This window comes from Erythrolamprus reginae, chromosome 2, assembly GCF_031021105.1.
Source record: "Erythrolamprus reginae isolate rEryReg1 chromosome 2, rEryReg1.hap1, whole genome shotgun sequence".
NCBI classification, from domain to species: Eukaryota; Metazoa; Chordata; class Lepidosauria; order Squamata; family Dipsadidae; genus Erythrolamprus; species Erythrolamprus reginae.
The window spans coordinates 93,511,381-93,799,738 of record NC_091951.1 but is presented as its reverse complement, the minus strand read 5'-3'; the positions used below and the strand labels follow the sequence as shown (position 1 = coordinate 93,799,738).

The following is a 288,358-nucleotide window of genomic DNA, read 5'->3' as shown; positions in this document are numbered from 1 at the left end:
TTTCTTTTATGTACACTGAGAGCATATGCACCAAAGACAAATTCCTTGTGTGTCCAAACACACTTGGTCAATAAAAAGTTCTATTCTATTCTAATAATAATTAATAATAATAATTTATTAGACTTGTATGCCGCCCCTATCCGAAGACTCGGAGCGGCTATTCTATTTTGTACCATCACAATTCCGTGACCATCCACAAGATTACGATTCCTTTGCAGCCAAAAGTGGAACTTTTGAGCCAGGGTGGCACAGCAGGTAGAGTGCTGTACTGCAGGCCACTGAAGCTGACTGTCGATCTGAAGGTCAGCGGTTCAAATCTCATCACCGGCTCAAGGTTGACTCAACCTTCCATCCTTCCGAGGTGGGTAAATTGAGGACTCGTATTGTGGGGGCAATAGGCTGGCTCTGTTAAAAAGTGCTATTGCTAACATGTTGTAAGCCGCCCTGAGTCTAAGGAGAAGGGCGGCATAAAAATCGAATAGATAGATAGATAGATAGATAGATAGATAGATAGATAGATAGATAGATAGATAACTCATTATTGCTTTCTCCTCTGTGCAATTTCTCTAAACCTGTAACCCAATCAGTCAGGGTAAGGGAATGGCCCAATGCATGCCTCAATGCCTGCAACCTGACAGATAGAGGGGTGTGTGTGTGTGTAAATGCAGTATTGCAGCCTAATTCTGCTCACAGCCAAGAATTCAATCCTGAACAGTTCAAGGTTGGCTCAGCCTTCCCTCCTTCCGAGTTGGATTGTTGGGGGGCAATATGCTCACTCTGGCAACCTGATTGTTGGGAGGCAATATGCTCACTCTGTAAACCATTTGGAGAATGGTGTAAAGCATCATGCAGCATATATAAAATTAAGTGCTATTGCTACCTCACAATGTGATTCCTATGGCTCTAGACACCGCCCTATCTGAGTCCGTCCCCTCCTTCACTACACATTAATGAGAGGAATTGGGTCTTTTTCTTCCTGCTGGTAGGTACTTCAATGGGAGAGGCAGTGAAGCCAATGGGATCCACCGGCTGCATTTCTCTGATTGCTCTGCAACAACAATGACTACCCCATTCCCCAGCATCATTATAGGGAAAAAAGATTCACAGTGAAGGCTGCATCATCCACATCAACATAGTAGCCTATTGGTATCTGAAAGATTAGAGGACAGCCCGGGGGGGGGGGGGTTAAAGCCCACCTATCTGACTGTGCCAGGTGACATTCCTGGTTGGTTCTAATAGAGGTATTAAAAAAAACCCAGTGAACCAAATGGTGATCAGTTTCTCTGCTAATGGCATCTGACGTCTATGATATCAGAAAATGAACAAAGGTTGCTGGCTGAAGGTGACCATATCAGTCAGAGGACAGATGCTGAATCTCATGGCTGGATCTGATGAAGTTATTTCCTTTTCTGTAGCAGCAGCTGTCACACTTTAAAAAAAAATCTACCTAAATAGTTTAACCTGGGCAACAGTTTAGTCTCAGGAGATACAAACTGGGAATTTGAGCTGTGTTTTCTTTCCTGATCAGGTTGGTTAGCAGGGGCTGGGACAGAGTGACAGTCTTCCTGGTTCTCCTTCTCTCGATTTTTGTGCTGCTTGCACAAATTCTCCATCTTCTCTATTTGCTTGCCTGAAAGCGAGAGACCAAAGCCAGTCATTTTCTAGGAAGGATAAAACACTGCACCAAGCAGACACTTCATTCAACCTCTGAGAGCACTCGGCATCTTGTCACCATTCTGGTGAGGGCTCTTTCCCCTTCAGACCTTGACAGCACAGTGAAAATGTCATTGATCTACTGATTTATCCTTGGGTGCAGAGGGAGTACTGCATTTGTTTCAACAACAGAGAGAAAAACACGCTCACACGGCTCTTTTTACCCCCATCCACTCACTAAAAGTGGGATGCCACGCATGACTTTGAGACGTTTAGGTGCTCTGTCTAAAAAAACACGCATCGTCTCTGCAGCAGCAATGCAGGGTGTGATTAGCATTTGCACAATTGCCCTCCTTTCTTAGGCAGATATATGGTGGTTGCATGGCAGGCAGAAGGATATGGGTGAAGCTTTCTCAAGGACAGAGTTGCAGTGATTAAAGGTGAGGGGAAGCCTTTAGCAGCTGTTGTAAAGCTCAAATGTTTGATCTGGTAGAAGATTGAACTCTGCAATTATTTAAGGACCTAAGGTTCATGCTCCTAAAATTCATATAATGACACAGTGTTCCCTTTTTTAAAAAAAAAAAAACCAGGAGTTTGTTAAAATATATTACACATATAATAAGAAATACAATCAAATAAATACAGTATATAGTAAATGTAAAACAGGAGGGAGAGAAAAGAAAGAGACAAAGAAAAAAGGAGATAGAAAAAAGAAAACAAAAGAACCAAACAGAACAGAAAACATAAAAAAATATAAACAAGTGGCTTACATTTTTCTTTTTGGTAGTTATAGTGTGTATATATACACACAATTCGAATTAATCTTTCTAAGATTACATCATAATTCCCTTCATTCTATAACCTAGTCTAATAATCAAAATCATAAATCAGAAAATCATTTTCTATGGAAAAATATTCACAAGGGGTTTCCAGTCATTAATAAATGTCAATAATGACCTTTCTCTAATCAAAGTCTTTCCAAACATTCTCAATCTTCATTTGGACATTAGTTTTCCTGCTGACAAAGATGATGAGTCGATGCCAGAAGTTACTAAGTCAAAAAGACACAATTAGACAAAAAATCATTGAAAGTCTGGGGGAAAAAACAAAGAAACAAATTGGCTACGCCAAGGCTTGTGGTCACAAAGCTCCATTCTAAATCTGCTTGGAAAGTTCAGCTAAGTTCAAAAGGCTTTTATTTATTTTTTTAAGTGGGCATTTTCTTTGTTTCATGGATGTTATCACCAGAGGAGACTGAATAAAAAGATTTGGCCTTTTGTCATGGGACATATGGTACTGTAACAATTATTGGGCTAAAAAATTAGGTTGCGTGTATGCAAGGTAGAAGACATCAGTTTCCCCTTTTTCCATGTCTTAGCTGAGCACAGCTGAATTTTCCATCACATTAAATTTCTCACAAAATTTTACCATCCTCAATAGGCTGGGAGAGCACTGGTACCCTAAATAGCAATAGCATTTAGATTTATATACTGCTTCACAGAGGAGGTATTTGCGCATGCGTCGTTCCAGATAGACGCACCGAAAGAAAGCTCCCTCATGTGAAGGAGGAAAAGTGAAAGTTAACCCTCGACAACCCTCTCTAGCTTGGTGAAAAGTGGATCGAGAGGAAGCGAATTGAACGGAGCTGTTGAAAACTTTATAAAAAGGAGCTAAAAGAAGAAGCAAGTAACAGTTTTAAACGTGCGTAGGGAGAAAAGTGAGAACAAAGGAAAAGATGGCGTCTACTTCGGAGCTGGAAGGAAAGATGGATTCGTTGCTAACGGCATTTGCCAGCATGGGACAGCTGCTCCAAGATATGAAAAAGGAAATATCGGCTGTTGGTGCTGGGGTGGCAGACTTGAAAGAACAGTCTAAAACACAAGATCAAAGAATTGGGAAACTGGAGGAGGGAAAGTCTCGCCAGGAACTCCGCATTATTAACTTGGAGGACAGACAACGGAGGCCCAATCTTCGCCTGAGGGGATTTCCTAAAGACTTCGCGGAGAGTAAACATCTTATTCAAGCAATTCACCAGTGGTTCAGTGAAAACAATGTTAAATATGACCTAGAAGAATTTGAAAGAGCGCACTGGGCTTTTGGATCTCGGAACCGAGGTGATCAAAAAGATATTATTGTAAGGTTTACCTCGGAAAGGAGAGCGGCAGAAATATTCAGAGAGTTGAAGCAGATTCCAAACTTACGTTACAAGGCTATTCCAATACGCGTTTTAAAAGATTTGTCTGCTGAAACCCTCAAGATGAGAAATCAGATGAGAGAAGTGACCTCCCAACTTTACGAAAATGGAATCAGGTTTTCATGGCGTTATCCAGCTACAGTATTTGTTTTTAAAGACTCCAAAGTTTTCCAGGCGAGATCTTTGGAGGAGGGAAGAAATTTGCTTCATCAGCTGGGGGTAAATCCAGAGGGAACGTCCCAGGCACCGATATCGAAAAGCCAGCCAGAAGCAGGAGAGGATGAGTTGTTTATGCTCCAACCGATCCGTGCAGCAGAACAAAGCAAGGAAGAAAAGATCACAGCTCTTCAGAAGGAACTGGATTTTCTCCAGGAGAAAGAGAAAGAGAAGGAGAAAAGAGACGAGCCAAAAGTTACGCGCCAGAAGAAGAAATAATGAACTGAACTGAGCTGACTTGCTAATATGGTACTATGGTTTTCAACTAATTAATCTCTTTTTTGTGTATTTTTTTGGTTTTTTTCGCTAACTAATAAGGGGAGAAGAGGGAAGGAGGGGGGAATCTTTTGATATGCTATTAAATGGGGAGAGATGGGGGAGCTTTCCGGTGGAACGCAAATCCAGGGGTGCCTCTCGATAACGAAAGGTTTTTTCATTGCCTCCCCCTGGGGGGGGGGGTCAGGGAAGAGGCACTAGGGTGGGGATTCATGGTAATTAAAAAGCATTTTTCCGGTAGGCTCTGTTTTGCAGGAGGGGGAAATGTATTTAAAATTATGTAAATGGGTGATATAGGGTTATTGTCGTTGAATGTAAATGGTCTCTCATCACAGAAAAAACGTTATAGAATCATGAAGCTGGCTAGGGATAGTAAAGCTGATGTTTTATTCTTATCAGAAACTTATAAAGGAAGGGAAAAAACAGATAAATTAGTTACAAATAGCAAGTGGCAACAAGTTTATGAGTCGAGAGGGACGACCAAATCAAGAGGAGTCGCCATCTTGTTTAACTGAAGAGTGTACTTTCAATTAATTAATATTAAAAGGGACAAAGACGGTAGAATGTTATTTATTAAGGGGAAAATAAAAAATAAGTTAGTAACCTTAGCGGTAATTTATGCCCCTAATGTAAATGCAAAACAATTTATAATGAATGTAAAACGGAAACTAGATAATTTTGCGGAAGGTACAGTGATTTTAGCAGGTGATTTTAACTTGGAATTAACAGCAGGGAGGGGGGTAAGAAAAAGTTACATTTAGATAAAATCAATATGACGGATTTACATGAAAACACAGTAAACAGGGACACCTTTTATTCTGCAAGACATAATAAATTTAGTTGTATTGACTATATGTTAATTAATAAGACAGCTGAGGCAAAGCTCAAGAAAGTGGAAGTGAAAAGTATTTGGTTATCAGACCACGCGCCTTTATGATTGAGTTAGAGGCTGGTAGGAAACAAAGGATTTGGAGATATAACCCCCTGGTTTCAGCTAATGAGGAAAATAGATTTAAATTACAAAAGGAACTGAATGGATTCTTTTGTATTAATGCAACAGGTGAGATTAAGCAAACAATAGTTTGGGATACACATAAGGCTGTTATGAGGGGTAATTGTATCAGTACTGAAGCTTTTATTAGGAAATCCTGGGAAGCTGAAAGGAAAAATTTATTAAGAGAAATAGATTTAATCCAAGAAACCTTAAAAATTACAAGAAATAGAGATTGGAATTCACTATTATTACTTAAGAAAAAGAAATTACAATTACTTGATGAAGAAAGATGGAATAAAATGAAGATGATTATAAAACATAGAATTAGGGGATGGGGGAACAAATCAATGAAGCAAATGGTACATTATTTGAAAAAAAGAAAAGAGAAATCCCATATCTCTGCTTTAAAGGACAAGGAAGGTGTAAGTAAACGTAGTAATGCAGAAATGGAAAAAATAATGAGTGATTTTTATGGGAACTTATACAAAAAAGAACACACTACTTCGCAAACCATAGAGGTCAAAGAGAAATTAATGGAAGAAGATAGACAAATGCTAAATGCAAAAGTTACAAATGATGAGATATCTAGAGTTATTAAAGGGTTGAAACCTGCTAAAGCCCCAGGTCCAGACGGTTTTACTGCTGAATATTATAAGATGTATATGAATGAATTATTACCGCATATGGAAAAATTGTTTAATAATGTAATTAAGACTTTTGAAACTCCACAGACGTGGAAAATGTCAGAAATTATAACTATCCCAAAACCAGATCGTGATTTAACCGATCCAAGTTCTTATCGCCCTATCAGCTTATTAAATCAGGATTATAAAATATTTATGAAAATATTGGCAAACAGAGTGGAGAATATTTTACCAAAAGTAATTGGAGAAGACCAATATGGATTTGTTAAAGGAAGGAAGATTTATGAACCAATGTTAATGAACCAATGGTCAATGTTATACACCATGCTACCAATACCAAAAGAAAACTAAGTATTCTAAAATTAGATGTCTACAAAGCCTTTGACAAAGTTAATCATGATTACCTATTTCAACTATGTAAAGATTTAAATATGGGAGATTCATTCTGTAGAATTATAGAAACAATATATAAGGATAATATAGCTCAAATCAGAGTAAATGGTAACACAAAAGAAACGATTAAAATTCAGAATGGAACTAAGCAGGGTTGCCCACTATCCCCAATGTTATTTGCATTAGCAATTGAGACTTTAGCAAACAAAATTAGAAACGATAAGGAATGGAGAGGTTACCAAATAGGGAAATTTGAACTGAAATTAAATTTGTTTGCAGATGACGCTATAGTGATGTCTGAAACCCCAATTGAAATGATGAAAAGAATAATGATATTGCTCCAGGAATTTAAAGATCAATCCGGACTTATGGTTAATATAGAGAAATCAGAGATAATATGTTTAAATACAGGCCCTAAAGAGCAAATTGAGATACAAAAAATATCAGGATTGAAGTTAGGTTGTAAAAAAATGAAATACCTGGGAATTTGGTTGTTCAAGAATCCAATAAAAATAGGGTATAATAATTTAATATGGAAAAAAATCCAGAAGCAGATAAAAAACTGGAAGGGTAAAAAGTTAGGAAGAATTGCCAAGATTAGGGCCCTTAAAACGATGATAATACCAAAAATGATGTATCTGTTTCAGGTTCTACCGGGTATCTTCCCTGAGGCAAAACTAAGAGAATGGGACAGCAAATTAAATTTTTGGATTGAAGGAAATAGCTTAGAATAAGAAAACATTGGCAGTTTGCACAAGAGAAAGAGGGGGGGTTGGGGCAGCCCGTGCTTAGTACTATAGAGAGAAGCATTTCAAATAGAAAGGTTAATGGAATTACAGTTATGGGGGGAAAAGAAATGGGTAGAGTTAGAAAAGGAAATCAATAATATAAATAATAAAGAGTTATTATTTAAAAATTGGAGTAGAACAGAAATTAGCAATTTAAGTGACCCTCTCAAAGCATGTTTATAAATATGGTCTAAATGGCAGAGGAAAAGTGGAATTAGGATCTCCAGGCTATCATCGTTATATGTATTGAATATAGGGGATGACGTTAACTTAAGTAGAATTATCAAAGTATTAAATAGTAAAGGGATAATGAGAATTGAACAATTATATGAGAAAGATGGAAGAGTCAGTAGAACTCGATTGGAATGGTGGATTGGTAAACAGAAATGGTTGCAGATTAATGCAATAAGCACATATTTAAATAAAAGTGAGAATAAAGAAGCTCTCTTACGAGAAGAAAATTGCTTAGAAAAAATAATAAGAGAAAAGATAAATGAGAGTAAAGCGCAAGCCGGTAATATATACAGAATGCTATTGCAGATGGAAGAGGAAGTAACAAAAAGTTTGACAAGATGCTGGCAAAATGATTTACAAATAGATGAAAGGGAAATCAAAGAAATAATAGAAAATATATATAAGATTAAAAATACGAGAGTTAGAGAGATGAGAAGGAAAATTTTACATAAATGGTACTATACACCAGTACAAATTGCACACTTCCAGGGGAAAGAGAAGGGTAATTGTTGGCATGGGTGCCAAGAAAAGGGAATTTTTATGCATATGCTCTGGGAGTGCACAGAAATTCAGAAATTTTGGAATGAAGTACAGAATGAAATTAATAAAATGTTAAACATTAACTGGACAATTACAAAAGAAATGGCAATTTTAATTAAATATAGGGAACTAGGAGAATTCAAGGAAATTAAAGCCGCAGCATTGGAAAGTGCTCAAGAGGTGATGGTATTAGGTTGGAAAGACTCTACAAAATGGACACTACAAAATTGGTACTGGTACATGGTGGACCACATACATTTTGAAATCATGGAAATAAGATTAAATAATTTTGACGAGAACAAACTGGAGAAGCTGATGGTGTGATGGAATAAGGTAAAAGATTATATGTTGAGTAGAATCTGTGATGTAAATATGAAAAATAAACTGCAATCACTCTTTTAGTAATATTCGATGCAAGATAGAGCCAAGGAATAATAGATAAACAAATTAAATTCTTTGAATCCTCCTGTATGGGTGGTGGGGGTGATGGGGGGGGGGTGTTGTTGTTAGGTGATGGGCACATGCACCGTGCACCGTTGTATGTTTGTTTTATGTAACTACTTTATAAAATCAATAAAAATTTTATTTAAAAAAAAATACTGCTTCACAGAGCTTTGCAGCCTTCTCTAAGCATATTGCCCCCAACAATCTGGGTCCTCATTTTACCAGCCTTGGAAGGATGGAAGGCTGAGTCAACCTTGAGCTTACCAGATCTGCAGCCAGTGATCAGCAGAAGTAGCTTGTAGCACTGCACTCTAACCACTGCACCACCGAAGCTCTGGTGGGGCAAATCCATTTAATTTCTCTGAGGTAAACATTTGGTTCTCTTGTTATGCAGATCTCTTCCTCATACCATTCTTTTGTTCAAAGGTGAAAATAAAGATGAGTCATCTTTGGAAATCATCTAAAACTGTTTAGATCTTCTTAGCCTAGTTACTATAGCCATCTTTTACTGGGTTTAGTGAGAGCTGTGAGTCTCACCGGGGTGATCTTGACCTGCTCCCTTCTCGTAACTGTGCAAGATCACCTAACACATCCTATAAGACAGCTTTAGCTATTGGATATATTAAAAACATAAACAACAAACATTCAAACGAGTGGTTATGAGCCATTCAAATGGCCTGGCATAAGATTATTTAAAGGCTCCTGTGCCTCTAATAATGGTGCAGTTATAACTTCAACAGAAGTTCATAAAGATGTATAATAAAGATGATGAGAACAGCTCAGCTGTGTTTATGAAGAGAATACAACACTGGAATCTCCTATTTGCTTGGGACTTATTTTTGTTTTGCAAAACCATTCCTCTTGTTTCCCCAATCCACCCCAAGTAATCCAGCAAAAATGACTGCAAAAGCTTGGAAACAAATGTTAAGGCAACATTTTGTACTTTTATACAAGTCTCCTTTTTCTTTTCTTTTTTTTAAAAAAATTGTACTGATACAATGCAATCCTAGCACTTACCTTACAGGGTGGTTGGCCATGACCCATGACCTATGTTGCTGTAGGCATTTTTACATGATGTGAGCAGGTGAAGCCTGAGCGGAGAAAGTCTTTGGCTATTACCCCAGATGCCACATGGAGTAACTGTGATGTATTAATTAATGTAATTTTTTTCAACTTGGCCTCTGCAGCTGTGTGAACTATTCTCCCAGAGTTGGTTGGAACGCTTGGAAAGAGTTGGCTGGTATAATGGAGGGCAACAGCTTAGGGAAAGCTAAGTTAAAGGGTCAGTTTCTCGGTCTTCTGCTTGGCAAAGTAATTTAAACGGTGCCACGTTGAAGACAAATCAGGAGCCCTTCCGAAACAAACAGGAGCCTTCTGAAACAAAGGATTCACCAATTGTGTGGAAAATTAATATTCCTTGTGGGTGGAAAGAGAAAATATTCTCTGCCTGTCATTTCAGATTTATTGTTTTGTCGGTTCCTTTTTCCCATATCCCATATTTGATTCTAATCCTGGTTTGGGTGGCACTAATATTTAGATAATAACCAGCGAGCCATTTCCATGCTTCTCACTGGAAAGCCAGGAGAAAGGAGAACTTCAGCCTTCTTTGAAGGAACTCTTTTAACAGTCTTGAGCTGGAGGCCTGTTGCCACTCGCTTGGAGATTGTGGTGGCCAAGGACTCAGAAATTATAGTGTTATGTTTGTAAAAGGAATAAACAGTAAAATCACTGATTGGTTAAAACGTGGCTTGAGTTAGAAATGCCACCAAAAATAAACGGTTGTCAGAAAAGGTTCCCACCTAAAAGAAATGTATAAATAGGGCAACGGATTAGCCCTTGTTAGGAGTTGATTGTTGTAGAGTGCTGTTCCTCTGATTGTGCTTAATGAAATAAACCTCTTGAACTGAAGCAGACTCCGAGCACTGATTTAACATATAGGAAGGTAACTTCAACCAACTTATAACCAAGCAGATTGGAGAAATGCAAAATGTGCCTATGTGTTAGTAGATAGGTGCCTGTCAACAGAGGGCAAAGATCACAAAGGAACCAAGCTTTTTAAAAATATAGAGGCAGGCATAAAGGCCAAAGCTACGGAAAAGCAGACCAGATAATTAAATTTTATGGTGTGTTTCAAGGGAAAAACCAAATATAACATGCAGACACTTTCACCCCATACTCACATATTTTGGAACACAGTTCTTCGTCAATGTTATGTGAGTCCTTGGTGAGATGCACAGGGAGTCCAGAGGGGATGGAGGCACAGTTGTCAGCTATCCTAGAACTGTCAATCCTCAGCAGCAGAAAGAACATCTCCATCAGCCTTCAGCCCTTTGCCTGAATAAACGGAGAGCTCAGAATGGGGCCACACACAGGGCTTCTACTCTCTAACTCCATGCTTCAGGTGGTATCGTTGAAGTGCAGCTAGAGTTGTATAAGCTGCAAGAGAAGTGCAGCTCTCCACAGGATCAGTAAGCCTGCTTGATTGAAGTCCAGCATCACCAAGGGCTGTGCCTGCCCTGCTTTAAATTTGCCTGAATGCATGGGAGCAGTAAAGAGCAGTAAAGAAGCAGTTTTGAAACTCTAGCTGTCCTCCTTTCTATCATAGTGGAGCTGGGGGTCATTTGATAGAATGTGTGGTGAACTGTAAGGTTGTGACTGGAGCAAAAAGTGTGCTCTTCACATTAACTTCAGAGTTAGCCCAATAGCCTAGTGGGCTTGATTCTGAGTAAACATGACAGGGTTTCTCTGTCAGTGTTACTTTGGACACCCTTAAAGAAGCAAGGCCAGAGTCGCCGTCTTCATCTTCTTCTTTTGCAAATAACTTTTTTGAGTTTCAAAATAATAACAAAATAACACAAAATGGGGGAAAGGGGGAGAGAATAGAATAGAATGGAATGGAATGGAATAGAATGGAATAGAATTCTTTATTGGCCAAGTGTGATTGCACACACAAGGAATTTGTCTTTGGTGCATATGCTCTCAGTGTACATAAAAGAAAAAGATACATTTGTCAAGAATCATGTGTACAACACTTGACACATAGGGGTCAAATAAGCAATGAAAAAACAATCAATATTAATAAAAATCTTAGGATACAAGCAACAAGTTACAGTCATACAGTCCTATGTGGGAGGAAAAGGGTGATAGGAATGATGAGAAAAAATTAGTAGAAATAGAAGTGCGGATTTAGTAGAAAGTCTGACAGTGTTGAGGGAATTGTCTGTTTAGTAGAGTGATGGCGTTCGGGGAAAAACTGTTCTTGTGTCTAGTTGTCTTGGTGTGCAGTGCTTTGTAGTGACGTCTTAAGGGTAGGAGTTGAAAGATGACCAAAAAATACATAAAAGAAATATTAAAAAGAGTAACGTTTGACTTGTGTAAACAAATACAAATACACAATAAAGCATCTTCTTATGCTAAATTTAAATAAATGCATTTTTAAAATACAATACAATAAAAATAACTTATGTTAATTTTAATCAATATAGTAATTGTTAAATGAAAGCAAAACATGGATATTAATATTTCTCTAGTCAAATGTGATCTTATTATCCAATCCCAATATTAAATTTTCATTTATATTTTTCAAAACAAAAGCTCCAAGAAAATAATTTTCCAATGATTAGATAGATAGATAGATAGATAGATAGATAGATAGATAGAAAGATAGATAGATAAGAGATAGATAAGAGATACAGAGAGATAGAGAGATATAGAGATAGACATAAAGACATAGATGTAGATATAAAGATATAAATAATAATAATTTAGAGATTACAATACAAATATTCCCTCATTTTAAATTTAAGCCAATGCATTTTAAAAAACCTAACTTTTTAACACTTCACAATATTTATGTAATCAATGCAACTCTAATCATCAATCCCAAAATCAAATTTTCACTTTTATCTTTCTCCAGCAAAAAATCCAACAGTGGCTTCTAGGAAGAAAGAAACGTTTGCAAGCCCAGAGTCAGTAAGAGTCAGTAAGAAAGAATATAGCCATAGCAATAGCATTTAGACTTATATACTGCTTCATAGCACTTTTATAGCCCTCTCTAAGTAGTTTACAGAATCATTATATTGCCCCCAACAATCTGGGCCCTCATTTTACCCACCTCAGAAAGATGGAAGGCTGAGTCAACCTTGAGCCAGTGGTAAGATTTGAACTGCTGAACTACAGCTAGCAGTTAGCTGAAGTAGCCTGCAGTGCTGGACTGTAGCCACTGCGCCCTAGAAAGGGGAGTGTTCAAAAAAGCTGGATTGAAAAACTGGCTCTTAGTTTCATCCGTAAAGGTGAAAACCTTGTGGCTGGAGGAAGGAATTCAATCAATTGCAAGTGTCACAAGAAAAAGCCCTCTCCCACCTATCCACTCACTGGAATACTGAATGTTGGATGAAGTTTTTTCCTAGAGTCATGTTTATTAAAAGGCTGAGGAAAATAATGGGATGGCCTATGTCATTCATCCAAAAATAACCTGCATTTCTCATTCTAGGCGTGCACCATACTTACTGTGCTTTGTGACACAAGCTAATTGCAGAAGTAGGAGAGGAAGCAATAATTGAAATGTAAGGTCCAGTGCTATGAGCACTCTATTTCCATTTCTTACAAATGGGTTTTGATCATTGATTTACACCAAAGTTCTCTATTGACGCTCTCTGGGTCTTTGGACATAGGCTGCAATAGCAATGCAGTGGTGTGCTCAGAGGGCACTGAAGCATTTCAGTGCACATAGGACCCCAGGAGATTCTTCTGCGAGATGTTTTCAACAGGGAGGATGCAAAAGGACAAGGTGGAACAAGTTTAATGTCATTGCTGCTGTCGCTGTTTAGGAAGAGAAGCTCACAGGGTAGAGTGACTGATGTTTATTGGCTTTGCTGAACATCCTTCTACTGACCTTTTCACTTTAACTTTATTTATTGATTGATTGATTTTATCTATTGCACAATGAGAGTTATATTGGGTATACAAATAGTAAATATATAATGAAGGTTATAGAGGATATACTCACAGTAAAATATTTCCAAGAAAGAATAGAAGAGAAGAAATATGAATAAAATATATCAGTGAAAGAATAGAATAAATATAGGAAAGAAGAATGGTATAGGAGATATAGGAGAGCAATAGGACAGGGGACGGAAGGCACTCTAGTGCACTTATGCACACCCTTTACTGACCTCATAGGAATCTGCAGAGGTCAACTGTGGATAGTCTAAGGGTAAAGTGTTGGGGGTTTGGGGATGACACTACAGAGTCCGGCAATGAGTTCCACACTTCGACAACTCGGTTATTGAAGACGTATTCTAAACTTGCACGTTTAGATGCTGTATTTTAGTGCTATTATATTACTATTACTATATTTCCTAAAAAAAACAGACCTGAAATGAAAGCATCATGTGTTAAATACTGAGAATGTTGGCAAAGCACCAAAGGAATGAATATTGTGGAGGATTTGCAACTCTTTTGTTTTCAGTTATGCTGTTAATGGGAAGAAGATATAAGTTAATTTAACTCAGGACAGCTAATGAATATATTGTGCAGAACAATAGACGTGTGCGTCTATGTGCACGCATATGTTTAAAAATTGCTTTGAAATAAAGGAACTCTGCATTGCTTATAATATGCTGCTGCCTTCAATCGTTTCATTTTCTCACTGTATTATGACATTAGAGATCTTGAAGCATTGCTGAATTTTCGCTGGAGTTGAAAGCAAATCCCCAGGAGAGACTTGTATCTCTTGTTATTATGTACACTAGCTGGTACAACATGATTTAACTTAGCTCTAACACTGGAAAAGCTTTATGGGGTCAAACTGACAGGCCTTTTACTCCAGTCGCCTGTAACAGTTATATATGCATCAGGCTATTTCCTTTGTGCTTTTCTTGTAGACACTCTCTTACAAACTCTGCTGTTTAAAGGGGGGGGGGATAAGTTCACAGTTGAGTACACTGATGAAAAGGAAAATCCTCCAAAATCTTCCAACATATGGCAAGCATATGTGGGTCATTTCCTCTGATAATGGCCAGCATTAATTGTGTCTTTCAGCTACCTCTGACCAGCTTAATTCACTCCATTTCGGTCGGGTGGGGAGTCTTCCCCATCACACGGAACAATTTCAGAAAAGTAGCCATTTCACATCTATAGTTGTGAGACAGCGGCCTAGAGGCAAATTGTTCTGCTCTGTATTTGCATGCCTTTTAAGACCTAATTTTGCTACCATTCTTATTGATTCTACTGCTCTTCTCTTTACGTAATGTGGTCCAGCCACATTTTCACAGTAAAACTTTCTCCATCGGTTTTTTTCCATTGTATTCCATTCCATTATAAGCAATGTAGGGTAGTTTACTCCCATGTTTTGTCTGTACTACTGTTGTCAATATCAGCTATCAAGATTTGATAGACTCTAATAACTTTTTTTAATTAATTTTTTTTATTGATTTTATAAAATATGAACACACACACAACATACAACAAGTGCTCTGTGATTTGTGCCCACCACCAGACAAACATTCACACCACACCACCAAATTGGGGGTGTTTCTTATATATACCATTATAATTCAAGAGCAAAATATCTGTTTATAAAGTGATTTCAATTTATTCCTTGTAGCTTGGTCTCGGATTCTACTCACCATATATCATCTTACCTTGTCACATCGTCCCATCAGTTGTCGCAAGTCAATTTCATTAACCGAATTCATCCTTTTATCCATAATCTCAAATTGAATATGGTCCGTCATGTAGCGGTACCAATTTTGCATTGTCCATTTTGTCGCATCCTTCCAACCCAAGACTATTACCACCTGAGCGCGTTCTATCGCTGCTTGTTTTATTTCTCTAAATTCTCCTGTCGCATTGCTTTTAACTAATACTGCCATTTCCTTAGTACTTATCCATCGTATATTTAACATCCTATTAATATCCTCTTGCAGACTGTAATAACTAACTTCCTTTTGTCTGACCAACAATTTCTGTACAACATGGAAAATGTGTTTGCACATTATGTTCAACCATTTTTCATACATCCATGTCTTATCAAATAAATCACAACTCTGGATTCTCATAGCTCAATAAGACATAATAGATGCTGTGGTCTGGTTGGGTGAACCTGGTTGAAGAATTTAACAAGAATGATTGCTCTTCCAGAAAGATAACACCTAGAATCATAGGAATGGGAGGTATCTTCGAAGTCATAGTCCAACCTGTTCTGGTTTCTGGTAGAAGTTTAGTAATTACAAATAACTCTTATTAAATGCATCATTTCATGAATAAAGCAACTCCGTTTATTTCTCTGCTCTCCTGTACTTCAACACATTCCATACAGCACTCGGTCCATTATCTCTCTCTTAGCCGCATTTCTCACATTCCTTTTCCTGCCTCACTTAGACAAGATTTATTTTCCTAACCACATAACTTTGAAAAAACAGCAGCACTGACTAAATACAATACAAAATACTTTGGCTTACTTTAGCGTGGCAAACACATCCATATTCTTTTCGGCAACGTTGAAACTCCACCCTTCTTCTCCACTAGCCCCCTGACATGCCAAATGCATCACTACAATATTTAACCCATTCCTCTCCTTAATATCTTCTTCCAGACCTCTGCTCTCTATGTTTCTGGACCCTTCTGAATTTAGGGTTAACCCAGCGAGCGTCTGATTCTCCCTCACTAGATCCTGAACTCATAGCCCCATCCTGTGGCTGGCCTCCCACATGTTCTACTACCTGTAACTCCGGGGCCCCCACTACTTCATAAACACTATCTGAATCCAAGTCCTCAATATCTTCATCATCCTCCAACTGATCAGGCGTATGTACAACACAACCCAAGACAGGGGCTCTCACAATCCTCCTCCCCACACTCTCACTTGGACACACATGGTTGTCCAAATGTTTTCTTGAAAACATCCAGCAATGGAGCACCCACAACTTCAAAGGGCAAGCTGCTCCAATACTTAACAGTTCCTACTGTCAGGAAATTCCCCCTTATGTTATATTTCATGAGCTTCCACTCATAGCTTCTTGTCCTGCCTTCTGGTGCAACAGAGAGAAAAAAAGTCATTCTTCATTGTGGCAGTCCTTCAAGTATTGGAAGACTACTATCAATCTTATCTTCATTAAGGTAAACTTAACTAGTTCCTTTAGCCATTATTCATAGGATTTAGCTTCCAGGCACCATATTTCTTCCTCTTGCCTGCAATCTTTCTAGGGTCTCAACATTTTGGGGGGGTATTGTGGTTGCCAGAATTCAACACAGTATTTCAAATGTGGCCTCATCAATGTGATTCAGATATACACCATAATTTTCGATGATGATGATGATGATGATGATGATGATGATAATAATAATAATAATAATAATAATAATGGCTCACAACAACAATAAACAATGCAGTACAAATCCAATAATTAAAACTATAGCTAAAAACCCACTATCATTTTAAAACAGTCAATACTACCCGATCATAACCACACATAAATCTTACTAGTCAAAAAGGGGATGCATCAATTACCCCATGCCTGGCAACATACAGTAGACAGGTCTTCAGAGTCTTGCGGAAGGTGAGGAGGGTGGGGGTAGTTCGAATCTTCAGAGGGAGTTGATTCCAGAGGGCCGGGGATGCCACAGAGAAGGCTCTTCCCCTGGGTCCCACCAGATGACATTGTTTAGTTGACGGGACCCAGAGAAGGCCAACTCTGTGAGACCTAATCAGCCACTGGGATTCGTGCAGCAGAAGGCAGTCCCGTAAGTATTCTGGTCCAATGCCATTTAGGGCTTTATAGGTCATTACCAACACTTTGAATTGTGTCCGGAAACTAATTGGCAACCAGTGCAGGCCACAAAGTGTTGACGAAACATGGGCTTATCTGGGGAGGCTGCTCCAAGCCTGGAAGAAAAGGCAGCCAGGCAGGGCGGGGCGGTTGTGTGGGTTCTTGTTGTTCTCAGCGGGTGCCACAGTAGCCATGAACAGCATGGAAAACCTGCTGCTGGGCAAGGAGGAGCATCCTTTTTGCAGGGCAAAAGCTTTCAAATGGCATGCTAAAGCCTCACTCCATACCATTCGTTATGAGTGCCCGGCAGAGGTGGCACTTATGGGCCCCAAAACATCAGCTTGACTAAGCTGGCTTGGCCCCATGCCAAAATACTAAAATTCCATTGGGGCCCAGATTGGAGAGTTGGGGGTATGCAAAATGTTTACTTCTTCCTGGGGGTTGTAACAGAAAATAATTGAGAAGGGCTGGGCTAAGGTATCAGACTGGCAACAGGGAGACCCAGGTAACTGATCACCTTCAACCACAGAAGCTGATTTGATGACTTTGGACCAGTCAACTCTTTCAGCCAGTTGTTGATCTAGATTAGATCAACTCAATATATTGAGTTGGCTTACTGGAGGATATAAATCTAAAAATAATGTGTGTGTGTGTGTGTGTGTGTGTCACATGTTTTTGTTGAATTTGAAAATTAAGGGAAACTAGGATAGATGTATTTCAGCCTTGTTCTGGCCTCATCAGATAGCCATACCCTCTCACTGGAATTTCAACTTGTAGCCTTTGCCTTGTAAGGCAGAGAATTAACCCATATATATTCTTTATTCCTTCAATTTATGTGGCCAACAATTTAGATTCTGGACAACTAATTTAAAAGCCAAGCTAAGAACAGGAACTTCTTATGTATTTTTAAATTAAATGCTTTATATTTACATTATATTTTACAGCCTTCTTTGGGTGAAAAGGTTTTATAAAGGATTTACAATAAGTGCCAGAAGTTGCTTAACTTCTACAAAGAGAGAGTTCCACAGCCCAGGCCTGACACCAAGAGGGCCCTGTTTCCATAAGCAACTCTTGCCTCATTCAGAATGTAGTCTTGCTCCTATACAGAAAAAGTGAAGGGTCAGTTTAAAGAGTGGGTCTGTTTATTTATGTATGTAGTTAATGTTTATGTAACACTAGTTGATGTTATTTTCATTGGGCAATTTGAAGCAAAGCAAGATTGATTGTTTGACTGATTGGCTGATTGAAGTTAAGCTGGTGTAGTGGAAGAGCTTTTAAATGTATCCAATGATATTAGGTAAATGTACTGCATTCCCACGCTCAATAAATCAGAATGAAAATCCTACATCATTCTTTTCCTCCGTGCATGGCAAATGAATGACATAGAAAGTCATTCTTTTTTAAATATTCAGAATTTAGAACTGTTCCCAAGCAAGCGTGAACATTTGTGTACACCATTTCATCTTTAACAGTTGTCAGATTCCAAGGACTAATCAGTTCAAGATATTGGTAGCAAATCAATTAACTCAGATAATAGATCCCATGAAAGGACTTTCACTAAATTAATAAGTAACTCCAAGCCTTTAAAAAAAAGTGTCAGATAAGGACAGTTTAGTCTTCAGGGACAGCAGCCTCTATAAATCAGTATCCAAAGACAATCTGCAGAAAAATTTAACTTAATACTAGTTCCCTTCCATATAAAACATTCTAGAAACATAGAAACATAGAAGACTGACAGAAAAAAAAGACCTCATGGTCCATCTAGTCTGCCCTTATACTATTTCCTGTATTTTATCTTAGGATGGATATATGTTTATCCCAGGCATGTTTAAATTCAGTTACTGTGGATTTAACAACCACATCTGCTGGAATTTTGTTCCAAGCATCTACTATTCTTCTTTTAGTAAAATAATATTTTCTCACGTTGCTTCTGATCTTTCCCCCAATTACCCTCAGATTGTGCTCCCTTGTTCTTGTGTTCATTTTCCTATTAAATTCTGATGTTCTTATGGTTTTGAAAATTGCAAAGAAGTTATGAGACAGCTAATTTTAACTTAGAAGGATCCATATATTTGCCCTTGGACAGCTCTGAACTTCATGCAACTTCCAGTTGGATCGTTCAACAGCACAACTGGCAAAATAGAACTAAAATGCTTTTAATGGCATTTGTGTTGAGTAAATTTAATTCATGTTTGGGATGGGTATTTCTGTGGTTCTCATCCTTGACAACTTTTAGGATGCATTGATTTTAACTCCTATAATTGAACTCCCAAGCATGCTGGCTGGGAGATTCAGGGAGTTGAAGTCCACACATCTTAAGCTTGCTGATATTGAGACACACTGGACCAGTACTTTGTGCTTCTATGTCTGTGCCCTTAATAACTGCACAGGGCCTGATGTTAAGTGCAATTTATGTATTCTTTAAAATGTCAAATGATTCAGTTGGTGCAAAATGCTATACCTAGCCTTCTGACCAATGGCAAGATACAGGAATTATATAGTTCCCATATGACAAAGTTTGCACTCCCTTCAGTTGCAGGTGAAATGCAATGTGTCTCGGTGGTGCAATGGTTAGAGTGCAGCACTGCAAGCTACTTATGCTGATCACCGCCTGACAGCAGTTTGGCAGATCGAATCTCAGTAGGGGCAAGTTTGACTCAGCCTTCCAATGTCGGAAAAATGAGGACCCAGATTGTGGGGAGCAATATGCTTATTCTCTAAACCTCTTAGAGAGGGGTGTAAAACACTGTGAAGTGGTATATAAGTCTAAATGATAATGATAATGCTGTTCCTAAATCTTCGGAGGGGGTGGCATATAAATCGACTGACTGACTGACTGATTGATTGACTGACTGAATTATTATTATTATTATTAATTAATTAATTAAATTTGTACGCCGCCCCTCTCCGAAGAGTCGGGGCAGCTCACAACAATAGTAAACGAACATAATAGTAAAACAAATCTAATATTAATATATATATTAATATATATTTGTTTTCGTAGATTTTCACGGGTATATGTATGTAGATTTTTCTGAGTTCGGGTTTTGCCCCGTGTAATATTTTGAGTGTCTATGCGACATTTAGGTGAAATCACATTCACCATCATCAGGCTGAAGTTGTAAGCTTCGTGCTACTGTAGATATAGTAGATATATCTACTATATCTACAGCAGCACGAAGCTTACTGAAGATTTCACTGAAACGTCGCATACACACTTAAAATATTACATGGGGCAAAACCCGAACTCAGTACAATCTACATTTATATATATATATATATATATATATATATATATATATATATATATATATATGTAGATTGTTCTGAGTTCGGGTTTTGCCCTGTGTAATGTTTTGCATGTCTATGCGACGTTTCGGCGAAATCACATTCACCATCATCAGGCTGAAGTTCTGCACAAACATAACATCAAAACTTCATTTTGCACTAACCAAAAAATATCTAATATCCTAAGGAGCCCCAAAGATAAAATCCAATTGGAATACCAAGGAATCTATGAAATCCCTTGCAAAACATGTGCAGCCACATACATTGGACAAACTAACCGAAGAGTGAGCCAACGCATAGCAGAACATGTGAATGCAGTCAAAAAAGAAGAAAAGACCTCCTCCCTTGTCCAGCACATTAAAAAAACAGGGCACGAAATTGACTTTGAAAAAACTAAATTACTCCACAAAACAGAGAATTTATATAGAAGAATTTCTCTAGAAGCTATAGAAATTGAGAGGAGACCCATTTGCATAAATAAAAGAGATGACACCTCCCGCCTGCCAGAGATTTGGAAACCAGCCTTAAACAAAAAAAAACACTTCATAATAATCAGCATGTCAATCCTTCTAATAATTATGATTTTAGAATTTCATATTTGGAAATCAGCCTTAAACAAAACACTTCATAAAAATCTCCATGTCATTCCTTCTAATAACTATGATTACACCAACCAATCAGATCACTGAAACATAATCACCCAATCTATTTGCTACATTCAAAACAAATCTCCACCCCCACACTATATACTAGGAAGAAATGACAGTTGCTAACATTCCATTTTTACAACAACACAAAGATTGGAACTTCAGCCTGATGATGGTGAATGTGATTTCGCCGAAACGTCGCATAGACATGCAAAACATTACACAGGGCAAAACCCGAACTCAGAACAATCTACATACATATACCCGTGAAAATTTACGAAAACAAATATATATATATATATATATATATATATATATATATATATATATATATACTGTATATATATATATATATATATATATGTATGTATGTATGTATGTATGTATATGTGTGTGTGTGTGTGTGTGTGTGTGTGTGTGTGTGTTTTATGTCGGATCACCCTGGTATATTGAAGGAACGTCACAGCTACTTTTCGCCTCTAGGCCCAACCCAGGATCATTTCAAGGCAGTTAATTTATTCATAGACGACAACTATATTCTGTATGTATCAAAAGTTGTTAGCTGAAATTTTAAAATTAAGGGAGACTAGGATGGTCCCATTTCGGCCTTGTTCTGGCCTCATCAGCTAGCCACACCCTTCCTTACTGGGATTCGATCTGGCAGCCTCTGCCTTGTAAGGCAGAGAGTTAGCAGTTGAGCAACCAGACCTTGATCCTTCCAGCTCTGTACCAGGGAGGGGCTATATGTTTTTTTATGTATATAAAACCCCAATAGTTAAAAAACCATACAACACATACATACCAATCATAAAATATAGGACCGTGGGGAAGGTGTCTCAGTTCCCCCATGCCTGGGCATATAGGTGGGTCTTGAGTAATTTGCAAAAGACAAGGAGGGTGGGGCCATTCTGATCTCCAAATGAATGAATGAATGAATGAATGAATGAATGAATGAATGAATGAATGAATGAATGAATGAATGAATGAATTAAGGATGTGACTATCTAAACAAAAGGTTCCTCTAAGTAACCTGGTCTATCATTTAAATCAGTAAGAAAGAAAATTTGACAATACCTCTACCAGCTGAGAGGCTAGTTTAGGATGGTGGAGTGCATCTTTTGGAGAAGATGCATTCACCATCTTTCCTTGGAGAGATTTGGTGGTATGTCCATACTCAGAAAACCATCTTATGAGTTAACCGTATTGTATCAGTGCTATCTGGCAGGGAAAGACCATATTGACAGAAAAAGATTGTCTTGACCCTTTCCGGTCAGATTAAGAACATAAGAACATAAGAAGAGCCATGCTGAATCAGGCCAAAGCCCATCAAGTCCAGCATTCTGTGTCACACAGTGGCCCACCAATTGTCCATGGGAATCTTGAGCAGAAAGAGAAGGCAAGACCCTTTCCCCTGACCCCCAACAAATGGTAATCAAGGGAACCTTGCCTGATTCAACCAACATAGAGGCAGCAGATGGACATCCGTTTCAATAACCACCGATACACTTGGCATCCATTAATCTGTGCAATCCTACCTTGAAGCTATCAAGGCTGACAGCTGTCACAACCTCTTCTGGAAGTGAATTCCATAAATCAACAATACTGATTATGACACTGATGGCTCATGATGACACCAGGATAGGAACAGTGGTCCCTTCTGGGTTTGCATGATCTCTCAGCAGATATCATCAATCATGGTACTTCTATCAATCATGATTTACTTGTATTTCAGAAGTAGGGATTACTGTTTTGCAGTGATTCTTCTTGGCAGGAGGATAATGAGCCTCAGAGGCTTCTGTTCTGGGGTGCTACAAAACTCAAGTCTCTCCAATGCCTATTTAAGATCTACATGATGATGCCTGGGGAGGCCAACCATTAATGGGACCAGATTACCTACCGGACCGCCTCCTGCTGCATGAATCCCAGTACCAGTTAGGTCCCACAGAGTCAGCCTTCTACAGGTCCCGTCAACTAGACAATTTCACTTGGTGGGACCAGGAGAAGAGTCTTCTCTGTGGGGGGCCCGGCTCTCTGGAACCAGCTCCCCCAGGAGATTTGTACTTCTCCCACCCTCCTCGCCTTTCATAAGTCTAAAGACTCAGCTATGCCACCAAGCTTGGGGTCATTAGATTCTGCCCCCTGGCCGATGAATGTATTGTGGGTTTGTTGGTCGAATGGCTATGTATGTATTTTAATTGGTTCTTTAGTTTTTAGATGTAATTCTTAATTTTAATTTATTGAATCTTGATGTATATTGTCTTTTTCATATGTTGTAAGCTACCTCAAGTCTTCAGAGACGGGCAGCATATAAACCTAAGAAAACTAATCCAGGATCAGGTGTCATCAGTATGTTGAAGTCAGTCAACTTGCAGTTGGGTGTTTGCTTAATTTTTATCTTATTTTGTAACAGGATGTTGCCATGTCAGTGTTATACTACTGACTTTGAATTGCTTTTAACTTTGTTAGTAGAACATGTAAGTCACTCAGAGCTGATAGCGGTATTTAAGCACAATAAAATCAATCAAACAAACAATCAGCCTAATATCTTTTTCCTGCTTGGCTCCCACTGATGCCTTGTTTAGCAGCTGTGACTTCAATCAAATGTTTCCTGAATCTGTTGATCAATCTTAACAGCCCCCACCCCGCCAGCCGCCTTTGAGATGACAGTTTTCCTTTGGGATTGGAATATCTCTAATAACCAAGCCAATCATTTCCTAAGACTTTCATGCCTCAGCACACGTTGGATTTTTTTCAAGCCAAACAAAGTTATCCATGATTTGAATGATCTGAGCCCCTCAATTTGCTGCAGTATTCTTTGCCTTTTTGAGCTGGGCAGTTCACAAAGGCAATACCTGTAAACCTGTAAACCAACAAAGAGCCGAGGTGGCACAGTGGGTAGAGTGCTGTACTGCAGGCCACTAAAGCTGACTGCTAGATCTGCAGGTCAGCGGTTCAAATCTCATCACCGGCTCAAGGTTGACTCGGCCTTCCATCCTTCCGAGGTGGGTAAAATGAGGACACAGATTGTGGGGGCAATATGCTGGCTCTGTTAAAAAGTGCTATTGCTAACACGTTGTAAGCCGCCCTGAGTCTAAAAAGAAGGGCAGCATTAAAAAATCGAATAAATAAATAAATTAACTGCTAGCTTCATTTATATTGGTGGGACAGTTTTATCTATCTATTAACAGCCTGCCCATTGCAGCCCTCGTCCTTCCCAAAACTCACCAAAAGATTGCCCATCATTCTTTGCATTTCATTGGCAATCGTTATAGAAGCATAGAAGATTGATGGCAGAAAAAGACCTCATGGTCCATCTAGTCTGCCCTTATACTATTTCCTGTATTTTATCTTAAGATGGATATATGTTTATCTCAGGCATGTTTAAATTCAGTTACTGTGGATTTACCAACCACGTCTGCTGGAAGTTTGTTCCAAGGATCTACTACTCTTTCAGTGAAATAATATTTCACTGAATCCAAGGATCTACTACTCTTTCAGTGAAATAATATTTTCTCATGTTGCTTTTGATCATTTCCCCAACTAACTTCAGATTGTGTCCTTGTGTTCACTTTCCTATTAAAAACACTTCCCTCCTGAACCTTATTTAACCCTTTAACATATCTAAATGTTTTGATCATGTCCCCCCTTTTCCTTCTGTCCTCCAGACTATACAGATTGAGTTCATTAAGTCTTTCCTGATACGTTTTATGCTTAAGACCTTCCACCATTCTTGTAGCCTGTCTTTGGACCCGTTCAATTTTGTCAATATCTTTTTGTAGGTGAGGTCTCCAGAACTGAACACAGTATTCCAAATGTGGTCTCACCAGCGCTCTATATAAGGGGATCACAATCTCCCTCTTCCTGCTTGTTATACCTCTAGCTATGCAGACAAGCATCCTACTTGCTTTTCCTACTAATTTGCTTTTCCTATTAATTTTAAATTGTAACTAGATGGGTGGGCATTGGATTTGGTATTATGTACTGTACTGTTTTTTATTATTGTTGTGAGCCGCCCCGAGTTTGCGGAGAGGGGCGGCATATAAATCCAATAAACCTAAACCTAACCTAACCTACTGCCCGACCACACTGCTCACCCATTTTGAGACTGTCAGAAATCCCTACCCCTAAATCCTTCTCTTCTGAAGTTTTTGCTAATATTATGGCCATATTCCCACCCCTCTCTCCATTTCCCATTTTTATCATCAGTGTCAGGTCTGAAAATCCCACTCCTCATCTCTCCATCTCACCTGCCAGTTTTCAACTGCTTCCAATCGACCATTAGCGTTTCTGCTGCCATCCAGCTCCTGTGCAAAAGCTTCCTTTGGGAAAAATCACTTGGCCCAAGGGAGGGGGGAAGGAGAATTCTGTTTTGCCCCTCTTCTTTTCTTCTTTCTTTTTTATCTTCAAAAAAAAAACAAACCTAAAACCAAAATGGTAAGTAGCACATCAAAATCTATTTGGTATTTGTTCTTCCTTGATAATCAGTCAGCCGATTCCTATCGCTGTGCTGAGGCTTATCGGCTGCCTCCAGCTTCAGTCTTCCAGCAGCAGCCAGTTCTTCATGGCCTCACAGAGAGGCTGTTAGAGCAGGCAGGGGGTTCTTTCCTTCCTCCTCTGGCCATCCCTGGGTTGGGTGCTCACCTCAATATTCCTGGGTAAGGGAATAAGATAAGGACGAAGAAATAGGCCTGAGGGAAGGGTCCCAAATTCTCTTGAAAAGCTTTGCCCAATTGCCTTTTATACCTGGCTGGGATGTAATCTATCGTACTTGTCATTCACTTTGTGCCTATGCAACTAGAATTTCTGTTTTAAAACCATTCTGTCTCCAAATAGCTGAACAGAACGGAACTGCATAATAAGAAAAAGGAAAAGTCTTCTCTTGGTCAAGCTCAACTTCTGTGACTACTTGGATGCAGCCATATACGTAATTTTCTTAGCAATAATATGAAGGTGATTTGGGGCAAGTATCAACCTCCACGCTGCTTCCTTGCTTCTAATGCCATAGAAACAGGGGGTAGGTTGAAAGGTTAGGTATTTGGGTGGGGGCTGGGAAGCATGCTGGAGATGTCTCTTGTTATTTTATCTTTGTTTTAACTACCTCCGGAACCGCCTGCTACCGCACGAATCCCAGCGACCAATAAGGTCCCACAGAGTTGGCCTTCTCTGGGTCCCATCGACTAAACAATGTCATTTGGCAGGCCCCAGGGGAAGAGCCTTCTCTGTGGTGGCCCCGGCCCTCTGGAACCAACTCCCCCCGGAGATTAAAATTGCCCCCAGCCTCCCTGTCTTTCATAAACTACTCAAGACTCATTTATACCGCCAGGCATGGGGGAGTTGAGATATTCCTTCCCCCTAGGCCATTACAAGTTATGCATGGTATGTCTGTGTGTATGTTTGGTTTTATAATAAGGGTTTTTAGTTATTTTATTATTGGATTGTCACATGCTGTTTTTATCATTGTTGTTAGCCGCCCCGTATCTACGGAGAGAGGTGGCATACAAATCCAATAAATTATTATTATTATTATTATTATTATTATTATTATTATTATTATTATTATTATTAGCACATAGACACATATACCACTTTACAGTGCTTTACAGCCCTCTCTAAGCAGTTTACAGAGTCAGCCTTATTGCCCCCAACAATCTGGGTCCTCATTTTGGAAGGATGGAAGGCTGAGTCAACCTTGAGCCTACTGAGATTCGATCTGCCAAACAGCTGGCAGCTACTGATCAGCAGAAGTAACTAATGAAATGATTTTTATATTTTTAACTGTACACCATCCAGAGTCACTTTGTGAGTGAGATGGGTGGTATCTAAATTATGCGCACACACATATACACACACAAATAAATAAGCTATCTGTCATTCTTTGATAGTTCAAGGAAGAAGATCAAGTGCATCAGAGGTGGGTTTCTCCCGATTCAAACCACTTCACTCAAATCAGTAGCAACCCGCTGGTGATGTCACAATGATGTCACGGAACCAGTTTGGTCAGTGCCAGTCTGTGGATGCCGCCATCTTTTTTTGATTTTTTTTTATTTTGGGGGGGAAAATTGGAATTCTTTTCTGGTTTTTTTTTCTTCTGAGCATGCGCAGAAGCTGAGTCTCTGGCACTGTGTATGCATCGCCATCTTGTTTTATTTTTTTTATCTTTTCAGCATGGTGCAGCCACGCAGCGTGGGAGGAAGCGAACTGACAGTGAGGTAAGTTAGAACCCACCACTGGTGCATATATTTTTTATTTTTTATTTATTTTGTACAATACACAATGAGGGTTTTAGTGGGTATACACATAGTAAAATACATAATGAAGGTTATAGAGGATATACTCATAGTAAAATATATCTAAGAAAAATTGAAGAGAAGATATAGGAATAAAACATATCAATGAAAGAATAGAAGAAGAGATATAGGAATAGAAGAAAGGTATAGGAGATATAGGAGAGCAATAGGACACGGGACGGAAGGCACTCTAGGTACTTATCTGTTTGTTTACCATGGTAGCACATAGATGGTGCCATCCACTGTTCCCTGCAAAATTAAGACCTGTTCAAACAACCTTTATTCTTCGGAAAATAAGCCAATTTAACATCAGATCTCACAATGATTTGTTGCTGGAACATCTCACAAATAAACCAGCTTATAAACTGAAGAGGCATGATTTAAGAAACTAGAAGAGGGCAGGGTGATCTGGAAAGCTCAAAGATCAATAGCCATACAGCACAGCTAACTGAGTCACAGGAATTTTATTCCTATGAGAAATCAGCTGTATGCCAGGTCTAAAGATATTGTGGCAGGGACTCATCAGGTTGGCAACTTTTTTATGGTTTCTGCAGAGTTACCGCTGTGGAGTATCAAAAAAACCCCTTCAGAACAAGCATCAAGAGAGTGGTGAATATGCATCCCTTGATCAATGTCATCTCGGATCAATGGCAACTGATAGCTTTCAAATAAATGTGAAATTGTCACTATGAGGCACTCCTTCCTTTCCACTCCCCTGCCCCGGGTCTCCAGTGCATAACTGTTCTGATTATTAATTTTCTGTGTTGTCATTATAGCTTCAACAGAAGAGAAATGCTTACCAATATTTAGAAGCATGTAGAAGCTATATATAAAATGGTGTCATTGGTTCAGCCTATAAAAGTTGATGATCTGTTTCCGCTTTCCAGTTTACAGTTCTTGCTCAACTGATTGTGCTGCATATACGGTATGTACAGTGAAGGGCTACCAACATTTTTACTACCACACTGGGCGTAGCTTATGCAGGATGGCTTGCATTTTCTTTCAACTTTCAGTGCAAATTGGGTGCACCATTTTCGCCACCCCACCGCACTCCCGCCCCTGCCCCCCCCCATCCAGGCAGCAGCCCACTCCTGATATGTATGTACACAACACACATACACACACAATACGACTACCAAATGTAATTTGAATTGAGCCCTTTGGCAAATGACCTGGAGGAAAATGTCTTCACTGATTAATTGTGGAGACTTTATACCATGTCAATCACAATCCAATTCAATCGAAAAATATTGACATAGGACAGTGTGATCTTTGCCTGGAGATGATATGCATCAGGCTTGGTTGTTTTCAGGACAGGTTGGTAAATCCACAGGTTGGTAAATCCAGAGTAACTGAATTTAAACATGCCTGGGATAAACATATACCCATTGTAAGATAAAATACAGGAAATAGTATAAGGGCAGACTAGATGGACCATGAGGTCTTTTTCTGCCGTCAGTCTTCTATGTTTCTAAGTTTCTATTACAATGTAAGCCATTGTACAGTACATCAAGAGCCAAATTTTGAATTTTTGTGCAGCCATACTTTATTTTTAGGTGTCATTTTAATATTCTGAACATCTTAAACTCAAAAACATTGTTCAACAATAGCGAAACTACTTTATATCTTTTATAATCTAGCATTATTTTTTTTAATGTTGGAAATAAATAGCTGCAGGTTATTTGCCTTTTACTAGATGGGGTTGGCAAGAAGAGAAGCCTGGGAATATAGGAAGATGTCCTTTTTGTACAGTTCACACCATCTGAAAAACCTGGGTGTGCAATTGTTATGTCCTGAAGGAGCTGGGAAGTTTTCACTCCAGTCCGACAAGGAAAGAAGGGAGTAAAATTTTAATTGGTTCCCTCCCAGATTGGCTCCCTATTTAAACCCTCTGCCTTTTGTATACTGCTGCTGGAAGTTACTTCCTGTAACCTATCACTTCACTTCACCAGTCTCCAGTTTCTTCAGTATCAGAACTCAACATTGGTGATGAGGGTGGGATACCGAAGAGTTTTAAATACAAAGACAAAGGAATCCAGCCCGACTGGAAGGAAGTAGGGAACATCAGGCACCAAATTCCAAAGCAGAACAAAGAGAAAGACTGCAATAGAAGCTACAATGTCTTCATTCATACATCCACCAATGCCTTTCAACCAAGCCAGAGAAACCTGGGAAAATTACATGGCCAGGTTCGACTGTTTCCTGGAAGCCAATAACTTCCAGGGCTTCCCAGACAATCGAAAAAGAGCAATGTTCTTAAGCCACTGCGGTCCGACGGTTTTTGAGGTTGCAGTAGCCTAAATCGATAAATGCCTAACAACACAACACATAACTCCTAGTGCAACTACAGGCAAAAACCCTGCCGAGTTTCTGATGGGCTAGAAGTTCCTCTCTGTCCACAACAGGTTGCACCTATGTTTTTGGAATAAAATGGAAAATCCCATAACAGAGGGAATCAGAACATTCCAAATAAACACCCCTGTATATGCAAGAAATTTGCCACGGGGTCCCTATGGCTATCTGGGAAAGTCTTGGAAATAACAGGCCCAAAATCTTACATAATAAGCCTGGGGGGGTGGACAAAAATGGCAGCAACATACAGATCAATTATGTGACCGCTGTCCATTAAACACTGACTTGGGGGTAGACCCAGTCCCTAAACCATGTTCTCTCTACAGCTATGACTAAATCCCAGGAACTGTCAATCTGAAGGTGTCACCCAGCGACAGCAATGAATCCAGTCCAGCAGATTCCAACATCTTGTTGAAGCCATTCCATAAGGTTCCAGAGAGGGAGCCAGAGAGACAAAACATGTCCTCTCCAGCTCCAGCCAATGCCCCGACTAAACTATGCATGTCAACTAGAGCTGTAACCAGTGAAGGGTTACCAAAAATTTTCCTACCACACTGTGGCCGTGGCTTATGCAGGACACCCTGCATTTTCTTTCAACATCTTTCAGTGCAAATTGGGTGCTCTGGGGTGGAGTTCCATTTTCACTAACCCACTGCATTCCTCCCCGTCTGGGCAATAGCCCACCCCTGGTTGTAACATGCCTTAAGTATCTCAACAATTATGTATTGTGCAAAATTATGTGCTGAACAAAGGGGAGAGGGATGTTATGTCCTGAAAAAGCTGGGAAATTTTCACTCCAGTTTGATAGGGAAGGAAAGTAGGAAAATCCTGATTGGTTCCCTGCCGGATTGGCTTCCTATTTAAATCCCCTGCCTTTTGTATAGTGCTGCTGGAAGTTACTCCCTGTAACCTAATAAAGAGTTGAAGTCACTTCACCAGTCTCCACTCCAGTCTCTTCAGTATCAGAACTCAACCGTCACATGTTTTAAAAATACTGGAGCTTTGATCATTTGGTCACAACTTCTGCCTTGACCATTTTTTAACCAGCTGAAGATGGCCTCACCCTTCTCTCTTTATGCCTACTTCCTTCTGTTGCTATGGCCACTAACAGGAAGGTTTGTGCAAATCTGGATCCCTGTGTTGATGGAACTATTGACCCATCCACCACTGTACAACCTTGTCCATGCTGAAATTTTTCTGCTCCTTCTCTTCGGCTTCTTTAAAAAGCCCAATGATGTGAAATGTAATAATTTTGTTTTTCTTTAACTCTAACACCGTACATGAAATTGTGAAAAGGGTTCTGAGTGGATGAATATAACAAGAGGCCAAAGAGCTGTTAGTTCAACTTCCTGCTTCCTCTAATAGCCAGCCTGTTCCTAGGAAGTCCAAAAGCAGGACATAACAGCCACAGCCTTGTGCTGTCATTTGCTCCCTAGTTATTAGTGGGAAAAGAGAGAGGAAGAGAGACTGCCTCCAAGCTAAAGGCTGTCGCCATATCTAGTGGCAATGAGTTAAACCAATTAATTGCACACCATGTGAAGTAGTAATAGAATGGATTAGAACCATGGCTGGTTGCATATCACTCTAAGGAACCTGATTGAAGAGAAGGTTTATGGCTACGGGACATTTTATACATTTAACTCAGAGGTGTGACAGTGTTGAGTGGGTTTTTTTTAATTAGATCTGAGTTAAATTCTTCTGCAAGCCTGAATGAGATGCAGAGAGCCATGTATGCCAGTAGTAAATTGCTCTCTGTGGTATCTCCAGCATTCTACTTATTATACTTCTCTGTTTAAATGCTTCCTGAAGTGATCAGAATGGACTGAAGATTCTTGTTTATTTTTAAACGGGCAGATTTAAAACTTGGAAATGGTGGTGGGTAAATGCTCTTGATTCCTTTTCTAGAAAATGTAACAACATCCAGGCTTTCTATATGGGGAGCGAGGGCATGTCTGAGTTGTGAGTACAGGAAATCCATTAAGAAATAGTTGTCAATGCTGCTCAAAGGTGAGAGCTGCACGGAGTTGCCCTTGTTTGCTCTGCTGGATAAATTAGCATTTCTTTAGAAACTGGTTGTATAGATTAATATGCTCTGTTGTCAGCCTGACAATGTGTAAAATGCCACATAAGTTTCAGTGGCAGCTTTTTTCAGGGAGATAACACATAAGGGGAGGGGGGATTGAGAATGACAAGAACCATGCAATCAATTGTTCAACACCAACAAATGGCTAGATACAATTTTTCATGGGGGGATGAAATTATGAGATAGGTTTTAGAATAACAGATGGCTGGGTTGGGAAAAGAGCACCAAAGGGCAACATGCAGCCACAGCAAGCCTTTTCCCACTTATTAGGAGGGCTTGCCTGGAATGGTTCTTGAAGATGGACTATCTGCAGCCATTTTGATATGCAATGGGCCATTAAGTTGGGAAAATAAATGCATAGGCTGTTGAAAGAGAGATGAGTCCTTCCATCTCATAATTGCATTCTTGGGGGGGGGAGTCTCCTCTGCTGAAGTCCTATTGTCCCAAAGCTGTTACATCTAATGGTCAAGATACTGTAGGTGCCAACAAAGGTGCTCTGAGAAATGGGCAATCAGGGGCCTTTCAGCTAAGTAATCATCTAGCGCAAGTGCGATTCCTTTCAACAGAGCTTAACTACTAGTTCCTTAGTGCACTCCACCAGTGTAAGTAAATGTCCATGATTGCAGCCAGAAAGAACATTTATAGAAATGGGTCTTGATCAAGGCCAAAGAATAAAGGCAAATGGAATGATTTATTGCCTCTATTTAACATCAAGATTTTCAGAGGGAAATATAAATTGATTGAGATGAGCCGGTAAGAAATTATTCATTTGGCTAATCATTTATCTTGTGCTTTATAGGAATTCTTACAGTGTTAAAAGTATAGCTTTTTCTTTTTGTTTCATCTAAGGTTGCTTCTTATAGTACTGTCAAAATCCATGAATTGCACACTAATGTTAAAACTGAAAAAAGCAGAGGAGAGAGGAGAATGCTAAATGAGAAACTAAATGATTGGCAGATGGAAGAGGGACTGTTTGCCAGATGTTTTGCCATGTCTGTGGTATAGACTAGTGGTATATGGATAGAGATTTACCATTGTTTTTGATGAGAGATACACCATTGCTGTGGCTGTTATGGTGACTGCATAGTTGGTCCAAATGGAGGAAGACGTACTGAGATAGATAGTACAGCTGGGATTGGTGAAAATAATTGGTTCTGTAATTGCTGCTTGAAAGGATAGGAAGCCCAATAAGGTCCTGTCCAGTATCATGGCTGTTACAATCATTGCTGTCATTGCTGCAACAATATATATATTAAGGTATAACAAGCAGGAAGAGGGAGATTGTGATCCCCTTATATAGAGCGCTGGTGAGACCACATTTGGAATACTGTGTTCAGTTCTGTAGACCTCACCTACAAAAAGATATTGACAAAATTGAACGGGTCCAAAGACGGGCTACAAGAATGGTGGAAGGTCTTAAGCATAAAACGTATCAGGAAAGACTTAATGAACTCAATCTGTATAGTCTGGAGGACAGAAGAAAAAGGAGGGACATGATCGAAACATTTAAATATGTCAAAGGATTAAATAAGGTCCAGGAGGGAAGTGTTTTTAATAGGAAAGTGAACACAAGAACAAGGGGACACAATCTGAAGTTAGTTGGGGGAAAGATCAAAAGCAACGTGAGGAAATATTATTTCACTGAAAGAGTAGTAGATCCTTGGAACAAACTTCCAGCAGACGTGGTTGGTAAATCCACAGTAACTGAATTTAAACATGCCTGGGATAAACATATATCCATCCTAAGATAAAACACAGGAAATAGTATAAGGGCAGACTAGATGGACCATGAGGTCTTTTTCTGCCGTCAGTCTTCTATGTTTCTATGTTTCTATTCTACAGGAATGGTCAGCATACGATTTTTGGCCTTTCAGGGAGAAGAAGGGCAAAGAAAAAGGAAGGAGGAAGGAGGAGGGGAAGAAGTTGTTACACAGTTTGCATCTCTAATCTGTCCAATTGGAAGCTGACTTATATTGCCTGGAGCCCATTTCTGCAGAGTGAAGAAATAGGAACGATCAAAATCTGCTTTCTATGTAACTTCCATCTTACCAATGAAATGCTCTACTGAACTCATGCTTATATAACTGACATGAATCCTGCATGTTTTAGACATGCAAACTTCCTTCTCCAAATTCACAGCTATTTTTCATTGTTTCTGGAAAATGGATCTTACAAAATCATGCAATTTTTCTTCTAATAGCAGGTCTGCCTAGGTACACAATCCCGAATAATCACATCTACAACAGCAGCCTGTTTTCTGTTACCTGGCTTGCTGGAGATGATCTATGGAGTATTCAGAATAGTGTAAGGATTTTTTTTGTTTTTCTTAAGCCGGGATAGGCAAAGTTGGCTCTTCTATTATTTGTGGACTTCAACTCCCAGAATTCCTGAGCCAATCATGCTAGCGCAGGAATTCTGGAAGCTGAAGTCCACATGTCTACATGAATTCTAGGAGTTGGAGTCCACATGTCATGGAAGAGCCAACTTTGCCTGCCCCAGCTTAGGAAAAACAAAAAAATCCTCACACTATTCTGAATATTAGTCTTAACCTCTGTCGCTCTGCTGACAACAGCAAAACAACTTATTCTGAAAGACAGCTGAGGTAATATGACTCTGAAGTTAAACATGGGAAAGACAAATCTCTCTATCAGGCTCCTTGGACATTAATCTTTCATCCTTGGGTCACTTTTGAAGGTGAAAGAAGAACCACTCTTCATGACTTCTTTTGGTGCATTCCAGCTTCACTTCAGTCTTCTCTAGGTAGTGAGAACTTTCTGGTCTAAAATGAAATTCTCCAGGGGATAATCCATGAGTCTTAACAGCCTGCGAACTAATTTAAGGTTGCCATCCAAGGACCTAATAACCGCCACAGTTCCCATCTTTGAGTTGTACAAACTGGAGTGGGTTTGTGATGTCAGCATTGAGGGATTTAGGGCAGTTCTCCATCACATGCGCTATCAAACCCAAATCGCCACTTGGTCACATGCTGCCTTTCCAAATATAGCATGTTTTAAAAAGCTTTGTGTTTTCACGAGATCTGTGAAGTAGAGGGAGATTTTTCTGTCAGGTTTTCTGTTGAGGTTCATTATCCCATTAAGGGTAATTTACTGGCATCAGAGGAACTTTTGTAATGATCGGTCTCTCAAAGGCCCTTGTAAATATGGATCGAGCATGTAAATGTTTAAAATATTTCCACATTAGGGAGAGAATCACACTTGCTTAGTTGGTATTTAACGGCTAGATGGAATTTCCCCCTGCAAGCTATCTTAATTCATCTCTCAAGATTCAAGCACACATGATAAATGAGCAAGAGGAACGAGCAATGCATGGGCCATTGAATCAGTATAAACAGCTTAGAGCTCTTAGCAGAGTCTCAGTCAGCTAAGGGGAACAACTGGGTTAAATCACAAACTACAATGACAAACAAGCCTGCAGGTTTTCTTGAATTTCCAGAATTAGTTCAACAAGATGACCAGCTATAAAGCACGCATAACTGGCAAATTATTTTGACCTAAATATTTTGCATACCCTTTACAGAGGATATAGATTTAGCTCTTTAAGTTAGTCAAAAGGAATCATGGTTTTACTTGCTTCTCTATTGGAGACCACTTAAATTGTTCTTTCAGAAGTATTTATGTCTTCCACATATATCCAAATTGGTGGTAGCCACAAACAGAAAAATAAAAGCTTTTCTGTAAGTATATATACAAATAATACCATATAAATAATGCATTTTGATGATACTATAGAAGGGAAGTGGAAAGACACTGAAAGATAATCATATTTCAAATGGCAAAAAATGTTTCGGAAGGTAGAATGAGCCTAGAAGAAAATGTTTGAGGAATATGTCTTTGATTTGTTTGTTGACAAACAAAGTTATCTTGTATGGGCTTAGATGGGCTTGTGCTAAATATTCTGCCACTGAGATTTTTTTTTAACCTTTCATCATTTTCTGTCAACTAAATTGGCAGAATATTTAGCACAAGCCCATCTAAGCCCATACAAGATAACTTTGTTTGTCAACAAACAAATCAAAGACATATTAGTTCTTAATACTTAAATGAATATAAATTATCAGTAAAGTATGCATAGATCTCTTGGGAAATGGAAACAAATGGAGAATTCAGAGGGTTAAATTAAGGCCAGCTAACTCTGGAAAAGGCTCTAACACAGTATCCACAGTATGCATCTAAACTCCCAAGCTAATCTTTTAATTTTAAAAAGTAGTGCGGTAATGTGATGTAGAACATAGGAATATCCTGTACAGGTTTTAGGTGATGAAAGGCTGCATTTGGTTGTGCCACTAATATATAATATAATAAAGGGCATCATATAGGTGAAACACTTCCATTTCTAGTGGTGATCTCATAGCCTCATAACATTTTTATATTCTTATATTGCACAGTGTTTAAAGTCATTGGTTGAGATGAACTTTGACAGAAATTAAATAAATAGACCTAGTTATTTAAAAAAAACCCTAACAAACATGATTGATTATTTATTTATTTATTTATTTATTTATTTATTTATTTATTTTGTCAAGTACGTATTAGACAATATATATATTATTATTATTTGAATACATGAAATGAACACAAATAAAAGGGAACATTAGAACAGGTACTCTGGTGCGCTTATTCAGGCCCCTTACAGACATCCTAGGAATGAGGTGAGGTCAACTAAGGTTAAAAGGTTAAAATTTGGGGGGGTTGGGGGATGAAACCACAGACTTAAGTAGTGCATTCCAGACATTGACCACTCTGTTACCGAAATCATATTTTCTGCAGTCAAGATTGGAGCAGATTACTGTAAGTTTGTGTGATTGCATATTGTTGTGGTTGAAGCTGAGGTATTCGTTAACTCTTCTCGTGAAATATCTCTGGACATGCTCAATTTTATTAGTGTCCAATATGCAGTGTGGGTTCAGACAGATGAACTTTATTCAAGAGTTGGTCTAACAAATGTTTTGTATGCTCTGATTAGTAGTGTAATATTACCGGATAATATATTTTCTTAAGCAAGAGTACATCTTCAGGATTACTTGATATATCTTAGCCTTTTCCATAACAGCTTCTGCCCTGTGGTAAACATTACGATATGGTAGCATCCCCCCTCCCATCTCTACCTTCCCAACCTTCCAGAAAACTATAAAGTTAGCTCCTCTCCCCTCATCACTTCAATAGTCAAATTGGAACCAATGATTATGTAGATGAACAGAGATAGATGATGGTTTGGACACTTGATTTTTTTCTGAATTTTGGTGTTATTGTTTTTATTGCTTCTGTTAGTTACACGGAGTTGTGTGACACAAGATGAGTGGCCGTATAAATTAGCAAAAAGGTTAAATAAGTCAAATCATCAGATTTATTTTAAAAAATAATTTTATTGAATTAATTTAAAACAAAACAACATATAGTATACAAAATATACATATGTACAAGACCAACATACAAAAAATTATGCACTAACATAAACAACGTAACATAACCTAAAAACATGAAACATGGGGGGGGCAGAAAAAGAGGGTGGGAAATGTACATGTATGTTACAGCCTTATGTATTACTATCATGAATTATAGAGATAGATAGGCATATTAATAAATAAAATAAATAATAAATAATAATATTATGTTCTTTACTTTTGGCTCATTTATTCTTATTGTCTTTCCATCACCCATAATTTTCTACATATTATTATTTATTATTTTGATTCTTTTTGTGTTCCAACCATTTATACCAGTTCTCCCAAATTCTGTAAAATTCTGTGTCCTCTTTATCCTGTAATTGCATTGTCATTTTACACATCTCTGCACATTCCAGTATTTTGGTAATTATCATAGTATTTGTAGGGATTATGTCTGTTTTCCAGAATTGTGCATACAAGATTTGAGCAGCTGTTATAGTACGTAATATGAGATATTGGAGGTTTTTATTTACTTTTGTTCTAAATATTCCTAGTAGAAAAGTTTCTGGTTTGAGTTCTGTAGTCTGTTTGGTTATTTCCTCAATCCACTTTTGTATTGTTTTCCAATACTTCCTTATTTCTGATCACGTCCACCACAAGTGATAGTATGTACCAATTTCTTGTTTGCATTTCCAACATATAGGTGATATATTGGGAAACATTTTTGCCAATCTTGCCGGAGGTGCCACCTGTAAAACATTTTATAGGTATTCTCTCTATATGATGAGGCCATTGTCATTTTATAATTTTGATTCCATAATTTGTCTCAGAGATCCAATTCAATAGTGTGGCCAAAATTTTGTGCCCAGATTATCATTACCTCTTTCACCATTTAGTCTTCCATTTTTATGTTAAGTAAGCAATTGTAAGATTTAGTTTTCTCCTCCATGCCTAATAATATTTTGTCCAATTCTTGGTATTCTTTTTGGAAGTGTAACTATAAAACTGGATCATACTATCACATGTGGTGGACTTGCCCTGGCATAAAGTATAAAATTTTGGTGTAAAATCCAGACATAGTTAGAGGAAATCACAGAACAGGTATTAAATTTGAAACCGGAAATATTTCTGCTGGGAATACTGGACCTGAAAATTGAGAAAAAATATTATTACATTATATTACATTATATTGCACATACTGTACTTACCACCGCTAGAATAAGCATTGCACAATATTGGAAACAAATTGACATACTCAGTTAAAATATAACAATTAAGAAAATTATTGATTGTGATAAGCTAGATTGTTAGGATTCTGTCCAAACAGTTGGGTTGGCAATATATAAACAAGCCAACTATGTATGTTTGTATGTTTTAAGATAATAGAGCTTTAAGTGTATTGCTGAGTTCTGATTGATTGTGGTGTTGCAAGTTGCCATAAGAGGGCGATCAATCATAATCTCTCTCTCTCTGCTGATTCATTCATTGACTGATTCAATTCAATTATTAGATTTGTATGCCACCCTTCTCCGAAGACTCGGGGCGGCTCACAAAATAAATATAAAACAAGCATATAGAACAAATCTAATATATTAAAAAAGTACAACTAAAAATCCTATGTAATACACAATCATACAGTACAATCACACCATGCAACATATTTATTAGTCAGAGGGGCAAGGACTAATTGCCCGAAGCCTGGTGACATAGGTGGGTCTTAAGGCTCTTGCAGAAGGCGAGGAGGGTGGGGCAGTACAATATAGTGAGTTCTGTGTTATTCTATGATGGTTTGATGTTTTTGTAAACTGTGGTGTATGTCTGATATGTAAGACAAAGATAGGCTTGTAAGAAGATTATTGTATTGAGAGATATTGACTGATTTGAATGTGTGTGACGTGGACTGTTTAACTTGACTGTGCTATTTCTAAAAGTAAACATTAATTGCACTTTAATGTATATGTTTTGTATGACTGGATAATTATTCATATCTCCTGGATATCTACTGCAATCCCATGTTTTCTCGGCGCATGCCCTTGATAACTGAAGGGTTGCTCTGCACACTCCTTAACATAGATAAAATGACTATGAAATTAAATGAAAGAGAGGATTCAGAATATTATTTATTTATTTATTTATTTATTTATTTATTTATTATTTATTTATTTAGATTTGTATGCCGCCCCTCTCCACAGACTCGGGGCGGCTCACAACAAAGTGAAACAATTTACAACAAATCTAAATTACAGTTTAAAAATATTTTAAAAACCCAATTTTCTAAACAAACATACAGACAGACATACCATTCATAAATTGTATATGCCCGGGGGAGATGTCTCAATTCCCCCATGCCTGACGACAAAGGTGGGTCTTAAGGAGCTTACGAAAGGCAAGGAGAGTAGGGGCAGTTCTAATCTCCGGGGGGAGTTGGTTCCAGAGGGTCAGGGCCGCCACAGAGAAGGTTCTTCCCCTGGGGCCCGCCAACCAATATTGTTTAGTTTAGGGACCCGGAGAAGGCCCACTCTGTGGGACCTAATCGGTCGCTGGGATTCGTGCGGCAGCAGGTGGTCTCAGAGATATTCTGGTCCAGTGCCATGAAGGGCTTGGAGTAAATTATATGATTGCCTTGAAAACAGAAACCAAAATAATTAAATTAGTAAATAATAAAATTAATATTGAAAATATTATGATGTTTAACCATGTTAAAATATTAAAACTATGTTAATGAATAGTAATTAATCATGCAAATGAAAAAGATTATATAAGCACAAAATTACTGTCAATATAAATTGCTGTATTATAACCCTAGAGGCTGTGTAGTATATTTTGTATTGTGTTGTTTTTGCCTTTTTTGTATATGTCTTTTAATGTTGCTTTTTAAATGTAAATACTTAATAAAAATATTTTAAAACAGATATTCATTTTGATTTATTTTTCACAACCAGCTCAGCCACTATTATTCTTACATGACTTGGAAATAACCAGTTTTATCCAGTTAAAGAACCAGTCTGGCTCTGATGGGAATAAATTATTTTACAGTAGAAGAGATTATGTTCTCTGAAACTGCATGTTGTATCTCATTTAGATTTACTTTTATATTTCTGGCTTACTAGAGCAGCTTACACTACCATCAGATTTCCTAATATGATTGCATAGTCCAGTTTTCATTTCTGTTGCATATCAAGCTATATCACAAAGGCTGCAATATTGTTATTTTAACTGCTAGATTCTTTATTTCAAAAAAATAAGAAACAGTGACACTTAATTCTTCTATATCTGTACCTGCTACAATCACTAATATGTATGATTAGAGATTCACCATTTCTCTTTCTATAGAACCCTATTATACATTTCCCCAACTAACGCATGTAACCCTTTTGTAAACTTTCTTGCAGTCTGAAAAAGCATTGCCTCAGTACGAATCAGGTTTTCTGGGGATTTCATCTGTAGCTTTTGTGCACTGTAATTAGCTCCTCTATGCCGAATCCACAGGGTGCTGTCCATGGTCCTGCTCTTTTTGCCAGGCTTTCTGTACTGTAACTGCAAAACTTCACAGGGCTTCTCCTACAAGTCTTTTCCAGAACAGAGAAAATGCTGAAATGCATCCGAGAGCACATGAGCTGCACAAGCCCCCATGATCTGACTCAGAGCTTCTAGAGCAGCATCAGAGTTTGACAATGGAGTTTGTATTGTGGCTTTCTCATTGTCAGTTGAAATTGATCTTAAGTTATCTGCTTCCTTAACCCTAACATGGGTTTCAACCAAAGGATCTTTCTCTTTAGGCTTCAATATTTTGGCACTCATTTCTAAATTCCAAATGCTATGTAAATTGTGGAACCTGCCAGATCCTGGCTATAGCCCAATGCAAGCTGGGAGACAGAGACAAAATTGATGCTCACTTTATTTACCACAAACTGAGAACAAGTGCTGCCCCGCCATGTGCTTGTCTTAAAGCCACAACTACCAATGGAGAAAAAATTAGCATCGAGTGCCATCTTGTCAACCGATGTCACCTAGATCTAAGTTCTAAGCTCAGGTTTTCCTCCTTTGCAGTCAAGCTGCATTTGTTTGCATAATTTTGCTTCAGAAGTGGCCAATTTTAAATTTATATTCATTGAAATATATTTATAAATTTATATTCATTGAAATAAAGGAAAGATGAACTATTTCTCTGCTCTGAAAAGTGCTAAATATTAAAAAGGAAGCGCTTCACAATGAGAGTCAGATTTCCATCCACTGCAAAACAGTCTGAGGAATGGAAGGGGAACTATTTCTAAAACTGATACAGATGTTATTCTGTTCCTTGAAACTGTGTTATGCAAAGTTATCAATTGCACTAGAAAGCAGATGGCTCCTCCTTCATTTTGCACAAGACTATTGCACACAGTTTGACGCAGCCTGCAACCCATTTCTTCCTCCTTCTCCAGTATTAATTCTACTTGTTATTAGATGGGGTGGGTAGGGGAGTAGAGCAGTACATACACACTGCTGAAAATGCTATTCAGGGTTGAACGTGAAGTCAGGATTTGAACCTAGTTAAGCCACAAATAACAGTATCATTAAATTAATAGTCTTGGCAGAATTCATGGCCCCATCCTGAATAATCCTTGCCTCACAACAGCTTAAAGAGCAGCTTAAAGAGCTATCTAAATGCCTATCCTGATAATATGTTCTTCTAAAAACCTTTAATTGTCTCTCCCAAGCATGACATTTCTAGTGCTGAGGCAGTTAGTTTTAATTCAGCCAAATAGCTGGGGAATCAAATAGAGGTCTCTACTAAATCAAGACTGTGACTTCTTTGCTTTCTCTTTCTGCTCCCTAATCATCGCCTTTTTGTTATATCTAATAGTCTATCATTGACCTTGAATATAAATGGAGAACATACAGTTTTACCTGTAGGACTAAATGGTTAGAACTCAGCCTGGATTTATTCTTTATAACTTGTTCCACTTTAGTGTGATGACTTTTTATTCTCTTATTCTGTCCTGTCTCAGGTTTTTTTCCAGAGCCAGATTTCATCTTTCCTTTTCTGAATCATCGCCCTTTCCTCTTTGATCAGATAGATTCACTCACAGATTCAACGATAGGGAGTGTCCCAAAGTTGAGACCCTCCTGGTTTGTCCAAGCAAACCACCTGTGATGTCACAATGACATCACGGAACCAGTTCTGTTGGTGCTAGTCTATGGATGCTGCCATATTTTTGGGGTGAAAATGTTTTTTAATTTTGGGGGGGGCATTGAATTTTTGGGGTCTTTTTCCCCCTTCTGCACATGCATAGAAGATTATTTTCCAGCACTGCACATGTATTGCCATTTTGGTTTTGGCTTTGGGGGGGGAGTTTATTTTTGGCACTGTACATGCATGTGCGTGCAAATTGCCTGTGCATGCACCCACGAGGCATAACCATACAGCACGGTAGGAAGTGCAGTAAGTCAAAACCCACCCCTGAAGTGTCCATTTCACTTACTTTGATACAATTGAGATCTGCCCATGAAATCATCCAAGGTGTCATCCAAAAGTACCTCTGGAAAACGCTGCATCAAAACAGGAATTAAATAACCAGCTTCAAATACCAAGCTACACTGGATATTGAATGAAAGAAAAGTGTATCTTTGTAATGACTATCATAAAGGTACATGTACAGCTATACTGTACATGTATCTTTATGATAGTCATTAAAAAGGCATACTTTTCTTTCATTCAAATGTAGCCAAAAGGGTCACACAATAGACTACCAAAATCTAAATGTCTTCTCTAATGTGGATTTCTGGAAAAGTGAAAATATTGCATGCATTGGCCACTAAATGCCACAAGGAGTAGCGGAAGGATATAAAGAATACAAAGAATTATGGACAGAAGGCAAGCAACAGTAAAGATTCTAAGAAAACAAGATCTATGGTAGATTCCTGCTACATCACTCAAAAAAAAAAGTAATTCAAATATCAGCATAGAATCTATAGCTAAGCCATTGATTCTGTTTTCTCTGGTCTCTTTCTCTCTTCCTTTCTCTCTCTCTCTGTCTCTGTCTCTGTCTCTGTGTCTGTCTCTCTCTCTCTCTCTCTCCATCCTTCCCTGCCTCCCCCACCCCAATTCATGAGCTCATGATTTTTTTTCTTGCAGTCAATCAAGCCTGGAACTTTCAATTCCAAATCACAGTGTTGGCCATTTGTATGGCCAGATAATAACAACAACAACAACAACAACAACAACAACAACAGAGTTGGAAGGGACCTTGGAGGTCTTCTAGTCCAACCCCCTGCTTAGGCGGGAAACCCTACAATGCTTCACACAGATGGTTATCCAACATCTTCTTAAAAACTTCCAGTGTTGGAGCATTCAAAAGTTTTGACAATTATTGGGAAAAAAGCTGCTGGAACTCTTATGTATGAGTTATTCTTAATCTAATACCACATAACTTAAAATTGGTAACTTGCTTTGCTTGATTTTTCTTCTCTTTTCTTTTTTCCCTTTCATTCTCTTTGTGTCATATCTGGTTAATTGTAAGTGTGCAAATCAACTCTGTTTTGTTCCTTTTGGGGTGTTATATGGGAGAATGAAGTCATTTCATAATGATATGAATTATAAAAGTAATAAGTAATAAATTATATTAACAGCTACAAAAATAATATTAAGGTTCTATTTAATCTTTTAATTATTCAAATATCTTACCTGGAGTCTTTTACTGAGCATATCTCCTCAGAAGTAAATCTCACTGAAGTAAACCTTGTTTGGTCCCAGATCAGCCTTCCAGTTTAAAGTTCAAAACACATCTTTTCACATATGAAATTTTTCAAAGTATTTCACCTTGGGATCCATAGTTTCTGCTACATTAAACAAAACACACTTTTCATATTTCTGATTAGACTGAAAACATGACAAATGGAAGCAATCAGTGACCATCCTTCATTATTATTCCAAGCCCCCAATTAGAAGCCTGTATTTAAATTAACTCAAGTTGGGGAGAAGCTCTGTGAAATATAAATCCAGGTTGATTGAATTCATCAAATGCTAAGAAGAAAATGTGTGATCCATTAACATAGTACATCACCCCAAATTTGAGTATTATTCAAGCAGCAGCAGTTTCTTCCAATACTGTATAAGGTTAAATTTATTCAGCTATTTTTAGTTTAAGATAGGGAAGTTTGAATATATAGGTATAATGTTATTAAACAATTACTACAGCTCCTTCTTAAATAACAGCTCCAGAGGGGAAAAGCTATTCGGTATAGAAAGGAAACCTGATTATTGGATTATCTATCATACGTATCTCCAAAGGAAATCTTCTTCAAATGCTTCTGACAATTCAACCTGTTTGGAAGTCAAGGATGAATTTTTTGGGGTGGGGAGGAGGGAGTCTGCGGAGAGGAGTGGCATATAAATCTAATAAAACTATAAAACTTAACTACTACTACAGCTACTACTTCTCTTTGTACAGATATATAGCTCTTTGCAATCAATAGAATCTAAGCATGTGGGAATTTACTCAACAGAATGGATCAAAACTATTCAGGTTTCAGATTATAGTACAGTGGTACCTCGAGATACGAGTTTAATTCGTTCCGGACCTGGGCTCTTAAGTCGAGCAGCTCTTATCTCGAATGACTTTTCCCCATAGGAATTAATGTAAATAATTTTAATTGGTTCCAGCCCTCAAAAAACTCACAAAGTTAGTCTAAATTATGCAGAAAGACATGTTTTTAATGAAGAAATGTACATGTACATATAAATGAATAATGAAGTTTCTTTCACTTAACTTGTAAACTTTCTTAAACTTTTAAATTTACATATGTTCAACTTCTCTGCCACCCAATCCTGTAGGACAGAGGTCCCCAACCCTTTTTGCACCAGGGACCGGCTTTAAGCGATCAAGAGAGGAATGGGTGAATGAATGGATGGAGGGTGGGAAGGAAGGAAGGAAAGAGGGAAGGGACAGGAACAGAGGAAGGAAGCAAGGAAACTTATGAAAGGGGAGAGTAAGAGAGGAATGAGTGAAGGGAGGGAGGGAGGGAAGAAGGTGGGAAGGAGAAAGAAAAGAAGAAATAGAGGAAGGGAAGGTAAAAGAGAGAAAGAAAAAGAGCAAGAAAGAAAGAAAGAAAGAAAGAAAGAAAAAAGAAAGAAAGGGGGAAGGGACAGGAACAGAGGAAGGAAGCAAGGAAACTTATGAAAGGGGAGAGTAAGAGAGGAATGAGTGAAGGGAGGGAAGAAGGTGGGAAGGAGAAAGAAAAGAAGAAATAGAGGAAGGGAAGGTAAAAGAGAGAAAGAAAAAGAGCAAGAAAGAAAGCTGCAAGCACCCCCCCGAGCCCCCCAGGCCGGCTGCAACCTTTTAAAACATGCGCGCCGCTTCGCAGCTGTCTCCTGAAGCCGAACGCGGAAGTTAGCGTTTGGCTTCAGGAGACAGCTCCTTGGCGCTTGTATCTCGAATTTGGGCTTGTAAGTAGAACAAAAATATCTCTCCCCTCCCAGCTCTTATCTCGAGTTGCTCTTAAGTAGAGCAGCTCTTATGTCGGGGTTCCACTGTAGTCATTAAAACATTGGTTTCATTTTGCAGAACGTATACATTTTGCAACAATGCAACTTATTTACCTTTCAACTGATTGTTTAACTGAAGTCTGTCTTGCATAACTTTCCTACTGGATATGTCCCTATGCCTGTAGAACATTGATACAGCATATATATACTGTTCAAAAAAAATAAAGGGAACACTCAAATAACACATTCTAGATCTGAATGAATGAAATATTCTCATTGAACACTTTGTTCTGTACAAAGTTGAATGTGCACAACAGCATGTGAAGTTGGTTGTCAGTCAATGTTGCTTCCTAAGTGGACAGTTTGATTTCATAGAAGTTTGGAATTATATTGTGTTGTTTAAGTGTTCCCTTTATTTTTTTGAGCAGTGTAGTTTTTTTCTGCTCTGATTTTTCCTTGCATTAGCACCAACTCTGTCAGGAAAGTTGGGCTGACAAATAATAACTGTCCAAGCTTCCAAGTTAAAAATGCACCTGAATGGATCTCCCATTTCTATCCTAGTACCTTAAAAACTATAATGCATTAGCTATCAGATGAGCTACAGATTGAAATGATAGAATATAAAATATATAGCTGGACTGTGAATGCCATTGCTCATGGGCAAACACAGAAGCATCACCCAGGGAAAATGTAGCTCCTGTAAGGTCTGGCTTCTCCTCCTCGTTCAAGAAAGTAAAAACTCTTGAAATTTTAGCATTTCAAAAAGGAACCTTTTATTGAACAGGAGTGAATAGGAGTGACAAAAAAGAAAAACAGGCTCTGAGTTTTCCTCAGGCAATACAGTTAGGATAAAGGAATTAGAAACCCCTCCCTTTAGTCCGATGTAGATTCAGTCAGGTGTGGAGATGCTATTGTAATGGCTGTCCTGAGAACTTGATAAGCAAACTTTTTCAGGGGCATCTTCTGCAGGCTTTCAGAGTGATACAACGCATCACTGGATACAACTCACATATGGCCCTTCCTCATCTACATTCCCCAACAGGTAAGAACAGCTCAGAACAGCTAGGTGTCAGGATAAATGTTATAAAGCGAAAGATTACAGGTTGGGAGGGGGTGAGGAAAAATAGCAATAACTAAGCAATGCATCTCTGGTACCCCGCTTCCCAAGAAGAATAGTAGCATCACGTTAGGGATCTGACAGCTCCCTTCTATAAAACAAGTAGCTAAGAATTTCTGCATCAAGTAGAAGCAGAACACTTCTAGTTAATATTACCATATCCATCCCTAAATACAAATAGCAAAAAGAAATACTCAAGAATATAGGAAATCACCGTCCTACGTTCAGAATAATGTAGTGATTAATTATTTGTAATAGACATTTTTTAACCTGTCTGTCTTCTGTTTTTTATTCCTTCTCCTTAATGAACTAGAACTTGAACCTGTTGTTCTTTAAGTGTTTGTTGCCTTGCCTATTCACAAATACCACTTTGCTACTGATTTACCTGTTGCTCAAGCCTTAATGCAGTCTCCCTCAACTCGGTGCTTCCAGATGTACAGTGCGGCTTCTATCACCTTCAACCAACATGGGGAAGACCATCCTTCTCTGTGGCGGCCCCGACTCTCTGGAACCAGCTCCCCGCAGAGATTAGAACTGCCCCTACCCTCCTTGCCTTTCGTAAACTACTTAAAACCCACCTTTGTCGCCAGGCATGGGGGGACTGAGATATCTCCCCCAGGCCTATACAATTTATGTATGGTATGCTTGTATGTATGTCTGCTTAATAATGGGGGTTTTTAAATATCTTAAATTGTAAATTATTAGATTTGTCATGAACTGTTTTATTGTGTTGTGAGCCGCCCCAAATCTACGGAGAGGGGCGGCATACAAATCTAATAAATAAATAAATAAAATAAAATAAATCCTGATGTTCTTGCTAAAGTTTAGACTAATAGGCTTTTTCATTTTCTTCTGTCCACCACAAACCATCAGTCCTGCCGCAGTGGGCAGCTACAATTGTAACAGTGGATTATTCCTGGAATATAAAGAAGGCTGTGACTGTATCTGTGGGGTTTTCTGAAATGAGCTGTGTTTTAGAAATACCTAAAAATGTTGAAGACTATTAAGAGTTAACAGCTTTAGTTAGAAAATGAGCTGCAAGCAGTTAAGTCACTGAATTGCTGGCAGCGGGTGTGAAACACTGTTGCATTTCTATTAACTCCAAACAGCATCTTTAAATCCAGAAAATGGTGCCCAGATTTTAAGTCAATATTAATTTTACACTTGGCACCACAGGAGAGTGAGAGCAGCTGAGTTCCAAAGGGTCAGTCTCATAAAGAGACAATGGGGACAAAAATAAAAAAAAAACGCAAGACTGAGTTGTTTATCCAAGCATTGAAGATCTCGTAAGTGAATAGGGGTGAATAAAATAATGGGGAATTCATCTCTGCAATGAGAGGATTAATAGCCAGATGGAATCTTGAATGAAGTGTCAGATCTATACAGGAAGCAATAATTAAGGTGATATTAGCAGATTTGGCACAGAGTGGAACGATTTTCATTATAGGATGGAAGATGTTAGAAAAGGACGTTTAAAGCTGGAAGGATGCATAGAGAAATGGTTTGAATTTATCTGCTGTGATTTTCTTCCCTAAATCAAAATGGGGGGAAAAGATACCTTGGTTACGTTCTGGTTTCTGGTAGAAGTTTAGTAATTACAAATAACTCTCATTAAATGCATCATTTCATGAATAAAGCAATTCCATTTATTTCTCTGCTCTCTTGTTCTTCAACACATTCCAGACATCAATCGGTCCATTATCTCTCTTCTAGCCGCATTTCTCACATTCCTTTTCCTGCTTCAATTAGACAAGATTTATTTCCTAACTACATAGCTATAAAAAACAGCAGCACTGACTAAATACAATACAAAATACTTTGGCTTACTTTAGCCTGGTGAAAACCCCCCTCCACATATCTTTTCAGCAACGTTGAAACTCCACCCTTCTTCTCCACTAGCCCCCTGATGTGCCAAATACCTCACTACAATATTTAACCCATTCCTCTCCTTAATATCTTCTTCCAGACCTTTGCTCTCTACGTTTCTAAATCCTTCTGAATTTAGGGTTAACCCAGCATGCATCTGATTCTCCCTCGCTAGATCCTGAACTCATAGCCCCATCCTGTGGCTGGCCTCCCACCTGTTCTACTACCTGTAACCCCGGGCCCCCCACTACTTCATAAACACTATCTGAATCTGAGTCCTCAATATCTTCATCATCCTCCAACTGATCAAGAGTATGTACAACAGGTTATACCTCCCTCAAATGAGCCCTCTTGCAAGAAGTGAAGTCAAACAGTCTCTCTGGTAAATGCATCAAGTCACAATCAGGTAAGAAGATGGCATGCATGAAGTGATGTATTGATGTATTCTGGACCATTACATCAAGAATGAACCTCCCAACTTCAAACATAAGATTATGTGTCAAGACACAATGAAGCACGTTGCCATTTGCATCCCCTTTCCTCTCATTGATACTTACGTTTACAATACTTGCAAAAGCAGATCTCAGAAACAGTAGTGTACGCTGAAATAGGTTGCTCTTTTGAGTAGTCCAGTTCCTACAGAAAGCTCTGATTAAGTCAATCAGACTCTGTATACTACAATAGTTGCCATGAATATGCTCAGCACCTTCCAATATATAAGCCTGCCTGAGAGCAGTCAAGAAGAAGAAAATTTCTATGATAGAAGAAGCATTTGCAGTATGAAGAGGGAATGTTTAAAATCAAGCTGGTGGACATAACTCTGTGACAGAAGTCCCACCATTTTTAAAATGTATGGAGTTTTATTACTCATCAGCCGTTTTGCAACTCCCTTTTGTTCTCTTTAACAAAATATGGTGAGTTTAGACCAATTTGTCTACTTTTGGGGGGAGATGCCTTCCAGTCAGTGTTGACTGATTATAACAAATCCCTGCAATTTTCTTGCAAAATTTTAGAACTGGAATTTTAGTATTTCTAGGGCTGGAAGAGACTCTGTGTCTAAACTGGAACTAGAACTTACAGTCTCCCGATTTCTAGCCTGGTGCCCTAACAGCCACTCTCTTTTTAAATTTGGATCAACAAATATATACATTAGTGCAGAGATTTCTTGATTTTCTCTTTAACAGCATATCTACAATCTAGTGGAGAGAAGCTTGCATTTTGTTATTTGTATAGCAATCTCTCAAATCTTTATCAGCCTGGGAATCAACTAGAGGAGTTTGGACGGCCATTTGTCCGAAATGGTGAAGGGACTCCTGTAAGAGTGGGGGATTAGACTAGATGACCTACACAGTCCCTTCCAACTCTAACAATCTAATCTACTGTAATCTAAAAAAACTACTACATGGCCCAGTAATGTGCCTTGATACCAAGTATAGGACAACTTTGTGGAGATTTATGATAGGTCCTGGTAATACTTTATTGCAGATAATAAATGTTAGTCTGGTGATAAATAATTTCTATTGCTTTAAAAAATACTGCCTGGTAGATTTGATTATTTTATTTGTTCTTCTGTGAGAAACTTTGTCTTAAGGATGTATATTAAATATGCATGAATGTTTATGTGGTTAGCAATTGTGTGTAAAGCTATATTCCTCAGTGTTCAGTCATAATCAGAAACACTCTATGGCAATTACTGATTCCTCAAATTGAAAAACGTTTAATAAGGAATCTCAAAATTGCTTTTTCAAATGTTTTGAAACCATGTTTTTCCCTCCTGAGGAAGAAAACATTTTGCCTCTCAGCCAAGAAGCATTCTGAGGAAGCTTCTTGGATGAGAAGCAAAACATCTTCTCCCTCAAGGAAAAAATACAGTCTAGTGGAAATTTGAAAAAGCACTTTGAGATGACCATGACCTGGATGACTGAGGACCTCTATAGAAATTCTGATAAGGAGCTTCATAGCATACATCCAATGCTATTTCTTTCTCTGTGGCTGAAATTTTGACACCCCATCAAATTCTCATCCTATCCATGAAATGGCATATAATTGAATTGTTACTGAAAAAAATCAAGAAATCAATTCTTCTGAAATGTAGCTGCAGTTGAACTCCTATGCATTATGGCTTCTACCACCAGTACTTCCCTGACCAGGTTTTGTGAAATACATTCTATGCCACTTAGTTCACATTACCTAAGTGAGCATTCAACTAGTTGGTTTTACCTTTAATTAAAGATAACCCTGAGAAATTGCAGCTTCCAAACCTTTTTCTATCAAGTCTCAGGTCCCATTTATTAAAATCATCATCAGTGGCTTTTCCTTTCCCAGGTTTCAAAGCTCAATGAGTGGCAGTTGATGGGAGGATACTGTCAGATACCGTGTGAATTTCTTCAATTGATTTCTGCTGTTTTTGAGCTTCTCCCCAAACCTATTTTTCTTTTGTCTTTTTAAAACCCTGGTAAAGATTTTCCTCCTTCCTGAAGCTTGAATTTGGTTTTCATGTGTTCGGAATTGTAGCTTTTGTAACTGGAATTTAATTATAATTATTTTATTTGAACAATGTTTAATCCAATGCCTAAGACAGGGATATTCAAGGTATAAATCGTGATAGATATTGGTTGCTTGGTTTGGTGGAATCATCTAGTAAAAAGATACCCATTCAAAGCAAAACTCTGCCTGTCTCTCATTCTCTTTTCATATGATTGCCTCTGAAATAGCTATTTAAGGGTAATTTTATTTAATTGCAACTTTCTATGGCTCATCTATATTTAACTGCAGTTGTTGCAATAATAACTTTGCCAATTTATTTTAAGACAGTAACCTCAACTTGCTTTTCATGATAACATCAGCACCCATGATTGTCAATTTGGAGCAAACAAAGGCTTCATGACATAGCTAACATTTATCTATCCATGCCTTTACTAAAGTTGTATTTTCCTCCTTTTAGTCAATTGTGGATTGCAGGCCTTGGGGGGAGGGATATCCCTGCTCTCCCCCGCCCCATCTATCAGAACTCATTGCAAAAAAAAAACAACAGATTGCATGTATTTCCTTTGAAGCCAGTCAATCTAAGGAGTTTTCCATAATGCTGATGTCTATCAAACAGGAGATTACAGTCAAAACTTGTCAGGCAAGAACAGGATGCTAATGATAAAATTTTAAACTTCTAGCCATACCCTCTGAGGTTGTGAGCAAAGAACTTTGATTTGGTATCAGGAGAAGGCCTATTTCTTCTCTTTGGCAGAAATTCAACTACTGGAAAAATGACAAGCAGGTGTTTTGACAAACATCCATCCGTCAAAGATTTTACTCTTTGAAATATAAGGGGGAATTAGAAACATTACAGATTATAGATCCCCATGAATTGCAACTTCTGTAAAAGATATAATATGCAGGATCTATGATTAAGGACCTGTCCGGTTTCCCTACTGTGCCAGGAAACGTCAGGGAAGATGAAAAATATACTACCACAAGAAATATACCTTTCTACCCAGAAAAATATACTTGAAGACATGAACAGAATATGGATAGTACAGAACAAGTCACGGAGACAATGTATATACCTGCTGCATATCAGGCACCTGAATATTTATTGCTTTTGATTTCAAAAGGAGGGAGAAATTTAGAAATAATAGCTGTCCTAATACTGTCAATTACCTTACCCATGATATCAACAATTTATAGAATATGAGGTAGCTCAACAGTTCCCCCAGTATAAAAAACTTGGGTGATGTGTGTGTTACTAGAACTCTCTCCACCTTTAACTGTTATGATTTCATCAAGTCATCTTTCCTTTTACATTTGCTACTCATAGCTTAAAGCTGTTGTCAACCATATTGCAGTCTTTGGAGAGGGGTGGCATACAAATATTAATATTAATAATAATAATAATAATAATAATAACAACAACAAAATAGTAATAATCATCATCATCATCATCATCATCATCATCATCGTCATCTCCATCTGTCAATTGCAAAAGGCCACTAGGTGCTTGGGAAGTGCCCGACTGGTGATGAAATACGAAATCCAGCATAGTGATCTCGTGATCTCGTTTGCTGTGTTGTATTGACATAATAATAATAATAATAATAATAATCATCATCATCATCATCATCATCATCATCAATACTTTTTTCTCCCAACAGAAAAGAACTATGGTTTTTCCCACACAGGGTGTATTTCTTAAACACGTACACATACACAAGCACCCAAGAGCACTTTGTAATGATCTCCATTTTCAAGGCAAGATATTTGGCTCTAATCTTTAGTTTTGCTGGTCCACAGCTAACATTAGAAAAACATCTTTCAGCTGTGGTGAGGGGGACGTTTGCCCAGGTTTGCCTGGTGCACCAGTTGCGGCCCTATCTGGACCGGGAGTCACTGCTCACAGCCACTCATGCCCTCATCACCTCGAGGTTCGACTACTGTAATGCTCTCTACATGGGGTTACCTTTGAAGAGTGTTCGGAAGCTTCAGATCTTGCAAAATGCAGCTGCGAGAGCAATCATGGGCTTCCCTAGGTATGCCCATGTCACACCAACACTCCGCAGTCTGCATTGGCTGCCGATCAGTTTCCTGTCACAATTCAAAGTGTTGGTTATGACCTATAAAGCCCTTCATGGCATCAGGCCAGAACACCTCCGAGACCGCCTTCTGCCGCACAAATCCCAGCGACCGGTTAGGTCCCACAGAGTTGGCCTTCTCCGGGTCCCACTAAACAATGTTGTCTGGCAGGACCCAGGGGAAGAGCCTTCTCTGTGGTGGCCCCGACCCTCTGGAACCAGCTCTCCCCGGAGATTAGAACAGCTCCCACCCTCCTTGTCTTTTGTAAACTTCTTAAAACCCAGCACTGCTACCAGGCATGGGGGAACTCAGACATCTCCCCTGGGCCTATAGAGTTTATGTATGGTATGTTTGAGTGATTTTTAATGACTTTTTATTATTTTTAATTATTAGATTTGTTATATATTGTGTTACTATTTATTATTATTATTTATTAGATTTGTATGCTGCCCCTCTCCGAAGAGAGCCACCCTGAGTCTACGGAGAGGGGTGGCATACAAATCTAATAAATTGAATTGAATTAAATTGATTTGCCCATATAGCTACAGTGACATGATGCATTTGTGCTGAAGATTTGAGTGATCTGTGCTTTTAATATTCTGTGCAAAATTTTGCTAGCTAGGGCAGATGAGGGGGGGGGGATGCTTATTGGCATGTATTTGTTCCTTGAATATCACTAACCTTTCCTTCTAGTTTTAAAAGTTTAGTGAATCTTTACAAAATCAACTGCACCATTTAAATGCCCAGCCAGCCCAGAAACTATAGAACTAAATAGACCACTAAACAAATGGATTACAAATTTCTGCAATTTTCATGAGTGGAATTTTAAAACACTGCATTTACTCCATCCTTATATATTTGTCCCAATTTTGAAAAAAAAAAAAAAGCATATGAAGAGAAATTTCATGAATAATGATGGTGGAAGTGCCCCACCATGTGGCTAGTAGGAATACATAATCTAGTACTCAATTAATTCCCTAGTTGTTTATTCCCAGCTGGACAAATTATAAAACCTCAATCTATGAGTTGCTCTGCCATTTTGCATTATTGTGTTCTTCTGCACCAAAAGGGGAAAACTAAAAGAAAGAAAATTGTATGAATCTGTATGATATGTTGAAGCTTACTATTTATTATTTCCTGGGCAAGTAAATACATATGTAGTCAGCTTCATATAAGTTGTTGTTTTTCATTTGGCCTCTCTAAACCCCACACTGAATCTGAAATAAAACATTCATGATGTGAACAAAGTGAAGACTTTCAGGTTTAATGCAATGGGGCTGACAAAAGTATGGCATTAAGCATTGAGGAATTACAGCCCATCCCATTTTTGGAGGCTGTAATTCTTCAATGGTTGATTCCACATTTTTGTTAAACCCCTTGAATTAAAGCTGGAAGATTTCATTTTGGTTACATCTTGAATGTTTCATTTTAAATTCAATGTGGAGGAACAGAGAGGCCAAATGCCCCCAAATTTACTATTATCCCAACATATACGAACCTGACTAGTGGTGTAAACACTGTTTTAAAAATCATATTGCTTTCATTCAGTACATAAAAGGCAATGTAACATAACTGTAAAGGGGGTCAAAGCTGTAGAGTGGTTTTTGTTTTGTTGTCAGTTATTTTACAAAACAGAATATTTCTATAATGGAAAAGCTTACTCGCCACAATTTAAAGAGGCAAATGGCGTGAAAGATATCTCAGAGTTCATATTTGTTTGTTTGAATGTAGCTATATGCAGTGCAGATGGTAAGGGTAGAATTGCAGAAAATCCTTTTAAATGTAAATCACTTGCATTTTTAATTACCCAAAGAAAATTTATTACCGCTTTCCTGAAGATAATTTTAATTGTGTGCACTGTACAATAGCTTGTTGATAGAATTTATGTATAAATTTTGGAGTTACAGTTTAAGAGAAAAATAGTGTGGAATACAAAATAAATAATACAAAATTTAACCCTTTTGTGTTCTTTGGTGAACTTGCAACATGTTTAACTCAAGAAACTAACTTATTTTATAGCATAGAAGGTCAGGTTTAATCTTCCATCCCTAAACATTTTTCTTTCTCCCATTAAGCTACAGGCATTTATTTGAAACAAAAAAAATCAATACATTGCAAACAATATAAAATTCTGAAAATATTTAAATTTCATTATTTCCTATTATTTAGTTGAGCATTTGGTTATCGGCATGGATTTACTTTTTGCGTGGCATGAGAAAAATACATCTTCCTTCCCCTGTCCATAGCATTTCTAAAGAGGAATGCTCAAGAGCATCATATCACATTGCATTACTGTCTGGTTTGGAAGCATTACTGTTTTGGACAGGAAGGCAGGACAAAGAATGCCAGAAAGATTATTGGTAGTTCACTTCCTTCTATCCAGATATAGCATATAAAGTAATGCTTGGGCAGGGTGTACAGTATTGTCTGGAATGCTACACGTCCTTTTCATGACCTGTTTTCCTTGTTACCTTCTGGGAGGAGGTTTGTGGCATCCAAAGCAGAACATCTAGATACAGTCACATATAGTAACCATATAGTATCAACCGTGTGTGTGTGTCTGTGTAGCATATATATGTATATGAATGTTATGCAAATATATGGGTAGATATTCATTTGTGTAAAATGGTATAGGGCAATGTCATATCTGCTGGCACGCGAGCTGTTGTCCTAGCTAAGCTCCAATGTGCATGTGTGTGCCGGCCATCTGATTTTTGGCTTGCAGAGAAGCTCTGGGAGGGCATTTTTTGGCTTCCAGAGAGCCTCTGGGGGATGGGAGAAGGCATTTTTTACCCTCCCCCAGCTCCAGAGAAGCCTTTGGAGCCTGAGGAGGGCGAAACATGAGCCTACTGGGCCCTCCCAAAGTTGGGAAACAGGTCATTTCCTGCCTCCAGAGGACCTCTGGGGGGAGAAAAAAATGTTTTCACCCTCCCCGGGCATTGAATTATGGGTGTGGGCACTCGCACAGGTGTGATAGCATGCACGCAGGGTCTTCCGGCACCCGAGGGAAAAAAGGTTTGCCATCACTGGTATAGGGTTTCCTAAATAGGGAGCTGGACTAGAAGACCTCTAACTCTGTACTTTCTTTTGAGAGCTCTCTAGATGGGGCTACCTTTGAAAAGTGTTCGGAAACTTCAGATCGTGCAGAACGCAACTGCGAGAGTCATCGTGGGGCTTCCAAGTTTCGCCCATGTTTCTTCAACACTCCATGGCTTGCATTGGCTGCTGATCAGTTTCCGGTCACAATTCAAAGTGTTGGTCATGACCTTTAAAGCCCTACATGGCATTGTACCAGATTACCTCCGGAACCGCCTGCTACCACACGAATCCCAGTGACCGATAAGGTCCCACAGAGTTGGCCTTCTCCGGGTCCCGTCGACTAAACAATATTGTTTGGCGGGCCCCAGGGGAACAGCCTTCTCTGTGGCGGCCCGGCCCTCTGGAACCAACTCCCCCCGGAGATTAGAACTGCCCCCACCCTCCCTGTCTTTCGTAAACTACTCAAGACTCACTTATACCGCCAGGTATGGGGGAGTTGAGATATTCCTTCCCCCTAGGCCATTACAAGTTATGCATGGTATGTTTGTGTGTATGTTTGGTTTTATAATAAGGGTTTTTAGTTGTTTTATTATTGGATTGTTACATGTTTTATCATTGTTGTTAGCCGCCCCGAGTCTACGGGGGCATACAAATCCAATAAATTATTATTATTATTATTTATTATTTGTAAATGATGATTTATGACAGTGCTATGAGCAAATGCCCTCACTTGTAATTCAGTCAATAAACAAACAAACCATGGCTCTATAGGGTATGAGATCTTATCACCTTCCATTGATCTTTAACACCATTGTTTTTCCTCTAGTCCAAGGTGATTTAGCTTCTTGAAGTAGGAACCCTAAAGTCCCATCAAGTAAGCCTAAGGAGGCAAAGAAAAGATAAGATGATGCTGCCATATTTTCCAGTAGGAAAACCTGATGTACAAATGAATAAAGAATGTGAACCTTGGAGTAGAAAGTAGTCGTTACTCCCCTGTGGATTGCCACTCTCCATAAAATTGCATTTCCTCTTCCAACAGATACAATAAATTCATGAAAACTAATAGTGCTAATTTCTCATCCTTCGTCCAGTTAAGAGCAGATACCAATCTTGATGCAGTTGGTTAAAGAGTAAAATCAGTTCTGCTTCTAGCTTCTTACACAGTTTATTAAAATCTCTGAAACTTATTTTAAGATGAAACAAACCCTAAATCCTTATTATAGTTATCTTATCTCTGAAAAATTTGCAACGTTTGTTTTCAAGAATACTGATAAAAGAGGACAGCTCCGCCACAGGTGGATCAGAAGATATACTTCTTTATCACATTATTAACAAAGAGAGCCAAGATGAGAAGACATCTTAGTCTCCAGGGTTTTGAATGCCAGCAGACTTAATCCTAATGTATAGACATTCTGAACTAAATTGATCCACATGAACTTTTTCAAATATCCCAACCATGATTCAGTATTACTGTCTTGTAGATTCTACCTAAGTCTTGATTGTACAGAGTTTGTAAGGGGGAATACTTTTGATTAGAAAAGTTTAAGGACGCCTCTGGGTACTCATCTTTTACTTCAGGGCTTCCCATCAGGGCAAGGCTGGCCATCAGAGAGGATAGGAGAAGAATACTAGGCTACTCAGGTCTTTGGTTAAATCAGTAGGGATATTCTGAGATGTTTCCATTCATTTAATTGGTGGATAATATGTAGTTCCACAACTCTTCAAAAACTGCTACTTGTAATATTTTCTCCTTTTACCCTATTAATTGCATGAAAAATAATAATGTCAATTGTTTTTAATTAATTAATATTCTCTGCATATTTCATTACCGTTAAATTGAACTCAGGGTTTTGTTTTGCTTTTTTATGACCACAGATACTACTTTGTGCTCTTCAAGCATCTCTTGACAGGATGTGTAAAGGCCTGCGTTGACTTCAGACAATTTCTGCCTTTGGATATTAACCATTTAACATTTGATATATTATCCTAACTAAATAAACTGTATGAAATTCAAAAAGTATTTTACTATCTCTATCCTTCATCAAATGACTGAAATGAGCCATTGACTAATTGCATTAACCAGAGTGCCTTCGGAACCGCCTGTTACCGCACAAATCCCAGCGACCGATAAGGTCCCACAGAGTTGGCCTTCTCCGTGTCCCGTCGACTAAACAATGTCATTTGGCGGGCCCCAGGGGAAGAGCCTTCTCTGTGGCGGCCCCGGCCCTCTGGAACCAACTCCCCCCAGAGATTAGAACTGCCTCCACCCTCCTTGTCTTTCGTAAACTACTCAAGACTCACTTATACCGCCAGGCATGGGGGAGTTGAGACACCTTTCCCCCAGCATTTTTTATACTTTGTTTTATGTTTGGTATGAATGTGCTGTTTGGTTTTTTAAATAATGATAGGGTTTTATATGTTTTTTAATATTAGATTTGTTCCATTACTATTGTGTTTTTATTACTGTTGTGAGCTGCCCCGAGTCTTCGGAGAGGGGCGGCATACAAATCTAATTAATAATAATAATAATAATAATAATAATAATAATAATAATAATAAAGTCCATACACCCAACATGAGGAGATGCAGAATACAATCTTCTTTACCAGCTGACCTCTAAGAAAGTGCATGCATATAATATCAATATACAAAGACCAGCATTCTCAACTAGGGAGGCTTCTGGTGCTGCTATATTCATATCTACTGGATAGGTGTCTGTCTTGCCGGCGCTCTGCATGTGAAATTTCCTTGATTTGGTGCCACATGGATGTGTTAGCCTTCCATTCTCAAGCCAGCAGGAATTCTAGGAGTTCCAGCCTCAACACAGTGGAGGATGGCAGGTCAGGAACGCTATCCTGGGGAGACAATTGACCCTACGAAGTTTCTCTCCCTCTTACGTTAAATGTGTCAGTAATTAAAATTGTCTCTGCCTCCACGCCTTCCCTTTCAGTCAGCCTCTACAGATAAATGCATTTACATGTGTTAATCTCCTCTCTGCACCTGCCGTTCTGGGGAAACTCTGCTTGTGTTCCTTATCAGCACAGGTTCAGAGAGCAGTGACTTAAAAACAGTCCCCTCTGCAAAATGCAGTGCGAGGCCATAGATCATTTGCTCTGAGTGAAATCAGGAAGTTGTCATTGTTTCCAGGACAAGCTGTGGGGCATGGAAGTCCTGACACACAAGGCCACAGGGTGTTTTTAAGGTGGGTTTTTTATATATATTATTATTATTATTCTCATTCAGAAATAAAATAGAGACCACATTGAGCTTAGAAGAGCCTTAACCTTATGTTTCTCAGAAGATAAATAGTTTCCTGTTGGCATCGGTTTGAATGGCTTTCTCGCCACCACGGACGCTTGCTTACTTTCTCCTAATATTAAAGGTGTTTATAAGCAGCTGACATTTAAGCAGGACTTTTGCTCTTCCCTAAGGACTTGGTTCCAAGCAGAAAATATTTCTGCTTTTGGGAAGAGACATGTCAGGAAGCTCCCTAGATTTTAAGAGACATGAGCTTATGGTGGATTTTGCTTTTCTGTTCTGACCCTTGGACTAATTTTTCCAAAGGGTGCATTTATTTCTTTGCTTAGATTGTATTGCATATGCTATACTATCAGGGCTTAACTCTTTATCAACAGTCATCAAATTGAAGAAAATAAGATAATCAAAAAATATTCCTTATCATTATCCTTCCTCAAGTGCATTGTTCAGAGAGTCTTGAGGCAGAAATGAATTTATCTAGAAGTAAATTCCAAGTTTCCGGTTTTAAAAAAGTTGTAGATCATGGTCATGTGACCATGGGATGCTGCAAAGTGCCATAAATCCAGGATGGTTGCCAAGCACCCAAAATGAGATCATATGACATCCAAGGGGCCCTCCCATTGGAACTTCAAACCTGGGTCACTAAATGACTTGTTGTAAGTTGAGGCTTACCTACAAAATCTGCAAGACTTTGAAGACCTATCTATGTTGCCAGGCATGGGGTAATTGATGTATCCCCTTTTGGCTAGTAAGATTTATGTGTGGTTATGATTGGGTAGTATTGACTGTTTTTTAAATGATAGTGGGTTTTTAGCTATAGTTTTAATTTTTGGATTTGTACTGCATTGTTTATTGTTGTTGTGAGCCACCCCGAGACTTCGGAGAGGGATGGCATACAAATCTAATAAAATAATAATAATAATAATAATAATAATAATAATAATAATAACAACAACAATAAAAATAATTTGTTAAGCTCACTCTACTCCAAAAAGATTCTGAGCAGCTTATAAATTGAGCCGGCTCAAGGTTGACTCAGCCTTCCATCCTTCCAAAGTGGGTAAAATGAGGACCCGGATTGTGGGGGCAATAGCCTAGCTCTGTTTTAAAAAGTGCTATTGCTAACATGTTGTAAGCCACCCTGAGTCTAAGGAGAAGGGCGGCATAAAAATCGAATAAATAAATAAATAAATAAATAAATAAATAAATAAATAAATAAATAAATAAATAAATAAATAAATAAATCCATATATTATACATACATTAAATTTAAAAGCACAACAAAAACACCATGGTTGCCCAGACTAAACAGCAATCCTCAACATTTAGAGAAATGACATGGGTTCCACCAATACCTTAACACCAGGTCCAGGAACAATGTCAGATGTTAAGATACTTCTGGAATCCTTGGAGAGTGGGAGCCATGTGTAAGGCAGGGGCTATGACAAAGGAGTCAAGATTGCTCAGTCCCACAAGATAACAACATTTGAGAAACCTGGAGTACATGCCTAAACACACCTGATGATCAGAAAGAACTGGAGACAGCCAGTTCCTCAAATAAACAGCCCTTAAGCCAGGAAGAGCTTTTTTAAGTAATGGCCAACATCTTGATTTGCTATTGCATTTTGAACCAGCTCTAACTTCTGGGTAATCTTCAACTATAGTATATTGCAATAATCTAATCATAAAATGATTAGTATTTGAGTGGTCCTCTGAAGGGTCTCCTTTTCAAATAGCAGACATTTTTTAAAACTTCTGACTGATGAAACAGACTCATAAAAAGTACCCGATTCTCTAAATACAGTAAGTAAATGGTCAATAATACATTAAAGAAAACCTTCAGAGTTATTCTTTTTTTTAAAAAAGTTTGAATAAAAAATAATATAACATTCATGGCCTCCTAGTTTCCAGCCTAATGAGCCACAGTGATGCAGTGGTTAGGGTGCAGTACTGCAGGTTACTTCTGCTGACTGCCAGCTGACTGCAATTGGCAGTTCAAATCTCACCAGGCTCAAGGTTTACTCAGCCTCCATCCTTCCAAGGTTGGTAAAATGAGGACCCATATTGTTGTGGGAAGTATGCTGAGTCTGGAAATTGCTTAGAGAGGGCTGCAAAGCACTGTAAAGTGGTATATAAGAGCTATTGCTATTGCTAATGCTGAATCCAATATTGTCTGAGTTGAGGCAATGAGCTGTATGACATATGTTGCAGGTCCCAGATTATCAAATGAATGAATAATTTAAAGACTGTTTTTGGGAGGGGAGGCTAATGGACTAATCAAGGAAGATGCTATCTTGGCTGTTTGTGTACACTTGATCCTCTCAGTCAACAATATTCAATAAGTCCAATAGATCCTGTAGGCCTCCTATGTGAGTTCCTCTAAGGGAGAATAATGTAGAAGAAAACAAGCAGAGAGATACTGTATGCAGGCTGAATGAATAGGTGTTTCTTTCCAGGGGTATCCTACCTTATTTTATTGCTAAAATAGAACTTGCCTGTCGAAGACTACCAATTAAGTTCTCACAATTCTGATGAGCCCAGGTTAAAGGAACCAATGAAACTTGCTTTCTAATTTTTTTAGGAAGCATAACCCTGAGACAAGACCTATAATATCGCTTGTGTTTTCAGTTGTTCATTGTGAAAGCCAAACAATTAGTCAAACTTCTGCCTGGCAGAACTCACTTTGAATTAAATCCTGAGCAAAGCTGACTTTGGACAATTTCATTCATGCTTGCCACCTAAAGGTTTTGTGGGTGAAGACCTAGAATCACTATACCTTTCCTTAGACTTAGCTGATGTTTCTGTTTCGTTTCTTCAAATGAGGAGGACACTTTTGAGAACCAAGCTGTCAGGCCTCCTGACAAAATAACAGTAATAGGGAATGGGAGGAGTGAGAGAGAGAGAGACGTTGGAACTACAGCACATTCTTTGTGCAGAGCTATAGATCCACTGTACAAGGGAAGCTAGCATTCCTTTCCCCGGATTGGTACATGTGATGCACTTGGGGGATGGGAATGAACTTTAACCTAAATCACGGAAGTGAAATTCAGTGCTGATATTATCACGGCAGAATCCAGACATGGCTCTGATAATAAATGGAACTTTCTGTGTTTACACAGCAGTGCAATTGAATTTATTTTCCCAGATGCTAGCTGGTTCGCTGACACAAGGATCACCCTTTCCCTGGTTGGAAGCAAGACAATTGTGTGAAACAACACTTTCCATTGAGCTTATTCTCCCTGTACACACGCATCCACCCACACACATACACGCTCCCTTCAAAAAAACCCAACCTTTATCTTTATTTGATTTGGCTATTTCTGGATCAGTGGATGGTTTCTGTGTTTGTTCCACCCTTTCTGTAGCTTTACCACTAGACCTCAATTGAGTTAAAAAGTGAACTTTTACAAATTTCATTTTGCTGCCACAAGCCAAGATAAGTCAAGATAAGGCATTCAATCTGTTTCCATATCACTAGCTGAGAGCAATATTTCGGTAGGCATAACAAAGAATCGAGCTCCTGAAATGAACACATGTAACTTTCAAGCACTTTCCGCCTCTCCTCAGGGCAGGAAGAGAGTGAGTCATAGAATTGCTCCTTCCCTCTCTTTAGAGGGCTGAGGGTGCAGAGGTAGAGTAAGCAGAACTACCCGGGTTCTTGACAGGTAAATTTGCTCTTCCCTTATCACTTATTGAGGCAGTGTTGAAAATGTGCACAGGGGAGATTGTACTTTGAACAATGGGCAATCCCCCTTTGCCTTAAAATTGCCAGGATTCTTAATATATTCTTAGTGCAGTGAGAGGTGGAGGGAAAGAATGTTACTAATGAGCAGCGTTCTTTGTGAGTTTTGGTTTCTAAATGTTACAAAGGAGGAAAGGAAGCATGCTTCTCTTGGATGCTTGACAACTATCTTGGAGTGCAACTACCTGCAAAGGACTTTGATTTTAAAAAAGCCCATTGACTTGGTTTCCTCTGGTTAAGTGCATCTCCCCCACCCACTCCAACCACCCTGAGTACATGCCCACCCACTTCCTATTTTTTAGTGCAAGATCTCACACAGGATTTTCAAGCTGATCCAATGCCGAGACTTCCTAATGCGGGTTAGGGATGGTGGAAATCATGGTGTGTTGCAGATTGAGTCTAAGGTTGATGGGTCGAACAGAACAGCCAAAGAAAGGAGGAAAATAGCTACTTTTTAATTATTATTATTTTTATTATTATTTATTAGATTTGTATGCCTCCCTCTCTCTTTTTTTTTTTTAACAAAAAAGAGTTATTCTGGTGGGATGCTGAAAATTACCAAATTGACATTCAAGAATATTAAGTAGTCCTTTAACCATGTAGTCAGAAAGTTTTTCTTTTAGCCTTTCAGCTCTGCAATAAAACACATTCAAAGCAGCTGTGACAAAGAAAGGGCAAAATTTAGATCCTTCGCCTTCCTTTCTATAGGAACCCGAGAAGAAACGGCTCTTTCAAGTCTGTGAGTTGTCACCATGAGCCACCTTGGGAAGCCAACAGCTCCAGCCACCACAATCCTGACTGAGCAGCCTAAAAGAAAAAGGGGGCGGCCAAGGAAGCAGCCACAGGTAAAAAATTGTGCTTTAGTAAGCTTAGAAAATTCTGTTAAATATGTACTTTGCCTTTGGGTTAAGTTAAGATTTATTAACAGTATAGCCTCTGACCATAATGAAAATGATATCAGCTGATATCAGGTTGTAATTGTTGAACAGCAATTCCAGCCAGCTTGGCTTTCTTCAAAGCTAGATATCTTTTTCTATTTATTAGTGTACGTGTGTCATAATAATGTATAGGGCAATTTATGTGATCAAGCTGAACCGATGCTCAGAGCTGGAATCTACAAAAGAGCATCTCCAACACATAATTGTCCAGCCACTACATGAATTCATCCAACTAAGAGAAGCTTATTATCTTTGCTGCTAAATGATTCCAATATCAAACTGTGCTTCCTGTTAAGAAGTTTATTCTAACCTCCAGTCAGAAGCTGCCTTCCTTTCTCTAATTTAAGGCCATTGTTCTGCCCTCTTAGCAATAGAGAATGAGTTTGGGCTAAACTGTAGTTACTTTAGAGGATGTAAAGTGATGTGCTCCATTCTTGAATTACAATTTCTATTGGTCGGAGTCGCTGAGAGCTGGCTGGTATATAAATGTAATAAATTATTATTATTTATTTATTTATTTATTACTTAGATTTGTATGCTGCCCCTCTCCGAAGACTCGGGGCAGCTCACAAAAGCAATAAAAAACAGTATAATAATGAAACAAATCTAATAATAAAATTACATTAAAAACCCCAACAATTAAAAACCATACAACACATACATACCAAACATAAAATATAAGAAAGCCTGAGGCAGATGTCCTAGTTCCCCCATGCTTGGCAATATAAGTGGGTCTTGAGTAACTTGTGAAAGACAAGGAGGGTGGGGGTCGTTCTAATCTCCGGGGGGAATTGATTCCTGAGGGCCGGGGCCGCCACAGAGAAGGCTCTTCCCCTGGGGCCCTCCAAACGACATTGCATTTGTTCTTAAGGCCTGGTTTTGCACAGCCAGAATTAGCCCTTCTTCTCTTTCTTCAATTTTCCTGCTCTTAGCCATTATTTCTATTATTCATGTTAGTAATATTAGTGATGGTGGTAGTAATAGTGGCATAATTAGGAAAAGAATGAGATTCCATTCACATGCAATGTATAAGGAGGAAGATGAGCACAGTGGTACTTGTATGGTATATTACTTAGTCTATTAATTCTGTAAATACATCTACAAATATTAAGATTATCATGCATAACATTCTTCAGAATGATTTGATTATTTATTCAAACATAACATAAATACATTCTGTACTGATATTCTCTTTTAATATGTTTGGTTTCCATTGTTGTCTATATTGTTTTGATCAAATGTACTTTTGGTGATACCTACTACATTTATGTTCACAGGACATTTGTGTCTGTGGTTAATTTAAGTACAAATTACTGAATATTGCCTCAGAATATTGAACAATAAACTAAATGGAAGGTTGTTCCAATATGTTAGGTTAAAATGAGTTTATTGGAAGATACATTGTGTGAACACAGACTTTTTAAACGCAAACCTCTTAAACCAATAAAAACCTGCAGTACTTCTATTTTTCTTCTACTAAAGATTATTGTTACGTTTTTGCAAAAGTTAAATCTCTCTGTACCTTGATGTTATGTGTTCAGGATGTCATTTTGGTTGAATTAAAGATTCACAACATGCTTTCTTTACAGGAGTATTTATTCCAGAAGGTCTAATTTGGGTATATTTCTAGAAAGACATAAAGATTCCAGCAAACCAGATGACTAACCAACAAAAAAAAAAAGTCCACTTACCAATAAACAACTCATTTGTTTTCCTGGACAATCTAGCTGCTCTATAACATTAGATGATATGCCTTACATCTGTTTAAAAAGTCACAACAGTTCTTGGCCTGCTACACAGTTGGTGTAGGCTGTTTTTTTGTTTTCTAGTAGGCTAAGCATGGCCAAAGCATGTATATTGTGAGGAAGAAAAAAATGATTGCTCTGCAGTAAAATTGCAGATGATTTTTTTTTCTGGGTTGCTCTCCAAACAACAACAGACCAGCAACACTGCAGATGTCTGGATAGAATATCTCAGCTGTATCCAATGGATGTCAATAACAAGTGTTCCTTTTACTGATGTGTATCCATTGGAAAAGTAATTAAGATGAGCCAACAAAAAGCCTCAATAATTTTTGCATGGCTTTCGATTCCACATTTAACTATTGATTATTTTCTTCTCTTCTGCTAATATTGGTGTTATAGAAGATCCCTGGTTAAATAAATAATCTTCTCGTCATATACTCTTTTGATTCCAATTGATTTGCAATTTGGCCTTACCTGAGAGCTGATATCCATGGTGGATGTCATTTTTTTTTTCATCATGAGAATTATTGAGATTACTGCTCAACAATAAGCTACGGCTGTCTAATAATTTATTGCAGAGTTTTTAAACTTGATGCCTTCAGGAAACCTGCTCAGTATCTGCTACCAGAAGATTCTGGGTGTATGTTCTGAAGGTTGTATTCGTTTCATCTGGTGTAACAATAAGTTTTATTGTGCATTCTCTGCAGTTACATAGAGAGAGAAATAAAACATAGAAATAGCTGTCCTTCCCATTCATAATAACTCTCCCCACTTTTCCATCCAAAAAGGATCCAGCTGGACCTCTGCCCCCAAAGAAACCACGTGGGCGGCCAAAGGGAAGCAAGAAGAGGAGTGCTAGTTGTGGACAGATGGTAAGAACAATCAGATTGGCCTGTTCTACTCCAAATCTTTTGTACTTTCTGATAGGTTTTTGGACCTGGAAACAAAGAACTGAAATCAGATATACAAGCACTTCTTATATCAATCATATACTGTAATTTAAATGTTTCCCTTTATTACATGCCAGATTTTCTGTGCCTTTGAATGAGTTTTTGATTCCTGGCAATTACCTGGACTAGTCTCTGTGGCAGGGGTAGATTCTAACTTATCTTGCCACCAGTTCGCTTCCTCCCACGCTGCATAGCCACAACTCCTGAAGCTGAAAACAAGATGGCAATGCATGTGCAGTGCTGGAAACTTGGCTTCTGTGTATGTGCAGAAGAAAAAAAATCAGCATTTTTTTAAAAAAAAATTAAAAAATATGGTGGCTGCCACAGACCGGCGCCAACAGAACCAAGTCTATAAAATCACTGTGACATCACCAGCGGTTTTCTACCAGTTCTATAGAACTGGTGCGAACCGGGAGTAACCCAGCTCTGCTCTGTGATTTCTTGACTAGGTTTTTCAGAAATGGTTTATGCTTTGCTTTCTGTTTAGCACTGACAAAAAGAGAGACTGGCCCATGGAATCAGCTGACTTTTCACCTAAGGAAGGACTAGATCTCATGATCGCCCACTTTCTTGCCCAATGTCTTAACTACTACACCAAACTGGCTCTCATATGACAGCACTACTGCTTTAAATATATCTCACCGAACATCTATCTATCATTCTCCACTTTGCTCATTTATTCTAATTATTCCTTCACCATTTCTGTCTAATGTCACATATTCTCCTTTGCCATTGAGAATATCATTTTTCAGTTGTGATTGTTTTGTACTCTGATTCCCACTATCAGTTTTGACATCTTCTACTTATTTTTTAATCTCCTATATCTCTTTCATCACATGGAGTTGCCACTGCTACAACTCCTTTATGTTAGGATTCCTTTCAAATATTGTGAGACTTTGAAAGAGTTACTCCACTAACACATCCATTAATAATTATTAATATTAATAATTGATTAAAATATGCCGTCTGACTTCCAACAAGTCTGGGTGGCTCACAACGATCAAAACAAAGAAATTTACTAAAACCAATTAAGAGGAAAATGAAAAATGGCAAGACCAGGAAACCAGATGGAATCTATCTCACCAAAGGCCTGGGTGAAGAAGCCAGGTCTTCACAGAGGTTTTCAACAAACAGGCAATTGGGGACCATCCAGATCCAGTAGTACCTAGAATACCACCATCAAACCAAATAAATTAGGAATCCCGATGGGCATTAAAATATGTTGAAGAATCCTTTCTGAAAATACTATTGCTTTCAGAGGACAATGAATCAGATAAAATGTTTACCTTTACTAGAATAGAATAGAGTGGAATAGAATAGAACAGAATAGAATAGAATAATTGAGTTGGAAGAGACATTGGAGGTCTTCTAGCCCAACCCCCTGCTTAGGCAGAAAACCCTACACTACTGGAGACAAATGGTTATCCAACATCTTCTTAAAATCATCCTGTGTTGGACCATTCACAACTTCTGATGGCAAGCTTTACCACTAATTAATTGTTCTGTCAGGAAATTTCTCCTTAGTTCTAAGTTACTTACAATGGTTTCCGCCCATTGCTTCTTGTTCTACCCTCAGGTGCTTTGGAGAATAGCCTGACTCCCTCTTCTTTGTGGCAGAGCCTAGATATTGGAACACTGCTATCACGTCTCCCCTGGTCCTTTTCATAAAATAGACATAACCCAATTCCTGCAACCGTTCTTCATATGTTTTAGCCTCCAGTTCCCTAATCATCTTTGTTGCTTTTCTCTGCACTCTTTCTGGAGTCTCAACATCCTTTTTACATTGTGGTGACCAAACCTGAATGCAGTGTTCCAAGTGCAGCGTTACCAAGGCCTTATAAAGTGGTATTAACGTGATCTCGATTCTGTCCCTCTGTTTATGCAGCCTAGAACTGTGTTGGCTTTTTTGGCAGCTGCTGCACACTGCTGGTTCACACTGAAATGATTGTTCACTAGGACTCCAAGATCCCTTTCACAATTATTACGATTGAGCAAGGTACCACATATACTGTACCTGCGCATTTTGTTTTTCTTGACTAAATTACTGTCAAGATCCTTCAGTTTGGTGTAATCTGCAAATTTGATGAGTTCACCATCTATCCTCTTGTCCAAGTCATTGATGAAGATATTGAAGAGTACTGGGCCTAAAACAGAGCCTTTGGGTACTCCACTGTATATTTTCCTCCATATAGATGCAGCCCACCACTGCTTACCATATTCTTCCTGTGTTCCCTATCTGTTTTTTGTGGTGTTGTTTTTGATAGGTTGTTTTCCTTTTGTGTAAAGACAGGTGCAAAAAATGAGTTCAGTACTGCTTATCAATTCATTTTGGGTAGTTATCTTCCATTTTTTCGTTTAGCCCTAATGGGTTGATTTTGGCCACTAGATGCAAGTTTTTCTTCGACTGCCTTTTCAAAATTCCTTTTCCTTTCCTGAATCATAAGATGATGATAATTAGAGTATAATATATTGATAGTGAGGAGTACATATTGCCTAAGGGACATGCTGTTTTTTGTTGTTTTTGTTGTTGTTGCTGCTGCTGTTGTTTTATATTACAGGGGCATCTCTCTCCTGCAAAAAAGCCCAGGGGAAGGCCACGAAAATGGGTGAGTGTACAGAATCAAAACTGCAGCATGCTGTCTTTTTCTTCTTAAGTAGTAGCTCATCTTCCAATATGTGTAATATTTTGCCAGGATTGAGGGCTTTTCTCTTGTCTCTCAGTAGTGGAATAAAGGTTGAACTTTAGAAAGTCAAGAGTGTCAAGTTAAAAAACAAAAAAATGGGTGCCAAACTCAATTTCATTGAGGGCTGCATCAGGGTTGTGTTTGACCTTGGAGGGGTGGGGGTAGGCATGGCCATTGTGGGCATGACGAGACTTGTATTGGGGGCACCAAGTGATAAGGCAGCATTTCTCTGAGTCCCTCCCTCTCTCTCATTACAATCCATTTCCTTCCTTCCTTCCTTCCTCCCCTTCCTTCCTTCCTTCCTTTCCTTCCTTCCTCCCCTTCCTCCCTCCCTCCCTCCCTCATTTCTCTTATTTTTCCTTCCCTCTTCATTCTCCTTTCTTCTTCCTTCCCCTTTTCTTATTTTTCCTCCCCATCTTTTTCTGTATCTTCCTTCTTTCCCTTTCTCCTTTCCAGTCCCTTTTTGCATGCTCAAATGCAAAGGGGGAAACATTTCTCCTTTCATTTTTAGTTTGTCTTGATAGCCCTCTGCCAGGGGGGGGGTGTCAAATGTGGGACCTCCGTACCCTATTTTTGGCCATGATGGCCTCCTGAAGCCCTCTACCAGCAAAAATAGAGCTCGGGGGAAGCACCCGTGCTCCCCTCCAGCTCCATTTTCACTGGCAGAGGCACTGTGGGCTGATCCTTTGCTGTTTTCAGGCCAGCCCTGCAGGCAGATCTAAGCATCCTGTGAGCCATATCCAGCCTTGAATTTGACACTCCAATAAAAACAAAATAGAATTGTGGCTTCAATTAAAACTAATTAATATGATTATTCTTTAGTTATTTGGGTTTTTTTTCTTCTCTCACAATCAAAATTATATTTTCTGTAACAACGTTTGGCAGTCCTTGGGGTTTGCACCAATGCTTGGAGGGCTAAGTTACATTCTAGGGCTTCAGAATCTAAAGAAATCATAAACTTGATTGTACTAGTCTCCCTCATTTTATTTCTGCAGTAAAGTTTGAAAGAAAATCTATCTGGGGAGCAAGCAAGTTGTAAGGCAAATGAACAAACACACTATTATTGTGGTTTTTCAGAACATTTCCAATATATTTGTGTTATTAATGTATTCACTAGATTTATAGCCTGATTTTCTACTAGGACAGGTTTTTTTTCAAATTTAGCACCTTCTGGGTACGTTTACTTCATTTTTCCCAACGTTCATAGCAATCATAATTCTGGGAGGTGCAGCCCTCAACTAGAAAAATGCTCTACTTTCTTAAGACAAGCCAGTTTCTTGATGATGCACAAATACCAGCTGTGAAAAAGTATGTTTTCATCTGTCTAGAGAAAGCATAGGTAACCTGTGACTTATGGGAAGATGATAATAATAATAATAATAATAATAATAATAATAATAATAATAATAATTTTTAGCTTCCAACTTTACTGCTCCATATTTTGCATCTCAGAACCTTCCAATTGTATATTAGATTTTTCAGTGATTCAATTGTTCCTTCCTCCATCTTCCCTTCTTTCCTTTCCTTTTCCTTTCTTCCTTCATTTTTTCCTTTCCTTTCCATTCCCTTCTTTGATTTTAATGACTTATAAATGCTAAAGATGATTATTGAACTTCTGGGGGAAAACCCAAAGGTGCTTTTTCAAAAGTAATCTGGACTTTATTTGATTTTCTTTGAAAATATTTCACTTCTCATCCAAGAAGCTTCTTCAGTTTGGACAGTCTTTTGAAAAACACCTTTGGGACAACCGTGACCTAAATGACTGAGCATAGACATTTTGGTGGGAAAACTAATTATTCCCAAATTAGCTCTTCCTCAAAAAAAACCCCAACCCCAGTCCTGCTCACCCAGAGAGATTTTGTGTCACTGCCCGGCCTACTATGGAAGTCGGGTTGTGATTTTTCAGCCTACAACCACAAAAACATTGGGCATCCATCTCAGCTATTATAACTGACAGCTAGGTGTCGGTCTTCAGTGTGACAGCAGCGTAAGTGAGCAAGCTGACAATGGGTTTGATTGTGGCAGAAACTGGAAATATCTACTGCAAATGCAAAAAAAGAATACGAGTATTTTCTTAAATCCTCTCCAATTTTTGTTTTGAAAAGCTCCACTTTTAACTTATAAAATCAAAAGCAGTGAAGGAATAACTCTAGATAAAGCAGGATACAGTCACATTGCAATTCACAGTAAGAAATAAGCCCCACTCAACACAGTGCAACTTATTCCCATGTAAACATGTCAAGAATTCTGTGTCAAGCAGGTCTTTTATCAATTAATATCAGTCTTTCATCTCTAATAGCTTTTAATCTTTTCCCTTTGTGAAAGTCAGTCTATATTTGCATACAGAGACAAGTGATGGTTCCAGAGTGAAGGTTGTGTTATCTTTTTATACTCGTGCCTTTTTATATTCCTTTCAAGGGAACTGTTTATAGATTGGTTGATTGCAATAGCTTGCAGAAAGAGATCGCTTATCAAAGCAGAAACACAATGTCAAAAGACTAAATGTTTCTCTATTTAAAATATTTCTTTCCAAAGTTTTTCTATCCCGGATTTTCAAAGTGGTCTCAGCAAAATGTTGTTTAAATGTTGTTTAACCTCCTCCTGATTCCCCGCCCTCCCCCCACAAGCTGCATAATAAAAACAGGAGTGCATGCATATATTTTTTTTACTAAGAATCTCAAGTACTATGTTCAAAACTGTTGCAGTGGCCAACTGTATGACACCTGCTGCTACAGGCTGGCCTGTGGTTAAACTGCCAAAAGCACAGAGGAGAACAAGAAGTCTCAGTCGTGACTCACACCACAAAAGCTCTGCTGAGTACATCTGGTGCAGGGCAGGAGAGCATGTGGGATCTGAAGCAGAAGGAATGGCCTGCCATAGTTAAGAGTCCAGCTTGCTTTCCAGTGACCCAGCATCAATTAAGCAATGGCCCAAGCTGCAGCGCATAAAGAGAGATGGGCTTGCAGATGTGTCTCCTCCATGCTCAAAGCACATCCGTTAATTCCAAAACGCCAAATGCAAGTTGCAGCTCTTAAGCTGTCAAAGGGGCATCAATAATCAGTGTCACCTTCAAAGTTGCTATGTGCGGCTCTCCTGCCATGTCCCCAATTAGCTATGTTGGCTCCAAGCCATGGAGGACAAAAGAGACATCTGAATGGATTATACACAAAAGCCTTTCAAGTGTCCTCCCACACCATTGCCATTAGATAAAAGAACGTGTTGGTTTTCAAAGAGCACATGGTAGTTCACGGGAGAGATGCAAGAAGGTAAGCTGAAGAGAGGAATCTTAGGGTTCTACCCACTGCGGCTATGTGAAAATCGGTAGGGTTTGTTTTCATATGATTGCTCAAGAAGACATTTTGGAGCCCCTAGAACCCAGAAGGCATCGAACATCAGAGAACCTGTTCTATAAAAAAGCCAACACAATCCTAAGCTGCATCAACAGGGGGATACACTCCAAGACCAGGGAAGTCTTAATACCACTCTACTAAGCCCTGCTCCGACCACACCTGGAGTATTGTATTCAGTTCTGGTCACCACACTTCAAAAGAGACATTGAAAGTCTGGAGAAGGTGCAAAAAAGAGCAACCAAGATGATTAAGGGACTGGAAACCAAGACTTACGAAGAGAGACTGAGGGAACAGGGCATGGATAGCCTAGAGAAAAGGAGGGCCAGAGCGGACATGATAGCAGTCTACAAGTATACAAGGGAGGAGGGGACCACTTTATTCTCCATGGCACTAGAGGGCCGGACGAGGAACAAAGGCCAAGGAGAGATTCAACATGGAGATAAGGAGGAACTTCCTGACGGTCAGAGTGATCAACCAATGGAACAACCTACCAGCGGACGTTGTGAACTCCAACACTCTGGACATTTTTAAGAGAAGATTGAACTGCCACTTGACTGGTGTGCTATAGGGTTCCTGCTTGGGCAGGGGGTTGAACTTGATGGCCTTCATGGTCCCTTTCAACTCTAACAATAAATAAATAAAATATAAAGCTATGGAAGTTATAGAGCTTATCACAGGTATAGCAGAGTTATATCTGTGCTAGAAAATTGTAGTTCACGAAAAGTTCTGGAACTCTAGACCAGTGTTTCCCAACCTTTTTGGAGCCGCGGCACATTTTTCATCTTTTCAAAATCCTGGGGAACATTGGGGAGGGGGGCGCTAAAAAAAGTTTGGATAAAAAAAATATCTCTTCCTCCCTTTCGCTCTATTTCTCTCTCCCTCCCTCTTTCTCTCTCTTCCTTCCTTTCTCTCTCCATCCCTCTTTCTTTCTCTCTTCCTTCCTTCTTCTCTTTCTGTCTCCTCCTTCCTCTCTCATCTCTCTTTCCTTCCTCTCCCTCCCTTTCTCTCTTTCCTTTCTCTTCCTTTCTGTCTATCCTTTCTATCTCTCACCCCTTCTCCCTCTTTCATTCCCTTTCTCTCCCTCCCTTTCTCTCTCATTCCTTTCTATCTCTCTTTCTTTTTCTCCCTCCTTCATATCTTCTTTCTCTCCCCCCTTCCTCCCTCTTTCCTTTCTCCCCCTCCCTTTCTCTTCCTTTTTCTCTATCCTTTCTACTTCTTACTCTTTCTTTTTCTCCCTCCTTCATTCAATTTTCTCTCCCTCCCTTTCTCTCTCTTTCCTTTCTCTCCCTCCCTTGTTCTCCCCTGGGGCTGCCTGTGCCTGCCCTGCACCACCCAACACGGACGGACAGCCCCCGGTCGTCGGTTCGTCGCTCCCCCCCCCCACACACGGAGGGAGATCAGGCTGGCGAGGGCGGTAGATCTGTGTCCCCAGCCACTGGAGGGAAATCGGGCTGGCAGGGGCGGCGAATCCACCTCCCCACTCGGGTGGAGGGAGACCGGGCTAGCGAGGGCGATGGATCCGCGTCCCCAGCCGCGCGGAGGGAAATCGGGCAGGCGGGCGGGTGGCCACGGCTCCCTGCGCGCCCCTGGAAAAGGGTGCGCGGGGGGCATTTTGGGGTGCGTTGGCATGCGCAGCCTACAGGGAACGGTGCCCGGGGCCGCTGCAGCCGGCAGCCTGTTTCCGCTGCCAGTGCCCTCCCGCCGGGCCCCAAAGGACACTTGCCGCCGACGCCATTGAAGGCGGGAAAAAGGCACGAAGAATGAAGCTCTCCTTCTTCCTGCCTTCCTTCTTTGGGGCGCAGCAGGAGAGCGCCAGAAACCGCGGCATCGGGCAGGAGCCGGGAGGTCGGAGGCACCGGCAGCTCCCCGCCCAGCTGGAGCTGTCGCGGCACACCTGGATGTGTCTCGCGGCACACTAGTGTGCCGCGGCACACCGGTTGGGAAACGCTGTTCTAGACAGCAAGGATTGTCCAACTCTTCCAGGGTGGGAATAAAGATTGCTAAATTATCATGCCAAAGTGCTTCTGTAAACTGCTGACCCTTGTACAGAAAGGTTATTTTTGGGGTGAGTATCGAAGACACAGATAGCATTTTTTTAAAACAACAAAATACCAATATGCAAGAGGATTCTTTTGCATTAATTTTTCATATAAAATGTTATAGCTTCTGTGTACAGGGTACACCAGTGATGGTGAACCTTTTTTGTCCTCGAGTGCCAAAAGAGTGTGCACAGGGGTATCACACATGCGCGAGTGCCCACTTCCATAATTCAATGCCTGGGGAGGGCGAAAACAGCTTCCCCCACCCCCTGGAGGCCCTCTGAAGACAGGAAACGGCCTGTTTCCCAACTTCTGGTGGGCCCAGTAGGCTCATGTTTTGCCCTCCCCAGGCTCCAAAGGCTTCCCTGGAGCCAGGGGAGGGTTAAAACCACCTCCCCCATCTCCCTGGAGGCTCTCTGGAACCAAAAACACCTTCCCATAGCCTCTGTGTGAGGCAAAAATCAGCTGGACAGAACACATGTGCATGTTGGAGTTGAGCTAGGGCAACAGTTTGTGTGCCAGCAGATATAGCTCCGCGTGCCACCTCTGGCACCCGTGCCATAGGTTCGCCATCACTGGGGTAGACAATCAGTGTGTCTTTGGTCAACAGTGTGATGTTGACTCAAATTCTCATATTCTTGCTCTAATGGGTCCAAACCATGGCCCATGGGCTGCATGCAGCACTGGAGAGCTAGTAATGCATCCACACAAGAGCATACACTTTTAACATTCTAATGTTTAAGTTTAAGTTTAATCAGATTTGTATGCCGCCCCTCTCCGCAGACTCGGACATAATGTGATTTATAGATAACCATATTATCTATTTTATATGTGGCCCAAGACAATTGCTCTTCACTCAATGTAGCCCAGGCAAGCAAAAATGTTGGACACCCATGCACTAATCCTGCTGGGTGAAACTGAGAAAATTTGCTATCAAAGATTGTTGGTGTCTTTCACCAACAATCAGAGCTTACTCCTAGCCCCAAAGGTGCTTTTTCAAGAGGCAAATGGACTTTCTTTGTTTTGTGGGGGTTTTGTTGTTGTTTGTTTCTAGCTTTCTTGAAACTCCTCACTATTAGCCCATGGAGGGGAAAATACACGTTTTCACTGAGCTCTAAAACCAGATCTGCACAAAGGTGAAATCCAATGAAACCATAGGATGTATACTGCTCAAAAAAACAAAGGGAGCACTTAAACAACAGAATATAACTCCAAGAAAATAAAACTTCTGTGAAATGAAACTGTCCACTTAGGAAGCAACACTGACAATCAATTTTTTGTCAGCACATTCAACTTTATACAGAACAAAGTATTCAATGAGAATATTTCAATCATTGAAATCTAGGAGTGTTATTTGAGTGTTTCCTTTATTTTTTTGAACAGTGTATATAAGAATCATAGGATCAGTTTCTTATTATATCATGAAAAGGTTTAGGGAATACTAAGTAATAATATGGCTAGCAACAAAAGGGCAAAAATGCATAAATAAGTTACCTTACCTTATTCCCCAAGTGAGAATAAAGTAAAGAAACATGAAACTGTGTCTGTATATATATGAAAAGTGAAAAAGGAAAGTATCACTTCTATAGGTTATCTGGTTTAAGCCAATCCAATGGTATCACATTGAAAGAGGATGTTCATGTTGCTTTATACTTACAAATATTTATCATTCCCTTACAGCTTTTTGTTGCTGAGGAAGAATATCACAAAACTGAAGTCCAAGGGGAAAGCAATCCAGATTTTAACACATGCCCTGCCACAGAAGGTGTGTAATTCATTCATTTAGTCAACCTTTTGTCTGTTTATTACAGATGCTTTGTGTTGCTTCACTCACCAGGATTCTAAGCAGTTCACAGTAGCAATCCATGAAATCATGATCACACAATAATATTTAACAGTCACAATACTCTAATTATAAAACCATAGTTATACATATGTATATACATATATGAAATTTAAAACCAATAACTAGGTACTTCCACCTACTCCCAGGGTACTCACCACCTACTTAAGGTTTCCCAAACCTGAAAAGTAATATGATAAGGAATGTCATGTTGTGATTAAAATGTTGGGTCTTTCTGGAGGGAGGAGTCCAGAATCTATGCTTTTAACTACTGTATATCCATTCTTTCTCAGACCAGCTTATATCACAGGATGTACAGAAAAACTATGAGCAGAATTTTTTGGAATGCTCATCTATCCCCATACATTTATTATATGAAAATAATTTAATAAATACTGCTTTAACTAATAGTACTGCAAATAGTAATAATTGCATCTGATGCAATCCCAAAACAGCTAGAGCCCTACCTGAACATGATTAGCATTAAGAAAGTCAATCAATTAGTCAATTGCAAAAGGTAGCAATACCTAAAACAGCTTACATCCTGTGATGATACCTTTAACACCATCAAACAACATCTACCTAACCCAAATCCTTGGGAAGGACTTGGCAGGTGGATAAAAAATGGCAAATCCAGTCTAAATATTTAGCTGATTGTGTAACCAAATCAATCCCTTAACTAGCCAACCCTTGTGAATTGATATTGTTGACCACAATGGGTGACCCAGATATACACCGTCTTAACTTCCCAAATAAAATATCTACTAAATGTCTAAAATTAAAAATATAAATGAAGACATTGCAGGAAGAAGAATCAGCTCCTGTTTTGAATGGATTTGATTCTGAAATTAGATTACAGAGCAGCTGGTGAAAGTACTCGTTATCTTCACCCTCTTTGTTATCTTAGTCATGTTATAGATGGAATATGCTGATGACTGTCTAGCAGCCAAACATGGCCTTGTGTGTATGTTTTTTTTTTCAATAGGTTGGTACAGATGCTGCTTGATAAATTTGGAGGCGTTTAACCTCCACTTCCTCTCTGACTCCTGTTGTCATTACTTCTAAAGAGTATGGTGACATCAGCACAGCCACAGACTTCGCTGTTGTGCCTCACATCCTGCCCAGATCTCTGCCAAATCACCTTATGTGTCACTCAAAACATTAGTAACAACATGTTGTGCTTTCCTCTTGTTTAGAAAATCTCCTTTCATGCTTATAGTTCATGCACATGTATGAGGACTCAGGTTGTCTGGGGCAATATGTTGACCCTAACCCTGTATATAAGTCTAAGTGCTATTGCTATAAATCAACTGCTACCTATTAAACTGAAACTGTGAAATAACTAACAACTCTTAGAAAATTTCTGTATGATGTGTTACCCATGAACCCCATTAGAAACATAGAAACATAGAAGATTGACGGCAGAAAAAGACCTCATGGTCCGTCTAGTCTGCCCTTATACTATTTCCTGTATTTTATCTTAGGATGGATATACTGCATGTTTATCCCAGGCATGCTTAAATTCAGTTACTGTGGATTTACCAACCACGTCAGCTGGAAGTTTGTTCCAAGCATCTACTACTCTTTTAGTAAAATAATATTTTCTCACGTTACTTCTGATCTTTTCCCCAACTAACCTCAGATTGTGTCCACTTTCCTATTAAAAACACTTCTTTCCTGAGCCTTATTTAACCCTTTAACATATTTAAATGTTTCGATCATGTCCCTCCTTTCCCTTCTGTCCTCCAGACTACAGATTGAGTTCATGAAGTCTTTACTGATACGTTTTATGCTTAAGACCTTCCACCATTTTTGTAGCCCGTCTTTGAACCCGTTCAATTTTATCAATTTCTTTTTGTAGGTAAGGTCTCCAGAACTGAACGCAGTATTCCAAATGTGGTCTCACCAGCACTCTATACAGCGGGATCACAATCTCTCTCTTCCTGCTTGTTATACCTCTAGCTATGCAGCCAAGCATTCCACTTGCTTTTCCTACCGCCTGACTGCACTGTTCACCCATTTTGAGACTGTCAGAAATCATTAATAAAGTAACATTAATAAAGTAAACATTAACATTACTAAAGTAAAATTAATTGAAAAATTAATAAATTGAAATAAATTGTAGGAAGGAAAAGAGAAAGGAGGCATTGATATACAGGCATGGCATTCTATAAAATGGGGAGCCAAGCCCCAAGGAGAATAAGAGTTTTTTGACCAAGATAGGTGTGATTTTTCTCCCACAATAAGTGTTTGAGGAAAATATTTCAACCAAGGGGACTTGTTATTTTTTAAAACAATCCATAATCCTGGATTTATATTGGGACATTTACAGTAGCTTTGGGAATATTCTCACCTAGAATCATCATTGGGTGAGAGGGGTACATATAGATTTAATAAGTAAATAAATTTCATAAGACTAGTTACTCTAACATTTTGACTTTCACAATGATGTTTTGGAAATCCCTGTACTTCTCTAAACATTTGTACAATTTCCTATGTTCAGAAAGAGAGCACCAACTTCCTGCCCCCATAGAGTAATCATAATGCTAGGATCCCATGACAGCAGATTGGGGAACTCTGGAATAGATATCAGAATCTCTTTCGTATACAAGTGTTCTTTATAGACAAACAGTAAAAGTAGAAAGTGAGCTCCAATTTATTCTTCATCTCATATTCTCTTTAGGGACATCTACAAAAGGCTGTCGCATGAAGAAGGGAGCCACAGAATTCAAGAGAACATTGAATGAACAACAATCTTCTTGTTGATGTGTCACTAGAGCAAAATGAATTAAACTCTTGTTCCAAGGAAAGCCCCCTTCTCCATTTCTCTTTTGTACCTTTACCAATAACTGCCCTCTTGCAAAGCTCAGTCATTCCCATTTGTAACCGCAGTCCTAACTCAAAAAATGAGGGTTTAGATTTAATTAGCATTTGGAGGGAAATCGACCCATGTTATGTGTTTTGAAAATCTTTATTGATTTGAGTCTTGTACCATTGAGAACATTAATTATTCTAGGATGCCAAGATCCTGATTTTAAGAAATGGGAAACATCTCATTCCTAAATAAACAAGGTTACTGAAAAAATCCTCACTTAGGGCAATACTTTTTTAAAAAAATAAGAGTGCTACATTTTTTCAGCCTTGAATTACATTTATGCCAAGTTCACTTGACAAACAGAACAGGTACAGCACAACACACTCAATTTGATTATTAATTAAAATGACCAGGCGTCCCACTTTCAGTGGGACAGTCACGCTTTTTTGCCATTTGTCCCACGTCCTGCGTTGCTCTTAAAAAGTCCCGCTTTTTAAAAAAAACAATGCCAGTCGGCAGCTTGAACTCCTTGGAGCTGAAAGGACCAGCTCTTCATCCTTTGATGCTAAGAAGAAGTGGGATAGGCTGCTGGCTCGTCCCCGGAGAGACAGAGATGGAGGGAAAGAGGGGGGGGGAGTGAGAGGAGGAGGGATTGTGAGAGAAAAGAGAAAGAGAAAAATTAGGAACTGATGGAGGGAAAGAACAAGGGAGAGGAAGAACAAACAAACGAGAGAGAGAAGGGGAGAGAAGGAAAAAGAGGGAGAGGGAAGAAAAAACCAGAAATGAAAGGGAGAGAGTGAGAGAGAAATGAGGGAAAGATTGAGAGAGAGAGGGAGAGAGAGAGAGAGAGAAGAGGGAAACAAATGAGAGAGAGAAGGGGAGAGAGGGAAAAAGAGAGGGAGAAGAAAGAGAAAAACAGAAATGAAAGTGAGAGAAATGAGAGCAACAAGGGAGGAGAGAGAAACAAATGAGAGCAAAAATGGGGAGAGAGGGGGGAAAGAGAGAGAGAAGTGGAGAGAAAGAAAGAAAAGGGAAAGAGAGAGGGAGGGAAAGAGAGGAAGGAAGGAAGGAAGGAAGGAAGGAAGGAAGGAAGGAAGGAAGGAAGGAAGGAAGGAAGGAAGGAAGGAAGACACCAGGAGCCACAAACCCAGCCCCTCTTGGCTGGAGAGGTTACTATTACACTGTACACCAAGACACAACTAGACACAAGAACAGTTCTTTCCCGAACGCCATCACTCTACTAAACAAATAATTCCCTCAACCCTATCAAACTTTTTACTAAGTCTGCACTTCTATTTCTACTATTTTTTTCTCATCATTCCTATCTATCACCCATTTCCTTCCACTTAGGACTGTATGACTGTAACTTGTTGCTTGTATCCTAGGATTTTTATTAATATTGATTGTTTCTTCGTTGCTTATTTGACCCTATGACATTGAGTGTTGTACCACATGATTCTTGACAAATGTATCTTTTTCTTTTATGTACACTGAGAGCATATGCACCAAAACAAATTCCTTGTGTGTCCAATCACACTTGGCCAATAAAGAATTCTATTCTATTCTATTCTATTCTATTCTATTCTATTCTACTATTTCTATTTAATACTACACAATTTGGTTTAGAATACTTTTTCCTTGTTTTCCTCCTCTAAAATCTAGGATCGTCTTATACACCGAAAAATACGGTACACCAAATATTTAATCAAGACGCCCCCCCTCCCCTATCCCCATCTCCCCCCCCCCACCCCTCAATGTTGTCCCTTTTTAGCAATGTTAAAATCTGGTCACCTTATATTAGATTAATGTATGTGTTCAGTATATTTAATTTATGGTTGAGCAAGTCATATAAAAATACTGGATTTGAACAATATGCTGAATACATTTGATTAATAAATATATCAACCATTCCCATTCATATTAATATTTAATATTAAATATTAAATAACCTTAGCATATAAATAATATTAATAACCTTAGCATGTTGTATATACTGAATAACTAGGTCTCTAACTGCCCTAATGAAGCCATTTTATGTTGCAACCAGGTTATCATAAACTGTTATCTTATTTTGACCTAGGATGTTGTACATACCCATTGTGTATATGTACCGTATTTTTCAGAGTATAAGATGCACATTTTTCCTCCCTAAAAGAAGCTGCAAATTTGAGTATGGCTGTTAAAGCTTTTTTGATGCTTTAACAGCCCTAACGAGGTGCTAACTAACAAAGGAAAGCTCTGATTATCCTGGATACTTTTTTCAAATGGATTCAGAAGAGAAGGAAAATGGAACGACTGGTTATTTAATAGAATCCTTACAAGACCTAAGGCTCTAATGGGAATGTTACTGCTATACAAATGCAGGTGTGTATGTGTGAAAGAAATGACTGTGTGCACACAAAGCATCTTTCCTGTTATGGTCTCTGGTCCAAGCGGCTGAGGATTTTCACCTTATTTTAAGAGGGACTCTTGGAAAGTCCACAGTAGTAGCAGCATGTAACTAACCTTGGATTGAGCTCAGAAACCAAAACAGAGTAAATCTCATTTATACTAAGTGACCAGCAGGAAACCCCAAGCTATAGATTAGCTTAGACAGGATGTTAAATCATCCTGGAAGAAGACAACACAAATCATTCTCTAATGCCGCCAACAAAACTGCATAGACATGCTCATGTAGTCTTTAGGAGTTGAGTTGAATCAAGTGAAATTTGGTTTCGAGTCTCGGAACCTAAATGACTCTGTACAGTACACCATTCACTTCTTGCAGAAGGATGACACTTTGAAACTGAAGCTGAAAACCCAGGGTCAACATAGTCCCAGGGGCAACCCAGGGGCATCATTTACAGATGGGTTGAAGCTGTGGCAGAAAAATCCCTAAATTCTTGTGGTTTAAAGGCTGTCAAAAAAGCAACTTCTGAAAGCAAATCAAGCTTCAAATGTGCAACTCTGGCTTCTATACATTGTACATAACTAGATCGCTGCCAAACTATGCTTGCATTCTGCCTCTTCTGTCTGGACAAACTGGGAAACCAAAAGAAGAACGATGACATTGATATAGCACTAATCCCAACCAATCCAATAATATATGTCACTTTAACAATTGTTTCTTTTAAGGACTGAGTAATAAAAATCTATTGCTGTGGTTACATCAATTTGCAAGGCTTAAGAGGATGGCGTTAGCCCAGAGCAACATCCTGTTGCTGGGGAAGGTGTGTGCTGCAATAAAGAGTTTTTGTATAGTTATGTAGTGCATCAGTTCTTGAAAAAAACCAGAACCTTCACTGTAAGATTGGATCTTCAAGTCTTCCAAGGCAGCTTCTTCTCCAGCTACTTTTCTTAAAACTTTAGTAAGACTGGAATGCCAGTGCTCCCTCAAATATTGTACTGATATTTCCAATCTTTGTAAAAATCTGTCAGCCTGACTGGATTTGCTGCTGCCTAGAAGTCAGTGACCTCTAAACTTGAATTCCATATTGAAGACAGCAGCTACAGACTATATATATGGGAAATGTTAAGTAGTATTTTAAGGAATACCTTATTCCACCAGACTTGAAATACTGGGATTAGACCATTTACAACTACATCGCTTCCAATCTGATCTAAATGTAGTTCATGAAATCATATAACAAAATGTCCTTCCTGTCAATGATTACTTCAGCTTCAACTGCAGCAATACGCGAGTACATAATAGATTCAAACTTAATGTAAACCACTCCAAACTCGACTGCAGTAAATACAACTTCAGCAAGAGGGATCAATGCCTGGAATGCACTAGCTGACTCTGTGGTTTCTTCCCCAAACCCCAAAAACTTTAACCTCAGACTGTCTACTGTCAACCTCTCCCCATTTCTAGAGGTCTGTAAGGGGTGTGCATAAGCACATCACTATGCCTATCTCCCTGTGCTACTGTCCTATTGTCTTCTTTTATCATTACTTTTTACGTATGTCATATTTATACAAACAACTACTATTGTATACATGTTTGACAAATAAATAAATAATAAAATAAATGAGTAATGACCAAATCATGATTCAATCGTTCTTATCCAATTTGCTAGGCAAAGGAATAGTGCTGGAGAACTTTAGATCATCCAATACCTATAATATTGTTGTTATTGTTGTTGTCATTGTGGGCACTGAGTACCAATAGCAAAACAGCAGGAGCATCATAAATTCAAGATCTTGCCAGGCCTCGTTCTTCCAGAGATGTGAAATTATAGCCTATATAAGCACTGAGATACTGATTGTACAGATATTTGTCTTTTCTTCTTTAAAGGTATTGTTTTAGTGGTCATTTTGTGGCAGAGGATATTGAAAAAAAAATGTATATGAAGCTCTGCTGTTTAGGATTAGGTATTAGAGCTTTTGATTTGAGGGATTAATATTCAACAGTTCCTGGTGGGGGGACGGGGGATTGGGAATAATGCAATTTGCAACAATGTGGTCTCTTACAAGAGAGGCCTGTGAGTCTATTACTAAGAAATTGCATTGGATGACCATTCACCCCAAGTTTTTGTATATTAAAAAGAAGATAAATTACCTTGATTCAGTTTCTGTTTCCCTCCTTTGCATGTCTTGGTATCTTATCCAGCCCCAAAATAGAACCTGCCTCTGTAACTAGTTTATAAATTGCACAAAACAAAAGAAAACCAAAAATATGGATTTGTTTCTTTAAACATCTGCACCTGGGGATGATTTACATGCACCATTTTATGCATCCTGCAGCTGAAGTTAAATAGATTGATGCTTTTATTTTTAAAACGGGAATGCTTTATCAGCATTCACATCCCAAGTTTTTCAGCTCAGCCAGAACTGAAGCCCTAACATCTGAAGAACCCTGGTCGGTCTTTTGAAGTTGAACACTTTGAAATACAGGTGGCAGAAAGCAGTTAAGATAAGTGGCTTCATATATTCAAAAGATAACTGACTACAATAATGCAATAGATGTTGAAACCTGTTTCATCTGAGGATTGAAGACAGTTTTTGATAATTGATCCTCAAATATTATTTTAAAAAAGATTATGCCTTGGGAAGTATTCTTTGATTTTATTGTTAATAAACCTGTATCTGCAATAGCACCTTTTGGTTCCCATTTCTCTTTAACTTTGTACTTTGCCCACAAATGGTGATAAACAAGTTAGGATGAAGACTATTTGCATATAACAGCCACATGTTGACGGATTTAACTATTAAAGGCATCATGTCATGGCATATTCCATCTTTCTTTGGCTTAAGCAATCAGACTCCCCAAATGTTTGATGGAACCCAAAGTTCAACAACTGTATACTGTAAGGCACTAGATGAGGAAGGCTTATAAAATGTAAACAAGGAGCAAAATGAAGAGAAGACTTTCTGAAACTGACAGGAAAGTTTGCAATTAGTTCTTAGCATTTAAAATTGTAAAATGCAATTCTGTCACCAAGATAAAGGCAGTTTGCAAGTGGGATTGTATGTCCTTTGCATATCCGTAGCAATCTTTATTTATTAAATTTATTTATTTATTTATTAAATTTGTATGCCACCCCTCTCCGTAGGCTCTTCCCCAATGCGATGTCCTCTTGAACTATTCCACCTGGCAGTGGCGGGGCTAATATTTTTGCACTAAAGTAGGCTTATCAATTTGTTCTTGTTTTTCTTTCCCAGGAAGCAATGGAACAAGCAAAAGATCCTAACGCATTTTTGCTTGTGGCCTACTGAGATCAGAATGTCTTTCTCACTTTTGGGGTGAAAATAATGCAATGTATCGACTTCCAGATGCTGTTGCACAACAATCACTATTTACCATGCTGTTTAGGATTGAGGGGATTAAAACTTCTAGAGAGGTACCTGTTGCCCCTCTGGTAGTACCACAAAGACATAGGGGAAAACAAAGGATGTGCCTTTTTGCTAACTTGTGACATTCTGCTGCGTGTTATGGTTTTAGATGTTATGAAAAGACTATTTATTTATTTATTTATTGGATTTGTATACCGCCCCTCTCCGGAGACTCGAGGCGGCTAACAGCAATAATAAGACAGCGTACAATAATAATCCAATAATAAAAACAATTAAAAATACATTAATATAAAAACCAAACATACATACAGACATACCATGCATAAAATTGTAAAGGCCTAGGGGGAAAGAGTATCTCAATTCCCCCATGCCTGGCGGCAGAGGTGGGTTTTAAGTAGCTTACGAAAGGCAAGGAGGGTGGGGGGGCAATTCTAATCTCTGGGAGGAGTTGGTTCCAGAGGGCCGGGGCCGCCACAGAGAAGGCTCTTCCCCTGGGTCCCGCAAAGCGGCATTGTTTAGTTGACGGGACCCGGAGAAGACCCACTCTGTGGGACCTAACTGGTCACTGGGATTCGTGCAGCAGAACGCGGTCCCTGAGATAATCTGGTCCGGTGCCATGAAGGGCTTTATAGGTCATAACCAACACTTTGAATTGTGACCGGAAACTGATCGGCAACCAATTATACCCCAGACAAAACAATTGTGCCCTCTTCCTGAGTGAATGTTTGTAGGATCAAGCAAAATGAAGGGGATGGTCCAATAAAATTAAAATTCTTGATTTCACATATATATTTTAATAACATCTCAAATACAAGAACATATTGTAACAGTTATCCAGGTACATGTTAGAAAAGGGCTATTGCATTAGAATACTGTGGTAGAACCCTGACAAAATCTCTGCATTTCTCTCTTAGTCATCAGTGATAAAAACACAATCAGAGAACTTCATCAAACGTCACCAATCAGCAGACTTCACCACAGAATGAAGTTTGCTGAGCAAAGGGAACAGCCCTTTCTTTACTCATATTCATTCATATGGACTTACTGAATCATACAGAAATAATCCGTGGACCAAAAGTGCAGAAGTGTACCAAATACTCAGTAAATTAATCATTCACCCTCGGTGATTTAAAGTGTCTGAGGGACTGAAGGATTTCCGTTAATGGCACTTCATTGAACATCTTGCTGCATTTACAAGAAACATATATTTCCAGTTTTGTTTTGTTTTTGCATCTTTTGCATTGCTAATGATAGCAATTGAAAGAGAGTTGAGACAATGCTGCCACTGAGAAACGGAAATCAGAAGGAAATAAACCTGATCTTATTTAGCAGTGGCAGCATTGCAGAGCACAGTGCAGCCTTTGGCAACCTGGACCACATCGATTATTTTGGAGCAGAAGCTCCCACAATTTCTAGGGAGTTGTATCTCTACCATATCTGACAGCTGTAAGTTTAGAGATGGCTGGCAGAGCGCTTGTAAAGAATTGGCATAGCTATTGGCTATAAAGAAAATGGCCAAAAGTTTCATGTGCAACATCAGCAATCAACTAATTGGAATGCAATCTAAAACGTCACAAAACTGCAGGATCTAGTGCAGATATGCATGGTGGACCAGCAACTGTACTGTGGTCACTGGAGCAAAATTATGGCTGTCCAAAGTAATGATTGCTCCAGACATTTAGACTCATCAACCCCAGCCAATGGCCAGGGACAAGGGAAACTGGATTCCACCAATGCCTAGAACAGTGATAGTGAACCTATGGAACGGGTGCCACAGGTGGCATGTGGACCCATATCTGCTGGCACGCGAGCCATTGCCCCAACTCAGCTCCAACGTGCATGTGTGTGCCGCCCAGCTGATTTTTGGCTCACACAGAAGTTCTGGAAGGGTGTTTTTGGCTTCCAGAGAACAAGGGAAGGGCATTTTTACCCTCCCTCAGCTCCAAGGAAGCCTTTGGAGTCTGGAGAGGGCAAAACACGAGCCTTTTGGGCCCACCAGAAGTTGGGAAACAGGCTGTTTTTGGCCTCCAGAGCGCTTATGGGAGGTGGGGGAAGGTGTTTTCACTCTTCCCAGGCATTGTGTAGGAATGCACAATAGTGCACAGTCTTTCGGCACCTGGGAGGAAAAAGGTTCGGCATCACTGGCCTAGAAGCTCACAATTTCTCCAGGTATTTTCTGCAGAATTGCACAAAGACTAGGCTCTGGCTTATTGATTTGAGTTGTGGAAACTGAATTCAGGTCAATGGAGGATTGTAGATTCATCTGCTTCCTTTGAATTTATTTATTTTTTTAAGAATGAACAGTAGTGGGACAGAAGAAATTGTTACTCATATCTGCGCAATTTCTCTTAAAGAACTCATTTTGATTAAAGAAGGTTTTATTCACAATTTCCTTCTTATATGTGATCACAATTTTTCAAGGGGTGGAGGCTTGGGGGAGGAGGAGGAGCAGGGGTGGGTCCCTACTTATCTCGCTGCCAGTTCGCTTTCTCCATGCACAATGCCAAAGAATCCAGGGGGGGTGGGGGGCAAAAACAAGATGGCGACCGCATGCACAATGACGGAAACTCAGCTTCTGAGCATGCTCAGAAGAATTTTTTTTAAAAAAAAGATGGCAGCACCAACAGACCGGCACCTACGGAACCAGGTCGATGATGTCATTGTGACATCACCAGCAGGTTACTACTGGTTCGGATAAACCGGTCCGAACCCACTCTGGTTAAAAGATATATTTTGTGGAGTTAATCACTGTATTAACACAGCCGGCCACATGTATGGTATAATAAACTTCTACAGAATAGCTCTGTAGTCACAGAGAAAATCACTTCTGTCAAAATGCATGCAGAGGGAAAAAAAATTAGGTGACAGGACAGTGATAGCATTGATTTATAGAGATACTCGCACCACATATATCATGCCATTAATGCATTGGTGTGACAGCCAAATGTTATGCATACATCGTACAGATCTACTCTTGTGCGATTTACAGTTCCCCACACAATTCAAGGAAGAACTGGATCGAGAAACATTTTAAAAATGTTCCTTTTGAAAAGAGACGGCCTGTTACCCTTACTGATTCTTCACCAGGTGGTTTCTTTTAGCAACTGCCACAACAAAGGGCTTTATATCAGGCATATAACCCCTGCCCTGGCTCTGAAAGACAAGACACTCTGAAGCATCTGTGATCACATTCTTTGCAAGGAGGAATGAGCTCTCCCCATCACTCTTCTTTCTCACTGAAACTACAATAGATAAACATGTATAGATGTTTAACATTAGTTTTCACAGCAGGAATGGTTAACAAGAGGGGAGATTGACTTGCTAGATCTGAAATTTTTATTTTATTATTATTTGGGGGGGGGAGGATGCAGGAAATACATAATTAGGCTGTAATTGTTTGCCCTTCCTTTTTTCCTCCTTCCAATTTTTCATCAGGAATTATTTTCTCTACAATGATTTATTGTGTGTCCCAGCTTTCTTTTCCCCCCTTTCTTTTTATTGATTTGTTGTAGCCCTTTATTGTAATGGCTTTTTTGTTCGCCTTCCTGGGCAAAGCGACAGAAAGACAGGATAGAAATCCAATGTAAACATAATTATAAGAGGCAGCTCCAGAAACAGACAGAGTCGCCATCATGCCGCAAAGCAAAAAATAACACAGAGGCTGGCTGCTCTTGCAGATTCCTGAGGGTCTATGCCATCACTGGGGTTTAAATAAATTTGTTCCCAACTGTTTTTGCTAATCCATTAAAAAAAATGCAAAACTTTTTTTAAAAACAAGGGCCTTTGCTTAGCACAGGCCTCTTGGCATCTGTGCAATTATCATTTGCTATCCTTTCTTCCTTGTACCCAACTCCCCCTGCCTCCCATTTCCAAACTGGAACAAAATAAAATCCAAATTCTGTGCCCAAATCTCATGTAAATGGTACGCTGCCCAGAGTCCCTTGTTGAGCTGGGCAGCTACTGAACTCAAATAAATAAATAAAATTAATAAATATTCATTTTTAGTGATGGAGGAAAATAAATTAGCTTAATAAATAAGTAACCCAGCACTCTACCCAGCTGCAAAAGGGATAAGCAAAATGGACTTAATTATAGGGACCCAGTTCATCTAATAAAAAATAAGGTAGGCAGGAAGATGCATTTTCCCCTTAAATTGTAAAATAAATGTGTTTATCTCCATTTAGAACTGCTCTTCTTGACAAGGTTAAAAAGTGTTGAGACTTTCCCATGGATTTCAAATGAATTATCAGCCCATTCAATATGGAGATGTGGAGATTGCTGATTATTTAATATATGCAAGAACATGCATATATAACACATTTTTTCCAAATACGATTTCATTTCTTTCTTTTCATTTCATTTCAGCCAATGCTGACTGGAGTGAATCATCTCAGGATTTACAAGTTAGTTTCTTTGTTCTTATTTCTAAGATTCTTCCCCTATAATAAAACTTAGTGCTAGAAGAGGTGAATCCTTATGCCCTGCGAGGTTTACCTGCCTCCGTAAGACACAGAGGTCACTATTAGCAGTGGCTTCATTCCAGGTTATCCCTCCTCAAAGAACCAGCTAGTAGAATATCTTACATTGCAGAAATCTAATGGAAAGATGACAGTTAACTCTTAAGATTATACGGAAGGGCAGCTTTTACTGCACTAGAGAACATGAGATGGGATGACACCAATATATGTTGACAACTTCATACATTCCAGGTTCCTAGGAGTTAAACCAACAGGATCATATTTTGGGTCTACTGCATAGTATGGCCTAGCTGAATCTTCAGTCTCAAACTCTAGATACCTTTGTCAATATCTCACAGAAGGAAGGAAGGCCTTAGGAACTGATGCTATTATTTCCAAAGCCTGTTGCTATATTCATTCCAATCATTGACCTATAAATGACCTCTCATCTTCTATCATACATCACTTGGTACCTGCAACATTGCCAATCAAACTGCAGCATGGTTCTTGGTCTCTTTCCCCCAGCGAGAATTGATAGTCTCACTGGTTCTTGGCAGTCTTGGTTCTTGGCCTCTTTCTCCCAGCGAGAATTGATAGTCACTACCCACAGTGGTTTGCTAACTGGTTGGTGTCATCTTCCTATATCTCGTGTCGAGGAAGCGTTCTTCACGCACTGATGGCATTTGCAACATCTGTGAACACAAGACGACTGGGTCTCTGAAGAACACCTTGATTTGCCTAGAAGAAGATTTTAAAAAGTAGGGAGGGAGAGAGAAACAGATTTGCAAGAAATGCATTAATATTTCATTTTCATATGATTCTCCCAAGGTTGCAAAGTATTACACATTAAAAAGCATGCCACTATTAGAGTGAAAGAAATAAAACATGGGAATAAAAATCCTGGTGGCAAAAGTATATGCAATTTTTTTTAAAAGGTGCATTTTAACATTATGTAAGTACAGATATTTTTCAAGTTATGACAACTTGGTCAATGACCGTTCAATTACAATAATGCTAAATGAGAAGGATTTATACAGGTCTGCTCTGTAGTACCTGCCCACAGCCTTCACCTATCCGCCCACCTGCAAGGGTCTCCAGCAAAGCTGACTGAGGAATTCTGGAAGTTGAAGTCCACAAGTCTTAAACTTGCCAAGGTTGGAGATCCCTGTTCCATAGCACCTTGCGGTTTCTTCCCACATAGTGGTCATGTGAGGTCCTTGCTTAATGATCGGTATAGTCCTAGGATTATGATGGCAACTGGGATTGCCAGGATTCTCATTGCCAAACAATGTGGTCATGTGGTGTCACATTTTACAACCACATCACTTAGATAGTCTCCCAATTGCCATTGTAACCAGAGGATCCCTTGTAGTAATAAAAACAACAGCTTGCAACTCATATTTCATACCTTTAGCAAGAAACAATCATTCTAACAAATGTTAAGAAGCTATTGATAACTATTAAATTTCATATATATCCTTCCTTTTCATTATCAGCAAAAATATGTTTTACATACACGCACACACACACACACACCAGTAACTGAGTGTTTTCTGTAAATAAAGCTCTAAATTCATGGTTTTGGAGCTTTAGAACAAAGGATAAGAAAGGGAAATAGAGAGAGTAACAATATTACATAGAGATTTCCAGAAGACCTATTTACATTACAGCATGACTCTCCAAAGAGGAGGTCTCAGAATCTGGTAACACTGATATACAATAATAAACTATTATCTATTTCGTAATGAGGTGCCGCTGTGCTCTCTTATCTCCATTCTTCTTTTAGGATATCAACAGGACTCAATCCCTTTCTGTCACAACAGCATTTCACATGAAATAACAAGGAGCAAGTGTTTTTGACTCCAAGATTACTCAAGGCAACCTTTTGTTCCAAAGTGTAGTCCTCCAATATTTGCTCTTTGGGACCACTGAGGAATCCATGGCACTCCAGGTGTTGCAGGCCTTTAACTCTTGCATCTCATAGCTTGGTCACACCAGAGAGATCTTCTGGAAGTTGGAATTCAGCAACATCTGGATGTTCATCATACATGTTTCTAATGGAAATTAACTGAGCTCCTATCTTTCTGTTACTCCATTTCCATTTCTGTCAGAATTAGATGGTAAACCTTCTAATGTTCTGGCCCTGAATAGTTTTAATATACCCAAATCTTCCCAGGATAGACACCCTTCAAAGTATAATTGTTGTGTGTAATGAGTAGGACATTTCTAGAATAGAGCTACTGAATGAAAGTTCTTTCCAACAAAAGAACTTTGCAACAAAGGTTTCAAAGTTTGTATGTATGATATTAATTCTTCAGAGTCTATTACTATATTTCATATTTTAATTTAGAAAAAGAACCTAATTCTAAAATTGGCAATATGAGAACAGCTATGGTTTCAAGTCCAGGAGACAGGATCTCACCATGATTTAGCCTACAAGTACCCTCCCAAACTAGTCTTCCATGTGTATAGGTTTTCAACTCTCATAATTTCAGCCTTCTGGGAATGATTCAGTGCTCATACCAGCAGGGATTTATGAAAGCTGAAATTCAATATATCTGATAACACAATATTGAAACATTTTTTTAGGACTGAGGGCCATGCTTTTTCACTTTTGTAAAGTGAATGGAAGGACAAGTCAGAAAAAACAATAAGTGGTACCTCTACTTATGAACTTAATTTGTTCCGTGATCAGGTTCTTAAGTAAAAATGTTTGTAAGAAAAAGCAATTTTTCCTATAGGAATCTATGTAAAAGCAAATAATGTGTGCCATTGGGGAAACCACAGGGAGGGTGGAAGCCCTGTTTCCTCCCAAGAGATTTATTTTATTTATTCGACTTCTATGCCGCCCAATCCCAAAGGACTCAGGGCGGCTCCGAAGGACTCAGATTCCTAGAGAGGCCCCACCGAGGGTTCTCCCTGCCTTTTCCGACCTTGTTTCCTTCCAAGAGATTCCTAGAGAGGCCCCACAGTGGCTTCTCCCTGCCTTTTCCGGTTGCAGTTTCGGAGGCTCCGGTTTGTAAGTGGAAAATGGTTCTTGAGAAGAGGCAAAAAAATCTTGAACACCCAGTTCTTATCTAGAAAAGTTCATAAGTAGAGGTATTTGTAGGTAGAGGTACCATTGTGCAATGTAACTCAATTTTTGTTCGAACAATTGCAAACAAATATATGGCTACTCTCCAATCACATGCTTATTAATTGCCTCTTTCGATCATATTCCAAATGACAATTTCATTGTAAATAAAATCTTAGTAAGACCACATCTGGAACGCAGCATTCAGTTTTGGTCACCAGATTTTTAAAGAGATGGAAAAAAGCAACTAGGATGATTACAATCCTGGAGACTAAAACATATGGATAACAGATGCACCATGTAGAATGTCTAATCTAGAGAAAAGAAAGACTGGGGTGACATGATAGCAGTATTTCCAATATTTGAGGGACTGTCCCAAAGAGGGGGTTACAAAGAGGGGGTCAAAGCACCAGAAGGCAAGACTAGAAATAATGGATGGAATTATTTCCCTAATCAAGGAGAGAAGTAACCTGGAATTAAGGAGAAACTTCTTCACATTGAAAACAATCAACTAGTGGAACAGCTTGCCTTCAGAAGTTGCAGGTGCTTCATCACTGGAGGTTTTCAAGAAAAAAAACTGGACAGTCCCTTGTCTCAAATTGTAGAGGGTCTCCTGCTTGAGCAGGGGGCTGGACTAGGAGACCTCCAAGGTTCCTCCAGATCTCTTCCAATTTATTTTGGCAGTCTTTGGAGCCACACACAAATCTCCAGATTTGAGAGTAGGAGAAGCTGCCTTAGAGGTTTCATTGATGGGGAGAAAATGTATTACCTTGCTTTGGGCAGCCTGAACAGAAGCAGCATCTCTACCATGCTCCAACAATTCTTGCTCTAGCTCATCTTGTTCTTCTGCAGGATCAAAATTGTACATGGGCATGAGCTGGTGCCGTAACTTTTCCAGTCTACTCAGGAAATAGAGCGAGACAGAGGGAGAGTGAGTTCCACTACATGAAGCATCAAACCAAGAGAACATTTAAACTTTCCAGGTTTTACTCAGTAACTATTAGGAACCAAATCTCCTGAGCAAAGTGTATAGCATATACATATCAATGCATTCATTTAAAATTGGGAAGAGAAAAATAGTCTCTGCTGTTTCAAATGTGAAGATTTTATTTATTTGTTTGTTTGTTTATTTGTTTATCAGATTTCTATGCCTCCCTTCTCCTGGGACTCAGGGCGGCTCACAGTAAACAATTACAAAACATGAAGAAATCTAATATTAAAATACTCTAAAAATCTCAATACTAAAACACACAGAAATCTAACTTAAATTATTTTCTAAAACCCCTATATATTTTAAAAACAATCATCCGCATTCATCCTATCATATTTCACTCATAGGCCGGGGTAAATGTTAAAATTCAGTGGCCCCAGGCCTGTCAGCAGAAATGCGTTTTCAAGGCCTTACGAAAGACAGGGAGAGTGGGGGCGGTACCAATCTCTGGGGGGATTTGATTCCAGAGGGCAGGGGCTGCCATAGAGAAGGCATTGCCTGGCTGATGGGACCTGGAGAAGGCCAACTCTGTGGGACCTAACCTGTCACTGGGATACATAAAGCAGAAGACGGTGCCGTAGGTAATCTGGTCACATGCCATGTAGGGCTTTATAGGTCATAACCAACACTTTAAATTGCTTTCGGAGACCAATCGGCAGCCAATCTACCTCGCAGAGTGCTTGAGAAACATGGGCATATCTCGGCATGACCCTGACTGGAGGGAGCTTTCTGCAAAAAAAAACACTAGCAAGAGAAAGAAACTGCTTAACTCATATGTATAGAACACTTACCGTTTCCTCTTCCGAATATACAAAACCTAGGGGGCAGGATTAGAAAAACATTATTGTCACCTATACTACTGAATAGCTAAAATCATTTCACATAATTTTACTGCCTTTCCCAATAGGCTTTCTCATAACAGTTACAAGTTAAAATGATAACAGTTTAAAACAACTGATGAGAATAGCTGTACTGAATCACTGGCACCTACAAATGAAGACTATAAACACAATCCAGCATATCCTTTCTTAAAATGGAGCCACCACAAGAAAGTCTCTGCCTCTTTTCACATATTTTATTGACAAGGGCGTGAGCAGGGGAATACAAATGAAAGCAAGTCTTTAAATGAGCTTTACATCTGTTTGCGGCTACATCTGTTTATCTAAATCAGGGGTCCCCCAACCCTCAGGACACAGCCTACCACTGGGCCATGAGCCATTCGGAATTGGGCCGCAGAAGCTGCAGGTAAACATGCACAAGTGTGCACACATCCCCACTTGCAGAAGCAGTGGACAAATGTGGGCACACGTGCTCCATTTGTGTGAGCGGTGTGCATGTCCACGCACTCACTTGCTACCCGCTTACATAGAACCGTCACATCTCCTCCCCCTGCCAGTGTACAAAACCAGAAAGCTTGGGGAACTGATCTAAATAATGCATTAGTTTAACAATCATTGCAAAGGGTTTACAATTATTTGTTTAAAGCAAGGACCAGATTTCTTCTATGGGAATTTTTGTGCATCCTTAAAATCAAGAGATGAAGCGCAATTGGCATAAAACGTGGTCATTACATTCCCAAACATGGTCCCAAGTCTTACCGCTGCTACCGCCAACCCGATAACAGTAATGATGCCAAAGGACAACAGCATGGTCTCCATGACTGGGCCATTGCTGACCACATCTGGAATTTTGGTGCTGATAAAGCTGCTGGGTTCAGGTGTCATTGCAGCCGTTTCTGATCCAGTCTCATCAACTGCGGTCCCACGATCTGTCTCAGGCCTGGTAGTGCCGCTGAAGTACGGAATGCTTACAGTGGGTGTCCTGTAATTCATCCTGAACCAGAGTGCTGTATTCCTTTTCCGTTTGTTAGTTTGTTTGAATGATGGCTTCAACCCCAGTGTTCTTCTTTTTCAATTACGAACTCATCATTTCTCCTCTTCTATCAAGATGGGGAACTTTTCCCCGCTTATTACCTTTAATGGCTCTTCTGAAATGAAGTTCCTGTTGACTAATGCCTAGGCAGAGAAAGAGAGAGAGAAAAGGGATAATTTGCATCCCAAATTATCTTGCACTGAACAGTAAACATTTCTGTATCTACACCACAGATGCAAACCTTGGGAGAATACTCCTTGCCTAAAGTCAAACATATTTACGCATGACCAAGATGAAAAGTCAGCTGGGGACTTCCAAGTTCATAGTCTCAACACTGACAATGTTGTTGTTCTGTTCAAAAGTCCTACTACATTAATCTTCTCCATCCTCTTTTGTTGGACCAAGGGATCTCTCCCCTTTCTAAATAAATTTTGTTTGAGGGTCCAATTTATTGTCAGGATTTACACTAAGATTACAAAATCATGATCCTGTGCTTAACCAATATAGAATACAGAATAACAGAGTTGGAAGGGACCTTGGGGGTCTTCTAATCAAATTCCCTGCTTAGGCAGGAAATCCTACACCACTTCAGATAACTGTTTGTCCAACATTGTCTTAAAAACTTCCAGTGTTGGAGCATCCACAAGTTCTGGAGGCAAGTTGTTCCAATGATTAATTGTTCTAACTGTTGGGAAATTTCTCCTTAGCTCTAGATTGGTTCTCTCCTTGATTAGTTTCCACCCATTGCTCTTGTCCTAACTTCAGACCCTTTGGAGAATAGATTGACTCCCTCTTCTTTCTGGCAACCACTAAATATTGGAACACTGTTACGACATTCCTATGTTCCTAATTTATTATTAATGACTTTATTTATTACTTTATTTATTTATTACTTTATTGATTTGACTTGATTTGATTTGGTTTGATTTGGTTTGATTTGATTTGATTTGAATGCCGCCCCTCTCCGCAGATTCTGGGCGGCTCACAACAATAATAAAACAATGTACAGAAAACAAATCTAATATTTAAAAATCTAAAAATCCATTATTTAAAAGAACATACAACACAAGCATACCATACATAAAACCATATAGGCCTGGGGGAGATGTCTCAGTGCCCCCATGCCTGACGGCAGAGTTGGGCTTTAAGGAGTATGCGAAAGACAAGTAAGGTAGGGGAAATCCTAATCTCTGGGGGGGGCTGGTTCCAGAGCGTCGGGGCCGCCACAGAGAAGGCTCTTCCCCTGGATCCCGCCAGACAACATTATTTAGAAGGCCAACTCATTTATATCTCATTCTTCCTCCAAGAGGAACATAGCAACTACACTCCTGAATTTTAATTTGGCCACCCAGTTAAACAGGGCCTGTAAAAAGAAAGAAAACTGCTTTAAGGTCTGTTGGGATTGTTGACGAGTGGGTATTTCAAGTTTCAAATGATCAAAGGGCTAAGAATCAGAGAAGAGTCAGTAAAGAAATAAAGAGATCTATTATTGATACATGTGTTTTCTTCTGTAACTAAGAACAGATTAATTTTTAGGAATACTATACAGACTGTGAAAATATCCTAGAGCTGTGATGGCAAATCTTTTTTTCCTCGGATGCCGAAAATGTGTGCACCCACACTATCGCGCATGCGTGATTGCCCACACCGATAATTCAATGCCTGCAGAGGGCGAAAACAGCTTCTCCAACCCCATGGAGGCCCTCTGGAGGCTGGAAACCGCCTGTTTCCCAACTTCTGGTGGGCCCAGTATGCTCGTGTTTCACCCTCCACAGACTCTAAAGGCTTCCCTGGAGCCAGAGGAGAGTAATAATACCCTCCCACATCACCCCAAAGGCTCTCTGGGTGCCAAAAATGCCCTCCCAGAACCTCTGTGCGAGCCAAAAATCAGCTGGCCGGCACACACATGCATGTTGGAGCTGAGCTAGGGCAAGGGCTCCCGTGCCATAGGTTTGCCATCACTGTCCTAGAGGGACAGGAGGCAGACTGGGAACTAGACAATAGATAGACAACACAAGAGGCAGATGAGCCCACAGAATGAATGGGGACCTGGTAAACCTCTCAGAAAGGATTCTCCCTAGTTTCTTGGATGGCAAAAGCAAGGTGGCTGGGGAGCGAGGGAAGATGTATTTGCAAATTTGCAAAATTCTGCTACTGTACCTTATAATAAGGCAGTGTTACTACTCATGGTTTTTGCTTCTTGTCTGGTCTAATGCTGACATATGGTGTGTATTTCTTTGGGTTAGACTTAAATTAAGCTCTGAAGACTTTTAATATTATGTCTTATCAGTGCATTTACAATTACACACACCAAGCTAGTCATTCGCCAAGGAAGATATTTAACTGTTAGTATTATCTATATTTATAAGGTTGCTGAAGGTTGCTATATTTATAAGGTTGCTGACCCGGTTACTGCAAAAGTACATCTGTGTAGGTTGGAGTATAATTAGAGTCAGAGACAGCAAAACAAAGGACATGTAACTGGATTTATTTATTTATTACATTATTCTACTGCCCTATTACAGATTCTGTTTCCCATTTGTTGGATTTTTAATAGAGTTTAATTTTATTTTCATATATTAATACTGTACTACCAAAATAGACAAGGATAATAGTCCAGAGAGTTCAAATTTAGACACCATCCACTGCATTTTTTTCCCCTTGGCAAATTTAAATGCTGTTTTACTGTGAGGGTGATTAATTGGGCATATCGAATCACCCTGGTGTATTGAAGGAACATCACAGCTCCTTATTTGCCTCTCGGCCCAACCCAGGGCCATTTCCAAGGCAGTTAATTTTATTGATAGCCGACAATTCTATCTGTATGTGTCACATTTTATTTTATTTTTTGCTGAATTTGAAAATTAAGGGAGACTAGGATAGATCTATTTCGGCCTTATTTTGGCCTCATCAGCTAGCCATACCCACTGGGACTTGAACCTGCAACCTTTGCCTTGTAAGGCAGAGAATTATCCTCTAGGCTACAGTATCCAATCCCTTCAGCTCTGCACCAGGGAATGGTTACATAATTTTGTGTCGAATCACCCTGGTATATTGAAGGAACATCACAGCTCCTTATTTGCCTCTCGGCCCAACCCAGGGCCATTTCCAAGGCAGTTAATTTTATTGATAGCCGACAATTCTATCTGTGTGTGTCACATGTAGCCTAGAGCAGCATTTCCCAACCGGTGTGCCAGGTGTGCCGCCAAGCTCCAGCTGGGCGGGGCACTGCCGGTACTTCCGTCCTGGGGCTCCCGCTCGCAGCTGTCCCTCGGCTCCTGCTCGATGCCGCGGTTTTCGGCGCTCTCCTGCTGGGCCCCAAAGAAGGAAGGCAGGAAGAAGGAGAGCTCCATTCTTCGCGCCTTTTTCCCGCCTTCCTTCTTTGGGGCCCAGCAGGAGAGCGCTGAAAACCGCAGCATCGAGCAGGAGCCGGTTGACAGCTGCGAGCGGGAGCCCCAGGACGGAAGTACCGGCAGCGCCCCGCCCAGCTGGAGCTTCTCTGGTGTCGACGGCAAGGGTCCTTTGTGGCCCGGCGGGAGGGCACTGGCGATGGGAGCGGGGGGGGTGGCCGCAGCGGCCGCAGGCAGTCACGGGGAGATGGCAGCGGCGAGAGGGAGCGCTCTCTCGCTCTCTCTCAGCTGACTGCAAGCGGGAGCCCTGACGGTGGCGGTTGGACGTGCTGCTGGCGCTGCGGGCCTGGCATATACGGTGTCCAGCAGCACGTCCAGCTGCTGCCATCAGGGCTCCCGCTTGCGGTCAGCTGAGAGAGAGAGAGAAAGAAAGAGAGACATATAAGAGAGGCAAAGAGAGAGAGAAAGAGAGACATAGCAAGAGAGGCAGAGAAAGAGAGACAGAGCAAGAAAGAGAGGCAGAGAAAGAGAGATAGAGAAAGAGAGAGAGAAAGAGAGACATAGCAAGAGAGGCAGAGAGAGAGAAAAAGAAAGAGAGACATAGCAAGAGAAAAAGAGAGACTTAGCAAGAGAGGCACAGAGAGAGAGAGAGAGAGAGAAAGAAAGAGAGACATAGCAAGAGAGACAGAGAGAGAGAAAGAGAGAAAAAGAAAGAGAGATAGCAAGAGAGGCAAAGAGACATATAGCAAGACAGTGAAAGAGAGAGAGAGAGCAAGAGAGAGAGAAAAAAGCAAGAAAGAGATAGCAAGAGAGACAGAGAGAGAAAGAGAGCAAGGGAGAGAGAAAGACATAGAGGAAGGGAAGGAGGGAGAGAGAAAGAGAGCAAAAAAGAGAGGAAGAAAGAAAGAAAGAGGGATGGAGAGAGAGAAAGAAGGGAAGGAAGGAAAAGAGAGAAAGAGGGCGAAAGGGAGGAAGAGCGAGGGGTTTTTTGTCCAAACTTTTCTTTAGCCCCCCCCCCCCCGCCCCGCCCCCCCTTTTCAGTGTTCCCCAGGATTTTGAAAATATGAATAATGTGCCGCGGCTCAAAAAAGGTTGGGAAACACTGGCCTAGAGGATAATTCTCTGCCTTACAAGGCAAAGGTTGGAGGTTCAGGTCCCAGTGGGTATGGCTAGCTGATGAGGCCAAAATAAGGCCGAAATAGATCTATCCTAGTCTCCCTTAATTTTCAAATTCAGCAAAAAAACATGTGACATTTTTATAGCTGCCCATCCCAGTCAATGACTCTGGGCATCTTATAATTATGTGCTAGCAAGTCATTTTCTGAGATAATTTGTCCCTGCTGATCTGTTCCCCTCAATGCCATAATTGAGTCTATTCATCTTGATTTTCTATCCTGTGTATTAATTTTTCCTGAGCACAATGAAATGTTCTGGAATTTCCATTTTCCAAAAGACCTTCTACAATTTGGCCTGATTAACACAACTGAGGGACTTTCCAGGAAGCACATGCTACCTTCTCTTTTGTATTTTTTGTGCATCTCGAATAAGTTTCTTGTTCTTCAGCCTTTTCCAAACCCAGCTTGAGAATCTAGAATCTCGATTTCCATATAAGATTCTAATGTTTACTGAACAATCTAAGCATTATTTTGCCAGCATGAGATGATGTTGTGCATGATATTGTAGTATTGGTGATATTTTATATTTATTTCTTCATTTTTATTTTCATTCACATGTTGTCACTGCAGCTGTCAACCATGGTGACATATTCACAGAACTTTCAACCATGATCACAGCATCTCTTCTCACAAAAGTCAGTGCTAGTTCAAACCCTTCAACCACTGTTCAGTACAGACAAGTACAGTAGTGGATTCCTACCAGTACGCATGAGGACGCAGATATGGATAGAGTTTCTTAGCCATCACTTATAAGCACTGCATTTGGTGTGCCTTTATTTTAACTGAAGATCCACAAAACTAACTCAACTTAGGCGCTTTCATCCTAAGAAAGCCATAAACTGTAAAACAAATTCAAAGTGTTGGTGATGACCTATAAAGCCCTACATGGCATCGGACCAGATTACTTACGGGACCACCTTCTGCCCCATGAATCCCAGTGACCGGTTAGGTCCCACAGAGTTGGCCTTTTTCGGGTCCCGTCGGCCAGACAATGTTGTCAGGCGGGGGCTAGGGGAAGAGCCTTCTCTGTGGTGACTCCAGCCCTCTGGAATCAGCTCCCTCCAGAGATTCGCACTGTCCCCACCCTCCTTGCCTTTCGCAAAAGCCTCCAAACTCATTTATGTCGCCAGGCATGGGGCAATTAGATCAAGCCCCTTTCCTCTGTTTACAAGATATAATGTGTGGTTGTGAATGAATTGGTTGATTGTTTTTATTATATATGGGATTTTAGTAGTAACTTTTAACTAATTATATTTGTTGTGTTGCTTTTGTTGTGTCCAGATGGCATCCACCCCAGAGTTCTTAAAGAACTCAGATCTGTCATTGCTACCCCCCTGACTGATTTGTTTAACCAATCCTTGTTAACAGGAGAAGTTCCTGAGGATTGGAGAATGGCCAGTGTTGTGCCTATCCACAAGAAGGGCATTAGAGAAGAAGCTGGTAACTACAGGCCAGTTAGCTTGACATCAGTGGTAGTTAAAATGATGGAGACTCTACTCAAAAAGAGGATAAATCAGCACCTAAAAAACAATAACTTATTGGACCCAAATCAGCATGGCTTTACTGAAGGCAAATCATGTCAGACTAATCTCATTGATTTCTTTGACTATGTCACAAAGGTGTTGGATGAAGGTGGTGCCGTGGATATTGCCTACCTGGAATTCAGCAAAGCCTTTGATACGGTTCCACATAAAGAGCTGATAGATAAATTAGTGAAGATTGGACTTAATTCCTGGATAGTTCAATGGATTTGCAGCTGGCTGAAGCATAGACATCAGAGAGTTATTGTTAACGGCGAGTATTCTGAGCAGAGTCAGGTTACAAGCGGTGTGCCACAAGGGTCTGTTCTGGGTCCTATTCTTTTTAATATGTTTGTGAGTGACATAGGGGAAGGTTTGGTAGGGAAGGTTTGCCTATTTGCCGATGACTCTAAAGTGTACAATAGGGTTGATATTCCTGGAGGTGTCTGTAATATGGTAAATGATTTAGCTTTACTAGATAAATGGTCAAAGCAATGGAAACTGCAGTTTAATGTTTCCAAATGTAAAATAATGCACTTGGGGAAAAGGAATCCTCAATCTGAGTATTGTATCGGCAGTTCTGTGTTAGCAAATACTTCAGAAGAAAAGGATTTAGGGGTAGTGATTTCTGACAGTCTCAAAATGGGTAAACAGTGCAGTCAGGCGGTAGGGAAAGCAAGTAGGATGCTTGGCTGCATAGCTAGAGGTATAACAAGCAGGAAGAGGGAGATTATGATCCCGCTATATAGAATGCTGGTGAGACCACATTTGGAATACTGTGTTCAGTTCTGGAGACCTCACCTACAAAAAGATATTGACAAAATTGAACGGGTCCAAAGACGGGCTACAAAAATGGTGGAAGGTCTTAAGCATAAAACGTATCAGGAAAGACTTAATGAACTCAATCTGTATAGTCTGGAGGACAGAAGGAAAAGGGGGGACATGATCGAAACATTTAAATATATTAAAGGGTTAAATAAGGTCCAGGAGGGAAGTGTTTTTAATAGGAAAGTGAACACAAGAACAAGGGGACACAATCTGAAGTTAGTTGGGGGAAAGATCAAAAGCAACATGAGAAAATATTATTTTACTGAAAGAGTTGGAACAAACTTCCAGCAGACGTGGTAGATAAATCCACAGTAACTGAATTTAAACATGCCTGGGATAAACACATATCCATCCTAAGATAAAATACAGAAAATAGTATAAGGGCAGACTAGATGGACCAGGAGGTCTTTTTCTGCCGTCAGACTTCTATGTTTCTATGTTTCTATGCTTTTGTACCCTGTGAGCCGCCCTGATAATAATAATAATAATAATAATAATAATTATTATTATTATTATTATTATTATTATTATTATTATTATTATTTGGCTTAACAAGTTTTTCCTCAACATGCAATCCCTCTGTGGCTCAAACAAACATGCCAAAAACTGACCGTGATCAAGTTTATATCTTACTTTCTCTTGCTAGTCAGATCAGTTTTGCTGCAGGCAGGCTGGCTGAGAGTAATTAAAAAGAACAGCCCAGTCTTGTTCCTAAAGTGTTGCTGAACATTCAGGACCCTCCAGCTGCCTAGTCAGGCCTCACTCAGCCTTTCCACCCAAGGAAAAGGAATTTTCCTTATTGTAATTGCCTGCAGAGGAAATCTGGTATCTCTTTTTCTTTCCCATGGCTGTGAGATTTGACAGGGCAAGGGGGGGGGGAGAAACTTGGAGTGGACAGCTGGGGGGAGGAGGGAGAGAACCCCAGAGCAGAATGCAGGAGATTTCCCTCCCTTTATTGCTCAATATGACAGGCACTCCTGCTCCCTAAGGCCTGTTGTGTTCCCATCCATCCATGTCCTCAATTCCTCCCTGGATATACCTTGCCTATCACCAGCTCAGCCCAGGGGCATCAGCACCTACTGAGATAATGCCTAGGTAAAGAGGAGCTAAGCCCTGCTCTTATCCCAGGGGTTGGCAGCCGGCAGGATGGGGTGGAATGCAGTTCCACTGGCGGAAATGAAGCTGTGTGCCCAGCTTTAGCTGACCATCCCCCCTTCCATCCTCCTCCTCCTCCTCGGAAAGCGACAGGGAGACCAGCACCAGCAGGAGTTGCAGGGGGTCCATTTCCTCCCCCCTCTTTTCTCAACAGCTGATCGGCACCTGTTCGCCTAGCTACCCAGGGGGTGACCCAGGAAGGAGAGCGCGGGAAACACAAAGCAAATTATCACCCTAGAGAGCGACACTGGTGAGGTTGTAAGTCGAGGACTTAACAGTTCACTTGAACGATGATGATCGTTCAAGCCACTCCCACCTGGTCACATGGCCAGCAAGCCACACCCACAAAATAAGCCACACCCACAGTGTGGCAGTAAAAATTTTGGCTGCCCATTACTGGGTACACCTCAGATGCCTGGGGACACACCCCAGAAAATTTATTTATTTATTTATTTATTGATTTATTTATTTTGTCAAGTACCTATTGGTGGTATATATACATTGGTAGATGTAATATATGTACTACATCTACCAATAGTATATATACTATTGGTAGTATATGTACATTGGTAGATATAACACTGTTGATACACATGAGATGGGTACTACGTAATAAGAGGGAAAGATTAGGACAGGGACGGTAGGCATGCTGGTGCACTTATGCACACCCCCTTACACAATTACCCAATTGCCACACACACAATGCCCTCAGGCCAAGATCGCTGCCACACAGGGAAGAGCGTAACCCTTCTACCCACAGCCCCGGGATTAATCCCTTGAACCTGCCTGCCATTCATTTCAAGCCAGGAGGATGGGTCGTGCGGATGCATGTCCCGGAGAGTGGAAGACTCTGACCCGGTCACTAAACCAGGCTTTTCAATGGCCGTCCGAAAGGGCCAGCAGTAATCGGATTGTTTTGCTGAAAGCTGGGCTGCCTGGGGGCGGCGAGGTGGGGGGGGAGTGTCTACGGCTTTGCTGCAATTCAGATTACCTGCATCGGAGAGGAATGAAGGGCTGCCCGGGTGCTGGCACGGCCTGACGTGCCATTGTGCTTTCCAAGATGCTACAAGCCAGCCTCACCCCGCTTCCTGCCGCTGCCCCCTCTTTAATCTCCCTTGCTTTTGATCTCTCCTTATTCCCCGGGATTGGCTAACACAGGGCGGCGCTTTGGTGAAGGATTGGGCCGGTCGGCCCGTCACTCAGGAAAGAGGAGGATTGGCTCGTTTTCAAAGCTCCCAAAACCGGGAATGCAAAGCGAGATTTCACGCGGTCCAGGCTACGTCGCGTTGCGCGTTCGGGCAGAGGGGAAAGCGCTACCTTGGAAGGTCACAGGGCCCGTATTAAGGGTGCTGGTGGGTCAATCACATTCCCTTCCCGCGGCTGCTTTGTTGGGACGAACCCAACCATCCCCGCACGGAAAGGCGACCATTTGTACTACCTTTGGGAAATCGGGCGTCGACCTTACGTTCAAGATGTAGCTAATAAATTCGCTCGTGTAACGGAGGTGGGAAATGCACTACCTCTATCCCCCACGCGCCAATTTTGCAACTGGCCATTACTTCATAAGAAATGACTACTTCGATGAAGTTTCCTTTCGGCACTTTTTAATGAAAGTCATCAGAAAAGGGTTTAGAGCAAGGTCATCCTAGTCCACGGATAAGGCTAAACAAGGTTTAAAACACGGTGTGTAGTCAAGCCATAGATTGAGTCTGCTATGCATATTGCCAAGCCATGGTTTGTTTATGTTTTGCTAAATAAGACGCTGGATGTCACACACATGCGCGCCCGCACACATGCACACACACATCTATTAACAATGGTTTATTTGAAGGGTGGGGTTCAATTCGCTCTGAATCCAGCCAAAGAAAATACAGAATAATTTAGAGCGGGAATAAATATATGACTATAAATATATATATTATTTGACAAACTTGTATAGGATAGTAGTTTCTATAAACGTAAGTAAAAAGTAACGATAATAGAGGACAGTAGGACAAGGATGGTAGGCACAAGGGTGCGCTTATGCACGTCCCTTACAGACATCTTAGAAACGGGAAGAGGTAAACTGTAGATTGTAGGTTAAAGATTTTGGGGTTTGAGGAAGAAACCATGTGTGTGTGTGTGTGTGTGTGTGTGTGTGTGTGGTGTGTGTATGTATACTGCTAAAAAAAAATAAAGGGAACACTCAAAGAACATATCCTAGATCTGAATGAATGAAATATTCTCATTGAATACTTTGTTCTGTACAAAGTTGAATGTGCACAACAGCGTGTGATTGTCAATCAGTGTTGCTTCCTAAGAGGACAGTTTGATTTCACAGAAGTTTGATTTCACAGAAGTTTGATTTACTTGGAGTTATATTGTGTTGCTTAAGCGTTCCCTTTATTTTTTTTTAGCAATGTGTATGTGCATATATGTATAAATAAATAAATAAATGAAAGACTTTATAGTATACTTTATAGTACACTTGGTAACTTTATTGCACACTTTAATCGGTATGCATTAAAAATGATATTCCGTGTCGTATATATGTGATAAGGCAACTTTGCGCCCTGCCACGAAAATCATCGTTGAAAGCCTACTAGATTTGAGCTCGATTGAAAGATGGCGTCAATTTTTTTGGGTAATCCTGAACTTCTTCAGCAGAATTACCTGTGGTTTCCACACGGCGTCTCCCTTGTCTCGCTCAACGCGCTCCGGAAAAAAGTGGGGGGGATGAGGGCATTTTGGAAGGCGGACCTTTGGCTCCCTCGGAACCTCGCGTCAATGGCGTTGTTGGCAACCGAGCAGAAGCGTTTGTCGCTCGCCCCGGAAGAGTTGTTCCCTCCCGAGCATCTGATCTCCACCATCCGACGAAGACTTGCAGTTTTCCCTTTTTGCAGGTAAAAACTGAAAGTCTCTGTCGTGCGCGCCCGACCTCGTATCCGGAAGAAAACGCATGTGGCGTTTCCTCCCTTTTCGTTCAGTGGAAAGTCATTTTTAAAAAAAATTGCAATAGGAAGGCGTCTGTGTGCTTGATTTCATATAGAGTTCGCTTTGGGCATATTAAGATATAGAATAGAATGGAATTTTATTGGCCAAGTGTGATTGGACACACAAGGGATTTGTCTTGGTGCATATGCTCTCGGCGTACATAAAAGAAAAAGATACATTAAGATACAGACATTAAAGCAGCCGATTGTCCTCTATCAACATTAGAGTGCAATCAGTCTTTACAAGCAGTGCACGTTAAACTTAATGCTTAGGTGGAAGTTGGCTATTGTTTCTGTAATTGCCATTCTCCATTGGGAACTCGAATGTAGAATTGCAATCATGAGATAAAAATAATTAAGAGACCTATGATTATCAGCTTCCCCCATGAGTTTTGGTTTGGGGGAAAATGTTTGCAAATAAAAGATACATAAGAAACTTAGCCTAGCTATACAGTATTAAGAATTGACCCAATGTGATATGGATATGCAGATGGGGTTAGCAAGAAAAGTAATAATATTTTCACATATTTGCAAATGCTGTGGAAGGCCAGTGAGTTTTCAAAATGTAGGATGGATTCTTAGAAAATATTTCAAAAAGTTTATGACTGAAGATTAAGTGGATTCAGATTAAGGTTGTATAATTGTAGCGACATCCTTTATAATGTCTGTGGAAATTCCCAGTCATCCAGGTTATGGTTGTCCCAAAGGTGCTTTTTCCAAGAGGCAATTGGATTTTCTGGGTTTTCTTTGAAGACATTTTACTTCTCATCTAAGAATTGGAGCTTCTGGGATGAGAAGCGAAAACATCTTCAAAGAAAAATCAGGAAGTCCGATTCCCTCTTCAAAAGGCACCCTTGTGACCCCAATGTAATAAACAACCTATTTAGCAGATTTTATAAGTTCCATGTAAAAGGTTCTGCAAAAAGGCAATCCTGGAACCAGCGAAATCTGGGGGCCGGGCAAGGAACAGAATGAATCTGCCCCTCAGAGTGGAAGCCACACTAGATGCTGTTCTAAGAACTCACTCCAGAGCAAAATACCATAGTCTTTCAAGACTGAAGGTTGCCAATGATAAGTTCCATGCAAATCAATGAGAGCAAAGCATAAGTAATTTTTATAATGGGATCACTGAACTGCCCTTTAAGAATAAGGAAAATATAAGGGAGGAACTTCCTTTTTCCGTCTAGTTCAACTCTGTTCAGCTAGGACACAAGTACACAACATGTTCACTTTTGTTAAAGTACAATGCAGTTTCTTGGATATTATGTGAATCTATCTGTTATGATTCAGAAATAATGCTTATTGAGTGGCACAAAAGCTCTGATTTTTGTTTATCTAGCCATCTATGATTAAACAAATAACAGTCTTATGTGATGATGGTGAAGATTCCTCACATGCTCAGTTCAGCAGTGTACTAGGTATATGCAGCATAAAATATTTGGAAGCTTTTATGCACAGAGGCCACACAGGGTAGCAAATCTTTTTATCTCATTGGATTCAAAAGAGATACACCGCCAACGTTCAAAAGCATTTCTAGAGCTGATCATGCTTGATTTTATTTCACCATAATTGATCTGATAGAATTAAAATATTATGTTAAAATGGGACGGTGCCTGTGTGTGTGTGAACCATTTAGATGTATTTATAATGTACAACTTATAACATAACAAAAATGTTTGCCTAAGAAGCAAAAATTGACAGTGACTCCATATATAACATCTAATATGTCTATTGTGAGAAGTTGTATCTATTTCAGACATGAAGGGGACTTTAATGTAAGAACATAAGAAGAGCCATGCTGAATCAGGCCAAAGCCCATCGGGTCCAGCATTCTGTGTCACACAGTGGGCCACCAATTGTCCATGGGGATCTTGAGCAGAAAGAGAAGGCAAACCCCCCCTTTCCCTCGACCCCCAACAAATGGTACCCAAGGGAATCCTACCTGCCTCAACCAACATAGAGGCAGCACTTGGATATCCGTTCAATTACCACCTATACACTTGGCATCCATGAATTTGTCTAATCCTGCCTTGAAGCTATCCAGTGCTGTATTTAGTGAAATCAATATTGCCACCTGAGTAATGCACAGAAGAAGAACATGGCTAGATTTACAGTCATAAAAATAAATTCTATGTTAACATAATATATGATATTGTAATGGTCTATTTTTTTTCTGTGCAAAGTAATCCTGTTTTGAATTTGAGAAGATTAATTTGTTTATCTCCCCATCTCTTAGTGTACTACTAGGACCAGATGGCATTTGAATCTGACACCTATGTTCTTCTCTGCAAAAACGATGAGTTCAGAATATTGTGCCATGGTGATGTATACTGTTACACCAAACTACTAATAGAGGCCCTGCAGTAGTCCTGCAAAGAAGAATCGGTGCTTATACCTAAAAACTGATATTTTTCCTGAAGCAATGACACCTTTTAGTGGTATTTTTTACAGGAAGATTTTGTGTCCGTTCTCTTACCATGGATATTTTAGAATGCAGCGAATTGAAGATTCTTTTCTAAATTCCCGGCACAGGCTTCTGAGAAATTACTCCTATTATAAAGCCAATTTGGTCTCAGCTGTCAATGTGGTCAAGCATTGGCAAGGCGTGTTTGAGGCAAACAATATCCCAGAAGCACAGACATCCTCTGAATATATTGTTTCTCATGTACTGGGGGCAAAAACAGTTAAGTACAGTAGGTGTAAAACTATAGATCAACCTTAAATGCAGTAACTGAAATATACTTTTAAATATTTTTCTGTATGGTTATTGTCCAAATATTTTCAGCCCAAAACTGGATGATCTAATATAATATGTGTACTGAGCATCAAAATGGATCTTTCAGAATCAAACTTACCTGTGATTTGTCACATAACAAATCTCTCTAAGACATAAATATTACTTCTTGCAGGCAAATTGAAGCTTGGGTGTGGTTCCAAAGAATTGTGTTGGTTCGTGGAATTGTTGGCTGTTTGCAATGGCATTGGTTTTTAATATATCTTTTTCTTCATTATTAAGTACAGCAGGTGTATGTGTCTTCATTTACTGTAGAATTATTATTATTATTTATTAGATTTGTATGCCGCCCCTCTCCGCAGACACGGGGCGGCTCACAGCAATGACAAAAACAATATACAGTAACAAATCTAATATTAAAGTTTAAAATAACAATTTTACATTAAAAAGCCTAAAAAACCCCAATGTATAAAAAAGCATACACACAAACATATCATACATACAGCTATATAGGCAAGGGGGGGGGATGTCTCAGTTCCCCCATGCCTGACGACAGAGGTGGGTTTTAAGAAGTTTACGAAAGGCAAGGAGGGTGGGGGCAGTCCTGATCCCTGGGGAGAGCTGGTTCCAGAGGGTCGGGGCCGCCCCAGAGAAGGCTCTTTCCCTGGGTCCCGCCAGACAACATTGTTTAGTCGACGGGATCCGGAGAAGGCCAACTCTGTGGGACCTAACCGGCCGCTGGGATTCATGCGGCAGAAGGCGGTCTCGCAGATATCCTGGTCCGGTGCCATGAGGGGCTTTATAGGTCATAACCAACACTTTGAATTGTGACCGGAAATTGATCAACAACCAATGCAGACTGCGGAGTGTTGGAATAACATGGGCATACCTAGGGAAGCCCATGATTGCTCTCGCAGCTGCATTCTGCACGATCTGAAGTTTCCGAACACTCTTCAAAGAGTGTTTAATGGCTAAGCTCCTACTCCTGCTTCATAACTAGAAATTAGGTTTAATCAGCAGTTAGAAGAACATGATCACTCGTGATCATACCCTTTGGGGGTAAGTAATGTGCAGAGTGCTGAGAAGGAAAAATAAATACTTAGATAATGAAATTATCAATGAAGGCATGCGGTAAGAAAAGAAAACAGCTGAAGCTAGTTTAAACCAACATCATTCACTCCAACCTTCATCATTGTCTCCATCATGTCCATGTATCATGTTCCACATTTTTCCCTACACTCTCAATTAACAGAGTTATATATTTTTACCTGCAGCTTTATCATTTTTGGCATTATTAAATTTTTATTACTACTTCTTTTTCTTCTACTTTAGACACTAACAATTTCCCCCCCCTTGAGTACTAACATTTTTGGGATTGTCACCAGCTATAAGTGTTTTGGTAAATATAGATGTTCATAAAAAGGATTTTTCAGTAATTAGAAAAAGTGTAATCAGCCTTAATCCTACCTGTGTCATAAGTAACTTAGTCTTAGTCTTAATTCTTCTTAATAAATAAATAATCTGGAGGACAGAAGGAAAAGGGGGGACATGATCGAAACATTTAAATATATTAAAGGGTTAAATAAGGTCCAGGAGGGAAGTGTTTTTAATAGGAAAGTGAACACAAGAACAAGGGGACACAATCTGAAGTTAGTTGGGGGAAAGATCAAAAGCAACATGAGAAAATATTATTTTACTGAAAGAGTAGTAGATCCTTGGAACAAACTTCCAGCAGTTGTGGTAGATAAATCCACAGTAACTGAATTTAAACATGCCTGGGATAAACATATATCCATCCTAAGATAAAATACAGAAAATAGTATAAGGGCAGACTAGATGGACCATGAGGTCTTTTTCTGCCGTCAGACTTCTATGTTTCTATGTAATCACCCTATAGGGGAAGATGGGCAACATAAACATTTAACAAATAAAAATAGATAACCTGCATACAGTTTTATATAGCTAATAAATTTCATTTCACTGATGCTCCTATCACAGAATGTGCTCAAGCAGAGGCTGATCAACACCTTTTAAAGATGCTTTTAAATTGGATTCTTGCACTGAGCAGGAATTTGAATATGATGGTTTAAATAATGCTTTCCAACTCTGTGATATTGTCATTTCCCACTCTCTGTATTTGTTAATATGGATATTTAGCATTAATTATATTGTTTTGCCTCAGAGCATGGTATACTAAACAATGATTGTAAGTTGCAGGAAGCTAGATACTGATTTATTGGGGGCGGGGATGTTGGAATTTATAAAATATGACCAAATATATTTCATTTGTAATGGAAAATATTTCATTGATGAAAGACAGAAATTAAGAGTGTTGAATTAGGAAATAGAGAAAAGCAAAATAATTAAAGTACTAACCTATTTTTCTTACTGTAGATGGTCAAATACCATCAGTGTTTATTCAATGAACGTTAGCCTTTATGAGCTATTCTGGTTAAAGGAAATGATAGAGCAATTTGTTAATGGAGCCATTTATGCAGACATTTAATTTCCTTTAATTGGATGCTGGAGAGGCATCTGTCAAATACACTTTTCATTTAGTTGGACTTGAGCATTGGCAAGCTAGTACAGTAGATGAGAAATTTATCCTCTGTCAGCCTTCACATTGCCAGCCTCTTTTTTTGCCAGTGGGTTACACTTGTATGCTACTTATCTACCATACAAATTATTATTAGCCTCTTACATTTAGAAGCAACATGGCCTACAATGGTGGAGTTGTTGCTATTCTCCTTTGTTGATGTTCACCTACATCTCCCCAAAGGAGAGAAATTGAGCTACCTGGGCTAAGATGATGTTTATGCAGTGGTGGTTGACTTCCTCCTTCAAGGCCATCTCCATAATTTATGTGGGGGAGACACATCAACATCTGTAAAAAGTCCAATGTTTCCGGATGACATCAAATTGTGGTGACATATTGGAATGGCATCCAACATACTGGATTAGATGGATTTAGTTTTTCCATAGGTTTTTTTTAATAATGGCCATATATCTATGGTAGGTAGGTGACTGTTTTACAAAGAACATATGGACTTCATCTAAAATAAAATATTTATTGTTCAGTTCCAGAGTCTGAATGCCAGCAGCGTAGCTGCTCCCCTTTCAGCAAAGCAACAAAAACAGATCCAACAGCTCTGTGCTAAACGACTACAAAGGTAGGCACTCTGGTCTTTCTTCTTTTCATCTTTTCTTTGTAAACCTGGAGCAAGTAGAAACTAAAGCGACCAAATTGCAACATCACCTAATTTGAAGCCTTCCCTGAACCTTGTGTCCTGAAATAATGGGAGAAAAGAGATACGAGACATGTATATAATTATTTTCAAGATAACCTAGAAAGGAGATACTACCCACTACACTTGAGTTAGAAATAAGCAATGAAAGAGTGTTCAATAATGCAGGTATTAACTATCCCCACTCCCTTTATGGCAAAATTGTAGATATGCATTTACTGTTTAATTAAATTGTGAGTAAATCTGTTCAAAATCTATGAAGCTGTACTAAGAAATGCACCAGCAAAGAGATGTTAGAGCTAGTAGAACTAATAATATTTACTAGCTTAAAGTATCATAGGTAAAGATAAAGGATTTCCCTTGTCCAATTGTGTCCAGCTGTAGGGGGTAGTGCTCATTTCTGTTTCTTAGACAAGGGAGCCAGCTATGGTAAGCCTGGCTAAACCCTGAGGTGCACTGTACCCTTTTACCTTCCCACCAATATGGTACCTATTTATCTACTCACATTTGCATTCTTTCAATTGGCTATATGGGCAGAAACAAGGGCAAGTAACAGGAGTCACTCTGTTGCCACGGTGCTTAGATCTTGAACCCAGGCTGTCAGTTTTCCAACTCACAAGCTCGATGTCTTTAACGGCTGAGCCATCACACCCCTACTAAATTATAATAAAGTCATTTAAATCAGAGGTTCCCAAACTCAATTACTTTAAAACTTGTGGACTTTAACTCCCAGAATTCCCTTGCCAGCGCTGGGGAAGTCAACAAGTCTTAAAGTGGCCAAATTTGGGGAGCCCTGATTTAAATAAAGAAGTTATTTTGAGCAAAGCAGGAGTCAGATAAGGTACTTCACCCATTCTAAACAAAAATATTTATTACATAGAAACATAAAAACATAGAAGACTGACGGCAGAAAAAGACCTCATGGTCCATCTAGTCTGCCCTTATACTATTTCCTGTATTTTATCTTACAATGGATATATGTTTATCCCAGGCATGTTTAAATTCAGTTACTGTGGATCTACCAACCACGTCTGCTGGAAGTTTGTTCCAAGGATCTACTACTCTTTCAGTGAAATAATATTTTCTCATGTTGCTTTTGATCTTTCCCCCAACTAATTACTATTACCGGTAGTTTCTTACAAATTGAAATGAGCACTATGAGTACATTTAGAAATTATTTATGATAAAATGCTCTCCGGTAGTACTGGTTGTTCCTGCCTTTCATTTCATTCACAGAGGAAAAGACTGCCAGCGCAGTTTGCTTTTTAGCAAATGGATGTGGAAATAAATGTGATGATAACATCTTGTACAACTTTGGCCAAAAGTATCACACAACTCACTTTCTATTCCAGGATGCCAGTACAGTATGTTCTTGGTGAATGGGATTTCCAAGATCTGACTCTCAAGATGAAGCCTCCAGTTTTCATTCCTCGACCAGAGACAGAGGCAAGTTATTGGAAAAAACTGCAGCTGTTTTCTACATTCGTATAAATGCCTACAAGGTTCTTCCTGACTTTGCCTTCTCATAAATAAGCATAGGAATTTTACATTTATATATTGGTCCCATTGTCTGATGACTTTAAAGAAACTTCAGAATAAGTTTAATTGCCATTTTCTTATCTCCCGTGATGCAGCTTTTCTCTTGAATGTCTCACTTTTTTCACAAACCCGAGGTCTAAAGTGTGGGTGTTTATCAAAAAGCAACAACTAAAAGTTTCCAGTTCCTGTGGTTTTCTCGGTTGGAAATTACAGTTTATCCTGCCTTGCTATGGAACATGATGATGAATTATTTTGTGATCCTTTATAGTTCCCATATTCTAACTAAAGATCTGAACTCTCAGTACATCCCTTAATAATCTGGATGCCAAATCTTCCTTTGCAAAAGGAGCTTAAAAGGAATAGCCCAACCCCAAACCGATAGTCATAATGTTACTTTCTGTGTCAGGCTGTCATTTTCACAGACCTGAAGTCTGCCCACCCATTTTTAGGCCAGCCTGCTTTGTAGTTAAGTACACTGTTGTGTTCTATCTTTGTGTTTGCCAACATATCAAATAGCATGTGGAGCTAATTTCAAAGCAAAACACAGCAATGGCCTTTTTGCACACTTTAATTTTTGCTGATCTTCTGTCCCCCGCTCTCTTTGCTCACATTCCTGAATGGACCTGAATGGAATGAGTGGGATTTGTCAGTTCGTTATCAGTTAGTTACACTGTGTTGGTTTTTGAATGACCCTCTTATCAATAAAATGTACATTTAATGTAATGGATAACAGAGATTGGCAGCCTGAAGAGCATAATGTTAGAACCAGATATTTTTTTCATTTATCTTCCTGGAATACTACAGCTACTTTAAACGCTTGAAATTCTCTAAATAGATTCTATTTTAATATTCGTTTTTTTTAAAAAAAAAATTGTTTCCATATTACTGACTCAATTTATTGTTTGGGTAAATTATCTGTGGAGTCCTTGGTCTTCTCTGAGCTTGTTTGTTTGCTTGCAGACATTTCATCACTTAGTGATTAAATAAAATCATTAGTCCTGGTGATTGTGGGTTTGCTCCCTGTTTATATATTTGTCCTGCCAATGTTGGCAGGAGTGGGGTTTTCTCCCTGAGAGTTCCTTGATCAGGTTATTGTTTTCTCTTTATCGTTTATCTGATGTTAATCCTATCCTATGTGGATGTAGGCTCTGGACAGAATTTTGAATTGACTTTAAATGTAGTTTTATCTCTATTTATCTCTTGAAAGCTGATTTGTTTGAATGCTACATTTCCAGAAATTCCCTAGCATTTTTAGATCTAGTTTGGTATAGGATTCTCATAGTTTCCAAGTTCAAATTATGGGTGACTCTGTATGTACATAGTGAAAGTAAGAAGTTTTAATTCTGACTTCTAATTCCTCGGCGTGTTCATGGATGCACTCTTTAGTCTTCTGCCCAGTTGTCGTACATCATGGCTGTTACAATCACACTGTGTGTTGCAATGCACTTTGGATTTTTTTCTCTTTTTGGGCTCTTGGGGCTTCTGTTTTAAGTTGTTTTGAAGGGCTTTAGTTAGTTTATTTACCATGGTGATGCTGTGAGGTTGCTGTTAGTTGTTTATAAAATGTATGGTACTGCTCTATTTTTCACAACTTGTGTTGCTTGTGGCGAGGTGGCGCAGCAGGTAGAGTGCAGTACTGCAGGCTACTAAAGCTGACTGTAGATCTGCAGGTCAGTGGTTCAAATCTTATCGCCGGCTCAAGGTTGACTCAGCCTTCCATCCTTCCAAGGACCCAGATTATGGGGGCAATATGCTGGCTCTGTTAAAATGTGCTATTGCTAACATGTTGTAAGCCGCCCTGAGTCTAAGGAGAAGGGCGGCATAAAAAAATCGAATGAATGAATGAATGAATGAAGTGGGTTGAGGGGTCAGGTACTTTTTTATAAAGTTGTATTTGCATTATCTCTATTTTGTTGGGAAATATTGTATAGCAGGAGTCCCTATCCTCCTGTCTGCAGACCACTATCAGGCCGCAAACTATTTGCAATCGGGCCACAGGCCTATGAGCAGCGGGCCAATGCACAGGCTCATGCAGTTCAACTCACAGAAACAGCGGGTTGGTGCACACATGCAAGTGTACACAGTTCAACTTGCAGGCAGGTTGGACCGCCACTCATACGAGTCGAGCTGCACCTCCATATGCGCATGCATGCACACCAGCCCACCACACACACGCATCCTGGTTTCCCTCCCCCCCCCCCCCCCAGTTGGGCTACCAAAAGGTTGTGGACCACAGTCTGTTTATTTTTTCTGGTGCTCTGTGTTTGCTGCAACACATTTGTCTGAATAGTGTTCTTGCACAGCTCCTCTTGTGGAAGTTTGGGTTTTTATTTTTCAAGAGACTTGCATTTCTAAGTTGCTATTGGGTTTTTTTTTCTGATGAGAATATTCAGGAAGAGCAGTTTGTTATATTTTCTTCTCCCCTTGTGAACTTTATTCCTTTGAAGATGGGGTTGATTGTTTCTTGTGTCTTCACCAGTTCTCCCTTTTTTATTACGACATCGATGTTTGGCCATTGTGTTTGAAGAGGACCTTGACATCTAACAGGTTGTGGGCTGTCCAGGATGTGTCTGCATGTGTCTGGTAAAGCTTATACAGGCACAAAAAGTTCTGCCACATGTTAGGCAAACATGTGTGGGCACCATTGTCGCAGCATTTGCAGCTCTGGCTTTGCGGAGTGCTCGCTTCTCTTCTGCTAAGATAGTTCTTCCGTCCACGGATATCTGGCAGCCTTGGTGGATCATCATGCGCCATGTTGGTCAATCTTGTTTCAGAGTTTCCCAGGAATTGGTGTCGATATCGAGGGACTTGAATGAGGCTTTCAACGTGTCTTTGTATCGCTTCCTTTGTCCCCCATGCAATCTCTTTCCTTTAGACAGCTCATCGTAGAGGAACTGTTTAGGGATATTATGGTCTGGCATCCTAGCAACATGGCCTGCCCAGCATGTCTGGGATTTCATCAGCAGGGTGGGAATTGATAGCAGGCCTGCTCTGGAGAGGACCTCAGTGTCTGGCACTTTATCCTGCCACCGGATCCTCACAATTCTATAGAGGCAGGTCATGTGGAAGTGTTTCAATTGCCTAGCACAGTGATGGCAAATCTTTTTTTCCTCGGGTGCCGAAGGAGCCTGTGTACTATCATGCATGTGTAAGTGCCCACACCCAAAATTCAATGCCTGGGGAGGGCGAAAACAGCCTCCCTCAAACCCACGGAGGCCCTCTAGAGGCCGGAAATGAATTGTTTCCCAACTTCTGGTGGGCCCAGAAGGCTCGTGTTTCACCCTCTCCAGGCTCCAAAGGCTTCCATGGAGCCGGGGAATGATAAAAACGCCCTCCCCCTGTTCTGCCGGGCTCTCTGGTAGGAGCCTCCCAAAAATTCAGGGGTACAAATTTCAGACACACACGTTTGAAAATTCAAAACAATGTTCTTTATCACAAAATTCAAAATAAACTAAGCACTCTTTTTGTATTGCAAAGAGCACTCGTCCCAAAACAACCAGGTAATCTGTACAATTTCCCTTAAGCAGTCATTAAGTACTTAGCTAGCAGCTGTGAAGAAACTTCACACCCCTTCTTCTTCCAACAAAGTGAGACAGACACACACACACACACGTTGCTCTGCTTTGGTTTCAAAGGCGTGAAAAATCAACAAACAAAGTCCGGAGAACAGCAATACACGATTCCTGAAGAACTGCAATCAGATGCTCTTCCACAACGGCCAAACCCACACGCTGCTATTTATAGCAGCAGCCCTAATTACTGGAGCCCCACCCAAACACAGGTGGCCTCTCTTATCCCTTGTAATATGTCCTTACTTGGTCTCTTCTACGCATAATTCTGTGCTTGCGTGGGTCCAAGACGTCTTCATCCGAATCAATGGAAGATAAGGGAGATTGACTGCCTGGGCTGTGTGCCAAGCCCCCCTCTTCCAAGTCACTCCCACCTTCTTCTTCATCCGAGGAAACTAAACTCTGAACTGACTCTGTCGGCAATAACACAAGCCTATGACATGTTGAAGTTTCCTCTGCATCCACCTCCACATTCCCTGGGGCAGGAGCTGGGCCAGAGCTAACCACAACACCCCCATTTCCCTGGAGGCTCTCTGGAGCCAAAAATGCCCTCCCAGAGCCTCTGTGTGAGCCAAAAATCAGCTGGCCAGCACACACATGAATGTTGGAGCTGAGCTAGGGCAATGGCTTGCGTACCTATGGTACCCGTGCCATAGGTTCGCCATCACTGGCCTAGCATGTCTCCTGTATATGGTCCAAGTCTCACTGGCATATATTACGATATATCTACATACCAGATCCATATTTTAAGTAGAGGTTTTCTAGAGACTGTATAACACCTTTTGCTGGGGGGCCTCTGATTGTTGGTAATATTTGTCCATCAAACTGAAAGTAAGTAGTGAGGCAGAGGTTTGATAAGGTGCATGATTCTGGGTATTTCTATCTTGGATTTAGTGTATTTAACTAGGTTTGGGTATGTTCGTCATCATCATCATCATCAAAGAGTAGAGAGAAATGGAGTGCCCAAGCAGCACCTAGAGCTACATGACTGTGTGTCTTCCAAGAATCACCAGCACAGTATTTATATAAATCTTGTTGCACAAGTGGAGTGGCTGACCAGACTTTTAATCACTCAAAGTTCATAGGCTTTACAAGGTCACTTTGCTTATTTCAAAACAACGGGTTTTTTGTTGTGGGTATTTTTCCAGGAATGTCATTTAAACAGTAGTTGATGAAAGAAACAAAATGCTTCTCTTTTCTGTTTATCAGAAGAACATAACAGCCTTTCTCTGCTCTCTAATCGACTGACTGTAACATTTTTTAACACTTGAGAATATTTATAAAACTTGAGGAAATTTACAATAAATCTTCCCATTTATTTATTTAATTTTGCAGTGAGCCTTCAAAATAAAAATGGTTGAAGTGTGCTGTTTATGTGCATGAAGAATTTTCCTCATTTCCTTAGCTAATGTGTATCCCAGTGCAGATTGAGAAGAAAATTTGAGGTTTTTCCTCGAAAAAGGAAAGAACAGTAATCCAATAGAGTTTCCTTTGGGCTTTCTAAAGCAGGGGTCCCCAACCACCGGGCCGCGGACCAGTACCGGGCCGCGGGGCATGTTGCACCGGTCCGTGGAGTCAGCAGCTGCCGGCCCTCATGCCGCCACCCCCTCCCTCCAGCGCTTCGCCTCCCGCTGGGCAAGAGGCCTCGGGAGGCAGGTTCTGCCGGCCACAGGACGATGGACGGGACAGAGGGGCGGGAAGGACCGAGAGGCTCAAGCCTCTTTTGGCTTCTGCCGCGGGGCGCTTTTGCGTTTTTGGCTGGGGGGGAGGCAGGAGGGCCAGCCTGACCCCCTGTCTCCAGCGTTTAGCCCCCGCTGGGCAAGAGGGCTTGGGAGGCAGGTTCTGCCGGCCACAGGGCGATGGCGGGAAAGAGGGGCGGGGAGGACCAGCACCCCCATGCTTAATCCCGCCCCCAACCACACCCCTTTCCGCCCCCACCAGGCCATAGAAAAATTGTCTTGCTGAAACTGGTCCCTGGTGGAAAAAACGTTGGGGACCACTGTTCTAAAGGAATAAACATGGTATTGTAATTCATTGCTGTGAGTATACTAGGGATTCATATCTTCACAAAGAAGACAGTGTCAATCTATTCTCCAAAGCACCAGAAAGCAAGACAAGAAGCAATGAGTGGATGCTTAATCAAGGAGAACTAAGAAGAAATTTCCTGATAGTGAGAACAATTAATCAGTGGGACTACTTGGCTCCAGAAGTTGTGAATGTTCCAACACTGAAAGTTTTTAAGAAGAGATTGGAACATAAGAACATAAGAGTCCTGCTGAATCAGGCCAGAGCCAATCGAGTCCAGCATTCTGTCTCACATGGTGGCCCACCAATTGTACATGGAAATCTTGAGCAGAAAGAGAAGGCAAAACTCTCCCTTTCCCTTGACCCCCAACAAATGGTACTCAAGGGAATCCTGCCTGCCTCAACCAGCATAGAGGCGGCACTTGGATATTCGTTCAATAACCACCTATACACTTGGCATCCATGAATCTGTCTAATCCTACCTTGAAGCTATCCAGGCTGACAGCTGTCACAACCTCTTCTAGAAGTGAATTCTATAAACCAACAACCCTCTGGGTGAAGAAATATTTCTCTTTATTTGTCCCCACTTTCTTACCTATGAGCTTTAGGGAGTGCCCCGCCACCCGTCCTAGTATTGTGTGATAGAGAAAATAATTTTTCTCTACCCACCTTTTCTATACCATGCATGATTTTATACACTTCGATCAAGTCACCCCTTAAACGCCGTCTTTCAAGGCTGAAGAGACCAAGGCATTGCAACCTGGTTTCACAAGGGAGGTGCTCCATTTCCTTGATCATACTTGTTGTCCTTTTTTGCACCTTTTGGGAAATGTATCGCAATGCTTTCCCCCTTCACAGAGTGGGGGTAGGGGTGGCCTGTGCGTGACACATCGGGCCTGCGGGCCGTCAGTTCGACGCCCCTGGTACAGGGTTGGAGATTGTACTAGAAGACCTGCAAGGTCCCTTCCATCCAGAGATGGGTTCTTCCCGGTTCAGACTGGCTTCCCCAAACCGGTAGCAACCCACTGGTGACATCACAATGATGTCACAGAACCCGGTCAGTCAGTGCTGGTCCATAGTGCCACCATCTCTTTTAAAACAAAAAATTTTTTTTTAAAAAAAACAAATTCTTCTGAGCATGCGCAGAAGCAAAGTTTCCGGCACTACGTACCCGTTGCCATCTCGGTTTTGGCCTATTTTTTTCCATATTTCTTTGGCATCGCATGAAGCGCATGCGTGCCTACAAGGTATGGAGGGAACAAACTAGCAGCAAGGTAAATTAGAACTCATCCCTGCTTCCAACTCTGTTCTCCAATTCTTATGCGATTAAAGGTTTCCAAATTGACTGCCCTTTTCCTTTGCTAAACTTGGAATGCCCTGCTAGTAACATATTTACAGTATTGAATTTCGGTTTATACATGTGTTCTGCCGGCGTGTTTCAACCACCCGTAATGACAGGGTAATTAGTCCAGGAAGACACACACCACACAATAAAAGGAAAACCCAAAAGTTTTTATAAACAGAAAAACAGAAACAGCTCCATTTTTAAATGTCAAAGGGATTTTCTGGTACACACAAGGCACAGGTTAAATGCAATCCAATTGCTCACCCAATAACTGGGAAATTAAGTCCAATTCTAAAGTCCAGAGGGTCCACACACCATCTTGAACAGCACAAAAACCACGATCTTGACAAAACAATGAATCAGATAAATTGCCATGAGGTTAAAACACCAGGTTGCACTTTTATCTGTAGCACTAATTACAGCAGCCCCACCCAACCACAGGTAGCCTCATTTTCTCTTGTAATAATCCTTCAGTTGTTGTCCCCTATGCATCACTCTACGCATGCGTGGATGTGTCATTAATTCTTATTCAGAATCCAAGGATGATACAGATGATTGATCTCCTCCTGGGCTGTCTGCCAAACTCCCCTCTTCCCTGTCACTCATGCTTCCTTGGTCAGAGGCTTCGTCGGCAGATTCCATCGGGAGCAAAACAGGTCTGCGGCATGTGGATGTCTCCCCCACATCCACCTGCACATTCCTTGGGGCAGGAGCTGGGCCAGAGCTAACCACAACAACATGAGAACAAAAGGAGACCCATTCCTTTGCTGCTAGAAAGTGAGCACCACTGTTTCCTTAATTTCCCCTGAACTCAGCTGGTATTTGTACAAGCCCATGTAGTGAAGGTATAGAGTGGTGCAGTGGCCTAGAGATGGAGCTCTCGCCTCACAATCAGGAAGCTGTGAGTTTGATCTTAAATAGCGGCAGATATTTCACTCTCTGGGCACAATGAGTAAATATCTGCTACAAACCCTCCATTGGCGACAGGAAAGGCATCCGGCCGGTAAACACTCAGCTCCCAACTCTACCCCACTGCATAGGATTACAGAGATCATTAAACGCACCCCAAAAAATTAGTGAAGGGGTCATTAAACACACACAAAAAAAGGAGTGAATAGCTCCTTTAAGGAATTCTCGACAGCTATAGCAAGGGTAACCACAGCAGATCCGAGAAGTATTTGCCTGCTTTAGTTTCAAATAGTGAATCATATTAGTATATTATATTTACATACTGCTCAAAAAAATAAAGGGAACACTCAAAGAATACATCCTAGATCTGAATGAATGAAATATTCTCATTGAATACTTTGTTCTGTACAAAGTTGAATGCGCTGACAACATGTGAAATTGATTGTCAATCAGTATTGCTTCCTAAGTGGACAGTTTGATTTCACAGAAGTTTGATTTATTTGGAGTTATTGTTGTGGTTAGCTCTGGCCCAGCTCCTGCCCCAAGGACTGTGGATGTGGGGGAGACATCCACATGCTGCAGGCCTGTTCCCCCCCCCCCCCCCGTGGAATATGCTGATGAAGGCTCCTCTGACCAAGAAGACATGAGTGACGGGGGGAGGAGAGTGTGGCAGACAGCTCAGAAGGAGATCAATTATCTAGCTCCTCCTTGGATTCAGAATAAGAGTTAATGATACAGCCACACAGCTGCAAGCTAAGTATCACAGAAGTAATAAGGGACTTGTACAAATTACCAGTTTGTTTGGAGACCAATGCTCTTTGCTATCCCAAAAGAGGGCTTGGTTTAAGTGAATTTTCATTATAAAGAACATTCTTTTCAATTTTCAGATGTGTGTGTGTCTGAAATTGTATCTGTGCATTTTTGGGAGGATTCTACCAGAGAGCTCGACAGGAGAGTTATAGTGTGCTGTTTAAGTGCTCCCTTTATTTTTTTGAGTAGTATATTTTATATTTATTTGATTTGTATGTCACCCATTTCCCTAGAGACTCTAGGCGATTCACAACAAAAAATAAAATATATAAATAGTATTAAAACTTCTAAAAAATAATTTAAAAACAATTTGAATCCCACAATGTTTTTAAAAAAACATGCATGCTATTTATGGCCGGAACTCGATGGTATCCCATCAGATCAACGGCCCCAGGCCTGCCGAAGAAATTAGATATTTACAGTTTTCCGGAAGGCCAGTAGTGTAGAGTCTGAATCTCAGGAGGCAGCTGGTTCCAGAGAGTCGGAGCAGCCACAGAGAAGGCCCTCCTCCGTGGACCCACCAGACAACACTGTTTAGCTGACGGGACCCAAATCTAATAAATAAATAAATAAAATAAGACCAGCCCTGTAGGACCTTATCAGTCGCTGGGAGCTATGTGGTAGGAGGCAGTCTCGAAGATAGTCTAAACTATGTTTCCTTTTTTTGTAGATGTAATGCCCTTAATTTATGTAACTTAATGTTTTTTATTACTTATAATCTTACTTTTCCTTAAAAATAATAAAATTACGTAGAAAAGGGGAAATTTTGCATTCTTTTTCCTGCAAGTGCTTATTTCTGTTTTTAAAAAATAGGCCTGGCCACCAGGGGGCAGATTGGTTTTTAAATTCAGAAAACAGCTGTATTTTATTGAGTTGACTTCTAGGAATTATTGCTCTGCTGTTTTAATAGGCTTCCTGGTGTATGTTTCTTCTTCCCTATTGATGTTTCTCTTTTTAGAGAAAAGGAAAGTAAGTTTGGTCAAAGTTCGTATTTATTTTACAACCTGCTTTTTCTTCTAGGAAACCTTTGTTCCTGTTCTTTGTTCTTTTGATTCAGGGAAATGCAGCAATATGCCTCAAAAACCTTTCTGAATCATTCTGGGTACTTTTGTCTTTTTATGAAAAGGATTATAGCTTTTTCACAACAAATGACTGAAATAAGTGGTTTGCTTGAATATGATAGGTGAATTTTGTGTAAATTACAATGGTAACTTTTTTGACAGGAGTTAGGCTCTGGCTGATACAAAGCAGGTTTGTTTGTTTGTTTGTTTGCTGGTATAATAATAATAATAATAATAATAATAATAATAATAATAATAATAATGTATTAGATCTGTATGCCGCCCCTCTCCGAGGACTCGGAGCGGCTCAAAACAGCAAAACACAATGTACAAATCTAATGTTAAAAACAATTTAAAACCCTTCTTATAAAAAACAATCACACAACCTAACGGACCATACCTTTAAAAAAATAGTAGCTAAGGGGTGTATCAGTTTTGTTTCTTTATTTGTTTATATTTCTATGCCTTCCAACTCAGGGACCGCCTTCTGCTGCACGAATCCCAGCAACCAGTTAGGTCCCACAAAGTGGATCTTCTCCGGGTCCCGTCAACTAAAGAATGTCACTTGGCGGGACCCAGGGGAAGAGCCTTCTCTGTGGTGGCCCTGGCCCTCTGGAACCAACTCCTCCCAAAGATTAGAATTGCCCCCACCCTCCTTGCCTTTCGTAAGCTACTTAAAACCCATCTCTGCCGTCAGGCATGGGGGAATTGAGACCCTCTTCCCCCTAGGCCTTTACAATTCTATGCATGGTATGTATGTATGTATGTATGTTTGGTTTTTTATATTAATGGGTTTTTAATTGTTTCTAACATCAGACTACTATTGTACACTGCTTTATTGTTGCTGTTAGCCGCTCCGAGTCTCCGGAGAGGGGCGGCATACAAATCCACTAAATAAATAAATAAATAAATAAACTCCCTAGGGATTCAGGGCGGCTCAAGGTTCAGGTTTCCCTGAAGCAGCTTGGAGCAAGTCAGGAGTTATTCAGATTTTGGGGGTTTCAGAAAGATACAAAGCAGCTAGTCTTAGATTTTTTTCTTAAATAGGGTTACAATTCCGGTCTAAATTCTGCATGAAAGAAACAGTACAGGCTGTTTCTTTCATGCAGAATGGAGAGGACAGGAAGGGGAAACATGCCTCGAATTAAAACCTGTGACCTTCTTCATGTAGGACATCCCAAGCAATGATCTGCGTGATATGTCTTACTTGGCTGTTTCCTGGAACATTGTAATTACCTTTCTCTCTGCATTTCTGGGCTTTGTCGATCCCTTATATTTTGATGGTGCGAATGGTTAAAATGCTTGAATTCCACATATCTGCTCTGTCTGTGTACTTGGGTTCCACAGTATAAAACGTCATGGAACTTTTTGGTTCCTTGGTTCATGGCCAAACCATTTTACTTGATAAGGAAAGGAGGGAAACAAACAGCCACATTTTCAAGTACATTGGCTCCTTCGGGCTGTGTCCTATCTGCATTGCAGTTTCTGTTAACTGCAATGCACTTCTGATGTTACAGGTTTTCTGAGAAACATTGGATAGGTATTGGACTATATTCATAAAAACATGCCATAGAATCGTAACAAAACTTCTAACAGAACTGGATACCCTTTTAAAAAATGGGGGGGGGGGTTTCCCCCAGGAAAAAAAAGTGATACTTTTCTCCAAAATTTCCAACTTTTAATTTTTTTAAAATTCTAAATTCTCCACATAAAGGGGGGAAAAAAACCTCTTTTGGTGTTCCTAAGAAGAAACACTAAACATCTTGGGCATTTTTCAATGGGAAAACTACCGTAATTTTCACTCCATAAGACACATTTTTTTCCCTTCCAAAAGTGGGTGGAAATATCTGTGTATCTTATGGAGCAAATATGAGTGAAAGGCAGCAGTGGCAAACGGCCACAGTGATCCCCGCCATTTTGAACAGCTGATAGGTGGTATTCCAGGAGGTCAATCCAACCACCAATCAGCTGCTCGGAGGCCAAGGCTCCAACGTTTCCCTGCAGAGGGGGCAGGCTGTTTCCTTTTGCTGCAAGGACACAGCCAGATGAATAATGGATGGACGCTGGGAGGCAGAGGCAGAATTATTTTTCCTTGTTTTCTTCCTCTAAACCTAGGTGCATCAGGATCATTTAGCAACTTAACTAAAATCAATGAAACCAAAAGCAGATCAAAATTTGCTTTATATTGTCCCTCAAAGCAATAGAAAAGTGGAGGTGATTATGTATTATTAATTATACAAGAAACTGGTCTTTTTTTACTTTTAGTACTTCAGTTTTCACAATAGTAATTGGGGAATAGTGGAAAACTTAAATACAATGACACACATACAGGATTCAGTTTCATTGCTCATTTAATTTTTAAAAAATAGTATTTCACTGCTTACAAACTGCCTAGAGTTGATTAGAAAAAAAAGTTCACAATGGTTTGCTCGATTATTCGAAAAGCAGCCCAGCCACACTTTTTGTCGATCTTTTATCTTGACTTTTATCTTGAAATATGAGTTGCATGGATGTATTAGCATTTATCTCCTTATTGGAACTCTAGAGACGGGGTGTGAAGCCTTTGCTTAATGAACCTAATTGATTGCATTGCTGTGGGGTATTTATTGTTTATATTATTTAATGTTTTTAGTGTTAATATTGATTTCTTTTATCATTGTATTTTTAGTATTAATATTGACTTCTTTTATTATTGTATTTTATTGTGTTTTATATTGTTGTAAGCCGCCCTAAATCCTACGGGATTGCGCAGCATAGGAGTCAAATAAGTTAACTTAACTTAACTTAAATTAACTTAACTTAAATTAAATTAAATTAAATTAAATTAAATTAAATTAAATATTAAATTAAATTATTAAATTAAATTAAATTATTAAATTAAATTACTAAATTATTAAATTATTAAATTAAATTAAATTAATTAAATTGGGATTTGAATATCCACCGCTAACCTAAACATTGTCTGGACACACCGCTTAGCAATGGCAGTTTCAGTAGTCCCAGTTGCAGCCGGTGTTCAACCAAGACCTCAAGCTTGTCCTGCCCTGCCAAGCTTACCTCGGCCTCAACTTTCCCCCAACACCTATCTGCACCCCTTTCTCTGCTCTTTTGGCAACCTGGGCTCCATTGTCCCTGCACTTCACCACCATCACTCTGGCCGCCTTGTGCTCCACTGCCTAACCCGCCACAACTGACCTTCGCAGAGTTTTTCCTCCTGCCAAGGCACATCCTGCCTGACTCCATTTACAGTCTTTCTGAGGCCTGGCATGGCCTCACAAAGAGCCAAGCCAGATGCACTTCGGCAGTGGGAGGAAGAAGATGACGTAGGTCGACAGACAACCCGGGGGGGGGGGGAGGGGGGAGTAGGGCGGCCACAAGTGCAGAGATAGGGATGTGATAGGCACTCCCTTAAATAAGCTTAATAGGGTGTAATTGCACTTTTAAGAATTGGTGCCAGCTGCTTTATTTTATTACCTTTTACAAAATCTGAAATATTTCCACAGCGGTGACTTACTGTGCCACACAATTGCATTTACTCCCTTTGAGTAACTAGGAGAGATGGGAAAGTTTTCCTTCGAGGTTTCTGTGGCCTCTGCTGCACTATGACCTACTTTGTATTGCTTGCTAGCTGGAAGAGGAGAAGGAGGAGGGGTTTGTGAATGCCAGGTATATGAGTGCACAGTTTGTTTTTCCAGTCGTTCAGCACCGAGTGCAAAACTAATAAGGAAAAGAAATCTGTCATTATAAATATTTATGCCAGTTCATTGTTTACAAACCACAGGTGGTTGTCAAATTAAAGAAAAGCCTTTTCGATTTTATGTTTTCATAAAATTTGTGAACGTTTGTGCTCTTTGTGGATTTTGCTCGTGCACAAAGGTTAGATTCAGGTTTTAAAAATATACAGAAACTTTGAGAAATTGTTTCTTTTACTAGAACTAAGCATTTTGTATTTGTTTGTATATTCAATTTATATAGCCACCCGTTTCAAACCATGATTGGTTTCTTAAATTGGGATTTTTAAACTACTTTTAATATTAGATTTGTTTATATTGTTTTTTACTGTTGTTAGCCACCCCGAATCTGCGGAGAGGGGTGGCATACAAATTAGATAGATAGATAGATAGATAGATAGATAGATAGATAGATAGATAGATAGATAGATAATAAATACAATTAAAATACAAAAAATAAGTTAACTATGAATAGAAGCCAAGATTATAATATGTCGGTGTCTCTATAACCAGGAAATAAGGCCCTTGACACATTCAGAATTCCAGAATCAGGCTCACAACCAGGTCTTCAAGGTCTTCTAAAAGGCCAACAGGATAAGGGCCATCCTAATATCTGGAGGGAGAATGTTCCAGAGGGCAGAGGATGCTAATCTAGTCCCGCCAGCTGACATTCAATGGTTAATGGGATCCAGAACATACCCATCCTGTTGGACCAGATTGGAAAGATAGAAACAGCTGGGAAAAGGCAGACCCTAGGGTTGTGGTGGTGAACCTATGACACGCATGCCAGAGATGGGACGCAAAGGCCTCTCTGTGGATACGCACATCATCGCCACCCCAGGTTGCTTTCTGGCCAACAGCAGACTTTATGTATAGATCACACTGCCTTCCCCCACCCCATTTGCAAAAAAACAGCCAAACCATTTGTTAACTTTTTGCCCAGTTCAGTGAATTGCTGATCGCACATTGGCTGGGCCCTTTCCACCTCTCCTTATCTTGCTTCGCCCGCATTGTCTGCTCGCCAGAATCACAATTGCTGCCCAACTATTCTTTGGCTGCTGTCTGGTTTCTCATCCACACCCCGCTTGCCTGCCGTCGCCGCTTGTCAGAACCACATGGCCCAGGCCCAGCTGCTCCCGCTCCTCGCCCGCTTGACCACCAGGAAAGGCCCCAAAGTGCACTGTCCAGGGTCCATGTGGGCTGCTGCAAGGGGAGGGCTAGCTGGGTGCTGCCCAAAACATGAGGTTGGCAGGAGGAGCCAATGCCCTTGCGCCTATACCCCACCTGCCTGCCTCTGTGCCGCCTGGCGGCTTTTAACAATGTTGCAGCCCTGGGAAGCACCCACAAAGAAGCCCAGTGCTACACCTGCAGGTACATGGAAAAGGCTAATTTTTCTGATCTTAGGAACAGAAGTGTGGAAAAAGAGATAAAGCAGTTCAATCTCAGCACTTGGATTCTCAGCACGTAAGGGTAGAGAATGCAAGTGTTGAGAATGGACCGCCTTCTGCCGCACGAATCCCAGTGACCGGTTAGGTCCCACAGAGTTGGCCTTCTCCGGGTCCCATCGACTAAGCAATGTTGTTTGGTGGGACCCAGGAAAAGAGCCTTCTCTGTGGCGGCCCTGACCCTCTGGAACCAGCTCCCCCCAGATATCAGAGTTGCCCCCACCCTCCTTGCCTTTCGCAAGCTCCTTAAAACCCACCTCTGTTGTCAGGCATTCTGGGAATTGAAATTTCACTTCCCCCTAGGCTTAAAGAATTTATACATGGTATGCTTGTATGTATAAGTGGTTCTTTAAATTGGGGTTTTTAGATTATTTTCAATATTAGATTTGTTTTCATTGTCTTTTCATTGTTGTTAGCCGCCCCAAGTCTTCGGAGAGGGGCAGCATACAAATCTAATAAATAAAAATAAATAAATAAATAAGTGTAGAGAATGCAAGTGTCAGAATGAATCATTTCTTCTCTTTTTCCACACTAGGTACAAATAGTGAATTTCTTTTCATTTTATTCAAATAACAACAAAAAAACAAATACAGTGATCCCTCATTTATCACAGGTGTTACGTTCCAGGACCACCCGCGATAAATGAAAACCACGAAGTAGGGATTTTGCTTTCCCTCATCGCGTCCAGAGCAGAAAAGCCGCCGAGGCAGAGGATGGTGAGCCTTCCGCTTCCCCCTCAGCTCCGCTACAGCCTCCCCAAACCCGGGCAGCCCTAGAATCCTGGCCGCCAAGGCCTCCCCCCCTCCGCCCAGCCACTCACCCGCAGTGGAACTCCGCTGCCAGCTCCTGCAGACACCGCGAGCCCCTGACCACGCATGGGTACATGTATAAAATATAATATATAAAAACCCGTGATGAAAGGTTAACCCAGAAGTGGCAAGGAAATACTGTATAATTCAGTATGAATTGGCTTTCCAAGCCCTCCTTGAGGCACTTTTTTTACATTGGATGTCTATTTGAAATGCCAAAGAAAAATCAATGATATATTTTTCGGACCTTTGGAGGTTCAGACCGTCAATCATTCACACTAGTCAAAGTTATTTGTTTAAAGCAAAACTAAAAGGTATGAATTAATTTTTCTTTAAAAATTGAGCTTTAATTCCAGAAGTCCATTCTTTAAACCTGGACTTCTAGAATTAAAAGGCTCTTTTAACATGATAATAGCTGTTTTGAAAGATGAGTTATAAGCTATTTTTACATCTGGTAAAAATGCAAAGACAAGGAGTCCAAGGAGCAAATAAAAGACCTTCATGTTGGGATTGGTTCTGGACCAAATCTTACGTGTGGGACAGAAACCAGCTCTCAGCCCTCCTTGTGGCTCCTTGTGTGTGTGTGTGTCTCCCATACACACATGCTCTAATGCCTGAGGAAGCAGGAGAGGGCTACAAGTGTCCTGGTTGATCCCAAAGGGGAAGGCAAACATGGCCAGTTAGCTGGGTGCTGTGAAATTGCTTTCTCCTATTTCCATTTCCGCTGGTGGACAGCAAATTCAAAAGGAATACCAAGCTGAGAATCACTGCTGTAGATTGGTTGATTAGGGAATATCCATTTCTTTAGTGTTAACTAATAGTATTAGCTATTTTTGATATAGGGATAGGTTTGTACTGGATGCTTCATTTTTTTTTTAAATTGAATTTTTTTTTTACTCCAAGTCTTGAATATTCATAAACGAGTGCAGCAAAAAATGCAAAAACAGGTAGTGGAAGATCATTCCAAGAAACCTAGACAGAAGTGATTGAAAGCAGTGGGAAAGCATTATGTACAGTATTCTGTGTGATGAAAGTGTTGTGTGTCACACATCAAGTGTCAGACAACACTTTGACACCGACCACAAAAGTGTTGCCGAACTTGGTGCAACTGAAAGAAAAGAGTTTATTGAAGGAAATCATTCTCAGTCTCTTACTTTTTCTAACTATCTTTCCAGAACAAATCATTTGACAGCTGCCAGTTTTCAAAATTCACTGTGCATAGCAAAACATGGCAAGCCCCTCTCTGATGGGGACATTATAAAAATGGCCATGTTGTCTGGGAATAATTCTCTTTTTCATGATTTCCCAAACAGGGAAAAAATATTAAACACATCTCAGAGGTGCCAACTTAGCAGAAATACTGTTAAAAATAGAATCCCAAGTGATGTTGGTTAGCAGCTCACCACCTAAGGAAGGCAGCCTGTTACTGTACTCCACATGCTTGGATGAAAGCACGGGTGTAAACAGCTATGCAAGGCCGGCAGTAATTTTGTATTATGCTGTTGGTGACATCATGAGAGCAGAGCTGGTGAAAGGGGTGTCTTTGCCTGAAAGAACACAAGGGATAGATATCTGCAATGCTCTGATGGAGGCTTTTTGGTCACAAGACATAAGACCAGAAAAAGTGGTTTCAATTACTAGTGATAGGGCACCTTCTATAGTGGGGGCAGCATCTGGTTTCACACAGTTGTTTGTTAAAGAAATAAAGTATAAAGTCATTCAGTTCCATTGAACTCTTTGTGCCAGGGAAAACAGCAAATAAATCTCAAGATGTCACAAAAATGGCTCGTGCTCTGAATTTTTGACAGTTTGAAGCACTTCTTGAGGAGGTTGAGGCGCAGTATAATTGTTTACTTACGTACACTAAGGTCCAGTGGCTGAGTAGAAGACGAGTCCTAGAGAGATTTGTAGGCTGCTTGGATGAAATTAGTCTGTTTATAAATGGAAAAGGGCAGGAATATACATAGCTTACTGTTATGGCCTGGGTTACCAACCTCATGTTTTTTACAGATTTTACAGTATACTTCAATTAGTCCAGAGTGCAGCCACTTGAGCTGTTGTGGGTGTGCCCAGGTATACCCACATCACACCAACACTCTGTGAGCTGCACTGGCTTCCAGTCGGTTTCCGGATGTAGTTTAAGGTGTTGGTTATCACCTATAAAGTCCTACATGGCTTAGGGCCAGACTATCTACAAGACCGTCTTCTTCCGCCCAACTCCCAGCGACCAATTAGAACCCACAGAGTTGGCCTTCTCCAGGTCCCATCAGCCAGACAATGTTTATTGGTGGAACCACATGGGAGGGCCTTCTCTGTGGCAGCACCAGGTCTCTGGAACCAGCTTCTCCCGGAGACCCACACTGCCCCTACCGTCCTGGCCTTCTGGAAAGTCGTTAAGGCCTGGCTTTGCAAGCAGGCCTGGAGTAGTTGAGCAAGACCATCTAGCTCTGACCAAAAAGAATGAATGATTATATTTTTAGGGGTTTTAACTGTGTTTTATTGTTTTTACTTGCTGAATGCTTCCTAGAGTCTGGAAAGAGTTGGGCAGCTTATAAATCTAATAAACTAAATTAAATTGAATGTACTGAGCAAAAAACTACAAGGTTTAGGGAAAAGAGCAGAAAAGACCGGTAGGAACCCACTACTGGAATTGGTGTAATATTAAGGTTTTGGTCTTGGTTATGGACTGTGGATTTTATATAATTGTGAGTCACCAAAATCTATGATAGTGGCAACATACAAATTTTGGCAAATAAATAAATAAATAAATAAATAGTTGTATCTTCTAGGAACTGGTTTCACTCATTCTGGATGAAGAACAAAGGAAAAGATTGACTTCTACATGCAGCAAGGTCCTTCAGAGATGTGGTCCTGTTATCCTGGAAGTTGGCTGTGGCTCAGGGGCAATTGGTTTAAGTCTTCTGAAAAAACTTCCTCACGTAAGTGACATTTCATTAAACAGATTCTCCCCCCCCCCACCACTCCCATCCCTTCCATTCAATTGTGTCCAATTCTCAGAAGCTATGGGGAAAAGTCCCTGTAGTTTTCTGGCAAGGTTTCTCAGAAGTATTTTGCCATGGTTTCCTTCCTGTGGTTGAGAGAAAGTGAAAGTGACCCAAGGTCACACAACTGATTTTGTGCCCAAGGCAGGATTCACACGTCCCCTACATTCTAGCCTGGTGCCTTAACCCAGAGGTCCCCAACCGCCGGTCCGCGGACCGGGACCGGGCCGTTGGGGTTTTCCAGCCGGTCCGCGGCGTCGGAGACCCAAAGCCCATGTGGAGGAAGACGGAGCCAAGCGGGGCCACCCGGAGACCTTTTCCCGTCTTCTTCTCCTCGCTCGCTCCCCTCATAGCCAGCAGCCCCGCTCGCGGGGGGATGCCCGTTCGTAGCTACCAGCCCGCCAAGCGTCGAGGGGGCTTCCGAGGCTGAAGGGAAGAGCCGGAATGCCCTTCCCGGGTTTAGATTGCTTGCTGTTGGGGGAAACGGAGGAGGCGGCGGCGGCGGTGGGGCGCGATCGCCTACTTTCTGGAGCGAGGAGAAAAGAACCGCCGCCTCCTCCGTTTTCCCCAACAGCAAGCAATCTAAACCCGGGAAGGGCATTCCGGCTCTTCCCTTCAGCCTCGGAAGCCCCCTCGACGCTTGGCGGGCTGGTAGCTACGAACGGGCATCCCCCCGCGAGCGGGGCTGCTGGCTGTGAGGGGAGCGAGCGAGGAGAAGAAGACGGGAAAAGGTCTCCGGGTGGCCCCGCTTGGCTCCGTCTTCCTCCACGCAGGATGGGCTTTGGGTCTCCGACGCCCTCGCCCGTTCCCTCAGGAGCGATGAGTGGGACGTCTTCTTCTCCTCGCTCGCTCCCCTCATAACCATCCCTCCAGCGTCGAGGGGGCTTCCGAGGCTGAAGGGAAGAGCCGGAATGCCCTTCCCGGGTTTAGATTGCTTGCTGTTGGGGAAAACGGAGGAGGCGGCGGCGGCGGTGGGGCGCGATCGCCTACTTTCTGGAGCGAGGAGAAAAGAACCGCCGCCTCCTCCGTTTTCCCCAACAGCAAGCAATCTAAACCCGGGAAGGGCATTCCGGCTCTTCCCTTCAGCCTCGGAAGCCCCCTCGACGCTGGAGGGATGGTTATGAGGGGAGCGAGCGAGGAGAAGAAGACGTCCCACTCATCGCTCCTGAGGGAACGGGCGAGGGCGTCGGAGACCCAAAGCCCATGTGGAGGAAGACGGAGCCAAGCGGGGCCACCCGGAGACCTTTTCCCGTCTTCTTCTCCTCGCTCGCTCCCCTCATAGCCAGCAGCCCCGCTCGCGGGGGGATGCCCGTTCGTAGCTACCAGCCCGCCAAGCGTCGAGGGGGCTTCCGAGGCTGAAGGGAAGAGCCGGAATGCCCTTCCCGGGTTTAGATTGCTTGCTGTTGGGGAAAACGGAGGAGGCGGCGGCGGCGGTGGGGCGCGATCGCCTACTTTCTGGAGCGAGGAGAAAAGAACCGCCGCCTCCTCCGTTTTCCCCAACAGCAAGCAATCTAAACCCGGGAAGGGCATTCCGGCTCTTCCCTTCAGCCTCGGAAGCCCCCTCGACGCTTGGCGGGCTGGTAGCTACGAACGGGCATCCCCCCGCGAGCGGGGCTGCTGGCTGTGAGGGGAGCGAGCGAGGAGAAGAAGACGGGAAAAGGTCTCCGGGTGGCCCCGCTTGGCTCCGTCTCCCTCCACACAGGATGGGCTTTGGGTCTCCGACGCCCTCGCCCGTTCCCTCAGGAGCGATGAGTGGGACGTCTTCTTCTCCTCGCTCGCTCCCCTCATAACCATCCCTCCAGCGTCGAGGGGGCTTCTGAGGCTGAAGGGAAGCGCCGGAATGCCCTTCCCGCGTTTAGATTGCTTGCCGTTGGGGGAAACGGAGGAGGCGGCGGCGGTGGGGCGCGATCGCCAAGTTTCTGGAGCAGATAGGCTTTGAGTTTTTGGCTGGGGGGGGAGAAGTAGGACCTTCCTAAGTTCCCCCCCCAGTCAAAATCACAAAGCCAGGCAGCCCCCAGCCGCCAAAGGAGCCTCCTCATTCTCCCTGCCCTGTGGAGAAGTGTGGAGGGCTGCGTCACTAAGCTCCACCCCTCCATAACCCCACCCCCATATGACCAAAGCCCCCCCCCACCGGGCCGTAGAAAACTCGTCTAACTTAAAGCCGGTCCCTGGTGCTAAAAAGGTTGGGGACCTCTGCCTTAACCCATATACCAGACTATAAATAATGCTAACCTTGTTCTTTTTTTTTTCTTGGAGCAAAAATGAAGAAGAAAGATGAGCCACTTTGACTTCAAAGCCCCATTTCAAGTCCTCTTTTTTTACTGATTAAGCTAGCTTTGTGTTGCCTCCAAATTCAGGAGCAATTTGGCCTAAATACCCGTTGCTGTAGAGTAGGCCTCTTGGCTTGATTGCTGATTGTATAAACAGAATCCTGGATCGGTTTTATCTTAATCTGATCCAGTAGGGCACTCCTTATCTTCTTAGAAACAGATTTGTGATCATACCAGAAAGTGGTTTGTTATAGCCTGATAGTCCTTACTGCGATTTGCTCGTTTAATAGGATAGCACAGTGCACAAACCTAGGTTAATTCGGAAACTATGGATTATGGCCCTGCAGGTCGCATGGTTTACACACCATTGTACAACTTTACCAGAAAGCAAACTTCCAGCAGACGTGGTTGGTAAATCCACAGTAACTGAATTTAAACACGCCTGGGATAAACATAGATCCATTGTAAGATAAAATACAGGAAATAGTATAAGGGCAGACTAGATGGACCATGAGGGGTTTTTTTGCTGTCAATCTTCTATGTTTCTATATTTCTTAGCACATGGAAAGCTATAACCAGATAAAATTTGCTAGTTTGCATTTTAAAAGTACAGTAGTACCTCGTGATACGAACCCCTCATCATACAAACTTTTCGAGATACGAACCCGGGGTTCGGAAAATTTATGTCTCCTCATACAAACTTTTTTCACTTTACGAACCTGCCGCCCGAACACCGAACCCGGAAGTTCGGGTTTGGCATTCCGGTTCGTAAGGCTGCCGAGAAACGCCGCCGCCCAGCTGTCGCCTTTTGAAACAGCCGGTGGGCTTTTCAGCATTCCCCCGAACCTGAACTTTTGCTGAACGTCTGGGTTCAGCTTCGGGAGGCCGCTGAGAAGCCCCGTCGCCCGGCTGTCGTCTTTTGAAACAGCCGGGGGGCTTCTCAGCGTTCCCCCGAACGCCGAACCTGGAAGTTCGGCAAAAGTTTGGGTTTGGCGTTCGGGTTCGGGAGGCCGCCGAGAAGCCCCGCCGCCCGGCTGTCACCTTGCCAGAAGAGCCACGGAGCTGTCGGCCAGTCGGGAGGCTCAAACGGAGGTGGGGAATCCCAATAGGGAATTCCATGGGTGGAGCTTTGACGTCACGAAGACGTCCTTCCTGGCCGGCCGAAACGTAGAGTCCAGGAAGGACGTATATCCTTCCCTATAGATTAACAAAAGCTCATTTCCAAAACATTGCATTTAACATTGCTGACTTTAAACTGCTTTCCCCCCCCAAAGATATTCTATTGTGTCTGAGAAATGTTTTCTTGTTTGCTTTTATTATGCTTTGTCTCTTTTGTTCCTAGAGTCAGCTCATTGCCATCGATAAATTAGAAGCTGCTGTTAATCTGACCAAGGAAAATGCAGACCGGTAAAAAAAAAACCTTTTATCTTGTATATTACAGTGAACACATTATTTGAATTAGTTCCTTGGGCAGCCAAAACAGCATTCTCTGGGGATGAGAAGATTGTTGCCAGAATGTCTGAGAAAACCCAGGTTTTGCAAAAATAATTAGAGCTTCAGACAAACATTTTATGCTTTTGTGCTTTGTTTTGTGCAGTTTGTCTGTTGATTAAGTGTCCAATAATACACGGTGGAACTCATGAAAAAATGCAAAAATCAAGCATAATTTCTGCTATTTTTATAAATTTCATTTTATTATTATAATTACGGTACACATCTTCTCAAACACATTTGAGGCATTTCGTGCTCCTGACCTGACAGCAGTAATCTTTCATAATGGAAGAAGTTCTTCCTTGAAAGAGTTAATTGAACATTCTAATGACATGTTACAATGAAACTATCAAACAATTTGGTTCCATTTAAAGTTTCAAGAGTATAAACTTACACTTTTTTTAAAAAGGGATTTTGAATAAACATTGAAAGCAAAAGGCTAGAAATTTTCACAATCTTTTGGACACGTTTCAAAGAAATACATAGGGGAAAATATTGCATGTGTGGTATCTCAGCTATTTCTCAACCGTTAAAAGTTACTGAACTTACAGACCACAACAGATGGATTGCCTTTCAAATTTCAGACAGTACAGATGCAGAGGCTTGGTTTTATAAGTACGTCAGTCATTGAAGCATCTAAAAGGAGTAGTCATAAAACCAGCCCATAATTATTGTCTGGTTTTTTTAAAAAATGAACTAAGAGGACTGTGCTAAATTTAATTTATCAAGATTTCTGAACAAGCCTGTCCAGCTAAGTCATTTTGTCCAAATTAAATTAAAATAGTCCTCATTTGCTGACTGTTCATTCAGTGGGCGTTCAAATGGTGATGAAAAAGAGATTTATCACCACTCCTTCAGCTTGCAGCCATTGTAGTGACCATATTGCAACCGGCGCAATTTTCAATGATTTGAGCATCTCACAGTTACATGATCACCATTTGCGACTTTCATAACCACTTTCCAGTAAGCAAAGTCAATGGGAAAATCAACACAAAGACACACAAATTGCGATCACATGACACTGCACTTAACAATTGTAGCTGGAACTGACTGGTAAGTTGGGTGCAATAACATGATGTTTCACTTCATGACTGCTTAACAATGCAATTGCCTATTATTATTATTATTATTATTATTATTATTAATTAGATTTGTATGCCGCCCCTCTCTGGAGACTCGGAGCGGCTCACAACAACAAAACACAGTACAAATCCAATACTTTAAAAAAACAGTTTAAAACCCTTAATAATAAAATAGTCATACATCCCAGACAAACCATACATAAAACTGAACGGCCCGAGGGAATCAATTTCCCCATGCCTGACAGCAGAGGTGAGTTTTAAGGAGTTTGCGAAAGGCAAGGAGGGTGGAGGCAGTCCTGATCTCCGGGGGCAGTTGATTCCAGAGGGTCGTAGCCACCACAAAGAAGGCTGGGGCCCGCCAGACGACATTGTTTCAAAGACGGGACCCGGAGAAGGCCAACTCTGTGAGACCTAATCGGTCGCTGGGATTCGTGAGGCAGAAGGTGGTCCCGGAGATATTCTGGTCTGATGCCATGAGGGGCTTTATAGGTCATAACCAACACTTTGAATTGTGACCGGAAACTGATTGGCAACCAATGCAGACTATGAAGTGTTGGTGCGACATGGCCATATCTGGGAAATCCCATGATTGCTCTCGCAGCTTCATTCTGCACGATCTGAAGTGTCCGAACACTCTTCAAAGGTAGCCCGATGTAGCGAGCATTACAGAAGTCGAAACCAGTCAATAAATTAGAACTACCTACACCTATTACACATATATATGACAGAATGAGGGAAAAGAACAATATTCATCATTTTGTTTTAAAATGAATTGGCATTAAGTTTTGAAATAAGTAGTTGTTTCTCTGTATCATAAGCTATAAATGTTCAAAAAGACCATGGAGTCTGATATCTTCCATAATCGACTGCTTTTTGGGTTAACTCAACCAATTGAACATCTCCTCATACATGTTTCCTTCTTCCATGCTGTTTTTTTGGGGGGTTGCTGTTCTAGAAATAGGTTTTAAATTTGTCCTAAAATGTATCTAAAAACGCAGTGTGCAATACCCTAAATACAGTACAGTGATACCTCATCTTACAAACCCCTCGTCGGACAAACATTTCGAGATACAAACCCGGGGTTTAGGATTTTTTTGCCTCTTCTTCCAAACTATTTTCACCTTACAAACCCAAGCCGCCGCCACTGGGATGCCCAGCCTCCGGACTTCTGTTGCCAGCAAAGCACCCGTTTTTGTGCTGCTGGGATTCCCCTCAGGCTCCTCTCTCCATGGGAAACACCACCTCCAGACTTCTGTGTTTTTGCAATGCTGCAGGGGAATCCCAGCAGTGCAAAAACGGGTGCTTCGCTGGCAATGGAAGTCTGGAGGTGGGGTTTCCCAGGAAGGGGAGCCTCAGTGAAATTGCAGCATTGCAAAAACACAGAACTCCGAAGGTGGGGTTTCGAGGACTTCTGTGTTTTTGCGATGCTGCAATTTCACTGAGGCTCCCCTCGCTGGGAAATCCGACCTCCGGACTTCCGTTGCCAGCGAAGCACCCGTTTTTGCGCTGCTGGGATTCCCCTGCTGGGATTCCCCTGCAGCATCACAAAAACACGGAAGTCGGGAGGTGGGGTTTCCCATGGAGGGGAGCCTCAGGGGAATCCCAGCAGCACAAAAATGGGCGCTTCGGCTGGCAAAAGGGGTGAATTTTGGGCTTGCACGCATTAATCACTTTTCCATTGATTCCTATGGGAAACATTGTTTCGTTTTACAAACTTTTCACCTTACAAACCTCGTCCCGGAACCAATTAAGTTCATAGGACGAGGTATCACTGTATAACCAAAGGTGGATTCTTTTCGGTTTGGACCAGTTCGCCCAAACTGTTAGCAACCCGCTCATGACGTCATGATAATGTCACAGAACTGGTTCAGTTGGTGCCAACTTGTGGATGCCGCCATCTTTAAAAAAAAAATGGGATTATTTTTTCAGGGGGGAGGATTTTCCCCCAGGTTTGTTTCCCTGAGCATGCACAGAAGCCATGTTACTAGCACTATACATGTGTCGCCATCTTGTTTTCAACTTTTTATGGGAGCTTTTTTTGGCACTGCACATGCACACACGCATACATTTGCTAGTCGTTTGCTTCTTTTAGAGAGTCATTGAGGCACTTGGAGGCTTATTTATTTCTTCAGAGATGCAAATGACCAACTGTCTGCAAGGAATATAAATCCATCCATTCCCCACCATCTAGTCAGAGCTGAAGAAGCTTCTTGGATGAGAAGCAAAATGTCTTCAAAGAAAAAATAAGAAAGTCTAGTTGCCTCCTGAAAAAAAATCACCTTTGGGACATTAGAATTTACACTGAGAGCATATGCACCAAGGACAAATTCCTTGTGTGTCTAATCACACTTGGCCAATAAAGAATTCTAATCTAATCTAATCCAATCACTTTGCACTAAGTTTAATATTTATATTGAACGATTAAATCAGACACTGAATAAACTTGAAATAATGTATAGTCTGGAGAACAGAAGGAAAAGGGGGGACATGATCGAAACATTTAAATATGTTAAAGGGTTAAATAAGGTCCAGGAGGGAAGTGATTTTAATAGGAAAGTGAACACAAGAAGGGGACACAATCTGAAGTTAGTTGGGGGAAAGATCAAAAGCAACATGAGAAAATATTATTTTGCTGAAAGAGTAGTAGATCCTTGGAACAAACTTCCAGCAGACGTGGTAGATAAATCCACAGTAACTGAATTTAAACATGCCTGGGATAAACATACAGTATATCCATCCTAAGATAAAATACAGGAAATAGTATAAGGGCAGACTAGATGGACCATGAGGTCTTTTTCTGCCGTCAGACTTCTATGTTTCTATGAATGTCCCTACCCTTGCTCTCAGGTCCTCTTTTCTTTGAAGTGTAGGCTGGAAGGGAGCATGCCAAATGACATATTTCTTATTTTGTATACTTAGCAGTTTTCATTTCAGTATAATTAGTCTATATGTTATTTCTCTGGTAAATTATGCACTGTGTGTCATGTTTTTGCCCTAATCAGAAAAAGTTGATTACTGTCATTAATGATATCAATGGATAAACACTGGACTATGTTAATATACCAGGTAGTTTTTAAAAAGGAGATGCCATTTTTTTCTTACTTACGTTTCTAACTGGTGCTTGGGATACAAAAAATCTAAATTTTGGAGGTTACAGTTTGGCAAATGGTCTTCAGAACTGCTAAACAGCGTAATCTGATAAAGAATTGCTGTTGAAAAATCAACATGGAATTTAACACATTCATCTTTTTTAAATTTCTAGCTACAACTTTGCCAAACTCTTTTCCCTGCAGCTGTTTCCCTGAGACCAGCATGTTAAGACATGTTATCTTCAAATCTAAGACAATTATAGGTTTGACCTGCCTCTTAAACTGCATGTGAAAATGTCAGTGTCTGCCTGTGGGCAAAGCAAATAAGATGGTCTCTGCTAATGGGATGCCCCGCCTGAAAATCTCAAAGGCTTGTGGTTACAGAATGTATTTTATGTTCTGGTCCTATTTTCCTAACTATGATATGCCTTGGGCTTGAGAATCTTCAATAGACGTATTTGGGCACAGCTGAGGAATTTGACATCTCTTTCTCTAAAGAGTTCAAAAACTCTGCTTCCAAATCACCTATAAATCTTAACACTTTGCTTCAACTTGACATAGAGCTGTAGGGTGCATTCATTAGCTACAATTGTTCAAACCATTTCTGTATGCATCTGATGGAAGCATCTTCTTTCCTGGAAATCTCACAAAAGATATGCTTTGCTAAATGTTTTGCTGATGACAAACCATATTATGTCTATCACATTCCCTTGGACATCTAAGCTAGTCACTATCAAAAAACTATCAGGTTGTTTACAAATGATTTATCCTTAATAAACCCATACTATTTATTGCTAGCAATGCATTTCTTTTTCTAAATGCCTATAAAACAGTTGCATTATAATCTGCACTAGAATTTTTGCATAGTATCAACATTGATTTGATAAATCAGTTTTCTTTTGTTTTCTTTTGTTATTTCTGATCGGGGGGAAAGACCAATATTTGTACTACTTTGACACTATGGCCATTCTTCACGTTTTTTAAAAGTTCACAGAAAGGACTTTAAAATGATACCTGCCAATTTTTTAAAGATTCTCAGGTATCACTGGTGGTGCCCTGGAGAGTTCCACTCATTTCATGCTCCTTAACTATTTTTTTGCTAACCTTGAATTCCTATTTCTTCTTTCATTGTTTATTTACGTTTGAGATCATAGCTAGTCTTTGACTTATAACTAGTCGCTGAACACCTGTTCAAAGTTATAATGGACCTCCCCAAAGCTACTTACAATCCCTTTGGAATTCCAAAGGCTACTTTTACTCTTGCTGTCAAAGGATCACATTTTTGGTCACATAATAATAATAATAATAATAATAATAATAATAATAATAATAATAATAATAATAAATTATTAGATTTGTATGCCGCCCCTGCATACAACTGGCCTGCATTTATGACCTTTTATAGTATTCCACGATAATATAAACATTATTTTTGCCTTTTTTTTGCCATAAAATGGCATTTTATTTCCCATTTCCAGCCAAAAATTCTGCCGAGTATAATGGATTTGCTTAACAACTATGGAGCTCCCTTCACCACTACCATAAAAAGGTCATAATATCAGCTGCGGTCATTTGTAATCCACTTAACAGCAGCAATGGCTCATGACTTAGGTTCAATTATGGATATAAATCAAAGACTACTTGTAGTTCCCCTTTGGAGAAAACCAGAGTAAAGCAGGCATTGAAGAGCGCAGCCTTCTCCTCATTGCTTGTTATCTTCTTCCAGCTTTGAGTCCACCGCTTGGTTTTGACTTTTGATTTACATAGCAAAAATTGCCTTTCTGTTGTCCTTTGTCAGGTTAAGTTCCTTTTGTAGGATGAATTTTCTTTCCACAGACATACTATAGCTAGTAGATATCTTTGGTAGTTTGGCAATTATACCTATATTTAAATGCATTTGGATGCATCTATACCTACAAAGATCTGAATTGTACAAGTTGTGGTGTTTCCTGTAACATTCAATAGAGAGTTGAACTTGAAGGAGCAAGGAAGAACCTAGAAGGAAATAAGATAACCTGCAGTTCAGATCCCAGGGGGCTTTTCTTTTAAGTAGTGAGGTTAAATAAAGGTAAAATGTAAAGGTATCCAATTATTCCTGATTCTAGAGAGCAGTGCTCATCTCCTTTTCCTACCTGAGGGAGCCAGTATTGTCCGAAGACACTTCTGTGGTTATGTGGCCAACATGAGGCGCAAGGAACGCTGTTGTCTTCCCACAAAAGTGATACCTATTTATCTACTTGCATTTGCATGCTTTCAAATTGCTAGGTGCGCAGGAGCTGGGGCAAGTAACAGGAGCTTACTCTGTCATGTGGTATCTGGGTCTCACACCCAGTCTATCAGCTTTCCAGCTAACAAGCTCAGCATCTTTAATCCTCCATTCTTCAAGGGAAGTGGGGGATTTGGTTCCTGGTACATTTTACTTCTTTCTATGTATCCATATCCTGCATTGCATTCTTGTATAACTTTTAACCTGATTTATAACTGTTGACTGGTGCCTCAGCCGCCTGATAGTTTCTCACCTCTTGGGGAATGCAACGGTGGACCATGTAGGCTGCCAGAAGGTGTCCCTGCAAAAGTTCTCTTATCTCTTTCTTTCTCAGAGTGGCTGATATAATAACGTCTTCACATTTGTGGATTGGTTAAATCCACATCAGATTGTTGGGAGGGGTCTCTAATTTCTTTTATTCTAACTGTACGCCCTGAGGGACCTCAGAGCCTGTTTTGATTTTGTACCACTGTCACCCCTTTTCAATAAAAGGTTCCATTTGAAATGCCAAGTTTCAAGAATCTTTACTTTCTTGAATAAGGGGGAGAGACTGGGCCTTACAGCTGTGAATATACTTTGCTATGTCAGATTATCCAGGAATTGAGCTGTACCATCCTTAACTAGTCCATGAAACATATTTAGTCTACCAAGATCCATTGAATGGGTCTTCTGCCAATGTGTGAAAACTTTAATTATTGAATATGTATGGAATATCTACTCTGACTACAGGGGTTGGCATGTTCTTATGAGTTCCCAGTTTGCTTCTTAAAAAAACATGAACTTGATCAATTTAGATAGCTTTTGAAAGGCCCACAAGACTGCATTATAAGTGGACATCGGAGCTATTTTTGGCCTGAATACTTTCAGGGGCTCAAGTTACCTAATTAATTATAATTAAATACTTTATATAATATTTTAGTGCTCACCTCCCTTATGAAACCAGGTTGCAAAGCCTTGGTCTCTTCAGCCTTGAAAGACGGCGTTTAAGGAGTGACTTGATTGAAGTATATTAAACATGCCTGGGATAAACATATATCCATCATAAGATAAAATACAGAAAATAGTATAAGGGCAGACTAGATGGACCATGAGGTCTTTTTCTGCCGTCAGACCTCTATGTTTCTATATAAAATCATGAATGGGATAGAAAAGGTGGATAGAGAAAAATTCTTTTCTCTAAGACACAATACTAGGACGAGGGGGCACTCCCTAAAGCTCATAGGTAAGAAAGTGAGGACAAATCAAGGGAAATATTTCTTCATCCAGAGGGTCGTTGGTTTATGGAATTCACTTCCAGAAGAGGTCATGACAGCTGTCAGCCTTGATAGCTTCAAGGCAGGATTAGACAGATTCATGGATGCCAAGTGTATCGGTGGTTATTGAAACGGATGTCCATGTGCCGCCTCTATGTTGGTTGAGGCAGGCAGGATTCCCTTGGGTACCACTTGTTAGGGGTTAAGGGAAAGGGAGGGTTTTGCCTTCTCTTTCTGCTCAAGATCCCCATGGACGGTTGGTGGGCCACTGTGTGACACAGAATGTTGGACTCGATGGGCTTTGGCCTGATTCAGCATGGCTCTTCTTATGTTCACCTTGGCCTTTGCTGAATTTCTTTTTAAATGATTTACTCACAACCATGGGTTGGTTATAAAAACACTCCTAAATGAGTAAACAAATTAGCTTGTTCAATAGGCTCCCCATTTAATTTAATTGCCATTTATATTCCCTTTACCTTTTTTTAAGTAAATGTTAGATTTGGTTTTATTTGTGTTTAAAGGATTAAGAACACAGTAGGTATTTATTTTTCACAACAGTCTCCTCAGCCTATTTAAGAATATGCCATTGGAATAAAAATTACAGCATGTAAGAGGATATTAATTAATTTATCATGGATATTTGGCATATGAATATCTGAAGGAATCCTTGACCTAGAAGTTAGAAGCAGTGAGACTAGAACACAACCCTTCTAACATCATTATGAGTACGTATCCTCTTAGACAACCATTTACCCTGTGAATCTAGAAAATTTAAATCATCTATAACTTCAGTTTTATTTTGGGACTTTTATCATATAAATGACTCAGCCTGACCCTCTAAGACAGTGATGGTGAACCTTTTTTTCCTTGGGTGCCAAAAGAACATGGGCACGAGTGCCCACACCCGTAAGTCAATGCCTGGGGAGGGCGAAAACAGCTTCCCCTGCCCCCCAGAGGACCTTTGGAGACCGGAAACAGCCTGTTTCCCAACTTCTGGGAGGCTCAGTAGGCTTGTGTTTCTCCCTACCCAGGCTCCAAAGGCTTCCCTGGAACCGGGGGGAGGATAAAAACGCCCTCCCCCATCCCCCCAGAGGCTCTCTGGAAGCCAAAAACACCCTCCCAGAGCCTCTGTGTGAGCCAAAAATCAGCTGGCCGGTACACACATGCATGTTGGAACTAAGACGGGCTACAAGAATGGTGGAAGGTCTTAAGCATAAAACGTATCAGGAAAGACTTAATGAACTCAATCTGTATAGTCTGGAGGACAGAAGGAAAAGGGGGGACATGATCAAAACATTTAAATATGTCAAAGGGTTAAATAAGGTTCAGGAAGGAAGCGTTTTTAATAGGAAAGTGAACACAAGAACAAGGGGACACAATCTGAGGTTAGTTGGGGGAAAGATCAAAAGCAACATGAGAAAATATTATTTCACTGAAAGAGTAGTAGATCCTTGGAACAAACTTCCAGCAGACGTGGTAGGTAAATCCACAGTCACTGAATTTAAACATGCCTGGGATAAACATATATCCATCCTAAGATAAAATACAGAAAATAGTATAAGGGCAGACTAGATGGACCATGAGGTCTTTTTCTGCCGTCAGACTTCTATGTTTCTAAGCTAGAGCAGCAGCTCACTTGCCAGCAGATATGGCTCTGCGTGCCACATGTGGCACCCATAGGTTTGTCATCACCACTCTAAGAGATCTCAAAAGAAATAAGGGAGGCTCACAACTGATCTACCTGATCTATAAATGTAACCTGCATATTTTCAGAGGTTAAGAAACTGGTTTTATATATCCGTTTACATACCAGTCAGCAATCTAATTTTTAAAAATTATCTCTGTGTCACACAAAACAATAGTACACTGCTTACTGATATCAAAGCCCATGTGAGGGAGTCTAATGATCATCAACTAACCACAATTTACTTCCAAGACATATCAGATACTAGATTACTCAGGCCTCATGGAACAGTTTCTAACTAATCTTGAAGTGAGATAAAATAGAAAGTTATATTGGGTCACGTTTGGAAGGAAAGAGAAGAAAATGACCAGAAACAATATGGATGGACTAATTTACAGTGGCAATGGATGCACTGTTGAAAGACCTGTTGAGACAGATCTTCATGAAGAAAACTTATCTAAGATTTTATAACAGACATCGCCAACTTGACAGCATTTAATCAACCATCCTATGTACCCACTTATTGTCTGGATTCTATTTTCTGGCCCCCATTGGATCCAATTTAAATCAGTTTTTCCAGGTGCCTTTTGAACACATTTTTCCAGTTCTTTTCAAGTGTAACCCACGTTTGTTAGAAGATCCACATTTTAGAAAAGTGCCTTTACAAGCAGATTGAATTAATTCCCATTGGCACCATCTGTATATCCATGTGTTCATTTCCAGTATTCTCTCTTTTCCTGGGCCATGGTCCTCAATCAAAAAAAGTGAAGAAAACATCATTTGTGTTCCATTTCCTTCAGTGCATTATAGTTCCCGACCAGGATTGAAATGCTCCCAGTTCGCTAGTGCCTGTCAATCATCGGAGAGCTGGTCATGAAGGGAGCACGAGGCTCCGCCCACCCACCCGGATGCCTCATTTGGGTTCTTGTACCCTCTGCATAGGCATAGAATGCTTTGCGCATGAGCAGAGGGTAAAAGAACCCAAATGGCGGCATCTGGCCAGGTGGGTGGAGCCTCACACTCCCTTTGCAATCCGCTGTCTGACGACCGACAGGCAAACCAGGAGCATTTCACCCCTGTCCCTTCCAGTATCTTCAAGAGTGTGTCTGGTTATGTCATGCATTCCCATATGGATTGCTAGAAAAAATATTTGTGACCTTAAAACATCTTGGGAGCCTTTCTGTAACCTGAAGGTATGCCACAGGAAGGCAGCATATTTCTTTCGACAGCTTCTGACAAACAGATGGTTGCTTCAGTCTTTCTCAGAAAGGAACTTGTGATTAGGATGACCACCTGTCATTGCATGTTACACCCACACTCCGCAGTCTGCATTGGTTGCCAATCAATTTCTGGTCACAATTCAAAGTGTTGATCATGACCTATAAAGCCCTTCATGGCATTGGACCAGAATATCTCCAGGACCGCCTTCTGCCGCACGAATCCCAGCGACCGGTTAGGTCCGACAAAGTGGGCCTTCTCCGGGTCCCGTCGACTAAACAATGTCGCTTGGCGGGACCCAGGAGAAGAGCCTTCTCTTTGGTGGCCCCGACCCCCTGGAACCAGCTCCCCCCAGATATCAGAGTTGCCCCCACCCTCCTTGCCTTTCGCAAGCTCCTTAAAACCCACCTCTGTCGTCAGGCATGGGGGAATTGAAATTTTTCACTTCCCCCTAGGCTTATAGAATTTATACATGGCATGCTTGTTTGTATGATTGGTCTCTTAAATTGAGGTTTTTTAGATTATTTTTTAATATTAGATTTGTTACATTGTCTTATTTATTGTTAGCCGCCCCGAGTCTTCGGAGAGGGGCGGCATACAAATCAAATCAAATCATTAATTAATTAATTAATTAATTAATTAATTAATTAATTAATTAATTAATTAATTGCTTCCAGTTGAGAAAACAGGTAGGAATCCTCCCTTTGCAGAATCATCCTCTCCTTGCTCTGCAGCTACTCTTCATTAACAGAAGTCAGGCTCTGCAATTTATGTTTGATCTCCCCCCCTATAAGAACATGTCCCTCTATCCATGTACTTCAACTCCAAGACCTCCAGTCTTTTGGAAGGTTTCTTGATGCTTCTCTGTCACTGTTCCCTATAATCCCTATTCAAGAATCCACAAATAAGCTGGAAAGAGGATAGTTTTGGCACTAGACCTTTTCCCTTTTTTCCGTAGTACAATTTTCTGTACTTTTAGCCATATAAAGACCTTGTGAACTTCATAGAAGAAAATAAACATAGCATGTGCTTTGCAGTCGTAAGACCAGTTCTCTATTTTCCTGGCTAAAATCAATAAAAATCATCTGCCAAACTGGATGCTCCCCTGTTTGCTCCGTCGGTGAGCTGAATAGGGTCACAATAACCCCGAGAGAGTGGTGGAATGATCTGAGCAAAGGCTTCACATGATTTTTTTCCCCCAACAATCCAAATCAAACATATTCTGCAAGTTGTGGCATAGCCCTGCACCAGCATCAATGATACCAATCTTAAGAATATAGCTACACTGGAGTTTGAAAGGCAGAAAGATGGTTTGAGACATACTGGGAAGATGCGCACATAGCTCCTATGTGCAATTTCTTAAAGCAGATGTGTCTTATCAGGTTGAATTATTTGTAAAAAAAAATAGGCAGGTTACAAATAGAAAATAATCTCAGGAATACAGTGATACCTCATTTGACAAACTCCTCATCATACAAACGTTTCGAGATACAAACCCGGGGTTTAAGATTTTTTCCCCTCTTCTTCCAAACTATTTTCACCTTACAAACCCAAGCTGCCGCCACTGGGATGCCCTGCCTCCGGACTTCTGTTGCCAGCAAAACGCCCATTTTTGCGCTGCTGGGATTCCCCTGAGGCTCCCCTCCATGGGAAACCCCACCTCCGGACTTCCATGTTTTTGCGATGCTGCAGGGGAATCCCAGCAGTGCAAAAACAGGCGCTTCGTTGGCAACGGAGGTGGGGTTTCGAGGACTTTCGTGTTTTTGCAATGCTGCAATTTCGCTGAGGCTCCCCTCACTGGGAAACCCCACCTCTGGACTTCCGTTGCCAGCGAAGCACCCGTTTTTGCACTACTGGGATTCCCCTGCTGGGATTCCCCTGCAGCATCACAAAAACACAGAAGTCCGTAGGTGGGGTTTCCCATGGAGAGGAGCCTCGGGAATCCCAGCAGCGCAAAAACGGGTGCTTCAGTTGGCAAAAGAGATGAGTTTTGGGCTTGCACACATTAATCGCTTTTCCATTGATTCCTATGGGAAAAAATGTTTCATCTTACAAACTTTTAACCTTACAAACCTCGTCCCGGAACCAATTAAGTTCGTAAGACGAGGTATTACTGTAATTGAGTTTGATTATTTGGAATTCTAAAAAAATACTTTGTACAGTGGTACCTCAAGATACAAACCCCTCGTCTTACGAACAACTCGTGATACGAACCCGGGGTTCAGAAAAATTTTGCCTCTTCTTACGAACTTTTTTCGAGTTACGAACCGGCGTTCGGAGACTGCTAGGAAGCCGCGCGGCTGTTTTAAAAGGTGACAGCCGGGCGGCGGGGCTTCCCAGAAGCCTCCCGAATGCCGGTTCGTAACTCGAACAAAGTTCGTAAGAAGAGGCAAAATTTTTCTGAACCCCGGGTTCGGTTCGGGAAGTTGCTGGGAAGCCCCCCAGCCCGGCTGTCACCTTTTAAAACAGCCGCGCAGCTTCCCAGCTGTCTCCCGAAGCCGAACGCGGAAGTTCGGCTTTGGCGTTCGGCTTCAGGAGACAGCTGGGAAGCGGCGCGGCTGTTTTAAAAGGTGACAGCCAGCCTGGGGGGCTTCCCAGCACCCCCCCCCCGGGTTCGGGGGGTGCTGGGAAGCCCCCCAGGCCGGCTGTCACCTTTTAAAACAGCCGCGCGGCTTCCCAGCAGTCGCCGAAAGCCGTTTTTTTGCGGGGGGGGGGGGTTTGGTTGCACAGATTAATTGACTTTACATTGTTTCCTATGGGAAACAATGTTTCGTCTTACGAACCTTTCGTCTTACGAATCTCCTCCTTGCACCAATTAAGTTCGTATCATGAGGTATTACTGTATTCCTGTACAGTGGAGCTATGCAAATTTTCAGGGGAGGTAAACTGCGGACTGCTACAGTAGAATGTTTGAATTGTTTGGAGGTGATCAAGAATAAATCTAATTCCTTCAATATAGATTATGTCACAGAAGTGAGTATACCCCCTCACATTTTATAAATATTTAAGTTTATCTTTTCATGTGACAACACCAAAGAAATGACATTTGGCTACAATGTAAAGTAGTAAGTACACAGCTTGTATAACAGTGTAAATGTGCTGTCCCCTCAAAATAACGCAACACACAGCAATTAATATCTAAACTGTTGGCAACAAAAGTGAGTACATCCTTAAGTGATAATGTAAATGTAGCCACATATTGGCTTCAGTGTTGTCACGTGAAAAGATATGCTTAAATATTTACAAAATGTGAGGGGGTGTACTCACCTCTGTGACATACTGTATGTAGATACACGCACACACACAACATCCACAACATAAGGATGCCTCTCTAGACTTTTGATTTCTAGGTTTTCTTAATTGTTGTCTGTCACCATGAAATAGTAAGGAAAGAAATGAGTGATATTAAAACTAACATCAGAGGTACTGCGTATAAGGAAGGAATTGAGCAAAAGTGGCTCATGTTTCAAAACAGAGATTGCAGTAATGTGTGTAACATTTGTTGCACAATAAATGTACATAATTGATGGGTTGCAGCAACCTCAGGTTGTTGTGTTTTGATTCAGTACTGTGGAGAACAGTAGGAGTTATTGTGCAATCAAAAATGTTAATTTACTATTATTGAGACCATTGTTAAAACTAATCATAAGGTGATAAGTGACATGTGTGTACATGAAAGGTGTTATGTCAAATCTTCTTTCTGTAGGTTGCATCTTCAGGAAAGAATTCATATCTTTCACTATGATATATTTTCATGTAAGTTCTCTTCATATTTTTAATTGTCCATTGTAAATGGTTTGTGGGAAGAACATTCTTTTGCAAGAATGTACAAGAAAGGCCTTTATCTACTTAATCACGCTATGACTGCTAAAAGAAGTGACGGCTTCTGAATCTCGCAACATTTTTTATTCCCCAGTATAAAAGCTCATAACTTGGTTTTAAATGATAAGTGCTATTATAAGGTCGGGCTGCACATTTTTGTGTGCATTGTACATTGTTTTAAAGAAAGGAAATAGAGTGTGGGAAGTTCTTACGTACAATTCAATACAGCAATCCGTAATCTTAAACATTTAAAGAGCCATTTGGACCCGTTTCCCATTGAAAAGAAAGCACCGGGAGGCAATAATTTAACAACCAGTGTGACTGAGTAGCCGTGGCCAACTTGACATCACCCACTCCCAAGTCACGTGAACACACACACACCCAGCCAAACCTACCCAGCTGGTCATTAGGGTAGAGAACCGGTTGTTAAATTATTTGCCATACCTGGCCACGCCTCACCCCTTCCAGTTACCTCTTGCCATACCCAGCCTCGGGTATATTATTCACCACCCCCATTTCTCTCCTTCTCTGCCTCTCCCCCCCTCTCTCCTCTCTTCTCTCTCTCTGCTCTCTGCTCTCTGCTCTCTCTCTATCTCCTTTTTCTGTTTTCCTCATCTCTCCTATATCTCTCTCTTCTTTTTCCCATCTCTCTGTGTGTCTGTCTTCCTCTCTGCCGGACAGACTATGGCAGGAAATGGCAGGCAGCTACTTTCGGCCTTTGCTGGTGCTGGAGACATGCGACCATCTCTCCACCCCGAAACACTGGCCACAGTTGCACCGCTGTCAACCCTGAATGGCTTTGCCATGCCTGGGGGTGGGATCCCCTGAACTGGTGCTGGATGGTGGGAATCTGACATCCGCAGGCTGACCAGCCTAGGAGCAGCACTCTGACAATCACCTGGTCGGCCGAGAGCCAAAGACCAGCTGTCCAGCTGGAAGGGAAGGCATCACATATACCATATTTTTCAGAGTATAAGACGCACCCTTTTACCGCCCAAAAGAGGGTGAAATCTTGGGTGCGTCTTATACACAGAATGTAGCCCCACCCATCCACCCCCTCTCTTTGGTCTCTGCCTGCCAGCAATTTACCTCCTCACAGCAAACAGTAGCAGAGCCTGCTTAGCACAAGACACTGATTATCTGCCTCTCGACACTCAGCTCATTGACTGATTGTTGCCAGCGAGCCCATGTGCTAAAATGAAAACGAAACTAAAGCTGCACTGAAGCAAATTGCTGGAGGGATCAGACTGTGCTGAAACTGGCTGTTTGTTTTTTGCTGCGAGGAGGTAAGTCAATATGCCTATAGAATGTTCAAATTATTAGACTTATTTTTTAAAGACTGCTTTATTATTAACTTAACAAAATGAAGCAGCTTTTTAAAATAAATGCTTGACCTGAAGAGGCCCAGTGCTACTGTATTTTCTTTAAATAGCAGAGAATATTTCCAGAAAGCCACATCAATTTTAAAGATCTGTAAAATTATAATCTGAAATGTAACACTGTCCTGTTTTAGTATTAAGATAAGGCAGCTGAGTTAAACCCTGACTTAGTCATATTTGGAGTAGATCTATTTAAATAATTGGGAGGAGTTAGTGTGATTACATTTTTAAAAACTTTCTGGGATTAATACACTGCCATAATGTGCATTTCTCCAATTCTTTGCTATTTCTATTGGTCAGGCACACATTCACAAAAGCACACAGCAAACAGTGTATATCATCTGTGCTGTTTGCTGTTTGGCAAATTGCTGGAAGGCAGAGGCCGTTTTTCTTTGTTTTCCTCCTCCAAAACTAAGGTGTGTCTTATACTCCAGTTCTTCTTACACTCCATAAGATACAGTAATCAACTTTTAGATACATATACACACACAATCACTCAAAATAAATCAGTGATTCAACGATTTGAATTGGTTGTTTGGTGATTTGCACAAACCTACCACTTAAATTTAAAACCCTCCATAATTATAGAATGATATACTTGAGGAATATCGTCTGCCACATCAATTTATATATGCTTTAAGAATTTCCTGAAATTGATTCATTCATTAATTCTTTCTTTCTTTCTTTCTTTCTTCCTTCCTTCCTTTCTTTCTTTCTCTTTCCTCCCTCCCTCCCTTTCTTCTTTCTTTTTTCTTTATTTCCTTTTCCTTTCCTTCTCTTTCTTTCATATCATCTATTTATCATCTATCCATCTATCATCTATCTATCTTATATTTCATACTTCTTACCCAATTCCTACTCCTTGAAAGTTCCATTTCGGCCTGCAACGTGCCAGGCAAGGCTCTGGATGCTCAAATGGAGCATCAGAGGGATGGATATGCCCCTAAGAAGATCCATTTTAGCCGGCAACATGCAATATGAATGTTGCAGAGCCTCTACGGTTGTTCATAAGGGCAAACAACTGCCATGGTGCTGCAAGATTTGTAGTGTTGGAACTTGTTCGTAAATGCTATGGTGTGCTTATCACGTAACTTCGTACGTTAGTTAAGGGAACACTCATAACCTGGGGATTACCTATATTTGTAAAAGTAATATACTTTAATATACTTTCCAATTCAGCTAGTGCTGTTTTGCAATTATATTTTGCATTTTTGCATTTGCAATTATATTTTGCAATTTTCTTTTGCATAGGTATTTCTTTTCACTATGATCTATTATATGACGCATGAAAATAATCCCGTCACAGTTTTTTTTTCTTATCGGCTTCCAGTTCCTGAAATAGACTCTCACTATGATTATGCTTAGAATCGGGTTGCTTAGAATTCAAAAGAATATTAAAAGTTCTTTTTCATGGCCTTCTGTGAAATTTTTTAAAATAAAAGAATAAATGCTCACCTGCTACTTGTCTAAAAAGTATTTTAATTCTTTCTTCATTGTAGGTCCTCAGGAATGGCTTCAGCCTTGGGGTTTGGTAGATATGATCATCAGTAACCCACCTTACATTTTTCATGAAGATATGAATGACTTGGCAGCCGAAATTCTCTGGTATACCCATCTTTTCTTCAATTTCCACATTATGTATTTTATTTTCTTTGCTGTCGTTTTAAAGCCAAAGACTCTGATGTTGAAAGCCCTGGCATTAATACAATCTCTTACAATTATTAAGGAAATAATAGCAACAGCGATCTCTCCCGAATCTGAATTCAGATATGTTTTTCTTTCTTCTGACAATGTTATTTTGTGCATGATGGGGAGAATAGATTAGACATTGTAGAAAGAAAGGTGTACTAGTCCATTTTAGTCAAAAATCAGAACGAATCTGAAGGCTAGTTGTCAGAAAGTCTCAATAAAAGCTTACGCTTTTTAATAGAATTTGTCAATCTGAAAAAGTGCTTCCAGGTGACTCCTGATTTTAGGTTCCATTTGGATAATTGGATTTTTTTATACCATGGCAAAGAGAATCTGTAAGGAGAAAATTGCACAAAAAGATTTTCTTTTTCTAAAAAAAACCCATCTTCCTTTGATATCACAATCGTAATCCAGGCAGCTTATGTCTGCTGTTAGCTGTTGAAAAACTAAATGAGATTTCCTTTATGAATGTACTTTGCTGTACTTTTGGCTCTTTCTAAAATCTATTAACATGGAGATTTAGAAAAAAAATATTTCAGATTCTAGAAGACTAGAAATATTTCAGTTATCCATTCAGTTAACTATTTGATTAAACCAAGCATTCCAGGATTTTGGGTGGCTAATGGATCTTGCCACTGTAAATAATTCATCAAAGGACTTTATAGCATTTTCTTTATAACATGTTTCAGCTTATCTCTCTTTAGTCATCTTTCAGCTTATCTCTTTAAAGTCCTGTTCTTATTTAGTCCCACACCTGACTAAAGTCCTGTTCTTATTTAGTTCCACACCTAGAGCAAAATACTAAGTTTGGAGGAAGCATGATCATGTCCTCCATTTATGACTTGCTCATCTCTTTTACTGGAAAAATCAGACCATCACCATTTTTAATGTGTTTCAAAGATAAGTACCAGATATTTATAAATACCAACAAGACGGAGTGGCCATGGGTCCCATCAGTTTATCCATAACTCTGGGAGGGGAAATTTTAACTCCCTCAGAGTGAGTCCACAACTTGAGAGTCCTCCTAGATCCATAGCTGAGGTTAGAACAACATCTCAGCTGTGGCTAGGGGGACCTTTGCACAGGTCCACCTTGTGCACCAATTGTGGCCCTATCTGGATAGGGAGTCTCTTCTCACAGTCACTCACGCTCTTATTACCCCAAGGCTCGGTTACTGCGATGCGCTCAACATGGGGCTACACTTGAAAAATGTTCAGAGACTTCAGCTTGTTCAGAATGCAGCCACGCAAGCTGTTATGGATGTACATCGGACCAGAATACCTCCGGGACCGCCTTCTGCCTCATGAATCCCAGCGGCCAATCAGGTCCCAAAGAGTTGACCTTCTCCGGGTCCCGTCGACTAAACAATGCTGTCTGGTGGGACCCAGGGGAAAAGCCTTCTCTTTGCAATGTCTTTAGAATTTTCTGTTGTTTATAAAACCAGGATATGACTTGGTTTTTAGATGTATTTTTGATTTATAGCTTTGAGGACCTTGATGCCCTGGATGGAGGAATTGATGGGATGGACATCATCAAAGAAATTCTGAAAATGGCCTCTTACATTCTCAAGGATAATGGGTAAGCTGTGCTACTGACTGCTTCTTTTGATATGACTCAGTCTGGACAGACGTGGTCTTGTTCCATCCTGGAATTGTTAGTTTCACCCACTGAACTTCTATATTTTCATTGTAAGACACTACAGAATTGCTGAGTTCACATCTGCAGAGGTGTCCTTCAGCCATCGAGTACTCCAAGCACTGCAGATTGACACTTGAGGGTATATATGTGCTTCCCTCCCTAGGACAAACTGCTTGGGTTTGTCCCATCCTGGCTGATAGTTCCACCCACTATGGAGAAGGGGTGTTGGTACTCACCTGAGATGCTCCTAATAGGGTAGAACTATCAGCCAGACCCACCCTTTATTATTCCACATGTGGTTGATTGGGGTGGACATTATATATCACTTCTCCCTTACATTTTCCATAACTGTTTGTTCTATTGATCCACTTCTATATTTGAGCATGTTTTACCCAGGACTGGACTTCAGTTTTTCCTGATTTCTAATTACCACGTCAAGTCTGTTTTACTTCGGCATTCATCATATCAGGAGTAGGAAAGGAGAAGTGCCCCCCAGTATTTAAATTAACAGACTCAGTCCTTCTCTGATTGGGCGAGGTCAACCGTTTTAAGGGTCTAAGGAACTGGCAAAGAAAAGCAAGCAAAACAGCTGGCAAACAGGAGGAAGCAAGGAGATTGAAAACACAATTTCAAAGAGTTGCAAAGAAAGACAGCGACGTTTACTGGGACCAGCATTGCAAGCAGATAAAAGAGGACTGTATGAAGGGCCACCCCAGGAACACATTTGTGTAACTCAAAAAAGATACAAATAACATTTACTGCTCATAAAAGCATCATTAAAGACAAGCGAGGGACAACTATCTGATCAACAAGAACAGAAGGCAAGAATGTACACAAGCACAATGAAGACGCCTAGCGTCCTGAAATTATGAAGTAAGGGAAAGAGAAATAGAACTGTTGTGGTTCAGCCTGAGGCTGCTCAGGGACCGGCTGAGTCTCTGCTGGCTCCATGCCCGGAGGAGGATGACAGCGCAGAGGAGGGGGCTGAACAGTCGGACAGGGGAGAGGAGAGTCAGGAATGGGATGAAGGAGAACAGCATGAAAGCCCCCGGGGGGGGGGCTCTCCCCAGCCAGTAGCTTGGAGTCATTAGGTGATGACGCACAAGCTATCATTGACATGAGACAGAGACGTTCAGAGCAACGAAAGGAGCAGTTAAAGAAATATTATCACCATTGAATTAGAAACAGCTGGGTTTGGGTGTGGTTCTCATCAGCAGGGTTTAAAAGGCAGGCAAGCCCTTGAAGCCATGTGGAGTGTTATCAATTGGAGTTGCAGTGACCTGCTTTGATTCTCAGCGTCTCTGATCTTGGCTTGTGGCCCAGCAGTCTGGAAGACTCGTGGGAGGCGTATGTTTGCTATCTACAGCTTCGTCTTGGCAGCAAGGATCTGGTATTGCTTCATGGACTATTGCCTTCGTGTATATATTTGAAGTTTCAGCGTTTTTCCTGTTTGTAAGGACATTTTCTGTTACCTGTGTTTTCCTTGAATTATATAAACTGCCTTTGCCTTTTACCGGTGTGTCTGGCTTCTCTTTTTGGGTTGGTCTTGGCTTCCGGAGTGACCCAGACAGAACAAGAACCAGCTATCCTTCCAGAAGACATGGCGATGAGTCAATTGCCAAACAAAAGGGTCTCAGCCATTGATATCCCCACAGAATTGCCAGGGTCTGTACCACCCAAATCATCGCAGACTTGTGCAAGAAGTAACCACAGGTTTGGAAATAGTCATAGTTCATTCTTTGGTGAAAAGGCTAACTCTAAGAATTGTTTCAAAAATTGCACAATTGCCCTCATCCTTCACACTATCAAGCTTCTTCTTAAGATTGTACAACAATAATTGGTGCACATCATTGAAAGAAAATGTCCAGGTGTTCAAGCTATCTTCAGAAAGGATCACGGTACTGGTGACCATGTAATATAGCTGTGCTGGATCATAGAAGAATAATAATAATAATAATAATAATAATAATAATAATAATAATAATAATAATAAAAAATTAGATTTGTATGCCACCCCTCTCCGAGGACTTGGAGCGATTCACAACAAGTAAAACATCATATACAAATCCAACGTTAAAACAGTTTTAAAAACCCCTATTAAAAAAAACAATCATACAACCCAAACACACTATATATAAAGTCAGGACAGCTAAGGATATATCAATTTCTCCATGCCTGGCGACATTTATTTATTTATTGATTTGATTTGATTTGATTTGATTTGATTTGATTTGTATGCATAGATGAGTTTGCAAACGTTTGCAAAAGGCAAGGAGGGGGGGGGGCAGTCCCAATCTCAAATATCGAAAGAACATCTACATCTGCTTTTACAAAAAAGGTTTAAGTGTGTATCATAAAAGGCCATGGGCAGCTCTAGAAGACCTGGGACTGTCAACACATCTGTGCAGTTACTGCATACAAACCAGGAAGCCAGTGTGCATATGAAGACATTGATTGGTTTAAGATAAAGAGACGAGGGCAGTAATGTTGATTCTTCCACCCTTTTTATTCAACCTATATGCCGAAGCGATCATGGGGAAGATAGAACTTGAAGAGTCAAAAATCAGAATAAAGATGGGGAAAGGACTATCAACAATCTTCAGTAGGTTGATGACACTACTCTCCTCTTGAAAACCACAAAAGTTCTAAAACATCATCCTGAACATAACCCCACCCCTCACCCTCCCGGGCTTATAATCATTGTGAAGAATGAAAATGTCAAAATAACATTTGATGATGAAGAGATTGAATGCCTGTAAGAAATCTCTTTTTCTAGGAATGCGGATTGATTAAAAACAGTGAATGCAGTCCAAAAATAAACCATTCAATTCCAATGAATCACACAGCAATGGTGAGCATAAATAGAGTACAGAAAAACAATGACATTAGCCTGTCAACTAAATGCTGATTAGTCTGCATTATAGTGTTTTCCATATCTACCTATATGTTCAAAAGATGTTTTTTCAGGAGGCAACTGGACTTTCTTGTGTTTTTTTTTCCTTTGAAGATGTTTCACTTCTCATCCAAGAAGCTTCTTCAACTCTGACAGGATAGTGGAGAATGGAAGGATTTATATTTATATTCCTCGCAGACAGCTGGTCATTTGCATCCTTTTAGAGTGTTGTTGAAGCACTTGGAGGTTTGTCTATGTCATGGATGACTGAGAATATCTACACACTTTTATATCTACCTAGACATACGAATTTTGGACCATGAAGTGCTCCACTGGACAGAAGAAATATCAACTTTCAAGCAGTGATGTTAGAGTGGTTTTCTGCAAATTCATTGGACAACATAGGTGACAAATAAGCAAGTACTGAAGCATATAAAATCAGACATATCGCTGGGAAGCAAAAATTACAAAATCCCACCTTACTTAATTTGGCCATGTGTGCTCAAACTCACTGGAAAAAAGCATTATGCTCAGAATATTCTATGAAAAAACAAAATGAGGCTTGCCAAACAAACACAGTGGCTAGACATTATAAAAAACGAAACCAGCCAGAACGTTTAAAAAAACTGAAAGCAGCCTTTCAAGGTCAGACAGAATAGAGCTCATCCATAGAATTGCCAAGAATTGGACACAGTTGAACAGATAGCATCATCAAGTAAATGGAGATGACATTTTCTGCCTTGTATTTTGCAGCCAAAACCATCTATGCAGAGTTGCATAGAAGCATGCCCATCAGAGAGCAAACTTCTGATTTTTTCTGCCAGTCATTTCCCAATTTTAGAGAAAGAAGAAATAGAGAAACTGTACATAACTGGTGGAATAGATCCTGTTCTTACTAGTGCATTTAAACCCCCAAACGCAAAGTGCTTATGGATATCAACATGTTTAGTGGCAATTAAAAACCTGAGTTTCCTGCCTCACCCTTTTTTTAAAAGATGATTTCTAGTTTTAAATATTTAAGGACTGGATATGGATACAAGTTGAAAAGTGGAACTACCATCAGCCACCTCCTCTATATGGATGGCATCAAATTGTGTGCTAAGAGTGAACAAGATATCAGTTCACTGATTTTAACAAATATGGATATTTATTTGTTTGTTTGCATGTTTGTTTCATTGATTGATTGATTGATTGATTGATTGATTGATTGATTGATTGATAGGCCTTACTATATACAGAGGATATACAGTAAGAACATTAGGTATAATTTGGACTGGAGAAGTGTTACCAGATGCTAATCAAGAGACAAATAGTAGTTAAAACTAGCGGAAAGGGGTGGAAAGGGGCGGCATGCAAATCTAATAAAATTATTATTATTATTATGTCAGTACAACACAGCAAACAAGATCACTATGCTAGATTTCGTATTTCATCACCAGTCGGGCGCTTCCCAAGCACCTAGGACTGCGTGATGTAGCAGCGAATTATGTTTGCCGATCCCAGTAAAGCGGCCTTTTGCAATTGACAGATGGAGATTTTGTGAATTCCAATGGTTTTCAAATGTCCTCTGAGATCCTTTGGTATTGTGCCCAGCGTGCCAAGTACCACTGGGACCTCTTTCACTGGCATATGCCAGAGTCGTTGCAGCTCGATTTTTAGATCTTTGTATTTCACTAATGTCTCTAGCTGCTTCTCCTCAATTCTGCTGTCCCCTGGGATTGCGATGTCGATGATCCATACTTTCTTTTTCTCCACGATCACAATGTCTGGTGTGTTATGATTCAGAATTCGGTCAGTCTGAAGTCGGAAGTCCCACAGTAGTTTTGCTTGCTCATTTTCGACCACTTTTTCGGGCTTATGATCCCACCAGTTCTTTGCCACTGGTAAATGGTAAATAATAATAATAATAATAATAATAATAATAATAATTATTATTATTATTATTATTATTATTATTATTATTATTATTATTATTATAACTGATGGGGTGAAACTACCAGCAGGCCACATAGCAGATATAAAGGCCAACCACAGATGCCTTGGTATCCCAAAGTCATATGGGAATCACGATGATGAGGCAAATAAAATAATGGAAACATCCATGTACCACCAAAGGATAAGACAGGTCCTGAAGAGCCGCCTCAGTTATAAGAACAAAATCCACACCATCAACCTGCCAATCATCAAATTCCCTGCCCGTACAGTGAATTGGCCTAAGAACAACATGGAAGTTGTGATGTGAAGACCTGGAAGCTTTTCACAATGTACAGAGATTTCACCTCAGGTGCAAACTTAGAGACTGTACACCAACCGGAAAGAGAGCAGACGGGGTCTGTTAATATTGTCCTGGATGAGCAATCAGGTATGAATCAATAAAATGACACCCAGAGATGAGCTGTTGAGAGAATGAGTGGGCTAGCAGCAGACAGGGAAGGATGATCAAACAAAGGAAGTGTTGTTGCAAGATAAGATCCTGAATGAAATACACCATTGACAGATGGCTGAGGTAGCAGGCATTAGGAAATCCTACCGGTGGCTGGAAAGGTCTGGATTAAAAGACAACACTTAGGTACTGATCATAGCAGTAGAAGTACAGGCACTAAGTGTTAAAATGACTAGGCTGAGCTTGAGGGTGGGGTCACACACATCATTATTTTGGAGTCACTACATCCCTATAAATTACCTAGGTCCAGCCTCCTCACCACCACCGCCACCATCCTTGAAACCTATTGATTCTTATCTGGCACCAATTTGACTTGATCAGATTCTTGTGAACATAGCAGGAAATAAAGCTGTGGTGCTTTTGCACTTAGAATATAGACCTTTAGGTTTCCTACATCTGACATTAAACACCAGAGCCATAGAAATGGGGGTCTACCATACCAGACAGGACCCAAGGAGCAAGCTATGTAGAAAGGCCTCAAAGACACTACAACACATTAGCGGCAGGGTGTAAAATGAGAAGGGACTAGCCAATCAACATGGTAATTGTGATAATAGATGAGGGCCAGAAGACAAAGGTGGTGGTAGATATAGCAGTGCCAAGAAACAGCAACATCTGGAAAGGGTATGAAAAGCTGGAAATGTACCAGGAGTTAGAGAGAGTATGAAAAATGAAGGCCAAAATGGCTCCAGTGGTGGTAGGAGCAGTTGAGGCTATAACTGTTAAGCTGGGAGAACGGCGTCAGATCTCTGTGTAGAAGAATGCAGTGCTGGGAACAGCTAGGATACTGGGCAGAACCTTAAAAGTTCAAGATTTATTTATTTATTTAATTTAATTTAATTTTTTATTTAGTTATTTATTCATTCATTCATTCATTTATTTATTTATTTATTAGATTTGTATGCCGCTCCTCTCCGTAGACTCGGGGCGGCTCACAACAATAACAAAGACAATGTAAGAACAAATCTAATAATTTAAAAAACACTAAAAACCCCATTATTAAAAGCAAGCATACACACAAACATACCATTGAGGAATATACATAAACGGTTTTTCATAATTGATTTTTCTGTGATTGTTGTTGATGATAATTGTTTTTTGAATGGGTCAGATACAACATCCACTTATGAGGATGCCTCCAACATGCTTCTGTAGAGTATTGGAATGGGGAAGGCTTCTATCCCACTTCCAAAATTGAAAAGATTCCCACTTGTCCAAGAAGTTTGACTCGTTTTATTTTTGTTTTCCTATTTAGTAATCTGCAAATCAGAAAGAAGAAAGACAAGGAATGAAATTAATTTTTTTTAAAAATTCTGAGTAGAATTCTATCCCCTCCCTGTCACCTTTTGAGTAGGAAAGGAGACGGAAAAAAGATGTTTACTGGCAGAGGAACTTTCATCCAAACTAGAAAGCAAGAGACTGTGAGTTCAAGCCCCACATTAGCCAGGGTTGTTGTTGTGCAGAAAATGAGAGGAGGAAGGTGTATTATAAATAAAACATACTTGTTGTTATTCCTTGGCCTTCCATTCTTAATTACAAGCATGCATTGCCATATATCTTTGAGGAACTAACTATTAAAATTATATTAATGGTCTTTGTTCTCAAAAGTATTATTCTGTGTGTAAGTTACACAATTTGAAAATTATCGCCAACAGAACGCGCAACCTACACTGTTAACTGATAGATATCAGTGTAATTTAAAGTCTAGTTGTCACCTACAAAGCTCTGCATGACATCAGGTTAGTTATTTGAGGGACCATCGTCTCGTTCTCTCTGTTTATGTTTCTGCCCATCTTACAAGATTAAATTGAGTCAGCATGCTCTGTCCTGTTCATTAAACACTGTCATCTGATGAGATCCAGGAAACAGGCTTTCTTCCCAGACTTTAGTTTATAGGATAAGATGTAGGTTCTTTTTGTGAGGAGTTCTTATGTCCGTTCCAGCAGGGTGGCCATCTTGCTTTTCTGTTGACTATTGTTATCCTGTTTCTTTGATTTTCAATCTGTACATTGCCCAGAGTCATTGAGAATTTGGGCAATTTTAAAAATGTGAAATTATAAGAATAAAAAACTTCTTTTCTCACATAGCTCTGAACTACCAGTAATATTAATTGAAATGGCTGTTTCCAATAGTGCTTGTGGATCTTTGAGATTTAAGAATTATATCAATGAAGAAAATTGTAGTGGGAAAGATGGAATTATAAATCAAACCTTGAAAGAGGATAATCCACTGAATGGAAGTGTTCTATATTCTTAGATTACATTGATAAACCATTATAACAATTTGATAGGGAATTGGGCGGCAATTTGATAAATATGAATCCCTGGGGAAATGGGCATTATAGAAATATAAATAAATAAATAAAATAAGATAAGATAAAGGCTGCTTCTCCCAGTATCATCCTGTGCTTTGACTTTGGCGTATCTTTCTGTCATTATGGACACACCTGTTTACCAGAAAACCTTGCTCTGCTGCTAGTGATCTGCATGAAAACAGGTTGGGAGATAAGAAATTTTAGGTGATTTCATTGTTTACAAGTAAAACAGCAGGCAAAATGCTTGCTATATTTCAGTCTAGTATCTTTATTGTAGTATTCTAGGATATGCTATATAGAAAGAACAAAGAGGAATTGCAAAGGAAAAAAAGAGAACTTTCATTTGTAGCCTGAGTCATTAACTATCATTTTCCAAGGTCTTAATTTTTTCAATTCTTTCTCATTGTTCTCTTCCCAAGATAGAGAAATCAGCAACGCAGAGAGGAAAAATCTCCTTCTTTGCTAATGTGAACTTCTTCCATATGTAAATGTAACTGGGTCTGATTGACTCAATGTTTTGGATGAGAAACAGGAGAACTTTTACTTCCTTTTAGGGGTTTTTTGGTCCATTTATTTTGCAGACTAAAATGATGCCAAAATGTTTGGATATAAAAGGATTGTCATCATTACTGTGCCTTTTGTAATTCCTTCATCCTTGCTAAAGTTTTTTTTAAAACCACTTAACAATTTACATGTATACAATGTAAATTTCAAAATTATTTAACAAATGAGAATTTACATATTTTTATCCAAATGAAAACAATAAATAGACTATGTTATATGTACAATACCATAAGAAAGGCTAAGCACCAAAGAATTGAGGCCTTTGAACTACAGTGCTGGAGAAGACTCATGTGAATCCCTTGGACTGCAAGGCAATCAAATCTGACTACTCTTTAGAAGGCCAGATCCTGAAGATGAAACTCAAATACTTTGGCCACCTAATGAGAAGATAGAACTCTTGGAGAAGAGCCTAATGTTCTGACCTAGGATTACACAAATGACAAAGCAGACTCCTTGTCCCAACAAAAAACCCTTTTTTATTAAGTTACTGTGAATTTCTCTCATTCACATTCAGCAAAGTCTTTCAAGAGAGCATTTACAGTCATAGACCTTATCTGGCTTGGAGAGCTGTTAGGCCAATATCTTCAAAACTTGGCAAGGAGTCTCTGATAGTCACGAACCAATTAAGCAAACTAATTGCCTCCTGAAAACTCCCATCCCCTTTTGCTTCTCTTTTATTCCCTAAAGGGGCCATTCATTGTCCACCTATGGCCTTATTCCCAAGTTGACCCTTGTTCCTTAGCTGTTCCATTTGTCTGGCAGCTCTGTGCATGAGCACACTGGGGACAGGCTCCAGCTGTTTGTCTGCCTCACTGATGTCTGACTCCAAAGGCAGCTGATAACTGTCAGACTGCCCTGGTCCTATCTCTGTCTCCAACACAGAGCACTCATCAGAGCCTTCCCCAGACTCCAGAACTGGCCCATGTTCCTCCCCAACCTTCTCACTGTCTGAATCTGTTGTCAGCTCTGGCTGCTGGTGGACCACAGCACTTAAAGCTGGGAAAGATTGAGGGCAAAGGAAGAAGGGGATGACAGAGAATGAGGTGGCTGGATGGAGTCACTGAAGCAGTCAGTGTGAGTTTAAATGGACTCCGGGGGATGGTAGAGGACCGGAAGGCATGGAAGAACTTTGTTCATGGGGTCACAATGGGTCAGACATGACTTTGAAACTAACAACAACAATGTGTACAAAACACATACATCCAAACAATGTTAAAAAGTAACAAATAGATAATAATTTCAGAGTTTCATTCTACAGGAAATTAAAAAAATGCATCCTAAAATAAATCACTTACATTGTGATTTCTATCATCAATTATACAAAGTTCATATTTCTTTTTCGATTACTAAATCTGTGTGCCATATTACAGGCTTCAATGTGAAAGCTAAGCCTGGTTTCAGTTTAATACCTAAATCTTTTTCATTATATTTATTTTTGCTAAGTATCCCATATATAAGTCTTTCTTATAGAAGAAATTTGTTTTATGAGACTATTTGAGTACCTACAAACCAGATACTGGATTTCTTCATTGCTTAAAATACTATGTTGTTGCAAGATTAATATTTCAAATGCAATCCACTTTACCATCTGGGAATCTGCCTGCCAGATGGTTCAATATTGCGGCATGTTATCATTATTTATTTTGGTTACCAAACTAGCAAAAAAATAATAATCACTTCAGGGCGGAAGAAAAAAAGTATCCCAAATATTGTGCTTTCTGTTTCCCTATCTTGGCCTTACAAGCTCGAAAATCTCAAGTGCCACATGTAGCTCCATTAAAAAACAGGCCATTTATGGATTCTGCAATATTGTCAAACAGTACTTGGCTGCAAGATCATTCCCATCTTCAACTTCCTTTGAGAAATGTCGAACCAGTGTTTTGTAATTTCTAATTCATTCTTTCATTGCAAGATGACTTAATATCCATCCAACTTTATTGAATAGTCTATATGGGATGACAGCATGGGCTGCAACTCAGATTGTTTCCTATTAGCTTTGATTCCATTCCTAAGTGATTTATCCCACTGCCTTCTGGAATTCTTCATGATTTGCTTGGGACGTAAAAAGATGGCCTTTTTGACAATGTGCCATGAAATTCACAGCTTTCCATCAGCAAAATCATAACAATTTTTGATTGCTGCACTTGAAGGCATACTACATCACCACTGTCAGTATAAGAAAAATATTTTAGTGAATCTGTCAGGCAGGCATTTAGAAGTTTCCTTAGTTTAAGCTAATTCATTTATGCCACAAATCCTGGAGGTCAACAGAAGGTCTGCATACTTCCACCTAATTCCCAAGAGTTTGGCAAAAAGCTTTCCTGTCCTCTTCCTCCCTCTTTCTCTGGGTCTTTCTCTCTCTCTCTCTTTCTCTCCTTCCTTTGCTCGTGCATCATTTCAGAGAGCAGGAGACAGATTCTTGTGCAATGGTTGCTTGCGGCCACACAAATGCACAGCTTGGAGAGACCATTGGTCCTAAGGCTTGATTTCTGAATTAGAGCAGACATTCTGAAAAGTCAAATTAAACTAAATTAAATCCTAGGAAAATAATTGCTAACAGCAATGTTGTGAGAATTGATGCAATGCCAGCTGAACCTATAGTCAATGCAATTAATTTTTGTGAGCCATTGGTGGGATATTATAGAAAACTCATTACAAGGATGTATTTATATTCCAATACTAAGAAAATCAGTGCTGAAGGATGCTTTAACTACAAAGCACTTTCATTTATCTCCTATGCTAGTATAATAATGATCATGATTTTGCAACCCACTCTTCAGTAACACATGGAACAAGAGCTCTGCTGGATGTACAAACTACTTTCAAAAGAGGCACCTGATAATATATTGGTACCATCTAAAAATGGGGGGGGGGGAATTGGCCACTTGGTGTTAACAAAATTGAAATATTGCCAAAAATGTTCTCTATCCATAATTTAGTGACTTTAATATACAAGAAGATTTATAGATGGAGATGGGACTTCAAATGAAAGATTACTATATGTAAATTGATAGTGGAAAAATGTAAAATGAGTCTTAATATTTTGAGAATAATTTCAATCAGTGTACTGATAATAAAATTGTATGGAATGTCAGTAAAGTATTTTGTGCAAGGGCCATTTATTCAGCAGAACAAAAGACTGAACAAAAAGACAAGATAAGATGCAAACGATTCTAAATGATATGAAGATAAAAGAGGATGAGCTAATGAGATCTCCAGGGAAATGTCTGGTGGCGTACAACCCAAAAATAAATCAATATATGCAACAAGAAAAATAAAAGAAACAGTAAAACTGGTAAAATCAAAAACTGCAAAACTTACAGTGATATGGCTGCATAATCATGTTCACAAAATATATTTCTATAAAAGAGGAAATTAATTACATTAAAAAGGCATGAACTGCTTTGATGTAAGGGAGGATCTGGCACAGAAAAAATAGGGAAGTCACTTGGGCAAAGCTACCCATGTGAGTTTCAGACCTCACCAAACGTTAAACCAATACAATTCATCAACTTATAGAGTAAAGGAAATAGAGTTTATTTTCCTGAGATAGAAGAAAGAGATGTATAAAAATGGATTTCACACACAGCATTGAATGGATTTTTCTCTACAAGAATGTAAGATGATCTGGGAGATTTCTTTCTCATAATCTAGGGTCTTATCTGTGAGATGTCTCTACCTAAGGGCATATGATTCAGCTGTGGGTTGCTCCTGGTTCAGCCTAGTTCAGTGAACCAGTAGCAGTGGCGGGAGGCTCCGCCCACCCATCTGGGACACTTCTGTGCATGCACAGAAGCATCGCGTGTGCAAGTATGCATGTGAACATGTACCAACGGGATTTGGAACACACTACTGATATGATTGCATCCAATTTTGCATTTAGCTCATGTTCGTAATAAAACCAAAAAGCTGCCAAAAGCAAGCCATAAATATGGCTAAATTGGAAATTTAGTGCTTTTGAATTGTTGCAAAAATCACCCCAATTTGTACAAATTTACATTTGTAAAAGTCTGCTGGGATCACATTCACGGCGTGTTAATTTGTGAATTTTTAAATTATGTTTAAGTTTTGAACAAAATGGTTGCTTTTTGTTCTTTCAGGAGTGTGTATTTAGAGGTTGACCCCAGGCACCCGAAAATGGTAACAAATTGGCTCTCCAGTCATCCGGATTTGTTCCTCTTTGTATCTGCTATACACAAGGATTTCTGTGGAAAGTAAGATATGAAGCAAGCTTCTTATAGAACCCTTGTGCCAAGTTCTATAGGCCAGTGTTTCCCAACCTTTTTTGAGCCGCGGCACATTATTCATATTTTCAAAATCCTGGGGAACACTGAACGGGGGGTGGGGGGGGTGGCTAAAGAAATGTTTTGACAAAAAAAAATCTTCCTCCATTTCGCTCTATTTCTCCCTCACTCTTTCTCTCTCTTCCTTCCCTCCCTTCTTTCTCTCTCTCCATCCCTCTTTCTTTCTTCCTCTCTTTTTTGCTCTTTCTCTCTCCCTCCTTCCCTCCCTATATGTCTTTCTCTCTCCCTTGCTCTCTCTGCCACTCTTGCTATCTCTCTTTCATTCTCTTTCTTTCTCTCTTTCTCTCTCTCTCTGTCTCTCTTTCTCTGTCTCTTTCTCTCTCTCTTGCTAGCTCTCTTTCTCTCTCTTTCTCTTTCTCTTTCTCTGTCTCTCTCTCTCTGCCTCTCTTGCTATGTCTCTCTTGCTCTGTCTCTCTTTCTCTCTCTTCCTTTCTTCTCTGCGGAGGCCGGCGAAGGTTTTTCTTATTTTAAATGTTCCGGGTGGCAGGGGGATGCGGAGCCCGCACGCACACACCCCCGACATTCCAAATTCTGCCTCAGCTGTGAGAAGAACGCCTGCCCCGCCTGTCCTGCAGCCCTTTCACTGACAGCCTGGGACAAAAGCGCTCCGTGAAGGGACTGCAAGAGGGGCCGGGCGGGCATTAGCAGCCGGATGAGGAGGACGAGAAGCCGCTGCAGCCACCCCCAATCCCCCCCCTTCCCTGGGTGCCTTCCAAAGGCCCCTGGAAAAAGGCAGGAGGTAGCAACGAGGCGCGAGGACAAGCAGGCAGCTTGGCGGAGGGGAAGCGCTGAGGGGCTCTCCTCCTTCCCCACCCCCGCGCTTCTCTCCCGCCCTGGCTTTTGCTTTGCCCGCAGATTTCCCCGCAGTTCAAAAGGAGGCAAGAGGTGGCCTGGATGAAATTGCGGGGAAATCATGGGGAGAAGCGAAAGCCAGGGTGGGAGAGAAGCGCGGGGGTGGGGAAGGAGGAGAGCCCCTCAGCGCTTCCCCTCCGCCAAGCTGCCTGCTTGTCCTCGCGCCTCGTTGCTACCTCATGCTGCTCCCACCATGGCTGCGCGCGGTTCCGGTGCCCCTGGCTGAAGGTCGTCCTGTGGCTGGTCTTGGGCTTTACGGTGGCTTCCTGGTTCCCTCTCCTCCCTCCGCCTGTGTCTACCGCCAGCGCCTCATTCCTCGGAGCTGCCGCTTCGTTCCAGGCAGCCCAGCCACGCTGCCGTAGAAAGTGCAGAGGTTATTGCCGCCACCTCTGCCTCCACTCAGGGAGCCACCGTGGTTGAGCTGAGCGAGAGGAAAAGGCGCGGTGACCACGGTGGCTCCCTGAGTGGAGGCAGAAGCAGTGGCAATAACCTCTGTGCTTTCTACGGCAGCGTGGCTGAGCTGGACGGAAGGAAGCGGCAGCTCCCACTCGAGGAACCCACGGCAACGGGCGACGGCTTGGTGGGAGGCGACGGCGGGAGACACAGGCGGTGGGAGGAGAGGGAACCAGGAAGCGACTGTGAAGCCCAAGACCATCCACAGGACGACACTCAGGCAGGGGCGCCGGCAGCGCCCCGCCCAGCTTGAGCTTCTCGCGGCACACCTGGCCATGTCTCGCGGCACACTACTGTGCCGCGGCACACCGGTTGGGAAACGCTGCTATAGGCAACCTACAATACAGGTAGTCCTCAACTTACAACAGTATGCTGAGTGGCTGTTAAGCTATAATGACACTGAAAAAAGTGATTTATGACCATTTTTCACACTGCAGTATCCCCATGGTCACTTGATCAAAATTCACTTGCTTGGCAACTGACTCATATTTTTGTACCAAAAAGATGTGATCATCTTTGGTAACCTTCTGACAAGCAAAGTCAATTGGGGAAGCCCGATCCACTTGTCAACCATGTCACTAATTTAGCAACTACAGTGATGCACTTAGTAACTGTGGCAAGAAAGATCGTAAAAATGGAGCAAAGCTCACTTAATAAATGTCCTGCTTAGCAATAGAAATTTTGGACTCAATTGTGGTTGTAAGTCAAGGGCTATCTGTATGTTATGAAGCCAAAGTTGAGTCAAGTATATAAATGCTCTGCATCAGAAAGTTCCATGGAACATGGAAACATTGGAAAGAGATGTTGCTTTCTGCATAGAATATAGTGAAATATTGTTGAACGTTTTTCAGTTTATTTGTTTATTATGCAAAAGTTGGGCCAAAGATTGTAATTTATTCTTTTCATTGAACACCTGTAGTAGTAAAATGGCTCTTGTGAAACTTAAAAATCGCTTGGAAATTTATTTACATCATGGAAAAAAAACTACTGTATTTTTCGGATTATAAGACACACAGGAGTATAAGGCGCACCTTAGTTTTTGGGGAGGAAAATTTTATCCCCTGGTTAGGGCTTAAAAAACCTTATTTGGAGAGAGTAACAATGAAAAATTCAGCAACCTTGGAAGAGTGTTAGCACCCTGTTAGGGCTGGAAAGAAACTTATTTGGAGTAAGTAAAGTAATGGAAAAAAATGTGGGGAGAAGCCTGCAAAGACTCAGAGCTGGAAAGACATTCTTTGGCAAGAGTAACAATTAAAAAGCCTGCAAGGTAAGAGACGGGAAGATCTAAAAGCTACATTCAGAGTATAAGATGCACCCAAAGTTTCAGCCTCTTTTAGGGAGGGAAAAGATGTGTCTTATACTCCGAAAAATACAGTAATTAACATGTTTGTCTCCAGATACAATCTCATACTGGGGCAAGGGTGTCAAACTCAAGGCCCACGGGCCAGATCTGGCCTGTGGGACCACCCTGGATACAACGAATGACCACCCATGATGCCTCTGCCAACAAAAATGGAGATTGGGAGGCTCACATGCTCCGTTTCCACTGGTAGAGAGTTTCAGGTGGTCATCCCAGCCTAAAATGGAAGTTGGGAGAGCTGTTTGAAGCCCCCACAGCTGTTTTCACTGGCAGAGGGTTGCAGGAGGCCATTCCAGCCGAAAACAGAGTTCAGGAGCCCATTTTCGCTGGCAAAGCATTCAGGCCACTATAGGCACCTCCGACATGAGTAATGTCAAGCTAGCCACCCCCATCCTGCCCTCCCCGAGGTCAAACACAACCCTGATACAGCCCCCAATGAACCGAGTTTGATAGCCCTGTACCAGGGGATTTAAAATGAACACAATAAGCTACATCTCTTAGTTAAAATCATTGTTACGTATTATTAAAAGATTATAAAACTTTCAACATCTAATAAATTCTAAGAAAGCTCATAGTGTAAAATGTGCTAGTCCTTAAAGTGCTACAAAGCTCCTTTTTTAACTTCTATACTATTTTTAGTAAGATTTAATGTTGTGACTTGTCTTATTTCTATCCAGGCCAAGATTTCTGCATATTCAAAAACGTAGGAAAGAAGATCACCAAGGATCATGACTACTTCTGCCTCCCAAGCCTGGGAATGTTTACAGTGCTTTCTAAGAGTGTGATCTCAGAAAGCCAGATGTCTCTTGATAATTATCTGCTAGCTTGTATTTTGCTGAGGATGATTTACTTCAAATTTTCTAATTATTTTGTGATTATTCCAGTTGTTAATGTAAGCGACATAGCATTTATATCCAATGTATAATTGCTATTGTTCTGGAATGGAGTTAAGAATAAAACACTATGAATACAGAATAAAATATTTTTACAGACACATGGGATACTGAAACATTTTTTTAAATCATAAGGAGAAATGTCAAGATTATTTTCCTTTTCTTTCCATTGTCCTCTAATTGCTATTTAAATATTTGCCTATTTAGAGTTTTTGGTCTGTAAACCAGGTTCTGAGAAGCAGGAATTGAATTTGCTGAACAAAAGAACAAAACAACTGTGTGTATCAGTAATTAGTACATATCAGAGGGAAGCTTCAAAGTACTCTATGCTTGATAATGAATCAGTATTGAATTTTGCTGCTTATTATTCCTTTTGATAAATATTATTGAAAAATGGCATGTTGCTTTTTTCCAGTGCATTATTTTAGGGATTTAAAAAACCCCACTTTTTTGTATTCAGCTGTTTGCATTTTTAAAAAATGTGCTCAATATGTTCATTGCTTATTTGGAGCTGGATCCAAATATAACTTTCCATTGGTACATGCTGCCTGTATCACTGTACTGCATTCTTCTGTTTTCTTCCTTCTGGTAAAATTCTTTTCCTCAACCTTGTGCCAATGATCTGTAAAATGATACCACAAATGCTGACCCTGCCTTAAGGACACAAATGGAGTTGCCATTTCTCCTTGCACGAGATGGGGTCCGTTGCCAAAGTGCATTGTTGAAGAACAACCTGTCTTTTTTCATTACTGTGTGTACCGTAACATCTAATGCACTTTTGGCAAAAGACTACAGATGCCTTTCACAAGATACAGGATGTCAGAGAAGTGAGTACACCCCTCACAGTTTGTAAATATTTAAGTATATCTTTTCATGTGACAACACTGAAGAAATGACACTTGGCTACAATGCAAAATAATAATTATTATTATTATTATTATTATTATTATTATTAATTAGATTTGTATGCTGCCCCTCTCCGTAGACTCTGGGCGGCTCACAACACTAATAAAACAATATATAACAAATCTAATAATTAAAAGTCACTAAAAACCCCTTATTAAAAGAAAACTTACACACAAACATATCATGCATAAACTGTGTAGGCCCAGGGGAGATGTCTCAGTTCCCCCATGCCTGGCGGCAGAGGTGGGTTTTAAGGAGTTTACGAAAGACAAGGGTGGGGGCAATTCTAATCTCCGGGGGGAGCTGGTTCCAGAGGGTCGGGGCCACCACAGAGAAGGCTCTTCCCCTGGGTCCCACCAGACGATATTGTTTAGTCGATGGGACCTAGAGAAGGCCAAATCTGTGGGACCTAACCGGTTGCTGGGATTCGTGCGGCAGAAGGCAGTCTCTGAGATATTCTGGCCCGATGCCTTGAAGGGCTTTATAGGTCATAACCAACACTTTGAATTGTGACCGGAAACTGATCAGCAACCAATGCAGACTGTGGAGTGTTGGTGTGACATGGGCATACCTAGGGAAGCCCATGATTGCTCTCGCAGCTGCATTTTGCACGATCTGAAGTTTCCGAACACTCTTCAAAGGTAACCCCATGTAGAGTGTTATAGTAGTCGAACCTCGAGGTAATGAGGGCATGAGTGACTGTGAGCAAGGCCGCAACTGGTGCACCAGGCGAACCTGGGCGAACTCCCCCCTCGCCACAGCTGAAAGATGGTTTTCTAATGTTAGCTGTGGATTGAGGAGGACGCCCAAGTTGCGAACCCTCTCTGAGGGGGTCAATAATTCCCCCCCCCCAGAGTATTTGAGTTTCATCTTCAGGCTCTGGTCTTCGAAAGAGCAGTCAGGGTTGATCTCCTCTAAGACTGACATGTTTGATCGCCTTGCAGTCCAAGGGACTTGCAGGAGTCTTCTCCAGCACCATAGTTCAAAGGCCTCAATTTTTTGGCACTCAGTCCTTCTTATGGTCCAACTTTCACAGCCATACATTGCAACTGGAAAAACCATAGTCTTGACTATATGCACTTTTGTTGGCAGGATGATGTCTCTGCTTTTTAATATGCTGTCTAAATCTGTCATAGCTTTTCTCCTCAGGAGCAAGCATCTTTTAATTTCTTGGTTGCAATCCCCATCTGCGGTGATCTTGGAGCCCAGGAAAATAAAATCCATTTATTCCCCATTCATTTGCCAGGAATTGAGAGATCCAGATTTTCATTTTGTGCATATATTGCTACTAATCGTACCTTCTGATCATTTTAGTTTTCTTAATGATGAGTTTCAAGCCAACTTTTGCATTCCCCTTCTTCATCCACATCAAGAGGCTCCTTAATTCCTATTCACTTTCTGCCTTTACAATGGTATCATCTGCATATCTGAGGTTGTTAATATTTCTCCCAGCAATCTTAATTCAAATTTGTGATTCATCTAGTCCTGCCTTTCTCATGATGTGCTCTGCATATAAATTAAATAGGTGGGTGACAATATACAGCCTTGCCAAACTCTTTTTCCAATTTTGAACCAATCAGTGGTTCTGTGTCCAGTTATCATTGTTGCTTCTTGACCCACATATAGGTTTCTCAAAAGATAAATAAGATGGTCTGATACTCCCATCTCTTTAAGAACTTGCCAAAATTTGTTGTGATCCACATAATCAAAGGTTTTAGAATAGTCAATGAGGCAGAAGTAGATGGGTTTTTTTGGAACTCCCTATCAATCTCCATTGTTCTGGTTTCTGGTAGAAGTTTAGTAATTACAAATAACTCCCATTAAATGCATCATTTCATGAATAAAGCAACTCCGTTTATTTCTCTGCTCTCCTGTATTTTCAACACATTCCAGACATCACTCAGTCTGTTATCTCTCTCTTAGCCGCATTTCTCACATTCCTTTTCCTGCTTCACTTAGACAAGATTTATTTCCTAACTACATAGCTTTAAAAAAGACAGCAGCACTGACTAAATACAATAGAAAATACTTGGCTTACTTTAGCGTGGCGAAAACACCTCCATATTTCTTTTCAGCAACATTGAAACTCCACCCTTCTTCTCCACTAGCTCCCTGACGTGCCAAATACCTCACTACAATATTTAACCCATTCCTCTCCTTAATATCTTCTTCCAGACCTTTGCTCTCTACGTTTCTGAATCCTTTTGAATTTAGGATTAACCAAGCGCGCGTCTGATTCTCCCTCACTAGATCCTGTGGCTGGCCTCTCACCTGTTCTACTACCTATAACCCCGGGGCCCCCACTACTTCATAAACACTATCTGAGTCCTCAATATATTTATCATCCTCCAACTGATCAAGAGTATGTACAACACTCCATGATCCAGTGTATATTGGCAATTTGATCTCTAGTTCCTCTGCCTCTTCAAAATCCTGCCTATATTTCTGGTAGTCCTCGATCCACATTCTGCTGGAGCCTAGCTTGTAGGATTTTAAGCATAACTTTACTAGCATGTGAAATGAGTGCAATGGTGCTGTGCTTTGAACATTCTTTGGCATTGCCTGACCTCCAATCCTGTGGCCACTGTTGAGTTTTCCAAATTTCCTGGCAAATTGAGTGTAGCACTTTTACTGCATCATCTTTTAAGATTTTGAATAGTTCAGCCGGCATACTATCACTCCACTAGTTTGTTGTTTCTCAGTTTTCCTAAGGCCCATTTGACTTCACATTCTAGGATGTCTGGCTCAAGGTCAGTGACTACTCCTTCGTGGTTATCAGGGATGTTAAGCTCATTTTTGTATAGTTCTTCTGTGTAATTTTGCTACCTCTTCTTAACCTCTTCTGCCTCTGTTAGATCCCTGTCATTTTGGTTCTTTATCATGGCCATCTTTGCATGAAACATTCCCTTCATATACAGCTTGTATAATAGTGTAAATATGCTGTCCCCTCAAAATAATACAACACACAGTCATTAATCTCTAAACTGTATATAACATGGCAGCCTATAAGTGATGTGATATTCCCAAACCCATCGGATATCCCTTAAGCAAAGGAAAGCCTTTATAACTATGAGCTCTCCAAGACTTAATAATTGTGTCATAAATTTGTTTTGTCATTTTACATGATATATTATGCTGTTGGTACAAGTTGGTACAGATTTAAGCTCCTTTGTAGAATTAAGGATAAGGAAGTAAATAGTGGTTTTCGACAATAAATGTGCAGAGGTTGGGTTTTGTTTGCCCTGCAGCTGTTAGTAGATGGATTTTTCTAGGGTCAGTATACCACTATAGCTATTCAGCAGTGTCAGTTTTCTTAGAAATAACACGGGCTTGGTGCCAGGTGGTGGCACAATGCTTCTAGTGGTAGGTACATGGCTGTAATTAGCAAGAGGATCTTTAGTAGAACTGGAAAGTTGCTGTGGTTTCTGACTTGGAGAGATACTTTGCTCAAAGGATGCAAATGAAACTCCAGCCTAATCAGAGGCCTGATCTCTAATAAGAGACCATGTAAGGCTTATACTTGTTTATTCCCAGAATTAGGATTGGAAGACTGCAACAAAATATTGCCCTGTTAAATGCTTCTGTTTAGTTTCAGCCTGACTGTCTTCCTTGTTTGAAAGTCAGAGATTGGTTGATCTAGCAGCAAAGAGGGCAAAGTCAGAGGCTGGATAACCTCAGTTCATTTCATCTAACCAGTGTTTCTTGATCTTGGCAACTTTAAGACAGATAGACTTCACCTCCCAGCAAAGCAAAGCTGACTGGGGAATTCTGGAAATTAAAGGCCATTTGTCTTAAAGTTGAGAAGCATCAATCGAAACCATAGAATTGAAAGGGCAGTTGCATTTTTTGACTACATTCAAAACTTTGTAGAGTGATTGAATGGTTACTGAATTTACTTTTTTTGAGATTCTAGCTACTCTTGAAATGGTCTTATATAAAATAGTTTTGTATTTTCTGCTAAGTCTTCTGCCTCAAATGCTTGATTCAAAGTCAGAGAACATGCACTTATGATAATTCAGTCCTACTTTGTTACAGACCCACAAGCACCAATTGACTGGATTAAAAAATATATATTAGCTAAAGGATAAAAAAAATATCACACTACAGATAATTTTCAACTTACGAGCAAAATTGAGCCCAAAGTTTCCATTGCTAAGTGAAACAGTCATTAATAAGTGAATTGGACCCCATTTTACAAAGTTTCTTGCCATAGTTAAGTTGAATCACTGAAGTGCTTCAGTTAGTAACATGGTTGTTAAGTGAATCTGGCTTCCCCATTGAGCTTACTTGTCAGAAGTTGCCAAAAAGTGATCACATGATCCTGGGACACCGCAACTGTCATAAATATGAACTAGTTGCCAAGCATCCAAATTTTGATCACATGACCATGAGGCTGTAATGGTCCTAAATATGAAAAATGATCATAAAGTCACTTTTTTCAATTATGTTTTAACTTCAAACAGACACTAAATGAACTGTTGTAAGCCGAGGACTATCTGCAATTCATTTTGGCTGTTTTCAAGGAAGTAGAGGCTGACTTCACTATTCCTTTGTAGCATTTTTCCCCACAATGATCTTAATTAAATATTGTACTGAAATTCTCTGCCACAACACAGGTAGTTTGAACAGCTGTTGATTCATTATGCCAGTTGTTGCAAATATTTAAATACACCTGCAGGCAAAATATTGATTGCATTGGTAGGATTCTCTCAGTGAAGATAAAATCAAAGAAGGGAGAATGAAGACAGGCCTTCTGTCACAACCTTTTGGGGACAGTGACAGTTAAATGCCCATCGGGTGATAGGGTTTGTTTTGAATGGATGAAAAGATCTGTGCTGCTCATTATCAAAATCAGGCTGGAAGTGAGGATGCTACTGATCTTGATGCTGGTAGGCAAAGGCAGAATCTCTTTTTTCTTTGTTTTGCTCCCCCAAAATTAAGGTGTATACGCCAGTGAATCTTATACTTCAAAAATACAATATGTAAATAAATAAATAAACAAACAAAAAATAGATCTGTTGTGGTTGGCTCTGGGCCAGCTCCTGCTCCAAGGGGGGTTGGTTTGGAACAATCCTCATGTTATCAGAGACCGGTTTTACTGCCAACCGCTTCGGACAGTGAAGCTTCTGTGTCAAGGGAAGATTCTGAAAGGGAAGATTCTGGGAGTGAAGCAGGATCAGATGATGGGGTAGTTACAGGCAGCCCATTAGCTAATTACCCCATTAGTGAGTCATCATCATTAGACTCAGAAGAAGAAGGTTTCATAGATGCTCGCAGGCGCAGGTTTATGACAAGGGGGGAACAACTGCGCAAGTATTATAGAAAATAAGGGAGAACACCTGTGGCTGGGGCAATTAGGCTAATGGGGCTGCTGATAAATTTCCAGCGTGGTTGAGAGCGTGTGTGGGAAATTATCCGTTTGGTGAGAGAGAAGTGTGGTTTGCTTTTGAACTGCTTCAGGATTTACAAGGACTTTTTTGAACAATTCACAGTTAAGTACAGCATGAGGACTCTTGAAGGGGGGTGGCTGTGACATCTTCACAGCTGCCTTTTATCTGCTTTGCTTTTGTTTTTGTTTTTCACAGCATTCCAGGCTCCTGGTTTGTGGGAGAGCACTTTGGGGCCCAGTGTTCCCTCTAATTTTTTGGGGGGGTGGGTGGAAAAGTATAGTGTCTGAGCGGCAGTCCCTTTGGGACTGGGTGGCACAGAAATAATAAATAAACAAACAAACAAACAAACAAACAAATAAAAAACCCACCCTGTTTTGCCTCAGAGAATTTCAAAATAAAATACTGTACTGTGTGTCTATAACAGTGAGATCATAATAGGGCAACTCTATTAATATCAAAATGCCACTTAAATAGTTGAATCTTGGGAATCTTGCCTGCCTCAACCAACATAGAGGCGGCACTTGGACATCCATTTCAACAACCACCAATACACTTGGCATCCATGAATCTGTCTAATCCAGGCTGACAGCTGTCACAACCTCTTCTGGAAGTGAATTCCATAAACCAATGACCCGCTGGTGAAGAAATATTTTCCTTTCCAACTTAGATCTTGTTATGCCAGGCTTCACGCTACGAGCCCCAATTAAGTCCAAAGTATAAATTCAAACACACACGATTGTAAAGTAAACAAAGAGTCGGTTTATCAACAAGAAAATATGCTACACAGGCACTTTAAATCAGCCCAAAGCATAGTTCCCTCTAAGCTGAGCAGTGAGCAATCGCTCACTTAAAAATCATCATCAACTCTAGTTTCAAACTAGATTTTGATTTTCTTTCTCTCTTCCTTACTCCCATTCTTTTTCTTTCTCTTTTCCTTCCTCTCTTTTTTCTATCTGTTTCTCTCTTCCTCTCTTACTCTCTCTCTCCTTCCCTCTCACTCTTTCCCTCTCGGCTTCTGGGCAGGTTTGGAAAACTCTGAGTTGATGATGATTTTTAAGTGAGCGATTGCTTACTGCTCAGCTTAGAGGGAACTATGCTTTGGGCTGATTTAAAGTGCGTGTGTAGCATATTTTCTTGTTGATAAACCGACTCTTTGTTTACTTTACAATCGTGTGTGTTTGAATTTATACTTTGGACTTAATTGGGGCTCGTAGCGTGAAGCCTGGCATAACAAGATCTAAGTTGGAAAGGAAAATATTTCTTCACCAGAGGGTCATTGGTTTATGGAATTCACTTCCAGAAGAGGTTGTGACAGCTGTCAGCCTGGATTAGACAGATTCAGGGATGCCAAGTGTATTGGTGGTTGTTGAAATGGATGTCCAAGTGCTGCTTCTATGTTGGTTGAGGCAGGCAAGATTCCCTTGACTACCATTTGTTGGTGTCAAGGGAAAAGGAGGGTTCTGCCTTCTCTTTCTGCTCAAGATCCCCATGTACAATTGGTGGGCCATTGTGTGACACAGAATGCTGGACTCAATGGGCTTTGGCCTGATTCAGCATGGCTCCTCTTATGTTCTTATACTTCCCTTGCTTTTGACTTTTTCATAAATAAACAGCTAGGGTTTCAGTGATATATATAATGGAACACAACTGACAAAAGAAATCACTTTACTCACAGAAATAGTGTTATAACTACTTCCTTTTTAGAGAACAGATTAGTAGCATATTTATCACTTTCGAGAAAAGCCAGGTGCACCAGTTGTCTAATTCTGTCATGTCATAATGCATTTTTTAGAGTTAGACACGAAGCAGAATGTGTACATGGTGTACATACTGATTAAGAAGAGAAAAGCTACTTGATACCACAGCTGGGGTTTTTTTTAAAATTACATTTATTTTCAAATGAACTTTCTGTTTGTTTCCAGGAAACTGAAGCTTCATGCTCCCCATGAAGGTTTAATTTGCAGACAGTCTTTACATTCCAACAATGAGATCTGGGCTCTTCTAAGAAAAGACCTCAAAAGCGGATACAGTATGTGTCAAATGGAACAGTTATGAACTGTTGGTGGGGCAGAGACATTGAAGCCTGTGTTGATAGAAATATAGTCAGGGAGTATGTGTTGACTTTGAAGGAATTCACATGTCCAAGAGCTTCAGCTGATCCAATCCACCTAAGAAAAACTCTTGAATTGATGGCATAACAGATAACTAGAGGATGACAAATGTATGGTAAGAAGGATCTAGGGAACTACAGAATAAATTAGAAAGTGGTTAGTTTGTAAACAACTTGAAAATAATCCAATAATAGCTAGTATCTGTGGTGGATTTGTCAAGAACAGGTCTAGTCAGGCTAATCTCATTACATTTTTCATCAGATAATTTCCTTAATAGGATCTGGGACTAGTGTAGACATAACACGCTGCAATTCAGCAAAACATTACACCAAATAGCAACATTTTGATAAACAGAATAGTTAAATATTACCTAGATAGCATATAATTGGATGGATCCACAAGTTGCTTAAAAAATCATACTTAAATTATTGAAAAGTGGTTTCCTCCTAAATCTGGAGTGAGGTGACATAGATTTTGGTTTTAAGCCAAGTACTTTTCAACACTTTTCTATAAGGATTCTGAGAAAGAGGTGGATTAAAGGCTTATCAGATGATGCAAAACTGTATGGAACAGCTAATATTCTAAAAACACAGGATTCAAAATTTTAATTGGCTAAATATAACAGAGTCAAATGTAATGGGAGAAAATGTGCAATGCACACTTATAGGGAGAGCAGTATTCAGCCTGGTAATAAAATGTGTGAAAAATTGCTTAGAGTAAGTAGTTGATCATAAGCTAAATATGGATCAGTAGCAATATGTTGGAGAGGAAGGTTAATATCCCAAACACAGAGCTCCACACTGTATAGTTAGGAGTGGCATTACTACAATTAGCTTATTTTCTCATTACTTTGTAATTACCAGGAAAGCAGTACAGGTCATGAGAACCCAGTCTTTCTCACATGTCACTGATACAGAGAAAACAGCAGGAAAGTTGTCTCCTTGGAAGAGGTGGTACCATAAGTAATCCCTAAGCCACTAAACCACAACCAGATACAGGGCAACGTTAAATGTAGATCCAGAAGGGGGACATTTGAGATCTCCTCCCTTTCATATTATGAATATATCCATGCTACAATAAACATCCATGCTGCTAGAGATACTTTCCCATCCTTTAGGCTTAGAGACCATAAGTAATTCTATTCTTTTCTTACAGACATGAGTCAAATATTCCAGAGACCATCATACTTTATGGTAGAGATGATGCAATGTTAATTATATCTTTTCCTTAGTAGATTAATATCCTTTCACATCAAAGTAAATTAAGAGAAGACTGGTCCAGATCATACAACAGGCAACAACATGAATTCAAATCTATGAGTTATGTAATTTCCAAATCAGTAAATATCTAGAAACCTAAAAAAAGAAAACATTTGAAATGGTCTCCTTGGCTTTAGATAATTAGGGTTAGATATATACATACATACATACATACATACATACATACATACATACATACATACATACATACATACATGTGTCTCTGTGTCTGTGTGTATGCTTAAGCCAAGGAGACCATGTATGTATGTATGTATGTATGTATGTATGTATGTATGCATGCATGCATGCATGCATGCATGCATGCATGTATGAAAAGATAATAAAAAGCAAATTGCCAATACCTAGAAATAAGTAAAGTAATAACTAGCAGCCAGCACAGGTTTGTTAAAAGCAGATACAGTGGTACCTCGAGATACGAGTTTAATTCGTTCCGGACCTGGGCTCTTAAGTCGAGCAGCTCTTATCTCGAACGACTTTTCCCCATAGGAATTAATGTAAATAATTTTAATTGGTTCCAGCCCTCAAAAAACTCACAAAGTTAGTCTAAATTATGCAGAAAGACATGTTTTTAATGAAGAAATGTACATGTACATATAAATGAATAATGAAGTTTCTTTCACTTAACTTGTAAACTTTCTTAAACTTTTAAATTTACATATGTTCAACTTCTCTGCCACCCAATCCTGTAGGACAGAGGTCCCCAACCCTTTTTGCACCAGGGACTGGCTTTAAGCGATCAAGAGAGGAATGGGTGAATGAATGGACGGAGGGTGGGAAGGAAGGAAGGAAGGAAAGAGGGAAGGGACAGGAACAGAGGAAGGAAGCAAGGAAACTTATGAAAGGGGAGAGTAAGAGAGGAATGAGTGAAGGGAGGGAGGGAGGGAAGAAGGTGGGAAGGAGAAAGAAAAGAAGAAATAGAGGAAGGGAAGGTAAAAGAGAGAAAGAAAAAGAGCAAGAAAGAAAGCAAGAAAGAAAGAAAGAAAGAAAGGGGGAAGGGACAGGAACAGAGGAAGGAAGCAAGGAAACTTATGAAAGGGGAGAGTAAGAGAGGAATGAGTGAAGGGAGGGAGGGAGGGAAGAAGGTGGGAAGGAGAAAGAAAAGAAGAAATAGAGGAAGGGAAGGTAAAAGAGAGAAAGAAAAAGAGCAAGAAAGAAAGCTGCAAGCACCCCCCCGAGCCCCCCAGGCCGGCTGCAACCTTTTAAAACACGCGCGCCGCTTCGCAGCTGTCTCCTGAAGCCGAACGCGGAAGTTAGCGTTTGGCTTCAGGAGACAGCTCCTTGGCGCTTGTATCTCGAATTTGGGCTTGTAAGTAGAACAAAAATATCTCTCCCCTCCCAGCTCTTATCTCGAGTTGCTCTTAAGTAGAGCAGCTCTTATGTCGGGGTTCCACTGTAATTCCAAACCAATCTTATTTCATTCTTCAACACAGTGACTAAAGTAGTAGACCAGTGAAATGCTGTGGATATAATATACTCACACTTCAGCAAGGCATTCAACAAAGTAGACCACAACTTACTTTTTCATAAGCTAGAAAAAAGTGGGATAGACAGCTTCACCACCAGATGGATTCACAACTGGCTGATAAACTATACTCAATGAGTAGTCCTTAATGATCTAAGTCTACATGGAGAAAAGTAAGCAGTGAGGTACCACAAGGTTTCATCTTAGGCTCCCTACTCTTCGAAAGCTTCATAAATGACTTAGATTTATTTATTTTATTTATTTATTTATTCATTCATTCATTTGTCCAATACACCAGGGGTCCCCAACCACCGGGCCGCGGACCAGTACCGGGCCGCGGGGCATGTTGCACTGGTCCGTGGAGTCAGCAGCTGCCGGCCCTCATGCCGCCACCCCCTCCCTCCAGCGCTTCGCCTCCCGCCAGGCAAGAGGCCTCGGGAGGCAGGTTCTGCCGGCCACAGGATGATAGACAGAGGGGCGGGAAGGACCGAGAGGCTCAAGCCTCTTTTGGCTTCTGCCGCGGGGCGCTTTTGCGTTTTTGGCTGGGGGGAGGCAGGAGGGCCAGCCTGACCCCCTGTCTCCAGCGCTTAGCACCTGCTGGGCAAGAGGGCTTGGGAGGCAGGTTCTGCCGGCCACAGGGCGATGGCAGGAAAGAGGGGCGGGGAGGACCAGCACCCCCATGCTTAATCCCGCCCCCAACCACACCCCTTTCCGCCCCCACCGGGCCATAGAAAAATTGTCTTGCTGAAACTGGTCCCTGGTGGAAAAAACGTTGGGGACCACTGCAATACACAAATACATAGGAAGAAAAATAGACATGTGATAATATAAAAGAGGGTGAAAGTGAATTTAGAGGAGAGGATATATGAAAGGAAGAGAATATATAAGATAGGTGAAAGAAAGGAAAGACAATTGGACAGGGGACGAAAGGCACTCCAGTGCACTTATGTACGCCCCTTACTGGCCTCTTAGGAACCTGGAGAGGTCAACTTACCAAATTTGCAAATCATACTAAGCTGCCAGGAATAGCTAACAATCTAGAAGATAGGCTAAAGATCCAGATGATCTTGACAGACTTGAACAATGGGCCCTATCCAACAAAATGAATTACAATGTGGAGAAAAGCAAAGTTTTACATTTAGGCAGGAAAAATCAATGGTATGAGTACAGATTAGGTGAGACCTGGCTCAAAAACAGTAACTGTGACAGAGACCTTTGAATCTTAGTAGATGATCATTTGAATATCAGCCAGCAATTTGCAGCAGCAGCCAGGAAGACAATGCAATCCTAAATTGCATTAACAGAGTGATACAATCAAGATCAAGCTAAGTACTAATACCACTCTATAAAGCCTTAGTTAGTACTGCATCCAGTTTTGGTCACCACACTACAAAAGAGACTCTAGAAAAAGTGCAGAGGAGAGCAACCAGGATGATTAGGGGAATGGAGACTAAAGCATATGAAGAATGGTTACAGAAACTGAACATGGCTAGTTTAGTGAAGAGAAGAGAAGCTATTTTCCAAAGCACCTGGAGGCCAGACAAGGACTAATGGATGGAAGTTGACCAGAGAAAGATTCAACCTGGAAATAAGGAGAAACTTTCTGACACTGAGAGTGATCAGCCAATGGAACAGCTTGCCTGCGGAGGTTGTGAGAGCTCCAATACTTGAGACTTTCAAAGGAAGATTGGACTGCCATTTGTCCAAAATGGTGAAGGGTGTCCTGCTTGAGTGGGAGGGTTGGACTAGATGACCTGCAAGGTCCTTTCCAACTCTGTTAATCTGTTAAGTTATTGTCCTGAGGCAACAGGTAGTCTTCAACTTTATGAAGGTTCAGTGACCTTTTAAAGTTACGACATTGCCCAGAAAACGGAATTATGATTGGTCCTCACACAACCATTGAAGCATTATCACAGTCAAGTGCTTAGCAACCAGCATACATCTACAACAGTTGCAGCATCCCAGGGTCATGTGGTTGCCATTCTCAGGGGGTTTCTGACAAATAAAGTCAAAAGGATAAGACAAATTTGGAGGAAAAAAGCTAATAAAACCAGACATTTAACAATTGCGTCACTTAGCGATTAAAGTTCTGAACCCAATGAACCTAAGAAACCCTGTGTTCATGGGTCAAGAACTATATCTAATGAGTTGTAACATATGATCCTATTTTTGTTGCCCAAACATTAAAAAATAAAAATGAAGGGCGACAAAGAATTATTAAAACAGAAGAAATGTAATAACTCAAAGAAGGCAGGTTGTGCAAGGGAATCCACCAGCATTCCTGACTCTCAAAGCTGTTCTGAAAGAAAAAATGAGCGGAAATTCCTCCAAACCAATATTTGCACAGGACTGATCAACAGTTATTGGAAACATTTAGTTCCAATTATTGCTGTCCAGGGGCGGGGAGCACACTTGTTATTGAAAGCAAAGGTTCACTTTTTTTTTGCCAGATACAAATATGCAAAACTTTGGATAGTTTTCCTCTATTTATTTATGAACAGAACATTTTTGGTTCATTTAATTGGATTTTTTCTACCCAATTTTAAGGCATGTTTTCAGTGACAACAGCCAATGTCGGTTGGCGGGCCCCAGGGGAAGAGCCTTCTCTGTGGCGGCCCTGACTTTCTGGAACCAGCTCCCCCCAGAGATTAGAACTGCCCCTACCCTCCTTGCCTTTCGTAAACTCCTTAAAACCCACCTTTGTCATCAGGCATGGGGGAACTGAGATATCTCCCCCGGGCCTATACAATTTATGTATGGTATGATTGTATGTATGTCTGTTTAATAATGGGTTCTTTTAAATATTTTAAATAGCAAATTATTAGATTTGTCATGAACTGTTTTATTGTGTTGTGAGCTGCCCCGAGTCTACGGAGAGGGGCAGCATACAAATCTAATAAATAATAATAATAATAATAATAATAATAATAATAATAATAATAATAATAATAATATAATAATAATAATAATAATAATAATAATAATAATAATAATAATATAATTTGGTGTATAAGACACACCTCCCCCCCCCCTAAAAAGGGTGGAAATGTCAGTGTATCTTAGAACCAAATACAGCCATTTTGGCTTCCAAAGCCCCACCCCCATATCCCATTTTTGCAGAAAACGGGCCCATTTTTGCAAAAAAAAATATGGGGTGGACAGAGGGACTGGGAAGCCTGCATTGAGCTCCCGGGGACTGAGGGAAGGCAAAAAATGCCCCAATTTTTGTGGGGGGAAATGGGCAAAAAATGGCTCTTTTTGCAAAAATGGGGGCATTTTTTCCATCCCCCAGCACCCAGGAGCTTTCTGCAGGCTTCCTAGACCCTTTGCCCACCCCATTTTTTAAAAAAGGGGGCAAAAATGGCCCTTTTTTCTTTTTCAAAAACAGGTTTTCCCTTCTAATTACCCCATCTACCATGACTGGAGGAGGAATAATTCTGGGAGTTGAAGTCTACTATTCTTAAAGCTGTCAAATTTGAAGATTCCTGGGTTAGGAGTTAGGGGTGCAAGGGTCTTCAAACCTTGGCAAGTTTAAGACTTGTGGACTTCAACTCCCATTCCTGAGCTGGCATGACTGGAGGAGGAATTCTGGGAGTTGAAGTCCACAAGTTAAAGCTGTCAAGTTTGAAGTTTGTAAAAAGTGTACATGGTTGTAAAAAGTATTCTACTACGCTGATATTTTATTAAATAATACGTACACCATTCGGTTCAGAATTCTTTTTTTCTTTGTTTTCCTCCTCTAAAATCTAGGTGCGTCTTATATTCCAAAAAATATGGTGTGTGTATGTGTGTATATACACATTTATCAGCAAAAATATGTACATATTTTATACATATACATATTTTTGCTGATAAGTGAAAGGAAGGGAGCCTGTTATAGAGGCAACCTTTGCTTCCTCCCATATTTGGGGATGCCAGGGTTGTTTTAACAGAAAAATCAACCGTGTGTGTGTGTGTGCGCGCGCGCGCGTGTGTGTGTATGTGTGTGTGTAATATGTAATGCTGGCAAGAAATTCTGAGAATTACAATCCTCATATGTCTAAATACTATTTAATTGGGAAAGCCTATGTTAACCCATTTGTTTAACTGATCTGTTGCATCAGTCTTTATGATGAGGAAGGCTTTATCATGTTTGAAATATGAAACATGGGTGTGTGAAACAAGTAGGAGTTTACAAAACTCTAACTAAAAGTGATAACTTACGTGCTGATAATATGTCCAAATAAAACTGCTACTACTACTATTACTCTCTAAGTAGGAAAAAGTTGCTATATGAAATGTCCTCATATAAATCCTTCAATTTATAATTTTATGTATATAAAATAAGTATTTGTCAGGGAGGTTTACATCTGGTGTCTGTCAGAGCGTGATCATACCTCCTCTAACCTTCAGACAAATATGAACAGGTATAATAACAATTAGGTTTCAGAGAGTCAATGTATCTCCTCTTCCTTTTATCAATTAGCACTGGCTACAGTGGAAAACCTTGGTTTTACTACTGTAATACCTTCCATTAACAACTAGATCAGGGATCGGCAACTCATGGCTTCGGAATCACTTGCTCCTGCAAGATGATTACACAGATTAATTCATTTTCTTCTGTTAGAATTATTTCTTGGATAATGGCTTGGTTTAATGGATATGTTAAAGATAAGTGAAATAACATAGCTTCACATTAGACTGGAGAGTAGTGTTTAGTAGAATGCCACAGAGCTGTTCTGGGTCCTGTGATGTTCAATATTTGAGTTGAGGGTTGAGAAGATGGGTATTAAATATTCAGACAACACAAAATTAGGAGGAGTAGCTAACAGGTTAGTAAAGAAAGAGAGGATTCAAACTATTTCATCATGCTTGAGCAGTTGGTTAAAAAACAGGAATAATTTAAAGAGAAATGCAATGTCCTGTTTTTAAGGGGGGGAAATAAAATCAACACTATATGATTGGAACAAACTGACTTGATGATAGTTGATTCTATGTTAAAGAAATCTGAGTATACTTATGGAAAATTGGGTAAAAAGAGACAATTACTAAAAAGGAAAATACTAGTTTATAATGCATTGATACAATCAGAGTACCTGGAAAGATATTATTCTATTTATTTTATTTATTCATTTGTCCAATACACAAGTACATAGGAAGAAAAATAGACATGTAGTAATATATATAAGGGTAAAAGTGAAGTTAAAGGAGAGGATATATGAAAGAAAGAAAATATATATGATAAGTGAGAGAAAGGAAAGACAATTGGACAGGGGACGAAAGGCACACCAGTGCACTTATGTACGCCCCTTATTCTAATCTACCTTGGCCATGTCCCACTCAAAATTCTATGTTCATTTCTCGGAACGTCAGTCTAAAAAAGGCATTGACAAACTGGAGCATATTCAGGGTAATTCAGATGGTACAGGATATGGAAGCCAAGTTGTAAGAAAAACATTTATGTTTAGCCAACAGAAGAAAGGATGAGCAAATATAAGTGTCTTCAGATTTCTAAAAGTTTGTGGGTTGCCCAATAGGACAGAGAAATAGAGAAATAATTTCACATTAACTATTATAATTACTTTGCTGATGACAAGAACTGTCCCTCAGGGGTTCTCCTTCATTGGAGGACTTCAAACAAAAGCAAGATAGCTATCTTTTTGAAATGCAATAACAGAGCCTGCTTAAGCAGAATGGTAAATTCTGATGTTGTTTCCAACTCCATGATTCAGTGTATTCAATAATTGGCTTAATGATATGTTGAAAGTTCACATAACTCAACAGACAACTTTCCAGGAAACCTCAGAAATTATAAAAATTCCACTGTCTGGTATAGTTTTTTTGTGACAATTCATAAAACTGGTAACTTTTGCACTTTCCGTGAAATCTATTATGGGAGCTATGAAACCAACTCTTTGAATGCCCAAAATAAGGCAAAATTCTCAATACACATAACTGTGTCTATATAAGCATTAATTCATCCTAGCATAAACTGTAATCTTGGAATACCTTGGATTTATTAAGAATTTAAGTAGGCCTCCTGTAACAACTGATTTTTGGGATCCACAATTAAATTGTATGGCTTAAAGATAGTATGCTAAAATGACCGTAGTTAAAGTGTATTAACTATCAACTTTCCACCTTCTTTTCTTTCCTGATTTTGTCTTTGATTCCAACAAACCAATCAATATCTTTTTTTATGTTAAATGCTTACTAAATTATCTATTTTGATTGCTTCACATAGAATACAGAAAAATAAACACAGAGATTAACTGATGGTTGCCATAAATTCTATACAAATGTAAAACGAAATTTTATATATTCTTGCACCATCTGAGCCCATCTGTCTCTTTGGTTTCCTAGAAATCAGGGTGTTCTTGAGTAACCTTCTGTCTTAACTTAAACTTTGCAGATATATTATTCTCCTTCCACATTCACAAAACCCCATATATTTCATAATCCAGAAGGTTTTGGGGCAGTGATGGGCTATTGTATTATAGAAACATAGAAACATAGAAGTTTGATGGCAGAAAAAGACCTCATGGTCCATCTAGTCTGCCCTTATACTATTTTCTGTATTTTATCTTAGGATGGATATATGTTTATCCCAGGCATGTTTAAATTCAGTTACTGTGGATTTATCTACCATGTCTGCTGGAAGTTTGTTCCAAGGATCTACTACTCTTTCAGTAAAATAATATTTTCTCATGTAGCTTTTGATCTTTCCCCCAACTTTGTATTGTATTACTGTTATGCTGTGAGTCACCCCGAGTCTTCGGAGAAGGGCAGCATACAAATCTAATAAACTATAACTAAACTATAACTATGAGCCGGAACGCTAAATTGTGCTCGCTGCCACAGCTCGTAAGTTCTTGCGGGACCAGCGCGATTTTGCTGCTGCACCTAATGAAGGTAGCAAAATTGCACCCGTGTTTCAGCAAGGTTTTACTTGAGGCTCCCGGTGCAATTTTGCTACCTTCACAGGTGCAGCAGCAAAATTGCGCTGGTCCCACAAGAACTTACGAGCCGTGGCAGCGAGCACAATATAACGTTCCGGCACGTAGCCCATCACTGCCCCCAAACCTCCTGGATTATGAAATATATGGGTTTTTGTGTATGTGGAAGGAGAATAATATATCTGCAAAGTTTAAGTTAAGTCAGAAGGTTACTCAAGAACACCCTGATTTTACCTGCGGCTCCATGCGCAATTTTGCTACTTCCACAGGTGTAGCAGTAAATTGCACTGGTCCCACAAGAACTTACGAGCCGCGGCAGCGAGCTCAATTTAGCGTTCCGGCTCGTAGCCCACTGCTGTTTTGGGGTATTTCTGTCATTTTTATTCTTGCACTATTCATCACTTTTTAAATTCTCCTTTCTACTCTCCTCACACCTACAGTGCAGACATACAGAGAAAAAGTATTCCTTATTAGTGAAGCTGTCTCTTTAACTTATTTAAAATTTTTAACTTCCTTTTACTTTAGAATGGGACAACTCACCTCGGCCAACTTGCCATAGCCAACTCACTGCTGCCAATTCACTATGGCCAACTCACCGTGCCCAGTGCGCCATAGCCAACTCGCCATGGAACAATTCAACAATATTAATTATTTTAAATAATGAATCAATTTTAATTTTCACCATACACATTTTCATTTTGTCTCTCCTTTTGCATCCTTTCTTTAATGATTCTATTTCACCCTATCTTCAATGTTATATAACTTTTGTCCTGTAGCAAGTTGTTCTGTGGCAAGTTGACCATAGCAAGTTGGCTACAGTGAGTTGACTGCAGTGACGAGTTGTCCGACACCAGGATTCCAGAATTCCTGAGCCAATCATGCTAGTTCAGGAATTCTGGGAGTTGAAGTCCACATGTTATAGATGAGCCAACTTTGCCTAGACCCCTTTTACTTTCCTATCTTCCACTGGCTTCAAAAATAGTTATTAATTTTCAGTGGCTTGTATTGTGCATGTCAACCTAAATAGATATGAGCTAACATAATACAGCAGTTGAAACAGACTGGCATGGTGGTAACCTTCAGTTACAGAGGACTGATGAGGACTTATCAACAACAACAACATTATCATTGTTATGTCCAGAAGATTCTGTAATGTTCTGTTACTGGGGAAAAGTTAAAACCATTAAGTTGTTAAGCAGAATAAGCTGTATGTATTACTAGTTGTTTACCTGATCCTCATTGGCTGCCACGGTTTGGCGCCAAGCTTGTAGCGCTGTCAAGCGTCTCTTGTTGCCGGGGTAGAAAGTATAAAAGGAAGAGTGCCACCGGTGTTACGTGCTCTTCTGCTCTAGCTCACGTACGAGTGAAAGTGTATCCGCGTATAGTTAGACGCCTGTGGGAAATAAAGATTTTAAGATTAGACATTGTGTCCACAGCATATAACCCCTAACACATCAACTAATAGAAGCCCAGCTGAGCTGCTTATGGGAAGGAGGTTGAGATCCCCTCTGGATAGATTACACCCATCTTACATTAATGTGAAACCTGATTGTGTAACATCCCCTGAACAGTCAGTGTCTGCAGGTCAAAATGTCTTTGTAAAAAAATTTGATAGAGGCAACCAGTGGGAGACTGGGATGGTGACTGAGAAGACAGGTCCTAAAACATATATGATTTTATTAAGTGATGGACGCCTCTGGAAGAGGCATATAGACCATATAAGGGGGAGACTGGGAACAGCCAGTCTTAGAGAGGAGCTGACCAGATCAAATAATGGGATTTCTAATCCTTCACTCCCCACAGGGAGTTATTTCCGACCCAGCCGTGGTCAAGAACAAATTGATTGGGACTTACCGGGGTTCAATGACCACTCCAGCGCTGCGTCAGCTCTGGCCAGCTCGAGCCGTGGAAGTTCTGCACCTGCGGTACAAGAGGAGCCGTTGTCCTCTGTGGATGTCCAAGTCCTAAACGAGCCACGCCGGTCAGAACGTACTCCGAGAAAGCCTGCCAGGCTCGAGGACTTTATCACTTGTTTGTCTGAATGACCCTACAAAACAATCCAAAAGGGGAAGGAGTGTTATGTCCAGAAGATTCTGTAATATTCTGTTACTGGAGAAAAGTTAAAACCATTAAGTTGTTAAGCAGAATAAGCTGTATGTATTACTAGTTGTTTACCTGATCCTCATTGGCTGCCGCAGTTTGGCGCCAAGCTTGTAGCGCTGTCAAGCGTCTCTTGTTGCCGGGGTAGAAAGTATAAAAGGAAGAGTGCCACCGGTGTTACGCGCTCTTCTGCTCTAGCTCGCGTACGAGTGAAAGTGTATCCGCGTATAGTTAGACGCCTGTGGGAAATAAAGATTTTAAGATTAGACATCGTGTCCCAGTCTATTTCAATCATCATCTATATAATCTTGTTTGTTTTTATGTATGTTTGGTTTTATAATAAGGTTTTTTTTAGTTGTTTAGAATTGGATTGTTACATGCTGTTTTTTGTTACTGTTGTTAGCCGCCCCGAGTCTGCGGAGAGGGGTGGCATACAAATCCAATAAATAAATAAATAAATAAATGAATGAATGAATGAATGAATGAATGAATGAATGAATGAATGAATGAATGAATAAACAAACAAACAAACAAACAAACAAACAAATAAATAAATAATCTTGAAAAGAATTTATAAAGAAAAAATATATAACATTTTCCTTTACCTGGTCTAGAATGATTTCAAAATATTGTGTGCTGAGAGCCATAGTTAGGACCCACTTCTCTATAACCCAAAACAAGGGCTCTATAAGTCCATCATTTTTATTACTCTGGTTATGCCCACATGATTGATTTAATTCAATTTTATCCGATGATATAAGCCATATACTAATCCCATAGTTAGAGTCCAAATAAGTTAAAATTCTTAACATTTTGTAAGTAACAACTAAACTGGTATGTGCTGAATAACAGAAAACATGCCTTTAGTTATTGAGAGATCTAAATGTTCTGGTTAAAATAACAAGCTATTTCCAGCTTAAAGGAGTAGGAGGGGAAAGAAAAATAATATTGGGGGGAAATGGAAATGGTTTACTTTTAAAAAAAATAATAAGGTAGTCTCCAGAGAATCTCAGTGTTTATCTGGGTATTAAGCCCCAGACCAAACATTATTATCCTGCATTTCCTGGATATTTTGTGATAAAATTATGAAATACAATCAATGGATAATTTAAAAATTGAGATGAAAATATTGATTTTAAGAAGAAAAACTAAATAGTGAGCCTTCAAAAGCAGTTTATATTCAAGAAATATTTAGCTCCAATCTATAACATAAATCTTAAGTAGAGTAACTTTCTTGTAATTGTTACAGAACTGAGGCAGTGGAGATAGACTCCCACTCAAGATGACAGTAGAGTGACATCTCTTTAAAGAGCTCCTGATTTACTATTCATTTTAATTCTTTTATGTAGTTTTAATAAAGTACTTTTAGTATTTCTCCTGAGGTTTTTTTCAGTTCCTTATTCACCCTTTCATTTTTATTTTTAATTCTTTGTAATTAGAAATAAGATTTCCTGGTATCCTAGATTGTTCTACATAATTTCAAATGCTGAGGATGGAAAATTAAATACCAGGAACAAACAAGAGCCTCAAAACAAAGCTAGAAGGAAAGCCTGAGCATGAAATTCAGCAGAGGAAATCCCAAACAAGATGAGATTGTGATGATTTCTAGCAACCAAAAATAGAGGACTTATTCCTGCTTAAGAACACTGCATGAAAATCTTCTTCCCCTCTTGTAATCTTCATGAATCATTCTTATTCCTCATTAGACTAGGAAGTGGATTATTGCCCTTCCTCTAAAGAAGTAATTCTGATAGCAGATGGAGAGGAGGAGGATGCTTAGACCAGGAGTAATTTGAAAGGAGACTTGGATTTGATTGCTAAGAATTGCCTTTTAACAGTTCAAACAGTTGTTTCTATATTCAATCAACTTCTGGATACTGATAAAAATAGATGAGTTAAAGACTTCAATTAGAAAACTATTGAAGCTATTTGACAGAATCAAACCACAAATGCTATATTTCAAAACTGACCTCAATGGACTGTACAAAAGTTTCCAGTTAAAGGAGCCACTGAGGAGGAACTAACTTTGCAGAGACACAGGATGTTGCTTTAAGTTGTTGATACTCCTTTGCATGAAGGTAGATGATGCAACAGATAGGCAATATATGCCCCCTTTCACAACTTTTTCATTGTAAAATATACTCTAATGAATTTACAGAAAACTTCTTACCAGACATGGATCTAAAAGGATAATGCTCACTTTTAGGCAGTTTCTTTTTTTCATGGATGTTTTTCAAACTTAATAACTTTTTAAGAAGGTTTGCATTCTGCCATTCTTGTTATAGCAGCTGTATGCAACCCTTGCTAAATTCTGGGTAGGGAGCCTAGTCAGAGAGGCAGAGGGACAGATGTTCTAAAGCTTCTAATCACAACATCCATTATCTGTAAAATCTGTAAAAAAAAAAATCCATCAGGATTAGAAGAAGAGAAAGAGAAAGAAATGCCCAAGATTTAATTAAAGGAAAGATAGCTGTTTAAAATGATTTTGGGGGGAGATGAAGGAGTTTTAACTCAACAATTTGCCATCTTTCCCTGTAGGAATGACAATTGATTTTAAGCAAGCTTGAAAAGGTTTGACTTACTGTTGCAATCAGCCAATGCTGCAAATTGAGTCTCTTTCTACCTTATTTCTGCTTTGCTGTGGAAATGCTGCTAAATCCTGTTTCTAAAAGTAGAAAATAAAGGCATTCCATTCCAAAATAAAACTATATCAAAGAAAAGAAAATCCAATAGGTCAATGAGTCACCTAATTATTTGGAAGATAAGTCTTTAGTTGATGACCTATTGCAACTGGCTTCCAAGGTTCAGTCTAAACCAGATGTCAGCAACTCATGGCTCCCAAGCTGCATGGGACACTCTGACCCCTCTCCTGCGGCCAATAAAATTTTATTCTATTCTATTCTATGATCAACCTGTTTCAATTGGTGCTGATCCATGAGCGCTGCCATATTTATTTATTTATTTATTCATTCATTCATTCATTCATTTATTTTAAATTTTCTTCTGAGCATGCACAGAAGTCAATTTTCCCCGCACTATGCATACGGTCTCCATCTTGTTTTCATTTCTTTACATTTTGGTAATGTGCACACATGTGCTTGGCTCAGGGAGAAGGAAATTGCCAGAGAGGTAAGTTAGAACCCACCCCTGCACCTAGCCATTCAAAATTGCAAGCCAACTCTAGCCCCAGAAATCTTGATTTGGGCAGTTTTCTGCTGTAAGCCCTCAGTCTGATCCTATTTTCCTCAAGCCAAGCAATTAGAAAATGAGAGAAAAGCTAGATTTTATCATGGCTGTGTAGGAAGCATTGCCAATATTGTTTCAGCCTCAGAAAGAAATCAGCTGTCTGAATATTTATCTTCTACTCACCATCCCAAATCCAGAAAAAAATTGTTTTGGAGAGACCCATGTAAATTGTACCTTAGAATGTAAGGTGGTTGGGGAGAATTTGCTGGCAGTGATTTGGTGAAATTCCTTTATGAATTTGAGATAATTGCTTTGCAAGAAACTCTGCTAATAGGAGAGAAGGACCCAGAACAACTCCCTGTTCTTCAATGTTTGTATACTGCTGTGCAAAAATTAAAGAAAAAAAGGTTGAGCATCATTTCTCAATTCTTATTATGGAACAATTGCAATGGCAGGTGAGAAATAATGTAACAAGGGTAATCTGCATAATACTGGCAGTGAAAAGCAGTTATAAAAATGTTGAGCTTATTTATATTCTCATAAACACATCTGCTTATTACAGTTCTGACTATTGGATACATTCAGAAATAATACTGGAAGAAATAATCATTTGGCATATCCAAGCAATAATTATTGGTAATTTTAAATGATACACTTGGCCAATCTTTTCATGTTTTCATTCAATATAGTAGTCCCCCAATGAATGTTTTAACAATCGGCCATATTGGTTTTCAAGTGATAACAAAAAATAATATAGTTGATGTATACTTGGTGTCACTGATTTTTAAATGTAAGTTTCATAATCTGGAAAGCAAGGATAATAAGTACATGGATCCAGAAAACTTCCAGTGAGGCTGTGTGAGCAGTGTGTTGGATCTTATTTGTATTGTATTGAAAAATAAAACCACTCTCTTCTTAGAGGTCATTGTCTAACTTACAGGAGAAAGTGATGATTAGCCAGTGGGTGTAGAAATTCCTAGGTTGTTCACACTAAAGATCATATAACTTGGCTGATAGTTGGGTCAGAATAAAATTCTGAATAAATCCCGAGGTGGATCAGAATAAAAGGTTATAATAGTCCATAGTAGATCATGAGTGAATACTGAATAGCCCAAATCAAAGTTTAGTCCTAACAATTCACCCACATCTGACTGGCAGTCATTCTCCAATGCATTCACAAAAATGTACCTAATAACTAAGCTAATAACTTCAAAAGTTTGTCTACGGGTATCTATACATGGTTTGACAATGAATGTTTGATGAAAAAGAAATTAAAGGCAGCTATGAGACTTGCTCAGCGGCATTCCTCCATATTTATTCAAAGTTAAGATGCTATCTCTAAGAAAAGAATATAGGAAACTCATGAAATGAAAGAGGACAGCAATTTGAGATGTCAGCAAAATGATTAAAAATGTGATATTTTTGGCATTGATTCCTGAAAGGTGATTTGCATTCAGCACACCTGTCTCTGCTGAGGATTTGGGTAACTATTATCACACCTTATTTGCTTTCTCAGAAGCAGCTTGGGAACAGTTCTTAAGCAATGATTTACGGAAGACTCACCCTTCTGGCATCAGTAATAGAAATCAAGATGAAATCTCTTTCATAAAGGATTTGAAAAGCAATAAAACCCTTGGTGTTTTCTACCAGTCAAGCTACTCAAAAAATACCCCATATGGTGGGCCCTTCCTTTGGTAGATTTATTCAAACATAACTAATACTTCATGTATCCCAATGCATGAGTGCAAAATAACCATACTAGTTTCTATATACAAAAGGGTGAAAGGATAAAAAGGACTGTAGCTATTAGACCCCATTAGTCTAATAGTGTCTAAAATGTAGACCAGATTCCTTTTGAATCAAATTATGAGTTGGGTAGCTGGAAAGTACACTCTTGCCAAATAAGATGGCTTTTGACAGAGGTGATCCACTATCAATGATTGCTTTCTCTTGAAACATCTTACTATAAAATGTATCATTAAATGGGATCTTTTTGATATATTTATAAACCTTAATGCAACATTTGGCATAGTAAATAAAGAAACATTATGGAGGAAATTGATTGTCCTCAATATGGAATCCAGACTGTTGGATCAAAGCCCTTTACACCCGTAGTTGCTTGAAAGTACAGTTTGGGATTAATGGAGTTATGACAAGTTGAGCAATACAAAGGGACAAGTCAAGAATATATACTTGCACAACTGCTATTCAGTCTACACATTAACAACCTACAAGTACTAATGAAGGATCCTGAATTACACATACCTAAGGCATTAGCAGACATTACAACCTGTTGTTGGATGCTAACAATATGGTTTTACTATTGTATTTGCAAGTGAGTTGTGTAGCACCTGAGAAGTAACCTGGATATGTATAAAAAGTCCTCAGTTGCTACAGTTAAAGCCAAATTCGGAATTTATACAATTTGTTATTTGTGTAATAAATAGCAATATTTAATATTTGGAGCATATTTATTTGAGGAAAACAATATTCTGCTACACGATTTTAAAAACTAGTAGCTTCATTATTAGTATTTCAGACATTAAAAAAAATTGTGTCATCTTAAAAAGTATGAGATTTAATTATATTCTTCCAGGTTTGGTCTCTCAGTATTCTGAAATTGTGAAATTCATAAATGTATAGGAAATGTTTTTCTGTTTATTTATTTAATCTATTTAATCTAATCCATTTATGGCTGCCCATCTTGTGAATGTGACCCTATGCGGCTCAATAGAACAATAGAATAACAGCTATTAACAAACACTAAAAAACCCTACAATGGTCACCATGGAAAAATCTACAAATGAAACAATTGACAAAGACCCTGGTCTTCTATGCTTTATGAAGGGCCAACAAGGTTGTGACTATGAGAGAAAAGCACTGCTGAAAATTCTGAACTTTCCTCCTGCCCTCCCCCCATTTATTATTAGTATTTACCAACAGAGAAGCACTGGAACATTTTAAGGAAAGAATGATTTAACTACCTTTTGTAGATTGCAAAAAAAGAAAAAAGATCATTGCATGCAGAGCTCTCATTTCACAACATTCTGAAAAGCCTTTTTCAATTTCTGTTCCTTGGATGTCAGAACCATTTTCAAAGAACACCTGGTATTTATTTTCAAAACGATTACAGTACATATTACAGGCACAGAAACTGACAGATTATGCAAGTTTGTAATGTTATGCAATTACCGTGTCTTGGTAAGACTAATAAAAATCAATGTGCTTATTTATTATCTATTTATTATTTAGATTTGTATGCCGCCCCTCTCCGCAGACTCGGGGTGGCTCACAGCAAGATACAGCAAATCATGACAAATCCAAATAAATTTAAAAGATTTAAAAAGATTTAAAAAGAACCCCATTTACAAACAAACACACACACAAACATACCATGCATAAATTGAACATGCCTGGGGGAGGTGTTTCAGTTCTCCCATGCCTGATGGCAAAGGTGGGTTTTAAGGAGTTTATGGCTTATGTTGTGTCCATGCTTCTGATCTGTGTAATGCTTTAAAAAATGTCTTTAAATTTTTTTGCCCATGCTTTTGCAGCAATATAATTACCTACACCACCCCATTCATACCAGTTTGTTAGTTAAATATCATAAATTTGAGCTCAGCTCCTGGTGACTTTATAGACAAATGCACACCATCTTAATCAATTTCTCTAATAACCTGTAATTCTTCCAAGGGCAATGTAATTGATTTTTGATTCCACCAATCCACCTTTTCCATTTTCTTTCTCTTTTAACCTTTCTCAACTTGCCACACAGTCATTTTTCCTAGACTGTCCTGCCCAAAATATATAAATTTGTTCTTGCTGATCACCTCAGGGGAGTAATCCAATGGTGAAATCTAGCCTTAGATTTGCAGATACTTAAAAATATGGAGAGGATTGCCCAGTCTACTAATATTCCACAATTAGGCTCTTTTTTTCAGCTTCTGAAACATTCAAATTCAAGATGAAGTATACACACTCTTTTTATCTCCCACAGGTTCTTAAGCAAGAGTGACATAGAAACCCATTGATTTTTTTCCCAGTTAAACAGTTCCATTTTATTTTCTAACCAGATGAGGCCAATATTTCCATAGGAAATTAATAAGTAATTAATAGGTAATTGATATAATTCCGCAGAAGGGATCTATTCTGAAAATGGGAACTGGAATGATATATTGATTACAAAATAGCTTCAACATGGACTAGCAGAGATCTCATTATTGAAATATGTTTAATTTACATAGGGACTTCATAGGCATGATTATATTTTAAATATCATTTTCAGTGAGAGTTTTGAAACAAACTGTTATGTTTACGGTAGATTGAATCCCATATATGCTTACTTACAGTATATCTGAACAGATTTGTGTATGAGTGTTTTATGTAGGATTCCTAAGGGTCTCAGGAACTCAATTGTACTTGATACTGTGGTTCTCCCTTTAATTCCCAATTTTTTTAAAAAAAGGTTTTAAAATGTCAAGGCAATAATAATATTTACAATTTATAGCCAATTGATACAGACTTAAAGTTAATTCCTCCAAACTCGATTGCAGAAAATTCAGCAACAGAGAGGTCCATGCAGTGGTGAAATCTAATAATTTTCCCTATTGTTACGTGGGCATGTGACTGGGTGGATGTGGCTTTGTGGTCATTGTCATGTGACCAGGTGAGCTCAAAAACTAACTTTCACACTTCACACACAAACAATACAAAAGTCACACAACTGACTCACATACAACTGACTCACACAGAATGCAGAAGCAGCTGGATTTCACACAAAATGGCCTCTACAACAAAGCAAGAACTTCACAGAGTCATGAATAGGTAGTTTTAAATAATAATAATAATAATAATAATAATAATAATAATAATAATAATAATAATAATAATACTGTGGGACTTCAGACTGACCGAATTCTGAAGCATAACACACCAGACATTGTGATCGTGGGGGAAAAGAAAGTATGGATCATCAACATCGCAATCCCAGGAGACAGCAGAATTGAGGAGAAGCAGCTATCGAGCTGCAACGACTCTGGCATAAGCCCGTGAAAGTGGTCCCAGTGGTACTTGGCACGCTGGGCGCAGTACCAAAGGATCTCAGCGGACATTTGAAAACCATCGGAATTGACAAAATCTCCATCTGTCAATTGCAAAAGGCCACTTTACTGGGATCGGCAAACATAATTCACTGCTACATCACGCAGTCCTAGGTGCTTGGGAAGCGCCCGACTGGTGATGAAATACGAAATCCAGCATAGTGATCTCATTTGCTGTGTTGTACTGACATAATAATAATAATAATAATAATAATAATAATAATAATAATAATAATAATTTCCCATGATTCCCCTCTCAGCTGATTGTCAAATAGGTAGTAAAATTCCTTTTAAAAAGAAAAAAATGTTCATCAGCTTTGACAATTAACCATGCCGCATGATCGTGGAAAACTTTTTAAAAGCATTTTTACTACCTGTTCAGAGAAGTATTTGTCACTAATGGTTCACGTGAACCAGCCCGAACCAGTAGTATTTCATCCCTAGGTCAGTGCCTGGAATGCACTACCGGACACTGTGGTTTCACCCCCAAATCCCCAAAATTTTAACCATAGACTATCTACTCTTGATCTCACCCCAATCCTAAGAGGTCTTTAAGGGGCGTGCATAAGTGCACCAGTATGTCTATCTTCCCTGTCATAATATTATTGTCATAATAATATTCCCTTTTATTCATATTCATTTCATGTATTTAAATTATGTTTATACTTATATATATTATTTAATATGCATTTGACTAAACAAACAAATAAATATTGGAAGCCCTATTCTATTCAAAAGCAAGTGCCACTGCTTTTGAAACTATTTTCTAATAAAACATCTAGATTTCCATTCAGACCCAGCCAATGACTATTTAACATTCCTGGCAATTCATTTGCATTTGATCTCTTGTGCCTGTTTAATTTTACATAAACAATTCTGGTTTTGTTTTTTATGTTATTAAAATCTCTGATCTTATAACAAAAATGAAAGCTAACATGAGCATACATTTCCAAAGTGGGAAACTACTTAAAATGTAATTGTTGATTTTAGCAGAATCACTATAATACATTCCATATTTTAGTCTTTGTTCGTTTAAGCAATTACTGTTCATTACTACCTATGACATTTTGTATGTTTATTTGAAAAAATTTAGCAAAGCTTGTTTTTGCCTCGGGAGTTGCCAAGCTCACAAGCAGACAGAGTGGGAAGGGGAAATGTTGCAGCCCTGTTGGCAAGGATTTGTTTTTTTGGATTTTCCAAGAACATAATTGTGCAGTCTCTAGCCACTCCCTCAGATGCTGCTGGGAAAAACAGAGGAGTTTAACTCTCTGTTCCTGGAAGTCAGTGAAGCTTATTATATCAGGAAACAGTCATTCTCAGTAGCTAGAAGCTGCTGAATGGAAAAGATTAGTCGTTCAGCCCTCTCTCCTCTACCGTCCTTTCTCCAGTTTTTCTGATGTTTATCTGTCTGCCCTGGAACTAAAAAGCATGGAAATTGTTTGTTAACTGCTACGTTGTTGATGGAACAACAGTCTCTTTGACATAGTTATCATGAAACAGGATTTTTGTTCAAAATCGTACAAAGCTCTCTCCTAAAGCTCATATATTAAGTAGAACCTTATGGAGTGCCTGGTTTGGTTTTTTTAAACATGTTCTTCATATTTTTCAATGACGAGCTCAGAGTTCTTTTGGCCATTCTTAGATGATTGGCATACATAATGCCATTCTTATATTGTTAAGAATTGAGATCTACCATATTGTAGAGTGGGCTTCAGTAGGCAAGAAGCAGACCAGCACAGATATAACAGCATTTATTGAATCAGAATTGGAACTGAGAAACTGCAGGCAATTCCCTGTAATTTATACTCTGGGCCCGCAGGGTCTTAAACAATCATAATACTTGAAAAAACTCACCAAAATATGAATGTTCTAAATTTCCCTACAAAATAGTTGGAGTAAACAGTTTGCTTTTTACTAAGTCTGCACTTCTATTTCTACTAGTTTTTTCTCATCATTCTTATCATCCTTTTCCTCCCACTTAGGACTGTATGACTGTAACTTGTTGCTTGTATCCTTAAGATTTTTTATTAATATTGTTTCTTCATTGCTTATTTGATCCCTATGACAATCATTAAGTGTTGTACCACATGATTTTCTTTTATGTACATTGAGAGCATATGCACCAAGACAAATTCCTTGTGTGTCCAATCACACTTGGCCAGTAAAGAATTCTCTTCTATTCTATTGTTAGGGTCATCTAAAGGTTAGTTTCATTTTAGCAAGTCTAACGCAACTATATATATTCAATACATAACATCCCTCCCCGCTAGGATAGTTCTTAACCTCAGTCTGTTCAATATTCATAGTCGTTGAGATAGGCTGGGGGCCCACAGATCTTGGTGGACTGCCACAATGTTACTGGAGAGTCCTGTACTGGAGAGTCTTGGTGGCCGTTTTGGTCACCTGTGACTGGTGGCGATTCTAAGGCCCTTGGTACTTCCGTTTCTCCAGAGGCAGTCATGGGTAGTATAGGCAAACTCAGAGGAAAACAGTTCTATAGTGAGTCTGATAAGGTGTTGAATTCATCATCCGGCCAGCCACTGATCAAAGTGGTGTCTGATTGTTCATTCATTCCCCAGAGTAATCTCATATGACAATGGGTTCATTACTGTAGTTACCTTAGCTGCCACGCAAGGTGATCCACTCCCATAATTCCTGGCTGACCACTTCACCAGGCTGTGGTGAGCCAGCAACTCCACCTGCTGGGTTGCAACCTGTTGCTATACATATAGTTTTATGTTGACACAGGAGAAAGTTTGCAGAACAGTGATTCCAGTCCCCAGTCGTCATATGCTTGAGCGCCTCCTTTGTGATCCTGACCATTCATTCAACCTGACCGTTGATCACAGGGTGAAATGGAGCAGATATTACGTGCCGAATCATGTTGGCATTGAGGAAAGATTTTAACTCTTCTGCCTTGAATTGTGCCCCATTGTTGAATACGATCACATCTGGCAGACCATGTTTGGCAAACAACTGGTGCAACTCTTGGATGACTCTGGTCATAGTCATTGATGAGACCGGTGCCACTTCCAACCACTTGGAATGACTGTCCACTACTATCAGGAACATCTGCCCCTGGAAAGGGCCTGCAAAGTCAATGTGCACACAACAACATGGGGTGCGCATGGTCTCCCACCAGTGCACTAGTGTGTTTGAGGCATCTCTGGTTAGGTTTCTTGGTAGGCCTGGCAACTGCTTATTTGATTCTCGATGTCTTTGTCCAAGCCCATGTATTAATGACTTTAATTATGTTTCTAGCATTCAGATTTGATTTTAATATTTTGCAGACCCTCCTGTTGTATTCCTTTGTGTTGACGTTTTGACTTTTCTATTCAAGATGTTATCTGCTTCTAATATGCCTAGGTGTTTGTAACTCTCATCCTTTGTTAATGCATTCATTATGCTTCCTTTCCCAGTTCTATTCCTTCTAATTCCCCCCCCCCATTTTTTTTCATTGCAGATAGTTATTGTTATTATTTTGTTTTATGGCCAACAGAGTGAGGGCTAGTTACGGGTGACCATATTCAATATTTGTTCTTGATATCTAGTAGACTCCTTTAAGTTCTTGAGGTAATTCAATCCTTTACCAAGATAATGTGGTTTTATGCTTCAACCAGCAGGTATATGGAGAATTATTTAATGCCATGAGTATTGGTATCAATTTTAGTTGTAGTTCTGTTACATATAGACTGACCAGCCATCCTGGGTGATTACTTTTCAGTATCTAGGTTCGGACTAGCATTCCACAAGTTTCCATCTTGTTAGTCACGTTTACATTAAAGCACCATAGGATGTTGTCACAGCCCTCACTGTTTGGGGAGTGGCACTGTTTCTTTATTTTTATTTTCTTCAAAATTAAAGCATAATCCCATTAACCACCAAAATCTTTAAAGGATCTATTGACTTTGCTCCTTTGTTTCTTTCTCCTTTATTCTTTACATGTCTCCAAGGCAACATAACTTAGTTGTTATTTCATCTTTTCAGCCAATACAAATGAATCTCTTTAGCCTTTTCTAATCTGTACACAGGACATAAGGGGAGATTAGCCACAAGGCCTCTGCCAAATCATTGCTGAGCTTGTCATTCATCTGATATTTCTGTGGTTTCTAGTTCAGATGTCAATACGGGCAGGCAGCCAGCACCAAAAACGTTCAGATGAATGAGCTCACTCAGCTTAAATGTGTTCTTCCAAGAAATCTGCTCACATACAGTACTGAGTAGGAGTCTCCTACCATGGGAAGAGCACCACGTTTAGGATATACAGTGAGCTGTCCTGGTGAATTACACAATTTTTTATCATCTCCTGCAAAGCTCTTGGAAAAATAGGCCAATGCTACAGTGAATCATACTCTCTCTCAAAGCAGTGTGGAGTTATCTGACTCACTTCCTCCTCGTGTTGTTTCATTAGAGGTTAGCAGAACAGAAAAGGCAGGTTAGACTCTCGAAGGCTGCAAGTTAGTTCTGGTTCCCAAATCGTATAATGCATCTCCCAATTTAAAATGATAAACAATGGCCCACTTTGTGGCAGGCCAGGGGCTGCTTCAATATTAAAATGAGCAAGAAAAGCAGATAACTGGATGGTTTAAGTCAGTGGCTTTGCGGCAGAAGGACACTAAAGCTCTCTTTTCATGTGAATTTGGAAAGCCTCCTTATGTGAAACAGAAAGAGTTAATGACACCAATCTGATTATTCTAAAAAGTTAGCAAATTCAGAGTTTAAAGCTTGAACCAGCACAACAGATATAGGCGGCAATTGTTACTTGACCCAGGAATGAACCATAAATCATGACTCTAAACATGACTCAGCCTGTATTTATACAGATAGTCCTCAACTTATGGCCATTGTTTAGCAATGGTTCAAAGCAGCAGTGGGTTGCTCCCGGTTCAGCCCAGTTCTGTAAACCAGTAGTGGTGGTAGTGAGAGGCTCCGCCGACCCACCCAGGATGCTTTTGCACATGTGCAGCAGCGTTGCGCGCATGTGTGAACCAATGGGATTTAGAATCCACTACTGGATTCTAAGCTACAAAAGTAGCTTAAAGGGGCTGCAGCACACCAAAACTCCCCCTTGCACCACATTTCTGGGCCATATGGAGCTGGTTATGCACTGCTTGGATTTCAGCATGGAGTTTTTTCTGCCAGCTCCTAAGATGAAAGGACACCTCTACAGTATTTGGCTATTTTCAATATGGGGTATTTTCAGTCAACGGCAGAGTGTAGAGCAGACCTAGGCAAAGTGCGGCCGAATACGGCTCGCCCGCTGTCTGTGACCCGCCCCTGGAGGTTGGAAGGAAGGAAGGAAGGAAGGAGAAATGAAGGAAGGAAGGAAAGGAGGAAGGATGGAGGAAGGAAGGAAGGAAGGAAGGATGGAGGAAGGAAGGAAGGAAGGAAGGAGAAATGGAGGGAGGAAAGAAGGAAGGAGAAATGGAGGGAGGGAGGAAGGATAAATGGAGGAAGGAAGGAGAAATTCTCTTTCCATGCCCTTTTGCAAAAGTCCAATAAATGTTCATTTTTTAATTGTTCATTGGTTTTATTGGCCTTTTCAAGAAATTTAAAGCAAACCCTCCACCTCACTTCTCGGGGGGGGGGGGAGGGAGGAGGAGGAAGAAAAGGAATCCAAAGCTACTTTCAGGCAAAGCCTCCACTATGTTTTCTCAACTGACAATGTAGGTCAGTTGAAGAGAAGCACCTGAAAGGAATATTTTGAAAAAGAAGTAAAGAGAAGTAAAGTAAAGCAGAAATAAAAGGCAGAGAAAATCAGAGAGACAGAAGCTTCTCTCCATCTGGAAAAGGAAGGAGAAATGGAGGGAACAAGGAAGGAAGGAAGGAAGGAAGGAAGGAAGGAAGGAAGGAAGGAAGGAAGGAAGGAAGGAAGGAAGGAAGGAGTGGGGAATTAATTTATAATTATAATATAATTATAATATATAATTATATATATATAACATACATATAATATAATATTAATATAATATATAATTATAATATAATTAACTCAGTTCTACCCAATAATATACAGTATTGGGTAGAACTGAGTTAATTATATTAATCCGGACCTCTAAAACAATCCCAATTTCTCATGCAGCCCCATGGCAAAATTAATTGCCCACCCCTGGTGTAAGGAATCTCATCTCTTGGGGCTTTTACTGAAACAAGGACTTTTCAACTAACTATGGTAGTTCTCAACTTATAACCACATTTCTGTTGCTAACAAGCCATTCGTTAAGTGCGTTTTCTACCATTTTATGACTTTCCTGGCCACAGTTAAGTGAATCACTATAGTTCTTATGTTAGTAGCACAGATGTTACATGAATGGTTTCCTCATTGACTTCGCTTGCCAGAAGGTCGCAAAACAGGATCTATCGCCATGATTGCAACCGTCATAAGTACGAACCAGTTGCCAACCATCTGTATTTTGATCATGTGACCATGGGGATACTACAACAGTTGTAATTGTGAAAAAGGATCATAAGCCATTTTTTTCAGTGCTATTGTATCTTTGAACGGTCACTAAATGAATTGTTTTAAGATGAGGACTACCTATAAACGAATTTAAATAAGTTAAATAAATGAGAACCAGTGAAATAGGGTGGAGGAAGTGAGTGCATTTTCTTGAGATATACAATGTAAATACCCTAAACATATTTATCTAGATTGTTCCTGTATTTTGTTATTCCAATAAATCATGGGTGTCAAACTCGATTGCCTCACGTGACATATCATGACCAGTAGTTGGGTTGCACCCAGTATGGGCCACACTATAGTGTGGTAGTTGAAATTATTATTATTATTATTATTTATTAGACTTGTATGCCGCCCTTCTCCGAAGACTCGGGGTGGCTCACAAGGTACAATATAAAACGTGTACACAGATCTAATTAATTAAAACTATAGGCTAAGATCCCACTATATTAAAAACAGTCAACCAACTCAGTCACAACCACACATCACATTTGGTAGTCGGGGGGGGGGGGGGGTTGATCTAATTGTCCTATGTCTGGTGACATAAATGAGTCTTAAGACTCTTGCGAAAGGAGAGGAGGGTGGGGGCAGTGAGAATCTCTGGAGGGAGCTGATTCCAGAGGGCTGGGGCCGACACAGAGAAGGCTCTTCCCCTAGGCCCCGCCAGACGACATTATCTGGTCGACGGGACCTGGAGAAGGCCAACTCTGTGGGACCTAACTGGCCGCTGTGATTTATGCAGCAGAAATGGTGATGGACACGCATTTCCGAATCCCCGATGCGTGCATGTGCACGCCCACGTGAGATTTGGCTTCTGCGTATGCACCAGAAGTGAAATCTCATGCGAGGACATGTGCACACATGAGATTTTGCCACTTTTTGGTGGATTTTTTTTGCTTCCGCGCATGCGCAGAAGCAAAGAAATTGCCAAAAATTGATGAAATCTCTCTTGTGCGGATGTCTTCACGCAAGAGATTTCATTTCTGGTGCATGCACAGGAGCCAAATCTTGCGCCGACACTTGGTCTCTGGGAGAACACCGGTAGTGCTAGTGTAGGAACCCTATACTGGTCATGAGATATTGTGACATTATTTTTGCCTTTGCGGAGCCAGGGTGGACATGGCCTGCATATGATGTGTCTATCCCACAGGCCACTAGTTTGATAGGCCTGCAATAAAGCTTAATATTAAATGAGCCGCCTCCTTGTTTGTTTTCTAAGTACATTTCTGAATGTACTCTTCTGATTTAAAGTTCCAACTCTGATGGAGAAATACTTGTTTGGAGATATTTTGATAGCCTAGTGCTTATCCTTTCATTAAAATTTGATAAAATGCAGAGATGTTGAGGCAGTCATATTCTAGGAAATGTAACCATGCAATTTTATCACTGTGCCACAATCTTTCAATCCCACGAACCCTCCCACCAGCATGGTTAAGCAATCAACAGATAAGAGAGTAGCTAAGTAGCAATTTCAACAAATATATTGCCATCCAATATGCAGTTATCTCCTTTCCTGTCATCTCATTAATTAATTCTCAGAACTGGCAAGGCCACATTAAAAGGTCCCAAATTCTCTGAAACTCAATTAGCAAGTAACACTGTTTACTTGGCATCGGAGCTTCAACATTCCCAACAAAAGATTTCTTTGTCTTAATGTTTCTTTAATGATAAAAACAGAATGTTATTTTAGGATGTGTATATAGATAGTATGGCTCTGCATATCTGCTTTCAGAAACCACAAGCGGGAAGGATGTGAAATATTGTCCAACACCTTTCTCTTGATGGGTAGCTTTGATGGGTGCATTTGGATTCACACACTATGGTCAAAGTTTGATTGTGTTTTGCTTAGGATGCTGTGTGATTAAAAATCATCTCCTCTTACTCATGAATAAAAAATCATGGACTTTGGTGAGAGATTTTGAAAGCCCAACTAAATTATGACTACTGGGCTACCTCTGAATTCAGGAAATTCTGAAGCTATTATTTTTCTTAACCACGTTTGTTCTAATTGAATACTTCATATACTGAATACATTTATATTTAATAATTCTTCTCACAAACCTATCCAGAATACAGATAAAATATAGATAAAACATTCTATCATTTACATATTTTTTTCCTTGAGCTCCTTTTCAAGAATAGCCTCCAGGTCTCTAGTACAGAGGAAGATCTGATGAAAAATTATATATTTTGACAGGTCAGCCATTTTACTTATTTGAGAATTCTCATATGAAGACCATTTTAAGTCAGCATTTTTTTCCCCAATTTGCCAATGCACTTTAATGTTCCATTTGTTTTCCACATTATCCCAAAGTTAATTGGATTATATTATGTTGTTGTGGTTAGCTCTAGCCCAGCTCCTGCCCCAAGGACTGTGGATGTGGGGGAGACATCCACATGCTGCAGGCCTGTTTTGCCCCCGGTGGAATCTGCTGATGAAGGCTCCTCTGACCAAGAAGACATGAGTGATAGGGAGGAGGAGAATGGGGCAGACAGCTCAGAAGGAGATCAATTATCTAGCTCCTCCTTGGATTCAGAACAAGAGTTAATGATACAGCCACGCATGCGGAGAGCCATGCATAGGCAACAACAACTGAGAGATTATTATCAAAGAAAATGAGGCCACCTGTGGTTGGGTGGGGCCGTGGTAATTAGTGAGGCTGCTATAAATAGCAGCCTGTGGGTTTGGCCATTGTGGAGGATTATCTGATCGTTGTGTTTTGTGACTGCTTTACTGACTTTGACTTTTTGTGTGCTGATTTTTCCCCGCTTTGAAACTAAACCAGAGCAAAGTGTCTCACTTTGTGAAAGAAGAAGGACTGTGAATTGCCTCACAGCTGCAAGCTAAGTATCACAGAACTGATAAGGGACTTGTACAAATTACCAGTTTGGTTGGAGACGAGTGCTCTTTGCTATACCAAAAGAGGGCTTGGTTTAAATGAATTTTCATTATAAAGAACATTCTTTTGAATTTTCAAATGTGTGTGTGTCTGAAATTTGTACCTGTCAATTTTTGGGAGGATTCTACCAGAGAGCCCGACATAACATATGTATTGTATATTTTATATGTTGTGAGCCGCCCCGAGTCCTTGGAGAGGGGCAGCATAGAAATCAGATAGATAGATAGATAGATAGATAGGCAGGCAGGCAGGCAGGCAGGCAGGCAGGCAGGCAGGCAGGCAGGCAGGCAGGCAGGCAGGCAGGCAGGTAAATGAATAATCTGATATACAGTAGATATCTGCAGAAAAGGCCAAATTCACACAATTTGAAAAGTACTTAACAGATCTTGTCCTTTACTAATTCAACTAGTTTCCTAATTTGTCTTCTACTTCTAGTGCCATTATATGATTCTGTACGTTGTCTGAATGTGATTAGACAGGGGGTCCTCTAAATCCTATTTGTGAAAACCTATGTACTTTTTCATTCCACACATTCAAGCAATACATCTTTGGAAAGAAACTGCTCTTCTTCTAATAATTTAGTAACACTATTTGTTACCAGTTTTCAGACCCTTGGATTTTCAGTATATCTTCCAACCTATGATATGCATTTAAGTTGAATTTCCACTATCATAAGACATAAAGAGATATATTTTTGTGTCTCAGAACATAACTTGAAATATTTTTTTTCAACTGAAGGTAACCTGCAGGTGTTCTTCAGAATATTTCACTTATGCATAACTTAAAGTAGATTGTACTGTGGTTTCTGCAAACTTTTAAAAACTAGGTTAAATTAGCTACATCGCTTAGGTCCCTGTTTTCTTTTCAGCCCAGTAAATCTTCTGAGCCAACCTAATTGGATCATTCCATTTTCTCCCACAATTATTGGCTTTTAAAAAGCTCTTACCTTGTGTATTTGTCCCCACCACACAAGAAGTTAGAGCCTTAAGTATCATCATGCAGCTGTTTCTTTGCAGAGAATCTGATGCTACCATACTTAGAATCATGCTCTTTTCTGCTTTATTGGACAGTTGCTCAAGGAGTGGCTTGGCTCTCACCTTGTCTAATTTCTTGGAAGCTTTGAAGCACAAGTAAAAGGGAGGAGGGCATGGACGCCCTGTTTTGCAGCAAGCTGATGGCAGAAACTTCTTGGAGGTCATATTCTTGTACAGCCTTTGCAGACAGCTGCTGTCAGGACATCTATCCCGAAACATTGTGGGGGAGGGGTCTCCATAGTCTTTTATAATGCTAGTTTAATGCTTCCAAATGCCATATCAAAATCTACATACAAATCTTATTCCAATATGAGTGCCGCCTTGAGTCCTTTGGATGGTATACAAATTTAATAAATAAATAAATAATAAATATTGTCTTTAAATTATTCCAGCACTTAATTTTAGTTTTGCATCAATGTTTACTTTGAATTTTGTGATGCTTTTATCACTGTAAACTGATTTGATGGAAAAAGCAAGAGTAGAAATTCAACAGATACAGAGCATAATAAGTAAAGTTCAGCAAAGAGGGAAAGAGAATCAAACATGATAAACTAATTTATAAGACATTGTGAATGAATAAATAGGTTTGTTGATATAGAAATGTCAAACAGAAGGAATTAAATTCTTAAATAGTATACATAGTATAAACTATGTATATACTATTGTAAAATGTGGAGGTTTGATGTTACTATATTAATTTGTCAGACATGAATACCTTTACTTTATTTTTCCTTTCTTTTTTGGGCTTTCCTTTTCGCTCCCCTATTTTCCCTACTATTTGTTTTGGTAGTTTTCTATGTTATACTATAAGCTAATTTTTTTTTTAAAAAAATAAGAAATGCTGAATGTGGGGATGAGTGGAGGGGTGCTATGCCCTGCATAGAGCAAACCCAATCAACTATGGGTTAGGACTTGATTTTAACCTAAGCCAGGTTCTGTCTAATATTAGGTTACACAGACCTTTTGCTGTCTAGAAGACATGGAAAGATGACTAACATAGTGTTAACCTTTCTTCCAGAATAATGTTCTGAATGTGATACTTCTGTCAGCACCGGGAGTACCACACAGAACAGCTTTGTGAAGAGTAGCCATTGAGGCAGTGCCTCTCTGATTTGTTTGGTTTTATTTAGTTCCCCTGAAGATCTGGGGATGGGGTGGCTCTGACTTTACTTAGGCTAGCCTAGCATGGATATTTACTTTTTTAAGATCGGAAGGAAGAAAACAGCAGGACAGCTAATCATTTTCCACAGAGAAGGCTGGGATCCCAATAAAGATGGCTGCTTTATTAATATAGTGGTACCTCTATTTAAGAACTTAATTCGTTCCATGACCAGGTTCTTAAGTAGAAAAGTTTGTAAGTAGAAGCGATTTTTCCTATAGGAATCAATGTAAAAGCAAATAATGCATGCAAACCCATTAGGCAAGAAATAAAAGCTGCCCAGAGCGAAGGGAGTGTTTCTTTTCTCTGGGCGCTGGCAGAGGTTTATTCCCTCTCCAAGCGCCCAGAGAAAGGAAAATGCCTTAAGCGACACCGAAAGGCTCCTCTGGCAGCCCAGAAAAGCCCACGATGGCCGGGATTAAAGGGGGAATAGCAGGAAACTGGCCAGGCCTTTGTGCCGCTCTCAAATTTCCTGGGAAATTTTTCCAGGCTTGGATTCTTAAGTAGAAAATGGTTCTTAAGTAGAAAATGGTTCTTAAGAAGAGGCAAAAAAATCTTGAACACCCAGTTCTTATCAAGAAAAGTTCTTAAGTAGAGGCATTCTTAAGTAGAGGTACCACTGTATACTTTCTTAATATATATTATATAATACATTATATAATATAAGATGACCATTTCTTCCCCTTGGACCCATAATAAAATTGCATACATCACTGAAATGGTTTCATGGCAAGATGATTTCAGAGAATGCCCTACCGATGACTTACCGCCGGCCCGGATTTGCAGCGGGGCCAGGGAAACGCGGCCCCTGGTGTGGCCGCCATCTTGAATGGCCGGGATCTCGTGAAATTTCGCGAGATCCTGGCCATGCCTGTCATCGGCGCCGACCGATGACGTTGTCGAGGCAGGGCCTGCTAGCCCTTTATAGGGGCTGCGCAGGCTCGGGGCTTTCTTTTTGCCCCAGACGAGCAGGCGAACACCCGCCTGCCCTCCCTACCTTTCAGTGTGCTAGACGGGTCGCCCTTAGGGGACCGAATAGGAATTTTTGGCAGTCTCAGCATTTTCCTGCGACTGTTTTTTCGCCTATTCCACACTGCCGTGCGGGATGGATGGTTAGGGGATGTTTCGTTCATTCATTAGTTCTAATTGGCTTACCTTTGGTTATTGGGTTGGCAGGTTAGGGGCGGAAATTGGGAGGTGTTAGCAACTGCGTATTCTCCGTTGGGCATCCTTGGGGATGATTGGCAGATTTCTCTCAAAGGGCTCATGGTGGCTTTTTAACCGGCCTGAGAAATTGGGGTTGCCTCTGGGTCTCGCCCATTTCAATTGCCTTTCAGGGATTGGATGGCGAGACCTCCCACATGCCTTGCATGGCTGGGATCCAGGTCACGGCGTGGTCCCCTTCACCTGGATCAGCATGGAGCTACGCCCCGAGTTGCCCAGGAAGTTTTTACTACGTCATTTCCGCCCCAAATGTTTTCAGTTGACCTCTGTGGGTCCATGTTAGGTTGAATTAAATTAATTTTAATTAATTAATAAAAATGACCCAGTTTAAATCCAGCTCTTTGTCCGCGTTATTCCGCCTCCGCTGCAAATTACTGCTCCACTTTTCTTTGCCTTTCCTGCTGCTGAATATTTGCCCTCTTTTGTTTTGCTTTGCTTTAACAAGTAAACATGATTTTGTTTTATATGTACATTATGTATGTTTTATTTATTTCTGCCTTTTATGTACCATGTTGTGATTTGTGCACACTTCCATCAGTTTACAACAACAAAAACATATTAAAACTAAGACCAAAATATAATCATCATCATAATAATACATTACAGCAATACAAATTGTGCACATTCATCGTTCTCCAAATGCTCTCTGGGAAAGCTTCATTTTTACCAGTATTCAGAATCCATTAGAGTGGTCTTCTCAAGAGAGAAGCTGTTTCATAATTGATGGAGTGCTATAGAAAAACAATGTCTGTTAGTCCAATTTCTCTCTATTCTTGGCATAATGGGAGACTATTAACAATTTTTACTGGGGATTGCACACCAGAGAGCTAAAGAAGTCAGTCCTGAAGTACTTCTGAAGCCTAAGAGTCAATGCATGTTGGGCTTTATAATTCAACACTTTGAATTGCACTTGAAAACCTATTAGCAACCAGGAGCTACATGGCTATTCTTGTTTGCCAGCGAGCCAATTTCTGCTTCAAAATGGTCTTCAAAGGCAGTCCACTGTAAAATGCCGGAGAATAGTTCAGCTGTGTTCTGATACAAGCATGGGACTCTATTGCCAGGGCCTCATGCTCCTAGTTGAGCTGTAACTGGCACAACCAGCTGAAATTAAGCAAAGGCCTTCCTGGGCTTAGCTTTCACTTGCCTGTGAAACATTTTAATTTATTTATTTGTCAGGCATATATAAGATTATAAATAAAACTATAAACATGATTGTGGATGCATGAAATGTATAAACATGATTATCAATACATGAGATGGTTATGAATAAAAGGGAACATTAAGAAAAGGAAATGCAGGCACATTGGTGCGGTTATGCAGGCCCCTTACAGACCTCTTAGGAATGGGGTGAGGTCGACAGTAGACAGTTTAAGGTTAAAGCTTACCCCAAGCACTTAAGAACATTTTCCTATATAGTCCCACCCCCTCTATAATTATAGCCAGAGCCCTTTTAAATAAACAGCAATTTGAGAGGATTCAGATTGAGATTGCTTTTTCTCATTTCTAATTTAACAGTCTCTAGGCACTGGATCAAGGTTTCCATGACAACTCCAGCCGCATTCCACAGAAATTCTGAAGGAGACCATGGTCAGTAGTGAATGCTGCTGAGGGAACTAAGGCCAGAAGCAACACATCCCCTCCCCTCAAGTGGGTCATCACAAAGGTCATCCATTGGAGTGAGCTGGATCATCCATCTAGTGATTGGATTGGAATCCCAGTACAAGAAGGAACTAGGTAATCCAGTTCCTCTAAGGCAGTGTTTCCCAACCTTGGCAACTTGAAGATATTTGGACTTCAATTCCCAGAATTGAATTCTGGGAGTTGAAGTCCAGATATCTTCAAGTTGCCAAGGTTGGGAAACTGCTCTATGGCATTCCATAATCACATTACTACCTTTTTTTTTTATCAATCTTCCCCCATTTGCAGGGTGGTGATTTTAAATCTAATAAATAAGATGGGGGGTTTTAAAAAATATTCTCTCCTCAGGATTCCTGTCCATGCTCTCACAACTTCCTATTTTGATTACTGCCATATGTAGGCCTGCCCCTGAAGCTTATTTGGAACTGTTTTTGTTGTCTTTTTTATGCCAAGCAATTATATTTTTTCTTCCAATCTTTTAACATTGTATTCATGCTGCTATGATTTTTATTGCTGCTTTTACAGTACTGCTACTGTTTAAGTTTGTCATGTTGATTTTTATACTGTATATCTATTGTGAATTCTGTGTTATTCTTGTGAAGTACGTCTTAATATATGGTTTGACTAACTAACATTGTTTTTCATTATATTTTCAATATTTAATTGTTAGCATTTTTAACATTTCATGGAAAGGGAGAAAAGAAAAAAGAGAAAAACATTAAAAATATGTAACCAGTCAACCTACCTGACTGAAAATGTAATTAATTTTCCACATTCAGCAGACATCTGCAGATAGTATATGAATATCCCAAGTAGATTACTCTGATTTTATGCCTTCCAAATGTCTTAAAACTTTGGTTCACCGATTCCTTAGCCAGTTCAGAGCCATTATTAAAACAATCTCATACTGCATTTCTGGAAAAAGATATAATTTGTCACAGTGATGCATGAAATAGCTATGAGAAATATATTATCAATTCTTGACTGTTCAGTTTTGAGGTCATCAAGTGAATACAATAAGAAAAAGAACTTGAGTTATGAGCCACATTTTAAAAGATTTTAGAACACTGGCATAGTGGCATGGATGTCGAGAGATGAGATGAGCCTGTGAGATATTGATTATGTTGGCAGTTATCCTTGGCTACCACATTTTCATTTTTTGCTCATTTTTTATTCTAATTTCATATTATATGATTATTATCATATGGATGTTTTTAATTGTTCTCTTTGGTTATTCAATAAGTAGCTGCAGGCTATGTCTTTTCTAATTTAAATTTGTATTTTATTACTTTTTTAAAGATACACCTCCCAGAATTGGGCAGCTATCACCCCCAAAAGATAAATCAGACCATAAAATCAAATCTATGCAAACGTTAAAACTATTCCAATTGCAATGAGCTATAGTAACAAAATTTGACAAGTCTGATTGTTCTGTATTTCTTTCTACTTACACTCCAGTGATTTAGGGAGGGATTTGCCTAACCCACTTCTAAATATTATTGCATTGTTCTGGGCTTTTAAAAAAAACTTCTATTGCCTTTTGTCCAAGTAATAGTTTCTGAATAATCCCATGAAAGTAATCTTCTTTACCTTCTACATCAGTGTTCCCACTAATTTTTTGGGGGGGTGGGCGGAAAAGTATAGTGTCTGAGCGGCAGTCCCTTCGGGACTGGGCGGCACAGAAATATTAAATAAATAAACAAATAAACAAACAAACAAATAAATAAAAAACCCACCCTGTTTTGCCTCAGAGAATTTCAAAATAAAATACTGTACTGTGTGTCTATAACAGTGAGCTTCATAATAGGGCAACTCTATCAATATCAAAATGCCACTTAAATAGTTGAGCTAGTTTCAAACTAGATTTTGATTTTCTTTCTCTCTTCCTTACTCCCATTCCTTTTCTTTCTCTTTTCCTTCCTCTCTTTTTTCTATCTGTTTCTCTCTCTTCCTCTCTTCCTCTCTCTCTCCTTCCCTCTCACTCTTTCCCTCTCGGCTTCTGGGCAGGTTTGGAAAACTCTGAGTTGATGATGATTTTTAAGTGAGCGATTGCTCACTGCTCAGCTTAGAGGGAACTATGTTCTACATCAGTCTTATACATTTATAAATAAATAAATAAAATGGCTGTATTTTTTCAGCCCGCAGAACAATTGTGAACAGCAGTGCATCAACATTTCTTTATTTAAAGATTTATGTTTATACTAGTATATTCTAAAATGCAGAATAATACATTCTAAAAATCAAATTCAGATACCCTTTTAAATACCGTACCTTTTTAAAAATCCCACAAAGTTCAGAAAAAAATTTAAAGTAAAAAATTATACTTTGGATTTTGAAATTGTTTTCAATGAATTGTTATCTACATTTCCAACACTCTCAATAGACTTCACAAAAGTTACTCATTTCATCCAATTTACTGTATCACACGTATTTTTTGTGTGTTTTTCTTTTTCCTTAAAATGACCATTATGTAATATGTTCTGGGGCATTTTGACCTTAAAATTTGCCCACAGGCTTTTAGCTGAATTTGGCAGCATGGTAAAATACCATTCCAGAATTTGTTTCTTCTAAGAGACACTTTTGCTAACATTATTACAGAATTTTTAGAAACCCATCATAACTCAGGCTAATAGGTTCAAGGGCATACTGGGGCAAAAGAGGGGGGGATCTGAATTGAAAAACTGATTGCTATACTGAAAAATAAGTTCAAACTTCAGAAAAATATTTCTGTTTATTTGATAGGTCAGTCAGTGCTACTTTTGTGCTGGCAAAGCAAATATGCATAATAAAGAGTGAACTTAAAAGTGAATTGCCAGAAGTATCTAATACTGTACTGTATTTCAGGCATGGGATTTTCATCTAGCTTGAATATCTGTACAGATTCTCACTCATTCCTGTCATCTTGCCCCAAAGGTACCTTTTCAGGAGGCAACTAAGACTTTGTTTTTCCTTTTGAAGACATTTGGTTTCTCATCCAAGAAGCTGAAAAAGCACCTTTGGGATAACAATGACCTGGATTACAGAGAATCTCTCACAGACTTTTAGCTATACAATTTGGGATGAACACCCTTTGAATGGTGTGGGAGTAGGAATGAATTTCCAGAGGATAAATCCAGACTATAAGAAGCAGGAGCACTACTCAGGTGACCCTGAGGACAAATGACCAACTGTCTGCAAGGAATATAAATCCTTCATTCCCCACTAACCTGTCAGAGCTGAAGTAGCTTCTTGGATGAGAAGTGAAATGCATCTTCGAAAGAAAAACAAACTCCAATTGCCTCCTGAAAAAGCACCTTTGGGACATCTATCTTGAATCTTGAGAGAGAACGCAGACTACCATAATTTGTCTTCAAAATGTAAAAATCTTTCATCTATTATTAATACAAATTTTTCTTAGGGGCCAACAGGGATACCTTTATTACTCTGTAAGAAAAAAATAAAAAGGGAAGCTAGCAGAATAGTAATCCAATAAATTGTAAGTTTCCAGGACAAGCATCAGCAATAGCAATACAACATAGCTGAACTGGGAGGGTTTTATGTATTATCTGTTTATTTCAGGCGAACTTTTTACAAGAGAACCATAACTTATACAAATGATGTCTCGCCTCATTTTCACCCCCACTGCCTCCTAATTAACAATTTCATTTGAGTAAAGCAGCCTACAATATTGCTTCTTGCTGTTCTATGCTGATGTATATCATCAATCCCCAGTATAGTACTTCAAAACATAGGGAATAAGATGGCGTTACAGTACAGTCCCTGATTCTTTATTTCACCAATTACATTTCAACTTACTGATATTTTCAGATAAACAAAATGGAGAAAAGAAGTTGAATTATTTTTAATGCTTGGCTTCCCTCAATGAAATGATCCCCAAACCTTCCTGGTCTACTCACCCTAAAACTACTTAGACACCCAAATTCTTAATATCTAGGCTGTGTTCAGCTAACATGCTGATCCATGGTTTACAGGTATATGGAACCTTGAATGAACCCAGTTCTTAAAAAAACCCAAAAACCTAAAGCCAAATTGGGAAGAAAGTCTACCAAGCACCAAGGAGAAATACCCAGATATTGTTCACCACTGTCCCAGCCTGTCTAATTTGCATTACTAACAAACATGAAGTAAGAATCTACGTTGGAATGATGTCTAAAATCCTTTTGATTTGAAGCCAATTAATATGTTTCACCGAACTTTATTTTACTTTTCCCAGAAAACATGTTTAGAAGCAGAACAGAGAAAAAGATCTCTTAATACATATTATGAGCTTTTCCTTCAGTGCCAAGACAAATTCTACTTTATTGACTTAGAACAATACAGTTCAAGTATGTTTTGAGAAACTGTTCATGTTCAGAAGATGAAAATATCAGATTCATTGACGAGAGGTTTTAAAAATACAATGATCCTCTCCTCCACACTTGGAGCTGTACAGTATATGCAAATATTCAAGCATAGGACCATAATACTGTTAAATCCAAGCTCTAAAAATACTTAGTTGCATCACCATATACTGAATTGAGAACAACAGTTCTCCTTCCTGAAAAGTCCTCTCCATTTGTTTTTTAAAAAATTATGAAAGAGTGGGATATCTTTCAAAATTGAACTTGCTCAGGCTTCTGAGGAATCCAGACCTAAATAGGAAAAAGGGAAGAAATAATGTTTTACTTGGGTCTGAATTAAGTGCAAAAGGAAGAAACACATACAGTGTATATACCGCAGAGGCAATTCTGCCTGGTTTTTTTTTTCTTTTTAAGTCCTTCCTCCTCTTTCTCTAATTAAGAAGCCCCGCCCGTGAACTCTCATTTGCTCAAGACGGGGATTTTTCCTCTTTCTCCCTCTTTCTCCTTGCCCGCCCTCCCCGGAGGCAATTACAGGCCCTGCTTTTCTAGGAAAAGGGCTGTGGAGTCAGCAGCTGTCGGTTCCAGTTCTTGGAAGCGTGGCTGCTTGGGCTTGGAGCGGCACTTCTGGGAATCCTCTGGCTCCTTCTGTGGAATGCGAGAGGCAAGCGCGCTCCCGCCGTGACCTTAGAAGCGTCTGAAGACGAGGACGCCAATAGCGCGAGGGGGGGCAGGGAGCTTGGGAGGAGAGGCGAGCTTTGGTTGTCGGGCCCGGCCGATGATTCATTCCGCTGGGAAACTGTGGGAAACCGGCGAGGAGGCGGGGGAGGAGTTAACTGCCACGGGACTTGGAAATGGGATATCTGTCAGGTTAATGGATGACGCCGCTCGGCTGTCAAGCTCAAGTCGAGGTGAACTCGGGTGGCGAGCTCTGCTCAGCCAAGAGCGGCATTAATGTTCTCGAGCCCGCACGGCAAATGCAGTACGTCCCCCTCCCCTCAGAGTTCAACGAAAAGGCCGCGCCAGTAACGAGATTTATGTTGTTTTGTGCATAGTATCTCTAGCCCCCGCCCCCTCACATCATTTAAAATAGGCTAAATACAGGTAGTCCTAGGCTTACACAAACATTTATGTATGTACTGCTCAAAAAAATAAAGAGAACACTCCAGTAACACATCCTAGATCTGAATGAATGAAATATTCTCATTGAATACTTCATTCTGTACAAAGCTGAATGTGAAAAACAGCATGTGAAGTTGGTTGTCATCAGTGTTGCTTCCTAAGTGCACAGCTTGATTCCACAGAAGTTTGATTTACTTGGAGTTATATTGTGTTGTTTAAGTGTTTCCTTTATATTTTTGAACAGTGTATATATATGTATATATATGTTACATGGTTTTTTTTGCTGAATTTGAAAATTAAGGGGGACTAGGATATATCTATTTCGGCCTTATTTTGGCCTTATCAGCTAGCCATACCCACTGGGACTTGAACCAGCAACCTTTTGCCTTGTAAGGCAGAGAATTATCCTCTAGGCTACAGTATCCAATCCCTTCAGCTCTGCACCAGGGAAGGGTTACATATTTTTGTGTCGAATCACCCTGGTGTATTGAAGGAACATCACAGCTCCTTATTTGCCTCTCGGCCCAACCCAGGGCCATATATATATATGTATCACATATGTATTATATATAAGAAGCAACACTGATTGACAGTCAATTTCACATGCTGTTGTGCAAATGGAATAATTATGCAAATGAAATATTCAATGAGAATATTTTATTCATTCAGATGTAGGATGTGTTATTTGAGTGTTCCCTTTATTTTTTTGAGCAGTGTGTGTGTGTGTGTGTGTGTGTGTATAACATATTTTGTTGATAATGAAAAGGAAGGGAGACTACTATAGATCTATTTCAGGCTTATTTGCTTTCATCAGGTATCCACACCCTTACTGGGATTTGAACCTGGGGCCTCTGCCTTGTAAGGCAGATCTTAACCATTAGACTACATGCTCACATCCTGTATCAGCTTGTACACATATATATGAAAATGCATTCACTTCCTCCACTGTATTTCATTGTTTCTAATTTATTTCACTTATTCAACACATTTGCTTCTATTTCACATCTTAGAGCCATTCGTTTAGTTGCAGTTCAAAGTTACAAAGGCACTGAAAAAAGTGGCTTATGGTTTTTCTTTTTCACACTTATGACCCTTTGCAGCATCCCAGACGCTGGGCAACCTGGTTCATATTTATGACGGCTGCAGTATCCCGGTAACATGTGATCACCTATTGTAGGGAAGCCGGATTCACTTAACAATTGCGTCATTGTACAACAACCACAGTGATTCACTTAACCAATGTGGTAAGGAAGGTCGTAAAATGAGAGAAAGCTCACTTAAATGTTTCACTTTTTGTGGTCATAAGTTGAGGAATAATGGAATAAAACAAAGGATTTTGAATCCCTGAGTCCCTAGGGAATTGGGCGGAATAGAAATATAATTAATTAAATTAAATTAATTAAATTTTTAAATGGCAGAAGGAGAAAGTAGTCATTCACATGCCTACCTCACCCAAGCCTACAGCAGTTCTTAACCTGAAGTATAATATTGTTGCTTGGTTTAAGATCCTAACTCGAGTTCAAATCTACCTTCATCTATAAAAACACCCTGGATATTTTGAAATCACTTCTGCATCCAAAACTTCCTTACAGGGCTGTTTGTTTTCTGAAGAAAAGGGAAGGGGAAATAGTATGTGGGCTGCCTTGGTGCTCTCTGAATTTGGATGCTTGCTTGTAGACATTTCATTACTCACTTACTCTACGTAATATTAGTGGACTGGTGGTCCCAGTTGTGGTTATTAAATGAGGATAACATGTACTAAATAAGGCATCCAATCTATGGTTGGTATGTTCTATGTAGCCGCCTCCAGTTTGTAAGGGAAGTATAGTTGCCATTAAAATTCTAAATTAACATGGTTAATAGATAAGAATTCTTGGATACACAGTCTTAACACATTTGTAAGGTTCTAAGTTGGAATTTTTTAAAATATGGAGTGGCAATAGATTTCCTTCAGCCTACAAATGCTAAGGATTGAAATTGAAATTGAAAACTTTTGCATAAAAATGGTAATTTCAGCTAACAGCACAGTCCTATACACCAGTAAATGTCATGTCATTGGTAAACCAATGGGGAAAAAAGTACAACTGCTACATTACCCATAATGCATTTGTAGCCTAGATTGGGCTCTCAGGGGAAAATTATCTTATAATATATTCATCAAAATGGTATTTTCCATCTTTTATTAAATTTCAATTACTTTTGCTACTTTGACCTTTATAAACCAGCTCATATTCTCAGTGTAATTTTTTATGAAGTTGAAAGTTGTGAAAAGAAAAATGCTGAATTGTAAAAAAAAAAAAAAAAAGGTGAAGGATATTACTAGGAAGAGCTGTATTCAAGTAACTGTGTAAAATTATTTAAAATGCCATTTTTATACACATATCTTCCTATAAACCGGAGCTTTGTAGTGAGTTCATCCAAGCTGTGAGGCTTACAGAAATAACAGTAGCAGAACGATGACATTCGTACATGGATGCCATGCTACAGATGTCTCTTCCCCCTTGTGTAACATTCATTTGAATGTACAGTGGAACCTGTACTTACAAACTTAATTCGTTCCGTGCCCAGGTTCTTAAGTAGAAAAGTTTGTAAGAAGAAGCCATTTGTCCCATAGGAATAAATGTAAAAGCAAATAATGCGTGCAATTGGAGAAACCACAGGGAGGGTGGAAGCCATGTTTCTTCCCAAGAGATTCCTAGAGAGGCCCCACAGAGGCTTCTCTCTGTCTTTTCCGGCCTTGTTTCCTCCCAAGAGATTCCTAGAGAGGCCCCACGGAGGCATCTGCCTGCCTTTTCTGGTTACAGTTTCAGAGGCTTGGGTTTGTAAGTGGAAAATGGTTCTTGAGAAGAAGCAAAAAAAAATTTAAATTTTTTTGTTCCGGTTCTAGAGATTTTGGGTACTATATAAATACCTAATTGTGTGGGTGTTTCAGTTTCTGAGAAAACCACAAGAAATGTTGCAAGTTATGAACTATTTCTACATGGGTGTAGTGGGGTGCTACTGATACAGCCCGGATCTACAAACCAGTAGTGGCAGCAGGATGTTCCACCCACCCACTCTGGCTGCTTCTGTGCATGCGCAGAAGTATCACACACGAGCAAACCAGTAGCAATGGGATTTGCAACCCATTACTGATGCAAATATATAAGAGACAGAATTTGCATTAAGGCATGATAATACAGTTTTCATCACTTTAATGAAGTCTCAGTTTACCATGGATTCCCTTAGATGTAATTTACCTTGTGGAAAGACAAATGGAGGAGAATATATTGCACTTTTCACCTGAAAGTAATACCTGAAGTAATACTACAGAGATTATTCTAGTCTGACACATTCCAAAATTAAAGACTCAAAAAAGTCTCAAGTTACATAAAGGTTTTAAAAAGTTTAACGTTAAGAAGAATGTCCTCAGAGTAAGAGCCTCATATAGTGGAATTCATTTCTAGGGGAGTTAGTTGGCTGCCTTTTAGTGGATGTGTTCATTGTAAGGTTGTGCTTTTGGGATGCTTCATGGGGGAGGGATATTGGATTCAATGGCCTAAATGACCCCTTCCAGTTCTATAATTCTATATAATTTATGTTTTGACTTTATAATTACATGGTTTTATAATTGCAGGATACTTACAGGTATCTAACAGATTTGCTTAGTAGAAATGTGTTGCACAAGGCTAATTACATGCCATGTAACAGAAATTCTTGCTCCTACACAATCCCATTCATTAAAAGTGCAATGATTTTTTAAAAAGTTGTAATCATAGCTACCATGGTCCTACCACAATTTTATTTATGCCCCTTAGACCCAAATGGAACAAATGCAGATTCAAGGAGAGAAGCAACTTGGAATTAAAGAGAACCTTCCTAACTGTGAGAGGAATTAAGCAGCTGGCCTTCAGAAGTTGTGGGTAGTTCATCACTGGAGGTTCTTATGAAGAGACAAATCTGAAATGAATGGGTCTCCTGCTTGAGCAGGGGGGTGGACTAGAAGATCTCTGAGGTCCCTGCCAGCTCTACTCTGAATTGAAAAGGTTGTATTTACATTTTACCTACCCTTTAGCTATATTTCTAGGTATGTGACTAAAATAAAGCTAATGACAGAGAAACCCCTAAATGCTTCACAATACAAATTCCGAGACTGTTGTCCACAATAGCTATTCAATTTCCTCTAACAACTATGTCTTCACTGAGGCATTTCTAACTGTCATTTCCTCTTCAGTGGTAGAGACTTCTTCTTCACTTAAAGAGAAAGGAACATATTTCTCAGAATACAAAGTCATTTTAATGAAACTGAGATATAAGTTGCATATCTTAGAAAAACCTGAAATCAATACATAAAATCCAGAAATACTTAATCTCTTAAAGATATTATTCATTAATAAATATATTAAATAACATATTTTAATACTTTAATTTTTGAAATTTTATATATTTGTCAATAAAAAACTTTTTTCAACCTTGCACTAGTTATTTTCTCTATTTTGTAATTAAATGTATATGCTTTACTCAGCATATTTATAAATCTCTTGATAGAGCAAATATAAATGTTTGCTTACATGACCAAGGGATGCTGCAACAGTGTAAGTGTGAAAAACAATCATAAGTCATTTTTTGGGTGCCATTGTAACTTTGAAACTATACAAATCGTTGTGAGTTGTAAATTGAAGATTAGTTATACAGTGATACCTCGTCTTACAAACGCCTCGTCATACAAACTTTTCGAGATACAAACCCGGGGTTTAAGATTTTTTTGCCTCTTCTTACAAACTATTTTCACCTTACAAACCCACCGCTGCCGCTGGGATGCCCCGCCTCCAGACTTTCGTTGCCGGCGAAGCACCCGTTTTTTCACTGCTGGGATTCTTCTGAGGCTCCCCTCCATGGGAAACCCAACTTCTGGACTTCCGTGTTTTTGGGATGCTGCAGGGGAATCCCAGCAGGGGAATCCCAGCAGTGCAAAAATGGGTGCTTTTCTGGCAACGGAAGTCCAGAGGTGGGGTTTCCCAGTGAAGGGAGCATCAGTGAAATCACAGCAACGCAAAAACACCAAAGTCCTCAAAACCACACCTCCGGACCTCTGTGTTTTTGCGATGCTGTGATCAGCGGAATCCCAGCATCACAAAAACGGGCGCTTCGGCTGGCAAAAGGGGTGAATTTTGGGCTTGCACGCATTAATCGCTTTTCCATTGATTCCTATGGGAAACATTGTTTAGTCTTACAAACTTTTCACCTTAAGAACCTCGTCCCGGAACCAATTAAGTTTGTAAGACAAGGTATCACTGTATTTCACCCTATACAGAAGTGGCTAAATATAGTCCACAAAAAAGAGAATTGTATGATCCATAGTTGCAAAAGAAAATTGTTTACAAAGTTTTAATAGTGCTATCTTGTTAAATGGAAGCACTTTTCTAGTCCTGACTGATATCCCCAAAATAAGTTAAGTTGGGCCAAGTTTATATTTGAATGAGAAACAGCCAGGAATATTTGAGCTAAAGTCTAGACTGGAAAGTCAAAGAAAAATCCTGGAACAAAACAATGGCAGATATTTTTATACTGCTACAAGAAAACTAGAGAAATGTGAACATGAAATCACAGGAAGTCAATTTCAACTTGAAGAAGACATTATGTTCTAAAGTTATTAATGATGCTTAAATCAAGAACCAGTTTGGTGTAATGGTTAAGACATCCAGTTAGAACCCAGGAGACTCTCATTCTTCTCCCATCTGGCGGTCAAAGCCAACTGGGTGACCTTGGGCAAATCATTTTCTCTCAGTCTTAGGAAGAAGGCAATGATCTCTGAAAAACCTTGTCAAGAAAACTGCAAGACGGTCCAAAAATCTACAAGAATTGAAAATTGAACAGAAGAAAGAAATGGAACTGATGGAAACATTTGTTAAAGGATGCTATAATTATACTCAGTATATATACCATAACACTATGATGGATGATCTCTGGTGGGCCCGGGAGAGGGGCTTGTCCTCTGTCCTGGTGCTTCTTGACCTCTCAGCGGCTTTCGATACCATCAATCATGGCATCCTTCTGCGCCAGCTGGAGGGGTTGGGAGTGGGAGGCACTGTTCTCCAGTGGTTCTCCTACCTCTCCGGTCGGTCGCAGTCGGTGTTAGTGGGGGGTCAGAGGTCGACCTCGAGGTTACTCCCTTGTGGGGTGCCTCAGGGGTCGGTCATCTCCCCCCTGCTATTCAATATCTACATGAAACCGCTGGTGAGATCATCCAGGGGCATGGGGTGAGGTATCATCAGTATGCGGATGATACCCAGGTATACATCTCCATCCCATATCCAGTCAACGAAGCAGTGGAAGTGATGTGCCAGTGCCTGGAGGCTGTTGGGGTCTGGATGGGTGTCAACAAACTCAAACTCAACCCGGATAAGACGGAATGGCTGTGGGTTCTGCCTCCCAGGGACAATTCCATCTGTCTGTCCATCACCCTGGGGGGGATTATTGACCCCCTCAGAGAGGGTCCGCAACTTGGGCATCCTGCTCGATCCACAGCTCACATTAGAGAAACATCTTTCAGCTGTGGCAAGGCGGGCATTTGCCCAGGTTTGCCTGGTGCACCAGTTGCGTCCCTATCTGGACCGGGACTCACTGCTCACAGTCACTCATGCCCTCATCACCTCGAGGTTCGACTACTGTAACGCTCTATACATCGGGCTACATTTGAAAAGTGTTCAGAAACTTCAGATCGTGCAGAATGCAGCTGCAAGAGCAATCATGGACTTCCCAAGGAATGCCCATGTTACACCAACACTCCGCAGTCTGCATTGGTTGCCAATCGGTTTCCGGTCACAGTTCAAAGTGTTGGTTATGACCTATAAATCCCTTCATGGCATCGGACCAGAATATCTCTGGGACTGCCTTCTGCCGCACGAATCCCAGCGACCGGTTAGGTCCCACAGAGTTGGCCTTCTCCGGGTCCCGTCGACTAAACAATATTGTTTGGCGGGACCCAGGAGAAGAGCCTTCTCTGTGGCGGCCCCGACCCTCTGGAACCAGCTCCCCCCGGAGATCAGAACTGCCCCCACCTTCCTTGCCTTTCGTAAAGTTCTTAAGACCCATCTCTGCCATCAGGCATGGGGGAACTGAGACATCTCCCCCGGGCCTAAACAGTTTATACATGGTATGTTTGTGTGCATGCTTGCTTTTAATAATGGGGTTTTTTAGTGTTTTTTAAATTATTAGATTTGTTCTTACATTGTCTTTGTTATTGCTGTGAGCCGCCCCAAGTCTACAGAGAGGGGCGGTATACAAATCTAATAAATAGTAATAATAATAATAATAATAATAATAATAATAATAATAATAATAATAATAAAAATAAAAAAATAATAAAAGAATTAAATGAGAGTTTGGCGACTAGCTGCGTTCCTAAAAAATTATTGTCCAACATTTGCTTAAACATTTTCAGTTCAACCACAACACACCATCAGTAAAGTTATACTGTTGAAAATGTTGAATACATAGAAAATGTATCCTAATTTCTTAATTAGCAAAAGTATACTTTCTATAATTTCCATCCATTAATATTAATTAACCCTGCCATCCATGGTGAAAATTATTGCAAAATTCAATTAACCATTAATTTGGTTAGCTCTTGCTTACTCTATGTTGGGAGTCCCCAATCCCTGGGCCATGTCCCACTACCGGGCCTTGAGTTCTTCGCAACTGTGCCACGCATACGCCCACCACTCACGCAAATGGAGCTGTGCGTGTATATGTGTGCTTGCCCACCATGTACGTGAAATGATCCCTTCTCCTTGATCACCCCCCTGGTCTGGAAAGCTAGAAATGTTAGTATAATTTATGTATTTATTTATTTGTTTATTTGATTTCTATAGCCTCCCATATTAGTCAATGACTCTAGGCAGCTTACAATTCAATTGTTCTATTATTTATTTTCTTTGTTTTTGGAGAAATCTCTGGCTAGGAACAGCAAAGTTTGAGAAGTACTTTTATAAGCGGAAAAGAATTGGCAATATTTGGTCAAGTTCAACAGTTCTAGATATTTCTCTGCAAACTCCAGTGTAATAGAGACAGGATGTTCCAGGGAAAGTTCATGTTATTTTTTCCCCAGATGCATCAATCCAGTTATAATCAGATAATTTTATAAGAAGCATTTCTTCTTCTGGAAAATTCATTTCCAGAAAACTGATGGTGATTTGATCTTACTACTAAGTAGAGGAGGTACCTAGAATGCTGTTAGAGGACTCAGTGGTAAAGTGTGTTTGAATCTGTGCCATGGGACTTAGGTGACAAAAAGAAAATATTTTGTGGTTTTTATTGCATCTGTTGAATTAAGCCCAGTGACCCTTTTTAAGGTAACCTAGTCCCTGTAGGGATAAGGAGAATTTGCAAGAACTCCTGAAGAGCCATTGTGACTTTTGGCAGACAAAATCACTCAGATTCAAGCTAAACCTTGTTATCTTCCTCGATCTTTTAATGGTTTCATACCTTCAGCTATAATATCCTTCTGGGTCAAAGGATTGGAAAGAGGGTAGCAACCTATGATAACTCTTTTCTCCTAAGAAGTCGAAAACAGTCTAAGGTGGAAAGGAAAGAGAAGTCTTCTTAGAGAAGTCTGTTCTACACTTTAGTATTCCACTTCTCCAATAACTGCATGAAATCCCAGGAGAGGTCAACTGTCAGCATGGGATCAGGTATCTTCATTACGCTGATGATATCCAGTTATATATTTTGGCTTCATAACAAAAATGCAGTAGAAGTGCTGACCTGGATGCTGTCAGATTTCAAATGATGATGGGAATCTCTCCAAGGCAGAGTGACTTTGAATCCTGGATAATTGGCTTTAATGAAAATGGAATTTTCTTTCAACCTCTCTGGAGGTATTCCTCAGGAAGGATGTTAGCCATTTTTTTAAAAAAAAGGCATAGGGAAGAAGCCAGTCACTAACCTAAATTATGTTTACAGACAATATATCTAATTTAAAGTCAGTGTTAAAATGGAAACCACACATCATCTTTTTTGGGCTGAGAATTGGAAAAAACAAACAAACAAAAACCTAAAGGATAGTAATGACTTTAATGATAAACTAGACTAGAGAATACCAACATCTGTAATAATGAAAATAAAGAACAAGAAGACAAGGAAGAAAAGACAAACTTAGAAAAGAATAACCAGACAGATGGTTACATTGAAAGCCACAGTGATAAAAAGAAGAAAAGACATTGCAAATGGACAAATTGATGACTATATTGTAATTCATGATGCTTTTATTGGGTTTTACAGTGACCAAAAGAGAATGGGGAGAAAATATTGGTATTGAATGAAACAATTAAAAAAAGAAAGGGGTAAGATAGAGGAGACAGTAAGAAAAATTGAAGGTAGAATTGGACAAGTACTATTTTTAAAGAAAAGGGGGAAAGCTTGGAGCAAAAGAAGAAGTGTTATAAACATAAAAAGAAGAAAAGGGGGAGGAAAGAGCGAAGAAAAGTGGGATGGAAACATGAAAATGGACGATTTAATAAAGAAAGTAAATAGATATTTTTGCCTGTTATTTTTTAATATTACTATGGTAGAAAGCATAATCTTTTATAGTTGGTTATAACATGAATAACTTGTGAATTTGATATAACTTAATGAAAGAATTTTGATGAGAATGGATGTTAGTGAAATATAATAAGATGACTTTTCATATATTTTCTTTTCTTTTTCTTAAATTTTAGTACTATGATATATAACATTGTCATAATTACCATTAATAGTGAATAAGATTTAATTAAAAGATGAATGATTGGATTTAGGAGGCACAGCCTTGGATTATATAAATAATATGCTTATGGAATAAAAAAAGTATTGTTTACTCAATCTCATGTTTTATCTCAGATAGATGTGGCTCCATTAAGGGAGTTTATAGTGTAACTGTTGGGAGAAAGCATAAACTGTACTGTTACTGTGTTTACATATAAAGCTTTCCCGATACAGGAGGTGAATAATCTATAAACTTTCCGAGACAACCCAAGAAAGGGATCTTGGGGTTTGGTGGACAGCTCAATGAAGATGTCAACCCAGTGCACAGCAGCAGTAAAAAAAAGCAAATTCCATGCTTGGCATGATTAGAAAGGGAATCAAAAATAGATCAGCAAGTGTTGTATTGCCTCTGTACAAATCGATGGTGAGACCACACTTGGAGTACTGTGTACAGTTCTGGACACCGCACCTCAAGAAGGATATAATGGAACTGGAAAAGATGCAAAAAAGGGCAACAAGAATGATAAAGGAAATGGAGCACCTCCCTTATGATACCAGGTTACAACGCCTTGGTCTCTTCAGCCTTGAAAGACAGCATTTAAGGGGTGACTTGATTGAAGTGTATAAAAACATGCATGGGATAAAAAAGGTGGATAGAGAAGGTAAGAAAGTGAGGACAAATCAAGGGAAATATTTCTTCACCCAGAGGGTTGTTGGTTTATGGAATTCACTTCCAGAAGAGGTCGTCAGCCTTGATAGCTTCAAGGCAAGGTTAGACAGATTCATGGATGCCAAGCATATAGATGGTTATTGAAACAGATGTCCAAGTGCTGCCTCTATGTTGGTTGAGGCAGGCAGGATTCCTTTGAGTACCACTTGTTGGGGGTCAAGGGAAAGGGAGGATCTTGCCTTCTCTTTCTGCTCAAGATCCCCATGGACAATTGGTGAGCCACTGTGTGACACAGAATGCTGGACTCGATGGGCTTTGGCCTGATTCAGCATGGCTTTTCTTATGTTAGGTTCTTATAAATTTGAGAAACCATAATGTAAGAATTACGATGATTATTGATATTACTGATGTAAAATAAGATATAAGAGAATAGTATTATTGTTAATAAGAGACCACAGGATAAGTTGAAAGTTACATTTTGATCTTTTACTGGGCGTTTAGAAATGGTTGAATAAGAAAACAAAAGATGAACTAAGATATTAAAGAAGGAGAGGAAGCAATAAGGCAATAAGGAGAAAGGAGAAAGGAATGGTAGGAGTAGGAGGGAGGAGTAAGAAAGTAGGTAGTAGAGGCGGAATAGCCACCTGAGATAGAAAAAGGGAAGGGGAGAGAAGATTGATACAGACTGAATAATAAAAAGCAAAATTGGAATGTGATTTAGTTTATTGTATTTGAAAAATGATATATGTATATTAACTTGTATTGAATGTACATGATGTTGTATGCATGTCTTTAATGTGGAGAAAAATGAAAAAAATTACAAAAAAATCAGCTGGCCAGTGCTCACATGTGTGCTGGGGCTGACATAGGGCAATGCCTGTTGTGCCCTCAGATATGGCTCCGTGTGCCACCTTTGGCACGCATACCCTAGGCTCGCCATCATTGCTATACATTGTATTATAAGTGGAAGGTGTTGATGCTTCTTCACATCAAATACTCAGGAACAAAAATAATGATTGCTCTTCTTAACTCTGAAAGCACAAAGCCATATATGGTTTCAAAATTGATATACAGTATGTCCTCTAATTTGTTTTTATTTTAAAAAATTATAAATGCAAATTTCTTCCATAGATGTCTTTTTTTTGCCCCTCCCCATTTTGGGTGTCATTCTAAATGTTCAAACTAACATTAGAATTACTCTTTCCCTTCAAGATACTTTGTCACCCTAATATCTAATTGTTCAATGCTTGTTTGTAGAAGAGAGATGAAGTCTGTAGTTCAATTCATCTGGAGTTCAGCAAGTTAGGAAAGGTGACCAATCAAAACATATATACAACTGCTGCATTTTGTAGAAAATATGGATTCCATTCTTTCTTGTTTTTAACTCATTTCAGTTTTGCACTGTGATAGACAATTGGACAATGATGTTGAGAATACACTATACATTTACAGTGTTACCTCTACTTAAGAACGCCTCTACTTAAGAACTTTTCTAGATAAGAACCATTTTCTACTTAAGAACCTGAGCCCGGAAAAATTTCCCAGGAAATTTGAGAGCGGCACAAAGGCCCGGCCAGTTTCCTGCCATTTCCCCTTTAATCCCGGCCATCTGGACTGCCAGAGGAGCCTTTTGGTGGCGCTTAAGGAGGCTTTGGCAGTCCAGAGCAAATGAAGCATTTTCCTTTCTCTGGGCGCTTGGACAGGGAATAAACCGCCGGCTACAAAGCAAGCAAGTGAGAAGAGAGGGGAGCCCTTCAGCATGGGAAGGAAGAGGCAGCAGGTAGCAGCAGCAGCAGCCAGTGTATGGGAGGCAGTGTGTGGGAGGCAGCTTCGCGCTGGTGTATGGGAGGCACATGCTCCTCCTCGCCGCCTCAGAGTCCCTCTTTTTTCTTTTTTAAGCCTGAAAGTTTTGGGGTTTTTTATTCCCCTCATCTCAGCGTCTTCCTTTGACAGTGACTCTCGCCCTCCTCTTCTTCCTCCTCTTCCTCTCACCCAAATTCTGAGCTTTTATTTCTTTCCTAATGGGTTTGCATGCATTATTTGCTTTTACATTGATTGCTATGGGAAAAATTGTTTCTACTTTTTTTTTTTAAATAAAATTTTTATTGATTTTATAAAATAGTTACATAAAACAAACATACAACAGTGCACGGTGCATGTGCCCATCACCTAACAACAAGACACCCCCCATCACCCCCACCCCCCATACAAGAGGATTCAAAGAATTTAATTTGTTTATCTATTGTTCCTTGGCTCTATCTTGCATCGAATATTACTAAAAGAGTGATTGCAGTTTATTTTTCACATTTACATCACAGATTCTACTCAATATATAATCTTTTACCTTATTCCATCGTACCATCAGCTTCTCCAATTTGTTCTCGTCAAAATTATTTAATCTTATTTCCATAATTTCGAAATGTATGTGGTCCACCATGTACCAGTACCAATTTTGTAGTGTCCATTTTGTAGATTCTTTCCAACCTAATAACATCACCGCTTGAGCACTTTCCAATGCTGCAGCTTTAATTTCCTTGAATTCTCCTAGTTCCCTGTATTTAATTAAAATTGCTATTTCTTTTGTAATTGTCCAGTTAATGTTTAGCATTTTATTAATTTCATTCTGTACTTCATTCCAGAATTTCTGAATTTCTGCACACTCCCAGAGCATATGCATAAAGATTCCCTTTTCTTGGCACCCATGCCAACAATTACCCTTCTCTTTCCCCTGGAAGTGTGCAATTTGTACTGGTGTATAGTACCATTTATGTAAAATTTTCCTTCTCATCTCTCTAACTCTCGTGTTTTTAATCTTATATATATTTTCTATTATTTCTTTCATTTCGCTTTCATCTATTTGTAAGTCATTTTGCCAGAATCTTGTCAAACTTTTTGTTACTTCCTCTTCCATCTGCAATAGCATTCTATATATATTACCGGCTTGTGCTTTACTCTCATTTATCTTTTCTCTTATTATTTTTTCTAAGCAATTTTCTTCTCGTAAGAGAGCTTCTTTATTCTCACTTTTATTTAAATATGTGCTTATTGCATTAATCTGCAGCCATTTCTGTTTACCAATCCACCATTCCAATCGAGTTCTACTAACTCTTCCATCTTTCTCATATAATTGTTCAATTCTCATTATCCCTTTACTATTTAATACTTTGATAATTCTGCTTAAGTTAACATCATCCCCTATATTCAATACATATAACGTTGATAGCCTGGAGATCCTAATTCCACTTTTCCTCTGCCATTTAGACCATATTTCTAAACATGCTTTGAGAGGATCACTTAAATTGCTAATTTCTGTTCTACTCCAATTTTTAAATAATAACTCTTTATTATTTATATTATTAATTTCCTTTTCTAACTTTACCCATTTCTTTTCCCCCCATAACTGTAATTCCATTAACCTTTCTATTTGAAATGCTTCTCTATATAGTACTAAGCACGGGCTGCCCCAACCCCCCTCTTTCTCTTGTGCAAACTGCCAATGTTTTCTTATTCTAAGCTTTTTGTTTCCTTCAATCCAAAAATTTAATTTGCTGTCCCATTCTCTTAGTTTTGCCTCAGGGAAGATACCCGGTAGAACCTGAAATAGATACATCATTTTTGGTATTATCATCATTTTAAGGGCCCTAATCTTGGCAATTCTTCCTAACTTTTTTTCCTTCCAGTTTTTTATCTGCTTCTGAATTTTTTTCCATATTAAATTATAGTTAGCCGTTACTATTTTTTTTGGATTCTTGAACAACCAAATTCCCAGGTATTTCATTTTTTTTACAACCTAACTTCAATCCTGATATTTTTTGTATCTCAATTTGCTCTTTAGGGCCAGTATTTAAACATATTATCTCTGATTTCTCTATATTAACCATAAGTCCCGATTGATCTTTAAATTCCTGGAGCAGTATCATTATTCTTTTCATCATTTCAATTGGGGTTTCAGACATCACTATAGCGTCATCTGCAAACAAATTTAATTTCAATTCAAATTTTCCTAATTGATAACCTCTCCATTCCTTATCATTTCTAATTTTGTTTGCTAAAGTCTCAATTGCTAATACAAATAACATTGGGGATAGTGGGCAACCCTGCTTAGTTCCATTCTGAATTTTAATCATTTCTGTTCTGTTACCATTTACTCTGATTTGAGCTATATTATCCTTATATATTGTTTCTATAATTCTACAGAATGAATCTCCCATATTTAAATCTTTACATAATTGAAATAGGTAATCATGATTAACTTTGTCAAAGGCTTTGTAGACATCTAACTTTAGAATACTTAATTTTCTTTTGGTATTGGTAGCATGGTGTATAACATTGACCACGTTTCTTATTGGTTCGTAAATCTTTCTTCCTTTAACAAATCCATATTGGTCTTCTCCAATTACTTTTGGTAAAATATTCTCCACCCTGTTTGCCAATATTTTCATAAATATTTTATAATCCTGATTTAATAAGCTGATAGGGCGATAAGAACTTGGATCAGTTAAATCACGATCTGGTTTTGGGATAGTTATAATTTCTGATATTTTCCACGTCTGTGGAGTTTCAGAAGTCTTAATTACATTATTAAACAATTTTTCCATATGCGGTAATAATTCATTCATATACGTCTTATAATATTCAGCAGTAAAACCATCTGGACCTGGGGCTTTAGCAGGTTTCAACCCTTTAATAACTCTAGATATCTCATCATTTGTGATTTTTGCATTTAGCATTTGTCTATTTTCTTCCGTTAATTTCTCTTTGACCTCTATGGTTTGCAAAGTAATATGTTCTTTTTTGTATAAATTCCCATAAAAGTCACTCATTATTTTTTCCATTTCTACATTACTACGTTTAATTACACCTTCCTTATCCTTTAAAGCAGAGATATGGGATTTCTCTTTTCTTTTTTTCAAATAGTGTACCATTTGCTTCATTGATTTGTTCCCCCATCCCCTAATTCTATGTTTTATAATTATCTTCATTTTATTCCATCTTTCTTCATCAAGTAATTGTAATTTCTTTTTCCTAAATAATAATAGTGAATTCCAATCTCTATTTCTTGTAATTTTTAAAGTTTCTTGGATTAAATCTATTTCTCTTAATAAATTTTTCCTTTCAGCTTCCCAGGATTTCCTAATAAAAGCTTCAGTACTGATACAATTACCCCTCATAACAGCCTTGTGTGTATCCCAAACTATTGTTTGCTTAATTTCACCTGTTGCATTAATACAAAAGAATCCATTCATTTCCTTTTGTAATTTAATTCTATTTTCCTCATTAGCTGAAACCACAGGGTTATATCTCCAAATCCTTTGTTTCCTACCAGCCTCTAACTCAATCATAAAGGCGCGTGGTCTGATAACCAAATACTTTTCACTTCCACTTTCTTGAGCTTTGCCTCAGCTGTCTTATTAATTAACATATAATCAATACAACTAAATTTATTATGTCTTGCAGAATAAAAGGTGTCCCTATTTACTGTATTTTCATGTAAATCCATCATATTGATTTTATTTAAATGTAATTTTTTCTTTTCCCCCCTCCCTGCTGTTAATTCCAAGTTGAAATTGCCTGCTAAAATCACTGTACCTTCCGCAAAATTATCTAGTTTCCATTTTACATTCATTATAAATTGTTTTGCATTTACATTGGGGGCATAAATTACCGCTAAGGTTACTAACTTATTTTTTATTTTCCCCTTAATAAATAGCATTCTACCGTCTTTGTCCCTTTTAATATTAATTAATTGAAATAACACTCTTCGGTTAAACAAGATGGCAACTCCTCTAGATTTGGCCGTCCCTCTCGACTCATAAACTTGTTGCCACTCGCTATTTGTAACTAATTTATCTGTTTTTTTCCCTTCCTTTATGAGTTTCTGATAAGAATAAAACATCAGCTTTACTATCCCTAGCCAGCTTCATGATTCTATAACATTTTTTCTGTGATGAGAGACCATTTACATTCAACGACAATAACCCTATATCACCCATTTACATAATTTTAAATACATTTCCCCCTCCTGCAAAACAGAGCCTACCGGAAAAATGCTTTTTAATTACCATGAATCCCCACCCTAGTGCCTCTTCCCTGACACCCCCCCCAGGGGGAGGCAACGAAAAAACCTTTCGTTATCGAGAGGCACCCCTGGATTTGCATTCCACCAGAAAGCTCCCCCATCTCTCCCCATTTAATACCATATCAAAAGATTCCCCCCTCCTTCCCTCTTCTCCCCTTATTAGATAGCGAAAAAAACCAAAAAAATACACAAAAAAGAGATTAATTAGTTGAAAGCCATAGTACCATATTAGCAAATCAGCTCAGTTCAGTTCATTATTTCTTCTTCTGGTGCGTAACTCTTGGCTCGTCTCTTTTCTCTTTCTCTTTCTCCTGGAGAATTTCCAGTTCCTTCTGGAGAGCTGCAATTTTTTCTTCCTTGCTTTGTTCTGCTGCACAGATCGGTTGGAGCATAAACAACTCATCCTCCCCTCTTTCATGTCTCGCCTCACCGTTTCCTGCTTCTGGCTGGCTTTTCGATATCGATGCCTGGGACGTTCCCTCCAGATTTATCCCCAGCTGATGAAGCAAATTTCTTCCCTCCTTCAAAGATCTTGCCTGGAAAACTTTGGAGTCTTTAAAAACAAATACTGTAGCTGGATAACGCCATGAGAAACTGATTCCATTTTCGTAAAGTTGGGAGGTCACTTCTCTCATCTGATTTCTCATCTTGAGGGTTTCAGCAGACAAATCTTTTAAAACGCGTATTGGAATAGCCTTGTAACGTAAGTTTGGAATCTGCTTCAACTCTCTGAATATTTCTGCCGCTCTCCTTTCCAAGGTAAACCTTACAATAATATCTTTTTGATCACCTCGGTTCCGAGATCCAAAAGCCCAGTGCGCTCTTTCAAATTCTTCTGGGTCACATTTAACATTGTTTTCACTGAACCACTGGTGAATTGCTTGAATAAGATGTTTACTCTCCGCGAAATCTTTAGGAAATCCCCTCAGGCGAAGATTGGGCCTCCTTTGTCTGTCCTCCAAGTTAATTATGCGTAGTTCCTGGCGAGACTTTCCCTCCTCCAGTTTCCCAATTCTTTGATCTTGTGTTTTGGACTGTTCTTTCAATTCCGACACCCCAGCTCCGACAGCCGCAATCTGCTTTTTCATATCTTGGAGTAGCTGTCCCATACTGGTAAATGCCGTTAGCAATGAATCCATCTTTCCTTCCAGCTCCGAAGTAGACGCCATCTTTTCCTTTGTTCTCACTTTTCCCCCTTACTCACGTTTAAAACTGTTAATTGCTTCTTCTTTACACTCTTTCTTATAAAGTTTTCAACAGCTCTGTTCAACTCGCTTCCTCTCAATCCGCTATTCACCAAGCTAGAGAGGGTTGTCGGGGGTTAACTTTCACTTTTCTTCCTTCACATGAGGGATTTTTCTTTCGGTGCGTCTATCTGGATCGACGCATGTGCAAATCGAGTCCGAAAAATTGTTTCTACTTAAGAACGTTTCTACTTAAGAACCTTGTCATGGAACAAATTAATTTACTAAGTAGAGGTACCACTTTATTGGATACTATGAATCCATGAATAGCATATAATTTTAAAAAATGAAATAATAGGAGCCATGGTGGCGCAGTGGTTAGAGTGCAGTACTGCAAGCTACTTCTGCTGGCTGCCTGCAATTTGGCAGTTCACATCTCACCAGGCTCAAGATTGATTCAGCCTTCTATCCTTCCAAGGTAGGATAAATGAGGACCCAAATGGTTGGGGGCAAAATGCTGACTCTGTAAACCACTTAGAGAGGGTTGTAAACCAGTACATAAGTCTAAATGCTATTGCTAATTAGTATTTTGCAAAACAAAAATCAAAACATAGTGTGCAATGGGGTAAGGCTGACAGTTAAATTTCCAAATTTAACAAAATAAGAATACTATTCTACATAGAAAAATGACCTTTTCTAACTGTCTTAAAATAAAACTTTAGGAACTGGTATGGCATAACAAATTATTGTGAATAGAGGCAGAACACTTATAAAGTACTATTACCTTCATTATCATGGTTCTAGTCACTAGACTGCCAAGGGGCACAAGAGGTATGGCTATGATACACTTCTTGAAACTTCCTGAACTTACAGTATATAATTGCAGTGTGGAAATCCAACTACAGTGGAACCAAACCTTTCCATTACTATCATTATTTCATAGATGTGTGGAAATATAATATAGGATAAACAATGTAATTAGAGAAAAAAGCCCTTAAGCTCCAAACAAATATTGTACACTTTGTATTCACTTTTCAATCATAAGTCTTTTGGAAAAGCTACCGTATATACATGTATTTCTGTCTTGTATAAAATGACAGATATGATCAGTGAAGGGCTAGCAAAATTTTTACCACCACACTGTGGGCATGGCTTATACAGGACGCCCTGCATTTTCTTTCAATATCTTTCAATGTAAATTGGGTGCTCTGGGGTGGAGCTCCATTTTCGCTACTCCACTGCGTTCCTCCCCCCCCCAGGTCCGGGCAGCAATCCACCCCTGGATATGATTTAGACTAGGCGGGGGTTGTCGATCCTGCTGCCCCCAGTGCATGGCATGCACAGCTTCTGGCATGCGCAGAAGCAAAATCTCGCTGGGACACACGAAGTTATGCGCGCAACTCTCATTTTATTACTGGTGCGCAGTGTGGCCCGTACGGAATAGGAACCCGATACTGATTTAGACTCTTGGAGTTGAAAGTATCATATTCGCCTCCAAATTCTAGTCCCCAATACAAGTAGTACTCAACTTGCAACCACAATTAAGCCCAAAATTTCTGTTGCTAAGTGAGACAGTTGTTAAGTATGTTTTGCCCCATTTTATGACTTTCATGCCACAGTTGTTAAGTAAGTCACTGCAATTGTTCAGGTAGTAACATGGTTGAATATAGTTTCCCCATTGATTTTGCGTATCAGAAGATTGCAAAAGGTGGTCACATGACCCTTGAACACTGCAACAATCATAAATGTGAAGTAGTTGCCAAGTACTTGAATGGGATGCTGCATTGGTCTTAAATGTGAAAAATAAGTCACTTTTTTAATGCCATTGTAACTTTAAATTGTCACTAAACAAATGGTTGTAAGTCGAGGATTATTTGTATGTAATATAGGAAAGTAGCTCAAAGCATTTATGATAGTCCATAATCTTATCCTGGTTAAATTCACTCCGCTGTTAAACTGTACTATCTCTGAAATCGCCTTCATGACATTCAACCAGAATTTTCTGTTCTGTAACTTAGGACCATTATTCTATATCAGGGTTCTCTGAAAATATGTCCTGGCTTTCTGTTGAGATATCTCTTCTGGTAAATTGAATGGGTATCAGTTACAACTCCCACCAGCATAGACACAAAATAGAATTTCTTTTGTTAATCTTAACTTTTAATTCCATACAAAAAGCCAGAGAACTGTTGTGGAAATCTCTCCCTATTCTCATATTTTGCAGCACTCAAAGTACTTGCAGAGATCAAAACCTTTAAAAAGATTATTAGCTTCTCCCACAAAATTAAGTCTGTTATTAAATAGCCGCACCCTTTCATAATATAACAAAGGCAAATTCTATATTCCACCCTATCTTTATTTAACTGACATCTGACTAATACAGTGTTCTTGGAAAATTGAGTTATACAACAACAACATAATGTCTCCTTCCTGTTCTCTTTACATTACACTCAGTGATTTGTTTCATCTCTCTCTCTTGAACACACACACACACACACACACACACACACACACGTAGAGATTGTGTATTCTCAGAGTTATTAAACAATTAGCCCCTTATATATCACTGATACAGATTTCAGGAGTTCTTCCAGCAGTTTATAAAGGTGGTTAAGAATGGTTTCATCTATTCCTTCTCCCCTCCCCTGTCATCCCACCCACTCCCACTCAATTAACAAGCAATCTTCATTTTCTTCATGTAATCAAAGTTACCGTACAGTAAAGCAGTACAGTAAAGCACTCTAACCACTGTGCCACCCCAGCTGTTTATGTAATTGTATCATAATTACATATACCTTCATTGTAATGAATTGGCCTAACTCCTTTTAAAGCTGTCCAAGTTGATAGCCATCACAATTTATGATAGTGAGTTCCAATTTAAATGCATATTGCATCTTGGATTTCCTTCTCTATATTGGGAGGTGTGGATCTTCCCACGATCCAGCTTAACTCTCTTTAAAACATACATTTTAGTGCTGCTTTGAGTTGGTTCGCCCTTGGGAATTATCGTGGCAGGCATGTGAGCACTATTCAATCTTATCTGTTCCATCTGATTTATATGCAAGAATCCAAGCTGTTCTATTGATGCCTAGGCTGTTTCAATAGTGAGATGTCCTATATTTATTTTTAAATCATTCAATGATCTTCCAAATTTGCATCTATATTAGCATATGTTTGCAAATAGCGCTCGAGTCTTTCAGTTACACATTTTATTGTTATATCTTTACCTTTCTCTATTTCAGATAACAGTTTGTCATGATATGTTTGCTTACTCATAAGGTGTAGCACCCATAAGAATTACAGAAATGTCGGGTTTTGTTAGAAATAACAAAAGTGACCAACCTGAGTCCACCAGTGGTGCACAGGTACCCTACATGGGACCTGATGAAGGTCTTGAACTCTCTTACCAGAGCCCCCTTTGAGCCTTTGAGATCAGCCAGCCTACTCTTCCTTACATGTAAGGTGTCATTTCTGGTGGCCATTACATCAATCAGGAGAGTCTTAGAACTGGCGACTCTATCAGTGCGGAAGGATCTTTGTGTATTCCACTCTGACAGGGTGGCTTTGCGGCTGGATCCCTCCTTCATCCCCAAGGTGAACACTTGGTTCTCAGGAACTGGTGCTGCCGAACTTCTGCCCTGAACCAGTTCCACCACTTGGAAAAGAGGTGGCATACCTTGGATGTGAGGAAGGCCCTCCACATATAGATCAGAAGGACTTCCTCCCTAAGGAGGATGGAATCCCTGTTTGTCTCATTCCAGTCTGCCACACTGGGTAACAGCGTCAGCCCCTCAACTTTGGAACAGTGGATTAAGGCATGTATCACCAAGGCCTATGAGATCCAGGCCTTGCCATTACCTCAGTGAGTAACCACCCATTCCACAAGGAGCATGGCCATGACTGTGGCTTGGGCAATGCAAGCCTCTAGAGAGGAGGTCTGTCTACCTGGTCCTCTTTTCATCCCCTTTTATCCGACACTATAAATTGGACATATATGCATCGGCTTAGGCAGCCTTTGGCAGGCAACTCTTTCAGAGTGTCCACAAGGAGCAGGAGACTTCAGACTAGACTGCAACCCACCCGTAGGACAGCAAGTGGTATTGGTATATCCCATTCCTGGATGCTAAGTCCACCACTACGGAGAAGGGGCATTGGTCTTACCTGATACATTCCTTCTCATTGGTGGAGATAGCATCCAGTCCCTCCCGTATTGATGTCCGGTCCTGGGTCCATGAGCGAATACAACTACAACATAGCAAGTCAGACTGCATTGATGCCTTCATCAAAAATCTGAGGAAGCAAGCAGAGGAGGCATATCATCACAACTTGTAGACTCAGTCCAATTAGCTGACAGACGGAGTTAACCCATTCCTGGATGCTATCTCCACCCCAACGAGAAGGAGTGTATCAGGTAAGACAAACATCCCTTCCCATCGATACTACATTGTGATAGCTATTATGGAAAGCAGGGTGCTCAGTTTTGGTTAGATCCAGCAGAATTCTTCTTGTGTAATTCTTATGTAGCAGATCACAGTCTCTTCATAAGTGTATTCAGACATTCCATAAAATTTTAGCATGTGTGCTCTGCGTTTTATTGTTCATCAGAAAAAATAATACTGTACCAGAAATAGTACATAGTACTAGATTTTTTTGAACATCAATGTGAAATCATTGTGCTGAGGAAATGACTATATTGCAAAATACAAATAATAGGAAGCTAATGCTGATTTCAGATGCAGTGGAATTTTGTTCAGTTTGCAAAGCATCCAGGTGATTGATACGTTTAGTAACATATGGGGAGTATGGTAGTTACACATACATTTGTAATAGAATGTAATAGAACTATGGATATTGTCAGTGATGGGCTCCTATGGGTATGATCAGGTAAACAGTACCGGTAGCAAAATTTGAAGTTCCACCCCAGAGCACCCAATTTGCATTGAAAGATGTTGAAACAAAATGCATAACCCACAGCCACAGTGTGGTAGTAAAAATTTTGGTAGCCCATCACTAGATATTGTATATAGAAAAATTATAGTTCTGACTCACTGGAAAAGAGTCTAATGCTGGGAAAGATTGAAGGCAAAGAAGAAGGGGACGACAGAGGATGAGGTGGCTGGATGGAGTCACTGAAGGAAGGCCTGGAGGAACATTGTCCTTGGGGTCGCAATGGGTCAGACACAACTTCACAACTAACCACATAGTTCTGTTACAATTACTAAGAAAGCTGTCATTTTGTGACTACTGCGAATTCAAAGTGGTTAATATTGATTGAAGATAAATTTGCATCCTATGGCAGGTTATCAAAATACTGCAAGGGTAGGACCATTGCCACAAGATTAGAGCTATAAATAGAGATATTCCAGTCCTCAAAAAGAACCCTCACAGATCAACTTTTAAAAAAATTCTATGGTGAGGGTACTATGTTGTACTATATGATCTACTGTGGTTGATGAAGTCATTAGTTACACATCATAATATTAAGCTTGTCCAGAATTAAGACCCTCCTCACCCCCCAACAGGATAATCAAATCATGTAATTTCCAGTGATTAAACATTCCAAAGATTCCAATTTTAGTTAGCCAGCAGGAGCTTATACTGTAATTAAAGTAGCCCTCAACGTGGGTCATTGGTCTACGAAGCTCATGTGTCTCATGTCTGACCCAGCCTAGGAATGATGTAATACAATCTAGCCAGTTCTTTATTTGATTACACAATACAGAAAAAATCTTAACCTAGCCAAATGGAAAAGTTTAGGGAATAGCTATCTCTTCCTCTTTCCACAATCCAGCTCCAGACTGTCTTGTCCCACTCTTTATAATGAATATTCCCTCCTCCCTGGGAATATGCTGCATTACTGAAGTCCCTCATATCATCCCCATCTTTGTAGACACATTCCATCACAAGTATGCTCAATCACCTATGTGCTAATTGTAATCCATTATATTCTGGGAGAGATGCTAGACTGAGGAAGATTGAAATAGGTTACAGTAATTGTTATGCAATTAATCAGTGGAACAGCTTGCCTCCTGAAGTTGTGAATGCTGCAACGCTGGAAGTTTTAAAGAAGAGATTGGACAACGATTTATCTGAAATGGTATAGAGCAGTGATGGTGAACCTTTTTCCCCTCGGGTACCAAAAAAGCGTGTGCATGCACTATTGCACATGCGTGAGTGCCCACACCCATAATTCAATGCCTGGGGAAGGCAAAAACAGGTTTCCCTGCCTCCCCAGAGGCCCTTTGTTGGCTGGAAATGGCCTATTTCCCAACTTCTGGTGGGCCCAGTAGGCTCGTGTTTTGTCCTCCCCAGGCTCCAAAGACTTACCTGGAGCTAGGGGAGGATTAAAAATACCCTCTCCCAACCCCCCTGGAGGCTCTCTGGAAGCCAAAAACACTCTCCCGGAGCCTCTGTGCTAGCCAAAAATCAGCTGGCCGGCACACAATACACGTTGGAGCTGAACTAGGGCAACGGCTCGCATGCCAGCAGATATGTCTCTGTGTGTCACCTGTGCCATAGGTTCACCATCCCTGGTATAGAGTTTCCTGCCTGAGCAGGGGGATAGACTAGAAGACCTCCAATGTCCCTTCCAACTCTGGTATTCTGTTATACTATCATGAACGCAATGCTTCCAATAAATGGAACAATAAATGGCATAGCTTATGTAATGTATAATATTATAATGATGTAACTTTAACATTCACAGTAACTATATACAGTGGTACCTCAAGATACGAACCCCTCGTCTTATGAACAACTCGTGATATGAACCCGGGGTTCAGAAAAAATTTGCCTCTTCTTACAAACTTTTTTCGAGTTACGAACCGGCGTTCGGAGACTGCTGGGAAGCCGCACGGCTGTTTTAAAAGGTGACAGCCAGGCGGTGGGGCTTCCCAGCAGCCTCCCGAACGCCGGTTCGTAACTCGAAAAAAGTTCGTAAGAAGAGGCAAATTTTTTCTGAACCCCGGGTTTGGTTCGGGAGGTTGCTGGGAAGCCCCCCAGCCCGGCTGTCACCTTTTAAAACAGCCGCGCGGCTTCCCAGCAGTCTCCGAACGCCGAATGCGGAAGTTCGGGTTTGGCGTTCGGCTTCGGGAAGCTGCTGGGAAGCCGCGCGGCTGTTTTAAAAGGTGACAGCCGGCCTGGGGGGCTTCCCAGCAACCTCCCGAACCCCGAACTTTTGCCGAACTTCTGGGTTTGGGGTTCAGGAGGTTGCTGGGAAGCCCCCCAGGCCGGCTGTCACCTTTTAAAACAGCCGCGCGGCTTCCCAGCAGTCTCCGAACGCCGAATGCGGAAGTTTGGGTTTGGCGTTCGGCTTCGGGAAGCTGCTGGGAAGCCGCGCGGCTGTTTTAAAAGGTGGCAGCCGGCCTGGGGGGCTTCCCAGCAACCTCCCGAACCCCGAACTTTTGCCGAACTTCCGGGTTCGGGGTTCGGGAGGTTGCTGGGAAGCCCCCCAAGCCGGCTGTCACCTTTTAAAACAGCAGTGCGGCTTCCCAGCAGTCGCCGAATGCCGAACGCGGAAGTTCGGGTTTGGCGTTTGGCTTCGGGAAGCTGCTGGGAAGCCGTGATGGAATGTGCACCTGGAGAATCAATGAATAGATTTGACAACCCAGAGCTTATCCCAGGAGGAAGCAGTAAATCTCATCAGAGGCCCAGATTAAGAGAGTATGCAGTCCCAAACTGGATGGAGGGGGGAAAGTTTTTTTATTATTATTTTTATTTTTATTTATTGGATTTGTATGCCACCTCTCTCCATGGACTCGGGGCGGCTAACAACAGTGATAAAAACAATATGTAGCAATCCAATAATAAAACAACTAAAAGCCCTTATTATAAAAACCAGACATACATACTGATGTACCATGCATAAACTGTAGAGGCCCAGAGGGAAAGAACATCTCAGTTCCCCCATGTCTGACGGCAGAGATAGGTTTTAAGGAGCTTACGAAAGGCGAGGAGGGTGGGAGCAATTCTGATCTCTGGAGGGAGTTGGTTCCAGAGGGCCGGGGCCGCCACAGAGAAGGCTCTTCCCCTGGGTCCCACCAAACGACATTGTTTAGTTGACGGGACCCAGAGAAGGCCCCTCTGTGGGACCTAATTGGTCGCTGGGATTCGTGCGGCAGAAGGCGGCCCCTAGAATCTCTCAGAGTACATCTATTAGATTAGAAGGCTCTAGCTTTAGAATAGAATAGAATAGAATTGGCCAAGTGTGATTGGACACACAAGGAATTTGTCTTGGTGCATATTGGCAAATATAGGACTGTACTATATTGGATTTTGCTGCATCATCTTTGAGCTAGATCTGACAAAATGTTTATCCCCTGTTGCCCTGTCATGAGATCTTGCATATGGCTACATGGCTTAGGGCCAGACTATTTTCGGGACCGTCTCTTGCCACATACCTCCCAGAGACGAATTAGAGCACACAAAGTTGGCCTCCTCCAGGTCCCATCAACTAAGCAATGCAGGTTGGCAGGGTCACAGGGAAGGGCCTTCTCTGTTTCCACCCCAGCTCTATGGAATCAACTCCCCCCCAATGTCCATACTGCTCCCACCCTACTGGCCTTCCAGAAGGCCACGAAGACCTGGTTTTGCTGGCAGGCTTGGGGCCATGAATTAATAACCATCATGGCCAAATCATATGAATGGTATGCATGCATGTTGTCTTGATAGCTTAATTATGGGTTTTAATCAGCGTTTTATAGTTTAAGATTGTGTGTTTGACTTCTTTTTATTGTTTTTGTATTTATATTATTGTAAGCCACCCTGGTTGTCAGACTCCCATGGAGCCATGCAGGGGTAACTTTGTAGGTTGTCTTGAGTCCTAGGATTGGTTAAATTTTGCTGGGTGATGATGTAATGAAGTAAGTTTTGGGCAATTCCTATTATGGCTGAGGGCTAATCCTCCCTTTGTTGGATCTTGGGTGAAGGTATTTGCTTATGAATAGACCTAGCTATCTATTTATTGCTTAAGTGCTGATATCTGCTGTGGGTTATTGAGAAGGGTGGGGCCTATGAAGAGTGAGTCTGCTTACTGCCTGAAAAAACATATTTTCATTTCTCCATTCTCAACCATACAAATTTAATATTCTGCCATTTTAATATTTCATAGAATATTTCATTCTTCTAGGAGATGGGTGGGTGCTAACTTTCTACATCTCTATCAAGGTTCTCATTCTTATTGTCTATAAAGCCTCAACCTAGCAACCATTTTGAGTGATTAATATGGAAATGCCCATAACTTGCTCTCAAATTTCCAAATGCTGTATACTTTTTGGTCCAATGGTTGCCTCCTCCTACTCTAATTCAGTCTACAAATGAAGTTGATAATAGACTCACAGACTTTCTATGGTCATGTATGACTGCAAGCTGGGTTGTTAATTAATATTGACTTGCATTTCAGTAAGAAACTGCAGTTTCCTTCAAGCAGTAAGTACTTTAAGCAATTGAAGTTGACAATCCATAACTGAAACCATAAGCTGTGTGTTTTAACACCTGCCAAAATAATGGCTCATTTTTAAATTCTTTGTGATCCTGAAATGGGAGATATTATGTATTTCAGATTCACAAACTGTCAGAAAAGCATTTTATGTATCCATTCTTTCTACTACAAACAGCCTGTGTTAATTAAATTCTAATTTACCCTCACTTGAAGATGTCATTATAAAGCTCTGGAAATAATTGTGTATTTTATTCCATCAGTACCATTAAGTAAAAAAGACTTAGGAATCTCTGTAGCAGATAGATACTAACCTGTGAAAGTAGTTGTATGTACTCTAATATTGTGATAAATGAAAGGACAAAATATAAATATCTCCTGGTGAAAAAGCATTGTTTCTTTTACTGATAGATTAATAACACTTGCTGTTCAAAAAATATTTGCTTGAAGGAGTTTGGTTGAGTTGAGAAAAACATGGCAAAATACAAAATGATAGGAACATTTAATTAAACTGAAATTTATTGTAAGGACTGTGATAGGTTTCTTCTTTTGCTTTACTTTTAACTCCATTTTCTATAGTCCTGAATTTTTTAAATGTTGCACTCTTTACCTGTACAGTGATACCTCTACCTAAGAACGCCTCTACTTAAAAACTTTTCTAGATAAGAACCGGGTGTTCAAGATTATTTTGCCTCTTGTCAAGAACCATTTTCCACTTACAAACCTGAGCCTCCAAAACTGTAACCGGAAAAGGCAGGGACAAACCTCCGTGGGGCCTCTCTAAGAACCTCCTGGGAGGAAACAGGGCCGAAAAAGGTGGGGAGAAGCTTTTGTGGGGCCTCCCTAGGAATCTCCTGGGCGAAAACAGGGCCTCCATCTTCCCTTTATTTGCTTTTACATTGATTCCTATGAGAAAAATTGGTTCTTCTTACAAACTTTTCTACTTAACAACCTGGTCATGGAACAAATTAAGTTTGTAAGTAGAGGTACCACTGTATTTGAAATCATAGAGCTGAAGTTTCTGCAGCTAACTTCATATTGGCCTAACCTGGTGCTTCTCAATTATTTTCTGTCACCCCCCCCCCCTTTCCTGGAAGAAGTAAACATTTTGTACCCCACCAACTCTCTGCCAGCATGCATCTTGCAGCCTGCCCTGCCTGACCCGCCACCCCCAAATTGCGCCCCACCACAAGATGCACATCCTACCTGACACTTGGACCAGTACCTCTGTCGCATTCCTCGGCGTTGTGTCCAGGGAAGCCTGTTCTAAAAGAAAACATCTTGCAAGTTCAAGAAGTTTGATTGAACTTGCGAGACATTTTCTTTTAGAATGGGATGACCTGGACACAATGCCGAGGAACGCGACAGAGGTACCAGTATAAGTGTCAGGTAGGACACATGTCCTACTCTTCGAGGCAAAAAAAAGAAGGTCCCCCAGCACTCCCCACTATCTGAGAAGCATTGGCCTAACCCAACATGATGATAATGGGTACTATCCTATCTGTTGGATTTATATCCTGCCCTTCCTCCGGGAATTCATGGCAACATACATAGTATTCTCTTCCCATTCCCACCATCACCATCCCAACAAACTTCAATGATAAGGTAAACTTCGCTGGTGTAATGTCACTGCATGAGTTTTCCTGGCTAAGTGTAGATTTTGAACTTCGATCTCTAAGATCTTAGGCCAACATTTTAACCATTTTACTGCATCAGTTCTCAAATTATGGGATTCAAAGTCCAAAGCATGTCAAAGCCATCGAGATACTGTATGTCCATCTCAGAAATCTTGTTGTTTAATTTCAGTGTCTTTCCAGTTGTGAGCCCAATGTTCTAAAATTCTATCTCTGAATGGCAACAAATTCTCTGGCAGCTTCAGGAACACATGGTTTTTCTTAACAAAGTTTTTAATACTTTGGATTGGATAAATCCTGCAGTTGAATCAGTTTGCTATAGTGGCTAAGGCACCAGACTAAAACCAGGAGTCCGTGAGTTCTTAAAGCACAAAGTCAACCTAAAGAGAGAGCTAGTTTGAAAAATTTCTGAAAAACTCTGGCAAGAAAATTGCAGGCACTTGCCAAGGCAGTCACAATGAGTTAACAAATCCTGACTCAAAAGACGCAAAAATATATATGCAGATTAATATGTAAGCTTTGGCCATAGTATGCCTTTCATAGCTAGATTACTCCTGTTTCTTCTGCTGTTTCTCTTCTTATTTTAATGCTGAGAATAGAAAATAATTTTAATATATTCTACATTGATGGATGGATGGATGTACATACATAGATGGATGTACATACATAGGTACATACAGGCATATGGTGTACATATACCTGTTAGTAAATGGCGGGTTCTTTTTTTAAACAGACTTTTTTTAAAAAGTCTGAATCAAAACCAATAAATGTGTTCTCTTTTAATTATATAATATACAACACATTTGTTGCTTTTGGTTCAGATTTAACAAGAAGGAACCCACCATTCACCAACAAGTGCATGCTATGTTGTGTCTGTCTAAACAAATTTATCAACTGGTGGGCGGGAATGTGCAGAAATGTAATGAGATTTTTCCTGACTCCATTCAAAGTTGTGAATGTTGTTCATTATGAAGCAGAAATCTGTTTATCTATTAGACATGCAATTGCACTAACTCTGAATTGTCTAGAGATGTACAGTGTTCCCTCGATTTTCGCGGGTTCGAACTTCGCAAATAGCCTATACCACGGTTTTTCAAAAAATATTAATTAAAAAATACTTTGCGGTTGTTTTTCTATACCACAGTTTTTCCCGCCCGATGACATCATACATCATTGCCAAACTAATAATTTTTGCAAATAAATAACAAAAATAATTATTGTTAATAAATAATTATGTTTATAAATATCAGGATCACTAAGTGTCTTATTCAATGGTGAATACCAGTAATAATGGTGAGTAAATGGTTGTTAAGGGAATGGGAAATGGTAATTTAGGGGTTTAAAGTGTTAAGGGAAGGCTCGTGATACTGTTCATAGCCAAAAATGGTGTATTTACTTCCGCATCTCTACTTCGCGGAAATTCGACTTTCGCGGGTGGTCTCGGAACGCATCCCCTGCGGAAATCGAGGGAACACTGTACAACGTATACGTTCCCAGTGGATTTCTACACTTTACTATAAATACTTTTTGATGTAGGAAGTGATGATCCACTTCAATTTATTTCATTGCCCCATGTGAATTTAGAGTTCAGCAAAGGACAACATGCTGTTATAATTAAAGTTCTGTCTTCGTATCCATGCACATCTCTTTATAGCACAGTTGTATAAATAAATTCACATTGGGCTGTAACTGATGATTCTGCTCCTACCACAAAAAAGATTGCCTCTGAAAATTATACCCAAATATAAGAATGGAGAATTATCTTTTAATACTGACATATGAATAGAATTGCTCAACTTGTTTTCTTACTGGTAAATCTCTAATATGTTAGCTTAGAATAAAACCAGAATACCAATCAATCAATCAATCAATCAATCAATCAAATCAATCAATAAATGATATGGACAGGAATGGACAGCTATTTTATACTCTAGGACAGTGTTTTTCAATTGTAATATCTGGAATTCAACTCTTAGAATTCCTGCATCTGCATGTTGAAGTTAATATATCTTGTTGCCAACACTGCTGTAGGAGGTTTCTTCTTATCTTCTTGGGTTCATCTTTGGTGAATATTATTGGGGGGGGGGGGGGTTCTGCTATTTTTAAAAAAATATATATTTTAATGTGTTGTTAGCTGCCCAGAGGAATATCCATGTAGCCCAGTGATGGCAAACCTATGGCATGGGTGCCATAGGTGGCACACAGAGCCATATCTATTGGCACGCGAGCCGTTGCCCTAGCTCAGCTCCAGCATGCATGTGTGTGCTGACCAGAATCTAATTTTGTCATCTAGGTCTACCACCATCTGTTCAAAGCTTTTAGTCTGCATATTGTGGGCAATGATGCACACTTTCCCCCTCCAGCTCCATTTTAACAAGACGTTTTGGCAGTGGGTGCTAGAAGGGGTGAGGAATGCTTTGGACTCTGCTACAGTTGGCTAGCTACCTTCTGATTAGATGGGCTGTCAGGTTTTTGTTAAACACTTACCGGTATCTGGCAGGAGATGGATGCTTGTGGAGATTTATTTCATAATTATCCCAATTTTTTTCATGATATCCTGGTCTTACCTAATTCATGTCCATGTGTGATCATCATGGGACAGAGGAATCTTCCCAGACTGGGTTGGTAGCTTCTAGTTAGATTGTACATGATTGCTTCCTTGCTTAAATTTTTGGGCACAACAGCTGTTTGATGGCTGTTCATTGACATTTGGGAGCACATGCAAGTCTTTGAGTCTCTTTGACTCTTTTTTTCATTTTCCTCCCCAATGTCTTGCTTTGCGGAAAGTGTATCTGCAAGGATCATATTTGGCTTGGTTCCCTTGCAGATTATAGGTACTAAGCGAGTTTTGAACATCATTTCAGCATTGCTTTTTAGATGCATATAGAACTTTTTCAGCCATTTTTTCTGCCCAGGTCTATGATGACTGAGGTTAAGTGTCCCCATAGTATGTACTTAGTGTAACCGTGTTCTTGACCTGGTTTAACCAATGGTAGTCTTATTAAATTGATTGAATGGATCAGTTAACCAATCATTTTTATATTCCCACAGCATGCTTAATCCCTCCAATCCCATCAAAATTGACCAGTTGTGGAAATAGGACCTTTGTACTATCATCATAAATTCTAGAATTACTGATTTAGCCCTATTGTTTTCAATTTCCATTTCCGTTTCCATCCACCCTACTCGAGTTCTAGTCCAGACTATGTGGAAGACACCAGGTTGCCATCCTCCTGCTAACATTTGTTAGGAACTGTCTAATTACAGTATAACGAAATTAAACTGTATCGGACAAAGGATCAGGTAACTTGACAGGAAGCTATGAATAAGGAATTAAAATGTTTAAAGGATCTTGAGGTATACCAGGGTGTGAAGTTACCATCAGGTGAGCATGCAATAGGTTGCAGATGGGAGTATAAATTAAAGACTGGTCAGTCAGATAAGGATTATGATGAGGTATTTGCACCTAGTCTGAGAGCAAATACATTGAGAGAAGCATTAGTTTGGGCAGCTAAAAACAAATGCATAGTTAATCATGTAGATGTTGAAACAGCATATCTACATGCACCTTTACCACATACCATTTATATGAGAAAGCCATTAGGTTTAAAGGATGATGGAAAAACTAATTATTTGAAATTAAAGAAAAATCTTTAAAGCAATCAGGTTATGAATGGAATAAGTGTATTGTAAAAGAATTAATTTATATGGATTTTAAAGCTGGTATAGCTGATCCTTGTTTATTTCATAGAGAGAAAGATGGTTTGATTTCTCTGTTGCTATTATTTACAGATGATATAGCGATTATAACAAAGACTGAACAAGAAGCAAGTGATATTGTTTCTAGATTACAGAGGAAGTTCAGGATTAGAAATTTAGGAGAGATTAAACATTATTTGGGTCTTGATATAATGAAGACAAATAAAGGTTTCAAAATTTCGCAAGCTAAGAATATTAGCCAATTGTTAAAAAGATATAATATGGAGAATTGTAAAACTGCTAAGACACCAATGGATCAGGGATTTACACATAGTGATATTAAAAGTCCTATAAAATTTGATAAGGAAATGTATCAATCTCTGGTTAGTAGTCTGTCATATTTTAATAATTGGCCTAGACCAGATATATCCTACAATGTACATCAATTGGCTAGATATAATCCTGAACCAAATGAAAGGCATTGGTAAGCAACTAAATGAATACTTAGATACTTAAAGCAGACAATACATTATTCTTTATATTTAGAACTGAGGAATGAACTAGTGTTAACTGCATATGCTGATGCCAGTTTTGTTACTGATACAATGACTTGTAAATCAACATCAGGTATAGTGGTTATGTTGGGTAATCTAATAGGATGGAAATCTATTAGGCAACAACATATTAGTTTATCCACTATGGAAGCAGAATTCTCAAGTTTATCATTAATGTGTACAGAATTGGTGTATTATTAAACACTTGTTAAAGCAGAGTTTTTCAACCAGGGTGCCATGGCACACTAGTGTGCCATGAGACATGGTCAGGTGTGCCATGGGGAAATTAAACATGGGTCCCCAAACTACGGCCTGCATGCCAGATATGGCCCATGGAGGCCATTTATCCGGCCCACCGCCAGCCGCTTGCATTCGAACATAAACTTTCCCCTCACAATCCCTCCAGCTATCTGCGACAGGAAGAGTGGAGGCACAGGGAACGCTTACTGACCAATCACCTTCTAGGATTCATCCCAACCGCTAGCAATGAACCAATAGCAGGCCACCTCTCATCCACACCCAGGAAGGTCCCCACTCAGGCTGCCATGGACTTGTCATTGTGTGGCAGTTGAGTAGTTGAAGCTGCTACCCCTCCCCATGGTCCCGATTTCTAATCCTGGTCAGGACTGGAGGTAAATGTTGCCACCACTAGATGAAGCCACAACCTCAGCTGGTTATGTCTATCCTGATGGTGTATATAGATTATAATTAACTATACTTATTATTAACTACATGTATAATATGTACTGTGTTAGAGTGTCATTTTGTGTCATTTTAGTTGGTGGTGTGCCCCAGGATTTTGTAAATGTAAAAAATGTGCCGCGGCTCAAAAAAGGTTAAAAATCACTGTGTTAAAGGATATAGGAATTACTGTACATGAGCCATTTATTGTGTATGAAGACAATCAATTTGCCATGAGTATGGCTAATAGTTTAGCTGTGAAAACAAGGTCTAAACATACTGATTTGAGATATTAGAATGTTAGACAATGTGTTCAAAATAAACAGGTTCAGTTAGAATACTGCATGACTGAACAAAATATTGCATATAATTTTACTAAAGTACAAGATGCGATTTAAACACAGTGTTGTGAAAACTATGGGTTGAAGATGTAACGTATTATATATTGACCTACCAAAGGGAGAATGTTAGGATTCTATCCAAAACAGTTGGGTTGGCAATATATAAATTGAGCTGTCTGATTTGCCGGTGTTGCAGACTGCCACAAGAGGGAGCTAAAGTTTATAGCTAATTTCTCTAAATCACCCTCTTTGTTTCTCTTTGTCTGGCTACTCACTACTTAGTGCTACTCACTATATGTATGCTCTGCAATCTCTCTGTGTTGTAGTTATATATTATAGCTAAAATGTGTTTAGGCTTGATATCTTTGTTTACGGATTATGACAAAGACAACTGGTAAGAAAGACTATGTTCTATTTGGATTGTTATTGTGACTATTATGTGTATGATTTTGGACTGTGTATAGGAACTAGCTATTTCTCAAAGTAAACTTTAATTCAAATTAGTGTATCTGTGTGTGGCTGAGTAGTTATTCACAATTAATCACAATCTAAACGTTTCTCTGTGTGCACAACCCTGGTAAACAAGGACTACTCTACTCAGACATTAACAACATTCCTCTGTGTTTTTCATATCTGGTTTCTCTACTTCATGCGCAGCAACAGCAGGTAGTCCATGCATGCACAGGTGTCACTGATCTAATTCTCCTCTTCAGGGATCACTGCAGCACTTCTCAATTTCCCCCCCTCGGGTAACAGGAAAAAGCATCCCAAACACTGTGATTGTAAGACTAAGGTGAGAGACAATTCTACTACTGGAAAACAGTGGAAATGTTATGCTAATGTCAGTTTAACACTATTTATAACATCAGTGGCAATATTTAAAATTGCAAGATTAGCAGATGCATTTGATGCACTCACTTCCATACTTCCAAGAAATGGTTAAAAATTAATTGTGCGTGCAATTGGAAGAAATAATGCTTTAAACATTTTAAGTATTTAAAAATATCATTTATTAGTTGTTTTTTTGTTTTTAATATATATTCTCCCATTCATTTGCCCTTGTTCCAGAAATGGAGAGCATTGTGATCAACAAACATCACACACACTCACAAACACACACATTCTGTCAGTTATCAAAGTATCTAAAATAAAATCATACGTACAACAAATTCTGGGGAAAAGACATGAGAAGAAATGAACACTGACTAAACATACCAAGCCACGTTGGATTGCTGAAGGTTTGTTTCAAGTTGTATCTAGGGCAGCTTCAGATATGCTGGGAATATACCACCCAGAATTGTCCACCAGCAGAGCAAATTATAATTCAGGATATTATAGTCCCGCATCCGAAGAGTGGCAGGTTAGAAAAGACTACCCTAGAATTTTATCCCTTCCTGGAGCTCACACATGTAGCAGAGGTATTCACTGTTGAACTATAAAACCATGAAAATATGTATAACTCTCCTGAGGATTTGACATATAATGAGGGACAGTCTTTTGACAACACAAATTTTCCATCCTCAGCTACTGTTATTGTAAGACAGAGGAAGGAATGGAAGGCAGAATTAATCCCAATAATGCTTTCTTGCCCTTATATAACCAACACTGTAGTGTCTTAGCTTCCTGTCTAACAAATATAAGGTGCATCAGAGCAATTGGAAAAGATGGAAGCTGGAGTGACACTTAATTCCTGCTGTCTTCTCTGCCCTATGGACAAGCATCAGAATCAAAGAGGGCAAGTACTCACAAGCAAAAATGGTGGTAAATAAGATATCAGTATTGTGTTCTCCCTGAAGCTCCTTTGTGCTAATACAGCAATAATGTGAGTTAATATTTCAGCTAACGAGTTGACACCAATATGGTAATAGGAGAAAAACGGCCTGTTTCCTGAATTTTCTCTCCCAAAGATACAAACAAAATGCTACAGAAATGAACTTTCAGGATCTGACCATTTCTCCAAGGACAATGTTATGCTTCATAGGATAGATGTGTACACATCTTCAGTGTCATTTTAACAAAACATTGTTTGGATTTAACTGATTCAAATTAGGAATAGCCACTTCAAAAAGAGAGAGAAAAGAGGGTTTACTAATCCAAGCTCAATAAGCTTGAATAAATTTATCTCTTTGTCAATCTAGTGGGAACTGAAGTCTGGATGTTGATTGTAACTGTAATCAAACATTTATACACTTCCAATATATTTATCTTATATCTGAGTATGAATACATCAAGACAGGTTATAGAGTAGCCAATGGCCAGAAGACTTCATTCAAGTCCATAATGAACTACTGCAAGACTGTCTCATAGTTATGGTTTGAGCCCACCTTTAAATAATTTGCTTGCAAAAGTAAAAGAAGGATATTCAATTTATATTGAACATATCAGAAATAGGCTATCAGAAACAGCCAAAAAAAAAAAGTACCATGGGAATAAATAATACAGTTCTGAGGCTTGAACACTCCTGGCACAGTTGTGACTGTCCAATTCAAGTAATTTGCACATGCCAAGAGTAGTTCCTTTCTGCAGAGAAAGAAGAGAAGCGCCTTCTTGAGTTTTTTGGCCTTGGGTTTGTGTACCTTGTGCATACTGCCTCCTCCATGGCATGAGAATGAATTTTAGGTAACTAAGAAAAATAAGGGAGAGGATGGTGGGAAACAGTCTCTTCCTTTGGCAATTGAATATGCTGTGCCCACTTAAGAACATAATCTCATCAATGGATCAAAGTCAATCTGTTGCCAGAATTGGATGTTTTTCAACGTTTATTTCGGTTGCTTGTCCCAGTCAGAATGGCTGCCTTTAAAGTTGAAAAGGATACTGCTTCAAATAGTCCTTCATTCTCTTTGGTAGAGGCAATTGGTCTGTCTTTCCAGTGCATCGATTGATCTGCAGTCGGCAGAGGTGCTGCAGGTTGGGGGCAATGTCCTTGCGGCTGAGCGGCCGGATGAGTTTCAGATGAACTGCCGATGCTATCAACTCCTTTTGTGGGGGAGGCAAAGGCATGGGGGGCGGGTAGGGAGCATCACTCTTGCTCTCCACAGTACAAGAAAGAACGTAATGCTGGATGAGACTAACCACGTCTGGGAAGGACAAAACCCGAGGTTTGGAGAGGCAATTGGAATCTAACTGGAACTTGCTATCGGCGTATTCAATGCGTACATTGGTAGGACCTCTGTTGGTCTTTACGGATAGTGTGAATAGATAGCTGGGATGAGCACTGTCCCGTACCAGAAAAGTCCCCTCTGGCATCTTCTGGAGCTGCTGCTTGGCTTCGTTGGCCGTAATAGAACCCCAATACCAGCCTGGAAGAGAATCACAGAAAAGACATGGATAAGAAGGACAAACTATTCATTAAAAAAAAAACAGAAAAAGAAACATTTATTGATTTCATTTTCTTTTTTATTAGCATATATGTACATACCAGCAAAGGGCTCCACTTACTTTTCCCTACCGATACAGGATCCTGAGGTCGGTGCAGGCACCTGACGTGTGTGCACGCCCCCATAGGAGATTTTGATTCTGCGCCTGCGCCCGAAGTGATATATTGTGCAAGGATGCTCGCACAGGTGAGACTTTGGCAATTTTTGCCCTTCTGTGCAGAAGCAAAAAAAGGGCAAAAATTGTTGAAATCTCACCCACGCAAGCATCCTCATTCGAGATTTCACTTTGGACACATGTGCAGAAGCAAAATCTCACACCGAGGCACGTGCATACATGTCGGGCATGCACATGGCCGGCCTAGCCTCTGGAACCCATAAAAAACCAGTACTGGATCGCTGACCCCATCCGAATCATGTGGGGCCCATCACTGGTACATATCTATGTTAAGATGATTAGGCATAGCAACTAAGTCAGTCAAAGAAAGTTCAGTGATTACTTCTGGGTCTGTGCAGAGAATCGAAACTGAAACTGGAAGGCTGGGTGTGGCTCAATCCACTCTGCCCTCTCTGTACTGCTCTGCTGAAATGAAGCTAACTCCTTCTTGTGTTTACTCGAAGAAATAATCTGTTATTGGCATTGTAAAATTTACTTCATTTATATTAATGAATCCAGTTGAATCAGTCATCCGTGTGTGCTTCTAGAAATTGATTTTTCTGCAACCTTAATAATATATATTTGTGAACTCAAGTGACAGTTATTGTACACTCCCTCGTAGTACTGTCACTATCCTAAGGGGAAGTTTAGTTTAGTCACTATCATAAGGGGAAGTATCACAGATATTTATATTTACATTTACATTTATGAGGTCAGCTTTGGCATGTTATATTCAAGGAACTGTGGAAGTGTCCCTGAGTTAAGTGGGATTTGTTTGCAGACAAAGAGCTCAGGAACTGCAGCCTCAGATTGCAATATATCGAATAAAACGAATAAATAAATAAATAAATATTGGAGAGTCATTTTGCCTTTTTTGAATTCTGTCCTTTAAAATTCAGGCTGCCCTAAAGGAGATACAGACATTTCCCTCAGCAGCTAGGAAGTGGGCACTTTAACAATATACTGTACAACAAGTTCTTATTCCATGAGTCAAAAGTACTAATTGGATCCTTACCAGATTCTCTCAGAAATGAAAACGTTCTGGCAATGCAGAGCAGATCCTCCTCTGGGTCTCGTGTTTGAGGTGAGTTGCTTTCAAGTCTTGCCATTACTAAGGGAGGGGCAGACTGTTCTTGGAAGGATGTGACTGGTAGAGGCTGCATGACCTGTTCTGACACATTCATTGCAAGGCCTTCCACAGGTAGCCTCCGGAGTTTCTCCTCTGATATCAAAGGATAGGATCTGAAAAGAAAAGCGTTTGGATTATTCCTTTTCTGGATGAAATGGATGTTATCACTGAACACAACCTCTTTTGCGTTTTTGAGAACACATACATAAATACATTGAATTGGGCAATGTAAGTACACTCTAAGTACACATTAGAGTTCTCTCTCACACACACACACACACACATACACACAATGCGTGCACGCACACATATACACACACACCTATCTATCTTCAGTGGGTATGATACAAGGGTAAGAAAACAAGACATAACACTGGGAGGGTGGCTTTTTAGGGTTTTTGTTTGTTCTGCAAATGAGTCAATAAAATATACAGTCTGTATATTTTATACAGGTTTCCAGACTATTTTTTTTCAGAAATACCATCTCTGATCCTCATATAATCCTACAAAGGATGACCCATGAAGATCACTGCTACTATTCCTAGAATCTTTGGGAAATTGGAGTCTTTGACATTGTGTTGGTGCTGTCGTTTTGGAGCAATCATGTTTTCACTTGTGACTTTAAACCTAACTCCTTTTGTCCCTGAGAACAAAATTTATATCTAAGACAAAATTTAACCTTTTTCTCTTCTTAATTTTCTACAACACTTTGGTCTATTTCAGATGTCTTGACATTTTTACTCATTATAGTCTCCATTTACCGCTGATAAGCCTATATAAATACCTAAAGCTACAAATGTTACAAAGGCACATCGTTCAATGAAACCTTCCTATATTTCCTTAACATCTAATATTTCAGGAGTAGGAGAAAAGAATCAGAAGAGTCCTGAATTTGCTTTTATCGGTGGTTTTTCAGTGCCACTTGCCACCCTCCAAACACAGACTCTTCAGGAACACCATTTAAAGTCGCTGTTCTTCCCATCACTATTGCTGCTCTGTAAATTAATGTTCATAGCCATGAACAAGTGGAAAATGAAGTGATTATACTGTCTCACTCCCACAATTAATGAGGCAAGTAGTGTGGTTGGCACTGGCAATCTCAGAGCTTCCTTGCCAAAAGGAGAAGAGGGCACATGCCATTGTAAACCAACTTATTTTCATGAGTGAATAAATTTATTGGCTGGGGATTCTCGGAATAAAAACTCTTCTGGCTAATTAGTGAGAGCAAAGAGACTCTTGTTTGCTCATGTAACTGTCAAGCAAGGGAGTTAAAAGTTGTATTACTCCTAAAACCAAACTAGTTACAAGTTCATTTTAATTATTTTTGGGTGAGGGGCTTAAAGGAGATGTTTCTTGTTTGTTTTCTTTGTTTTTAGGGTTTTGATCTATATGCTGCAAGGAGTGAATCCCTTAGGGCTCAATAGCTCCAGAGTTTACAAATTTTGTTGTTGTTCCTTGATGGAGGAAAGGAGGAGGAAAGGGAAACAGCAAATTTGTTCTTTATTAAATGGCAGGACATAACAAAGTTGTGAGAGAGAAAATGTATATGCAAAAAATCTACTGGGAATATGAGAGAGACTCCCGGGTTGTAGTTTAGGAAACATCATAGAGTGAGTTCAGCTATATGACACAGTGGCTATCAATACTGAATTACAGTATACACCCAGAGCAAAAGAAACTTCCAGGAAAGGACTCCACAACAGCCAAAACAGCTTCAGGACAAGCTGCTGAATAACAAACAGAAGTGTCAAATTGAAGATTGACCGAAAAGTGCACACACCAGGATGAAAAAAGGAGTTTGCTGCAGTTGACAAAGTTGGCCTTAAAAATATTCAAATTCAAATCCCTGTGGAGCCAGAAAGTTTACTGGAGGTTACTAGGCCATTCTCTTCTCCACTGTGTTAAGATAATAGGCTTCTGTACTGTATGTCAATCTAGAGCAGTGTTTCTCAACTTTGAAAACTTTAATGTGTGGAGTTCAATTCCCAGAATTCCGCAGCCAGCCACGTTGGTTGGGGAATTCTGGGAACTGAAATTTGCACATCTTAAATGGTCAAAGTTGAGAAACCCTAGAGTGCAATGCATTTGAAGTGATACATTAGCTCAGGAAGCAATTAAATGGTGAACCCAGAGAGGATCATACAGAAATCACGTAACTCCTTCTACTAACATAATTACTACCACAATTAAAATATAACTTTACAGTACATGCCTAAGTAAGCCTGATGTAATTCAGCATAGTGTTTCCAGGATGATGTGTATAAATCTAACTTTAATCCAGCATTAATTCAGAAGCAGATATAGTATTTAAAAAATAAGATTCCAAACATAAAAAACAAACAAATGTGATTGCCATATGTCTAATATGATAATAAAACAAAAGCTAAAAGGAAAACTCAATTTTTGGGTAACATTTAAGAAATAAAAAATACCAATATCTTATTTGGAACAGTTTTAAACAGCCAACAACTTTTAGTACTTTGTTGAACCTGCCATATAAGATTCAATGAACCAATGTAATTATTTTGTTTACAAACGACCCAAAGGAACAATAAATGTTAATCTGGGTAAACACATAAATACAGATTTGTGATTGCTTGGGGCCAGTTCAAATCTGGAATTCTCCCTTTTCTTGACGGTCGCCCCACTTTCTTTTCAGATCAGTTAGATTTAAAGACATTTCACTTTAGGAGACCCACATACAGGAAGGCCTTTTTATTTTGTTTCTATTTCTTTATAACTGCCTAATAAATGCCCGTTTTCAAACATCTCTAAATGCCGTGGTGCACACAGCTAGTCACTAGGGCGCTTTGCTTTAAATGAAGCACAGAAAAGGCAAAGACTCTCCATAGGTTAGAATCGACCATCAGAGTCACCAATTTGAAAGGAAGTTCATAATTTTCCCAAAAAACAAAAACAGGGAGGACAGGAGAATCCCTTTGTTGTCCTTTTCTGGTGGTTGTCTTAAGAGTAAAACCCTCGGGAACTGGAGTAAACTCTTCCTGAAAAACAGGACTGACTTTGGAGGGAGTACTTACTTTTAGAGCAGTGTTTCCCAACCTTGGCAACTTGAAGCTATTTGGACTTCAACTCCCAGAATTCCCCAGCCAGCTGGCTGGGGAATTCTGGGAGTTGAAGTCCAAATAGCTTCAAGTTGCCAAGGTTGGGAAACACTGCTCTAAAAGTAAGTATTCGTTGGCTGGGGAATTCTGGGAATTGAAGTCCAAATAGCTTCAAGTTGCCAAGGTTGGAAAACACTGTTTTAGAGGAGTGTGTGTGTGTGTGTAAAAGTCGTTGTTCGTAAGGAAACTTACCCTTGAACGCAGAGGATCATGTCACTCCAAGACTCAGCAAAGAGCATCAAACCCTCGGAGAAACGTTGGGAAAGCCGCCCTTCTTCTTTTGTTCCCCAAACAGGCGGCTGCCTACCACAGTCCGTCCGCAGATTACCCGAAATGCAGAAGCCTCCCAACAAGTTTTCTCTCTCGAGAATCGTCCACAGAAAATAAAGCTGCACGTAAGTCCCAGGGAAATCTTCCCCGGCAGAAAAAACGCGCGGGATCCTATAGCTCTTTTTTCCCCCCTGTAAACTCCAGCTGAGTAATCGAATCGCCGCGAATAAAAAGTAGAATGGGGAAAAAAGAAGAATAAATACCTGCCTGAATAAATAACCTCTCCCCGCGTTTCAAAAAGAAAAGTTAGGGGAGAAGAGGAGAGCGGACGCCGAGCAAAGGTTCGCCTCGACGCCGGGCTCTTGAAGAACTGTGGATCGCGGGAGCGGAAGGGGAGAGCCACTACTCGGTAATCTTTTGTTTGCGCCTCATTAATCTATTCCGCGAAGTGGTGGATTCCTGGAATTGCACTGTATTCGCACCAAGTGTTCCGACAGGCGCACGCACACACGCAAAGAAAGGGAAGTATAAATAGAAGGGGCCGTTGGTGGCACCTCCGTTTCAGGCTCTGCGGTCTCCTAAGGTCAGAAATGATCCCTGCTCAACAAAAAAATCAAACGCATCCTTCAGGTTTCGGCATGAAGAGCTGCGCGCCGAATGGTTCGGAAAGTTGCGTGTTTTTTCGTTTTGATTCAAGCGCTGCCTCCGCTCGCCTCCCTCGGTTCAAGGAAATACCTTTGATAGATTTCCAAGAACTTTCCAGGAAAGCGGGGCGGGGCTGACTTCCTTCGGCCAATCGGAGGGAAGGAGGGCAGGGCCGGGCGACCGGAGGCCCGCCAATCGGAAGCGGATGACGTGCGATGCTGCAGTTACGCCGGGCCCAGTAGGGTTATAGTGAGAAAGCCGCAGGCCGGCGCTGGGTTCCAGGGAAAAAGAAGAAGGGTGGGGAGAGCTGAAATCAGCAGAAAGCCTCGAGGCGCCGCTCGCTGTGTCGGCCGGGGAGCGTGGGTGCTGACTGCTGAGGCAAAAAGGCAAAAAGTCCCAGCCGACCTCCGCCCGCCTTTTGGCGGGCAGCAGTAGAACAAAGGCTGATTTTTTTAAGCCTTCCTCCAGCTTCCGCCAAACTTTTTCTTACCGGGCATGACTTTGTGTCACCCGTTGTTCCCACAGGTTAACAAAAATAAATGTCAAACCTTCTGGTGGGATGGTGACATTACAGCTAAGAGATGCTGTAAAACTTACCCCTTCATTCACTCTCTCTCTCTCTCTCACACACACACACACACACACACAAACTCACCCCTACACTCACTCACTCTCTCTCACACACACACACAAACTCACCCCTACACTCACTCCCCCACACACAAACTCACCCCTACACTCACTCACTCACTCTCACACACACACACACAAACTCACCCCTTCACTCACTCACTCCCACACACAAACTCACCCCTACACTCACTCACTCTCACACACACACACAAACTCACCCCTACACTCACTCACTCCCACACACAAACTCACCCCTACACTCAGTCACTCTTTCACTCACTCACTCTCAAACACACACACACACAAACTTACCCCTACACTCAGTCACTCTCTCTCTCTCTCTCACACACACACACACAAACTCACCTCTACACTCACAAACTCTTTCACAAACACAAACTCACCCCTACACTCACTCATTCTCTCACACGCACACACACACAAACTCACCCCTACATTCACTCACTCTCTTACACACACAAACACCCCTACTATCTCCCTCTCTCTCTCTCTCTCTCTCACTCACACACACTTAACACACACACATTCTCCCTCCCCTCCTTCCGAATGCATAAAGGACACCTTTCCCTTTAGGAATACACCCCGATTTTATTTTCATTTATCCTTTTCTCGTTTAAAAAACGATGAAAAACAGTAGCTTGTAATAGATGAAAGTGAATGTATCAGGGGCTTCTGAGGGGGGGAAACCCATTAGGAACGATGGCCCTACCTCCCTAACTTGTGGGAGCTCATTTCCCAGAGGAACCTTTAAGGCTATTTTATCTCCTGACATCCCAGAAATTCAATATGGTGGTCCTTAGGACAACACTTCTAGGAATCCTGTGCTATGTGGATTTCATGGAGCAATTCAATTAAACTGCTAATCAGAGCATGCAAAACATTTGCCAGACCAATCCTTGAATACAGCTCACCTGTCTGGAACCTGCACTGCATATCAGACATTAATACAATTGAGAGGGTCCAGAAATATTTCACAAGATGAGTTCTCCACTCCCCTGCTAGCAACAGAATACCTTATGCCACCAGATTTGAAACGTTGGGCTTAGAAAACCTAGAGCTACGTCGCCTTCGCCTAACCGCAATGTGCTACCAGTCAATGAATACTTCAGCTTTAACCACAACAACACACACGTACAAAATCGATTCAAACTCAATGTAAACTGCTCGAAACTCAACTGCAGAAAATACAACTTCAGCAACAGAGTGCACAATATATATTTGTCCAGTCTAGCTGGATTTCAATCAGGACATTCTTCCTCCCAGAACTCTCTAAAAACCACAAGAATTTTCTCTCAGCTACTCTTCAAGATTCAAGGCCACAATTCCTCCTCCTCCTCCTTATCCTCCTTCTCATTATTATTATTATTATTATTATTATTATTATTATTATTATTATCATTGTTGTTATTGTTAAGAAATTGAAAGGAATTGTAACTTAATTTAGGCCAAGTAGTTTCGGGTATATCCTGGTAAAGGATTGTTGCTTTCAAGACTTTTGTGTAAAACAAGACCCTGGGTTTTGAAGGGTGGGGAGATTTTGACCATATTCAAAAGTGGGAAAGGGGGTGATTGAGTCCAAGTGTTCAAGAATGGCTGAGGTATGAGATGCGTGCTTCAAAAGTAGCTCTGTTATAGATTCCATAAAACAAATTGCTACTATGCATCGAACTGTGACGCATTTAGTTGTTTTTCGTGGTATTGTTGAGTTTCAATCTCCCTGATGGGGAAGGGTTAGATATTTACTATGATATGTGTGAATGATTAACAGTTCTTATACAGTAGGAGACTGTTTTCCTTTTAATATTAAAAATTTATTAACAAGTCAGTTTTCAGGGATTCCAAGACAGTAGTCATTTCCAAATGTGCTAGTCACACAGGATTCACACAACAAACTACAATCTGAAACCTTGGAGATGATGGTAATGGTCATGGTTTCAGTGTCCAGCATGGCTTGGGATCCAGATATTTCTGTATTTATGGGGAACTGTCTACTTTATGAGTCCAGTTGCATAGAGTATGGATTTAAATTCCATAACCAGAAACTAAACTTTGGAAGAAAAATTAGTGAATAATTTGGTACAAATAGGTAGGAGAACTATGATTAATGAGGTAAGCTTAGCCGGACAGAGTCCTATGCAGTGAGACAAGCTGCTATATGTAAATGGAGCCTGTTTTGCCCTGAAATACGCATGTTTATTTATTTATTTATTGGATTTGTATGCCGCCCCTCTGTGCCGTGCCTTGGGTCATCACACATTGCGAAGTGGTATATAAGTCTATAATATAAATTATAGAGATACATTACTTATATAATCAGATGGGAAATAATGGCTGCAACCAATGTACATCATAGCCACTTAAATCCTAAAATCTTCTTGACCTTATTTAACCTACCCTAGAAGATCCCAACCTTGTTGGCACCAGCTGTCCAGTGTCCTTCCATTACTGAAATGTGGTAAGCAACTGTTTGCACCAGTGAAGATACTATAAATTTTTAGTTTCTTATTACTTTCCTTTATATTGATTTTCGACTGTAAGAAAATATTAGAGTAGTATGAGTTAATGTTATCTGACTAGTCAAACACCAGATATTCTCATAAGCTAGAACAGAGATGACTTAGTATGGCCAGATTGATCCTGGAGATTAGTTGTTGAAATACAATTTATTATGGAAGTAAAATCGGCAGCTTAGAATGATTATGTAGCCAGGACATAAGAGAACTTTACTATTTCCTGGAGCTCTATTTGGGGGCTCTTTTAACCTCAATTAGATACCAAATTAGCTTGGGTTTTTTTAAAAAAAATATTTATTTATTCATTCATTCATTCATCCATTCATTCATTCATTCATTCATTCATTTGAATTTGTATGCTACCCAACTCCGGAAGGACTCTGGATGGCTCACAACCAAAAAAAGTAAAACAGACAATGCAATATTAAAAACCTTTAAAAATAATCTAAAATAATTTAAACCAACAATTAAAAACAGTTAATACAGTTAAAACCATGCATGTCATTAATGGCCAGATCCCGCTGGTATGCCATCAGATCAAAGGCCCCAAGCCTGCCGGAAAAACCGGGTCTTTACAGCTTTGTGGAAGGCCAGTAGGGTGAGAGTAGTCTGGATCTTAGGAGGTAGTTGGTTTCAAAGAGTCAGAGCAGCAGTGAAGGGCTACCAAAATGTTTACTAACACACTGTGGGCGTGGCTTATGCAGGACGCCCTGCATTTTCTTTCAACATCTTTCAGTGTAAAATGGGTGCTTTGGGGTGGAGCTCCATTTTCGCTACCCCACCGCATTCCCCCCCCCATCTGGGCAGTAGCCCATCCCTGCGGAGTAGCCACAGAGAAAGCTCTCTCCTGCAGGCCCGCCAGCCGACATTGTTTAGCTGACAGGACCCAGAGAAGACCAACTCTGTGGGCCCTTATTGGTCGCTGGGATCTATGTGGTAGAAGGCGGTCTCGAAGATAGTCTGGCCCTAAGCCATGTAAGGCTTTAGAGGTAACGACCAACACTTTGAATTGCGCCCGGAGACCAATCAGGAGCCAGTGCGGTCCACGGAGAATTGATGTAATGTGGGTGTACCTAGGTACACCCACAACAGCTCATGTGGCTGCATTCTAGTCCAGCTGTAGTCTCTAAATGCTCTTCAAGGGTAGCCACATGTAGAGCCAATATTCACACTAAAAGAAAAAGATCTGGCTAATCAGTTGGAAAGGGGTCTGTGAGAATTTAATTATAAGCTTTGCAACTGCAATTTATTTGCAAGCTCAGCATAACTTCCAATCACAGTTTTCATTTCAAAGTAGGTATTTTGAGTTTTAAATGTATTATGCCTTAGTGCAGTGATGGTTAACCTTTTTGGATCTGAGTGCCCAAAGCACAGACATGCATAAATGCGCGTGCATGTGCCCCAATCCCCAAAATGCAATGCAAGCACCCCTGTACCCCTGCGTACATGCGTTCTACCTCTATGCATGTGTGTGCATTCCCACGCATACACCCCTTGCCCCCCATTTTGTCTTTCAAGTTGGTGCAGGAGGCTTTCCAGGCCCAAAACAGGATGCCAGGGGCCCTTGCTCGACACCCCCCATGCCCCGTTTTGATTTCCAGATTGGTGCGAGCGGCAGAAATGGAGTAGAAAGGTAGGGCACCCTGTGGGAAACTGTGGAGAATCGGGAAAGGTACATGCGTAGTAGAGCTGGTCTTAGCCGATGGCTGGCGTGCCCACAGAGAGGGCTCTGCATGCTACCTGTGGCATGCCATAGGTTCACCATCACGGCTTTAGAAACTTTAGCAGACCCAATGAAAACTTAACTTTGGGATTGATGTTTATTATTTTCAGAGTAGATTCCTATCTGATTTTGAAACCTCCCACCTTCTGTTAGCTTTAATTAAAGAATGCAAGCTTTTGTGTTCATCAAGCAGAATGAAATGGCAGTGTCACATTCTGTAACAGATTTTAATTCAATTCCCTATTTGTTTCAATACCTGATGCCGAGAACAATATGATTTGGGAATTTATGAACAATGTGATTTTAGCTGCCCCGAGTCTACGGAGAGGGGCGGCACACAAATCTGATTAATAAATAAAATAAATAAATTACTTGCACCACTGTATGACCCAAGTTGCCATTTATAGTCTTATAACCTGATTATTAACTTACTGTCTTTTCCCATTTGCTGTCTTCTTTTTCAAAATGAAAAAAGATCTGGCCTAATTTGGGATTATTTATTTCTTTATTTACTGCTTTTTGTGCTACATTGCCTGATGAAGTCAAAACTTAGAAAATAATAAATATTTCATATTTTTAATACATTTCTATTGTGGTCAATAGTTCAAACAAATGTCATTAGAAAGAAATTTTATTATCCACCTTCTGAATAGCTCAAAGTAGCACTGCCGGAAAGCTCAAAAAGGGAGAACTAAGGGATCATTCTTAAACAACCATTAAGGATTTAAAAACAGAGTGTCGCCACCTACTGGTCAAAGCATATAAAAGAAAGTGATACGTTAAGTGGAGCCTTTTACTGCAGGAAATTCTGATAATTTGTAATTTACAAGTAGAAAACTTGATGGTCCTTCTTGTCTGAGTGTTGTTAAAATGATGTACCAATTGTTACCCATTCTTTAATGCTTTCAATCTGTAATATTTCATTAAACCAAGTAGCCAGTCTTTCATGGAAAGCCATCAGATGTTTAAGCCAAAATCCATGCAGTTCATCATTTCCTGATACACTCTACTTAATATCTTTTGTTTGCTATTTAATCATTTTTGATGTTATGAATACATTATCTATTTTTACTCATCTCCTTAATCCATGTTGATTTTTATTATTGGTTACCTTAGATAACACTCCAAAATTTTAATGTTTTTTTAATAATATTTTTATTATTTTTCTTTAAACAAACAAGACAGACAACATTTAACATTTAAAGAAGCAAACATTGCTCCACCTATCATAGAAGTCTAACTACGGTAGTACAAAAAAGAAAAATCTAACTATGATCAGATCAATACAGAAATACAATCTTTGATGTTCTCCATTCTTATTAAATTCACTTCTGTATTTCCATCTTTATGTTATAATTCATATGACTCAAATGAGTTCTCCTGTCTATAAAATAGCCTTTTCATAATGTAATTAAACTAGTTAAAGTCAATTAATTAAACAGATAGTAAAAAACCCCAAACATTTGAGATTAATAATATTACAAAAATACTCTATCATTATACTATTTTTAATCTATTACTTTATATCTATTTTGACAATATTATAAAATAATTAAATTCACTTATTCAATCTCAAAATAAAAAGAAAACCTTATCCTTTTAATTTCTTAATACTTTACCATATATATATTCAATTTAATAAATTTAAAAGATTATAATTTATTCTTATATAATTTTAAAACTATTTTTTAAGATTCCACCATTTATACACTTTATCCCATATTTTGTAAATATCTGTTTCCACTTGATTATTTTAATGTTTTATCTTTATCAAGGTTAAGTGTATGTTTGCAGCATGTTCCAGCAATGTCTTATCAAAGTTTTTTTTAAAAAAAAAAATTGCTTATTTTGACAAATTGGGCTTTTTAACGTATCAACCATAGGTTCTTATTTAGGTCCTCAGCTTCAGTGATGGTGAAGAATGCCCACAAAGTAGGCAAGATGCAGTTTGTGGAGATGATGGGAGCCAGGCACCCATCAGGAGAGAAGCAGTGGCAGAGAAGTGAAGAAGAGTCTGGATGGAGGCGGGTTTAACAGTGCCAAAACAGAGCATAGACCAAGAGAGCACTTGATTGGAGAAGCAGCAGCAGGAAGGGAAGGAAGCAACACAAGGAGAAACCAGGCTCATGCAGTGTGAAGCAGGTTGGCTATACGGTACTACAGTAGTTCTGCTCAACCTCTATGAGTCCTTCCCTATTTTGTCTTACAATAAACCAAGTACAGTTCTAATATGATTATATATTTTCAGACAGGAACCTCTCAACAATGGAAAGATATTACAGTGATCCCTCGAGTATCGCGAGGGTTACGTTCCAAGACCTCTCGCGATAATCGATTTTTCGCGATATAGTGGTGCGGAAGTAAAAACACCACCTGCGCATGCGCGCCCTTTTTTCCATGGCCGCGCATGCGCAGATGGTGGAGCCGGGGAGCGATGAAAGTGCGGAAGCCGACAAAGATTGCTTTGAATGTCGGCTGCCCCCGCCCCCCCAGCGCGTCCGGCGCCCTCGCCGCTACCGCCCGCCCGCCGCTTGCCGCTCGCCCGCCCGCCCGATCCACCCCTCTCACCGGCTTTCGGACACGGGTCCTCCTGCAGCAGCGCTGCCAAGCAGATCAGCTGCTGGGCGGCCGAAGAAACCTTCCCTGTGTCTTCCCCGCCGCCCACGCAAAGGGGAAACCCCGATCTTCGGCTCCTCGCTGCTGCTGCGCTGCCAAGCAGATCAGCTGCTGGGCGGCCGAAGAAACCTTCCCTGGGTCTTCCCCGCCGCCCACGCAAAGGGGAAACCCCGATCTTCAGCTCCTCGCTGCTGCCTGCCCGCCGCCCGCCCGCCACCCGCCGCTCGAGAGCAAGAGGGGGAGAGATAGAGAAAGAGAGAGAAGGAAAGAAAGAGATGAGAGAGGGAGGAAGAGAGTGTGAGAGAGGAAGAAGCAAGATAGAGAAAGAGAGAGAGAAAGAAAGATGAGAAAGGAAGGAAGAGAGTGACATCATCGGGTGGGAAAAACCGCGGTATAGCAAAAAAACCGTGGAGTATTTTTTAATTAATATTTTTTGAAAAATTGTGGTGTAGCCGTTTCGCGAAGATCGAGGGATCACTGTATTGCAATTGTTAAAAGAGCTTGCAGATGTAAATCAACACTGAAGATTGTCATAGCGTGACTAAAGGTTCTTTTATAACTGGTGTGTAGGTGTCTTTGAGGAGGACAATTGCTAAGCAGTGATGGAAGCTTTTTTTGTTTCTTTTATAATATATTTACAGGAATGATTAGGAGAAAAGGCAAGCATCCAAACTACCTCCGGAACTGCCTGCTACCGCACGAATCCCAGCGGCCACTAAGGTCCCACAGAGTTGGCCTTCTCCGGGTCCCGTCGACTAAACAATGTCATCTGGCGGGCCCCAGGGGAAGAGCCTTCTCTGTGGCGGCCCTGGCCCTCTGGAATCAACTCCCCCCGGAGATTAGAACTGCTCCCACCCTCCTTGTCTTCTGTAAACTACTTAAGACCCACCTATACTGCCAGGCATGGGGGATTTGAGACATCTTTCCCCCAGGCTTATTATAATTTATGTTTGGTATGTATGTGCCCTTGCTGTTTGGTTTTTAATTATGATAGGGTTTTTAGTTTTTTAATATTAGATTTGTGCCATTATATCGTTTTTATCGTTGTTGTGAGCCGCCCCGAGTCTTCGGAGAGGGGCGGCATACAAATCTAATAAATTATTATTAATTATTATTTACTCTTTGAAATTTTTTTTTTATTCTCTCCAGAGCTATTTGCTAACAACCACCTGTAATGTAGCATGCTATAACTATCAAGTTTCTCCCTCTTTCCTCTCCGCCTCATGTTTCACTAAGAGAAATTAAAAAAATAATGCTTTTTTGGACCTCGTCAGCATCTCTCTGTATTTTGTGAGACATGCCTCTCTCTGGGTCTTCTGCCCAGACATTCCCAGTGTGCGATTTCCCCAAAGTCCAGTATCCATCTGCAGGAAGTCATGCCCCTCAATCCTCTTCTGCCTTGAATTTGGGTTGAAAGATATCCCTCTGTCTGAGTCTTTTCTTCTATTTCCCTTGGGAAGAACCCATCAGTGTCTTCTGCCTCCTCCTGAACCAGGAATTGGCATCTGTTCATTTCAATAGCCCAGCACACACCCAGAATGAAGTCTCTTTCTAGATACTACAACCAAGTTGGATCCTGTCTTTTTTTATTTTTTTTCACAGTTCTTTTTACAGCGCATCTCCCAGCCATTGATGTCTTCCTTCAGGGATTTAAATTTCAATGCACCCGTATCCTAGGTTAGGCCAATCAAAATTGTGTCTTCATTTGCCACAAAACAGCACTGGTAGTTGCCTGGACAGCTTATTTGCCCTTGGGAACAGCACAGTTGCATCCTCTACTCCTTTTTGGGATGGGGGTGGGGGAGTGAAAGTATTTTTTTTTCCTGCTGATTCACACATATGTCCAGCTCAGTAACAGCCTGGACACAAAACCCTTAAGACACACAAATATAAGTTTGATAAATAAAAGGCCCCTTCAGTCTATCAGTATGACAAAAAAATAATTTGGGTTCTGTGCTAGATACCATAATTAGGCAGCCGCTTATTTTATTAATATCAGATCACCCTTTACAGCAGCAACATCACTTTCAGGGAAGATATCAAAGTTAAATTTGGTCAAGCCTCATCTAGAAAGAAATTGCTGGATCTCTCCCCAAAAGATCTAGTTTTTGACATGCCGGCATTAACAAATAATGAAAATGTTTTACTCCGTGTTTGACCTTCTACTTTATAGACTAGAAAAGATCTGCATATTTTGGAATAATTCCATGCCTAGAAATTATTTCTCCCTGTTTAATTTAAAAAAGAAGTAATTTTCTCAACAACACTAGTTTGGTATGGCACCAACCGAGAGCATTTCAATAGGCTGCTGCGTGTTGGATTTCTATGTTATTTATGGTTTTAAGTGATCTTCTTCACTTCAACCAGCAGAGTATCTTTATAGCAGAACTGTGCTACAATGTATATTTGAGTACACAATACAATGACTCCCGTATAAAACTTATGCTTTTATTTCTTCTTTTCTCATTGAACTGTTTTCATATTTACACAAATAAACAAGTTATTTCTCTATCCCAACTGCCAAAAACTGATTTACATACCAATATGCAAATTAGCTCTCTCTTAACATTCCATTCCCCTTTTTCCATGCTATATGCTAACACTGTACACTATACAAACATGGAAGATGTAGATTGGCATAACTAGAGATGTTTTGAATTTACTATTACAGTGGAACCCCGACATAAGAGCTGCTCTACTTAAGAGCAACTCGAGATAAGAGCTCGGAGGGGAGAGATATTTTTGTTCTACTTACAAGCCCAAATTCGAGATACAAGCGCCAAGGAGCTGTCTCCTGAAGCCAAACGCTAACTTCCGCGTTCGGCTTCAGGAGACAGCTGCGAAGCGGCGCGCGTGTTTTAAAAGGTTGCAGCCGGCCTGGGGGGCTCGGGGGGGTGCTTGCAGCTTTCTTTCTTGCTCTTTTTCTTTCTCTCTTTTACCTTCCCTTCCTCTATTTCTTCTTTTCTTTCTCCTTCCCACCTTCTTCCCTCCCTCCCTCCCTTCACTCATTCCTCTCTTACTCTCCCCTTTCATAAGTTTCCTTGCTTCCTTCCTCTGTTCCTGTCCCTTCCCCCTTTCTTTCTTTCTTTCTTTCTTTCTTTCTTTCTTGCTCTTTTTCTTTCTCTCTTTTACCTTCCCTTCCTCTATTTCTTCTTTTCTTTCTCCTTCCCACCTTCTTCCCTCCCTCCCTCCCTTCACTCATTCCTCTCTTACTCTCCCCTTTCATAAGTTTCCTTGCTTCCTTCCTCTGTTCCTGTCCCTTCCCCCTTTCTTTCTTTCTTTCTTTCTTTCTTTCTTTCTTTCTTTCTTTCTTTCTTGCTCTTTTTCTTTCTCTCTTTTACCTTCCCTTCCTCTATTTCTTCTTTTCTTTCTCCTTCCCACCTTCTTCCCTCCCTCCCTCCCTCCCTTCACTCATTCCTCTCTTACTCTCCCCTTTCATAAGTTTCCTTGCTTCCTTCCTCTGTTCCTGTCCCTTCCCTCTTTCCTTCCTTCCTTCCCACCCTCCGTCCATTCATTCACCCATTCCTCTCTTGATCGCTTAAAGCCGGTCCCTGGTGCAAAAAGGGTTGGGGACCTCTGTCCTACAGGATTGGGTGGCAGAGAAGTTGAACATATGTAAATTTAAAAGTTTAAGAAAGTTTACAAGTTAAGTGAAAGAAACTTCATTATTCATTTATATGTACATGTACATTTCTTCATTAAAAACATGTCTTTCTGCATAATTTAGACTAACTTTGTGAGTTTTTTGAGGGCTGGAACCAATTAAAATTATTTACATTAATTCCTATGGGGGAAAGTCGTTCGAGATAAGAGCTGCTCGACTTAAGAGCCCAGGTCCGGAACGAATTAAACTCGTATCTCGAGGTACCACTGTATATTCAAAATTAGCAATTCTCTTACAACTATCTCCCTCAGTGATGGGATTCAATTTTTTTCTACTACCGGTTCTGTGGGCATGGCTTGGTGGGGCAGCACCTTGTGAGTGACATTCAGGAGGCCATGCCCACTTAGTCACATGACCCCCACCAAGCTACACACACACCAAGCCACGTCCACAGAACCCAATAGTAAAAACAATTGAACTTACAGCTATTGACACCTTTTTCCACCTACTATTTTCTGTCCAGGGTCTGAGGTGACTAAGGCTAAAGGCTCCTTCTGCATGCTGCCCACTCTCTACTTGCCACTTGTCATCCCATTTCCCCTCCTTCAGAAGCCCCAGCCCTTAGTCAATCTACCCGCTTCCTCGCAGAGCTGCCTCTTTTTTCATTCGGTGACCTTACTTTCCTCCCACGGCTGGCTGCCAGGGAAGGCAAGCCAGGGCTGAGCCATCACCACTGGGTTCCCCGCCAGCCTGCAGTTGTTCACCTCCCTTCTGTTGTGATTCAGCCTGAGGCTGCTCAGGGACCAGCTGTGTCTCTGCTGGCTCCATGCCCGGAGGAGGAGGACAGTGAAGAGGAGGGGGCTGAACAGTCGGACAGGGGAGAGGAAAGTCAGGAATGGGACGAAGGAGAACAGCATGAGAGCCCCGGGGGGAGGCTCTCCCCAGCCAGTAGCTTGGAGTCATTAGGTGATGAAGCACAAGCCGTCATTGACATGCGACAGAGATGTTCAGATCAGAGAAAGGAGCAATTAAAGAAGTATTATCAGCACTGAATTAGGAACAGCTGGGCTTGGGTGTGGTCCTCCTTAGCAGGGTTTAAAAGGCAGGCAAGCCCTTGAAGCCATGTGGAGTGTTATCAATTGGAGTTACGGTGCCCTGCTTTGTTCTCGGGGTCTCTGTTCCTGGCTTGTGGCCCAGCAGTTTGGAAGACCCATGGGAGGTGTAGTTCTGCTATCTACAGCCTCGTATTGGCAGCAAGAATCCTGTATTGCTGCATGGACTTTTGCCTTCGGGGATATATCTGAAGATACAGCATTTTCCTGTTTGTAAGGACATTTTCTGTTACCTGTGTTTTTTCTTGAATTTTATAAACTGCCTTTGCCTTTTATCAGTGTGTCTGGCTTCTCTTTTTGGGTTGGTATTGGCTTCCAGAGTGACCCAGACAGAACACCTTCTTGCGAAACACTGAAAAAGAGGCGATGGCTGCAAGCTTCTTGTGTCGAAAACTACCAGCTTCCACTTCTTGAACCTGCTGAAAAAGAGTTTCAGTCCCGTGACCATCACCGCCCTGTTCTTCGTGCTGGCTGTGCATGTGTACCATAGAACAGGGTGGTGACAGTCACAGCACTGAAGATCTCATTCCAGATAAAATTTCTAGATAAAATTGAACAGTTCAGAAAATCAGAGACAGTATAAATTTTCATTTGCAGTACCATATCATTATTATTGTCAGGAGTAAAACAAGTTATATTTTGGATATAAGCAATCAGAATTGCTTCCATGGACACTTCATGTAGGTGTTATTTTAAAAAAATATACTGATGGCTGAGATTAATTTGATTACTTTCAATGTGCTGTTCCAACATTACTTCAATGTTCCTTACAAGCCTCAAGTACATCCTTGCTGCCTTTATTAGAGAATTAAGTGTTTTATTTAACAGACTATTAGTATTTATTAACCAAAGGTTAATGAAAGTGTTCGTGAAACATGCTGCAGTCTGAAAAGATTAAAAGAGCTACTGAAGTGTAGGAATGGTATTTCTCTACCAGCAGCTTAGGCTAAAAATAGATTGCGAATATAAAAAACAAAGCTTAAGAGCTTATTCAGCTCAAACAATTTTAAATTAAATAAATTTATTTGTTCATTTCAAAAAAATGACTGGGCAGCTAACAACAATTTAAAAAACCCAGCACAAAACAACAAAAACAATAGACAATCTGCAACTGAGATCTTTCTAAAAATCCCATTAAAATCCCAATAAAAATGTTGCAACAACACTGATCCAATAGGCACTCTGACTTCAAAGAGCAGGAATACTTCCACATCTTCAGGGCCTAGAAAAGGTTAATCTGGCTGAGGCCAATCTCATTTTTGTTGAAGGCTGTTCCATAGGGCAGGTAAAAGGACAGAAAAATCTCTATTCCTGGAGGCACACTTTAACGAGCTGCCCCACCCAAAACCCCATAAACTCCAGACACTGAAAAAGATCCTCCACCGCATTACTGAAACAGCCTGGGATGGAGATATAAAGTTTGGCATTATTGGCAATCTCTTTCCATATTATTGGATTATCCAACAACTTCATATAGATTGTAGATGTTACACAGGAGTAGAAAGAGTACTGCAACCTGCAGCTCTTCTGCAAAGCAACAACCACTTTCCTGCTGTGGTCAAATCTAGAGTATGGAAAGGAAATAGACAGTTCCATTCTCAGAACAATAAGTTTTCTATACCCCTCATTTCAGTCATGAAATGTTTTGCATGTACTACTCACTAAGTGTAAGGTCTGCCATCTTCAGCATCTTCACTGTTAGCATCCTACCATAAACCAAAAGTGGGGCAGGGGGAAGGAATTTGGGGTAGTTAAGTTTGATAGGGAAGACAAATGGAAGGAGAGAGAGACAATCTGATAAGAACCAGAGGTGCCAAATGGGAATAAGCCAGCTACCAAGGACACATGGCCTGGGAGCGGAATGTGAAACTACATTGGAAAGCACCAAGACAGTTCCCAAAACCTCAAAATGGAATACCATTTGACACTATTGAATTGGTCAAAGGGGGAGGACTAGGGAAAGGGAAAAGATGTAACCTTTACACAGAAATACTCAGATCTAGCTTTTCTTTGCCTAAAACTGCTTGAACCAAATGGAGTCAAGACTTTCTTTCTAAATGTCTAAGTCGGAGCAGGTCTGACACTAAAGCAAAATTCTACCATTCCTAATAGAGAATTTAAGTCTTCTAAAAAATGATTGAAGAATACATTCCTCAAAGCAAAAAAAACCAACAATAAACATGGCCTGTCTGTCTGTCTGTCTGTCTACTATCTATCTATCTATCTATCTATCTATCTATCTATCTATCTATCTATCTATCTATCATCTATCTATCTATCTATCTATCTATCTTTCTTTCTTTCTTTCTTTCTATCTATCTATCTTTCTTTATATCTATCTATCTATTTATCTATCAATCTATTATTTGGACTTAAATGCCGTCCCTCTCCGAAGACTCTTCCTTTGTCATCAAAGCTACACTTTGTATCAAAGCCACACTTTTCATTATGCATAGATTTGATTTTCTGGTTTAATTGGTTCTGAAGACTTACTGATAAAGTACAGCAATAAGCTTGCTTATATGAATACGAGGGAAACAGATTTATGGTTTGGAAGTAGTACATTCAAGGTCTTTAGCTAATTAAAGTTTAATATTTAATTTCCATATTCATAAGAATGAAAGGAAATGTTTGAATTTGGGGCCTTTCAGAACTTCAAACAAAGGAAATATAAATAAATATAGTTCAAATGATTGAAGTGACCCCATGGCATTCTTAACTCATCTGGGCTTATTACCATGTCCTTACAATCAGCCTCTCACAAGAACTGCACTACAGATGCAAAACAAATTTAAAAGCACGTCCCTTTGAATCATAACAAATGTTTTTCTTTCTTTTTTTCTTTTTTTTTTAAAAGCAGATTTATGTTTAATACTATAAGTATCTTTAAGGAATATTCCTAGGGGGATGCAGCCAAAAAGCTAAGTTGCATTGTCAAATGATAGTGGCTAAATTCTGTCCTACAGTAACAAGTCTGGCCAAGAAGTCATACAAATTTAACTGGCTCGGAGAATTTTATTTTTATTGGGAAAAACATATTAGCCATGTCACCAAAAGAACTGCTATTGCTGTGGTCCTAAGACTGGATGATTTGCTGCAAATCACAGATAAATCATGAAAAAGACTGCAAACAGTGATCCAAGAGCTATGCTGACTTTTATTATTCTAATTTCAGCCTTGTTTTCAGTCTTCCCAGACTTGCCCATGTATTTTTCATATCTTATCTGACCCCATAAATCTGGAGAGCTCCAAAATGTGATTTTCCCTGCCTCCTTTGAGATTACATTGTCTTAATAAGGATTTGGAATTTTCTTTATTCCCTTTATATTAATGACACTTAGCACTGAGATTTACATATCACTTCACAGTACTTTACAACTCTCTCCAAGTGGTTGACAGAGTCAGCATATTGCCCTCAACTATATGGGTCCTCATTTTACCCACCTCAGAAAGATAGAAGGTTGGGTCTGTCACGCTGGAAATTGCCAGCCACAGAGACATTCAGTTATTAAAGAGTTAACATGTGTGCCTTTGCTTTTAATCACTCCCATGTGTACGTCACATCCCACATATCACTTCCACCCGCTTACGAAAGCACTTCTCTCTCTGTATTCTTCTTCTCTCGACGCCATGACTTAAACTGCTTAGTTTATCTGTCTCTCATGACAGTGTTTATTTTCTGTTTTATAAATAAAGACATGTTTGTTTTCACACTCGCTGCCTGGACTCCTCATATCCGTCACCTCTAGGGTAATTAAAGGTCCACACAGATTCTTGTTTATCCTCAACATGGTAGCAGAGGATGGTTCTGCTTTAATTAATCAAGTCTGGAATGCCTGCAAAAAAACCTTGAGCCTGGTGAGATATGAACTGGCAGATTGCTGGCTGTCGGTGATCAGCAGAAGTAGCCTGCAGTACTGCACTCTAACCACTGTGCTACTACAGCTCTTAAATGAATCTGTAACCTACTTTTCTGTATCTAGCAACAACCAAAATGGCTTACAACAATAAAATATGTTTAAAAGATAAAACCAATACAATTTAAATAATAAAAACCAAAATTATTATTATTAAATTGATGAGCAATTAAACTCTTTGGAAAAGAGTTGTATTTTTGTTACCAGGAAACAGGACCCAGTCTGGCTCCTTGAGGATTGCCTACCATTTCCTGAGAATTGCACCAGGTTTCCCCTATTGCCAGTGAAGGGCTACCAAAATGTTTACTACCACACTATGGTGTGGCTTATACAGGATGCCCTGCATTTTCTTTCAACATCTTTCAGGACAAATTGGGTGTTCTGGGGTGGAGCTCCATTTTCACTACCCCACTGCGTCCCCCCCCCCCCCGGTCTGGGAAGTAGCCTACCCTGCCTATTGCCAACAATTAAGCCTGGGCAACTAGGCAGTTTGTAGTAGAAGCAGCAGATTCTCAATCAGGCTCTCCAGTCATTCATTGGAGGCTTCAACTGGAGCACCAGCCAGGCAACTGTAGTCTGCACTGCTCCTCACTGTGAGCAAAGGTTTTATTCCTTTACTTTGTGCCAACTATCAGGCTAAGTGCCAGATTTTGCACTTAAGGATTACTCAGCTTTGTATATAATAAGCTTTACTCAACAGTACATAATACAGTACTCATATTTTTTTATTTTGTTTTTCAATATTTAGTTCTCTTGGAATAGGAAAAGGGAATCAGACAATGAAGCAACTTTGCCTCCCACAATCCTGTTTAGCCAGATTCTCTGGGTTGTCTGCAATGGCATTATTTTACTAACACCACCCTTTTATCGCTTACAGAATCAAGGACAAATTTAAAACAAGTTCCATTTTATGCATTTCTCTTTTTTAAATTTTTTGGTTGAGATTTTTAAAGAACAGTACAGAAACAAAAACACAAATTCTGTAAGCTGCCTTGAGTCACCATGGGCAAATAGGTGGCAACAACGATGGGCACCTACAGATACAGTCATGTTTGCAGAACCGGTTGAGAAAGTTTGATATTTTTTTCTTTTTTCCCCTTCTGGGCTCTGGGTATGTTTTTCCTATCGCAGGGTGGAAAAACCTCCCAAATGAGTTTGAATGTGTATAATTTTAGAAGAGCTCTATGTGTATGTGTGTGTGTATGTACATACACATACAGTTTATATAGTAGATAATGTATATTTTTGTGTGCCTGTGTGTAATATGTATGTACAAATATGGCATATATACATAGAAGTATATAGTATATTTTGGATGTTCAGTAATAGTAAATAGATAGGGAAATTTTATTTCTTTGAGGTGAGGAGAGGCCAGGCACACTAACCCTAACCCAAACCCTTGACATGTCACGTGACTTTTAAGCCACCCCTGGTCACATGATTGTCAAGCCACTCCTACCTGATCATATGCCCAGCAAGCCACACCCACAAATTAAGCCACGGCCACAGTGTGGTAGTAAAAAATTTTGTAGCCCTTCACTGGGTAGCAATATGAATTCAATAAATAAATAAATCAAACCTGGCAAGGATTAATAGCAGCAAAGTTTTAATGACAAGCTACAAGCCAAAACTATTCCAAGAAAAAAATTGAGATATAAATTTCTCCACTTCTTCCACTGTTAGTGAAGGACAGAAACTGATGGTGTTGCTATCTATTAATCTGCAATTTACTGTCAAAGTGACCTCATGCCTTGTTTTTCTGTTGCAGTTCTGAAGGACATTATTTCATGTTTATTTATTTAAACAGTCCATTATTTATTAAAATAGCTTATCTGGATGCCCATCTCACTGCCATAACTCTTATGTTGCCTCAAGAATTCTTGTTTCTGACAACATGCTTGTTTGTTGCAGATTAACCCTTGCAATTCATTGTTTACACAGGCTTGAATGCCCTTCCAAGTGAATCAATGTTTACTATAGTCTCTTAGAGCTTTAAAAAATAAAAAAGGAGTAGAGCATGTGCATTATTTTACTGCAGTAGAACTGAGATTGACTCAAAAAATGATGAAGTGATGTCACTGAATTTAAAAATAAATACAAGGGAAAGTAGGAAACAAATAGCAATTGTTGACAAAGCAGCTTGTTGTGCTTGCAAACTGGTGCATTTTAAGAATTTATGTGTAGAAAATTAAAGTCCTAAAATGCACATGATTGTAACTTAACATTGTACAGTACAATATATATGCTATATGCATACATAGAGCATCTATGTCCAAGAAGATATAGAGGGAGAAGGGACTGGTCTCAAAGAACAGGAGGAAGAACCTTATGACACCAATGCAAGAATAAGATAAAGGGGCTTGAACCTATTCTAAGAAGCTAATTTGAGTAAATGCTTCAGAATTCCTATTTCACACACAGATAAAATGAGTGGGAGGAGCACATTCAGAGATGTGAGAATCAGTTTCTAAAGTTGTTACAGTAACATATTTATCTCTTTACTGCTTTACAAGGAAATCAAGGCGGCAAACATACCTAATAATCCCTCCTCCTATTTTCAAAACAACAGCCCTGTAAGGTGGGTTGAACTGAGAGTAATTGGCCCAAAGTCACCCAGCAGGTTTTCAGACCTAAAGTAGGGCTAAAAATCAAATCGACCAAACAACGTCGTTTGGCGGGCCCCAGGGGAAGAGCCTTCTCTGTGGTGGCCCCGGCCCTCTGGAATCAACTCCCCCCAGAGATTAGAACGGCCCCCACCCTCCTTGTCTTTCGCAAGTTACTCAAGACCCACCTATATCGCCAGGCATGGGGGAACTAAGACACCTCCCCCAGGCTTTCTTATATTTTATGTTTGGTATGAATGTGCTGTATGATTTTAATTGTTGGGGTTTTTTATATATTTTTTTATTATTAGATTTGTTCCATTGTTATACTGTTTTTTATTACTGTTGTGAGCCACCCCGAGTCTTCAGAGAGGGGCGGCATACAAATCTAATAAAAATTTTTTTAAAATATTTAAAAAATCTTCTGATTTCTAGGCCAGCACCTTCACCACTACCTCAAACTGTTTCTGACCTCTATGGCGTTTTTTTCTTAGGCTAGACTGTGTGTCAGCAACCTGCAGCTCTTTGGGCCCACCACTGGCTGCCCCTGCCCCTCCCATCCGAGTCACTCCTCGCTTGGTTTGTTTGTTTGTTTGTTTGTTTGTTTGTTTGTTTATTCTCTGTCCTAATGACCAGCTAGGTAGGTGTGGCTAGCGAGGTCATGTGACTAATGGAAGTGAGTGGTGTTGAGGTGGTCACTCCCACCCAGATTTTGTGGCTCCTGGTGTTTTCTTTTCTGTGGGAAATGGGTCCAAATTGCTCTTTGAATATTTAAGGTTGCAGACCCCTGGGCTAGATTGTTGATGGTGCCCCCCAGGAAATAAAGCAACTCCGTTCTAGGAATACAAACTTGGGAGGACTCAGCAGTGAGGGAGCTAACAGAGGGGAGGATGTGGTACTGGGGTTTTTTTTGTTTCTTTGTTTGAATTGAACATCTTGCAAGCTATTGCAAAACAAAAAACAAACCATTCCAGAGAAGATATTCTTCCATCCTTTTGGTTGAGTTTGCACGAGCACAGGAAAGAAACAGCTTCAATGTTTAGTGAAGATATGCCCTACATTCAAATATCTTAAGATACACAACAAAACTGATCTTCATATACATTGCTATATGAGAACTTGAGAGGCAATTTTATTAGTTTGTCACGTATGAGTAGGAATGGAAACTGAAGTTATTGCACAGAGAAGCAGAAGATTGGTTTAGTGGTTAGAGCATGAAGCTGTAAAAAGGGAGATTAGCAATTCTAGTCCTTCTTTAGGCATGAATTCAAATGGGACCTTTGGTCAGTCCTTTTCTCTCAGCCCACAGAAGTCAAGGGCAGTGTAGTTCCAAAAACTTGTCAAGACAATGGCAGGAAATGGTCCAGGCAGGCACACAGGCACAAAAGCCAAAAATAAAATTATTTAGAGCTTAAGAATAAAAACTCTTTAGAGTTCCTCTTATTTTATTTACTCATGACCTCTATGAGTCATGAGAAGGATAATTATTTTAGTGTGGTAGTATGCATGTATGAGTATGTATCTCTACCCCCCTCGGAGAGGATCCGCAACTTGGATGTCCTCCTCGATCCACAGCTGAGCCTAGACCATCTCTCAGCTATGGCGAGGGGGACAATTGCATGAGTATACCTTGTGCACCAGTTGCGGCCCTATCTGAACAGGGGGTCACTTTGCACAGTCACTCATGCCCTTATCATCTTGGGGTTCGATTTCTGCAATGCTTTCTACATGGGGCTGCCTTTGAAGAGTGTTCGGACATTGCAAATTGTGCAAAATGCAGCTGCTATTGTGGGGTTCCCAAGATCTACCCACATTTTGACAACACTCCGTGAGCTGCATTGGTTGCCAATTGGTCTCTGGGCAAAATTTAAAATGCTGGTTATGATCTATAAAGCCCTACATGGCTTAAGACCAGATTAGCTATGGGACTGTCTTCTGCCTCATGCAGCCCAGTAGCCAATTAGGTCCCAAAGAGTCGGCCTTCTTCAGGTCCTGTTGGCCAGACAATGTCGTCTGGCAGGGCCTAGGAGAACAGCCTTCTCTGTGGTGGCCCAGGTCCTCTGGAATGAACTCCTTCCGGAGATACGTACTGCCCCCTCCCTCCTGGTCTTTTGTAAAGCTTTGAAGACTTACCTCTGCTGGCGGGCATGGGAACTGTGAGTTACGAGATTGTCTCCAGCCGATATGAATGATTGAATTGGATGAACGTGGATGATTGCATAAGGGATTTTAGATTTGTTACTAAATTTACATATGTTTTAAAATAATTAGATTTCTCATGCATATTGTTTGTATTTATAATGTTGTATGCTGCCCTGAGTCGCTTCGAGAAGAGCGGCATAGAAATCAAATAAACAAACAAACAAACAAATGAATACACTTTTTTACTTTAGGTGTGTGATGTGTGACCAATTAACTTGGCATTTCTTTTTTACAGTCAGAGCTACCCCACTTCTGTGTGACACATTTTAATGACTAATCTCACAGCAACCATTTGCTTTGAATAAAAACTGTGTTTATTTTGCAGTAGAGATAATTTTGCAAATAATTAAACAGAATTATTGGTGTTTAAAAAAAATAGGAACTTTTGTTTGCAGGCATAGTTCCCTCTAAGCTGAGCAGTGAGCAATCGCTCACTTAAAAATCATCATCAACTCAAGAGTTTTCCAAACCTGCCCAGAAGCCGAGAGGGAAGGAGAGAGAGAGAGAAACAGATAGAAAAAAGAGAGGAAGGAAAAGAGAAAGAAAAAGAATGGGAGTAAGGAAGAGAGAAAGAAAATCAAAATCTAGTTTGAAACAAGCTCAACTATTTAAGTGGCATTTTGATATTGATAGAGTTGCCCTATTATGAGCTCACTGTTATAGACACACAGTACAGTATTTTATTTTGAAATTCTCGGAGGCAAAACAGGGTGGGTTTTTATTTGTTTGTTTGTTTGTTTATTTAATATTTCTGTGCCGCTCAGACACTATACTTTTCCGCCCACCCCCCAAAAAAATTAGAGGGAACACTGTTTGCAGGGCACTTATTTAGAAGAAAACAATGTAAATATTTTACACAAAATGTACTATTACATTTACAGACTTACATTACCGAATTAGGAAATTATCTAACATCTCTTCTGTTTGCAAATTGAGAAGGCTCCTTTACTATGCCATGTCTCAATCAGATAATTTCACTAGATAGTTCTTGCTTTACTGAACTGATAAGACAATGCAGTCTTTCTTTTCACACAAAGCTTACTCATAATAGGAATGATGTCAATATCAGGACTTGCCTCTCGGGGTAAATAACACAAGAATCACAACCAGATGAGCTAATTCTACTTTAAGCTACATTGGCAGAATGTTAAGAAGCTTGAAAGAGCAATTCCCAGCATCTCCTTTACAGCCTGAGAAACTAGGTAAGGTCTCTTCTCAACCTCTTGCCTCAAACCCCCCCCCCCTAATCCAGCTGCAGGTTTTGCTGATCTTTCATCCGACTACAAGTAGTCCCTGACTTACAAGTTCATTCAGTGACCATTTGAAATTACAACAGCACTGGAAAAAGTGACTTAGAAGTATTTTTTACACTTACGATTGTTGCTGCATCCCCTTGAGTCATGTGATCAAAATTCAGATGCTTGGCAACCGACTCATAACAGCTTCAATGTCCCAGGGTCATGTGATGAGCAAAATCAATGGGGAAGCCAGATTCATTTATCAACCATGTCGCCAACTTAATAGCTGCAGTGATTCACTTTAACAACAGTGGCAATAACGATTGTAAAATGGGAAAAAAGTCATTTAACAAATATCTTGTTTAGCAATGGGAATTTGGGACTCAATTGTGGTCATAAGTCAAGGACTACCTGTATTCCCTTGGCAGTATCTCTTTGCTCTTTGTCCTTCTTTCAGGATCTTTCCCTCATACCATTACAGGATTGACCATTTTTCATTCATCATTATATTCAATTACAGTGGTACCTCTACTTAAGAACTTAATTCCTTCCGTGACCAGGTTCTTAAGTAGAAAAATTTGTAAGTAGAAGCAATTTTTCCCATAGGAATCAACGTAAAAGCAAATAATGTGTGCAAACCCATTAGGAAAGAAATAAAAGCTCGGAATTTGGGTGGGAGGAGGAGGAGGAATTTGGGTAGGAGGAGGAGGAGGAAGAAGAGGAGGAGGATAGTTGCTGCTGAAGGAAGAAGGTAAGGTGAGGGGAAAAAAAAAATCCAACTTTAAGGCTTAAAAAAAAAAAGAGGGACTCTGAGGCAGCGAGGAGGAGCATGTGCCTCCCATACACCGGGCACATTCCTCTCATAAACTGTGCCAGAGAGAGAAACCCAGACAGGCGACAGGGGGGAACCTCCTTTGACCGAAGTGTGGCTGCTGCTGCTACCTGCTTCCTCTTCCTTCCCATGCTGAAGGGTTCTCCTCTTCTCTCGCTCACTCACTTTATAGCCGGCGCCTTTCCTTCACTGTGGTGACTCCTCGGTTTGGCTGAAACTGAGTTGATTCGGCCAGGGCAATGAGCTCCCTTTTGCTTTTCCACGCCCAGACGCTCTGGGAGGCAACCTCACACCGGATGTGTGAGAGGCAGCGAGAGGGAGTCACCACAGCAAAGTGGTTTATTCCCTCTCCAAACACCCAGAGAAAGGAAAACGCTTTGTTCACTCTGGACTGCCAAAGCCTCCTTAAGCACCACTGAAAGGCTCCTCTGGCAGACCAGAAAAGCCCGAGATGGCCGGGATTAAAGGGGGAATGGCAGGAAACTGGCCAGGCCTTCGTGCCGCTCTCAAATTTCCTGGGAAATTTTTCCGGGCTCGGGTTCTTAAGTAGAAAATGGTTCTTAAATAGAGGCAAAAAAATCTTGAACACCCAGTTCTTATCTAGAAAAGTTCTCAAGTAGAGGCGTTCTTAAGTAGAGGTACCACTGTATTTGTTTGTTTGTTTATTTAATTTATATGCCGCCTAAGTCCCTCAGGACTCTGGGTGGCTCACAACAAATAGACCGAAATCTAGGAAAGGAAATATTTACTATTGTTTGTAAAGTCTATTCCACCTCATGTAACTATGGATGCAAAAATTCTGGTTTGACTCCCAAGGCATTTAATTAAACACTCATTGGGTTTTATACTGTTCTCATTAACATAGTGTCTTAATGTCTGCCATTAACACTTTAAGCAATATTAACATACTATATAAATGGAATGAAATTAGGACTGCTGGTTAAGTGTCCTAATTTTACAACCACAAATGTTTATGCATATGAACTTATACAGTGTAAGTATACTTACAGAATGAACCAATTTCATGACGCTTTGCTTCAGTTCTCAAGCATCGTCATATAGTAAGTCAGTGACCATTTGAAAGAGGAGTTATCTACATTTTGAATGGCTGCCTTAGGGGTGATGTGGTCACATCGTTATTCCCGCAGTTCAGTTGTTTGTTTACCCTAGGAATGGCAAGTCCTCAAGAATAGGCGTTCTGCGTTGGGCCCCCCAAGACCTTGCTCTTTGAGCTTGGCCTGCAAGATCCCCAGACCTAATTTGTGTGTGATTTTTTCTTGTGGAGATAAGTAGATCCCATTACCACTGCTACCCACTAACCTCAATGACCTCAAACATCGAATAACAACAGCAATCAACTGAGTGGATTGTGATATGCTGACACGTACCTAGGAGGAATTCTCATATTGCATTGAATGTTGCCCATGCTGCATGTGGTGGTCACATCGAACAGTTGTAAGACAGGAAATAAAAGTTGATTATGAGTAGAGTCCTTGTGACTTGACTGAAGTTTTCTATTACTTTTCATCAATAAAATATTGCATCATGAAATCTGTTCATTCTTTTTGAATAACCCTGTTTAGGGGCAAATTGGGTTTGTTCATAAAAAAGTAGAGATCTTACTTCTATGACATTTTTAGTATCTTTCTCTCATATATGGATTTGTTCAATATCAACAGGTATGATGAAAACTCTAAATTTTCCAACACAACCATTGATGTTCATTAACTATCAAAACTAAATAAAGGCTGGTATTTTGCACAGTATTCACAGAAGCAAGGATGAGCAATAATATTTACAAGGAAAAAATACCTAACGACCCTGAATCCTGAATCCGGTCAAGAATCCTGGCTTAACTGTCATGGCTCCTGCCTGATTGGTTGAACTTAAACAGCCAGTGTGCAGGGAAACTTGGATAGTTTTTATTGGTCTCTGCCCCCCCTCACCCCCCACCCCCGTAGCTTCCCCATAAATAAGAAAGCTTGTCAGCCCTAGTTCTGTTGTTAACTGTTTTGAGCAGAGTCTTTGAATAAACAGCTATTTTTATGCAAAGCTGCCTACTGCCTTTTTTCCCTTCGAGCTAGCTGACCACCCCCCCCCCCCTTAGCAATGCCCACAGTTCATATTTAGTTTTTTGTGAATTTGGAAATAATTTGGTTCTAGGCAATCAGAAAGCTACTTAAGTGGGAAGAATTAAATGGGAAGTGCACTGGAGGGAACCTGATGGATTGTTGTAAAAAATGGTCTTTTACGATTAATTAACAGTTCACTGTTTAAAACAGCACAGTGTAATGACATCAAACTTGGGCAGCTTTTGTATTTATTAA

At 39.9% G+C, this 288,358-nt stretch overlaps 4 protein-coding genes and 1 long non-coding RNA gene across 15 annotated transcripts; 2 read left to right on the top strand and 3 right to left on the bottom strand.

The window, feature by feature from the left end:
- Positions 1-59,348: 59,348 nt before the first annotated feature.
- On the top strand, positions 59,349-81,191 carry LOC139158488 (high mobility group protein HMGI-C-like). Of its 3 annotated transcripts, none has more exons than XM_070735801.1 (6): positions 59,349-59,462; positions 63,969-64,105; positions 66,732-66,815; positions 69,452-69,499; positions 76,647-76,731; positions 79,493-81,191. In XM_070735801.1, exons 2-6 carry the CDS (start codon positions 64,013-64,015, stop codon positions 79,573-79,575), a joined length of 393 nt encoding a protein of 130 aa, XP_070591902.1. In that variant the 5' UTR covers positions 59,349-59,462; positions 63,969-64,012; the 3' UTR covers positions 79,576-81,191. The 3 variants fall into 3 exon arrangements, with proteins under 3 accessions (XP_070591902.1, XP_070591904.1, XP_070591903.1); XM_070735802.1 differs by lacking the exon at positions 59,349-59,462 and adding an exon at positions 63,115-63,183; XM_070735803.1 differs by lacking the exon at positions 69,452-69,499.
- Positions 81,192-88,755: 7,564 nt separating this feature from the next.
- Positions 88,756-106,675, bottom strand: C2H3orf18 (chromosome 2 C3orf18 homolog). Of its 2 annotated transcripts, none has more exons than XM_070738737.1 (5): positions 106,473-106,675; positions 95,519-95,935; positions 94,712-94,737; positions 93,699-93,828; positions 88,756-90,594 (listed from the first exon to the last, which is right to left on the bottom strand). In XM_070738737.1, the coding sequence occupies exons 2-5, from the start codon at positions 95,750-95,752 to the stop codon at positions 90,523-90,525; spliced, it is 462 nt and encodes a 153-aa protein (XP_070594838.1). In that variant the 5' UTR covers positions 95,753-95,935; positions 106,473-106,675; the 3' UTR covers positions 88,756-90,522. The 2 variants fall into 2 exon arrangements, with proteins under 2 accessions (XP_070594838.1, XP_070594837.1); XM_070738736.1 differs by lacking the exon at positions 106,473-106,675 and adding an exon at positions 104,812-105,128.
- HEMK1 (HemK methyltransferase family member 1) lies at positions 105,146-172,074 on the top strand. 6 transcript variants are annotated; one of them, XM_070738728.1, is made up of 12 exons: positions 105,263-105,503; positions 106,467-106,702; positions 109,029-109,475; positions 112,605-112,696; positions 114,124-114,217; positions 132,804-132,953; positions 136,629-136,693; positions 151,076-151,125; positions 154,070-154,175; positions 155,742-155,837; positions 168,212-168,325; positions 171,758-172,074. In XM_070738728.1, exons 3-12 carry the CDS (start codon positions 109,215-109,217, stop codon positions 171,810-171,812), a joined length of 1,083 nt encoding a protein of 360 aa, XP_070594829.1. In that variant the 5' UTR covers positions 105,263-105,503; positions 106,467-106,702; positions 109,029-109,214; the 3' UTR covers positions 171,813-172,074. The 6 variants fall into 6 exon arrangements, with proteins under 6 accessions (XP_070594833.1, XP_070594834.1, XP_070594829.1 ...); XM_070738729.1 differs by lacking the exon at positions 106,467-106,702; XM_070738730.1 differs by lacking the exons at positions 105,263-105,503; positions 109,029-109,475 and having other exon boundaries at positions 106,468-106,702.
- Positions 162,074-219,889, bottom strand: LOC139160630 (uncharacterized). Of its 3 annotated transcripts, XR_011557980.1 has the most exons (7): positions 219,564-219,889; positions 218,067-218,283; positions 215,606-215,775; positions 192,233-192,396; positions 191,912-192,104; positions 191,287-191,450; positions 162,164-162,492 (listed from the first exon to the last, which is right to left on the bottom strand). It is a non-coding gene; the product is annotated as an uncharacterized lncRNA (long non-coding RNA). The 3 variants fall into 3 exon arrangements; XR_011557978.1 differs by having other exon boundaries at positions 162,074-162,492; positions 218,067-219,889; XR_011557979.1 differs by lacking the exons at positions 162,164-162,492; positions 191,287-191,450; positions 191,912-192,104; positions 192,233-192,396 and adding an exon at positions 213,628-213,950 and having other exon boundaries at positions 218,067-219,889.
- A 35,417-nt stretch (positions 219,890-255,306) lies between these two features.
- On the bottom strand, positions 255,307-263,108 carry CISH (cytokine inducible SH2 containing protein). The gene is made up of 3 exons (XM_070735800.1): positions 262,295-263,108; positions 258,867-259,093; positions 255,307-257,619 (listed from the first exon to the last, which is right to left on the bottom strand). Exons 1-3 carry the CDS (start codon positions 262,339-262,341, stop codon positions 257,117-257,119), a joined length of 777 nt encoding a protein of 258 aa, XP_070591901.1. The 5' UTR covers positions 262,342-263,108; the 3' UTR covers positions 255,307-257,116.
- Between the last annotated feature and the right edge of the window lie 25,250 nt (positions 263,109-288,358).

What these genes read in the sequence shown, in the direction of transcription:
- LOC139158488 (XM_070735801.1), top strand. Translation starts at nt 64,013, where the DNA reads ATGAGCCACCTTGGGAAGCCAACAGCTCCAGCCACCACAATCCTGACT. An exon ending in GGCCAAGGAAGCAGCCACAG is followed by an intron (nt 64,106 to 66,731) that starts GTAAAAAATTGT and finishes CCATCCAAAAAG; the next exon opens with GATCCAGCTGGACCTCTGCC. An exon ending in GGGGAAGGCCACGAAAATGG is followed by an intron (nt 69,500 to 76,646) that starts GTGAGTGTACAG and finishes ATTCCCTTACAG; the next exon opens with CTTTTTGTTGCTGAGGAAGA.
- C2H3orf18 (XM_070738737.1), bottom strand. Translation starts at nt 95,752, where the DNA reads ATGAATTACAGGACACCCACTGTAAGCATTCCGTACTTCAGCGGCACT. An exon ending in TCGGGTTGGCGGTAGCAGCG is followed by an intron (nt 94,738 to 95,518) that starts GTAAGACTTGGG and finishes CCTGCCCCCTAG; the next exon opens with GTTTTGTATATTCGGAAGAG. An exon ending in TTCAGGCTGCCCAAAGCAAG is followed by an intron (nt 90,595 to 93,698) that starts GTAATACATTTT and finishes ATCTTCTTCTAG; the next exon opens with GCAAATCAAGGTGTTCTTCA.
- HEMK1 (XM_070738729.1), top strand. Translation starts at nt 109,215, where the DNA reads ATGACACCTTTTAGTGGTATTTTTTACAGGAAGATTTTGTGTCCGTTC. An exon ending in ATGTACTGGGGGCAAAAACA is followed by an intron (nt 109,476 to 112,604) that starts GTTAAGTACAGT and finishes TTTATTGTTCAG; the next exon opens with TTCCAGAGTCTGAATGCCAG. An exon ending in TCACTATGATATATTTTCAT is followed by an intron (nt 151,126 to 154,069) that starts GTAAGTTCTCTT and finishes TCTTCATTGTAG; the next exon opens with GTCCTCAGGAATGGCTTCAG.
- CISH (XM_070735800.1), bottom strand. Translation starts at nt 262,341, where the DNA reads ATGCTCTTTGCTGAGTCTTGGAGTGACATGATCCTCTGCGTTCAAGG. An exon ending in ATGATCCTCTGCGTTCAAGG is followed by an intron (nt 259,094 to 262,294) that starts GTAAGTTTCCTT and finishes TTTTCTTTTCAG; the next exon opens with ATCCTATCCTTTGATATCAG. An exon ending in TTCATTTCTGAGAGAATCTG is followed by an intron (nt 257,620 to 258,866) that starts GTAAGGATCCAA and finishes ATTCTCTTCCAG; the next exon opens with GCTGGTATTGGGGTTCTATT.